The sequence below is a fragment of the Balaenoptera ricei genome, chromosome 15 (genome assembly GCF_028023285.1).
Source record: "Balaenoptera ricei isolate mBalRic1 chromosome 15, mBalRic1.hap2, whole genome shotgun sequence".
Lineage (NCBI taxonomy): Eukaryota > Metazoa > Chordata > Mammalia > Artiodactyla > Balaenopteridae > Balaenoptera > Balaenoptera ricei.
In genome coordinates, this window is record NC_082653.1 from 950425 (window position 1) to 1227747 (window position 277323).

The 277323-nt window shown below is 56.8% G+C and overlaps 9 protein-coding genes across 15 annotated transcripts in view; 4 read left to right on the forward strand and 5 right to left on the reverse strand.

Moving 5' to 3' along the window:
• The first annotated feature begins 29735 nt into the window (after positions 1-29735).
• Positions 29736-30458, forward strand: BHLHE23 (basic helix-loop-helix family member e23). Its single transcript, XM_059898620.1, has one exon. It carries the CDS (start codon positions 29736-29738, stop codon positions 30456-30458), a length of 723 nt encoding a protein of 240 aa, XP_059754603.1.
• A 27443-nt stretch (positions 30459-57901) lies between these two features.
• SLC17A9 (solute carrier family 17 member 9) lies at positions 57902-73505 on the reverse strand. 2 transcript variants are annotated; one of them, XM_059897303.1, is made up of 13 exons: positions 73321-73505; positions 67516-67713; positions 66970-67109; positions 65121-65220; positions 63092-63222; positions 62517-62613; positions 62245-62341; positions 61578-61665; positions 60755-60789; positions 60278-60393; positions 59630-59685; positions 59442-59471; positions 57902-59007 (listed from the first exon to the last, which is right to left on the reverse strand). In XM_059897303.1, exons 1-13 carry the CDS (start codon positions 73377-73379, stop codon positions 58844-58846), a joined length of 1311 nt encoding a protein of 436 aa, XP_059753286.1. In that variant the 5' UTR covers positions 73380-73505; the 3' UTR covers positions 57902-58843. The 2 variants fall into 2 exon arrangements, with proteins under 2 accessions (XP_059753286.1, XP_059753287.1); XM_059897304.1 differs by having other exon boundaries at positions 57902-59014.
• A 5558-nt stretch (positions 73506-79063) lies between these two features.
• GID8 (GID complex subunit 8 homolog) lies at positions 79064-85392 on the reverse strand. Of its 3 annotated transcripts, XM_059898115.1 has the most exons (6): positions 85198-85392; positions 84558-84918; positions 82398-82527; positions 81251-81447; positions 80747-80944; positions 79064-79966 (listed from the first exon to the last, which is right to left on the reverse strand). In XM_059898115.1, the coding sequence occupies exons 3-6, from the start codon at positions 82513-82515 to the stop codon at positions 79793-79795; spliced, it is 687 nt and encodes a 228-aa protein (XP_059754098.1). In that variant the 5' UTR covers positions 82516-82527; positions 84558-84918; positions 85198-85392; the 3' UTR covers positions 79064-79792. The 3 variants fall into 3 exon arrangements, with proteins under 3 accessions (XP_059754098.1, XP_059754097.1, XP_059754100.1); XM_059898114.1 differs by lacking the exon at positions 84558-84918 and having other exon boundaries at positions 85198-85391; XM_059898117.1 differs by lacking the exon at positions 84558-84918 and having other exon boundaries at positions 85112-85199.
• A 12-nt stretch (positions 85393-85404) lies between these two features.
• DIDO1 (death inducer-obliterator 1) lies at positions 85405-139703 on the forward strand. Of its 2 annotated transcripts, none has more exons than XM_059898113.1 (17): positions 85405-85660; positions 104603-104779; positions 105295-105402; positions 106185-107022; positions 107675-107996; positions 109926-110138; positions 110933-111146; positions 119891-120368; positions 120616-120775; positions 121315-121431; positions 121589-121693; positions 121957-122092; positions 122316-122844; positions 123283-123436; positions 124150-124239; positions 125044-125239; positions 135257-139703. In XM_059898113.1, the coding sequence occupies exons 4-17, from the start codon at positions 106187-106189 to the stop codon at positions 138277-138279; spliced, it is 6573 nt and encodes a 2190-aa protein (XP_059754096.1). In that variant the 5' UTR covers positions 85405-85660; positions 104603-104779; positions 105295-105402; positions 106185-106186; the 3' UTR covers positions 138280-139703. The 2 variants fall into 2 exon arrangements, with proteins under 2 accessions (XP_059754096.1, XP_059754095.1); XM_059898112.1 differs by lacking the exon at positions 85405-85660 and adding an exon at positions 93374-93475.
• LOC132348410 (zinc finger protein 665-like) lies at positions 127789-133841 on the forward strand. Its single transcript, XM_059895840.1, has 3 exons — positions 127789-128036; positions 132123-132655; positions 132759-133841. Exons 1-3 carry the CDS (start codon positions 127789-127791, stop codon positions 133706-133708), a joined length of 1731 nt encoding a protein of 576 aa, XP_059751823.1. The 3' UTR covers positions 133709-133841.
• Positions 139704-149631: 9928 nt separating the features above from the next.
• On the forward strand, positions 149632-167778 carry TCFL5 (transcription factor like 5). The gene is given in 7 exon segments (XM_059896795.1): positions 149632-150281; positions 151382-151568; positions 152184-152346; positions 153852-154098; positions 155974-156115; positions 167352-167440; positions 167442-167778. Coding segments are annotated over 7 exon segments (1509 nt in total). The 3' UTR covers positions 167473-167778.
• A 435-nt stretch (positions 167779-168213) lies between these two features.
• On the reverse strand, positions 168214-199270 carry COL9A3 (collagen type IX alpha 3 chain). Of its 3 annotated transcripts, none has more exons than XM_059896573.1 (38): positions 199086-199270; positions 196982-197050; positions 196261-196339; positions 195289-195367; positions 194440-194506; positions 193647-193717; positions 192185-192929; positions 188345-188413; positions 187122-187157; positions 186397-186468; positions 185715-185768; positions 184499-184534; positions 184230-184253; positions 183897-183950; positions 183518-183571; positions 183064-183105; positions 181858-181914; positions 181396-181449; positions 180783-180836; positions 180379-180432; positions 179912-179965; positions 179510-179563; positions 178662-178715; positions 177688-177741; positions 177539-177592; positions 177309-177353; positions 177110-177163; positions 176976-177029; positions 176427-176480; positions 176250-176321; positions 175178-175213; positions 174649-174693; positions 173260-173292; positions 172935-173081; positions 172708-172762; positions 172040-172222; positions 169784-169861; positions 168214-168964 (listed from the first exon to the last, which is right to left on the reverse strand). In XM_059896573.1, the coding sequence occupies exons 1-38, from the start codon at positions 199230-199232 to the stop codon at positions 168774-168776; spliced, it is 3234 nt and encodes a 1077-aa protein (XP_059752556.1). In that variant the 5' UTR covers positions 199233-199270; the 3' UTR covers positions 168214-168773. The 3 variants fall into 3 exon arrangements, with proteins under 3 accessions (XP_059752556.1, XP_059752555.1, XP_059752557.1); XM_059896572.1 differs by having other exon boundaries at positions 193647-193795; XM_059896574.1 differs by lacking the exons at positions 168214-168964; positions 169784-169861; positions 172708-172762 and having other exon boundaries at positions 172125-172222; positions 193647-193795.
• Positions 199271-201895: 2625 nt separating this feature from the next.
• On the reverse strand, positions 201896-206713 carry MRGBP (MRG domain binding protein). The gene is made up of 5 exons (XM_059896746.1): positions 206545-206713; positions 205986-206107; positions 203759-203840; positions 203402-203476; positions 201896-202917 (listed from the first exon to the last, which is right to left on the reverse strand). Exons 1-5 carry the CDS (start codon positions 206690-206692, stop codon positions 202730-202732), a joined length of 615 nt encoding a protein of 204 aa, XP_059752729.1. The 5' UTR covers positions 206693-206713; the 3' UTR covers positions 201896-202729.
• Positions 206714-230919: 24206 nt separating this feature from the next.
• Positions 230920-277323, reverse strand: part of NTSR1 (neurotensin receptor 1) — a 47248-nt gene continuing 844 nt past the window's right edge. Inside the window, exons 2-4 of the mRNA XM_059898159.1 lie at positions 235198-235399; positions 232281-232371; positions 230920-231169 (exon numbers count right to left, since the gene is read on the reverse strand). Of these exons, the coding sequence (XP_059754142.1) occupies positions 230920-231169; positions 232281-232371; positions 235198-235399 (543 nt within the window). The remainder of the gene's footprint in view (positions 231170-232280; positions 232372-235197; positions 235400-277323) is intronic.

The window sequence follows — 277323 nt, forward strand, 5'->3', positions numbered from 1 at the left end:
GACCCCCGCAGCACTGACGGGGGCCCTCACGTGGCCCCCTTAACAGGAAGAGGAGCGGAACCAGGGACAGGTGGTGAGACAGCCTCCGTATCTCCACCTCTGAGGGTTCTGGCGTCGCTGGAGTGGGTCCAGCCTGCAGGGCCCGCTGCCGGGAGGAGGGGCGACGGTGACGGTGTGGTGGCCCCGAGGTGGAGGAACACGGAGGTGTCTGCAATCAAACAACTGGGGGGGCACCGTCACCCTCCATGCTGGGGGCCACGCTGGGATCCACGCCGAGGATGTGGCTGCAAGCACCGTGGGAAGCGGTTGCCAGGCCCCAGGTCACACTCACACGCACATGCACCTGCAAGGGTGCACATGCAGGCACCCACAGAGCTCGGGCTCCCACACTCCCACACATGCAACCGCTCATGCAGAGCATGATAACATGTGCACACGTGTGTACACTCACAGATACGCACACGTGCACAGTGAAACCACAGGCACTCATATGTGTGCACCCAGCACAAAACACTCACAAAGTGCACATGTGTGCATCCATACACGTGAGCAGGTGCACACACACGTATGCACATGCTTTCGAGCACAGCACACCGGGCAGGTGGTGGCTGGCCAGGCACCTCCTTGGGGGCGCAGACCCTTCTCTCCTCTGGCAGAGCCCCTCCTTCTGAAGCCGCATCCACCTCAGAATCCCTCTGGCCCGCCAGATCCCCAGGGCAGGGCTGGGGGTGGTCTCTGAGTCACAGGTCCCCAGGAAGGAGGACAGTTAACCCGTTGTCCCCCAGGCCGGCACCTCAGCTGGGTTTACGGAGCTTAACAAAGCCTTGCCGGACCTAACGGTGCTGCAGCCGTGGCTCCTGGCGAGGAGTTCACTGGGAGAGACGGACCTGCATCCCCTCCCTTCTGCACCTCTCTTTCGTTCTCCACCAGATGAATTCCTTGAATTGGAAAGGTCACGGGAATATTCTGTGTTACTTGCAGTTACGATATCAGACTAACTGCAGGGGAGGAGGGAAACTTCAAAAAAGGGAAAAGAGGAGGTGAGGCCCCTGTGCCCCCACCTGGAGGACAGGGGGGCCCCTCAGCCCGCTGCAGGGCGGGTCCCAGCTCAGACCAGCAGCCAGACACTGCTTCTGCCGAGGTCTGAGCCGGGACGAAAAGATACCTTATTCCCGCCCCCCCTCCTTGGCCCCTGTGTTAAACAAGTGAGTGGACAAGTGTGTAAATGAGTGAGCGAGGGGGTGAGGGTCCTCCTGGGGCCACGCCTGCCTGGTTCCCCTCGGAGCCGTGGGCGATGCAGCACCCCAGGCGCTGGGCTGGAAGTGGCCCGGACACCCCGTCCCTCCAGCTCCACCAAAGACGAATCCCCAGCCGGGCGAGGGCCACACAAGTTGCAGAGATGGACACACCACGTGGCCACGTGTGGACGTGCCGCTAGTGGCTGTCCCCCGCCTGCCACTCCCCCGGGGTTCCAGCCTCCAGACTTTGGGGATGACGTGGAGACCCTGAAGTGCGGGGCGTCTACTTCCAGCCAGGTCCCCCGACCCCCACCCACCGAATGGCTGGCCCGCCGCTGCCCTCTGCTGGCCACACAGGCCCACTGAGCCCCGGGCCGGGGCCAGGAGAGGGAGGGGACCACCGGCGAATTGGGCCGGTGTCAGCTCCAGTCGGCGGCACAGAGCTGGTTGCCATGGCAACGGGAGGGTGGGGGAGGGGCCGCGCGGCCTTCTGGAAAGCAGGGAATGCGCTGTCCTCCTTCTGCTGGAGCCAAATTCCTCACCCCTGCCTCTCCCGCGAAGCCCATGTGACCGCCCAGGCCCAGGGAGGGGGAAGGGCGCAGGGAGAGGCCTGGCCGTGCCTGGGACACTGTGGGCAGGCAGGACTGTCGCTGGCCACTGCCCTGAACGCTCTGCAGGCCACATCTCCTCCTGATGAGCCTGGAAGGCACTTGGGGCTCCCCTGCCAAGTCAGTGGGCTCGGCCAAAAGCAGAGGCCGGGGGGACCTGACACAGAGGGGGTCCCTGAGGCCTCACCCCACCCCGGGCCCCAGCTCTTGCTGAGGCCACTGTGCACACATCCCTCGGGGAGGGTGGCAGCTGCCCTGGCCTGGGTGGGGGTGGGCGGCGGGGCTGTTGGAAGCCAGGACCCCAGGCCCACAGCCAGCAGCCCCATTAGTATGCAGCTCACAGCCCTGGGGCGGCCCCCCACCGCAGGCACTGGGCCAGGCTGCAGCCTTCGGGCACCCCCGTCATCGTACCCACCCCGTCACCCAGCAGGGGGTGGGCAGCTGAGCTTGGAGTGGAGGCTCGCGGGGACCCCCCCTTGAGGGTCAGCATCCCCCAAACGTTTCTTCAACATGAGACGTCTCCTCGTGCTCCAGTTATTACTTTATGTAGACAAACAGGAGAGTGACCGGTTCTAAATAAAGTTATTTGTCTATGTAAATTAATATATCATATTCTCTCCTGAAATAGAGAGAATTATTTGTCTCTGGAGGAATCATGTTAAAGACTGACATCGGTATAACGGCGCTCATTTGCATATGCAGATATGTATAATTATTCAAGGCACAATTAAAGGCTGTGTGTTAGCAAATGAGACTAATTAGATACATTTATCTATGATAATCAGCTTTTTACAAACAAAATAGATCCCCCTTCGTTTCACGGGGAAGGGTCGCGGAAGCCTGGTCCGTCCTGGGCCGCAGATCACAGAGCGCAGATCACAGACCGCAGGTGGATGGAGGGAGCGTTGTGGAGCCCGTTCTCCCACGAGAGGTGCGACCAGCACCAGGAAGTGGAGCTTCCAGGCTTTGCAAAAGCCATGGGGCCCGAGGGCGGGTCTCTGGGCCAGGGAAGGTCCCGGGGGAAAGTCTGGAGAGATGCAGAGTCCAGGGTGGGGGTCCTGCCCTTGGAAAGGAAAGGCAGGTGCATCCCCTGGGAGGGGAGGGGAGGGGAGGGGAGGGCCTGCAGGAACGCTGGGTGCAGAGAGCGTCACACACCAGCACCATCGAGGGCATGAGTGACTGGCTGCGGGCCCGTTCCAGCTGGCCAGGGGGCCACCAGCCTGGATGCTTACGGGGTCACCCGCCAGCCTCAGGTGGCAAGGGCTCCCTGAGATGGGACACAAAGCCCAGCCCCCCACCCGGTGCCGTTCCGGCCCCAGAGCCATGCTGGGATCTGGCTGAGGCTGTGCTTTCCCAAGACCCCTCCCCGCACTCTCCTCCGGCCACACTGGGCCAGGAAGAAGACCCCACACCCCGCGTCTCCATCGGGCCCTCGTTCCAGGCGGAGGGAGCAGCAGACGCCCCGCCCCCCACCCTGTGAGCAGGGCCTGCGGGGGCCCAGCTCTCCGCCCACGCCCTCAGACAGCCCCCCGCCCACCTCGCCGTTTACCCACCACGTCTGTCTTCCTACAGCAAGCCTGCTGTGCGCCAGGCCCATCTGGGGACACTGACGCCATGAGCGCAAAAATGAACATGGCACCGGACAGAGAGCGGCCGTTGGGCCCGCGTCCAGCGCAACCACGACCAGCACGGCCACGTCCAGACACAGGTGCTGGGGAGGGTCCAGGGCGCCTGCAGGGCTCAGGACACCGAGAGATGGCATCCACACACCACGAGCGCAGCGAGCTCTCCCTGCCCCTTCCAGACACCTCGTCAGAGTCACCTTTTACGGGCAGTTAAAGCCTTTATTTGGAAAAGGCCTAACGCCCAATTTCTTCAGCCGAGCGGCTTTTTAAGCAGCACATCACAAACATGAGTGTGTCCCGGGTTGGGCCTGAGGTCATGAGGACGTCCTGCCCTGACGGCTGAACCAGGTGGCCGTCCCTCTGCCCCTGGGGCAGACAGAGGCGAGAAAGTCCAGGTGACGGGGTCAGGGAGGGGACGCGGGCGGGTGGACAGACAGACAGGCCTTCGGCCTCCTGGAGATCAGAGGGCACCTGAGCCCCTCCCGGGACGGCCCCGCACAACCCTGTCTGTCTGCGAACGGCCCAGCCTCAAAGCGGGTGAGGCTGCTTTAAATTAGATGCCGCCGCAGCAGGTCCCCCCGGAGTTGATGGCAATCTAATTAGGCAGCCAGTCTAGCACCAAATGTCCTAATTTCCCCAAGCTCGCTCGGGGACGCGAGTGTCTCTTCACAGCCGTGGCCACCAGCCCCACCTGGCCTTCGCACCATCCGCGGCCGTGTCAGGGGAGACCCACCGGAAACGCTGATTGTTTTCAGAACCTCTGATTAATTAGACCAAGCGTCTGAAAGGCACTCAAAAGATCGCCGACAACGTTAAAGGGCAGGACGTGCGAGCAGACGCAGAGTGTCCCCGGCAGCCACCCGCGGAGCCCCCGCGGGGTGAGGGGCCAGCACCCCCTGCGGGAGACACCCTCCTGGGCCTCCCGGCGCCCCCGCCTCTCGGGGTCCAGGGCACGGGAAGAGAGCCCACGCTGACGGATGCACTGCCTGTCCCCGATAAGCCCAGAATAGGGGCCATGGCAGCACCCAGTGGGTTGGGGTCCCGGGGGGCCAGCCTCCGTGGACATCGCAGGGGCCTGCACTCTGGCTTCTGGGTGGGCTTAGCCAATGGGGCCCAACAGGAGGAGGAAGAGGGGTAGGTGTTTGCTTCCATCCCTCCCTGCTTGTCTGCTGTTGGCTGAGCCTCTCCTGAGGGTCAGGGGCCCCAGAAGCCCATGGCTCCTCCAGGGCTCTGCCCCACATCCATGGGCACTGGCAGCCTCACACCCTCCCTGCCCCCGCTCCTGGCCCCCTTTCCGCACGGCCCCCCGGTGCTCCGGCCACGGCCTGTCTCTTGGTGGGATCTGGCTGGTTTGGTCACTTGTTGGTGAACTCACTCTGTCACAAATATTTTTCGAGCCCCTATGGTGTGTCGGTGGGTCTTTAGACACTAGAGACACAGCAGAGAATAAAGCAGCCTCGCAGACGCACCAGGCCTAGAGGAGCTGCTGGAGAGCACACAGGGGCCAGCCGAGGCTGCCCCGGATGGCGGCCCTCCTGTGCCCTTGCCAGAGCTGGGAGAAGGGGGCCAACCGCATGGCACGCTGGCACATGGCCGGTGCAGAGCCCCACCAGCATCTGCAGAAGCAGGGCTCCAGATCAGTGAGCGTTTGCATTACTGGCCAGGGCACTCCCGATAGGGCATGATCGCGGGCACTTGCAAACGTCCTGAGGCTGCGAGGCTCACGCCCGCCGAGGCCACAGCTCTGGAGGGCGGGGTGGGCTTCCTGCAGCCACGAGGTCAGGACCCTGGCCGATGAGCCCTCCAGGCCCTCCAGCTCCCAGGCCCCAGGGTCCCTGTCACCTGCCCGCACGTCCCGGGCACAATTTCCCTCTGGGATCACGCCTTGCAATCAACTGAGTTAATATGTTACCCCTAAATAAGTTAATTATATTATTACTTTCTGATGCTGCAATCACAGATTTTTGTTTTGCTGCTAAATTCGGTAAAACTTTAAATTAGGGTAATTAAATAATTAGCTGCAAGATGACAAGCTAGCAAACAACTTCCCCCGCCCTCGGACACGCCCAGCGGCGTCACCTTCGTGGAAGCTGCCTCAGAGAGCGGCGCGCGCAGCACCACAGAGCACCTCGGAGCCGGCCCTGGGAGGTGGCCCCAGTGCCTGGCCGGCCTCCGCCTTCCCGCCGGGTCCCTCGTCCCCGGGCGCTTGTCTCAGCATCAGGGCCTGGCAGCCTCTGCGTGTCTGGGGCGGAAGGAGCAGGGCTTGGTGTGACCCATGCTTCGAGGTGGCCCCACCCCTGCTGGAAGCATCCCTGCGGGAGGGCCGTGGGGCTGCTGGGTTTAAGAGCGACACGGGCCTACAGAGCCGTCCACGCAGCAAACTGAACGCTCCTGTCCCTGGGGAGGCTGGGAGCGCAGCGGGACCGAAGAGCAGTGTGGGTCTGAGACCAGGTGACCCCGAGGCCTCCCGCCTGCCCTGCAGATCGGAGCCGTACTCCTGCCCCTCATCCCAGCCTCCCCGGAAAGTGCACCCAGCGACAGACGTGCGTGGTAGCCGGCTGTGTTCTGGACAGTGCGGCTATTTGAAGAGGCATTTGGTTTCTAGGTTAATGCGGCACATTTAGGCCCCAAATATTCAAGAAAACAGGATCTGTGGAGCGGCCTCGTTTCTCTCCAGGTGAATTCCCCGTCCAGGTTGGATGTCAGCTCTGAGTGTGATACTGCTTCCTTGTGTTTCTAGGGGTCAGACTCTGCACCGGCTCCCGCGGACTTGGGACACTGCTCCGCTGTGACTGTGCCCAAGGCTTTGGGGAGAAACTGCAGTTTTTCCCCAGGCTCTCCGGTTGCAGGCGTGCGTGCATCACCTGCACAGCCCCCGTCTGGGGGAGGCGAGAGCCCACGGCCCGCCTGCAGCACGGACAGTACGCGAGGGAGCTGCCGGCACGCTCGTGAACACTGTGTTTCACACACATCCCGAGTGAACCGTAACCGTCCTCCGGGTATGGGGACCCCACCTCTATAACGCCCTGAGCCAGCGGCAGTCGGCACCCGACGTCCAGCAGACACGCCGCTCCAGTGGACCCGGCCGCAGCCTGGGGGCCCCACTCGGTGAGTTGTGACTTGCCCAAGACCCTTCTGCCTTTGGAGTGGGGAGGCAGTATCGTTGTTCACTGAATGCAGGTGAAGATGGGCCCCACGGCTGCCCGCCCACAGATGCCATTAGGATGTGGCAGTACAAGGAGAAAGGGACCCGAGACCAAGGCTGAAGGCCCCCGGGCTGGGCACCACTGCTGGGCCAGCTCCAGAAGCCGGCTCCCGAGCGACACTGTCCTTCTGCCTGAGGCAGAGCCGCGGGCCGCGCACCACCCTAAGCTTCCATCCCCACTTCCGGGCCGCCCGCCACAGAGAGGCCCCCTGGGTGAGGCACGGGGGCCCCATTGCCTCAGCAGGCGCCGTGAGCGTGAACCCGCGGGCGCTGGCGGACAGCCCTTCCCGGAGCTTGGATGGAGCACCCGGCACGCACGCCCCTCTCTCTCGCTCACGCTCCCACTTCGCGGCCAAATCTCCGGCGGTCTCTTCTGTCTCCCCGGCAGCAAAATTCCCTGTTCATGGACTTTCAGGCAATGAAAACCCTCAAAGGACAAGAGGAGGGGGACTGGGGACAGAGGAGACCCCTCCCCAGGAACGCTCAGATGATAAAGGGGGACCCGGCCGCTTAATCCATCCCAAAAGGAAGCCCCCAAACGCCACTTGCATATGTGGAGCCCCCGGGTCAGTCGGGGTCCGGCTGGGAGGATGGAGCCTCCCCAGGTGTGTGACTAGGGCGCCAGCTCCGGAGGAAGCGTGGGAGCACGCTATCGTTTCGAGGTCCCTTTGGAAGCCAGGAACTCAGAGGCACAGACGGGCCGCGGAAGGAAGACAGCTCGGCCGCCTCACAGGACGGGGGTGACGGCAGCAGGGGCGCCCACGGCGAGGGGCGCCGGAGGGGCGGGGCCTGGCCGGGGCGCAGAGCCTGTGTGGTCGCTGCCATGAAGACCTTCCACTTGTCCACGAAGCCCCAAGCCTGGGACGGGCCTTGGACCAAGGAGGGGGGCGAGGGGACCCCAGCTCCGCAGCCCGCATCGTGCTGCTTTCCGCGGAGGCTCTGGCCGAGAGGAGCCCCTTCCCACGGGCCAGGGCTGACGTCCCAGCGGGTCTGGGTCCAGTGAGCAGCTTCATGTGGCCACGTGGCCGTGTGTGTGTCCTGCTCGCGCTGGCCCCTGACCCCACGAGCGCCCCTGGAGAGCCTGCGTGTGCGCACCTGTCCAGCCCTTGCCCGCCCCTCGAGGGCCCTGCTCTGGTGGGGGGCTGGGGCCGTTGGCCTTCTTCCAGCCTCGCTGTGCTTTGTTTCTTTGCTGTCATTTCGTGTCTAATCATGGAATTTTACTCTCAAACCAAAAGATGTTCAATTGCGTAAAATCCTGTGCTTTACCCTGACCACACCCCACTCTCCTTGTTTTAGGGTTTCACTTCTGAGTTTGTTTGTGCCTCCTTGAGTTTACTGAGTTCACGCACAGAAATGGCCTCTGTCCCGACAGCGTGCACAGCTGCCTCCTGGGTCTGAAGGTGTGTCACCTAACCCCAAGCCCCTGCGGGGGGACGCGTGGCGGAGATGCAGGAAGGGCCAGATGTGGCCGTAATTGGCTCCGGCTGCAGGACGGCTGGAGCCTGGGACCCGGCTGAGCTGCTGACCAGCCACAGGGGCACTGCCCGCCCAGCCTCCCCACTCCCACCGGCTGCCCACCCACTGAGAGGTGGGGCTCGGGGAGGAGTGTTTCTTTTTGGCCGATGGCCAAATTCAAACTGTATGATTTAAAACCACGCCTGCACTTCCCACCCCAGTGCCTGTGACGATTGTGCTGAAGTTATTAAATGCTTCATAAATAATAACGTGACATCTTCCGATTGGGCGTCTGATTACTTAGCCGTCCTTTGCAGTCTGAGACTGGGACTGTCCCCACAGCCCCCCGGGGGCCCAGGAGTCGAGGCCCCCAGTGAAGTCCAGCAGAGACGCGGCCCTCCCCGCAGGGCAGAGGGATGGGGAGCAGTGCCCACCCACTCCAGGGCCTGCTGTGGCCGGGCGTCCCCAGCTGTGTGCTTCCCACGAGCCTGCGGCCCCCCAGACGCCCCCTCCCTCTTCCTGACGCCCGGCCTGCCTGAGTCCGGGGACCGGCAGACGAGAATGATGAGAGAGGGAAGAAGAGCAGGTGTCCCCACCTCCCGGAAGGGGCGCGGACCGGGAAGCTCGGGCCCGGCGGCCCCTCCCCAGCCCGGCCAGCAGCCTCAGAGGGCGTGATGCGGGTGACGGGCAACGGCTCAGGGCCCGCTGTGCAGGGAGAGCCCCGCGGATGCCGATACCGGCTCCCCGGTCACCCCCAACAGAGGCCTGTGGGTGGCGTGGGGTGGGAGGGCGGAAAATGAAGCCCCAGACACAGGAGGCGTGTTTACCTGCCTCACCTGGTAAATCTGCACGGTGCCAGGTGAAGCACAGGCCTGATTCAAAAGGCAAGAGAAGCCCCGAGAGGCATGAAGACACCAAGCCTCCCTCTTGCCTTCTCTCTAGACTCGCATGGGTGACTTTTACTCACTATTCAATGTCGTTCTAAGTGAAGAAGAACTAAATGCCAAAGTACTAGCGTAACTGTGCAAGGCCGATCTTGAGCGCAAGCATAAGAGCCACCAAAAAGCATGGCCGTACTTTGAGGCTCGTACGCGCGTTTTGTTCTTACAGCCCTGAGAACACCGCACACGCTCGGCTTGTCTTATTTCACATCTTGCTACGCGACCTTCCACCAGCATTGCTCCCTCCCTCACCGGTGGGTCCAGAGGGACACAGTGAAGGACTCCGGGTTTCCTGTCTTCTCTCCCGATCCTTCTAGACCATCATTTTCAGCATAAGTGCCTGCCTAACCGGGAAGTGACAGGAGTAAGAAAGAGGCCACCGGCTTTGGACACCGTGTCTCGGACCACCTTTGCTTCCCTTCTGCGTCTGATGCAAGTTCTGGTTCAGAGGGAAAGTGTGGCCCTCGGGCCGTGGGTGGGCTGCGTGCTCCCCGCAACGGGACCGCTAGCTGCCTCCTCCTCACCTCCATCTCGTGGGACCCCACGCCCGCGGCCCCCGAGCATCCTGAACCCTCCACGTGAACGAAGGTATGGCCAAGAAATGACAGGCTCGCCCATTGTCCCGGCCACCGTCACTTACGAAGCCCAAGTTCAAAGATAAAATTATTAAGAGTTTCAAGATTCCAGCAGAGCATTGGACCCAGGGCCCCATCACTGCCATGTCACAGCCCGCGAGGTGGGCCTGGTCCCCACGAGGATGGGTGTCACCCACACTGTGGGAGGGGTCGGGAGCAGGAGGCCAGCAGTGCAGGAAGACGAGGCCCCTGGGGCGTGAGAAACCACGTGGCACACACTCGAACACATGCGTACAAACGCACGCGCACTGCCGCACACGGGGGCACGTGCCTGCACACGCACACACGGCTCGCAGGGCACACGGGTGCACACAGTGTCTGAAATCCCATCGGCACCTCCTTTCTGTGGGTTTCCCTCCTCGTTTACTCCCGATCCTGCATCCCAAAAGGATGACCCTGGGCTCCTTCCCGGAGGGTGGAGGAGAGGTGGACCCGGAGATGTGGGTGCTGTGTCGGCCTGACCGGTCCAGAGAGACGCGCTAACGGGCAGCTTCCACGGAGACGGGGATTCCGTCCTCGCCCCCCAGCAGCTGTGCGGCGGGCGTCTGGCTCCTTTCCGTGGACGGGGACAGCGCCCCAGGCTCAGGCGTGCGGAGCCCCCCCACGTCCCAGCCTGAGCCCCGGAAGCCCTGCCAGCCACCTTGACCACCTCGTGTGCCCTGGCCGCTCCATGCGGGTGGCCCCAGGAGCCACCGGGGGCCTGGGAAGGGCTGCCACACAGTCCCACCTTCCCCAGGGGCACAGGACCCCTATGAATCTGGCTGGGATGGGCTCTATGAGGGCAGCTCTGGCCTCCCCTGGCCGCTCTGCTCAGACCAGCTGCCCAGAAGCAAACCCGAACCCCTCAGCAGCCCTTGTCCCCCCACCCCGAGGCCTGCATGGGCTCCACGGCCCCCCAGCACCTCTGAGTGGCCCATGTGGGGAGCCCCGAGTGCGGTCTACTGAGAGGGTGGCGGTCCAAGAGAGGTGGCCTCACGTCTGACCCCTGGTCCTCGTCCTGGAGTCTCGGTGACGACCCGTGGAACCTGCACGTGCACCGGGCGCCTGCCATGAGCCCCCCACATGGAGGGGTTCATTCTTCAGATCCACCCCAGCCCAGCAAGGGCATCACCTGCCCAGGTGAGCACGGAAGGAACTGGAGGGACCCAAGCTCGGCTCCTGGCGCTTGAGTGGGGAGCCCGTCCGCCCTCCTGACCCCTCTGCCCAGTTCCAGGGTCACCTCCTGCAGGACCCCCCCGGCCTCCCGACCAGCCAGGCCCCACCCGCCCAGCTCCCGGCTTCTTCCCAGCACTGCTCACGCTGCCCACGTGCAGCTGCCCATAGGATTCCTGCTGGCCTCCGGGAGCCGTGACCCCCGGGGACACAGGAGACGGGGCACAGGGTGGATGCCGGGTCACTCGGCCGGACAAGCACGTGGCCTTAGTGACTTGACAGGGAGCAGTGGCCCTGCCTGAACCTTCTAGAAGCTTCTTTCTTTAGGTCGGGATCACATGACCAGTCAGTGAGCAGTTGTGCAGCCTGAGGCTGGAGGCTTGGCCCAGGCTGAGGAGCCCACACGCCCGACACGCTCAGGAGGCGGGAACCACCTGCTCAGAGCATGGCCCGTGGGCGGTCGAGCACTGAACGTTGGCAAAGGTCACGCGGCTTCGGGGCCCCAGCAGACACAGGGTATCGGGGGTCCCAGGTCTAGTCACTGGACGCCAGCCCAGACCTGGCCTCTGGTCCAGCGCCCCCTCCACCTGCTGCAAACAACCCCCAGACCCTGAGAGGTCTGGTTCTCTGTCTCCAGCCCCGACTCTGCCCCCAGCACGACTGTATCTTGGCAGTTTGCGATTTTGTCCTAAAAGGATTAAGAAAACAAGAAACCAGAAGGCGGGACCCTCCAACCCTTCTGTGGAAGCCTGCACTTAATTGAGGATGCAGCTATTTATTTCCTCCCCTCACTGGTACAGAACATGAAATACTTATTTTTCTTGTTGCGCCTCTGCACTCAGACAGCCTCAGACCCACTCCCCGCAGGACCAGAGAGAAAACTGTCAGTAACTCAAATGGGGGCGCAGACCACACGGGATGGAGGCTCCAGTGGGGCCCAGGCTGGCGCTTCTGTGGAGGGACGCGTGCCCCCAGGCAGCCCCTGTCCCCGGCCGGGGGCAGCCCCACACACTGAGCTCGTGGACCTGCCCTTGGTGGTGCCGTGTCCAGTGGAGCTCGTGGGCGGACCTAAACGCACCCTGCGGCCCAGCGGTCCCGCCCAGCGGGGAGGTGGGGCGTGCAGGCGCGTCTTCGAGCTTGGACTGCAGGAAAAGATGGGAAAGGCCTGGGGGGTCTGAAGCGTCTGGATCCTGCCCCAGGGAGGGCAGAAGTCATCACAGGCGGAGAAACAGCCCTGTGTCTCCACGGGGCTCTGCTAGCACCTCCCCGCTCATAAGTAGGGCAGCTGCTTCTGTGGAACATGGTTCCCCCACTTATTCTGAGAGTCGAGCTTCTTAAAACAGAAGTCATTTTTGAAAGGAGGACACCCCAGCTCCCTGGAGCTGCACGCAGGGCAAATGGGGGAGCACGGCCTGTTTGGGGAAAAGCAGGGGAGGGGCTGTCTCCCGGTCTCCCACACCCCAGGGCGAGGCTGGAAGGAGCCCCCGCAGGCCTGGCCAGCCCTGCCAGGCCCCTGCGTCTGTGGCGCCTACACCTGCACACTGGGAGGCGTCCGAGGCCCTTGGAAGCGGGGGCGCCTGGAGCAGAAATCCTGGGGGAGGGGCCGTGGGAGATGCAGGGGCGCCTCTCACGTTCCAGAGCGTTGGGAGGGAGGGAGGGGCGAAGTGCCCAACCCCCTCCCCATCAGAGGACTCGGCACAGGAGAGGAGGGAGGAGAAAAACGGGAATCCTACTGTCGGGTAACGTCACACCTTAATCTCGTGGCACATTAGGGCAATCTGGTGGCTGAGACCCCGGAGGGTGGCACCTGTGCTGTCACTGGGCACCGCCCGACGCGCCCCCTGGCCGCCAGCACCCCCTGCGGACTGTACGCCCAATTCAAGGGCACTGAATTAACTCCACCCATCTCCACTCAGTGGACCAGCCGCCAGACCCTCTTTGTCTCTCCGTTAAAAGGGGAGGGGGTGAGCAACCCCCTGCACAGACTCGCGTCAGGAAGTTATAGGAGAAGCAGGAGAACTTGACTTCCTTCCCCCAACATGACTCTTCTGCCTGAAAGGGGAAATGGCGTAATAAATGAGGGTGTCCATCGACATCGCCAAAGAGTGGCCAGGTAAATTACCACATTGATAAGGTGCTGAGCCTGGGACTCTGGATGGAGGACAGGTCTGGGCCCAGCTAAGTGTGTGACAGGGAAGAACCTTTGTGGTCTGTTACAAGTTCATCACTAAAGGGACGTTGCCTCTAAGCTTAAATTACACTTAATGGCCCGTCTCTGGGGACCCTGCCTCCCAGGTAATGAGCATTCAGCTAAAATATCTTTGTTTAGCTCCCAGGAAGCGTCTTGCCCAGGCCCACCTGTGAACGGCCGCAGGAAGGAAGAAATTAACACATCCCCGCAGGAGGCTGACCGGAATCAGGAAATGTCTGACTTTACTCCCTCCCCTTTTAGTGTAAAAGGAGCCTGCATCCTAACTCAGGCGAGATGGTCCATTGGGACAGGAGTCCACCCTCTTCTCCGTCTGCTGGCTTCTGAATAAAGTCACTACTCCTTGTCCCAACAACTCGTCTCTCGATTTATTGGCGTGTCGTGCGGCCAGAAGTATGACCTTGGACTCAGTAACAATTTCAGTTTAGTTTTAGGTGAAAATGTTGAGGCTGCTCACAAGGTAAGTTGTCCAGACACAAGAACACACATGTTGTGCGATTCCACCTCCATGAAATGTCCAAACCAGCAAAAGTGGTCAGCGGCGGCCAGGGGCGGGGGAGGGGCTTCCTCTTGGGTGATGAGGACGAGCCGGAGTTAGATGGTGGCGATGATTGCACAGCGTTGTGAATGTGCTAAATGCCGGCGAATTGCACACTTTACAGGATGAAATGTACAGAATGTGCGTTATATTCCAATAAAGCTGTTTAAAAAAAGGAAACCCCAGCCGTGTGGTGCAGGCAGGACTGAGGCAAAGGAGCGGCATCCCGGACCCCCAACAGGCATCGTCCCTCCAGGGTTGTGAGGTCGGCTGTGCTCCACTTGGGGGGGACACTCTGGGGACACAGGCTGTGTGGGGGGCTGACTCTTTCCTGCTGTGCCTTAAATGGATTCCGCTGACATCACCGCTTGGGAGGCAGCTGCAGGCGGAAACTCCTGGACAAATTCTAACCAGGCCTCCTGAGCTCCCTTTGGGACGAGGCCTCCACCCTGGCTTTTGGGTCCCCCCTCATAGAGTCCAATTCTGGCGAGAACCCTGCTAAGTCCGTTTAGCCAGAACCCCCAACCCGGCCTCAGGGCCCAGGGACCCGAGCAGTCACTCCAAGTCCCGAGCTCAGACATATTAATGGATTAATGCGCTGTAGCTGCCGTCTGGGACTCAACTTTTGAACAAGGGGCCCTGCGTTGTCATTTTGTGCTGGGGGGCATACATTCTGTGCTGGTCCTGCGTCCCCCGTTGGGGGAGATAAAGGCCGACCACATTTCCGGCTTCCTGGTGTGTCTGAAGTGAAGGCCAGCGGCTCCTCGCCCTGCCAGCCCCCAGAAAGCCACAGCCGCCAGGAGGGACAGCTCTGGGGATGGGGCAGGTCAAGGCCGGCTAATCCCCAGGGGTAGGACCCCAGGGGTCCCGGGCTCTTCCATCCACTGCTCTCAGCATCTGAGCCCCAATGACCAGCAAGGGGCCAGCACACGTGGAAGGGGGGATGGAGGGGGCTGGCACATGTGGAATGCGTGAACGAGGCGGGGCTTGGGTGAATTCGAGAGAAGAAACCACAGGGACAGGGGCTTCCCTGGAGGTCCAGTGGCTAAGACTCCGCACTCCCAGTTCCGGGGGCCCGGGTTTGATCCCTGGTCAGGGAACTAGATCCCACATGCTTCAACTAAGAAGTCCGCATGCCGTAACTAAGGATCCCACGTGCCGCAGCTAAGGATCCTGCATGCTGCAACTAAGACTCGGCGCAGCCAAAATAAATAAATAAATTTTTTTTTTTTTTTTTTAAAGAAAGAAACCACAGAGACAGCCAGGGAGGGAGATGGCAGGAGGGTGAACTGTCCGTGCCCCACGTGGTTCTGGTCTCCCTGTTACGAGCTGAATCGTGCCCCCCCAGATTCGTTTGTTGAAGCCTTAACCACCAGGACCTCGGAATAGGACCTTATTTGGAAATAATCCAGAGGCCACTGCAGATGTAAGTAGTTCAGTTGAGGTCCTTAGGGTGGCCCTGATCCGACCTGGCTGGTGTCCTTAGAAGAAGGGGACATTCGGACACAGCCACGCTCACAGGGGGGCAGAGGCAGGGATGGAGTGAGGTGTCCACAAGCCCAGGGCACCGAGGAAGGCCGGCACCACCAGAGGCTGGGAGAGCCGGGACAGACGGTCCCCCAGACCCTCAGACCCGGAAGGACCAGCTTTGCCACACCTTGTCCTCCGATGTTGGCCTCCAGAACCAGGAGAGAATGGATTTCTGCCGTGTGAGCCTCGCCACACTCTGTGTACTCTGTGACAGCGGCCCCGGCTGGTCCTGGGGGAGGCGGACGCGCCCGAAGAGACCGGGGCTCCCTGCGCTGATGGTCACGGCCTCGCCGCGTGCAGCCCTCCCCCCACCCCCGTGCGGATGGAGGGCCTCCTCTCGCGGCTCCCGAGGGGTCCGGTGTCCAGCAGACCAGGCCTTCGTGGCTCCCTGGGTCTCCCTCCTGGTGCCACTCAGAAGCTGCTGGGATGGCAGCGGCCAGGCCCCCCGCCCAGTTCCTCCTGCCTCCCAGGACCCCCGGCTGGCTCAGCACCCTCGAGGCCCACAGGGCCAGCACATTCCTTCCCGAGCCACGGGGCCCCACGGTGAGCGTGTGTGCACGCGGCAGAGAACAGCAGGGGTGGACACAGAAACAACAGCTTCCGAAGAGGCCTGAATCCCAGCCACAAGCATCTGCTGGGGAGCAAGTCGGCACCTCGGTCGGCTGAGCGCCCGCTATTCTGAGCTTTCATCCTCACGGAGCCCTGGTCGTGGCGGGTGGATGTGAGATCGCGCCCGCCTCGCGTGTGGACACAGCAGGGCCGCCCCCAGACCCCCAGCCTCTGACCAGCCTGGGGACCGTCTCGGCACTGGGAGGAATTCTGGTTTCTCAAACATGAGACTCTGGGGCTCTCAGGAATTCCATGTTTTCCCCAACGTTGACCGTTTTCATCATCAAAATACTTCAGTTGTTTACTCGGGTCCTTTTTTCCTTCACTTTCCTCCTCACTTTGTGCTGCACTCAGCCCTCGATGGTAAAGAAAACTTTGGAGTATGTGAAATATGATGGACTAAATGCCACCCTCCACCCCATCACCCCCTCCCATCAGCAATCCGACTCGAGAAATCATAGCAGGACCCCCTCCAGGGGCTTCTCTGGCTTCAGAGAAACTGCTGGAAATGAAGGGGTCCCGAGAGAAAGTGGACAGAGTCGCGGACGCATCAGCACGACCTCTGCTCACGGCAGGGCCTGGCTCCAGTGACAACGACACCACGCCGCCGCTGGCGCTCCAACAGCCTGGGTCCCAGGGTGCATTCCCAGGGATCAGCGACCCCACAGCGATGGGCCCAAAGCCATTTCTCTCTCGTCAGGAGATGCTGTGTGTGTGTGTGTGTGTGTGCGCGCGTGCACGTGTGTGTAGGGTGGCGGCATTTTTTGCTAATTAACATTTTTATGCTGAAATCTCTAATTTTCACATTGTTCTGGAGGCTCACTTTATGTGGAAAATGTGAAATAATTCTGAGCTCCCACTCTGTTTTTAAAAGTCGCTCACATTTGACTAATTTCAAAACTTGGGGCCAGGTCAGCTGCAACTGGCTCCCGTCCCCACCAGGTGGCGCCAGCATTGGTGAGCTGCCTACCTGGGCCACAAACGTGGACGCCGGTAGTGGGGCTGGTCCCAGCCCGGCCAGGGGGCATCTGGCCACATCTCCTTCGGGTCGGCACCCACGGCTGCGGGCACTCTGCTGTTGACACGCGTTGGAAGGTTCCGGCCGCCTCCGGGGCACACAGCCCTCGTTCCCTCCCTGCCGCCCATTCCCCTTAATTAAGCAGAACATGGGGCGACACTGTCCCTTTCACTAGGATGTACCCGGGAAGGGGCAGGCACAACGGGAAAGTCCCAAGTGCCAGCTGGGCTGAGGCAAAAGGGATGGCGCTGAGTCCGATGCCGAGCAGACCCAAGTCCAAGTCCTCCTGACAAAGGCAGGAGGCTGGGGAGACTGTGCCTCCCTGGGAACCAGAAGTGATGGGCAGGCAGGGCCCTGTGCAAGCCAAGGGGTAAGACCGAGGGGTAAGGTCAAAGGGCTGGGTCTGCCCAGCTCTGGCCCCCAGGGAGAGTGAAGGGGGAGAGGGCTGGCAGCTCAGGGCACCAGCGCGGGCCAGTTCCCAGCAGGACAGCAGCCCTCTGCTCAAACAGGACACCACCCAACGCAACCTCCTCCAGGAAGCCTTCCTGGAACCAGCCCAGCTACGTGACTCCCCATCTTCCCACTCCCCTCCCCTGGGCCTGGGTCCTGCCGCTTTCCAGACTGGCTTGGGGGTCTGCAGGGTATGACGGAGGGAGAGGGGGACCCACAGGTAGACGATCTAGATTGGGGGCGGCTCTAGGGACTGGGCTTGCTGCACAGCCTCAGCATAGGCCAGGCGCTGGCACTCGCCGGACTAGACGGAGCTGGGTCTCACGTGGGAGGTGGAGGGGCGGGTTCTGATGGCTGCGTGCCCATCCCTGGAGATGGGGAGGGTCAGCCACCCAAACCACAAGGACCAAGAGTAGGGAACGAGACTCTGGGTAGAATTTTCAGGCCAAGAGAGCGGACGCTAGAAGGGAAATGAAGCGCCTGCTTCCCCTGGGGCTGCTGAGCTGGTAGGATGTTAGCCTGCAGCTCCTGACACTCTGGGGGGCCCACCTGCCTGAGAGCAAAGTCAGCACAGAACAAGCCGAGCTGAGAGATGGGGAAGAGTCCTCGTGCCATCATCAGGGCACCTAGATCCATCTGTGCCTGTAGCCATCCTTGGTTCACATAGCTGAAAACTCCAGAGGTCCCTTTCCTCTTAAACCAGTTTGAATTAGTCAGGATTCCTTCCATCAAAAGTGACTGGATTCCAGCAGGTCGTGACTTAAAGAGAAGCCAGACGGTCACAGAGGCAGTACCAGGAAGCTAAGGTGTTGGCTGAGTCAGTGCCCTACACACAGACCTCTGGACCCCAGCGCCCCCATGCTGCTCACACTCTGATGCTTGGACCCCCCCTTCCCACCCCCCACGGAAACTGAGGAGGGGCGGAGGGTCATGTCAGAGGCTGTGCCTCATGTTTGTGGGTCTGGAAGGAGGAGAAGGACCCACTCCCACCTGCCTCACCGTGATAAATGGCAAACACTCACTTAAAGAAGCAGGGGGCCAGGCCATACGGGCTCCCTGCCCCCCATCACAGGCGATCTCCCTCCTGACCCCAAGACTCCAGCCAGCAAACTTGCTCCAACAAACACCATTCATTTGCTTTTTTTTTTTTTTTTTTTGGCTGGGTGGGTCTTCGTTTCTGTGCGAGGGCTTTCTCTAGTTGTGGCAAGCGGGGGCCACTCTTCATCGCGATGCGCGGGCCTCTCACTATCGTGGCCTCTGTTGTTGCAGAGCACAGGCTCTAGATGCGCAGGCTCAGTAGTTGTGGCTCACGGGCCTAGTTGCTCCGCGGCATGTGGGATCTTCCCAGACCAGGGCTCGAACCCGTGTCCCCTGCATTGGCAGGCAGACTCTCAACCACTGCGCCACCAGGGAAGCCCCATTTGCTTTTAACTGTGCCATAAGTAATTGTTTAGGGGGCTGACTATCTCCTTTTTAAATTTTCTATGTATTAATATTTAACCTTAACCAAGTACAGAATCATTTGTGCAACAATGTGGGAGCCATGGAAGTAAGAATCAGCCACGGACACGCCTCCAGGGTCCCCGGGCTGCTGCAGGCATCACGCCTCCACACACACCGCAGGCCCCCGGACGCTGCAGCCGGAAGGGCTGCCGGGGAGCGACGCAGCCCGGGCAGCCCTGGGGCTCAGGCCGGGGCCCAGGCCAGGCTCCTGGGCCGTGTGTGATGTGTGCAAGGGGACGTTCGGGGGAGACCGGCTCCTCTCCTCCTGCCTTCAGAGGGTCCAGGCATGCAGGTCTCCACGTCCTCGCAGACCCCTCGTCCATCCAGGCTCCCCTCACACCTGCTGGAGGCCCTGATGCAGACAGCTGCGGCCATCCAGAACTCGCCCACGTGAGACACAGGACATGGGGATGGGGGGAAGGGGGCAGAGCCAGGTGGACCTCAAGTCCCCCAGGTGAGAGTGCAGCACTCCCGCCCAGGACTCTGCACCCTCCCAGCCGGGGTTTCAAGCCCAAGGTGCCCCTGATCCCGTTCTGTAGCCAGACAGATGCCAGCACAAGCTCGGGCTTTGCCCCTGAGGGCCGTGTGACCCGGGCCACGCTGACCCTTCTGTAGAACAGGAGGAAAAGAGGTCGCTGGTGTCTGGCAAGGAGCACAGTGTCTGCAGAACCTGCCCCTCCGTTGTTCAATAAACAACAAAGCCTCAGAAGCCCCGGGTTCCAGGTAATGGGGAGAAGAAGACCTCTAAAAACCCAAAGTCAATTCCAGAGATGAAAAATACAACTGAAGCAAAAAACAGAATGGACAGAATTAACAGCAGATTAGACTTTGCAGAGAAAAAAAAAAGTGAATTTGAAGACAGAGCAATATTAATATCCAAAAGGAAGCCCATAGAAGAGAAAAAGACCAAAAAAAAAAAAAAAAAAAAAGAGCAGAATATCAGTGGCATGTGGGCAATATTAGGATGGTGGAGGGACAGAAAAATAGACCCTAAAATGTGATGGTCAATTTTCCAAATCTGTTGAAAATCCAGAGATTGAAGAAGCTTGATGAACCCCAAGCAGAATAAACATAAGAAACCACCACAAGCCTAACAAAACTGTCAAAAATCAATGAGGAAGGAAACTCTTAGGCCATCAAAGAAAACAGAAAAATGACATAGAGAGGGACAGAAGTCTGAATTAGAGCAGGATTCTTGTGGAACCACACAGGTTAGAAGACTCAGAGGTGACGTATTGCAAGTGCTGACAGAAAAAGGAAATCTATCCAGCTAACCGCTCCATCCAGCAAAAATATCCTCGCAGTGAAGTTTTTCTAAACCAATGAACAAAAAGTCAGCCCCGGGGAACGCACAAGACACATTAAAGTTTTTCAGGCAGAAGGAAGGTGATCGGATGGGTCTACACAAAAGAGGAAAGTGGGCCAGATGTGGAAAAGACGTGGATAAATAGAAAAACTGTTACAATCATTTTTGATTTTTCAAAGATAACTGACTGCTGAAGGCAAAAATATTAATAATGTGCTGTGGGGATTATAACATTTGTAGATGTGGTAAAATGTATGACAGTCGTAGCACAAAGGCTGAGGGTGGTAAATGTATACAGTCATGTATACATGACGGGCACATGGCTGGTTAAAGAACGCGTGGCCGTTTGGAGACTTGCGTTCTACACCTGCCGAGTGTGAAGGATCAACCACTGAGGATGTAAAATGCGGAGGAAAATCTCAGAAGCCAACAGTAAAGGTAAAAAGGGAATCATTTGAAAACTCAATCCAAAATGATGCAGAAAAAGAGGGGAAAAAGAAACAAGAAGAGATGGGACAAACACAAGCCAACAAAACTTGTAGAAGAGGTGGATTTTGAAAACCAAAAAGCATTGAAGAGAAAAAGACATAAATAAACACAAAGACGCCAAAAGATCCTCAGTAAATGGAAAACAGACAATTCAACATCATTGAAACAAACTGCCCTGTGCTTCATCAGAAGAAGCCCTGCCCGCAGAGGACCCCAGGGGACACCCACCAAACTCCACAGATGATGGGGCTCACGGGCCAGAGCTGGACGGACGCACGGACAGATGGACTTTCCTCACAGCACCGCCGACCAGCGACGGCCCATGTCCAGGCATCCACACGGGGTCTAATGCGAATATGGCAGCCAGGACACAGCCCGTGGCCACCAGTCACCCACGCAGCTGTGGGCAGGGAGCTCAGACCGATGGTGACGCAGGACTGTACGTCTGGGGGGGGGCCGTCCGATGCCAGGACAGCACCCAAGGCACGCATGTCCCGGGACCGTCAGGACCACTAGCCCAGTGTCGGGTCCCCACACCTAGACACGCACCACGCGTCAGGGCTCAGAAGTGGTGCGTCCAGGCTGAGGGCCCGAGGAGAGGGGGACCCCCAGGGTGGGAGACTGACATCCACGGTCTCTCCAGGCGACCTCTCGGCCTCACTACCCCACTTTGCGGAAGGGGAAATGGTTGGCCTCACACTCAGGAGGCCCGTGGAAGAGCAAGGGCCTCCTGGACGGCCAGGTCCACACGGCGGTCATCCCAGCGGGGCTGACCTGCCGCAGTGCGCGGGGCAGGTGGCGCACATGGGACCCTCCCCAGACTCGCCTAAGCCCACGGCGCCCGAGAGGCAGGTGCCACAGCTGGGCCTCGGTTTACCCATTTTACAGGTGAGGACAGAGTTGGGGGTCCAGGGTGGGCTGCCAGCAGCCTGCCTCTGGGGCCTGGGCCCTGAGCACCGTCCGTCTGTGCCTGACGCCGACTCCAGCCCCTCCCTGCGGCTGGACCCACCTCCCTTCCGGCACCAGGCGGGCATCGCACAAACGCCCGCCCCCAGCCCGCTCCACTGCCCTCCCAGCTCAGTGTGCCCAGACCTGCTGCTGGTGTCCGCAGCACCCGCTCCGGAGCTCACCCTGACCCGAGGCTGCTGCATCCAGAGCAGGACGGTGGGGCTGGGGGTCAGAGGTGGGGACAGCAGGCACCCGTCCCCCCCTTCTGGGCCACTGTGCAGAGCCCAGCACTGGCCGCCCTCCTGGCTACACCCCCCTTACTCCAGAGGGTCCAGGGCCTGCGGTCTGGCCCAAGGGCAGCCAAGGCCAAACTCGGACACCAGGATCCCCAAAACTCCCCTGGACTTGGCCACACAAAGCCAGGGGCTTGCTGCCCCCTGGAGGCCAGAAGGCAGACGGCCCCTAAGTGGCAGCCCTCCTCCCCCTCCCCCAGTCAGAGGAGCTGGGTGGGGGCAGGGGTCTTGCCCTGGGCACCCAAGCTGCCCCCTAGCCGGCACCATGAGACCTCCCCTGGGCAGCCCCCTGCCCACGCAGAGCCCGCCACTCACACCCACACCCATTAAGTGCTCAGCAGGGGCCCAGGGCCCCTCGGGGACCTCAGGGAGGGCTGGGAAGTCACTCTCTAGGGGGGGCAGGCGAGGCCCAGCACAGCTAAGCGGGCTGACAGGGGCGAGGACTGGGAGGACGGTGGCAGGACCAGGCGAGGCCACCCAGCAGGGGCACGGGGAGGGACATGGGCCTTGCAGGAGACCTCTGCCTTTTGTTTATTTCCCATCAGGGGTACTGGCCTGTGACTTTCTTCTCTCCTGTTCTTGTCTGGCTTTGTTATCAGAGCAACGCTGGCCTTGTAAAATGAGTTTGGAAGTGTTCCTTCCTCTTCAAGTTTCTGTGAGATTTTGAGAAGTCGTGTTAATTCCTCTTTAAATGTTTGGTAAAATTCACCAGAGAAACCATGGTCCTGGGCTCTTCTATGTTGGGAGGTTTTTAATTACTGATTCAATCTCCTTACTGGTGATTGGTTTGCTCAGATTTTCTGTTTTTTCATAATTCAGTGCTGGTAGGTTGCCTGTTTCTTGGAACTTACCCATTTCTTCAGATTTGTCCAACGCATGGTGTCTTGTTCACAGCAGTGTCTCCTGATCTTCCGTGTTCCTGCGGTACCAGCTGTAAGCACACGGATGTTTATAGCAACTTTACTCACAACTGCCAACAGCTAACAGAAGAAACAGACAGATATTTGTAAGTATATGGACATTGTTAACAATGCACTCAATACATTTGATCAAATTAATTTGTTTAATATTTATTTATTTTGGCTGTGCCGGGTCTTAGTTGAGGCACGCGGGATCTTCGTTGTGGCATGTGGGATTTTTTAGTTGCGGCATATGGGATCTAGTTCCCCAACCAGGGATCGAACCCAGGCCCCCTGCATTGGGAGCACAGAGTCTTAACCACTGTGCCACCAGGGAAACCCCCAAGCAAATTAATTTATAAAGAACACCACACTCCCCAAAAAAGTTTACAAAAATTGAGCAGATGAGATAGTCACAGAGGCTTGGGTTGAGGGAGAGAGGGACAAAGAAGTGGCGAACAGGAGATTTTTAGGGCCACGAAACTATTCTGCGTGGTGGATACACGTCATTATACCTTTGTAAAAACCTGTAGAGTACAACACAAAGAGTGAACCGTAATGTAAACTATGGATTTTAGGTAATAATGATGTATTTATTGGTTCATCAGTTGTAACAAATGTAGCAACCAGTGCAAGATGTTAATAATAAGGGACACTGAGGGTGGGGTGGGGGAAGGGGTATGTGGGAACTTTGTACTTTCCCATCCATTCTTCTGTGAACTTTAAAACTACTCTTTAGGGACTTCCCTGGGGGTCCAGTGGGTAAGACTCTGAGCTACCAATGCAGGGGACCCGGGTTTGATCCCTGGTCGGGGAACTAGATCCCACATGCACGCCACAACTGAGTGTCCGCATGCCACAACTAATACCCGGTGCAGCCTAAATAAATAAATAAATAAATCTACTCTTTTAAAAAAAAGTGTATAAAAATTCTTGATTGACCATTTGCTGAGTCTAAACCAAGTTTGAACAAAGAAAATAAGTAACCATATTAATGTCTTTGGGGAACAAATTTGTCAGATGAATCTTAAAGTACCCAGTAGAAGGGCTTTATGGGCGGTTGTCAGTTTTTCCTCGCCATCTGTCCATTTTTATCTGATATATTCAATAATATGGTAAAAGACTTTATCACGGCTCTTTCAGCATCTATCAGACAAATACACACACACACACAAAGAATATAAAGGATTTGAACAACACAGTATGCTTGAGTGAATATATATATATAAAATTTCAACTATGCCCAATAAAATTCCCATCACTTATTATATATGAGCCATGTTCATTGACCACAATGAGATAAGATTAGAAATCAACAAGAAAGGAAAAACCAAAAAGTATATATCTGGATATTTCACCCGAGATTTATTTACAAAATTTAGACTAGCTTTCCTATGAGGAAATCTTCTAACACTGTTTCAGAGGAATTTAAAGGCTCTGGGTCTAAACCTGGAGAAGCAAGCAGTGTTCATGAGCCTTGATTGAATGTCACGAGCGTTTTGGCCAAGCTTGTCGCTCCTAATGAACCGCGGTGGATGGATATCTTGTCCAGCTGGGGGAGGGTGTCAGGAGGGCTTCCAGGAAGAGAGGTGCGTCCAGCCCTGTGGAATGGGCAGGGGTGTTCCAGGTGGGCAGATGGCCAAAGCCAAAGTACAGAAACCAGAAACATCCCACATCACTGACGCCAGTGTAGCCCACCTGGCTGGTGCCGGGGGCAACACGGGATGTGGCTCACGCGTGGGGATGGGCAGGTGTAAAGGACCTGGAATGCCCCAAGGGGCAGGGCTCTATCCCACTGGTGACTGGGAGCTACCAGGCATCTTAAGTGGAAGGAGATCAGGTCAGCCAGGAATCTGTGTGCTGATGGAGAAAAGGGGGCAGAGAACATGCAAGGAAGGTCAGAGCTGAAGCCACCTGCACCAGAACCCTGGGGGCCCCCTGCTTCCTCCCCAAGTTTTCATGCGGACTCAGTAGCTCTCTTTTTATTACTCCAGGTCAACGTTGTGCCAGTAACCAAGGAGTCTGTCTGGGGAGATAAATTCAGGCTGATGCATTCCGTGCACCCCACCCGAACACCCGGCAGGGACTACCTCTTCGGGGATCGGAAGTTCCAGTTGGTGGGACATGATGTGAGAGTCGTGAGCAGCATTCGGGAGACGGTCAGTACCGGGGGACTGTCTCCTCCATTCCCCACCCAGAGGCCACGAGCCAGCAGCTCATGTGGCATTGAAACCTCCTGTCCTGCAATGTGGATGAACCTGGGAAACATGCTCAGCGAGAGAAGCCAGTCACAAAAGGCCACATAGCATACGAATCCATTTACACGCAACGTCCAAAGCAGGCAAATCCATAGAGACAGAAAGCAGACTGCTCGTTGCCATGGGCTTCATCTGCAAAGGGAGGAACGGGGGTGATAGGTAATGGATACGGGTCTTTTGGGATGAAGAACGTGCCCTGGAACAGACTGTCACGATGGACACTGTCAATGACACTGTGAATAAACTAAAAACCTTGAATCTTAAACTTTAAGTGGGGGGAAACGTATAGTACACGAATTATATCTCAGTAAAGCTGGGGTTTTTTAAAAATTTCTTTTCATCACCCTGGACTAACCTGGCACGGTGTCTGTTAGTGGGGTGGGGGGAATAAGGGAGGGGGGAGGGAGGGCTTTGTAAACTGTCAAGTCCCGTCCAAATGCAGGAGGTGGTGGTTTTGTGGGGTTTCTAAAAACAACTTGAACAAAAACAGGTTCTTGTAAGTGGACTGGGGGCCATCTTTCTTTACCTTCCCCCCAGGGGGACATGGAGACTGCAGACGGTCAGAGGCCAGAGCTGCCAACTGAGGTTCTGAGGCGCAACTCGGGGGACTTAAAGGACAATTACCAAGTGCTACCCAGAGGCACTTGGCGAGAGGTACACGGAGACACAAGCCCCTAAAATGAGCCTCGGGACTGGCGCTCCATCACCAGAGACCCATGGAAACAACGGGGGCAGGGGCGGAGTCTCAGCTGAGACGCAGGACCAAGGCAGCCCCAAAGGAGCCTCCGCTGAGCCTCTTCCCTGCCTGGCGGGGCCCGAGGCTGTCTTGGCTCCCCCAACCTGCTACCCTCGGCCTCCCCCCGGAGACCTCACCCCGGAGGAACTGTCCACACCAAACAGCAAAGAGCCGTGACCACGTTTAGCCTTCTGCACTTAGGAAATATCGCAGAAAAAAAATCACAACCCAAAAGCAAGTGTGGGGATGCAAAACAAAACCAATAAAAACACGAAGAGGTTTGAAATCAATATTCTTTGGGCCTCTTTCAGCCCAGGAATGGCCATGGGGCTTCTTAACGTAAAACAAGCTGCTTGTCAGTGACGATTGGAATGAAACTGTTGAAACATCAGAAATTATATAAGGAATGAGGAATACCCTCCGAACAGATGGTGGGAAGTTGAGCAGGGTTCTCATGCCCAACTGTGGAAGGTGGCATCTTCCACCCCAAGGCTGGCGTGGCCCCCAAAGAAGCCAGTGGGTCTATGTCCAGCAGCCATGCTTGGGTGCCTTGTCTTTTACCTGGTTCTGGTGAAGCGCTGGCCTCTGGAGCCCCCACCTCCGAAGTCAGAGAGGGGGGCTTCTCGCTGTGCCCCGCTCTCCCTGTTGTGGACAGGAGGTGAGGCTTGTGTGGACAGGGTCCGGTAGGGCCTGAGAACGAGCATTAACCAGCAGGGCCAACGGGTGGCACGCAATCTCCCAGGTGGCCAGCAGGTGGCGGCGTCTGACCAAAAACCATGCCTCTCCCTGCGTTTTCAAGATTTGCAGCTGAGCATCGCCCGGATGGGCCCTCCGGGGAGGCTGCTTGAGGGTCTGGGACCCCAGAGGAAGGCCCGCGCCCCCCCACCCCGCCTCCAGCCCTTCTCTGAGCTGCTGAAGGTTCAGAAACTGGCCCAGAGCCCTCGCTTCCTGGCCTGAAGTGTAGACATCCCAAAGGCCAGGCTGGACCCCAGACTGACACTGTCAGCCGCCCCTGGCCCGGGCCCAGCGTCGGATTTAATTTAATCTCCTGGCGATGCTGACCTGCAGCCACAGCAGGGGCTCTACTCCAGCCCCTCTTGTGAAAGCCAATATCCGGGGTGCCTGTGGCTTCAATTAGTGAATGCTCTGACGACGTTTCCATGTCCCCGTGAGGGCCTGCCAGACACCCCCTGGGTGGTTCAAACGCCCTCACACTCAATCTGTCCACAGCACACCCGCCCCCTCAACCCCCCCCCCTCCATCCCTGAGTCCCAGAGGTAGGAGGTCATCAGCCCCCATCAGGCCGCACCACTCATGTCGGCCGTGGGGGTAACAGTGGAGCTGGCCCACCTCTCTCCATGTCCCCTGTCACCTCTGGCAGCTCTGCCAGGCCTGGAGGGACAGCCGGGAGGAAGTGCCCCAAACCCCCTGACCACAGCGGGAGCAGTAGTCTGCAGAAAATGCTTCCTTGAGCTCCTACGGTGGCGGCCTCTGCCCTCCCAGCAAAGACCAAACTCCCCACCGGACTGGCCGCCCCTGGATCTGGGTCCCACCCTGGCCCCCTGCTGCCCCCTCCAATGTGCCACGCCCCTTCCAACAGCCTGTAAGCCCCCTGCCCCCCAGGGTGCTCCCCCACCCCAGGTGCTTGGCCTGACACCCACTCACCCTTCAGACCACGGCCCAAACACCATGGCGGCCTGTCCATGCCGGGCTGTCCCCACCGCCCTGCCCGTGCCTGACCTCAGCCCAGGAGGCAGTGCAGGGGCTCCTTGGAGAGAGCCCCCCCGACCCTTCTTGTCCTGGAGCCCACCTTCAGTCCCAGCCAGAACAGGCTGGTGGATGAGGCCGGCCCTGAGCATCAGCCCTGGGCTCCCCTCCCCTCGTCCATCCGCAGGGCCCAGAGCACAGAGACTCTGGTGTTTCCCACGACTGATGAGCCACGTGCTTGTGCCTGTCTCCTCCCATCCAGCATGGAAGCCCTTGAGAGCCAGGATCCCCCTCAGTGCTGGATTTCCAGAACCTTCCAGAGCGCACACAGCTCTCATCCATTCGCTGCACCTGCTCACCTTCCCCGAGCACTCGACAACACAGAGATCACCTCTGTTACTCCTCTCCCTGGTGAAACCTGGAGAACAGAGAGGTTAAGCTACTCTGTCAAGGTCACACAGCAGGGCCTGATGAGTGGTTCCCAGGCAGTATTGAGCTGGAGGCCAGGGTGACACTCATCTCTCGACTGAGCGGGAAGCAACCATCACCCACCAACTCCACAAAACCTCCAGGCACCTTCCCACCTGGAGAAAGTTTGGGGTCCTTCATCTCCCATTGGAAGGATTGAAAAGGTGAGTCCCGAGGCTGGCAGGATTCCCCCAGATGGGGCTCAATCGGAGAGGAGGAAGCACCTCTGGGAACTCTGCCGAAGCCCTGCGGCCAGTTTGTGCTCACTGCACGTAGAATGTGGAGAAAGGTCAGGTGGCGTTGCGCTGGCCGTGCACCGATGCCCTAAACCATCCCACAACCACTGCACGAAACCGGGACCCAGGTTTGAAAAAGGAACCAGGCCGCCCTCAGCTTCCTACCCTCCCGGGAGTTTTCAACCTGTATTTGAAACTCCATCATTACCCCACCACCCCCCAAACCTTCCGACAGGTCTGGCCTTAATCCTTGCCCCCAGCCTCCCGGCCACGGGGACTCTCCTGGGTGGCAACCCCAGCTCGGCCAGCGCGTCACCCTGAAGCGAGCTGCGCCCAATGACCAGCCCCCACACCCTCCCTGGCCCAGGCCGGCGGGGAAGTTGCCGAACCGGGCATCATGCATCCCGGGGCCCCGCAGGTACTCAGACAACACCCCTGGTCTGACGCCCACCTGGGGGCACCACAGCAGTCCCTGGAGGGGTTTCTTGGCTGAGACTCAGGCCAGGACAGAGGACCCGCCCCCGCCCCAGCCTCTCGCCGGTGCAGCCCCCATCTGCTTTCTCCAGCAGAGCTGCCATCCTCCCCAACTTCATGGTGGAGCCCTCGGCCTCCCCCCAGTAGAAAACTGAGAAAATTCCCCCTCTGTGGTAGGGCAAGCCATGGAAAAAACCTTTCACCGGAAATAGCAGAGAATTGAAACAAGGTTTTGCCTAAACAAGAGGTTTTTGTCCTTAAATCTCCGATCCCTGCCTCAAACCACTAACACTTCAGGGAGCGTGGAAACAACTTCAGGACGCACTTGTCCCCGGAAACTGCGCGGTGGGGGCTGGAGACCCAGGAAAGGGCCAGCTGCGGGGAAGGCCCAGCCCAGCCGGGCCTCAGGACGTTCGGAGCGCGTCCTTTGCCCCGCGGGTTACCAGCTGTGAGGCCGCTCCTGGAGGGCGCCCACCGCGCGCCCCGGGCGTGCGCTCCGCACCTCCTCCGGCCTCGGCGGGTCAGGCGTCCGCGGTGGGCTGCGCGCTCCCTGCTCCGATCCCTGCCTGCGCGACGCCGGAGTGGCTCCTGCAAATGGTACCGAAGACGAGGACAAGGCGGCCTGAGGCGCGTGCCCACGAGGGACGGGGGCGTACAGTGACGGCGACCCCCGGGGGCGGCAGGAGGCAGAAGCTGGAGACGTCGGGAAGCGGGAACAGCTCTCCGGGTCCCACGGCTTCCACAACCGTCTCTAACCAGACCTCCAGCTCCTTCCATCCCGGCGGCGCCCACCCCTGGCCATCGGTCGGCGCCGCCGGCGGAGCTGGGCTCCGGGAAGAGGCGGTCACCAAGTCCCCTCTGATTGGACGGCCGCGAAGTCCCAGAGGGCGCCTCCGCACCTTAAAGCAGGAGCGGCGCAAGGGGAAGGTAGAGCCCTCCGCAGCCCAGACCTGCGCGCGGCAGCGAGAGGTGGGGAGGAGGGGGTCGGGGGAAAAGGAAAGAGACGAGAGAGGGGGAGGGGGAGGAGGAGGAGAAGGAGGCGGAGGCGACCAGGAGGCGGGGCCGAGGCGGGACCCAGAGGCCCCGGCGCGGGGAGGCCCCGGGCCCGACCGACTGCAGGACGGACGCGCCAGCCGGCAAAGGCACCCAGGCGGCGGCAGCGGCCGGAGCGCGCGCGGACCCCGGGGCGGCGCGGGGCGGGCCGCATGAGCACCTGCCTGCCCGGCGAGCCCTCGGGCCCCGGAGGCGCGGCCATGGCCGAGCTCAAGTCGCTGTCGGGGGACGCGTACCTGGCGCTGAGCCACGGCTACGCGGCGGCGGCGGTGGGCCTCGCCTACGGGGCAGCCCGGGGGCCCGAGGTGGCCCGCGGCTACGGCGCGCCGGGCCCGGGCGGCGACCTCCCCGCGGCGCCCGCGCCCCGAGCTCCGGCCGCGGCGGCCGAGAGCAGCGGCGAGCAGAGCGGCGACGAGGATGACGCCTTCGAGCAGCGGCGGCGGCGGCGCGGGCCCGGGGGCGCGGCGGACGGGCGGCGGCGGCCCCGGGAGCAGCGCTCGCTGCGGCTGAGCATCAACGCGCGGGAGCGGCGGCGTATGCACGACCTCAACGACGCGCTGGACGGGCTGCGCGCCGTCATCCCCTACGCGCACAGCCCGTCGGTGCGCAAGCTCTCCAAGATCGCCACGCTGCTGCTCGCCAAGAACTACATCCTCATGCAGGCGCAGGCCCTGGACGAGATGCGGCGCCTCGTGGCCTACCTCAACCAGGGCCAGGGCTTGGCCGCTCCGGTGGCCGCCGCGCCCTTGACGCCCTTCGGCCAGGCCACCGTGTACCCCTTCTCCGCCGGCGCCGCGCTGCCCTGCCCAGACAAGTGCGCCGCCTTCTCCGGGACGCCCTCGGCGCTTTGCAAACACTGTAACGGGAAGCCGTAAGGGCCCCGGGCTGCCCCTTCCTTCCGCACGCGTCCTTCATTTTACCTTGCCCCCGTGACTGTGTCACCCTGTCCCCACCGGACCCCGCCCACGGGGAGAAGGCGGCCAGACCTCGCTTCCAGCCCTTGCGTGCTGAACTTTTGGGCCCGCGGGAAGCGCAAAGCCCATCCGGGCGCGGGATTGAACCAGACAGCGGGGCGCTGGAATCCATGCCCGGGAGCCCGCAGCGCCCAATGGGCACGCCCCCGACGCCCCAGCCATCGACCCTGGAGACGGGACGTGGGTGACCAAACGTGCTTGTCCGGGCGCCGCCGCTCAGCCTCAAAAAGAAAACCAGGATGGGCGCGACCCCCGGGCAGGTGGTCCTCCCCTGAGCCACCCGCGGAGCGCGGGACAGAGCGTAGCCCACCTTGGCGGGTCGTGGCCCTCGCTTTGGAGCGCGTCTTTGGCCCCCGTCGGCCGCTCTTGCCAAACCTCCGGGCCGCGTTCTGGGTGGGCGTGTCCCCAGGACGCACCGCGCCCGGCACCTTCCCCCTCTGCCTGCTCCAGGACCCCCGCGCCGCAGCTCCGCTGCTGCGGGATGAGCCCCGACCCGGCCATGCAGCTGTCGTTTTCAAAGGAGCTGGGCCGCGGCCGCAAGAAGACCCCGGCCAGGCTTTTCGGCTCCCAAGTCTGTTATGTTTGTTTTCTTGCTTGCCTAGAGGTGAGCGGACGCTAACGCCGGCTGCAGAATTCGGCTGCAGAATTCGTTCCCTAAACAGCCCCTGGGCTCCCCAGTCCCCAGTGCCCCCGCCGGGTCGTCCATACCCTGGCGCGGCCCGGGTGGAGCTGGATGGAGACCTCGGCGCGCCCTCTGCTTAAAGGCGGCTGCATGGAGGAGGGGTCCTGTGGTGTTAGGGGAGGGCCTGGTCTAGCCCTGGCGACCGGCCAAGCCCCCAGCCCACCAACCCCGCACATTTCCGGGAGAGGAGACCGGGCCACGGTGAGTACGCTGGTGGGGGCCGCGCCCTGGCCGGTGCGAACCGTGATGGGGTCTCTTTTAAAGTCGGTGTGACCACGGGGGCTGTGTTTTTTAAAGTCGGTGCTCAACTCAGAACTCTGCCACCAGCCGGGGTCCACGCGCCGAGCACAGCCGGCTGGCCGCCCTAGGGGACCGAGCTTTCCGCGCCAGTTTGCGCCGGAGCGGCTCTGCTACGATATCCGGCTTTATTAACCCAATTTCTTCGGCTGTCGCTAATGCTATGCTAATAGGGAGAGAGGACCGCGGCCCTGCAAAGCAGCCTGTCTACAGCAGTTAACTTTAATTAATACATTTCAAAAGACCCTTTTGTATTTGCAAAATGAAGTGTGTGATTAAGTCTTATTCATAAAGACATATGCTTAATACTGGGTTTTTTGCTAATTTCCATATTTATTTCTTATTGTCTTTTTTTCCCATAACAGACTAGTTTATCAATTTTGCACATTAAAAAAGCTGAGTGTTGGAAACTGTTTCAAATTTCTTTTAGATAACTGCATATCCAAGTGTCACCAACTTCTAGGGTCATTTCAAAGTGACCCTAAATCAACTTTATAAATTACTTATAATCTGAAACAGAGTTGCTGATTCTGGTTAAAGTACATCATTTATATTCAAAATAAAGTATTTGATTTCAAATAATTTTTTGAATAATATGATTAAATTTTAATATCAATTTAAATAGTGTTCATTTGTGACTGAACTCATAATTTCAGTGTTCAGGGAGTTGTGTCAATTTGGGCCACATGCTTCTAAATCACAGAGTCCAATAAGTCTCTAAGACACAGACAACTGATCTGTAAGCAGCCGCTCAGCAAATGTACGAAATAATAAGAAAACGGTGAAGGAAAAAAATCTCTCTGTCCCCTCTAGGTGAAAAATAAGAATTTTAAAAAAGAGCCATTTAAGTAATCAGAAGTCCTTCCAAAAACTTCGTTTAAGTAAAAGTTAAATTAAATTTAAACTTTTCTTTTTTTTCTTAAAGCTGCAAAGCTGTTTATCAACTGTTCTCCAAAAATGTCAGCATGCTGTTCCCTGGGGTTGAGTGGAGGAGTTTTTCAAAGTGAAGTTTGGTGGGTTTCTTGACAGCAGCTGCTAATCAAGCAACCTGGAATATCAAAATAAATGTCGTTTGGCCTCTTCCAAGTTTGCACAGCAAACTCCTCATTCTAAGACAACCTAGACATTGGAAGAATATTCCCAGCATGAAAGGTCTGACTGCCCCCCTCCCCCCCACCCCGTGGCCTTTTGCCCCAAGTATAACCAACCAGGGGTGCCTATTGGCGCTGCCTGTCTCTGTTGCCAGAGACTCTCTGGAAACTTCTGATGAGGGTTCTGGTGTTTTCCCTGAAGGCTTGCTCTCCTACAGGGGTGGCACGAATTGCTGTGAATTAACTTGAAAAAATTCATCACCCCGCACCTAACCCAGAGCTCGCCTCTCTCCAGCACTGGGGGAGGAATTAAGTAGGAAAGAGCTTTGCTTGTAGCTAGGATTTGACACAGCTTGTTCTCAGAGGAACAAGATATTAACCGAGAGCCCTTTAAACCGGGGTTGCCCCAACGAGGAGCGTGCCGGCCACATGTGGAATCTTACAATTTCTGGTGGCCACATTAAGAAAAGGAAAGAGAAGTAGATGAAATTAGTTTTAATGACTTTTATTTATTCCATCATAGCCCAACTATTATCATTTCAACATGTAATCAATATTTTAAAATTCTTAGGGAGATCTTTCACATTCTCTTTTTTGTACCGAGCCTTCAGAATCCGGTGTGTCTTGCACTCAGAACCCGTCTCAATTCAGAACAGCCCATTTCAAGTGCTCAGTGGCCACGTGTGGCTTGTGGCCGCCCCAGTGGAGATAGCAGCTCTAGATGGTAAAAACGCAAAGCATTCAAAGTGCATTCGAATAATAAGCAGGAAACCTCCACCAATTCAGGGAATACATTCTAGTGCTAGACAAATAGGAAATGCTTTGTCCTAGTCACTCTCTCAATCCTGGGTCACCAAATCTAGCTGGGGCCGGGGCGGGCAGCGAGAAGAACCATCGTGAGTTTTCTACAAGAGTGGAAGCCGTGTGTCTACTCGTTGCTGGTCCCGGTGCATCAGCCTTGCACGAGCCAACCACACCCACACCTAGGGAGCCAACAGAGTGACTGTGGGGTCCTCCCCACTCTGGCCAAGGGATTGTCTTGAGCCAACAGAGCCTCTTCCTCTATTGACCCCACAAATGAAGGGGTCGGCCACACTGGCTGCTGCTTGAGTGACTCTCAGACCAAGACTCCTTCACGCTCAGGTTATGAGCCCGTGAAGTCTGGTTCCTGGGGGCTTGGGGCAGCCTTCTCAAGCCTAGTGGCTCCATAGGGGTCCCTGGCTGGGGTCAGAGGAGGCAAGTTGCTCCGCCAAGGTCCTGCACCCCATCTTCATTCACTAACCAACGTGACCGGCGTGGCCCCGGCGCTTTTGGTTCAGATGGTGCCCAAGATACTTTACGCCCAAAGATCTTTGTTTTCCCCGGTAGGAAATTCACGCACCTAAAACAGCATCCCTGGTTTCCAGTAATGGCATCCAGACTCCGAGGGCAGAACTCTACCCAAACCTGGCTCTGCCCCCAAGGACCAGGAGTATGGACCACGCAAAGGCCATCCAGCCCACACGAGTTCATAGACAGGCCCTCAAGTACTAGGCACGTGGCTTCCACTGTTTCATTTTTTGATTTCATCCCAAAGGTGGGATTTGCTTTTCACTTCTTCACAGAAGAATCCTTGGGGAGCCTTGTTTCCCCTTAGGAGTAATCTGACACTTGCTTTGCCAAATACGCCTGTCTTATTTCCTTGCAGGTTGGGAACGTTGAAAGAAGAGGTTCTGCCTCATAAAGGACAGACACTGTTTTCCTGAAATGATGGGGGAAATGCACCAACCATCACTCCGACCGGCACGGCCAGCCTGGCCTCCCCCTCGGGCCCCCACTGCAGCCTCGGAGCAGAGGCCCCTGGGCCCTGGTTAATCCAGCAGAGGGTGATTACAGCAATGTCATCATGTGAATTTGCTTGTGATATGTTTTTAGTCTTTAATCGCTTTTGGTATCCCATTTGAAGGGATGGAAATAGAGGGATTTATGATGTATTAAATCATTTCTCCAACAATTACCTCTTTGGGCTCGTAACTCTAGATGTTTCAACTCCCCAACTAAAGTCTGTTCCATAAAATTAGAAAGTTAATACACGTTTGCACATTTAACCCCAAAGGAGCAAAACCCACATTACCATAAATGCAGAAAGGCTGAAATAATTAGCAAAGTTACCTTTGATCCAGGGTTCTCCCTGTTTTAAAAAGTGACTTGTGCTGTTTTCTTTCCAGTCTGAAGTGCCCGAGGCCTGTGCATTCATATCATGGTATAAAAGCTGATTTTTAAGTGTGGCTCTCTGAGTGGGAAGACGGCCAGAATTATCCTGGAGGTTAACGTGAGGCGGGTCACACTTGTAAGGTGCACGCGTGCGAGGGGGTCTCTGAATAAACCCTTTCTGCTCTGTGGTCGGCTCTGTGGAACTGACCAGCTGGTGCCTGGTGGGGATACAAAGGGAAGCTGCTTCGTGGCCCCAGGGCCTCAGCCTGTGTTTCCTCGAGGCACGGCCCTCAGAACGCAGCGCACAGCCACGCGTGGGCCTCTGGCCCCCACGACACGCAAGGCCTCCTGGGCTGGCAGCCCCACCCGGTGCCAGCCCGCCTGCGCGCACCGTGCTGCCACCGGGGACGGGAGCGTGGTCCCAGCTCAGGGCCTTCGCGGGGCAGCTCGCCAGTGTGCTGGAAGTGGCCCAGCCTTCCCAGCGGCCTGGTTCCGCCTCCAAGCCCCGTTTTGTCTAAAGCAATGAGCCCACAGTCAGTTGCTCTCCTGGGGGCCCTGATTCGGCCTGACGGGAGCCCAGGGCCCCCCAGTTCCCGAGGACGGCTCTCGGTGCCCTAATGAGGCCAGGCCAGCCTGGGAACCTGGCTTCAAATCCCGAGACACATTCAGGACCCGCAAGGCTCTCTGATGTCCACAAGGCATCTGCCAGGATGCGTTTTTGTCGCCTTCGTCACTCTGCAGCCTGCTGGCTTGCGGTACCGGAGCTGTGTCCTGGCCCTCCCCGTGTGCCCCTGCATTTGACTGTAGACGGCACCCAAGTTACAAGACCCCTGGGAACAGGCGGCCAGTCTCTGCACCTCGTGCATACAACCAGAGCCAGCGGACACCTGGGGACACGAGTCAGGGTCGGGCTCAGCCCGCACCCGCCTGGGGGTCTGGAGAGCGGCTCGCGTGACCCAGCCCCGCACGGTCACTGAGCAGGCAGGAGCCAGGTCCCCTCTGCCAAAGTCACTCCAAGTCCTGGGACGGTTTGTACAGAGCAGCCTGGACGCCGTCCACTGACCACAGGCTGGTCGCTCAGGAGCGGACACATCTACACGGTTTAGTAATAGGGACGCAGAAACCCCACTGTCTGTGAGTCGCTCTCTGGCCTGTGGCACCCAGATTGTGGGTGGGAGGGGCCGTGTCTCAAGCCTCTGGGTGTTAAGACCCTTCCTCCTTCCAGCACATCCCTGACCAGCACAACTGCCGGTGTCCTTGCAGCCCTCAAACAGCTGAGGGCTCCGGGAGGGCATCACAGGCACATGGGAAGGGGTTTATTTTCTGTTCAGGGGTCTGGGTTTCCAAATAAATGTAAAGCCTTTTACCCGCTGCCAGGATGTGAAAATCACTGCTCTTCATAACACCCCTGAATCTTTCCTCCGGGCTTTGGGGTCAGCAGTGATGTTCCAGAGCTTTCTATTAGCTCCTCCCCCATGTCAGGGACCTGAGGCTGCCAGATGGGATGAAAAGCGCCATCCCAGAATGTCCGAGGGCTGCTTCCAGGCCCCCCGGCACACATACCCTGGCTCGTTCTATCTCTCTCTCTCTCCTGCAGCTACATTTGGGAAAAAAGAAGGGTCTATAACCCTTTCCCTCCCTCTGGGTAGCCCTATTTCCCTAACACGCGTGCTCCTTAAAATATCACAGATTTGGGGTCTCATGACCCTGGTCACTGCCCCCAGTGCAGTGCTGGTTGCATCTGGTTTGGGAAGGCATGCCTGACCCAGGAGAACAGCTGACCGGCCGCCTTCAGCCTTCAGCCCGGCCTGGGGCCAGGTGGACACAGGCTGGGGCAACCATCCTCTCTGCCTAAGCATCACCTGAACGCACATGCGGGTGTGCGCGTGGAAGGTCCTCGCGGCGCGGGAGCCTGGACGGCCGAGTGTGGGCACAGTCAGGAGTGACCCTGCAGAGAGGGGTCATGGAGAGCTACACGGGGTGAGAGTGGCGTTCCCTGAGCTGCGGTCACTTCCCTGGTCACCCAGCCTGGCCAGCCCCAGCGCCGGACCCTCACCACCTGACCCACAGCCCACCCTGATCTCAACAGGGGTAGCGGGGAGCCCTCCCTGCAGGACAGAGGTCTCTGGGCGTCGGGGAAGGAGGCGGCGCAGCTGCTAACTGAGCCGTAGGAACGGGGCGGGCGGGGAGCAGCGCCTCCTAACGAGCGTGTTGTCGGGCGATTTCGCCCTCATCTTCTGCTTAATCAGGCTGGTTAAACGGTGATCCCGAGGGGCCGTGCATCCCCTAAACCTGTTCGTTCTCATGGCGCACCCCCGCTGCACTGCAGGAAGGTGATGGTTAATTAATCGCGTGTCGGGAAGTGGCTGTGCTGACAGATGAGGGACACGGACGAACTTTCAAGGATGCTGACTTCATTAGGCGGCCTCATTCCAGCCCAAGACCGCTCAGGACGTCGTTTGAAAGGAGGTGCTCCGCGTTCAACTGCTCCTCGCCGCTCGCCCTGTAGGGGAACGAACCATGTTTCCAGAATAATGACAAGTGAACAAACAAGGTCAGGGGATCCCGCAGGCGGCTCCGGCAGGCATTCTGCCCAGTGTCCTGGGCCAGGACCGCAGAGCCCCGGATCCGTTCCCTCCCCGTCCAGGGACCCTGGGGAGGCAGCCACGGGCTCTGAGCTGTCAGGAGGACTGAGGGGGGGGTCCTGACACGTGGCTTCGGCCCCCAACCCCCTCGGTGCTTCATCAACGCCAGCTGTGCTCCGGGCCAGGTGAGGTAACGGCCCCGCGTCTGTGACCACAAACTCGGTGTGGCCCTTTGCTGAAGACCACGACTCGCCTCGGGCCACCAGCAGAGCCTGCAGTGGAGGAGATGCTGGGGGAGCCACTCGAGAGGGACCATCCGTTCATTCTTCACAGAGCTGCTGTTTCCTCTTTTTATTGTGGTGAAACACACTTAACATAAAACTTACCGTTTAACCTTTTTAAGTGTACAATTCAGCGGCATTAAGTACATTCACAAGGTCATGCAACCATCCCCACCATCTATTTCCAGAACTTTGTTATCACCTACAATTGAATTTTTTCAAGTCAGGCTTATTGACGTGTAACTGACACCCAGTAAAATGTGCACCCCCCTTAGATGTAGTTCCTTGAATCTTGGTAAACGCATACGGCCTTGAGCCACCACTGGGCAGGGTATAGAATCTTGCCCTCACCCCAGAAAGACCTCTTGTGCTCTCCTGACCCCAAAACTGCTGGTCTGCTCTCTGGCCCTATAGTGTTGCTTTTTCGGGAATGTCCTCTAAATGGACTCTTAGAGTGTGAAATTTGGGGGTCTGGCCTCTTCACTTGGCCTGGTGTGTCCGAGCCTGGCCGAGGTTACCATCTGTGAAGTGGGGTGGTGATCTCAGTGGCACAGGACACTTGGGGGAGCTGGATGAGGGGTCTCCTAACCCCTAGCCCCTCGCCTGCCCCCACGGGCCGTGTGCTGCTGTCACCATGACCCTACTGCACCCACCATGGGTGCCAGTCTTTGAAAGTCATGGGCCAGCTTGATTTCTGCAGAAGCAGCCCTGCGTGAGCCGTTGTGACATCAGAGGCTTTGGGGGAGGAAGTGAGCAGCCCCACCTTGCTCTTTATGGGACGGTTTCCAAAGATGGCTCCTGCTGGCCGTCCAGGGAGGCCCCAGAACGAGGCCCAGAATCCACAGCCACGTCGATGCCGACTGCCTGTCTGTCTTCTGAGTTTCTTCCTCTTTCCAAAAACACGTCCTCTCGAGGAACACCTGGGCGTGGTTTCCCCAACAGGGTGAGGGGTGATGAGGGTCTGGGAAGGAGTCGCTGAGATGGTCCAGGCTCGGGAAAGGCGAGGGGGGGGTGACCGCATCCGGCCCCCTGAGCTGGCCCGACGGCCACGCGCGTCCTCGTGAGGGGCCGGAACAGCGCGGGCCTGCGGTGCGTGCCCTAAGCACTGATTAAATGAGGATGACAGCAGTGGTCACGGAGGGGCCCCGGGAGGGCCAGGAGGCAGGTGCCCCGTGATATCACTTTTCCGTGAGCTCAGTGCCCCAGGCTGCCACTAAGCTGCTTGTCAGTTAGAGTTAACCTGGAGACGCCCAGCCCCTTACTGGGAATCACGAAACAGAAGCCAGAAACCACACACTCTCGTAAGGAAATGGGAAACGCTGACACGCGTGAGAAGGGCCTCAGCTGGAGAGATGCGACCAGATCGTAGCTGGGAGATAAACTAGGGCCCAAGGGGCCACGCCTCACAGACACTGTCTCGGCAAAACGGGAACGTGCCTGAGGGTTTTCTGCTCGAATCTGGTGTCAGCTTTTTTCTCCTGTTGTACTCTTTTGATAGAGAAAAATATGGAGAAGGCTCTAAGAAGCAAAGTGCCTGTAACGGGCTGTCGTCAGGGTAAATGCTGATGCCATTTACATGGGCTGCGGCCACGTGTGACCTGAGTGCCCCCAATACGCCGCCTGCCTTGTCCCGGTGGGACCTGCGGGTGCCCAAGGCACAGATGTCAGCGGGAAGCTGTCTTCACAGACAGGAGGCGTTCCTAATCCTCCGTGTGGCAGCTCAGTTATCTGTCCGGTGGCGAGGGGACGTTATGCATGAGGCTGTGATTAAATTTCCTCATGTAACGACCCTAAGTAAATCTTTGCAATTTTCATTTTGCGGAGATTTAATATAGATCGGGGCCCTGTTGTTGGCTCCCATTTTAATCCCAAATCACTCATTAGATGAAGACCAGCAGACGCCAGTGGGCGAGGCCCGTGGGCTGAGCCGCAGACTGGACCCACAGGAGCGCGTCCAGATGGACGGCTGCTGCCCTCGTTCCGTGATGGGCGCTAATCTCAAACCCTGACCTGCTTCCTCCCCATTACGCATATTAAATGCAGCCAAAATTCTGGGGGTGGTGCGGTCCACACCGCTCTCCCCAGATGCCTCTGGTCCCGACCCCGCCTGCCTGCTCCACACGGAAGCAAACCCGCCTGGGAGCCAGGGCCGGGCAGTGCCCACTGACAGATCCACCTGGCCGGACACCCCAGCTGAGTTGCCAGGTAAACACAGGAGTCATTTTGAGTAAGACTCTGCCTGAAATAATTGCATGAGACATACACTGAAAACGTGTTTCTTGATTATCTGACGTTCAGATTTCAGTGGGTGTCCTCTATTGGTATTTGCTGCTCTGGCCACTGTCCTCGGCCCCTGCACGCTTAGCCCTGAGCCTCCCTGAAGCCCACTGACCAGGGCCACTCACGTGGCTGCAGACCCCACCCTGGCAGCCCTGCCTCCAAAGACTCAGTGGGTTTCCTGGGGGCCAGATGAGCTACAGAATAGCTGTCCCAGTGTAAAATGAAAATGTGGGATCCTAGTCCCAAAATGATTCAGAATTACAGGATGGCGACAGCCTTCTGAGTGCCGGGCTCTAGGCACAGTGTTCAGGCCACCGCCCGCGAAGCCGGTCCTGCTGGGGGAGGAGGGTCGCGGAGCCCACCCAGGCCGCACGCCCAGCCCGATCAGGACGCCCCCTTCCTACCACCCTCCTCCTCCTCATTCCACACGGCGCCTTTCATTCCGGGACCCAAGAGACACCCCACACACGGGCACGCACACGCACACACACCTCTACACGCATGCATGTACCAAATATTCAAATATGTGCTCACATCTGCACACACACGAAAATATGCACACTTTTGCACACATCCACACATGTTCACATGCGTGCACACGCCTGCACACACATGTACTTCCTTTGGACACTTTGCTCATTTGGGGACACGGTGACAGGTCTGGCTTAGCTGTGTTGCCCTCTCTGTGGAAAGGCAATCTGGCCTTGTGGAAAAGGCGCAGGCCTTGGGCCAGCAGTCCTGCTGTGGGAACGCGTCCCTCGGCACAGTCAGGGCCCTGGAGAAAGACATCTCCAAGACCTCCTGCCAGCGACAGGGCCAGGAAGCCACCCGGCCGCACCCATGGGCCAGAACCGGGATAATCACACTCACGGATACGGGCCGTTTCCACGACTGATCACGTGAAAAAGCAGCAAGAAGCACTGTTTACAACAGGCTTCAAGGGGGGATGTTTACACAGATGTAAAGCCTCTCTGGAAGGACGAGACCCTGTCCTGAGGGGCTCCTAAGGAGGGGGCTGAGGGTCCGGCAGGCAGGTCAAAGGGGAAGTGGCTCCCGGTGGGTACTTCTATACTCTGAGCCCTCTTCCCACCACCGGGAATGCCTTTAATTAAAACCAGAAAGCAGCGGTCATGGGCTGAGTGGTGCCCCCAGATATGTCCACATCTTAATCCCTGGACCCTGCAAATACTACCTTATATGGCTGATGACAAATTGAGATTATAAAGGAGTGACCACAGTTCAGGTGAACAAAAGTCGAGTCAAGCGGCCATTGAGGATCTGGTGTCAAGACGCGGCCCTGCCCCACCGAGAACTTGAACTTTCTCTGAACTGTACCAGGTCCGAGGACACCACCTGCCTGCCGCAAGCTTGTGGCCTCAAGGTCTCCCCTAGTGACTACGCAGCCATTTCGGACCCCAGCCAGCAGCCTAGCTTCACAAGCAGCCTCACTTCTCGCCAGCTCCAATTATAATTCTTTTTTAAAAAAATAATTTTATTTATTTATTTATTTTTGGATGGGTTGGGTCTTCGTTGCTGTGCGCGGGCTTTCTCTAGTTGTGGCGAGCGGAGGCTACTGTTCGTTGCGGTGCGCGGGCTTCTCATTGCGGTGGCTTCTCTTGCTGCGGAGCACGGGCTCTAGGCACGCAGGCTTCAGTAGTTGTGGCACGCAGGCTCAGTAGTTGTGGTGCACGGGCTTAGTTGCTCCGCGGCATGTGGGAATCTTCCCGGACCAGGGCTCGGACCCATGTCCCCTGCATTGGCAGGCGGATTCTTAACCACTGCGCCACCAGGGAAGCCCCTCCAATTATAATTCCTGATCAACAACTCACGTAACTAACTGTAACCTTGCAGGTTTTGCCTTTATAAGTTCCCCCCATTCTGTACTCTGACAGAACACAACTCAGGTGCTTCTTGAATCTGTGTCTCCCAGGCTGCAGTCCTTACAAACCCCAAATAAACACCTTTTAATTTCAATCAGGTCTCCATTTCTGAAATCTTGGTCGATATGGCAAAGTGTATGATTAAGGATCTTGAGAAGAGGCAGCTACCTGGATTATCCGGGTGGGCCCTACATGCCGTTACGTGTGTCCATATAAGAGAAGGCAGAGGGAGTTTGGGGACTCGAGCCACAGATGGACGGCCACGGCCAGAGTGGGCCCCAGCAAGTATGACCCTCCCTGGAGCCTCCGGAGAGAGCACGGCCCTGCCTGCACCCTGACCTTGGACCTCTGGCCCCCAGACTGGGAGAGACTGCTTTTCTGTTGTTCAAACGCCAGTCTGTGTGCTCCGCTATGGCAACCACGGAAGCCACTGCAGAGCCCACCCTGGAGGGTACAAGGGCGCCCACCACCCCTCGTGGCGCCGCCGACTCCTCCGTGGCTCGGCCAGGCTCCTCTGGGGCTTTATTCTCCCAGAGGAACAGGAGGGCAGGGAAGAGCCAGTGGCGGCTGCTCCAGGCCCCTGGCCGACCACGCGCACATCACCCCCTGGGTGCACACAGCACCCTGGTCCCGTCTGCAGGTCAGCCCGCAGGTCCCCAGAAACAGTGCAGAGCCGCTTAGATGGACCCATGGCCTCTGCACCACCAGGAGCCACGTCGTGGAGTTGTGGGAGGGTCACGTGGACTCAGGCCCTGACAGTCATGTGACGGGCACGCCTGCTGGACGCTCCGGCAACCCCAAGGCATCAGCCGTCCTAGGAAAACCTTCTTCATGTGTCACAGGTGGGAGGTGACAGAGCAGGTGAAGGGCCGTCGTGGGTCATGGCAGCTGCTGGGTCCCTCTGAGTCCTTTCCTTCCTTCCTTCAATAAGCACTGCCCAGTCGAGGGAGGTGGATGACTTCCCTCAGGAAGGGACTCCGCAGGGTCCCAAGCCCCCCAAAGGGCTGCTGAGACAGGACCAGCCTTGGCCTCTGACACCGAGGGGTAGATGGTGACCCACCCAACAGGGTCCAGCTTGTGGTGGGAGGTGTTTTACCATGAGCAGAGCCAGTGGGGACGTGGGGAGAGGGGAGGAGACCCTAGGGCAGAGACCGGGGGCCAAGGGGTCCCCAACCCAACTGCTGGTCACTCCACAGCAACCTTAACATTTTCTTCCCACCTGGAGACATGACTGCGTCCTTACTGGGTGTATCAGGTAGCTGTTGCTGCATTACAAATAAGCCCAAAACTTCGCAGCCTGAAACAATAACACTCATTCGTTATCTCTCGGTTTCTGAGGATCAGGATTCAGGAGTGGCTCACTCAAGGTCTCTGGTGAGATGCAGTCCAGGTGTCAGTGGAGGCTCTGGTCATCTGGAGGCTGGACTGGGGCTGGACGGTCCCCTTCCAGGTTGGCTAGATCACGCAGCCCTGGGCTGGAAGCCCCAGTTTCTGGCCCCATGGACTGTCCACAGGGCTGCCCCAAGGTCCTCACGACAGGGCAGCTGGTCCCGGGGCCAACAGTGACGGATAACCTCATCTTAGAAATCATAGACCATCCCTCCCACCACTTTGTATTCATTAGAAGCACATCATTAGGTCCAGGCCACACTCAAGAAGAGGGAATTAAACCTTTTGCTGAGGCGAGGATTGTCAAAGAGTTCAGAGATGTATTTTAAAGCTACAACGTTAGCATAGTCCACTTGAAGGGATTGAAAGAAAATCCCCCATAGATACCCCATCCTACATGTAAAAATGTTCCCACAAACAATCACAGGGTCTGAATTCAACCTTTAGATGTTCATTTCTTTGACTTAAGCATAAGTCAAAGTCAAAGTGTCCAAGTTCTATAGTTGGATGTGACTGTCTCAACCAGGGGTCACATGTGAGGAGCGTCCTCGTCAACCCTTTCCAAGGGCAGACCGCTATTGTCTCTCTGGGGATCTCTGCTGACTGTCTTCTGGGCCACATCTGTCCCCTGGGCCCCATCTTCAGTGCCTGGGTCATGCTCGGAAGTAGGAGGCATTTGATAAGCAGATGTGACGTGTCATCCTGGACCACAACAGTGTCCCCAGCCACCTCCAGTGAGTCCCCCGGCCCCCGACGCCCAGCCCGAGCACTCAGGAGGCACAGCGTCCGCTACACTGGCTCCATCAATCCCCTGGTATCATCCTTTATGGGCAGCAATAAATGCCGCACTTATTACCGGAATGGGTTTAACTGCGGTAACGACTTTGTATCACAGGAGCGGCCATTCTGGGTCTGATATAAAAACCACAATACTAAAACTTCCTCTGTGGTATTTTCATTAAGTCTCCATTGTTCTGAAATGCAGGCTGTGCTAGAACATTCTGGAGGGGGTGCTCTGCTGGGACATGGAAGGGATCCCGGGACTGGAACAGCCCACAGGCCTGTCCCACTGCAGACGCTCTGCTCTGGCTGGAAAGGCGGAGGTTGTGCACAGCGGATGAGCGTCCCCGACCAGGTGGGGCCCAAGGCCTGGACCAGCCGCTGGCCGCCCAGAGCCTCAGCGTCCTGGGTTGTGAAATGGGGGTTAAGACTCTGCCGGGCCGGGAGGTGCACCCCACCCCTGCCGCCCGCGGGACCAGCAAACACCCAGTGGGCTCCGCCCTCTTACTAATGGCCCGCCTGGGTCCCCTGGCGTCACGTAAAGGGTCGATCAGGGTCCCAGAAACCAACTTGTGCTTGACTTTCCCAACGATAACGCTGTTCTCCAGAACATGACCCTTTTTCTTCCCCACGTGGATCAGCTCCCGGGATTCATTCAGACCCTCACTGGGTCACCAGACCCCAGGGCTAACTGGGGTCCGTGCAGCCACGGGGAGGCCACGCGGGTGCAGTGCTTCTCAGGCTGGGACCCAGGATGCAGTGGCCTGAACCAGTGCCCCTCCCCCTGGGCTCTGCAGGGGTCCCTCTTGAGCTCAAGGTGATGGGGACACCGAGGACCAACCCCACTGTCACCAGCATGGTCAGAACCAGCAACTCCGGGGTGCAAACGAGACCAGGACCAGCGCACATGGAAGACCCGGCTCGTGTACCCCCTCCCACCATGGGCGAGGCCAACCGTCCCAATCATCCCAGACCCTGTGGCCAGTTCTTCCTGAGCTATGCGCACAACACTTGGAGAGCAGTGCTGGAACTCAACCCCAGGATTTAAAAAAAACAATCGAGTTCAGGCTTTCTGCTGATTCGGGTAGCTCTCAGCATATACCCCTCCCCCCAGGGCCTCCCATCCCCCAGGGCCCCCTTCCTCTCAGTCTGGGGAGAGGTCTGCCTTCACGGGAGCCCTGGGCTGACGTCTCCCTCTGCCCAGGCGAGGACAGTGGCCTCCGTGGGTCCCTCTGTCTCTCGGATGCTTCTGCAGACTCTGGAGGACTCTTTGCAGCCAAAGCAAAAGGAGCCGCCACCGCGAGAGGCACCTGCCCCACAGCGGCCCGACCACGAATAGTGACAGCCCTTCCTTTGTGACATGAGTCCCGCCCGCGCCTGCTGCAGAGCAGAGTGGCGGCCGCTCTGAGATCCATGCAGCTTTGTTGAGTGTCAGGACGCACGGCGTGACAGATGGGCGCTCGCCTTCAAACCCCTGTGCCCGAGCCCGGCGCCGAGGGCCGGGATGTTTCTAGTATCACACACTTGCCTCAGGGCTTGTTTTAAATCCCACTTACCAGGGGCTCCGGCTTTTTATCAGTCAGACGCCTTAAGCACTTTGTCAACTTGGACATCTGGCCGCACAGTTTAAAAATTTTTTATTTGCTAAAATATTTAAGAGTGTGGCATGGGTTTCGCTGGGACTTGGGCTGCCAGGCATATGTGGATGCCAGCCACTCCAGCAGAGAACCCCTGAGCCCCTAGGCCGTGGCCCTGGCAGCGGCGATAGCAGGCCCCGTCCGGGTGGGCGCGGCTCCTCTGGCTGAAAAGTTAGTATTCACTCCATTCGGGCTGGGAACGCTTTGTTGCCCTCGAAACCGGGAGCAACTGAAGGCCGAGGGAGGGTCTGTGGACTCCCAGGATAGTCGTAGTTGAAAACAGGATGCAAGTCCTTGGACACACGCGTCCACGCAGACCCTCGACACACTCCCCGCGCTGTTCAATACTAAAAAGGAGCCAAAATCGGGAATCGACCAAATGCGCACCAGCTATGATCAACAAAAGGGGTCCATCTAGATGTGGGCTATTACTCAGCTAAACACTACAGCGTGGATGAACCTTGAGGACATTATGATCAAGGAGAGAAGCCAGACACAAAAGACCACACAGTGTGTGATTCCACTTGCAAAATGCCCAGAATAGGCAAATCCAGGGAGACAGAAAGTAGATTAGTGGCTGCCAGGAGCTGGGGGTCAGAGGGGGTTGGGGTGACTGCTAAGGGGTACAAGGTACCCTTCTCAGGTGAAGAAAAACTTCTGGAAGTTGATAGAGGTGTTGATTGCATAACGTTAAAAGTAGGTAAAGTGGTAAATTTGTAAAAGACAGTCACCAAGATGAGATGATGCTGGTATTGATTGTAACGGCCCTAACCCTGATTGATTACCAAAGGTTGTTAATGATCAAGGGTCCCTGGGGGCTGGGCACAGCTGTCTGCTGAGGACACAACAGTGAGCAAGAACAGCTGGGCTCGGCTCTGGCAGAGCTCACAGTCGAGAGCAGGCACAGACAGTAACCAGATAAGTTAGCCTGAGAGGAAGGAAGGCTTCCCGGAAGAGGCGACCTTGGGCGGAGCTTGGGAGAATGGGGGTGGGGGATCCAGGCAGAGGAAGAGCAGGTGCAGCGGCCCCGAGGCAGCAGCATAGCCCTAAGGGATGAAGGAAGGATGACCCGGTGGAGAGGGAAGAGGTTGGGAGGGTGATGCCAGGGGTCCAGCTGAGCAGAGGTCAGGGGTGCAGGCCCAGAGCGGGGAGGGTCCCCAGAGCAGTGGTCACCCCTGTAGGAAGAAGGGGGGTTCCAGGGCAGCTCGCATGCCTGGAATCAAACCTTTCCCTGAGCCCTGCCGTGGGCCAGGCCGGGGAAGTTCCTCCCATGATGGCCTTGTTTTAGCCGTGGTCCCTCACACTCTCCAGAGAGTGACCCCAGGGTCACTGGCAGAGGTCATGCAGCTTCCAGGCAGGGCCTCAGCCCAGGTCTGGGTCCAGAGCTCCCATCTAGGCTGCAATGAGCCTGCCAGCTCCAGTGAGGACCCCGGGATCGAAGACTCCTGAGAAGTCCCGAGAGGCTGGCCAGGGCCGTGGGGCTACAGCCTGGCCCCGGCAGCCGAGGGCCCCCAGTGTCGGGCAGGGGGCTTGGTGCCAGGTGAGGGCGCATCTCCATCCCACACCCTCTCCTGGAGGGGGCCACCACCGAATTTCACACGCACGCCCCCTTCCAGAAGCAACCAGAACCCCCCGTGTGTCCAGTGAGGCGTCTGCTGCTCGGACCAGAGCAGATCCTCCTGCCCACCTGGCTCCTTCCGGAGAGTCCTGAGGGTCAATTCCAGGACGAGGGGGCCATGAGACGGATCTATCTTCGCGTGTTAAGGAGGCATTACCTGGGAGCCCTGGGAGGACGGGAGTTACAGCCCACAGGTATGGTCCTGGGGGTGGCGACCTCGGGCTATGGGGGCTGGGTGGGGCGGGCAGGGGAGGGCCTCACTTGTTTTCTGGCCTAAACATAAGACTTTCTCCAGGCTCATCCCACTGCCCTCAGACTTGGGACCAGAGGGAAGGACGCTTGGTACCGGGACTGGACCTCAGACCAGAGATGGAGGGGATGCTCCTGACCACGCCCCCCTGGGGAAGCACCAACTCCTTGGCCCTTGCTCGGTCCAGCCTCCAGCAGAGAAGGGGACCCAGCTCTGGGGCTGCACACAGTCTGGGGACCCCACCCCCAAACGCCCACCCCAGGACCGGGCCGTCGGGAGACGTCGAGAGGGACGGAGTGTGGAAGGACAGATCCTGGACGCCAAAGGGAAACTGAGCCCGCTTGGGTCTGGAGCATCCACCTGGCCACGACAAGGACACTCCTGGGAGGAGGCAGAGGGGAGGAGAGGCTGGAGGAGGGGCCACTGTAGGGCACAACCTGGGGAGACGGTCCAAGTGGCTGCGGGTCACACGTCCCGTCCCCAGAGAGGCCGGCGGTCAGCGAGCAGGGCTCCTGCACCCAGACCCCGCCGGCCTTGGATGGGCCCAACCTGCTCTCACTGGCCCCGCTGCCTCTTCCCCCAGCCCATCACTTCTCATGACCCCCGGGGCGCCCCGCTGTCCCCCACCCTGTGTGCAGTCATGGCACTGGCCCAGCCCAGGACCCCTGCCTCCACTCAGCCTGCCTGCTCCCCCCAGCCTCTTGCCTGCATCACCCATCTGCAGGCTCTGGGCGGGAGAGGACAGAGACAGCCCCCCACAGAGACCCCACGACACGTTGGCCAGCGCACCTCTGCACCCCTGGATCCATCCCCAAGCCTCGTGCCAGGACTTTCCGGGCAGCAGAGGAGATCCCGGAGGCTCCCACGCAGACAACTCACCCCGACAATCTCTCTCCGAACAGCGGTTCCCTGAGCCGGCGCAGCGAGGCCTTTACCTGTCCCCTCCGCGCCCACTGGGCCTTCGCATGCCTGTTCCCGGAGCCCCGGGGGCACTTTACCTGTCTCGCCCACCAGATCCCAGCCGGACGCCACCTCAGGGAAGCCGCCCGGCAACCCCTCAGCCTGTTTGCTGAGCTGGGTTGGTGCTGACTCAGCACCTTGAACAGGGCCTGGGGCGGGGAGCCCAGCAAGGACCCCGAAAGGGGTTCTCAGGGCGATCACCCCGACTCCCAGAGGAGACGACAGCAGGTGTGACGTAGCAGCAGGGGTGAACCACCTGGCCTGGCCTGGGAGAGATGTCAGAGGCCGGGAGGTGGGGTGAGGGAGGAGGGGAGAGCTGGCATCGCTTGGCAGCCCGCGTGCCCACATGGCCCCCACCCGAGACGCTGCGTCCTCGTCACTTCTCTAAGGGGACACTGTCCTTCTCTCCAGGAGACAGGCTCTTCCCTCCTCCTCAGGGTGAGCTTTCACGTCCCACAGAGGCCCGGAGTCGACGTGGAATGGTCTGCCCATCCCGCTCTCCGATGGCCTCGTGTCTCAGGCTGACCCAGGTCACCTGCATCCCCTGATGATCCCCCTGCTTCCGTCCTGTGCCCGGTCCCTGGGGAACCCCGGTGGGTCTGGGGCCTGCAGCCCCCTCCGCCAGCAACACCAGGACACAAGCCAGCCGCTTTGGACTCTTTTGTTTCTCTTACCTTTAGATGTTCAACAGCATGAATATTCTTATTTTTTATTTAAAACTAATTTGGAGCTCTCACTCTCCAAGCGGCTTCTAATCACCAAAAAGCGCCTGCAGCAAGAGCTGATTGACAGGCCAACGTGGCCACTTCTGAAGAACAAATTGGCCACTGGCAGTGCCACATACAAAGGGAAAGCACCAAGCGCTCGTTATTTATGAGCTATTAGGGAAGCGCAATCAGCATCTGCTCCCCACATGGGCAAAAACACCTGTCAGACATCAGGAGGCCGTAAAACGCACACGTTTAACAGTCACTTTGGTTAAAAAGTCATTAAAATTGAATGTCAGCTAAAACTTAGGAAAACATTTATTCTTCAAACCCCTTTGAATCTTGCTGGTGAGCAGGAGACAGGACTGTTTCTGCCCGGACAAAGACACGAGTTTGTAAACAGGCAGGCGAGTCCCCGGAGCGGCCGCAGCGACAGAACAGGACACGGGAGAGGAGAGGCGTCCGTCAGGGCCCCGGACGGAGTGTGGGACCTGGGATGCCCGCTGACCCCGCCCGCCCCACGCTGACCGGGGTCGAGGTCGGCCCTCCGCCCACAGGGAGGCAGCTGCCGGCCCCCCCTTCTTCTTCCCCCAGAGCTGCCCATTAGGGCCAGTTCTGGAGACAAGTCCGCGTGGGGACTCACGGGCGCCGGCCCAGCATGGGGTCCGAGCAGCAGGCGGGGCCGGGGGTGCTAACTCGGGAGCCAGAGCAGGGCCGGGCTGGCGCCGAGGGGTCTCCTGCTGTAGGGTTGAGACCCCCGGCCGCCCCTGCCCATGTCCCGCTGCTTCCCAACAACAGAGGGTCCCAGGGACAGAAACTGGCCCGAGGCCGCCTGCTGCCACAGTCTCGACTCAACGTGGACGGAATGTTGAAGGTGCAGAGGGGCTTGCATCCGGCGGCAGCGGCAGGAAGCCCAGCATCACCCCAGCCCTGCCGGACGCGGGGAAGGAAGGACAGGCTTGCAGGAGCCGTGCCCTTGGCCGGGGTTTCAAACTCGGGTCGGGCACAGGCGGGGACGAGGGATCGACCGGCAGTGGGGACTTCGGCTCAGCTGTTTTGGCCCAAGAATGTTGGTCTTGCCCAGATTTTGCCCGGTCTTTGCCCGGGGCCTGCGAGGTGCTCAAGGTTGCGTTTTGTGTTGAGCAACGGTTATTGGAAGGAAAAGGTCTGCTTGGCAGCAGTTTGGGCTCCAGACGTGCCCAGGACAAGAGGGTGAGGTGGCCACAGGCCCCAAAGAGACCAGACCTTATGATTGGCAGATTTTGACATAGACCAAGTAGCTGAGCCTTGTCTGTTTTTCACATAAAAGAATTAACCCTAGGAATTCCCTGGGGGTCCAGCGGTTAAGACTCCGCACTTCCAGCGCAGGGGGCAAAAGTTCAGTGCCTAGTCAGGGAACTAAGATCCTGCAAGCCGCGCAGCATGGCCAAAACAAAAAAAAGAAAGAAAGAATTAACCCTGGTGAAAATCATTTCAGAAAAGGAAACATGGAAACAGAAATGATGGAAGTAGTGAGCGGCCCCATGGACGGAGGACTGAGGAGCCCAGCCAAGCCCCCCGTCGGGAGACAGCAGTGGGGACAGGGCTGCAGCTCTGGGACCCCCCCAACTGGCTCTTTTGGGCCCGTCCGTGTGCAGATCATCCACTTGGGGCAAAAGTGCCGGGGGGGAGGAGGCCAGACTCATCGGCCTGGGGAGAAAACTCCGGGCACCCGTGACGCTGAGGGTCCTCGGGGACACACCAGCCCGGACTGCGAGGTGCTGCAGTGCCGGGAGCGGCTCCCACCCCCAAAGCCCCAACCTGGCCAAGCTCGTCCCGCAGCCAAGGGGGGCAGGGCTGCCCGTGCCCAGCTCAAGGGTCCCTCACATGAGCGCCCGGGCGCCTGGGGGTGGCCCCACCTCCTCTGGGAGCAGGACCCAGCTGCGCTGTCACCAACTCACCTCCGTTCCCTGGGCGTTGGGAGCGGTTCATCCCTGCCGCGTCTCCTAAGGCAGCTCTGGCATTTCTTCCTTGTTTAGCGTATGGAGAGTCCCAGACATGGCAGACGTGGGTCCCTCCCAAGCTCGGAGGGGCTCTGGGAGCCCCCAGCCGGGGATACGGGGCCTGCCTCAGGCCGGGCCCCCTGCAGACGAGGCCGAGCTGGAGACTGGCTGCAGGAGGTCATGGGGGTGGTCTTGACACCAGCCGGGGGGGAGCAGGGGCGGAGTTGGGGTGCAGTGCACCACAACAGAAGCCTCCACACCCCCGTGGGGAACTCTGGAGCCTGATGACCTTTAGGGTTGTCCCAACTGAGGCCAAGAGCGGGGCCTTAGTCCCCTGCAAGCTGACAAGTCACCCTGGGGGTCAACCTCGGGAAAGAGACTCAACTGTGAGCTGTCAGCAGCCCCTCCCCATCCTTACGGGGGTCCGGGCGGCCCACAGCACCCACTAGGTCTCCACGGCAGCCTCTCCTGGCTCCTATGACCCTCGGTTCAGAGTAGGTGGAAACGGGGGAGCCACACTGTTATGAGCTGAATGATGTCCCCCAAATTCATATGTTGAAGTCCCAACCCCCAGGACCTCAGAATGTGACTGTATTTGGAAATAGGGCCTTTACAGGGGTGATTAAGTTAAACTGAGGCCCTTAGGGTGGCCCTGGTCCAGTCTGACCTTGTCCTGCTAAGAAGAGGAGATCAGGACACAGACGCACACAGAAAGACGACCACGTGAGGATGCAGGGAGAAGACGGTCATCTACATGTCCAGGACAGAGGCCTCAAGGAGGGGCCCTGCCCGCACCTCGACCTCAGACTTCCAGCCTCCAGGACTGTGAGAGCATCTGTGTCTGTTGTGCAAACCCCCTTTCTGAGCGCTTGGTCCTGGTAGCCCGAGGCCAACACCACCAGACCCATCCTGAAAGCGCTGGCTGCTCTGTGCGGAGGTGCCAGGTTCTGTTAGTAAAGACGCGTCAACGGGCACGCGTGAAAGTAGAAGGCAGGAGGAGAAGGGACCAGACGGTGCAAAATGTCCCATCGGGTGTGGCAGGGCGGGGGCAGCGCGGGCAGCAAGGGGGCCTCCACGCCCCCACCCCCTGCCAGGCCTCCCCTCCCCCAGGTCTTCCTCCAACCCCAGCCTGAGTGCTGGCTGAAGGTTCTCCCAGCCAGAGGAGGGAGGGAGAGCAGGACCCACGCACCGGCTTGCAGGATGGTGATGAAAGCCAATGCATCAGCTGGACAGGCTGCATCTCACATCGCTGTCCCTGCACACTCAGTGGCGTCTCCCAAGGTCTGTCCTTGGCACTGATGCTCTTCTGGCTCTTCCCCAAAGCAGCTCCTACGTCCGCTGCCCACCTGGCCAAAGGCAGGACACGCTTTTGGGAGGGGGTCAAATTCTCTCCCAACTACTGGACAGCCACAGAGCGGCCGGTGACCCTCCGAAGGTGGCACTGACTGGAGCCAGGTCCCCACTGCCTGGCCAAGCGGGACTGTCCCTGGGGCTGTGCTCGCCAAGCGACAGCCCCCACTCCCGCCAGCCTCCCCCAGACCCAGCTCACACAAACCTGCGCCTGCAGCCCCCTGGACGGCCCCTCTCCTGAAGCCCCCCGTCCGTCCTGTGGGATCTTCTCTCCAGCTCCTACCTGGTTGCTATTCTGCTCAGTGAGTCATCCCAAGACCTGGGTGATTTTCTGTCCGTCATCGTGTGCTCTCTGCCTGTGTCTGTGTCGGGCATTTGGCGGGGGTGGGCGCCTCCAGGCAGTTCCGATTGGGCTTCCTCACAGCATGGCGGCCCCAGGAGAGCTGGGCATAGGCTCACCAGCTCCGGTGTCCCATTCTGGTCTCACAGGCCCACCCAGATCCCAGGGGGACACAGGCCCCATCTCTCCAGGGAAAGAGTCTGGGGGCCAGGTTTTGAAACGGCCACAGCATCCTATGCCAGATTGGCTTCTGGGGCTGGGTGGGGGTCCTCCCTGCTACTTGCCTCCCCCCACCCCTGATACGGGCACCAGAAGTGCCCGATCAATGCCGAGACCACAGGCCCAGGATTTCTGCCATCCAGTGTGGGACGCAGGAGTCCCGGGTCCTCCTGGCGGGCACTCCTGGCAGGCAGACAGTGTGTGCCATGCGCCCCCAGGCCAGGCCTCCTGTGCTCTGTGCAGGCTGCACCCTCACCGAGGAGCCCCTGGCTAGCAGGGGCCCCCGCATCAGTGCCATGTGTGTGTGTGCATGAGTGTGCTCACTCGTGTGCCTGTGCACACGTGTGCATGTTCATGAGTGTGGCACACGTGTACTAGATGAAGTGGGGAGGGGGTCCAGGCGGAGACAGAGGCCCGGCCAAAGTCTCCAGGTGGGAGAATACGGGCAGGCGCGTCTAGCGACCGCGAGAGCCTGGGCACCAGGGCTGGGGTGGCGCGGAGCCCTGTGGCTCAGAGGCTGAAGCAGGAGCCTCTCAGAGTAAAGCCCAGAGAGGCTGGAGGCACAGCTGGACTTCGTCGTCTCCGGGACCTTAGGAGAGTCGTGTCAACAGATGGCCAGGGTGAGGGGCCCGGGACCCCTCTGGGGAGAGAGAGGCGGAGACAGACACAATGAAGAGAGACAGAGATAGAGAGGCAGAGACAGAGACAGAGACAGAAAGACAGAAACAGAGATAGAGACAGAGACAATGAAGAGAGACAGAGATAGAGAGAGACAGAGACAGAGGGACAGAGAGACAGAGAGCGTGAGCTGGAAAGAGACGTGGAGCCGAGACAGCTGCTGTTTCATCATCCAGCAGGAGGCAGGAGTGGCAGGGAGGGCGTCTGCCTGCTGGGCGCAGCGTGTCCGGGTGGGATGAGGAGGGACCACCGTGCACTCGGGGCGCTCGGCGCACCTTCCCCGCCGTGCGGGCGCTCTGGACAAGCACTGTCACCGACTTCTTGTGGTCCATCAGGACAGAGCAGAGACGCGAGCCCAGCGGGGCGGGTGGGCGCAGCCAGCCCGGGGGTCTTCCGTCCGGCCTCAGGGCACTGCTCTCAGCCCCTCCTCTCAGGGCGCGGCCAGCAGGGCGGCGCAGGCATCACTCCCTGGGTGCTCCCTCCCGCCCCACCGCTCCCCTGCACCGGCCTGTGACCCCACGAGAACCCACAGGCCCACCTCCTCCAGGTGCGGGGAGAAGCGGCCAGAGCCCACGCGCCCGAGGGGCGAGGGGCGGCAAGGCGGAGGGTCCCTGCCACCTGCACCACCCTCCCCGCCAGCTGCCTTGAAAGTTGGGAGCCTCTTTTGTATTCCAAAGGTCAAAGGGCCAAGCTTGCCTGTAATTAAAATGCCCCGTCCTTTAATTAAAGGCCCCATAACACATGAAGGACATCTACTGAAATACGACGTGTTACACAGTCATTTCTCTGCTGTTAATTACTAATTAATGAAGCTATTTCAATTAATAGCTTCCCTACCTCGCTCCCCCTTTGACAGGCGCCGTGCTGGGGCGCGTCCCGTGATCAGATGAGGCTTCCAGCCACCTCGCTGAATATTCATGCCACGGCTTCAACAGTGTTCAATTAAACATGATAAAGCAAATCCCCATCAAAAGTGCGTTCCTACGCGCAGCCCTGCTCCTTCTGCAGGAACCAGCGGAGGGAATCAACGGCAGGCTCCACCGTACACTGGAGAGAACACGGCCCGCGGCCCCAGGGGCGCCCCAAACGCCAGGGTGGCCCCTGCACGTCCCGCCCAGGAAAGGCCAGCAGGGGTCCCCCAGGGGCAAGTGGGGACCCCCAGGGCCTTGTCCTACAGCTGAAGGACAAAGCCCGAAATGCGGGTGGGGGAGCCCAGAGAGGTGGGGCTAATTAACATGCTAATTACAGTTATTAAGTGGCCATTAAAGATCCTCTTTTAAAGAAATGACAGAAAAATGTCACTTATGGTGACCAGGAGGGGACACCCCGCCTGAGAGCGGGAGATGGGGGAGGGCGCCCGGCGAAGCCTGCGTGGGGCTGTCGGGGTCTGGGGACAGGACATCGGGGGGAACCTGGACTGGCACATCCTGGGCCCCAGAGGGACCCCAGCCCGTCCTGAGGCCAAACTCCTGCAGTCCCAGGTGGGGGGACAGCCCTGCCCCTGAGGACACCTGTGCCCTGGGGAGAGGACTGGGGGACGGCCCCCCCAGGGCCTCCAACCACGGAGTCCTGCTGCTGTCTGTCTTCTTGTTAGAGGAGGACACAGGGCTTCCCTGGTGACGCAGTGGTTGGGAATCCGCCTGCTAATGCAGGGGACACGGGTTCGAGCCCTGGTCCAGGAAGATCCCACATGCTGCGGGGCAACTAAGCCCATGTGCCACAACTACTGAGCCCGCGCTCCAGGGCCTGCGAGCCACAACTACTGAGACTGCATGTCACAACTACTGAAGCCCGTGTGCCTAGAGCCTGTGCTCTGCAACAAGAGAAGCCAACACGATGAGAAGCCCACGCACCGCAACAAAGAGCAGCCCCCGCTCGGCACAACTAGAGAAAAACCCGTGTGCAGCAACGAAGACCCAACGCAGCCAAAAATAAATAAATAAATATATTTAAAAAAAGAAGAAGTGGACGCCGTAACCCCATGTGTGCAGGCCCAGCGGCCAGCGGGAAGGACCCACAGTGGGGACTCAGACTGGGGGAGGGGTAGTGGGAGAGGGTCCCCGCCCCTGAAAGTCGCTCGCACATGCGCACCCCCCAGGTCCTGCCGCTCCTCGGGCCCCCTCCTGCCTCGGGGTGCAGCCTCGAGCCTCCCTGCGCCTGGAATGACCTTCCAACCCGCCCCTTCCTACAGAGCTGAGGGGCAAGAGCACCGGCCCATACCGCACAGAGTGGCCGACTGGACCCCTCCGCTCCGCACCTGGCGTCCTAGGGAAGAGTCAGGTCGGCAGCTCTGGGGCCGGGGAAAAAGCCCTGTCGGCCGGCGCCCTCTGTCAGCCAGCTGCAGATGACAGCAGCCTGGCCCTCCCGAGGCGCCTCCTGGCTGTGGGCCGGCAGGCACAGGCGTACACACACGTGTGCACAAATGCACACACACATGCACTAATGCACACACGCCGTGCACAAATGCGCACTCACGGCCCCGGGCGGCCAGAGTCCCTCCTCTCAGGAGTGAAGGCACAGCAGGTTGAGTGTCTGGGGTTTGGTGACCCTACAGACTCCTGACCGGCTCTCCCCCTACTGCACTCAGGGTTGGTGTCGGCCCTGGGATCCTGCCAGGGCCACCCGGGCTGGGGACGTGTCTGAGCCTGGCTGAACCAGATAACACACAGTGGGGCCCGGCCATCCTCCCACCCATCTTTGCTAACAGTGCCCTCCCCGCCAACAAACATTTTCACCTGGAATCCACGGAGCCTGACCCAGGGCCCAACACTGGCATTGGGAAGGGTTGAGGGGCTGCACCCAGCTCCAAGGTGACACTCAGGACCAGGAACGGCAGTGACGGGAGGGGGCTGGGCCCAGCTACTGCAAAGCAGGCCCAGTGCCGCCAGATCCTGGTTTCTCCCTCCCCTATTCTGTGAGGCGGTGACAGAAGTGTGACTAGACTCGGATTCCAGGAGGCCGGGGATCCCAGTTTACACGTATGCCCTAGGCCCCCCTGCTGAGCAGGACCCACCAGCACCTTCTGGGTCCCGCATCCCTTCAGGGCTCGAGCACTGAGACCCCAGACGGCTATGTTCCCATGGGAAGGGCCGTCTCTCTCACTCTCTCCAAGAGTTTACAGTTTGCTGTGGGTTAGAAAGAAAGGTGTTACTCTCACATCCACACTCACGGCAGCAAATTCACAGCGGCCGAGAGGTGGAAGCAGCCCGGTGTCCACCGATGCATGAAGAGCTGAACAACATGTGGTCCAGCCATACGATGAAGTATTACATGGACTTAAAAGGAAGGAAATCCCAGCACACGCTACAGCACGGATGAACCTTGAGGACATCGTGCTTAGCGAAATGAGTCAGTCACAAAAGGACAAATACTGTATGATACGTTTCCATGAGGTCCCTAGAAGGGTCAAGTTCATAGAGACAGAAAGCAGATGGTGGGCGCCAGGGTCTGGGGGAGGGGGAGAGGAGAGTTCCAGTTTGGGATGAGAAAGTCATGGCGATGATGGTGGTGACAGTTGCCCAACAAGGTGAACACAGAGCAACCCTGTGCTGCACTTAAAAACGGGCACAAGGACACACCTGTGTCCTGTGTCCTGAGGAAACCACCCCGCTGTGGGGAGTTTCCCAGGCAGGGCTCCCAGCTCAGGACAGCACAGCCTAGAAATCCACCCGAGGTTTCTCAGGAAAATCCCCAGCGGAGCAAACAGCGTGGCCTTTATGGTAAATTAACATTCTGGCTGCATCTCCGTAAACAATTAGGCCAAACCTACAGAGGCCAGACTCACTTTGTAATTGAGAATCTTTCTTTCAGATTCTTTCTGATCACAAGTGGGGGGACTGCAGGAGAAAATCTTTGCTTACATGGAAAATTAGGAGTTGTCTGATTCTAGAATCTACACAGCTGACAGCTACACCAAGCAGCTCCGACACAGACGCACAGGCGGGGTCTGTCCAGAGCGGGAGCGAGGAAACCCCACCTCGGCTGCATTTGCACATCTGTGTCAGCATCCTAGAGGATCAGTACGTTTGTTCTTGGCATTTTCCTTTGACTGTTTGAAACATTTTGCTGGTTTCCTCGAACGAGTGAAATAAATCTTTAACACACGTTTATTCTTTTCATAAGAAGGGCCTTAAATAACATTATGGTCTTCTTTTTAAATAGTTTAATAGTCATCATTTAAATAAGGCTTTGGTGTGCTTTTCCATATTCTCATAGTTTCTTTTCTCTGCATATACATCTTGCAAAATCTATTATTAATCCGTGAGACGACCGGCCCCTCTATTGTAAACAAGGAGGGGGAAAGACAAGGCGGAGCGGTGGGTTCGCTGGTTCCAGGGCGTGTCCTGGCCAGGAGCGGGTGCCCACGCGCCCTCGCCAGGCACCAGGGGAGCAGGACGCATCGCCAGTGCCTGGGAATCCATGGGAGGGGACGCCGGGGGCAGGGTCCCCAACGATGCACAAGGGCCTCGAGCCCCCACTTCTGCCCACCCATCGAACTGGGGGGCCTCAGCTTGGCTGCTTGGAGAAGCGGAAACACCACAGCCCTCCCTGGCCTTCTTCTAGAGCTGTGGTCCTCAGCCAGGGGGTGGGTCCCCCGGGGACACTTGGTGATGTCAGGAGACAGGGGTGGCTGTCATGACTGGAGGGGCTCATCTAGTGGGTGGGGGCCAGGGATACTGCTAACCCCCCACAGTGCACGGGACGGCCCACCACAGAGCACGATCCGGCCCCAAGAGCTGAGAAACAGAGCCAAGCAGGTTCTGGGGAGAGACTCCAGTGGGGCGCCCTGCCCTGCAGTGACACGGTCCCGGGGCGGGCTGACCACGTGGGGCTTGTACGGATCTACGAGGAACAGACCGTGTCTGTGACGAAGCTGCTGCTACTAAAGATACTGAGCCACCCACCGTGAGGTGCCACCAACCCGGAAGGAGGCCGCTACCCGCAAGGGCGGGGGCGCCGGACGGCACCCTCCTGCGGGCTGAGGCTCCCCCTCTGCTCACGCCTGGGCCAGGAGCAGGGGGCCTCTAAGCTGAGCGCTGTCCCCGAGGCTGATGGCGCTGGGTCCTCGGGGACAGTGGGCCAGTCGGCTAGAGGTCCTCATGGGCGGGGCTCAGGTCCACCCGCTGGGCCTTCCCGAACACCAGGAAGGTGCAGAGCCCGAGGCTGCTGATGGCTGCCACCAGGTTGAACACAGACGTCCAGGAGCCCGTGGTCTCGATGAGGTAGCCACCCAGGCACACGCCCACGACTCCTGCGCCCTCGAGAGGGGACAAGCAGGCGGGGTGACAGGCCATCCCGCCCCTTTGAGGACAGCTTGGAGAGGAGCTGAGGGCGGGGGGGCCTGAGGGCATGAGCCCCCGTCACTGTCACCCAGGCACTCGGCCTCTGGGGACCCTGGACCTCGGGGATTCACTCACATCTGTGGGTCAGGTGGTTGGGGACGGTTATATGCCATCGGAAGCATGAGCACCGCGGAAGGCGGCTCTGTGCTCTCCCGCGGCCAGCTCTGGGGTCTGGGCTGCCCCCCGCCACTGCTCTGACACTGTGGGGCCCCCCCGAGGGGTGCCACACCCCACCCTGAGGGCCGAGGCAGCGGAGCAGGTGGGAGGACACAGGCGTGGGGTGGCGCCCCGGGGAACTCTGGGTTTGAAACCCGCAGGCAGGGGACCTCAGCCCACTTCTCACCTGCCAAAGCCCCAGCTGTGTTGGCCACACCTGGAACAGGACCGAGAAAACGAGGACCAGTCAGCGGAGGCCCACTGAGACCCTCCCACGGCTCACCCGCCTGGGGGTGGCCCCGGGGGCCCTGGGAGCGGGGGGGAGAACAGGGTCGGGCAGCCACTTCCTGTCCAACAAGGGGCCGAGGTCCTCACCAAACAGGAAGCCGGCACAGGACGGGGCCAGGTCCTGGATATTAACGGAAATGCCGCTGCGGGAAGAGGAAAGGACGCCGGCGAGTGACCACAGGGTGGCCGCCACCCGCCAAGCCGGCGGTCGGTCCTCCGATCACCTGGATCCCGGAGGCTGGCCATGCCCGGAGCTCAGCCCCAGCTCAGCGGTTACGCGCGGGACCCACTCCCAGGATGAAACAAGACAGGGAGGCAAGTTTGCTTGGACTCACGCTCATTTGCTACCCGATAATTTGGAAAACGACATCAAGGTGCCGATTCCCAAAGCAAGTCAGTGCAGTTTTCCTGACTAAACACTGAGCTGCTGCGCAGGCCGGGAGGCCTGCAGAACAAGGTGTGGAATCCGATGGGCTCGCTCCCTACCTTTGGTTCAAAAGATGCTGCTTGGGGACCCTCATCTCCTCTGCCAGCCCCTCCCCAAGCACCCGTTCTGTTTTCCCAAAAGGCCCAGGTCCTCGCCGGCTTGATACCCTGACTGCCTTCACCTCGTGGCTCACTTGTGGGGGCCTGCCATGCGCCCGCCCTCCATGTGCGCCCCGAGCCAGGGGCCCAGGACCCGGGAGCCCAAAGGCAGCGTGGGCGGCTCTGGTGGACGAGGTACCTGGCCCTTACCTGTGGTTGAAGGTCTGGAGGCCGATGGAGGCCGATGCAAAGACCACAGACTTACAAAAGCTCGAGGTGTGGCCCAAACACAGGGCAAAAACGCTGGACAGGCCGAGGCCCATCACCTGCGGGAGAGACGAGTGGGGACGGGGTGGGGGTCTCGCCCCTTCCTGGGCTGCCTGGGCCACGTTGCACGAGGGTCGGTGGGGACCCCTCCCAGGCTGGGGCCTGCCTGGAGGCCGCTGGGACGAGGCTGCACGAATTATCTGGGCCCTGCTGGTCGTAGCCCATTCGACGTGAGCCGACCCGGGCCCCAAAATGGGCACCAGGACTCAGGCAAGGGCCTCAGGTCAGCCAAACCTGTCCCCAGCACTGACCCACGGTGCCCTCCAGCCACTGTGCCACACCAGCCCCCTTCTAGGTCCGGGGCCCCGGGAACAAAACAGGGATGTCTGGAGGGAGAGAGCCGTCCCACGACCCTGCTACCTGCATGAACTTCCGCACAGTGATGGTCCTGTAACCTAGACGGGGAGACCAGGAGACATCCTGTCAGCCCATCTGTGCTGTCCCATTCCCCGACGGCACCCAGAGTGGGTCCCACCCTCACGGCCGCGGGGAGGGAGCGGGGAGAGGAGGGCCGTGCTGGGCTCGAGGTGGGGCAGCCTGCATCACTGTGAGCCATGCACACACGTGTGTGAGTGCGTGTGCACTTAGAGGGTTCCCAAGGCCGAGGCCTGGCAGACGCACCTGAGGAAGGACACTCTATGGTTACAGAGTGCTTTCTTTGTGTTTCTACCAATTTTCTAAGTTTTCCACAACGAGTGGGTGGTTCTTCTGTAACTAGGACAAGACTGACGTTTAAGGACACGCAGTGCAGGGTCGCGGGGAGCGCGCGTGTCTGCGGGACGGTCATCCTCGGGGCGTGTGCACTCGGGTCTCAGGCCTGAGACCTTTGACCTCACCAGGTGCCCTTTCCTCCTCTGAAGAGGCTTGGGGGCTGTGTCCAGCCCCCGGGTGGAGGAATTACACCGTCGCAGTGTGACTGTGTCCCAACGTCCCCTCATGGGGAAACAGGCTGGGAGGTGACAAGCTGGAGGCAGTCATCAGCAGAGTCAGGCCGGGAGCCGGGCTCCAAGGGCCCACCTGGCTGGCTCTAAGCGCCAGGGGTCCCACTTTCACAGCCTGGTCCTCGGGGGCGTGGCCTCGTCCCATCGCTACAGGTGCACCCCAGGAGGGGTGCCTCTCCGCCCCCCAAAGTGAGGCAAGGCCCAGGCATGGCTCCCTGACCGGCCCCTCCCCCAGGGCTCACCCTGATTGATGAGACGGTCTGAGAGAAGCCCGCTGAACAGACTGGCAGGAATGGCCACCAGCCAGGGCACCACGTTGAAGACCCAGCCCTGCAGGGAGGAGGGTGCAGGGGCCTCAGAGGCCGCCAGGGCAGGTGAGCGACCACGGGAGAGGACGAACAGGCCAGGCAGCCGCCCACGCCCACCACTGCCCACCAGGCTCTCTGTCCACAGGCTGGGCCTCCGAGATCCTAACTCATCCCCGACCTTGACTGAGCGCCGGGCCCTCGAGCGCTGTCACCACTGCAGGCAGAACCTCCCTCATGGCTCCCCACACCCGGGGGGCAGAGCTGGGGGGCCGCACCCCGCCCAGAGTGTGCAGCCAGGGGGTCCTGGTCACCAGAATTGGGAGGGCGGCCGGGCGGCCGGGGTGCAGTCAGCCAGGCTGACCAGCAGGTGACATCTGTGCCCACACCACGGCCCCTGCGTGCCCCCACCCCCCCGGAAGGACTGTCCGCAGACGGGCGGGCAGCCGGGGCAGCAGCTGGGCCTCTCCTGTGTGCACCCAGGTGCGGGCGCTGAGCCGAGAGGCGTCAGAACCGCCAGAGCTCAGCGGAAGGAACCCAGGGCCCCTCTGCATGTGCTTCGCGGCGCCCCCCAACCCTGCGAGCTGCCGGGCGGCCAACCCACCTTGGAGCCGGGGAAGGTCTCCTTAAAGAAGGTCGGCAGCCAGGAGAGGAGGATGAAGAAGGAGCAGGCCGCCGAGAGCTGGGAGATGATGGCCGCCCTGGGGGGCGGGGGCCAGGCTCAGGGTCCACACCCCCCAGCCCCCTCCCCACACCCGGGCAGCCAGGGGCCTGAGGGCGCAGAGCCCAGAGTGGAGACGCCCCCGCGTGGGCCGCTCGCCCTGCGGCCGAGGTCCCCAGGGCCCCAAACCCCATCCCCGCAGCAGCCCGGCTCACCAGACAGAAGGCTTTCGGAAGAGCTGTCTCCAGGGCACCTTGGTGTGTCTGGACACCGGCAGGCCCTGCGCCAGGACGCCCAAGGCCAGGATGAGATCTGAAGGGCAAGGCATCTCCACGTGAAAGCCATTCAGAGAGGGTGGACGGCTCTGCCCCCACAGGCCAGAAGCTGGGGGCGGCTCGTGGGTCCCCAGCTGCGCCTGGGGGCCATCCTGTCCTCTCCGCCAGAGCCTGGGGTCGGCAGCATCTGCCTTCGAGGGTGGACAGTAGTGTTGGCCATCTGTCTCCTGAGTCCTCAAACCCTCCAGGCCCCACTCCTGTCACTGGGAGCCACCTCTACCCCTGCAATCTGCCTCTGCCGGCTGGGCAGCCCCTGCACATCTGCGTTCACCCAGCGACTCTCACACCAGACTTGACCGTAGCCGGCTGAGACTCCGGGAGTGGGCGTCTTCTGTGAGGCTCTACCTAGGGGATCCTGGGGCCCCCGAGCTGGCCTGCTCTTGGGGGTTCGGTGGCCGCTCGCTGGAGGGGACAAGGCGCCAGGGCCCCCGCCCTTCCCAGGCAGCAGCGCGTACCTTTCTCACCCAGCAGACACCTGTACACATAACACACCCACAGCAGGGTGAGCCCACCCGAGAAATAGAAGACGCTCGGCCAGCCGTACCGGTCCAGGAGCAGGGAGCCCACGGCCCCCGTCACCAGCGTCCTGGAACGACAGGGAGGGGCGTGGCTGGGACCCTCGCTTCACTGGGGCTCAGAGACGTCTCCGAGACCCCCACCTCGGATAAGCTGAGTCCCTAGAAAAGAGGGCATTTCTATCCCCTGTGAGGCAACTGCCCGGAAGGCTGGTCCCCCCGCAGCTTGCTAGGGATGTGATAAATGGAATATTTCCTGCCATATCAACAAACAAAGGATGTCACAGTCATCAACGATCGCAGCCCTCCAACGTGAGCCGGTGAGCCCTGAGGAAACTCAGGGCTGAAGAGAATACCTGCCATCCAGCAGCCATCAGACTGCAGCCACTCCCTGCGGTGAGCCCTGCGGAAACTCAGGATGTGAAAATACAGGACACAGGCCCCAGAGAGCTGAGGTGCACATCAAAGGAATGATTTCAGTGAGCCCAGAATCTTGCATCTTCCCAGACATAGAAAAGCGCTAAATCCCTAAACTTGAGAGATCGGGTTTTCTTTAATTAACAATAATTTTTTGACCATTACCTGCCCTTTTGCTGCCAAACTCCTCTATATCCTGGCTCCTCCCCTCACCTCCTGGGAGCATTTTCTCTGAAATGCTGTCTCCTGGGCTGCAGCCTTCATTTTGCCCCAAATCAAACTTAACCCGCAACTCTCATGTTGTGCATTTTTTTAAGACAGATGCAAGCTTTCCGGGGACTCTCGGTGCCACGGGGGCCAGCGTGGACGTGGCAGCCGTGACGTGGCACAGGGGTCCAGTGTTGCCCTAGTATCTCCTTACTAGGCCTCCCAGTTGGCCTACAGTTGTGTGTGGATCCTTTTAAAATGAAAAAGGCAACGAGAAGACAGCGGTGACAAGAGTATGCTGAAACATAAGACCTCCTCACGGTTTTCAGCTGCTCATTTCGGAGAGGATGAAATTTCAAAAAGATTTCAAAATGCAAAAACAACCACCCAACCCAAACGCCTCCCCATGTCCTGCCGATGCTATTGTCCCAAATATGCCCTTGGGGCCACCCCTCCCCTAGGCTGGCCTGTGTGTTCAGAGGCTACCCCCCAGCTGCCCCCCACCTGCTGAGGCTTGGCCAGCAGACAGTTAAAGAAGAAAGAACGAGAAAGGTTTCCCCCAAGGCCAGTGGCGGGAGGCCTCCGCTCTGAGCCTCCCTTTCCCCACCTGCGGGGAGGGGGTGGGCACAGTCTCTCCCTGTACCTCCCCTGCACCCCACCCGCTGCCCGGAAGGCCCAGGTCACCCAGCGAGAGGGGATTTCAGATAAACAATGAAACTCTCCTGTCCGCATATTGCTTCTCTGAAATTCACATGTCACTGGGCCCCCTGGGTTTCTATCTGGGCCGCTCCCAGCCCCCCAGTAGGCACCCCTCACCCCTCTGCATTCTGCCTGGACCTCGGCAGCAGTAACGTGAGGGGCCTGAGCCCGGGGGTCGTGAAGCCCCGATAGGACAGCAAGACGTCCTTCCAGCCCCAGTGTGGTCGCCCCACGGAGGGTCTGGCGCTCTGGGGGGTGCACTGGGGAGGGGCACAGGTCTGGACCTTTCACGTCTGGACCGTGACGGGTACCCTCTGGGGCGAACGCAGGCCACCCCCCCCATCGGGACGGGCACCCCATCCAGTTCTGTCAGCACAGATGGAAGGGAACTTAACACCCCAGCCCATGTGCCAGAGCCCCAAAGCTCTGGTCACCTGCCGCTGGCCCGAGAGGGACAGAGCGTGCACGGAGACGGGGGGTGGCAAGTGCCTCCCAGAGCACAGAGTCACCAGACCTGCGTCACCCTGTCCCAGATGTGCACGTGGCCTGTCCCCACCAGACGCACCGAGGCGCTCTGCCAGGCGCACGCCCTTCGCCTCCCCACACCGCCCCGCCCCGGCTTGGCCCCCCCCAGGCCAGGACTTACCCAAACTGGGAGCCGGCCCCCACGGTGCTGTAGGTGAAGGCTCGCTCGCTCTCCCGCACCTTCTGGGACAGCAGGCTGGTCAGCGCAGGGAAGTAAACCCCTGGGGCGGCAGAGAAGGCAGAGGCCCGCGTGGAGCTGTGTCCCAAGCTGGCCCGCGGGCCCCGCCAGGGTGGCCGGCGGAGGGGTGAGACACGGGCTGGAAGCTCTGCGGGGCCCTTGGTGATTATTCAAGCCCGGGTCTCCTTCCTCCCGCTGTCACCCCCAGGGACCAGCAGGACTGGGCTTTTCCCAACACTCAGCTAAGGAGACACTCAGCTTGGGGAGCGGGGGGTTCGCTCGAGGTCCTGCCACCAGGACGGCTGCAGGGGGACTTCTGGGCCCAAGCTGGCGCTCCTCCACTGTCATGCCAGCTCCCAGAGCCACACGGCTCCAGAGTCCTGGCACCAACATGCAGAAGCACACACACAGGTGACAAGTGACAAGTGCACACGCACACACACTGACACACACGGTGCTTGTACGTCGGTGAGACCTGAACGGCCCCGTGGAACTGCACTGCCAGGTCCTGGATGTGACATTGCCCTGTAGCTACGTGAGATGTCACCACACAGAGGTGGGGGAGGGAGCTCGGGACCACCCTGTACATTTCACTGCAACTTCCTGTAAAGCTATAATTATTTTAAAATCTAGTTTAAAAAAAAAAAAAACTGCATTGGCGACTGCAGCTCTTGCTCGTTACACTGTGCTTTTCTCCAAAAGCACCTGGGGAAGCTCAGAGGCCAGGGCACATAGGGACAGGACTTGGTCCCTGCCTTCCCTTTGGGGCCCCGGGCCCCTGCTCACACCGTGTGGGGAGCACGTGGGGTGAATTCAAAGGAGCGCAGGCGCTGGGCTGCCTGGACCACCAGGACCACCTGTGGGCCGGCCCGGCGGGGCTGATCAGCAAACAGGCAGAGGCCAATTCCAGGATGTACATCTGGGGTCCTGGGGGTACGGGCTAGAGGCCCACGCCCTACCAGAGCTCTGGGAAGTGGGGAGGTGTGGTGAGGAAGGGGTCACGTCCAGTGGACGGATGCTGTCAGATGCCAGGCCGGTGTAGGGCAGCTCAGAAGGCCGTCCCACTCCCTGGAGGGTGGGCGTGCACCCCTGCCACCAGCTCCCCCAGGCCACCGGAGATCTTTGAGGGGGGCTCTCTTCAGAAGTGTAATATCCCCAAAGAACGAGAGCAGGGGGCTTGGGAAAGCTGGCATCCCCTCAGCCTGCTGGCCCGGCCAGCACGGGTGTGGCCTCCGACTGGCAGCACACAGAAACTGGGCACGTGCCCACCATGCGGCTGGTGGAGCCGACGGTGCCGCGTGGCAACCTGGCTGACACCGGATCCCTGGAGCGGAAGTTTTGGCAGAGGAGGACACGTGATATTAAAACGTGCCAGCCAGACTGTGAAGTGACTCTAGACACGGAAAGTGCCTTGGGCGCGACGGCATCGAAGCACAAACAAACCCCGGTGCAGGGAAGGGAAGCCGAGAGCCGGCAGCCCGCCAGCGGGGACGGCCCGAGCTGTCCGCCTGCCAGGCGGGAGAGCCCATGACCTCAGCAGCAGCAGCGCTGCAGCACTGATGCACCCGCTCTGATCTGAGGCACACCACACGCAGGGGCACACACGAGGACACACGTGCACGCCCATGAGCACCCACCTGAACACGCGCCCGTGCACACAGGTACACATGCACGTACGTGTGTGTGCACACACCCCCGTGCACACACTCCCCTTGCTCTGCGGCACGTGGGCCGGAGGTCCAATGCTGGCAGCATGGGGGCAGCCCCCTGCAGCCCCCTGCAGCCCCCCTACCTTGGAGCAAGCCCATGAGGACGCGAGAGAAGGTCATGAAGGCCAGGTGGGCGCTGCCGAGGTGGGAGAGCAGCGGGGTGGCGGCGGTGATGAAGCCCCAGGCGGAAGCCGACAGCAGGATGACCTTCTCACCTCCGATCCTGCACGGGGCACAAGAGGGCAGTGGTGGGGAGCTGTGCGGCCGGGCTGCAGGCCGGACCAGGAGACCCTACCGTGGAGAACCCGGGGAGGGGGCCGGCGCCATCCGTCGCTTGGAGCTGCCCTCTGGGGTGGGCACTGCAGCCATATCCCCTCTGCAGAGGAGGCCGAGGCTGAGCGCGCAGGGTACAGCCTGGTCCCTCTGTCCCCACGGGCCCCAGAGCTGCCTCGGTGGATGCCGGTTGCTCCCCAGGGAACCAAGCACCCAAGACGAGCTGAGCGCCGGCCCCAGCCCACCCCTGCGCGGACCTCGGGTCTCCCAGCCCCCGTCTTGCTGTGGGGGGGCCTCCCCCCCATTCCCTTCCTAGGAGCCACCTCCCCCAGCCCTGCAGCGGGGGGAGGGGTTACCGGTCCCCCAGGTGGCCACCCACCACCTGAGTCAGGCAGTAGCCCCAGAAGAAGCTGCTGAGCACGACACCGGCCTCTTTCTTGTTCCAGCCGAAGTCCTGGCTCATGGTGGCGGCACAGATGGGCATGCTGGCACGGGCGCAGTACAGCAGGCATGTCCCCAGAAGCAGCGCCCCTGTCCACACCTGGCACTCGGGTCTGGGGAGAGAAGGGCCCGGTCAGGCCCAGGAGAGGCTGTTGGATGGGGCACCTCGGCCACCTCTCAAACGTCCACCTGCTCATGTCTGGTGACTCCTGGGAGAAACGGGCAGACACAAGAAACGATGCACGGGGTCCCTCAAGCAGCAGAGGTGGGAGCGCCCGGGTGGCCGTCGCAGGGCAGGCTGAATAGCCGTAGCTGGGGAGGTGCTGCTCTCCGGGACCCGGGCTCTCGGTTTCCATGGATCCAGGGCCCAGGAAGGCAGCCAGGCTGACAGCGGGTAACCGGCCAAGGGGGCGATGGGCTGGGCAAGAGGACCCCAGCCGCGGCAGAAAGGGAGGGTACCACAGCACCACGGGCCCCCGCAGGGTCTCCAGGAGAGCTGGGTCTGCCCAGCAGACCACCTTGGGGCAGGCAGGCCCTGGGAGGAGCCTGGTCAGCAGTGAGGCAGCCCTGGCCACCTGGGAAGGTAGCCAGACCAAGTCCATACGGTCCCCAAAACTCCTGGCCAGCACCCTCGACTGTCAGTCACCAAACCAGGAAGTCAGAAACTGCCAGAGCCCGGAGGAGCCCAGGAGACTCAAGTGCCTGTGGGACCCTGGGTGGGGTCCTGGGACATCGGGGGAAAGTGCAGAACCTGAGCACAGCATGGGCTTCGGTAGCAGTACTGCCCACGGCGGTCCAGCACTGAGGGGGACAGATGGACACTGACCTAGGACGTGAATGGGGGACACTGGTGTGGAGCGTGTGGCAGTATGTATTGCCTTTGCGGTAGCTCTGTAAATCTAGAACTGTCCTAAAAGACAAAGTTTGGGGAGGGGGGATTGGTGTTTTTTTTAACGAAGAAGAGAGAGAGGAGACTCAGTGCTCTTTGTGCAGGTGGCGGGGCGGGGGGGCCCACTGGGGGATGGCCTGGGGGAGGGGCACCACTAGTGACTTGCGATGTCTTTGCACAGGGCGGGGACGTCCCCTGAGGGTGGGGGCCACAACTGGGGGGTGGTGGGTCGGGAGAGTGGACAGGCCTTGAAGAGTCTCAGTGGGGTCTTGGGGGTCCTGCCTGCACCTGGACCCACCTGCCCAACTGGGGCAAGGGTTCCCCCCGGGGTGGGGAGGGGGGGTGGTGGCGTGAGACGCACGAAGGGAAGAAGCTCAGGCTGTGGGGAAGGCACCGGGCAGGGGCTCCAAGCCCGAAGCGGCCCGAGGCATTAGTGCTGTACGGCCTTGGGGAGGCCACTGGGCAGGTGTCCAGGAGGGTGAGGCCGGCAGGAGCCGCACGGGCGGTTCTCAGAACAGAGGGAAGGATGTCTCTCACCTGGCGGGTGGAGTCTCACCCTCGCTCCCCAAACCCCTTTGGACCCCTGTCTGGACCTGGCGGGGGCTCCCCCAGCCGGCCGGGCACGTGCAAAGAACAGCCAATGGGGCCCAGGGCAGTGGAAGCTTGGACTCCACCTGCGGACACGGGCAGGTCCCCTGCCTGTGGGCCCCACCCAGGCTCGGGCTGTGAGCCGACTCCGGGGGGACAGTCCAGGGTGAGGCCAGGACCACCCCGGGGAGGGCCGGAGCCCTCGCCTGCACACCTCCCGGGGGTGAGAGACCTCGGAGGCCCTGAGGATCTTGCCCGCTGGCAGGCGGCACCCGTACCAGGAACCTGATAAGTGGGCGCGACGGCCGTGTCCATTATCTCCGGGGCAGGACCGCTGGGCCAGCAGCGAAGCGGGGCTGCCCCCGACCCCCTCTGGCCAGCGCCCTCCTCCTGGCAGGGTGGACCCCGGACCCCTGGCGCTGGGGGAAAGTTTCGGGGCGGGAAGGAGCTGCTGTCCTGGACCTGGTCACAGCCGGGGTGGGGGGTGGGTGGTGGCACATGGGGCCCGTGCGCCAGCCTCCCGAGTTTCAGTTTCCTGGGTGAAGACGGGCTCATGTCCCTGATGCCCAGCTCCTTCTCGGGTCAGTGAGCAGCAAGGTGACCCACCAGTTCCTGGAGCCCCAACAAGGAGCTGTCGACTGGCCAGCGGGTTGGGGGAGGCCTGGCACCAGTGTCCCCCTCGTCCGCGGGCACCTCCCCCTGGCACATCAGTGTACTTTTCCACAGTCCGGGGAGCGAGTCAGGGAGCCTTCCCCGTGTCTCAGGCCTGCAGAGGCCCTCCCTGTCCCCGCTGCTGCCCTCACAGCCAGGGAGCTGTTGCCCCCCAGAGGCTGCAGCGTCTGGCAGTCCCACCAGCGGAGACAGCTGATTCCAGGCTCGAGCCCCTCCCTCGGGGGGTTTGGGGTGAATGAGCCCAGCCTGCTGTCCCCAGACAGAGCCGTGTTTGTGGGCGGCGCCCGGTTTGGAGTTTGGGAATTACAGTCCAAAGTGCTCTGCAGCCCTCAGTGATGTGTGTGGTCTGATGTGGTGACCATCTCTCCCGGAGGAGAGACTTGGGTGCCGTTCTGGGCCCTGGCCTGACTCGGGGAAACCCGCCCTTCCCTGTGCCTCAGTTTCCCCATGTGCGCTGGACCACGGATTTCAAACTGGGTCTCTGGGTGCCCGGAGGGGTGCCATGGGTGGGGCTCCCGGACAGCACTCTTGGACGAGTTGCTTTTTATACTAGAACTTCCTATATGAGTCCAGTGGGAAATAGTGTCCCGTGCTGGAAAGCCTGCCGTTCTGCAGTTCCAGGAGCCGGCCGCTGGACCGTGCCTCGGCCGAGGCTGGGGGGCTGCTCCCTTCGGAAACTGCCCAGTGACCCTCAGTGACGAGGGAGGGGCCATCATGCCCCCACCCGCCTTCCTGGTTCGTAAAGTGTGCCTGGAATGACTCAGAAGCCAAGGCGGTGAGGACGACGGTAGCACAGCGCATGCGGCAGGTCTCGGTGACCTCCCCCCTGGAGAGGCTAAGGCGGAGGGAGGGGGCGGAACCCCACGGGGCAGCTCGCGGACTCACCTGGGGCCTGGTGGTCCCAGATGCTAGTTTCCTTTACAGAACCAGAGACTGTGAGGGGCGGGGCGGGGGCTCTGCCAGGCCAGCGAGCCCCCAGGAGGCACCGGCTCAATCAATGTCTGAGTTTATGACATGCGACCCCTGGGGGCTCAGGGCCCGTCTCCTCCGCGGCTCCAACCGTGGGGATGATACCCTCAGTCCACCCTCTTGCCCCCCGTTTCCCAGCCCAGCACTTCAGGCCTTCGCGGACACAGCTCCCTCTGAGCAAACATCCCACCAGGCCTAGCGGGAGGCACCGTCCAAACTGCCCACCAAGACCAGCCCAGCCGGCCACCCGGGCCCACCGGGATGGAGCCAGCAGAGGACTCATGAGCCCAGCCCTGCCTGGCCTCCGTCCAGGGCCACCTACACGGCCCTGCAGGCGAGCCCTCGGCAAGCGCACACACACGGGTTGGTGCACAAGGGGAGCGACAGGGGCTGGGGAGCAAGGCTTTCAACTCCCCACGAACAGCCACAGCCCGAAGTTGCCTTTAAAAGGAAGTTTTATTCCTTTATGTGGTCAGAGCGGCGGAGGGTCACCTGCGCGCAGTTGGGACCGTGTCCCCGGCACCTGCCCCTCCCTCGGATGCACTGTGCCGGCACCCTGGGAGCCTGGCTCTGTTTGCTTTCTGGGTGGGAAGTCCAGTTAGAAACAGGGGAAAGCCAGATGAGACTGACCTGCTCTGGAAGGTTGGCAGGGCACCGAGAATACGGCGCTGCCCCCCGCCTCCTTGTGGCCCTGGGAGGTCAAGAAGGGCCCATCATCTTTCAGGCAACCAGCCCACTCTGAGTTTAAGGCACTGGCATGGGACCCCCTCTGGAGCTGGGGGGCCAGGTGCTGTGTGCTTCCTCCCTGGGCCCCGGAGGCCCCCGCAGCCCTGGCCCTGAGCTGGCGGGCAGTGCCACTGGGCGGGCAAAGGGATGTCCTCCACAGCTGCTGGGGACACAGAACAGGCCAGCTGGAGGCCTGGCTGGAGGGGGTGACCCAGACACGGCCAGCTGCCGGAGGCCCGATTAGGACGCCAGACGCAGAATCCTGGACCTGCAGACGGGCTTGCTAGGAACACGGAAGGTCATGGCAGAATTGGCCACAAAAGGCCTGAAGACCTGCCTCCAGCCCACTCTGCCCACTCCCGAGCCTCGGGTCTGAGCCCCCAGCTCTTCAGGGTGCTTCCTGTGAACCTTCTAGAACCTTCTGCATCCTGCAAATGGCCCCTGTGCAAGAGAAGCACCCACGGCTGAGCAAACACAAGGTCACGTGGACCCTCGATTCAGAAAAGGGAAATGCATCAGTGCTGGGGGCAGAGGGCAAGCAGGGGCAGAGGGCAACCGCCGGAGAGAACGTGTGGGCCCAAGGCTGCCGACGCCCGGCTGGGACGTCCCTGGGGAGTGGCCCTGCCTCGGGGGTCATCCACATGGCGGCAGCCGCCCACGGGCGCCCTTGTCACGATTCTCATCACCTCTAGCCACTCGGGGCTGTGAAACACCTTTTCCCGCTGAGCCCCACTCCACCCAGGACCCCCGCTACCCCACCTGCAGGTGCTCCTTTCTAAACTGGGCAGGGAGGGAGGCGGTGAAGGCAAAGCCAGCCAGATCCAGATCCGTTAAAGCATAACCAAGAGGGAAGTTTGCAAAACATTCTTTAGAGGTCCCGGCCCTCTGCCCAGCTGGCTGCAGAGCCGCCTGCCACCTGGTTCAGCGGGGCCTCGCCTCGACAAGGAGCAGGGCGGGGAGACAGCAAGGGAGCAGAGGCAGGCCGCAGGGCGCTCCCCAGTCGGGCACGCCCGCATGCCTGTCACCCTCCTGGGCACCTGGCAAGGAGACCCCGTGCTGTGATTTGGGCTTTGGTGCTCCCGCCCTCACCGGGCCCTGTCCCAAGGGAGCCTTCTGGCTTCTGAGGCCTTCCTGTGACCAGCTCTGGGAGGCGGGTCCTGCAGGCAGCAGGGCAGGCCCCCGGGGACTCGGAGCTGGAGGTGGACGGGCCTGGGGTCCACTGGAGGACCGGAGGGAGCTCTGAGCCACGGGTGGCCTGGGGGCTGCTCTGAGGGCTCGCCTCTCGTTCCTGGCCGCTGTGTGAGTCGTGCTGGTGAGCAGATCCCTATCCCAGGGCCTTCTGCACCCGGCAGTGGAAGGGGGTGACCTGCCCGGGCTCTTCCTCCCCCACAACCGACACCCCTGCGGGGACCTTGTTGGCATCACATCTCTGGCACACGACGACGGCAAGGCTCAGCCAACTGCTGCAGGTGCCGGCGTGGCCCCCCCAACCCCCCCCAGCCCACTGCCTGCCTGCACAGGTGGCACTCAGTGGGTGGTCACAGGTTGGAGCTGTGGCCTGTCAACAGGTGCAGTCCTGGGGGGTGGAGAGGCCGTGCCTGGGAGCCACCCCGCCCAGCCAGGCAGGCCCCCCAGGACAAGACACTGCTCGCACCACCCCCGGGACCGGGGCAGCCTGGAGAGAGTGCAGGGGGCTCTGGGTGGGTGGCGGGTGGCACTGGCCCTGGATGGAAGGCGGGAGGCGTGGAGGTGTAAGGCCCAGGCAGAGCAAAGGTGCGGGGCAGCAGGGAGCCGTCTCTGCCCAGGACGCCCACTCCCTCCCCTGACCGCCGCCCCGCCCCCAGCCCACCCCCCCACCCCCACCGCGAGGCCCCACCTGGACCACTGGGTGTCCTCGGCCGCGTCCCTGCGGGCCTCGTCCGGGGCTGGCTGCATCAGGCGCAGACGGCGCGGGCACAGGGTGTCTGGGGCCGCTCCCGCCTGGCCGACCCACCGGGCAGCACCGCCCAAGTCCACGTGTCAGTCCCAGCGGCGCTTCCGTCCGGCGTACTCCCAGGACGTGTCGCCCCCGGACGGCCACCGCGGCGGCGGGGCGGGGCGCGCAACTTGGGTCTCCGCCCCGCTCACTCTGTCGGAAAGGCCAGGCCTGGCGCTCCCGCGGGCGGGCGGGTCAGACCCTCGCGCCCCGGGGCCTCCTCGCTGCCGGTCGCGGAAGTTCGGGATGGCGCGGGCGCTTCCCCTGCAGGCGGCAGGAAGGATGGGGCTTCGGAGGGGCTGAGCCGGAGTGATCCCAGCCCGGACACATTGCTGGCAGGGCGGCCTGAGCGCACATCCACAAATGGAGGTGGGGTGGGGTGGTCCTCACCTCGCAGGGCTGCCTGTGCATCAGGTGACAGCTCGGGGTACTCTCACCCGTGCAAGGACAGCAAGACTCAAGGGGAACCAATTTTTAAAATGGATCTTTGAAGGTGGGCTCCAGCCCTGTGACCCTGGGCGGCCCAGCGCTCGCGGGGGCGGGGGGCGGGGGGCTGAGTGTGCCGAGTACGGACACGTGCCGGGTCCCGCGCTGAGTCCTGTGGGTCCTCACTCTCAGGGCTCCACCTGACCTCAGAAGGCTTCACGCCCACGTGCAGCGCACAGCCAGCACGGAGAGGCTGTGACCGTTGGGACACATAGGAAGCAGGTGGATTTCCAGGCGATTCTGCTTCCGCCAGCTGCCCCCTCTTCACCCTGCAACGCCCCCTCCACCCGCTACCCCCTCAATCCATCCTCCACACGGCAGCCTGGCGAACGTGGCCACGTCCCACCAGGAGGGAACCCTCCGAACCTACACCTCGGGCCTGGGTCTCCCCCGCCCTGCTCCATGTACGCTTGCCAAACAAACTGATGTTCTTCCATCCATATGACGCTCAACAGGGCAGAGGGATGGTGTTGGAGAGAGGTGCATCCCCCCAAAGAGCCCACGACTCGGAAAAGTGTGAGAATCGTTGTTCAGCTCAGCTACGATAGTACCCCACCCTCCTCCTGGCAGTTCATTCTCACCCACTGCCCGAGGCTCTTTGCTGATGATTTTACATACAGACCTAGAGCCACACTGTGGGGGGCATTTGTCATTTGCCTACCCAAAGCCCCTCTCCTCCTGGAACTGACGTTCCGGGGCGTGTAGACGAAACACAAAAAGGAGACTAAGTGGGGCAGGGAAGGGTGGATTCTGCCGTGGGATGGGCTGAGAGGCGCCCTCAGAAAGACATACGAGTCAAGTCTGAGAGCAGGGAAGGAGGAGGCGTGCGGGCAGGGCGGGCGGAGGCCCAGGGCCAGCTCCAGGACCGCAGGGAGCCCAGCCGGGTGAGGAGGGGGAGACGGGAAGTGGGGACAAAGTGCTGGTGAGGTCATTATTTGAACCTTACAAACACTGCTGTTCAACACTTCTGTTTTATGCTCAGGATACAACAGAACACCCAGAGATTAAGGACTCACCAGTCCCACGAGTCTGTGGCCAAGCAGGGGCCAGCGCCCCGTCCCCTCACCCTGGTCAGGGTGGTCAACGGCCTTCCAGGCTTCCGGCTGACTGCCCACCACCTCCCTTCCCACCCCTCCAGCCCCGGCGTGGCATCCTCCGTGACTGCTGGGCTGGCTTCACTCGCGGAAGCCAGCTGGTAAAATTAGTGTGACTGTAAGACACCACAACCTGTGGGGGAGAAAACCTCATGGGACAGGGCACGCGGCCGAGTCTGCGGAGAGCGGGAGCCACGACCGGAGGAGGAGACGTCCCTCCGGCCTCTCCGGTGACTAAGCTTACGTGCAGCCCAAACACGCAGAGCGCCTCGGGGTCCCGGCGGCCAGGCGCGTCCCCGGCTCCAAAGGCGCGCCGGGGTCTCAGCCTCGTGCTGCCGTGAGCCTGCTGCTGCACGGGCATCGGACGTGGGGAAAATGCAGCCGCTCAGAAAGGTTCACGTGGGCAAGTTCTGCTCACGTCCAGTCGCTGCTCCACTTGGTCAGAGCTGGGGGTAAACGAGCCCGGCAGACTTCCTTCTGTGCCACGGTCGGATGTGACCGTGAACCTGGCCTTCCAGCTGGGAGACTTCCAAACCGCAGACAACCCGAGCCCCATGTTCCTATTTAACTCCCCCCCCATCCCCACAATGGGAAACACCGCCATGCTGTCAGCACAGGGTTACGGTGATCAGTGACCCCAGACCACCCCTCCCCCCCCCCCCCCACCGCTGGGGCTGGGCCAGTCTGCTCACCATGGAGCCGTGGCCGGCGTCCCGCAAAGGCAAAGCCGCTCAGGACGCTCCACCCGCCCCAGCGAGTCATGCCAAAGGCCCACTCGAACCCCGTGCCCGACGTCTACGTAAGTAAACCACCACAAGGAAGGGAGAGCCTCGACGGCATATCTCGGTGCTAAGGCACAGCCTCCAGGACGGGCAGGCCCCGTGCCAGGACCAGCCCCTACCGAGCACCCTGGGCGAGGTGAGCACAGAGCCAAGGGCTCGGGGGCATCGCCAAGGGCCACCTGGCCGCCCCTGCGAGGCGGGAGAGGTCCCTGCCGTGGATCAGGGACGGGGGAGGGCCCTCCTTTCCTGTCCCCAACGCCACCAGCGCCGACACCCCTGCGCGTGCCCGGCACGGGGCCGCGCTCTGCACCCCGCCCGTCGCCCTCCGGCTGCGTCCAGGGTCCCACACTGGCCTTCCACAGAGGGTGCGCGGGAACCCGCCCCGCTGGACGCCAGCACGGGCACCACGGCGGCGGCCCCGGGCTTGCTGGAGCAGCCCTTCTTCTTTGAAGGTTTGGAAATTTCATACGTCACAAAAAAATTACTTAGAATGTTCCAATGCAGCTGAAAGTCATGCGGTGGGCAGCCCGACTAGCTCCATCTCCTTCACAAAACTGAAACGAGGTGCCCATGCAAAAGAGCAGACGGCAGGTTTCAGAGTGGGGATGGAGCCACAGCAAAGCACGGACGCACGGGAGCCAAAGTTCCCCCACCCTTCCAGGTCTACATGCAAACGTGTTAGTGTGGCACGGAGTTCTTTGTTCTTATTAGAACGTTGTCGGCGGGGGGCGGCGGGGGGAGAGCTTTCAGAGGACCACTCTGAGAAAAATGTGCAAACTTTTACTATGAAATGAAGAAAAGGCAGCAAAGGCAACCTATTCTGCGTTTTTCAGAAGATGTTGTGGGCGCTGCACGCATGCGCCCCGGGAATCGCCTGGAATGACAGAATCAGAGGGGCACCAAGTGCTAGGGCGGGTGACTGCTTTACACAGGCTCTCATGCGACTGCTGCCAACAGTACAACGGACCGTAAACCCGAAAGAGCAGTACGTATTTCTGAAATGGAAACATACCCGCCGTCAGGAACAACACGCTTGGTGTCCAGGGGCTGGGGGCGGGCAGCCCAGCCTGCAGTCACCACACCTGACGCCTTTAATCTGGTCTTTTGTTCAGACTGAGACTTGGCAATAGTCACCCGGAAAGGAGTCCTGCCCTGTTATCCGGAGGACGGCAGTGTCTTTTAACACAGAATGTGTACGATTCTCTCTGAAACTCCTGGTTCTGCCACGCTCCTCCAAACTAACAGCAGAGATAAGTGGGAAAGTACAGACATCACACTGCTTTAGAAAAGCTGCCCTCCACACGTTTTCTCTGCATGTCTGTCTTCAGAGGGCATCTTGGCTGGACGGCGGAGCCAGCCCTGCGACCCCCAGGCTTGCTCCCGGCATCTCAGTCCACGCCAGGACCGGTCCCAACCAACAGCTGCCTTTTCTAGAAACTGGAAAACTTAATTCAAATGGCAAAATACATTAGCTCTCATTTGCTTTGCGACAATCCCTGTGCTCTGGAAGAATCCAGACTAGGGGTCATTCCTCATGTGACTTCACAACATCAGGAACACAGAGTACCAGAATATGCTCACATTTTATTTATTTCAAGGCACTTTCCACCAGAAAGTGTAAAAAGAAGAAATAAACTACCCTGGTAGAACATTACATTTTAACAAACACAACAGCGAGATCCAAATGAGACGAAGCAGAAAAATCAGCATACTTAATGTTCATTACCTTGAAATGGCTTAAGGTAGTTTGCTCGCTGAAAAAACAGAGACTGCAAAAAAGAAGAAACAGAGAAATCTGCAAAGCCGCCCCCTTGAAGATTTCCAGCCCATGGGGAAGGAACTAAACCCCTTAAACAAAGGTAAAGAGCTGAAGAGTAACATCTGAATTCTCCGAGTCTGGCCAGCACCCAGCTCACGTGGGTTTTAGCACTGGCTCATCAAGTCACTCACTGACTTAACTGGTGAATAAAATAGCAACACTTCTCATAAGCATGTAACATTTCATGCACGTGACAAACCCCATTCAGGTCCTGACAGTTTATGGATGATTCTTGCCCATTACTGTACATCTCAAACCCTCTCCTTTGAAAAATATTTCAAATTGATGATATATTAATTATGCACATAAACAATCTTATATACACCAATAACAAAGGATTAGGAATATGCTGAATTACCTGGTGCTTTTAAAGAAATGTAGTTTTATGTCTACTTCCCTAATATTTTTCTTCCAGCTTCTGCTGTATTAAGTCTTAATTACCTGAAGATTAAAACCCCCTTTCTCCCTAACTTATTTTTATCCTCAAACCTCAGAGAAAACGATCATACGGAAAGGTCACACCTGAGGCTGACGACCGAGAGAGGTGAAACTCATCACTTCTGGGGGTAAGGAAAGGACACCCCCCCCAACCCTCACAAGGTCCAAAGGGCAGCATGAAGGGCCAGTCTAGGGCCTGAGTGGTCTATTTGCCTTTGCACCCGTGACTGAATTACACAACCCCCTGGGGAAGGAAAATCCTGCCTGAAGCTGTACCCACTGAAAACCAGTGACCCCGCAGACTCAAGTGCAGGTCGAAAGTGAGTGGTAAGTGGAGGGAAGAGCTGGTGCCACAGATGCTTCAGGACAAGCACTCGGGGCGTCGGAGGCAGATGCCCGACCTCCCCGAGGACCTGCCTCGCTGTGCAGCCAGGCCCGTGGGCTCCCCAGATTCGGCTGCTAATGGCATTTCTCTCCATCGAGCCCGGGTGCCAGCACAGCCCACCCTGCACAGGGGTCAGACGAGGGAGCACTGAGTCTCAGCCACGTGGGCGCTCCCACCAGAGGACGAACAGGAGCCACCAGCCCCAAGAGCTGCGTGCGCTGGGGCCCCTTCCACCTCCACCTCCACGGCCTCGCCCAGGGGCTGGCAGCTCTGCAACAATCCACGAAAGCCCTTCCAGCACTGGCGCCCCGGGCCGCCTGCCACAAACCCCAACACCCGAGCCTGCATCTGGGTATCACCGACCGCACTGGGTGCGGAGCAGGGGACAGATGTGAGGGCACAGAAGCAGGACAGGCACAGAGCCGGCTGACGGCGTGAGAGATGCTGAAGTGCAGGTGACAGAGTCCACTGTGCCACGGCACACGCCACGGCACACGCCACAGCACACGCCGCGGCGCAGTCACGCGTCTCTCCGGCTGTAGGTACTAGACGGTGTCACTGCCGTCACATGGGGAAGCCAGCCCCAGAAGCAAAAGGTGTGCTGGAGATGATTAAAACTTTTGAGAGACCATTTTGGTCATTCTTGAAATTAAAGAGAAACCTTTATTTTTAACATAACTGCCCAGGAGAGATGGTTCATTGATCCACTAGGAAAGAGTCTCTCACCACGTACAGCACCAAAATATATATTTAAAAAATTAAAAAACACACAGCCCGCCCCTCATATACACACGCACACACGCACTTATCTCCCCCAAAGCCACACGACCCAGACCAAAAGGGAAAAAAATCAAACTCAGGACCCGCACACAAAAGAAGTCTTTGAATTGGGATTTACAAATTTATATAGTCTTTCCTATGAAAAAACGAAAACAAACCAAAAACCAAGGGGGGAAGGAAATCCTTCTACACGAAGGCCAGCCGAGACGTGGGAGGGTGAGGACGCGCTGCCTGCCTCGACGCAAACAGAGAGCAAGACGGCCATCAGTGCTGCCCAGATGCTCCGAGCGGGGGCCTCGGGTGGACCAGTGTCCCTAAGATGCGGCGCCTTGGGAGCCGAGACGCCCAGAGCACTGAGGTCAGGCCATGGTGCGGTCCTCGCCAGCCTTCCTCGCCAGCAGGAAGAGACGGTGTCTTTCGCTGCGCGTTCTCCAGCACTTAAAAGGGCTACTTCTCCCTTTCGAAAAGATTCTGGGTCAAAAAACAAAGTAAAAGGGGGGAGGAAAGAGTTCTCTGCTGCCGTAAAAATCTTCAGTCCCAGACGGTGCTCTGCCGGCCCGGGCGGTGAAATGGGGCCCCTGCCCAGACTCTACTTGGGCTCCTCGATCACGCCTTTGCTGAGGTCTGTCATTTTGGGATATTTGACTTTCTTCTGGTCCAGCTCATTCTGAGCCCAAAGGAGTAGTTTCAGTAACTTTGCCAGCTTGGGTGTTGACTCACGATTTTCATAATCCAGGACAGCTTGGTTCACTTCACTCCACACCTAGAAAATAAAGGCAGCCAATAAAAACCACCACACACGCAGAGCGCCCGCAAAAAGGGTCCATCATAAGATGCATCTCATGCGTCTTGGAAACCAATTTTACGTGAGAAGCTGGTTACTTGTTTAACAAACACGAAGCCTGTGACTGTCAGGCGCTCCAGAGGATGTAAAACACACTACTTGTCCAGAGGAGCTCACGGTGTGGTCAGCAGATGTCGCATCCGGCCTGGACGGCGGCGACATGCCAGGAGCTGGGCACGAGGGGACTGGCAGAGAGGACAGACCAAGGTGGGGGTGGGACCGGTTCCATCCTAACGAGCCCCAGGACGACACCTGAGGGGGACCCCAAGGACACCCTCCCTCCAGGGTAGCGGCGGGCGGCGGCGAAGGAGCACTGCAGCCGGGGAGCCACGGCGCCGGCGGGAACACAGAGGCTGCAACGGGGAGCCCCAAAGTGTCCGAAGCAAGTGTGGGCTTCTAATCAAAAGGTACTTGAAACACCTGTTTCTACGAGTCTCCAGCTATATGGGAAGAAGGCTCAGATAAACAGGAAAAATGGGCAAAGAGGCTTGACTGTCGTGTAATAGTCGCGATGCCCTGGGCCCCTAGTGTGACACGATGGAAGTCTAAGCTAGGGAACAGCCGATGCCCTCCCAGCAGTGTCCCGGCCAGAAGCGCTGTCCCGTTCGACACCACCCACCCACCGCCCCGTTTCTTTGGAAATCCCGAGAACATCTGTGGAGGATGCAGACGGAAGCCCCCTTCCCGCCTGGCGCCCACCTTCTGCCTCTGCATCATGTTGAGCAGGTCTCCGAAGGGCGAGTCCTCGGGGTTGTCGAAGGCCAGCAGGGCCAGCGTGCGCTCCATCTCGGTCAGGCACTCCCGGCTCTCCTCGCCCTGCTCGGCCAGCTGGGTCTGCGCGAACTCCAGCGCCGCCTCCGTCTCCCGCTGGCGGATCAGCTCGATCAGGTGCTGTTGCTGGTCGGGGGCCAAGCAGACGGGGTGAGCGCCGGGCGCCTGGCCACCCGGCCAGTGACACCCCCGCGGCCGCGCCTGCTTCTCATGGAAAGGGCCTCTCAGAGGACAGAGTTGTCTAGCAACTCCGAGTTGTTACATTTGCGTTTTTAAAGCAAGAAACAGCTTCTGAGACACACAGGAGAGCAGCTAACTCTAACCCCTTCCCCACGTCAATTAAAGCAACGTTCTATTAAGGCGAATTAGCCTCGTTACTTCTGAATCCCATAAAGAACCTTAATTTGTTGAGCGTCCGCAAACCAGACTCACTTGTAGGTGGAAGTAAAGATAGCGGTTTGTGTCCAGAAGCTCCGGGTGGAGGCTATTGACCAGTGCGATGGCCTCGGGAATCTGGCCTTCCAGTATCATCTCCCGGATTTTGATTCGCTCGTCAAGCGTTTCTAGATCAACACTAGGTTCGATCCCAGATTCCATCCGAAACTTCTCTGCTGCTTCCTTAAAGCCCTCTGGAAATGAAAACCATCCTCACTGCTCGGAAGGTCAGCAAGACATCAATGCAAAGCCCTTTTATCTCTAGAAAGCCCATCCGCCTTGAATAAAAAAATCTCTGATATAACTGCACTTTCTTGGGGATTTGGGTTTAATACCTTTGTGACTTACCAATTATGCCCCGGAAATGCAGAAACGCAGACATAGTACTTCATTTCCTTCCCCCAACACCCCAAACGCTCTAACCTCCCAGCCAGGTGAGGATGGGTGCTGAGGCCCCACGTGCCGGTGTGGCCCCTGGTGGAGGGCTGCGGTCCAGGCCCAGTGCAGAGAAGCTGCCGACCTGCTCCAGGGGAAGCAAGGCCCTCTCCGCCTGCAAGGCCCTGGCCACTCCCACTCTTAGTGAGTTTACAATTCTCTTCCACATCAGAGACTGACGGGAGGGGTGGTGGACACTGGGAACTCACAGGAAGGCGACTCGCTTTCTGGAAACATGTGGGTTTTCTCACCACGTACAGAGTTACCCTTTTGCTTCCCAGTGTCAAGGAGGACTGAGTGTTAGCCGCAGAGCATGTGCGTTTCCTTCCGTATGCCCGTCCCCCTTTCTTCTTTTGAGTTGGACACACCTTCTAGAAAGAGTCCAGTATCATTTACCAGACTGGCCAGAAGAGATTAATTACTTGGGTTTTAAACGTACTTCAGCACTTTCTTAATTACGTTGATCAATTGCAAAAATGTCAAAGGCCAAGAAACAGATTTTTTCCTTAGGTCTCAGAGACCTGAAATCATGATCTCATCTCCGGAAGAGAACAGCTCTTTAAAACCGTAACTACAAGTTTATCAAAAAGAACACTGCATTTTCATGACGCCTGAACACAAGTGCACCGCGGAACTTCAGCAAGTCCCGACTGTGTGCACAGAAAGGGATACGGATGCCCAAGCGGCAGCACCCTCGCCACACCCCTACCTGTGACCAAGTAGTTCATGATGAGACGGTTCATGTCTGCCCGCTGGACATGCAAGTTATTGAGCTTCTCCATCCACTCGTCCTTTGTGATTTCATCGGGTTTTTCTGTGTAACTCATTCTGATTTATTTCTACAGGGAAAAAAGGTAATATTTTAAGAATCGGTGAAGAATTCTATGACAATTGCGATCATTTCAGACATAAACACGGCGACAGAGCAGGAAGTAAGACGGGGAGAGTGGGAAGATACTTAAAATGTGGAAAACGGCACATGCAAAGGGCATGAGACTCAAAACACAGATTCAGGGACCAAAGAGAAGGTTGGGGTGTTAGGAAGGAGGATGAACGTGAGGAAGAGCCAAGGGTCTTAGGACCAGGAGGTCAAGAGGTCGGCCGGGGTCCGAGTAAGGCCCTACAGGACAAGGGGATCTAGATGAACTCCCCTCTAAGCACGAAGAGCAGCCACGAGAGTACGGGCTGAAGAATCACGTGCTGCAATGCGTGTGCTCAAGAGAAGCCCACATCACACACCCTCCAGACTGACAAAAATGAAGCGGTCTGACAACACCATGTGTTCACAAAGACGTGGAGTTCTCCTGAACCCCTTTATCCTGCGGTCAGAACGGACCGCACAGCAAAAACACTCGGCTTCGCTGTGCGAGGCTGCGCACGTGTGCTCCTCACAGCCGGCTCTTCTACTCCTGGAGACTGAGACCCAGACCCAGACGAGCCTGTCCACAGAGACACTGCTCAGGATGGCGACAACATGGAAGCCATCCACCCGGATGTTCAGCCAACAGCAGCACCGACAAATGGTCTGTGGTTCACGGGAGCACGGTCCCACGGCACCAAAACCCTGGGGCACATCGGTTTCACGCTTCAGCACTGTCCAGGCTGTACAAAGACTATCTGCACATTTTACCACGTATCATACGCCATCCTCTCTGTGGTGTGGGGCAGCACCCCACAATCAGATACGATTTCTTCAGTGAAACGTATGAGGCCTCATACCAAGTGGAACAGAAGCTACTAAACAGCCTTTGCCAGGTGAGGTTTTGCCATCTAACAGATTAAAAAGAAAACCAAAAACCTTTGGTTTTCAGAGTTACGTGGATTTTAGAACTACTGAGAAGGGGCTGTGACTGTATCCACGGAACAGGATTTACTAAAGCAGGTAAAATAAATGAATGTGACCACATGGGGGACTTAGAAACCAGATGGACGAAGAGAGCCAGTCACAGCAGAGACCCAGGTGCGGCGGTTTGTGAAGAAGAAAAACAAGACAAGCTGTACAATGTTTGCTTAGCAGTAAATACATTAAATATACATTCATAGCAAAACCGTTTTGCCATTGTTTCAAGTAAGGGCATGAAACATGAAACTCAGGAGGTGGTTACCACTGGAAGGGGGGCCCTGGGAGCACCAGCTGGGCTCTCGGGATGGGTGGTGAGCCCACCACCGTCCACGTCAGTTTTATCCTCTGTAACTGACATAGACGTCGTGGATGTTACTTTATACATAGCAAAGCACATGCTAAACCGATTCAAACAAACAAAAAAAATTTAAAAGACAGCTCTGGGTGCCCAGTGGACACGGGGTGACCGTGGGGTGGTGAGAGCTGCGCAGGAATACCAGTGAGGAGCCACCCAGACAAGAGGGGACAGCAGCAGAAGGGCCACAGAGCACAGCCCACCAAGACTCTGTGGACAGAGCCAGTGGGCCTTGCTGCTGGACCCAGCGTGGAAGGATAAAAGAACGGAAGACTCGGGGACCATGGGGGTGTTTCAAGCTTGAGACCTTGGAGGATGGAGCCACAAATGAGAGGAACAGGTCTGAGGAGCCGGGCAAGTTTGGGCTATCAGACCCACGGCAGGAGAAGTCAAGCAGGCACCTGGATTACAGGTCCTGAGCTCAGCGCTGGAAACAATTAGGGAAACAGCCGCCACAAAATGACTGAAAGCCAAGAGTTCGCCAAAGATCGCCCAAGGAGAGAGTGTAGGTGGGGAAGCAAAAGGGTACAAGACAAAGTCCTCGGTCCGTGGGGGATGCCATGCCCAACGCTGATCCGCAGAAGAACACTTGTCCTAAGACATAATCAAGAGGTGCTGTCCCTCACCCAAGGGCCCATCTCTCTAAGCTACGGGCCACTGGCGTAACTCACTCAGATCAAATTCTCAGTCCTGGACGACAGAGCGACGTTTGAAAAAGTAACAATTTTGGAGAACTGTCCCATTCTGTTTCGTGCAGGAAGAACTCGGGAGTTAAAAATACCACAGACATAATTCAACATCCCAATGCGGACGGCGAGGAACACTTGCTCGCAAGAGCAACGTCCGGCCTCTGCAGCTCAGCCTCTGCTCGGACGCGGTTCCGGGTAGAAACGGTTCCCGTCGCAGAGACACCTGTGCGACGTGTCGAGAACTATCACCTCCTAGCAGGCGCCGCCTCGGAATGTGCAGACTCCCCTCGAAACGCGCTTCGTCAACAACAAACACCGAGTCTCTGCGCCCGGGCTCCGCCGCCTTAGGAGAAGGGAGCATTTGGACCTGCAAACCCCGAGGGCGCCGCCTCCCCGGACAACGCGACCCGATGACGCCTGCTCGGACCCCCAACCCCGGAAGGCCCCCCGGCGCGGTTGGCCGGTCGGCGCACCCCCGCGGCCCGACCCGCCCCCTTCCCGGGCCGCCTCGACCCCTCCCCGGCCCCGACCCCTACCTGGCCCTCCGCCTCCCCGCCCCGCTTCGCCGCGCTCCCGCGGGGACGCTCCGCCCGGCCGCCTGGGTCCGCCGCGGCCATCTTACCGTGAGGATCCCGCCTGCCGCGCTGCGCGGTCTCCGCGGCCGCTCGGGGTGCCGGGCCGGGCGGGGAGGGGGCGGCGGCGGCGCCGGGGAGGGGGAGGCAGAGGCGGGGGCCGCGGCGGAGGCGGAGGGGGGGGCGGGGAACGGGAGGGCAGACGCACCGGCGGCCGCCCCCTCAGCCACTTCCCGCGAGATCGCGAGATTGCAAGCCGACAGCCAATCAAGGGCTCTCGCGAGGGTGCGGGTCGCGGCGGCCGCCCGGAAGCGCGGGACTCCAGCTTCCGTCCTTGCGCAGAACTCCCCTCACGGCGCCCTCGCTCTACGGATTGGCGCGAGAGTCAAAAGGCGGCGGCCGCCTCTGGTTAAGATGGCTGCCGTGGAGGCGTCGTGGGGGAACTTCGAGCCGGGACGGCGACATCTGGACTGAGTCGGAGGCTAAAGTCCCAGCGTCCCTCCAGTCGTTTGTGTGAGCCCGAGGGCATGGGGCGGGAAGGGGGGACAGGCGCCGGTGCTCCGCGCAGCCCAGAGGCGGGGTCTTTGCTAACCCGGTGCTCGCCTTCGCGCAGGCCCGGGAGGAGCCGCCCGAACTCGGCCGGCGGGAGCTCTCGGTTCCGACGGTTGGGGCGGGTTCCCGGGCACGCGACCGCGGCGGGGAGCGCGCACCCGCTCGCTGCCGGCTGGGTCAACCCGGACGGGCCTGCCTTCGGGGAACCTCCCGGGGGCCCGGGGGCCTTTTCCGCCTGTGGTCCCTGCGGCGCGGGGCCTAGTGATTTTTCCCGCCCGTGATCCCTGCGGTTCCAGGCCCGGCGGTCTTACCAGCCCGGTGCCGGGTGGTCTTTTCTGCCCGTGATCCCTGCGGCCCGGAGCCCGGTGGTCTTTATCGCCCGTGGTCCCAAAGCCGCGCTCCGGTTGGGCGGGGACTGCAGGCCTGTGCGACAGGGGCCCCGAGGTGCTGCGGTCGCTGTCCGAACAACGGAGGGTCTCCCTGCGCCGCGGCCGGGACCTGGTGGTCGCGGAGACGCAGAAAGTCATTTGCGCGTTTATTTGGTTATTATTGTCCGTCTGCTGGAGAAGAGTGCAGACTCCTTCAGAGCAGGGTCTCGTTTTCCCGTTGCTGGAGAGTAAAGTTAAAAGATTTTAACTGGTTTCCTGTGATTGCTGGGGAGTGAACTAAATAACGTGGAAGTGGTGTGGGACTTCTTGCAGTAAGTAAGTGGAATTTGGCAAATAGGTTTGACAGTGACGACTAATTGTGGATATCTTCCATTCGGGTTAGTCAAATGAGCTAAATCTGCAGGTCCAAAGCTTTGACCAAATCTATTTAAAACGCAGACGCAAATGCAGTATTTGTCTGTAATTACATCCTTTTCAAGCACTTAATCCTATAAACAACTTTAGATGTCAACTTTATAATGGGCGAGGGGTGCAGATTTTTAAAATTCTTTTCAAGGGTGCATGAGTAAAAATCTGGTGCCCTAAGAGGCTAGAGGGTTCTAAAGAAGGTTCATCTGCACCCTCTTTGCGGGTCATAGGTTAATGGCCCGTCACCCTCAGAAGTGGTCCTGCACAGCCTGAATTCTGTCTAGATACTGGCTGCTTTTTGAAACCCACACTTCAGGCAGGATCATCTCTCTTTGTCCCTGGCCCCCTCTTCACACCCATCGGCAACTCCCCAGTTGCCTGTGTAGAGTGAGCACAGCTGAAAGCCTCACCACTCCTACCCTGACTCTGGACTCACCAGGGTCTCTCATCTCTGGGCTCTCAGGAGCTGGGTCTGCGTGCAACACTCCTGAGGCCAGCTCCTGGGAGTGGGGACACCATCCCGACAAGCAGGATGTCGTGCCGCCCCTTCGTGTTCACGTGGTCCCTAAACGATTCCTTCGTTGCCTTCAGCACACCGTTCTATGTCACTGATGCCTGTTAGTGTGTCACAGTTCACCGCCACCAACACATGACCTTCATAAGAGCTGAAGCGTCTAGTATGTGGCAGGGGTTCTGTAGATACTTGTTGAGAATGTGGAGGAATAGATGAGTGAGGGTGAGGACCTTCGCTAGAAGCAGTCTCAGCAGAAAAGGACAAAGGTCGGGAAGTTAGCAGTCCCAGTGGAGTGAGAGCAGAGGAAGAAGTCGAGAATGGTGCTCGGATGTGTAGCCTGGTTGGTGGGGTCGATGGTGGCGCCAGCTGAGGAAGAGCCGGCAGGGTGAGGAGTGAGATGGGAGGAGGGAAGGGGTGGTTAGGGGCCCAGGGTGGACCATGGAACGCTGGAGGGAGCGATGAGGCTGGAAGTGCAGCTTTCTTGGTGACACCTCGTGAGAGTCCGTAAACGTATCACTCGGAGGACGTCCGTGGAGAGGAGCAGCGGCTGGAGTCCAGACCCGCGGAGGAGCAGCGGGGAGGGGCCAGAGCGCTGCTGCCGGGCTCTCCGGGAGCCTCGGGGCGCGGCTTCCAGCAGAGCGACTGGCGGGGCGGGGCGGGCCACTTGACATTCCCCAAAAGCTGCCCTTGTGACAGGGCAAGAAGTTCGGTGAGCCGGTGAACGCGGAAAATGTCAGATCGCGGTGAGCTGAGAGGGGGTGAGGTGTCTAACACTGAAAGGCGCCTGGGGCCCTGCAGCACGTGTGCAGAGGAGCTCGCAGGTGGACTTGGTCACGGGAAACGCTAAAGCCACGGGGTTCGATGGCTGAGGGGGAGGCAGGTGTGTCGGAGAGAACCCTGGGCTTCGGGCTTGTGCCTTTGGGTTCACAGGGCCGGGCCGCCACTGAATGGGGACACCAGAGGAGGGCCGGGATCAGCGGGGAGCTCAGAAGTCAGGAGCTCGTTTGGCATGCGTTAGGCTTGGCGGTGCGTTCGAGGCATCTAGTGGAGAGGTTAGGGGAACAGACGAGTGGGTGGTAAAGGACAGCAGGAGGGCGTGAGGCCCCGGATGGAGAGTACGCAGTGAAGAGAGAGGCGGCCTGGGCCGAGCCCTGAAGACACCCGCATGCAGCAGGGGAGCGGGGAGCAGGAAGCAGCTGGGGGTGCAGGGCCACGTTGGTCATCATCTGGGGCAGCGAGCAGGTTGACCAAGATTTCAGCCCCGTGGGGTGGTTGACTGGCTTCGCGATAGGAAGGCAGGGGCCCAGAGCTTCTGCTCTTCTCCAAGCCCTGGTGGAGAGTTTCATTCTGACAGATTAACAGTTCTCTTTTGCTCTCTTTGTAATTGTTTTTTTTTCTTTTTTTTAATTGAGGTATAGTTGATGTACAATATTATATGTTCCAGATGTACAACGTAGTGATTCACAGATCAGCAGTTCTTTAAAGAGAGATGTTAAGGTTTATTAGTTTTAAAAGAGCAGGCAAGAGTTTTTAAAAAAGGAAATGCGTTTTGAGAATAAAATACACAGTGCTCCTTTAATCAAATCCTGGACTGTTCAACAACCTGGGTATCAGCCATGTTTTACAGAATTGCAGTATTTTGGAGGGTGTTTCTGTCTTATTCTCATACCCTCAAAGCATAAAATCAAACCCCTACATGCTGGAGCCCTGCTTTCCAGGGGATTTGGCAAGTCAACCCTGATTGTTCAGGATGAGGTATAAGGTGATTGGTTGTTGCTGCTCGGAATCGTTACCACAAGCGGGCAGTAAACTCCAAAAAGTCAGTTCCCGTAGCCTTAGCTTCACACAGTATCCTGTCTTCAGCTTCTCCGTGAAGCTGTTGTAAGGAGTAAGGAAGACTGTTGTTACTGTTTAGTTCTGCTGCATGTATTCAAGACCCTGTGAATCACGTGTAATGGGGTCTGAGATGGTCGCCTTCCCCCTCCTTGCGGGATTGTATTTTCCTTTCTCGATTATATCACTAAATCAGAAAGCACTGGTTTCGTCATAAGTTTCTTTGGATGGGTAAAGTAATATTTTAAAGTAATAGTTTTCTTGACCTTTTAACTCCTGCAGAGGTTGTAACGTAAACTGTGTCCAGCACGGTGCCACCTGCAACGCTTGGGGTGGGGTGGGGGCCGGACGGAGGGGCGCAGGCAGCGCGCTCTCAAGGCTGCTCGCAGACCGTCTCTGCTGGATTTGACCCTTCCCTTCACACCTGGCTGGTTAGGGCTTTGATGCACACATCGGAGGTCCATACAGACACACGCACGTGTATATATAAACACCTATAACGTATACGTGCGTAGCTGTATATCTGTATATACTCTGAGGGGTTTCTTGTTTTTGTTTGGTTTTGGTGGTTTTGTTTTTGCATGAGCCCAGTTCTGATCAGATGTCTGACTTGGGAGATAGAAGCACTGAATGAAGATGAGGCATTTTTTCAATCTATATCCACGCGTTCCTTTTAAAAAACACTCGCCAAATTTTGTTTTTTCTTTTTTGACTTTAAAATCCTCTTATATTTACTCTTTTAAATGTTTTTACTTTCCATTGAACGAGAGGAACTTTGTATGTCTGACAGACTCCCAAGATCTGTCATTTTTCTGTGTAGTTGTAAAAGGCAGCATTCTTGTCCTCCTACCTTCTGTAGACAGATTTGGGAGATCCTGTTTCTCCTTGGATTTCTAAATTTCAGAAGCAGTTGGTTCAATTTGGAACTCAAAACTATTTTGGTATTCAAAGGGTAATTTATGGGTATTGATTTCATTGAAATCAGGGATACCCCAGAATAAAACCTTTTGGGTATCCTTTTGAAATTCCTAATAGCTCAAACTGTGTTACTCTTGTTGGTATTTCCTTCAAATACTCTTTTCTCACTTTCACCATTTTGTTTTTGTGACCCAGGCAAGAGCAGGAATTTATACATTTTTTTCTCTTTTAGACAAATCCAGAAAGCCACTGTTAGACTTGACTTCCAACAATCTTTCACTTTTCAAGTATTTTCTTTCAGAAAAACGAATCTCTTAAATTGTAGGCGGTACAGCTAGTTGTCGCTGTGTGCCTGCCCCTGGGGCCCCCCAGGCCAGGTGCTGGCCGAGCACTGGTGGCAGCGGCCCTGCCCTGGGCCCTCCTTGTCTCAGCGGACTGTTCGCTCCCAGCCTGGGGAGGTGCCCGCTCACCAGCTGCCCCAGGAATTCGCTTCAGATCTGTGGGCTTGTTTCTCCCTTTTCCTGTTACGTACGTTGTGGTACGGCGAGCTGTGAGGGTACGTGGTGTATCTGGGCACAGTGCGGTGGTGGGTGCAGTACACCGAATGGTGTTTCCGCTTTACTCTTCAACTGCTTTTCTGTCAGTCAAAATCTGTGAAAGGCGTTGATTTTTCTGGCTTTTTCATTTGGTGTGTTCCTTTAGAGACTGCTAAGAGATGAAACCAACCAGAAAGGAAATACACTTTTTATGCCTTATACTTTTTAAAATATTTCTTCTGAAGTTAACTTTATTTACTTTTTACTAAACTCGCGGGGAAAAGTAGATGTCTCGGAGTTACAGGAACCACCCTGAAAGGCAGGAGTAACAAGCGTTGTTCTGATGTCTGAGCCCTGCAGCCCATGACCCCTGGGTCAGGGGGCACCTGCGGTAGCTATTCTGAAGAAACCCCGAGGGTTTTCCTCCAAACTGCTGGCCGAGGCTAGGGAGGAGGAGCTAAGGGGGGGGCCCACCTTGACTTTGCCCCCTGGCATCTCTCCTCTGCCCCAGGCCTGGGTCTGAGTTTGGGTCCAGGTTCACTGGGGACCTTGCCCAGGGCCAGGCAGCGGCCCCACCCTAGACCTTGACTACTCAGCTCCTTCTCTGCCTGCCTGCTGGGAGGGCGCTGGCTTGCTCGCCTTTGAGTTCCAAATGAGAGTAGCAATAAAGCTGCTTGGCTGTCACCTCGCCTGGTTTTAGATTGTTCTTGGAAAGGGCCTAGATGCACCTTGCCTTGTCTCTCAGGGTTGCACTTGACTGCAAGGAGAGGGGTGCTCTGCTCAGGACCCTGCTTGCCAGTGGGCTTTAACTCAGGGGTGAGAAGAGGCTGAACGCCAGGAAGCAGTCTTTTAAAAGGATTGCTGACTTTTCCGGATGTGCTTTTCTGCTTTTATAAATTTCCTCCGAATTGTCCATGGGTATTGGTGGCAGGACCTGGTGTCCACACACGTTGGGGATGCACCAATCATACTTTTTCTCAAAGACTGAAACCCCCTTGAGGCCTGGAAGCCTATTTAGCTTCCTGCTCCCTCCTGCCCTCTGAGCTACTCGTGTTGTCAGTCCCCCGAACTTTGGGATTTTTCTTTGTGTATTTGGGGTATTTAAGAAAGAATCTGAGACAACTGGAGACTCCTTTTTAATCTGTTTGTTCCTCTGGGTATAAGTTTGTTAGGAGAAGGTATTCCTTAGCTAGTAGACTTCAACTCGAAAGTATCCAAACTGCAGTTCCAGAAATGCCTTTTTCACCAGGGAAGAGCAGCTCCCATGAGGAGTGACAGCGGGTGAACTGGAGTTACCTGAAGAGGTGGGAGAAGGGCGAGGGCCTGACTCCTCCCACAGGTGGCAGGTGCCCCTGAGCCTGGAGGCTCGTGGTCAGGGCCAGCTCCTGCTGGGAGATCAGAAAGGGAGGCGCAGTTGCAGGGCTGGTGGGGGCGCGGTTTCCTTTCCTTTGCTGCCCGAGAGCCCTCCTGAGCCCCCCAGTACTGCAGTGATACAGGCGGGGCTTCCCCTCTGGGCCTCCCTTCTGTCCACTGGGCTTTCCACCCGGAGCTTCCTCCTGTTCCACTGGCAGCCCGGTCCTCAGTGTCTTCCGTGCGTCCCAGCGCCCGCCTGAAACTGCAAGCCAGTTAAAATCTCACCTTGTAGAAAGACATTGCTGCTGGGTTTGCTTCATGTAAAGATTTTCAGCTAAAGAGGCTGGGTGGGGTTTCCCCATTCCGACTCCCATTTAGGGAGCCCTTTGCAGGGAGGCCTCCTGTGAGCTTCCCCTGCACCCCAGCATGAGTCCCATTTTACACACAGCTTACCCAAGATCACACTGCTTGTTCAAGCCAGTTTCAACTCTGTCTGGTTTATGAACTTCTCATACACCCATCTGGAGCAAACCTAAAGACAATCAAGATGTTAAGAGTGCAGAATTCATCCTTGCAAGAGTCCATGGAAGCAGGGCTTCCCTGGTGGCGCAGTGGTTGAGAATCCGCCTGCCAATGCAGGGGACACGGGTTCGAGCCCTGGTCTGGGAGGATCCCACATGCCGCGGAGCGGCTTGGCCCGTGAGCCATGATTACTGAGCCTGCGCGTCTGGAGCCTGTGCTACGCAACAAGAGAGGCCGCGATAGTGAGAGGCCCGCGCACCGCGATGAAGAGTGGCCCCCGCTTGCCACAACTAGAGAAAGCCCTCGCACAGAAACGAAGACCCAACACAGCCATAAATAAATAAATAAATAATTTAAAAAATAAAAAAGATATCTTAAAAAAAAAAAAAAAAAAAAAAGAGTCCATGGAAGCAGCCCTAATGGAATCACATCAACAGAAACAAGCTGTGTTGGATTCCTTTGAAGAAAACGGACAGTCTGAGAACCTGGCAGGCCGTGTGATCTTCAGAGATGTTTATTTAGAAGCACACCTGCTCCCAGGCCCCTGGTTCTCCCCCACGGAAGCACCTGGCAGTCCTCTGTAGAGTCACGGGTGGAGCTTTACTGCACACAGGGCACTTTTCTGCTTTTTGCCCAGCGGTTCCTGCTACTAAGGAATGTGGAAGGGAGCTGTAGCGGCAGCGATGGGGACAAAGGCCCTCGGCCGGGGAGTTACTGTCCTCGGGGGCCATTGTCCAGTGTCCCAAGGTAGCAGGTGTTTCCCCTCTGAAGTCCGTTTGTTGAGTATTTGGAGATGGGCAACTGCCCTGCAGCCCTCGTGGGCAGGTGTGCCCGGTTGAGTAGGCGGGGGCGGCCCGGGCACTGAGCTCTTTGGCCCCGTGGGGAGCGGGCTCGAGTCCCAGAGAAGCTGGGAACGTAGTCTGGTGGGAGAGGAGCGATGCGCCTTGCTCCTCCATCCTCTTCCCGGCCCCTTCTGCCCCAAAGTGGGCCCGGGGTGGCCAGCCAACTGGAGCCGCTACGCCTCTGCTCCCAGCTTTGGCCCTCTGGCTCGGGAACCGCGCGGCGCAGGGCAGGGGCGGGGCCTGGGTCGGGCTCCTTCCTCCGCCAGCCGCGCGGGGGCGCTGCTCGGGACACAGCCGGCTCCTCTACCCGCCGCGTCTCGGTGGCCGGCGTCTTCCCTCCGCTCAGAGCGCGGGCGGCCCTTCTACCCCCCGCATCTCGGTGGCGGCGTCGACCCCGCCCGCCCACTCTGAGGCGTTCGGAGGAAATGGCTGCGAAATCCTGGAGGCCTATGGCCCGCGCAGTGAGTGGCGGCCGGGGCGCCGGGCGGAGGGTCGGCCGCTGCGAAGCCGCATAGGGACGGGTGGGGGTGGCGGCGCCCGAGCCCGGCCTGCCCGGCGCCGCAGGGCTCGCGCCCAGCCGCGCTCTGTTGAGCTGAGAAGATGGCGGCGGCCGCGGGGAGGGGGAGGGGGAAGGACCGCGAGGGCCGTGGGCAGGGTCAGGGGGGCGCGGGGGCTGCCGGGCAGGGCCCACCCCGCGGGGCCCGGGCCGGCCCGGTCCGCCCGCCGCGGGCGTGTCCTCGGGTCTGGGTTAGCCTGAGAGGTGCGCGAGCAGGACGCCGCCCGGTGACCCCCCCCCCCCCAGCGGCAGCGCAGAAGGAGGGCGATGCTTTTTCCTAGAAGTTCCCGGTCTCGCTGCTGGTGCGTGGAGGAAGTGATTCTGTTTCAAGTAACTGTGTAACGTAGGATTGAATCCCCCCTCTCCGGTTTTTGTTTTTTTGTTTTTTAACAAGTGTCTAGTTGCTCTGGACACCTTAAAGGAGATGAAGTTTCATTTTGGGGTTTTTTTTTAAAGTGTGGTTCTTTTCGCTTTTATTTCGCTTGATGGTTTTGGTTTCTAGTCGATTATTCTTGTAAAGAATAACGTTACGATAGTTGTGTGATATTTGATGCTGTAGGAAGCAAAAAAGGTCTCCAGAAAATCGGTTTCGCTCTTTTAAAGAGTATGTGCCTAGCCGTAAAATACGGATTTTTAGCTTTTATTGCGTGACTTGTCGATTTGATGTAGGACACAAATTTGTGTTACGTCTTATCCTCTGGTCAACCTCAGAGTAGAAAGGGGCTGCGTTCACCTTCCACCGGAGGTGTGCCCGGCCATGCCCTTTCTGGCTCACGTCTTTGGGGCTCAGATCCCACGCCCTCATTTGCTCTCTTTTCTTCCCCCCTCGGTTGCTCCCCCGCCAGGTTGGGAAACCCTGGAGGTCAGGGCAGGTTTTCTGCTCTGAATCCAGCACTTCAGTCAGTGACTTAGTGGCTTAGAGTTAGCTCAGGTGCTGTTGTTCTAAGGTCCTAAGTGGAAGATACTCTTTAATTCGTGTTTTGGCCTTAGATAATATCCATACAATTTGCACATTGGTGGAATGAGATTTGAATCTCATGTACTTGAGTATTTTGCAGGAGGGAAGGGCGGATATTAAGATCTTTTCAGTGTGCTCACATAGCCTCATTACCCATAGCTTGGTAAGCGGGAAGCTGAGCCTCTACTTGGCACCAACAACAGGTCACAGTGGGCATTCCACCAAGGTTGACCCTGTTCTGGGCAGTTGATGTGTGCTAATTCGTCTCAGCGAGTAGGATGCTTCTGTACCTGTTCTAACCTCCAAGAAGCCAAAGCACCTGTAAGGAGCTTGCCCAAGATCGCAGAGCTGGGTTCTAACCGGGCTGTTGGGCCAACCCCAGACAAATGTTCCATGATTTCCCCAGAGCTACGTAGTCCCTGGCTTCATGTTTCCAAGAAAGGTGCTTTAGCCGTGGATTTTTTTTTTTTCAACATTTTTATTGGAGTATAGATGCTTTACAATGGTTTGTTAGTTTCTGCTTTATAACAAAGTGAATCAGCTATACATATGCACACATCCCCATATCTTAGCCATGGATTTTAAGGAAATAAGATCTGTGACCTTTAGAACGATTCCTCGTTGTATTCAACAAATATTTATTGCATCCTGTGTGCCAAGCACCCTGGTTGTAGCAGGGACCAGAAAGGTGGCCTTCCCAGGCCTGGAGACGTGTGTAATGGGGACCTGTGAGGGTCGGCAGCCACGTCCCTGGAGCCTGGGGCCCCTTTTTGGCACTTGAGGGTGGCATGTATTGAACATATACATCTCCACGTCTAGTCCTCTGCTTTCCCATCTTAACACGGCAGAGACGTCTCAGGTGTCGCCTGGGGAGGCCCAGCCCCAGCCCTGTTGTGAAGCGGTCTGCCTAATGCATTTCCTGAGCGCCTTCTGTTTCCTAGCTGCCTGTGTTCTTGCAGACGTACGTTAACAGTTTAGGAATAAGGTGTATCTTTAATTTACTTCTGACTTTCCACCGAGAACTGTCTTCTATTAGTATTCGATTAAATTCAGGCTGTTTCAGGCGAAGCGAGTTATGCTCTGATAAGAAAGGGCAGAATTAAAAGTTGGGCAGTTGGCCACTCCCCTGATTGTCTGCTGTTACCGTGGTCACCATTTCTTACTGGCGAACAGTGCCCCTCCCAGCATGTATGCGTGTCACAATGGCTTGTTGAGGAAGTGTGTCACTGGAGCTTGGACACAAGGCGCCCAGTGCTTCAGGTGGGCCTTCGTGTGAGTGGGGTTTGTCTTCTTGCTGAGGAGGGGAGGGATTGGAGTGGGGACTTGGCTCCCGTTTTCTTTTTGGAGGTGGAGTTGTGGGTCCTGCTGTTGACACTGGAAGTCTCTCTGGGACTGACCACAGGGTGCCTTATTGGTTCGGAGCCCCTTCCCTGGCAGCCTGCGGACTGGGTCTTTTTAATGTGTGTTTTCCAGATGTTCCAGGTCCTGATTGTTTTTTATTTCTGTTAACATGATGTGTTTTACATTTTTTATACACATGTTGCAAGGTACCAAGTGACTTCCGTTTGGCTCTTACGGAGCCAAGGTTGAATGTTTACAGGTCAGCTCACTGTTGTCCTTGGGTCCCTGCAGTTGGCACTGTGTCCAGTAGAGGCCTGATTTCCCATACACCTGGTGGCTTCGGGAAGTCCTTTAAGAAAAACGTTCCTTAAACAGTCCTTTTTGCATTTCTTCTTACTTAAATGATGGCGTCAGGTACAGTGGAAACCTAATGTTACTCTCTTTAAGGCCAGCATCAAATGATGTGTGTTAATTCCATTGCAAAGTCTCTGTGATTAACAGTTAATGGACACGTACTATTTGGGAAGGAGGAGGCCTAACGGTCTGTCTACATTGAGCTCCCTTGATCTTAAGTGCCCACACTTCCTGGAGTCTCTCGCTTAGGCCTTTTTTTTTTTTTAATTCCAAACTCTAATTTATCCCCCTGCCCGAGCTCGCGGGCAGTGGGATAAACTTTGTTTTCTATGCCTGAGTCTATTTCTGTTTTGTAAGTAAGTTCATTTATGTCAGTTTTTTTAGATTCCACATATAAGTGATATATATTTGTCTTTCTCTGATTTCATTTAGTATAATAATCTCTGGGTCCATCCATGTTGCTGCAAATGGCGTTTCATTCTTTTTTATAGCTGAGTAATATTTTGATGTATACATTAACCACATTTTCTTTATCCATTTCATCCGTCAGTGGACATTTAGATTGCTTCCATGTCTTGGCTATTGTGAATAGTGCTGCAGTGAACATTGGGGTGCATGTATCTTTTCAAATTAGAGTTTTCTCCAGATACATGCCTAGGAGTGGGATTGCTGGATCATATGGCAACTCTAGTTTTTTAAGGAACCTCCATACTGTTCTCGTCATTTTATTTTTTGAGTAGTATAGTTGACCCTTGAACAACATGGGTTTGAACTGTCCGGGTACACTTACACAGGGACTTTTTCCAGTAGTAAATACTACGGGACTACACAATCTGCGGTATACGGAGGCCAAGTATAAGTTATACACAGGAATTGGATGGGAGTCCAAAGGTCACCTCTAATTTTGAGGGTAAGTTGTTTTGTGAAGTTGAATAGGTAATTGTACGCATTTTAATAAGAATTGTTGTAGCCATGACTGTAAAACCTACTTAGTAGGTGTGATTATCTTGTTTGTAATTTGTAAAGCAGATGTTTCTCTCTTGAGTGTCAAAACTTAGGTGCTTTGGTTTTGTTTTTCATATGCTGATAGAGACACTGAAGAGGTATTTAATACACCTTTACAGCAGGAGGGTAAATGAGGTTTCCCCCCCAATGTAAAGATAGCTGTACTGTGTTTGGGTTGCAAAGATGAGTTTATAGAGAGAGAAAATTAGGATATAAAGAAATATGAAAGGATATAAAGAAAGCAGAAACCTCAGAAATGGCACCATTTGGAAGCCCACTTACAGCTGTGGATGTGTTTGTGAACTTTGTTGGGGCGGGGCGGGGGTGGGGTGGGCAAGATGTGCTGGGAACTGTTACCTGCTGGCTTCGCTCTAGGGTGTGGGGCTCTTTCCATGGCAGGGGCTGTAGAGTTCATCATCCTTTAATTACAGTCTTAAGGAATTCCATCATATGGCTGTTTCTGGATTTTTTTCAAACTGGTCTCCGGGTGATGGACATTGGTTTGTGTCCCTTAGTTTAAAAAAAAAGGCATGCTGGGAGCACCCTTTTAAACGCGCCTTCATTTCCCTAGTTATCCCTGGCAGGTCACAGTGAAGCAGTCCCGCCTGGCCGGGTGGGACAGAGATGCTGCCTGCTCTTTGCCGAGCACAGAAGGGGCTCTTGGTAAATATTTGCAGATTCCCCTATGAGGGCCTGTTTTCCCAACTGCTCACCAGCAGACATTGTCATTTTACTAAATGACACAGGCTATTTATTATACTCTGGCACTTGACACGATGGAGTTTCACAGTTGTCCCCATTTCCCTGGGCAGCACACCTAGCTGTTAGGTTTGCAGTTGGGGTTGAAGGCAGGGACACTCTGGTGTGAAGCCTGCCTTCTTCCGTGGTGCTGCCCCTTGAGCCTCCCAGCCCCCTGTCTGCTTATCAGAGGACTTACCCTACTTGTTAGTGTGCGGGTGTGGTCATGCTGTGGTCAGCGGAGGAGGACACTGGTGGCTGCCTTGGTCAGGACTGGGGATGCTGAGCCGGCACAAGGAGTGGTCCCCCTGAGATGCCCCCAGTGCCCCATGGAGACAGGGCTAGGTCAATGCTAGCCATTGACTCTTTAGGTTTGTTAGATTGTAATTTAAACAGTATGTGTTTTTAGTAGTAAGGTGGCTTTCTTCTGCACTTCCCCCACCCAGGCAGCAGTGGCAGGAGTTGGGGAAGTTGCCTCCAGTTGAGCTCTGCATGGATTTGTAAAAATCAGTACAGAAAATCCTGTTTTTATTGAATAACTGCTTTATTTAAGCTTGGACCTTCCCCACTGCCCCCCAAAGCTAGACATTGGCCTCTTCTAATCTCAGAGAAAGAAAGGAAGATTCCAGCTCAAGTATACAGTTTAATTCTTGACTCTTGCATTTCCAAGGTCTCCAAGCATTATTTTTGCCCCTTGGCCTGTGGCATGAGATGCAGCTCCACTCATGAAACAGATGCTTGTGAGACAGCAGCAGGCCTTTGGTTTTTTTCTCCAACCATTTTCTCTTTGGACTTAGGTGGCAGTCCTTCTGAATGCTGCAGTTTCATAATTGGTGCCTTCTCAGTCATCCGAGGAGAGGGGGGGAGGGTCTGGGAGAGCAGCCTCCTGGAGCATCACTGTCACGGCCCTTCAGTGTCACTGGCCTATCAAGAGCAGCCCTTTGAAGTTGCCAGTAGTGTCAAGTCTGTGCTGTTGGCCATTCTCAGACTGCCCCCTTTGCACCTAAAATTAACAAGGACTTCAAAGGGCTTTTGTTTACGTTGTATCTATTGATATTTCCCGTGTTTGGCATTAAAAATGAGACATTTAAATTTACTTACTTAAAATAATAACATAAATTAACACTTTATGGACTATGTTCCAAAACAAAAACAACTTAATGAGAAAGGTAGCATTGTCCTAGGGGTTTGCAGCTCTCCTGAACGTCTGGCTTAAGCCACAGTAGCCGGATTCTCTTGTCTCCTTCGTCCTATCTCTGTCATTTGGCTTCTGAGAAACCACCACGTCCGTGCCCTTAGTGTTGTGCAAATAGTTTGACCTTGGGGGGGGGGGCCCTCCTGAAAGGCCCCGGGGCCACACTTTGAGAATCTCTGTTCTAGGTCATGGTTAGAAATGCTCTTGTTGTTGAGAAATGGGAATTTAAAAAGACAGTTGACTCTGAACTTTAACACCTGGGGAAATGGGTTACTTTTAAGAAGATAGGCAATGCCTTTGAATTGGGGCAGGGGGCCCTCAACCACGTCCTTGCTTTTTGGGAAAAGCGTGGAATATCTGGTTAGTTTGTGGTCCCCAGTGAAGAGGGTTCAGTGCACGCGTCCCCCTGAAAGTGGACCGCCTGGAACCAGAGCCCCAGAGCACAGCCGGGGTGTGCTCTGGGTGAGGAGGCCCCAGGGGTCTTTTGGCCTGAGGGAACGGTGACATTTTGCCTTTATCGTAGGCTGTCCTCACCCACAGCCTCTCACTGGATCCTTACCAGCAGCTCTTGCCGCAGCGAGACACGGTGCGCCGGGCCTGCACTGGGTGCTACGGGTGACACGGGGATCTGGCAGCAGTGCCCCCGTGGGTGCTGGAAGGGAGTAGCCAGCCCCGGAGCACTTGGGGCCCAGACAGACCATTGCGTATATGAAAGCGATAGGGTGGGCGTTTGGGGGGGCGGAGCTGGAGGATCAGGGTCCCTAGGAAGCAGCCCCTGAGGTGCCCAGCAGGGCTGACTGTCTTGGGGAGCGACTTACTGTGCCCAGGTCCCGTATGTGCCCCTCCTGCCGCCCCCCACTCTCACAGTCACACCCTCTGTCTTGGTTGGGGAAGGAGAGGGGAGTCTCCCATTTGGGGGCCCATCCCAGTGTTGTCCTGGGCATTTAGCCAGACCTGCCCCATCTTGCAGACTAGGTGAGGACAAGAGCCTGTGCAGTTCAGAGGGTCCCTAAGACCCTGGCGGCGGTCTTGTCTTACGAGCACCAAACCCCAGGGTGTAGGATTCAGATAGTCCCTTGCCAGTGTTTGAAGCCATGTGTTCTTGTTCCCTGAGAGACAAGAGGGAGCTGCCTCAGTCCACTCGGGCTGCCGTGGCAAGGACCACAGACTGGGGGCTTTCACACAGTGGACTTGATTTCTCGCAGCTCTGAAGGCGGGAGGCCCGAGGTCAGGATGCCGGGGCAGTGGGGTCCTGGTGGCAGGGCCAGGTGAGCTCTGGGGCCTCTTTTCCAGGGCAGGCATCCCATTCAGGAGGGCTCCTGGGGCACGAACGTGCAGACCACAGCAGGAGTCCATCCAAGGTAGCAAGCGGTTCAGTAGAGAACAGGGAAAGCCTCGTTTCTTCCTCCGCCTTAACCTGGAGGCATTCAGGTGGCTCTGCTGGTTGTTCCTGAAGCGCTTTTGGAGAGCTGCCCACCGAGGTCACGAGCCCGTGTTTTCACTCGGAAGTGGATGGAGAGAAACCAGAGTGCCCACTGCCCACCCGCAATGGGGGAGCTGGGGTCCCGGCCTCACCAGAGCTTGGCCGAGGCACCAGTCCTGGCGAGCTTTTTAAGCAACAAGTTTTACTTTTTGTCTGCACAGACCTGTAAAGCAAAAACGCCTAAGAAATTTTGAACAGCAGGTGGTTCCTAGATTTCTCTCTCTGTAGTTACCGCTTGAGAAGCTTATCGTGCTGTGGGTCCTTTTGCTTCAGTGGAATATTAATAATGACAGTGTTATTCGGAAAGCAGCAGACTTTGGGTTGGCCACCTAAAGGACTGCACTGCCACTTGTGCAGTCGAGTCAGGATGAGCGTGGGGTCACTGAGAGGGAGCGCTGCCAGGTCGGCAGGATGTCGCGTGTCCTCTCAAATTCCTGGGCGTGCCCTCGTTAGTGACTGTCCCATTAATAAAAACGGAATTGTGAAAGAGGCTTTAATTGGGAAAGCTTGCTTTTTTTAGTACTTCAGAGAACTTTCAGCATCTTCTCAATCCCTCCTCATCCCCAGCAAAGGATTTGTCATGAGACGGAAGACTCTTAACGTGAAATATCAGTAACTGTGAACTTCGGCCCAGCCTGTTAGAACCATAAATTGAGTTAGCAGTGTCCGAAATAATGAGGTTACGTTGTAGCATTGGATATAATTTGTGACCGAAATAATGAGGTTATGTTGTAGCATTGGATGTAATTTGTGACAGGCAGGTTAGAATTGTTTCAAAATTAAAATTGTTACCTTTGAATATTGTTTCGGGGGTGTGAGATGCGGAGGGACCACCCTGTTTTGCCGCTAGGTGGGCAGGGCAGGTGTGCACTTGTGTGTTATCTTTTTGAGAAGCCGCAGCTGTTTTCTCGTGTTTGTTGTGCTGTGAAAATAGGAGCTTCATTGTGGTTATATATTACATTTTAAAGTATCTCAGAGAAATTAGTCTCCAGTCCATAGAACTAAACATCTTCAAATGGGCAAGATGCGGTTACTTACTGTCGCGAGCTTTGCAGAAGTGGAGCCTTCAGATTTACGTGGTTGTAGAGTCGGGCATCACTCACGTTGTTTGTTTGGGGAGCGTATTTTTGGTTTTGCTTTAAAGAAAACCACTTCTGGCAGCTTAATGTTTTTCAAGCGTTGGACAGTCTGAAGGGAAAATGAAATGGTGGTTTTAGAACAGTTTTGTGGAAGCAAATGTTTCCTCTCCTCTGACACTGAAGTGCGGATACGTGTGACTGCTTGGCGTGTATCCAGCGTGTTCTTGAGCTACCGGAAACGGTGTGTTTTGAAACCCTTTTGGAGGCTAAGAGCTCAGAAGCCCTGTCCAGGGTCACAGTTGGCCTTGTGATCTGGCCCTGCCGGGTCGGCGTTTGCACTGCTGGCACAGAGGTTCCTGGTAGCGCCCCTGAGGGGCCAGAGGCGCCCGCAGCTGGGGGCCCCACTCGGGCCGCAGAGCGTCGCCGATGGACTGCGTTTTTCCAGGTGGTGTGTGGCAGGCGTTTTCTCGAAGATGCACAGTGTGAGACTCGAGGAAAGCAGCTGACAGTATTTGTTACTGATGACAAAATTCCAGCTTTAAACAGAAATTAGCATTTTGAAAAGCTTTTATCCGCCACCCTGAGCTTGATGGCTTCCCAGTAATGAAAGACATTTCAGGAGATGGACGCTAACATTAACAGATGCGTCTCATGTCGTCTAATGAGATGTGCCAGCACGTGGACTCTGCATGTGTCCAACTGGCCACCCTGCACATAGGCACAAGATGTTTTCAGAGTGCGTGCGACACAGGAGGGTGTGGAGCATTTATGGATGTGGGTGCAGATTCGTGTCACAGATACTTTTCATGGAACTGCGGCCTGTCGAGGTTTGATGTGGTGTCAGGGAACATCCACAGTTCTGAAAGCCTTCTCAGGTGTAATTTTGGAAATACACATCCCACACGAGCAACCGCTCTTTGGGGTCCTCAGTTTTTAAGGGTATAAAGGGGCCTCAACAGCAGAAAGTTGGAGAGCTGCCTGGGAGGTGGTGGGCTGCTTGCCTGTCCTTGGGTGGCCTGGGGGAGCCTAAGGTTTCGTGTTGGTATTTGTACGTCTGCTTAGGAAATGGAGCCGTTTTCAGCTGAGAGGACATTTGCACTTAGAAATGTAAAGATATAAAACTATCTCAGTGCATCATGTTCGCCTCCAGGTTTTCTCTTTCCCAGTTTCAGGGATGCCCGCCCACCATTCTTTTCCTCTGGGGAAAAGTTGTTACTAATACGGTGTGACCACCGTCTGGTGACCTGCTGTTGTGTGTGGACCCACATTTTAAGTTGTGTTAGGAACATAGCACAATTTTTTTTTTTTAACTTTTGCCTTGATCATAGGGGTTTGTTTTTGTTTTGTGACCTGAAATTTTACATTAGAATTTCTGGGAAGAAATTATGAAAGCGATTTTGCAAATGTAAAATCAAAAAAATGAACCAGATTATCTAAAATGATATGATCTATTCTGAATAAAGTACTTCATTCCACTTAACAGAAATAACTGGATTTTCCTTTTCTGATTATTCAGAACTCAAATCCAGAGACATGGGGTTTTTTTGGGGGGGGGTTTCAGATTAACATAAATTTTAAAAACTTTTTAATTCCTGAGAATATCGTAATTTCTTTGCTTTTATAAATGTTCACTGTTGTGAACAGTTTCTCCTGAGAAGTTTCTCGTTTTGAGATGGGTTGACCGCATGTGAGAGATGTGGTGGCCATGGGGGGGCGGGGGTGACCAGAGTGAGGTGGTCGCAGTCTCTTTAAAAGGAGGTGGGACGGAATGTTTGCTCTGAGGTCACCAAGGAGACCACAGTTACATGGGAGACTGTTGGAGTGAGGTGAGGAAGAGGTGAGGTGCGGGCAGGGAGTCTTGGGTCTAGAATGCGAAATGTGTTAAAATGTTAACACCGAGGACTTACCTAGAAACAGAGACACGTTTGTGGAGCAAACTAGGTATCGTGATTGAATGAGGGCACAGGAGGAGAAACGTTCTTTAAATATGTAAATACACATAGATGAGCTGTGCCACGGTGATGTACAATAATCATAACATTAGTCCTTTGAAATCTTTCTTAGATTTTTAACTAAAAGGGTGACATAGCTATAGTGTTGAGAATTTGTAGGGCTTCCCTGGTGGCACAGTGGTTAAGAATCCGCCTGCCAAGTCAGGGGACACGGGTTCGAGCCCTGGTCAGGGAACTTAAGATCCCACATGCCGCGGAGCAACTAAGCCCATGTGCGACAACTACTGAGCCTGCGCTCTAGAGCCCGCGTGCCACAACTATTGAAGCCATGCGCCACAACAAGAGAAGCCACCGAAATGAGAAACCCACGCACTACAACGAAGAGTAGCCCCCCGCTCGCTGCAACTAGAGAAAACCCACGTGCAGCAACAAAGACCAACGCAGCCAAAAATTAAATAGATTAAAAAAAAAAGAATTTGTAAATAATGACTTTCATGTATAATTTTTTTGTTCATGTTTTGTTCCTTTCTCTCTGTCTCTGGGTTTTTATTGACCTGGGTCCATCTCAAAAGTAGGATTGTAATTGGAAAGCAGCTGGTACCAATTACCAGTTTTGAAACCCTCCTTCCCACTGAGGCCTCTGCCCACCAGCTTCCTCCCCACCAGTGCGCCAGCCGTGGCCTGTCCAGCCCCCTGCTTTCAGAGTGTAGTCAAAGTATCTTCCCTTCTCTAAAAGCCCTTAAGGAAGCGGGGGACTTTGTTTTGTGTATTTTGTTTGTTTGTTGACTTGCCGAATGTCTTTGTAGGTCACGTAACGTACATTCAAATAAGAGATTGCTTGGAAAGCTTCATGCCTTTTTTTTTCTTAAACATGATTCTAGTTATAGTTGTTTTAAATCTTTAAACTATTTTGTTGTTTTCTTTTAGGAGTTTACTCCGTGGTCAGAGTCTCGAGATAATCTGCGTTGTAATCTGTGAATAGTGACCAGCAGCAGCAGTGTTTTCGGGGGCTTGGCGCTTCCCTTGGACCCCGCAGTTGCATCAGCCAGGTTTTGGTTGTTTTTAGGAAGTCGGAAGAAGCGCCCAAGCTTCCGTGTGGGACAGGTAACATGGCAATAGTGTTAAACACCAGCAACACAATTTTAAGTTTGATGTCATGTTTTCTATTTCAAAAGCGGCATTATATGTAAAGAAACTGTGATGTAACAGTATTTGTTTGAAATGGTTTAAGCTTTAGCCCAAGATTTCTTGAAGAGTGTCTAATTGTGTGCTAAGAATCTGATTCAGAGCACTACTTTATTTTTACATGGGTGGTTTTTTTAGTGCATTTACGATGATGTTGTATATTCTCTCTGGTGAGAACTGTATTTTGTAGAGGAGAGTCCTTCCTGCAGAAAGCCTTGGGTGACCAGGACAGTGGCGTGGTCCTTGGTGGCACAGGTGCTGATGTCACAGCTACTCCTGCAAGCTTCCAAGTGGCCTGGGAGAGTGTGGGCCTAGGCCCAGGGTGGGGGAGTTGCAGACCTGCACATGGAAATGGGAGGTGACAATACTTATGGGAACCAAAAAGAGAATTCAGTTGTGTGTGATTTTGAATTTTGTGTGTTTTCTGTTTGAAGGTTTTCATTCTGTAGCAGTCCTTCCCCTGGGATGGAACATGGCATAAAACCTGAGTCGTCGTTAGCATTTAAATGTAATTGAAGCCTGCTTGGGAAAAAAATCTCAAGGTATATACTATCTTTTTCAGGCTTTTTCATTTTAAACAGGAGTGAAGTTTTCACAAACATGACCCTTTAAACAGTCTGTTAGAAAGAGGAGAGAAGAAATACACCCCAAAGGTGCTGTCTGGCTCCGTATTTTCTCAGCGTCCCAATCGTCTGCTGCTGCAGACCCTGCGCGCAGAGCTGGGTGGGCCTATCTTGTGTCAACACAGTCGTGGCTCGGGAATCTGGGCAGCGTTCAGCGGGGGCTGGGTGTGGGTGTTCAGCGTCCAAACCCCCCATCTCCACGAGATCCCTCAGCAGCGTGGTTGGACGTCTCACATGCAGCTCGGGGCTTCCAAGCGCTAGGCCCAGAGCCAGCACGGCCCTCTGTCCACCGAGCTCTGCGGGCAGAGCCAGGTGGGCCCCGCGTCTCTGTGCGGGAGAGCCCGAGGCACCCGCCACCTTGTCCTGTCCTGTCCTGGCAGCACTGCTGCTTGCTTCCTATTTCCCCGCTACCTCTTGTACAAACCCTCGTCCTCAGCAGTTGATAAATTCACAGATTTGGTTTGCTAGTTGTGTTTTTCTACTGAGCATTAGATACGTAACTGTTACAGTTTTCTTCAAGAATTCCCTTGAATCCTCTCACCGCACTTTAGGAAACGCCTTCGGTTTTTGTAGGTGGAGAATTGTTGCGATTCACCGTGTCTGGGTTTCCTCCGTGCAGGTGGTGCCCCTTCTCGTGCGCCTGGGCCTGGACCGCAGCCCTGGCTGACACCTGGCGTGGTTTGGTTGCATTTCCCTGTTAGGTATGGACGAGAATGGTGACCCGAGTGGTGAGGACACACCCAAGGCCATCAAGCCCACCAGCAAAGAGTTCAGGAAGACGTGGGGGTTCCGGAGGACCACTATCGCCAAGCGCGAGGGCGCCGGGGATGGGGAAGTGGATGTCCTGGAGCCGCCGCCCCGGCAGCAGCAGAGCCCGTCGCTGCGTCGCAGCGGAAGGCAGCCGAAGCGGACCGAGCGGGTGGAGGAGTTCCTGACCACGGTACGGCGCCGGGGCCGGAGGGGCACCCCCGTGTCCCTGGAGGACTCGGCGGAGCCGGTGTCCTGTCCAGCGACAGATGGGGAGAGCGCCTCCGAGGGGAGCGTGGAGAGCACCTCGGACGGGAAGAGCGGTCCCAGGTCCGGCTCCACGGGTGCTAAGGAACGAACGGCCTCCTTGGCAAAGGCCAGAGGGGGTGGCAACGAGGATGACACCTCCGATAGCGACAGTGATGGGTTGACTTTGAAAGAACTCCAGAATCGCCTGCGGAGAAAGCGCGAGCAGGAGCCCACCGACAGGCCCCCAAAGGGCATCCAGAACCGCCTGAGGAAGAAGCATCGGGAGGAGGACCCAGTGGAGACCATGGACGTTGAGGCAGGCGATGCAATGGAGGGCTCGCTGCCCGTCCCGCAGGAGCCGGAGGCCGACCTGGGGGCTGCATCCCAGGCGGCGAAAATGGACAGAGAGAGCCAGCTGGAAGGGAGGGCGGCCCCAGGGGGGAATGCAGAGGAACCCGGAGACGCAGTCCGACACAAGCCCGAATGTGAGGTGTACGACCCCAATGCCCTGTACTGCCTGTGCCGCCAGCCTCACAACAACAGGTGGGTCGTGGGAGGAGGGCGTGGCTGCCCAGGCTTCCGGGGGGAGTCCGAGCTGTGGAAAGTGCCAGAGAGGGTTTTCCATTCATCTTAGTTCAGAGAGTCCCGGGGTGGCCTGAATGAGGGACTTGTTCTCTTGGGAAAGACGAACAAGTCATTGTCAAAAAACAAAACCAAAAACGGGGTGGGTGGGCACTGCCAAGAGCCACACCCTCCACCGAGGTGGGGGCTGGCGTGGGACGTTGGCCGCCTCGGTCCCACCAGCCACGGACGAGGCGGCCTGGACCAGTGGGGATCTGCTGTCCCAGAGAGCTCGCTGGGTGACGCTGCTCCAGACCGGCTGCGACTGGGCTGTGGTGTGGACATCGGGGCAGCTCAGAGGGGCGGGGGGCGGGGGGTAGAGGCGTGGCTGCCCTTCTGTGGACAGGAACTGTGGTGTCAGGGGCGGGGTGCTCCTCTCCAAGGGAAGGTGAAGCACGTTTGCTTGAATGTTAGTAAAATTGAGAAGGGCACGGGGATGCTCTTTATTCTGTTCTCTCCACCTTTCTGTGTTAGTTTTGTTTTTTTCATAATAGAATGTTGAAATTTGACTTGTGTTTAAAATTGAGTTGGTCTCTCACTTTCCATTCGTAATACCATTATTTTATCATTCCAGGTTTATGATTTGCTGTGACCGATGTGAAGAATGGTTTCATGGCGACTGTGTGGGCATTTCGGAGGCTCGAGGGAGGCTCTTGGAAAGGAACGGGGAGGATTACATCTGCCCAAACTGCACCATCCTGCAAGTGCAGGACGAGCCCAGCTCCGAGACCACAGGCACGCAGGACTCGAGGTCGAGACCTGCGGACGCTGACGGCACGGACTGTACAAGTATAGGAACCGTGGAGCAGAAATCGAGTGAAGACCAAGGAATTAAGGGTAGAATTGAGAAAGCTGCAAACCCAAGTGGCAAGAAAAAACTCAAGATATTCCAGCCTGTAAGTACCTGTCTCCCAAGGTCAGTGGTAGAGGTGACCGTGGAGCCCTCAGCTGCCGTTAGCAGAAACATCAAGACAGAAGGGTTTGTCTTCTGAGATAAGTTAGCCTTTCCCAGGAGTGGCATTGTGCGCGGGGCTGGGGTCTGCGAGCTCCCAGGTCCATGCACCTGCTCAAGGCTGGCAGGCCGATCTATTCTCTCTCTATGTTTGTTAATCATATCTATCTCCTATGCTGTTATTACTGACTTAACATTTTCCATAAGTGGACTCACTTTTTTTTAAGTCTTCCCTTAAGTTTTCTCATGAATGGATCCTGAGCTTTAAGTACATATATGAACAAACAAAATTGTTTTTGAGTCACGGGGGCACGTGTGCACCTGTATTACCCGTCACAGCCTTGAGAGAACCAGTGGTCTTGTCCCTACCTCGCAGTAAGATGCCAAGGCCAGCGGTGGTGGCCGCACGGCTCCCCAGGGTGACAAGACAGCTGCAGCTGGCACGCCCTCTGTGATGGTGTTCTCCCACTCACCAGTGCTTGTGCAGCTCTTTTTTCTCCTTTCCCAGCTCTGTTCACTCGTGTCTCCTGCCCAAGGGCCATGATTCTTTGTCATGGTTTCCGTGCATCTTGAGAGCTGTCTCAGGCTCTCATGATTGTCCTACTCAGAGCATGTTTCCACCCCAGGCCTTCCTTGAATTGGGGGCCCATGCTGCCCCTACAGCCCGTTCTCTAGCCGGCGTTGGGCGTGCAGACGGCTTTGCGGTGGCCGTGTCATAGGTCCCCGCCGTCTGCCCCTTGCACTGAGTTAGCCTCGAGGGCTGGACCATTTAAATTTTACTGTCGTGGGGGTATGAGGAGGCACCGAGTGGAAGTATGATAACTGGTAAGGAAGAAGAATTAATGGAAATGTAAGTCAGTAGGAAACGTCATGTTATTGCTGATGTGTTTGAGACTACACATAAACTTAAGTATTTCTCTGAGTAAAACTTGGATTCTAAAAAAAAAAAAACTTGGATTCTGTGGAGGAAAAACAATTAAGTGCATAATTTGAGATGCAAGATTTTGCTCAAGTACATTGGAGGGGTATGTTCATATGTGTTGTTAGTCTCGGCCATCAAAACATGCTCGAGTGATCATGGACAGCTGTGTTCAGGCCTGGTCGTGAACCGGGTTCCTACTGCACGGCAGGCGACCCCAGGCTTGTGTAGCAGCTTAAACAACACACGTTTATTAGCTCAGAAGTCCAGGCCTGGCTTAGCTGGGCCCCCTCTGCTCTGGGTCTTACAAGACTGCCCTCCAGGTGTCAGTGGGGGCTGAGGTCTCATCAGAGGTTCGGCTGGGGAAAGATCCACTTCCAAAAGCTCTGACTTGGTTTAGCATGTAAAATATGTCCCGGGCAATTTTTGTGGCATGGTAATACCGAAAAGTTATCTGTTGTTTCTGAGGCCCACGTTTAACTGGGTGTCCTGGGTGTCGTCTCACAACCTTGCCCGCTGAGCCTAGGCATGGGCGCCTTCTCAGCAGAGCCAGCAGTGGAATCCTCTCTCTTCTGGAGGCTCAGTTCCTCTTCTAAGGGTTTTCAGTTGATGAAGTCGGACCCTTTGGGCTAACTCAGAATCCTCTCACTTGGGATCTTAATTTCGTTGGTAAAATCCCTGCCCATTTGGCCGATAAGGGAACCTACTTGTGGTGTGAAATCCCATTGTATTCAGAAGCGTGCAGCGTGAGTCCTGGGGTCCCCTTAGAGTTCTGCCCATCATGCGTGGCATGAAGGGCAGTTAAGAACTTGAGTTCTTAACTCAAAAATTATTATTCATAATTTTTTCATACGTGATTAAAAGCAGTAATCTCAGTACCATAAATAGTTATGTTACAAAGTGCCATACCCACCAAAGTGGGTGAGTACACTGAAGCCACGTCTGATCCTGCAGGTCGTGGAGGCGCCTGGTGCCGCCAGATGCATCGGCCCCGGGTGCTCGAGCGTGGCGCAGCCCGACTCTGTCTACTGCAGCAGCGACTGTATCCTGAAACACGCCGCGGCCACCATGCGCTTCCTGAGCGCAGGCAAAGAGCAGAAACCAAAACCTAAAGAGAAACCCAAGACAAAGCCGGAAAAAATCATTCTTCAGAAATGTAGCGTTCAGGTAAATTGACTGAGACCAACCATGTGTGTAGTTGAAACCAAAAGCATCTGGAGGTTACAGGCTCGGTGGGTTGATTTGGAGAGTGTAGGGCACACAGGCCCAGACGGGATGCAGGCACCTTCACACTGCCCTCCGCCTTGCCCACCAGTGTTCTCTTCAGAATTACAAATATGGGCAGGTGTTCTCATGTTTTCCTTCTCCGCCTCTAGCCGAGGGATTAACTGATGGAAACGTGGGAACCGGCTGCTGCGTGGAATAGCTCTCCACACACACACGAGCCCCGCTGGGAGGAGAGCGGTCCCTGTTGGAGTCTGTGTGGGGAGTTGACGCGCAGGCAGCGGGGTGGCAAGTGGGTTCTGGGGGTGCCGCACTGAGCGCCTGGTGGGGTACAGGGATGTCGTGTGTACGCCTGTCCTTTCTCCACATGCTGTTGTGTCTGCAGCTCCTGCCTGTCCGTGTTGCTTGGGCACGTTCTCACACAGGGCGCCGGCCCGCTGTGCTTTCTGCCTTGCTTCACTGCCTCACTCCATGGCCCCTCGGTTATCCTGGCGGCCTAGCACCTCATCAGGATGCTAGGATGACGGGTTATTCTGTCAGGGACCTTCTCATCACTCGGATGTTGATGCGGGCCTGCTGGATGTGGGGGAGGAGCCAAGCCCTCTGCTGAGCAGATGCAGGGTGTTGGGCTTAGGATGGCCCAGGAGCTGATTGAGTTGTGACCCTCACTGCAGAGTGAAATGAGCAAAGGTTAATTTCTGACCTCGTTAATGATTGGGGCTTTACTGATTATCCAGGCAGGCATTAAAATCTCTTCTGTGCACAAGAGACTGGCTCCAGACAAGAAGGAGAACACAGCGAAGAAGGTGGCGGTGGTCCCTCCAAGGAGTGAGGTCCTCGCTAAGGAGCCGACCTGTGAGAGCAGCACGCCATCCTGGGCCAGCGACCACAATTACAATGCAGTAAAGCCAGAAAAGACTGCTGCCCCCTGGCCGCCACTGTTGTATAAATGTATGTATCACCCGGGGGGAGCTCTGGACCCTTCCCGGTCTTTCTGGACAGCCGTGCACTCGGGCCTGTCCAGAGCTAGGAGTTCTAGCCGTGTTTTCTGCTGCACCTGCAGAGATCAAAGCCCTTGCCCGAGTCGAGGAGACCTCCTGAGCCCCGCGTGCCCATCCTTAGTCTGTCGGGACTTCCTGTCAGTGTTTCCAAAAAGCTGTACCAGCCCTGTTGCTGAATGTCTCACCTCTGCCGATTGATGTCTTTAATCGCTTTTCTTTATTATCAGGCTCTGGTAAGTATGTGTAGTATCTCCAGCAGAATGTGACAAGGGGGCGCGCTGCCCGGCACTCAAGGTCTGCTGTCGTCCAGATGTTCACCACAGCGCCGTCACCGCCGTGGGCTCTCCACGCGGGGGCCTTTCCACACAGTCTGCTCCCAGCACACGTGACCCTCACTTCTTTGTATGTTGTGGGAACCTATTACTATTAGCACGGTAGCGTTGTAGCTGATTTTCAACTGAAGCATGATTTTCAGGAGTTATATTATTTTTGACCGAACCGGAATTTTTTTTATGTCCAATTCACATACTACACACAACATAAACACACATGCCAGTCTTGAAGGCCGTTCACCCTGCTTCCTGTGCTTGAAGGTAAGCGAGCACAGTGTCTCTCCACCTGGGCAGCACCCAGACCAGGAGTCTTGGCGTGCACTGCTGGGTCGTCCGCCCCAGGCTTCGAGTGCAGACAGACCTCTGCAATCCCAGATGAGACCATGCAGCTTGAATCTTCTCTCTTTCTTCTTTTTTTCAGCTCATTCTCCAAAATTAAATTTTAGAAATTTAAATTGCTCTGGGGCACATCTTATTCTATGATTAAGGTCATTTTGTGTTCAGTTTTTGTTTATGCTATCTTTTATACTCTTGCAACTTTTTTTTAAAAGCACAAGAGGTTAAATGGCCCTAAATTCCAAGATTACAGCCATGTGCTGCTTCCTCCTCTCAGCCGGCTCTTTAGGCCAGTGGCCTGAAGGAAGGCTTCGTGGATGTAGCGTGGCTAGAAAACTGCAGAACTAGATGCATTTTGAGACTGTAAATGACCCAAGACCTAAGAAATGGAGTTGCAAAGCAATACGGTGTGTGTATATATATATATATACATATTTATTTATTTTATTTATTTATTTTATTTATTTTTGGATTTTTGGAGTGAGTGGTTAAATATAGAATTAACCAGTTACTGTATTAAAATGAGTCTCAATACACCTCAGGTTGTTTGAACCAAGAACTTCATGCTAACAATGTGTTGCAAATATCCATCAAATTATAGCACCTCTACACAGTAGCGCCTTTACAGCGGTTACGAATGGACCTAAATGTAAGCATCGCCCAGCTGTGAATGGGAGGGGAGCAGTCACGTTGGAATCCTGTGCTAAATGTTCTCAGTTGGTTATAGGCACGTGACAGAATAAAAGGAAAACCGAGGTGTAGCCACAAAACCCTGGGTGATTGATTTCAATTCAGCTAATTTCCATCTCTGTCGACCAGAATTGGGAGACTGCCCCCAGGCTCCGAGTGTGGAGTCAGATGTAGGGCGCACGGTGAGAAAGGAAAGTTGGCGGGGTTTGGGGGAGGGGTGGGTGCTTACTTATCCCCAGTTCTGACTTACCGGTTTTTGAGGGAGATTGGGGTGGAGGGGCAGGGAGACGGGCCGCAAGGAGGTGGTGGCTCTGCTCACAGGCGGGGTTTCTCTTCCTTCTGCCCCACCCTCTCTCTGCACACCAGCTCCTCACTGAGCTCCTTCCCAGCACATTTACGTCTCAGAACTACGTGGATGGATAGCCACAGCTTCTAGCCTGCAGAAGGGACATGTTTTTGAGCTAGTTGCTTCTGATCATTTTTTGTTACCCCAGAAATGTCATCTTCCCAAAAGATGATTGGGAGGAGTGTAAAAGGTCGCTGGTAAACACCCGACTTCAGCCTCGGTGAGTAGCAGCTGTGCCTCTGCCTCTTCCCCAAACCATTACTTGACGGTGGCAGTGGCTGTGGACCTTCCCCGGGTCCCTACACACAGGCACAATGGGAGGGGGCCCCTCGCACACACTCAGCAGAACCCTGCGTCCCCACCAGGGCCCCCACCTGCCTCCCTGGCTGCAGAGCGTGATATTTTTCTGGGTGCAGGTGATGCCGGGACAGCTCTTAGGAGGGGGGCGTTTTCCACGTTGACCTGGATTCAGGTCAAGTCTCGGGTAGGTCCTTGGGCAGCCAATGTGCTGCCCCTGGAGGTGCTCTGCCCCCCACCCCCCCTTCTCCCAGGCCATTGGCACTGGCCTTGGGTTGTGGGTTCAGGGCAGCCCTTCGTGAGCATCATGGGCAAGACCTTGCTACACAGAGGCTCTGACCTGCTTCTCTCGTGGGACAGTCAGTAGATCCTTCAGGTCCTCAGGGTGATGGGATTAACATGTACTTGTTCTCTGATGAGTTTTTTTTTTTTTTTTAATTGTTTTTCAGAGTTTCTGAAAACAAAAACAGTGTAACTTATGGAAACAATTGCTATTTTATTTCCCCCCAGGTCACTGTTTCTTACTTCTCCTCATGGTTCCTCTTCATTTCCTCTTCATCGCCTCTCATTACTGTCCAGGCACAGGCACGAAGAGGGCTGAAAATGTTCTTCTGAAGTGTCCCTGGTTTGTTAGGGTTTGGAAGTGGAATTGTGACAGGCATAGGCACATTTCCCCATGTTTGGGGCTCCCTAAATGGCCCTGAGATGACTTAAAACTCTGGGGACCTGAACAAATTTTGACTGGAAAATCAGATTTCTGCAGTTTCATATAGCTTTGAGAATTGAAATGGGGACCCCTGGCAGAACCTGTGCACTCAGGTCCAGTGATACGTTAGCATCCTGCCCCAATGCAAGCGTTGCCCCCTGGTCCCCGTGTGCCACATGTCCAGTCCCCGTGCTGTGGTGAAGTGGATCTGGGGACGCGGGTTTCCCAGGGATTGGTGGTGTGGGTTCCAGGAGCACGCTTCACAGGTAGTAAGAGAAGACAAGTCCCCACGGTGAGATGGGGGTGGGGGGCAGGCGCCTGGGACCCAGGGGTGTTTGGTAGAAATGGAACGCTCGGAGAGGCAAGTTTTATCAGCTGCACGAGCTGTTTTTATCTGTTTCTTCCAGATCTTCAGTGGCAAAAAAATGTGGGTGGGGACAAAGCAGCCTTGTACATCTCACCAATCTCCTCCCGCCATTTGGAGAGAGAACCATAACTTGTCCTGATAAGGATTTACCTTGACAGCTGTTTTGAAAGTTATCCAAATAGCTGAAATTTTCTTGGTCATTGACATTCTCTCGTATTTAAGTGTTTTACTTTTTACAGGTTTTTTTTTAAATAGCTAACTGTTCAGAAAATTAGTACAGGGAAGGTTTCGCATGTACATGTACTTTTTCTGACAGAGACCCTCAGATGTACCCTGGCTGCCCCCCTTAGTTCTTGTGCTTCAGCGGGGCGGGGGTGGGGGGGTAGAAGTTTCTAGCAGGATTGCTCCTGCTCACCTCACCTGCTCTTTGGCCTTCGTGTAGCCTCTGGGACTCTGCATCTCCTGTGGCACTGTTCACAGATGGTCCCGTGGCAGAGTCCCTTAGGTGACATCAAGTCCCAAGGGTTCTTTCTGAAGATGCAGCTGTAAACCCTCCCACATGGTGTAGGAGTCTCAGGTATATTTGAAGCTGTAAAGTAATGTTTTTGATTTTTTGCGTGTTGCACATCACCGTGCACGTAGTCATAGTCTTACCTTCTGAAAGTTAAAGAAGTAAACCTGGAAGATGGATAAGAAGGGTTTCACTTTGATTTCTGTCAACGGAGGTCGGGGCGTTGCTGTGCACCTGGAGGCGTCAGCAAGACGAGCACAAAGGTAACGGCCGCTTAACCTGCCGGGGTCAGCAGGTGCCGCGGGCCATATGCCCCAGAGTCTTAACACGCCCCCGGCCCTATCATGTTGCCTAAAGTAGCAGGTGATGCAGGCACAGATAACAGTTAAAGTTGAACCTTGTCAAAGTGGTGAAAGTGCCTGCTGGCGGGTTTTGGAGGTGAGGGAAAGCAGCAGCTCTACTCGCAGCTGAGTCTCAGGTCTGGTGGCCAGTCCGCAGCAGTCCAGCTGGCATAGACAGGAGAGCGGAGCGCCCGCCTCACACAGCCTCGGCCCCGTTTCCTTCTTGTGGTTCATGCTGAGGGATGATGTGACCATTTTTTTCATATATTACCAGTCCAACATGAATTGGGTTTTGGTTTTCAAAATCTGTGAAACTCTGAAAACAAGGAAGGGTCCATTTGCCTCCAGAGGTGTACTTGGTTTTTTGCAAGCTTGTTATGGCCAGTTCTATGCACCTCTCTCTTGAGGTGTAAGTCGCTCAAATACTGCACATCAGTAAGAAAAAAGTCAATCTGGACAAGCTTTGTATAGCCCCAGATCATGGCAGTTTGGCTGTGGACCCACATACAGACCCCTAGCAATGGAGAGCAGCTGGCGGGAGGGCCCCAGAGATGGAGATCAGGCCTCCCAAGTCTTCGGTGGGGATTCTCTCTGTTTCTGTGTAAGCATAACTTTACTTCTACAGGAATAATTCACTGCAAAATATTTAAGCAAAGGCACAAAAGCAAAATGGTTCTCTCTTGCTCCTTGAATTTTCACACTAGGAAAAGTCTTGACAGCCAAGAAACAAAGTTGAAATGAGAAACGTCCTCGTACACGTGTCAGGCTGAGCTGAAAATAGAGCTGTCGTCACAGTGAGCTGAGTCCACTCCCCCAACCCCTGCTGCGGCTCCGCTGTGTCCTCGGAGCCCTGACGGGTCCCGTTACCCGGTCCTCACCCGGTCCTTGTGGCGGTAGCTGCCTCGGCCTCACCACTGAGCCTGGGTGGATCTGGGGCCCTGTGGGAATGGGGTGGGGAGGGGACGCTCCGACCTGCACCACGTGGCCTGGCTTGGCGCCTGGTCACATCAGAAGCTCTGATTCCTTTGGCATTTACAGCCAATCATTCTGAGTAGTGTCTCGCCCCCCTCGCCCCCCACCGTGTCAGTGTGACTGAAAGCCTCCTATCTGGGAATTTTTAGGGTAACTTGGCACCTCTTTGGGGCAGGACAAAAGGTATAAAGCAGTGACCGTCCCTCAGGGTTTCTCACTGGTCCCTGTGAGGGGCCACCCCCGCAACGGCTGTCACTCAGCTGTCACTGGGCGGGGGCCGCGCGATGCTGCGCGACTAGGCTCCTGCCCGGCGCTGGTTCCCCGCCCTGCTGCGCGGCACTGTGCTCGGAGCAGCGCGGCTTCCACTCCCGCTGCCTCCTGCCCCCGCCAAGGCCCACCAGTGCCACCCAGTGGCCAGCGATGCCATAGCGCCACGGCCCACCTTGCCGTGTGACAAGGCCCCCAGTTTCGTGCTTACTGGGAAGTTAGCCAATTAGAGTGTTGCTGGTCCCTGAGTGCCCCAACCTGCCTGGTTCCTACCGGGCTTCACCACAAACAACTCGTTTCCACTATAAGCCAATGGCCAGACCCAGCAGAAACGACGTCATCTGGGGCGGTGGCCTGGCCACCGGCCAGCCTTTCCTCCTGCATCTGCTCCCCAAGATAGCACCTGGCCTGGAACTTGGGCCACTCTTCCCCACAGGCAGCCCCCGGGATGGCCCAGACTGGGTGCACACTCCCAGGAGGCCGTCTCCGTCCAGCAGATGGGCAGGTGGTCCCCCTGCCTCGAGCTGGCAGCGCTGGGGGCCTGCCACTGCTGAGCCACTCTACCACGGGGGTGTGCTGCTTTCCTGTTCTAGAACTGGTGCTTCGTGGTTGGTTGGTTGGTTACGCTTTGCCCTTCTGTGAACGTATGCACATAATACAGTTAAAAGGGAATTTGGATGAAGAATTTGCAAATCTGATTTTAGCTCTTCTCAGAACTAATGCTTCTGTCACTGTCAGACACTTTGGCACTACACGGTATCACTGTCATTCCAGCAGCAGCTGACCCACATCCAGCTGATGGTGGGACCAGATGCAACTGTTTTCTGTTATGAGCATTTTTCCTCAAAGTAGAAGAGGGATAGAGCTGACTTGCTGTTGGGGTTCACCAGTTTCCACGTTTTACCAATTTTTTATTTACGTAATCATACTTACATACGCTCTGAGACGCAGGTGAGGGATAATGAAAGTTGACTTTTAGAAGCCAGAAGCAGCTGATTTTATAAAAGAGCAGCATAATGGTTAAGGAAAGCCATCCCCTGCTTTTTAAACAGATTATGTTCATTTACTGTTAACACTCTTGGATAGCAGGTCACTTTAATCACCTGTACTGTGAATGTCCTAAAAATAAGCTCCTGGTTTCTGTTTTCCCTGAATGAGAGAAAACACCGGTTAGACCAGTAGAAGCGTTGATCTTAGGGAGTGAATGTTTTCGAAGTCAACAGGACTTGTCACTTGAAACAATGTAAATGTCACATAAGATTTGCAGCCCCATCATGGGCGCCTCATTGAGAATTCTGGAAGCACCTTAGGCCAGCTTTTTAGAGTTGCTTAAAAGTGTGCTACTAAAATAATCTCAGCAAAGTTTGTAAAAAGTCAGTGACTGAGCTGGTTTTAGGACTCGATTTTAATCCTGACGGGTTTGTTCCTTCATCCCCTGCTGGCAGTCACAGCTGGCACCGCGTCCTGCTCCACTCTGCTCTCGTTCCTTCCCCCAAGAAGAGGGGCCTCTGTCCATTTCATTTAACCTAAGCTCTAGCAGTCCCCCCCGCCCCCCAGATCAGGTGCTGTGGACCCTGTTAGCCAAGGCTGAGCTGGTAAAGATAAGTTTCCATGTACTGAGGTATGGTCGCGCCTTAGGAATATGGATTTGAGCTGATGAAATAATACACGTAGAAACGTAGTTCTTAGTCTTAGTTCCTGTGACGTCCCCAGTTCCTGCTTTGTTAGACAGTTAGCTGTGACTTGCTGACGGGACATGGGTGACAGCCAGCAGGGCGGACGTGGAGCACGAGCCGGCTGCTCAGCGGGCGGCGGGTGGTCTTGGGGAAGCCTGGACGGCATAGCCCAGGGGTGCCAGCACGCGTGGGGCCAGTGATTGGGACGGCGTGGACGAGGGGACGTGAGGTCGGGGGGTGTCTGTGAGATGAAAATAGGAGATTTGCAGTCAGGGTTGTTGCTTGATGACAATGAAGTACTTCTAACACGGTTCTAAGTTTTGGATGTGTGTAGCGCTGTTGCAAACTTTGTAAAATTAGATGATTTCACCTGTACTATGAAATGGAAAAAACTTGCGGTCCCTGGGCTTTTAATACCTTTGGCTGAACTGGCCTGACCAGTGCTGGAGGAAGGCAGTCCTGAGAGCAGCGCTCTGGCCCTTCGCCAGGATGGTCACGCAGGGTGTAGGCTCTGAATGCCTTGGGGGCTCTTGTGGGGTCAGGCCTTATTTGTAGACAGGGTCTCACCTCTCCGCCCAGACTTCAGATTTTCTCCCTGCTTCACTAGGACAGTTGCAAGAAGCACCGGCAGCTGACTGGACCTGGTGGCTCTTCAACCCCTGCGTAAAATCGGAAGGCTGCTAGAGCATCTCGAAGTCTCCCATTTAGCATCTGGGGGCTCACTGCGCCGTGGGTAGTTGGAGAAAAGCCTGCGCCTGGGGAGGTGGCTTCTCCGTCGGTCCTGTGTGACGTGGCCCTAGGTGGTGTCCCTGTGCTCTCCTGGCTTGCTCCCTGGACCTGCCTGCCCCCCCCCCCGTTCTGCCCTGGGTCCCAGACGTTCTGGGCGGTGGGCCTGAGCAGGGCCATCTGGGAACACGCCCCTGCTCTCAGTCACGGCCCCCCATGTACCTCTGCTGGGCCGCATGCCCCGAAGACGGAGGGACTGGTCTTAGGATGAACCTCCTTGCTTGCCTCTGACTGTAATTCTGATGGTCTGATGCAGGATTAAGCGTCATCAGTCCGTGCGAAGTACTGGCATAAAGATTCTCATTTTAGCTTTTGGCTGTAATCCTTGTTTGGATTAAAAGTGCTAACCTACTGTCTTACCCAATAGCGAGCTGCAGCTAGAGGGGTGTGAATGGGAACGTGAATGACAGCAGGTGGCGTTCCTGCCACCCAGCTCCTAGTGTAAAAATAACTGGTCTCCCCCCGTGTTGCAGTTTTCTGCAAACATTCTATATTTTATTGAAGTCACCCTGTCCAGTTGACTTTTGTCCAAGAGGACGATGGACACCGCTGAGCCGCCACCCCAGGGTGGCCTCGTGCTGGTCCTTCCACCTTCCAGCGCCCCGAGGGCCCCCGAGGCGGGGGTCAGATATGCATTCGAAGAGAATGTGTCTCATCCACCCTGGAAAGACGTTCTAAGCTCCTGTGCGCCAAAAACCGCACTGGGACTCTCCGTGAGCGTGGTCTTTGAAATCTGTACCTTTTCTTGATACAGCGAAATTTGCCCTTCGAGTTCCAAGCTAAGCTAACGGTTTAAATCCAGCTTTTGATAGCTTACTGGTTTATCGGTTGAAGTAAAAGTTTTCATAATAAAGCATTTCTCTGTGAAACAAAGTATATTCACTATCATAAATGTTGCCGGTAGTCCTTTTTATACTCCTTTTCTGAGTTTAACAGTTACTTTAAAAATTCTCTTTAAATCTGTCTCACAGTGATGCCTGGTTATTAGGTTTGCTGGTTTCAGGTGCACATGCTATGTGGGGTCCCCTGCACCCCTGCCTCACTAAGCGGGCCCCTCTCCTTTGCAGCCATGAAGGAGGACAGACGCACAGAGGCCAAGGCGGCGGTGGCGGCGGTGCCGAAGAAGGTGGCTCCTCCAGGCTCCTCGGGGGGCGGCAAGCAGCCCTCGCCCAGAAATCTCCTTCCAAAGAAGTCCCCTCCTTTCGCAAATACGGCAGCAGCCAAATCGGCCATCAAAAAGTCGCCACCGGGTTTCAAGGGCACCATCCCCAAGAGGCCGTGGCTCTCGGCGGCCCCCTCCCCCTCGGGCAGCGCTCCCTCGGCCAAGCAGGCAAGGCTGGCACCTGTTGCTGCCACGTCTGCTTCCAGAAAGTTCCCCAGCTCCGCTGCTTCGGTGGGCGCCGTCAGGAAGCCTGGGACCACCTCAGTTCCCCTGGCCTCTCCAGCCCCGGGACGCCTGGGCCCTGTGAGCCCCGCCTCGTCACAGCCAAATTCTCAAATTCGGCAGAACATAAGACGCTCCTTGAAGGAGATCTTGTGGAAAAGGTGGGCTGTTCCACTTTGTTTCTTATCTGTTAAAGTGGAAAGTTTTCCACGTAAAGGGTGGTTGTTTCACGATGGCCCCGCTGTTTAAGAAAAATGTCACATGTGGGACTTCCCTGGCGGTCCAGTGGTTAAGACTCCACGCTTCCACTGCAGGGGGCACTGGGGTTCCATCCCTGGTTGGGGAGCTGAGATCCCACATGGCATGTAAGTGCAGCAGTTACCATGGGTCTTTTTTCATTCCATCTAGAGTCACTGACAGCGATGACTTAATCATGACAGAAAATGAAGTAGGAAAAATCGCACTGCACATCGAGAAGGAGATGTTTAACTTGTTCCGAGTCACAGACAATCGGTACAAGAGCAAGTACCGCAGCCTCATGTTCAACCTCAAGGACCCCAAAAACCAGGTGCGTGTCCGACCGTCAGGAGCAGGGGCAGTCCTGGCCAGGTGCTGCCCAGGCCTGGGTTAGGGCACTGGGTCCCCCTGCGGCTGTGGGTGACTGGCATGCTGTTCCCGTGGGGCCAGGCGCTCGCCCGCCTGCTGCGGTCCTTGCCACCTGTGCGCCTGTGTGCCTGCCAGGGCCCACGCTGTCTGGATCGGCCTCTTGACCTCTTACCTGTGTTCAGAAGCAGGGCACATACTCTGACTTTCCATTTTGCCTTGTTAACCCCTTGGCAGAAGGGATTTCTTCTACCTTTGTCCCTAACACTGTACCTTCTTCAGTCGATTGTGTTTTCCGTGAGGTGGTCTTTGTAGCAGGGTCAGTGCGGTGGGATTCTCGAGATCAGCTGCCCGACCTCAGGGCCCCTGTTCTCCGAGCATCGATGGGATGCTCCGGGCCCTTGTCCTGCCGTGGGGCAGGGGCTTGCCTTGCTGCCTATCTCCACATCCTCTCTAGCATCTTAGAGGGTTTTGAACGAGTGAACAAGAGATGTTTGTTTACAGGGGCTCTTCCATCGTGTTCTGCGTGAAGAAATCTCTTTGGCAAAACTTGTGAGAATGAAGCCAGAAGAACTTGTCTCCAAAGAGCTTTCCATGTGGAAAGAGAGATCGTCAAAGCCTGTGAGTGCCGACGGGAGAGGCGGCTGCGGGTGCCAGAAGCCTGACACCAGCGCCCCCTCACCCCGCCCCGGAGTGAATTAATAGCCTGTTGGCATGAGAGAGTCCCCTTGGGAAAGAAGAGCTAAGGCTTCATGTTTGTCTGTCTTTTTCATCCTAGGTGATGGAGTCCAGAACTAAATTGCATAATGAGACTAAGAAGCCTACCGTTAAACAGGAAACTATTCCCGATATGGAAGATTCTCCGCCAGTATCAGATTCTGATGTAAGCGTTTAAGATTTCCAGTGCTCACGAGAATTGACTAAGGTGATCTCGTTCCAGACGTTGTTAGGTGCCTGAATTACTGGGCAAGGCACTGAGCTGACACAAGTGTGTGTAGTTGTATTGCTTCTCAAGTACTTGTATTCAGTAGTCCTTTTTCTCTTTTTTCAGTGGTTCTTAATCACGTGAGATGTTTTTTCCATGGGTGCTGCTAATTTGCAGAGGGGGTGGAAAAGGAATGACCTCCTCTGCTTCTTGTGCTTTAGGAACAGCAAGAATCAGTGCGGGCGGCCCCCGAGAGGAGTGCGGCGCCGCTGCTGGACCTTGTCGGCAGCATGCTGCAGGACACGACCGGGCAGCACCGGGCGCACCTCTTTGACCTGAACTGTAAGATCTGCACAGGTGAGCACATCTGGGGGGAGACTGTGGAGACCCTTCTTGGGACAGCGGCATTCGAACCAAGTTGCACAGTGGAAAGGCTAGAATCGTTTCTTCAAGCTTAGGAAGTGAGCCCCTACCTTTATAGTGTTGTTGTTTTAAAGCAGTGATCGTGTGTCTACCCGTGGGCAGGCTGTGCTCTCGAACGTGTGGGATTTCTCACGAAGGCCTTCCTTCTGTTCTCCAGGTCAGGTTCCATCGTCGGAAGGTGAGCCAGCTCCACAAAAACAGAAGTGGTCAACTTCTGCCAGGAAGGAGGACTCAAAGCCCAAGCCTGACAAGCCTGTCTCTGAGCCCGCTCTCAGCTCAGCCGATGATGCGGCACCAGAAACTCTGCCCGAAAACGCCTCGGAGCCAGACCTGGAAAGCGCTGCTCGTGCCCATTTGGAGGGAAAGTCCCTCCCGGTGCCTCCAGAGGACGGCCGCCCCGAGCCCTCCGCCCTGGAAGGCGCCCCCTGCCCGGCCCCTGGTGGCGGCGGAGTGCTCACCACAGTCACGGTGTCCGGCCGAGACCCCAGGACTGCACCAGGCGGGCCGAGCACGGGCACGGCTCCCTCGGCAGCCCGCGCAGACAGCGCCCACCCAGCGGAGCCCCGACAGGACGTCCCGAAGCCTGTGCCGACCTCCGTGACGGTGCCCAAGTCCATCCTGGCCAAGCCGTCCACGTCGCCCGAGCCCAGATACCTCCTGTCGGTCCCGCCGTCGCCAGGCATCAGGTGCGGCCCCCATGTATGGTCAGAGCAGCCGAGCTGCGGCCTTTCTTTCAGAGGAACAGAAGGAGTAGTAATGAGTGATTCAGTCGTTTGGCTCGGAAATCCACCCAGAAATACAACTCTCCTCAATTTTCTATTTTAAAAAGGCGTTTTTTTAAAGCTTCAGTTTTAGGATGACTAATTATCACCTTAGAAATATAGTTCTTGAAAACTGGAATTTGAATTTACAGCCATCCAGTTTGTTGCCTATATAGTTCATATTTGTTTGACCAGAATGTGTTTATATCATTATGATTAAGGTAATTAATTTGAAAAAGTAAGCTACCAAAACTTGCAGGAATTCACTTTGCTTTTATAAACATGTTAAATAAATAAATAAATATTGGGGATTCTTTGAGCAGAGAGAAAGATTCACGTATTTTCTGTGGTTTTGTTTTACAGCATCTCAGAGTCCCGGTCCCCTCCAGAAGGAGATACCACCCTCTTTTTGTCTCGACTCAGCACCATTTGGAAAGGATTTATTAACATGCAGAGTGTAGCGAAGTTTGTCACTAAGGCGTATCCTGTCTCTGGATGTTTTGATTATCTCAGTGAGGTTAGAACCAGGAGGGAGAGAAGTGTGTGTGCGTGTGCGCGCGTGCGTGTTTTCCACAGGCACTCTCCTCCCGCGCGGGAGTCAGGCGTGTGACCACCTTCCTGCTGAGTGGACACACAAGCACCTCTGAAGGCAAAATAGGGGTTGCTGGGCCGAGTCAGCAGGTTACGCGGCTCGGACAGGGGCAAAAATTCACATGAGAAATCAGACCCTCCATCTTTTCTGAAAAAGCTGAAGCTTGTCTTCCTTCTCCCTCTGTTCCACTAGAGCTTGTGCAAAACCTGGGTGTGCGTGTGCCCACTGCAGGTGTGGCCAGACACGCGTGACCTGCCTTGGTGTGGAGGGGCACACACGACAGCTCTTCTATTTTTCAAAGTTAACAAAACAGCACTAGCATTTCAGACTTAACAAGGAGTGCTCAGTCACTTCTGAGACATACCTGGATCTTTACTGTATGTGTATGTTCATAAAAGACAACAGTCAAACATTTTGCTAAGTGTCATTCTGTTTAGCAGAAGCGTATCCTCCTGCCACCCTTGGGTTTGGTCACGCATAATCCCGGATGTTAGTCAACTAAGCAGCATTTGACACAGTTACTGCCGCCTTGTTTGGGATAGTTGCAGTTTTCTTAGTTGTGAATCTCGGGTAGTTTGGGGTCTCTCTGTGACCGCCATGGTTCCACCGGCCATTTAATCAGAGTCTGTTTCACTTAGGACCTGCCCGACACGATTCACATCGGCGGAAGGATTGCCCCAAAGACAGTCTGGGATTACGTCGGCAAACTCAGATCTTCAGTGTCTAAGGTACCTGCCCACAGTCTGACCTGTGCACCCAAGGAAGAAGGGGTTTGTTTACACACGACTCGCTCTTTGACTTCTCATCTTGAGCGTTAATACTTGAAATGTCTCTAGTTCGTGAGATATTTGCAGGTGAACGTTTAAGTTGATAGCTGGCTAACCTGTGAAGGGGTGTCTGAGTAGCACGACGGTGGAAGCTTTGTGAAAGCGCATGTGCGGTTCAGAGTTAGAAATACAGATGCTCTGTCCCTTCTTGTCTGAGCTGATGGAGTAGAGGTGGGGGGAGGCGGCCGGGCTGGAGTCTGTGAACCCCTGAGATGTGGACGCAGCTGTGTGCGTGTGCAGTGCTCTTTGGGGGAGGGGCTCTGGTTTTCACTGGGGTCACAGAAGGGTTACGACCCTGGTCTAGTTCAGCCCTCCCGTTTCGGAGCTGCGGGCAGCTCATCACACGCTTGGTGGTCACTTAGCTCTGTGTCAGACGCTGCCCCAGGCTGGCCCTGCACACACACTACCCCATCAGTACGAGAGCCCCAGGAGGTGGGCTCTTTGTTGAGGACAGTGGGGCTAAGTAGTTTTGAAGCGGTTCCTCCAAAACCAAGGTCAAACCCAGCAGTCTTGAGACTCGGGCCTGTGTCCCCTTCACCAGCTCCTTGTCCTGATGTGCTGGGCAGCAGGGTTGTGACAGTCAGAATCGGAGCTGGTCGCTTCTCTCCTCGCTTCCCCCCTGCTTTTGGGGCTTAGGTGCAGGATGAAGCGGCTGCCTTCCGGAGTGGCCACAGGTCAATGCTCCCCGCCCTCTGTTTGCTGCAGGAGCTGTGTCTGATCCGCTTCCACCCCGCGACGGAGGAGGAGGAGGTGGCCTACATCTCTCTGTACTCCTACTTCAGCAGCCGCGGCCGCTTCGGCGTCGTGGCAAACAACAGCAGGCGCGTCAAGGACCTCTACCTGATCCCGCTGAGCGCTGCGGACCCCGTCCCCTCCAAACTCCTGCCCTTCGAGGGGCCAGGTAGGCCCCAGCCTTCCGCCCACATGTCCCCCTCACGCCCTGCGGAGTCCCTCACGGCGAGCTGCGTGCCTCACCCAGACCCGGCCTTTGGCAGCGGAACTTGGGAGCAGGGGTGAAGCAGCGTCGAGCTGTGGGGCTTCCCGGATAGTGGAGGGTGGCACCGGAGGTCCCCTGAGGAAGGTGTGAATTGTCTTAGGAAAGTCCTGTGCAGAGGGACAAAGCCGTCCGGAGCCCGCCCGCCTCGTGGGAGCAGGGTGTTGGCTGCAGGGGCTGGGCAGTGCCGGGAGGGCAGGGCCGGGGCCTGGCCTGCGGGCTTGCCTCCTTGCAGGCGTCCGGCCGAGCCTCGTCGCCTGTCCTCGCTACAGGCATTCGTTTTGAGGAGAAACGAGAGATAGCGTTGAGACAGGAACTAGTTCTAGAAATAGTCACTTTGAAATCTGCTGCTCGAACTCTTATTTTTGGCAGACCACTTTCTGTTCACTCATTCCTTAGAAAGTGCTGCTTCTAAAGAATTACTTACAGGCTGACCGGAAAGAAAGTTCAGGCTTGTCAAGGGAGCTAAGGGTGATTCCAAGGGGGACGTGGTCTCTGGGGACCCAACTTCTCTTAACCCCGAGAAGTTGACGGGACTTAAGTCTCGCAGAAAGATGCCTAAATGGGAGTGTCTCCTTGGCCGTGGCGCCCCCAAAGACGGCTAAGCCTAAAAGATGCTGAGTGTAAGCCGCGGTCAGCGCTCTTGAAGCGCTTGCTTCTACGGGCGGCGCCTCCGTGTCCGTGGCCAGCGCCCCTGCCGCAGCCAGGCACTTACGCGGCTCTGCAGCTGGGCCCAGCGTCCTGGTCGGTCCCCGTGACCGCAGGGCTCATGTTCCCTGCCACAACACATGGAACCGTCTCAGTGCCAAACACGTTAGAAGCCAAGCGCTCCGGGGGGCTGTCCCACTCCTCGCGCTAAAGCGGTGCTGCCTGACGGGCAGCAGGGAGGGCCGTGGCGGAGGTTCTTGGTGGGCAGCTCCTGGGGCGCCGGCCGGCTCCCTGGACGCCGTGTTCCTGATGCAGCAGTGACGGTGGTGAAGTCGACTTCCCGATACCGTGAGGAGCCTCCGGTCAGTCACGGGCGGAAGCCTGTGTGGGGCCTAGTGTGAGCGTAGATCCTGTGACACGCACACTCTGCGCGTCTGTAGCAGCGGGACCTGGGAGGTGACGAAGCCCTGTTTCACCCGTGTTGGAGCCCCTCTCGGCTCCACCTGCAGAGCCCACGGTGGGATCTTGCCTGACTCCGTCCGGGTGCACCTTGTCACACGAGCAGGGGGCTGCCGGGTTCGGGGCCATGGACAGACCCTGAGGGGGCAGAGGTGGACAAGGTCAGGTGTGGTGAGGAGGCAGGGGCGCGGGGGCCACCGAGGAGACCCCCAGTTGGAGCCGCGGCGGGAGCTGGTGCAGTGCTGGGTTGGGGCCCGGCTGGCAGAGGGAGGGGGCCGCGCTGGGTGTTCTGGGGTGACACGGGGACAAGGAAGGCGGGGCAGGGCGCTCACCTCATCTGCGAAGTGACCACACTTGATGACCAGCGGAGTGGACGTCACTCCTCCGCCTGCATTCCCAAGGCTGTCACTTCCTGAAGGGGACGCTCCAAAGCCTGCAGGTTTCATCCACGGTAGAGAACGAATGTTTCAGTAAAATAAAGTAGTGAGAAGGGTTTTGGAAACGTAATTGTATGGGTAGTTTTACCATAAACTTTGAAAGACTTTTTTTGTTAATCGAAGGGCTTCTAAATCTCAGCTTGTTTAATTCAGTATATATGTTTTTAATTCTCCTGATACCTTTGTTTGATATTAACGTCTGTGTGTGTTCTGTACACTTGCGCATCAGCCAAACTCCCTTGGCCCCAGGCCACGTTACCTACCTGAGCTGCTTCGCACGTTTGTATCATGACTCGGCGCTCCCTGGGTACAGACGTCCGTGTGTCCCAGGCTCGTGGCGTGTGCATCACGTGCGTGTTGTGTGTGTGCGTGAGTGTTTGGAAGGTGGGCCGGGCGCGTTCCTCCTGTCTCTGCACGGCGTCCTGTGACGGCACAGGTCCAGTCTGAGGGCCGCCGTGTCCCTCGATGGAGCAGCCAGCGGGCTTGAGCACATGCTGCCCGGCAGCGCTGTCCCGCAACCTGATGGGAGCGCCCTTGACCCCCGCGTCAGCCCCGCAGTGGGGAGCGCCCGCACTGCCCAGGGTTGTCGCTGCCTGAGGCCGCAGGGCCAGTAAGCGTGGAGTCAGGGTCCGCCCCGGCCGCATCTCCACCCCAAGGCCTCGGTGGGGCACAGGCCTCCCACTTCGGGCAGCCCGCCAGCGGGCGGGCCCCTGGGAGGAGGAGGGCAGGTCTGTGGGGGTGGAGAGTGCCTGACGCGGCACGTCAGTCTCTGGACTTGGGAGCCCCGTAGATTTTGACAGCGTGGCTCACACTGGAGAAGCAGGTGAGGACACGAGGTGTTGAACCCGTGTGCGGAGCCGCGGAGGCCGCGCGGCCTGCTCGCGGTCAGCGTCCTCTCCGCCCCGCGCTTGGATGGCGGACACGGGGCGCTCCGCGCAGACCCCTCAGCGCAGTCCCTGCACGGCAGCAGAGCCCATCCGAGCCGAGCCCGGCCTGCCTCCAGGGCGTTTTGTCCTCCCGGGCTCCCTCGACCTGTCCCAGAGGTGCCAGGCCGTCACCACGTCACACAGCCTGGAGGACGGCCGGGAGGCCCGCGTCCCTCTGACCCAGCGGACAGTCCTTCCACTGTGGACGCGGCTCAGCTCAGTCCCACGCACACTGTCAGGGCTCCACCCCTGGGGACTCGGGTCTCAGCTGGTCCGCGCGTCTAGGGGCTTTATTCACGGAAGGAAGACCAGTCAGATGGGACGCTGGGCCTAGGCCAGGGCGCCCGGCCCTCCCGAGGGGCTGGGGGGCGCCTGTCGAGGGCCCTCGGGCGTCTAAGGTGTGGACCACCCCGAGCAGAGGACAGGGACCGGCCTTCCGCGGCATTGCAGGGAGAGGGCCATTCTCTGAGCAGGCCGGCTCCATCCGTGGCGTCTGCCGTCTGTCCTCACTCGTAGCTGCTCCCTAAGTTAGCAGACCATTTCTGCGACTTGCCATACTGTCAGGTAAGCGCGTCTTCAGTTTCTGCGTGTCTGCTTGCGTAGCTGTGTACAGATGCTGTGATCACAGGCAAAATCGTGCTGAATGGAAAGTGCTTCTCTCTCCTTTGAAATCAATAAAAATATTTCATGGAAACTGGTCATTGTTTGTCTGAATTTGAACCGTTTGGTAGCTCTTGGTGCCCATCCAGGTGCACTGTGACGAAGGACTGTCTCCACCTTGCTTTGCCTCAGCCGACACCAGTGTGCTTCTGGCTGTGCAGGCGGCGGTGCTGCGCTGGGGGCGCCTGGACGCGGGCGGGCGGACGGATGGATGGATGACGCTCTCCTCGCTGGGACGCGGAGCCCTGGCTTTGCACAGGTCTTAGGGACCCAAGAGTGGGAGCGGGCGAAGTCTGCATGGGAGCCGAGTGCGGCGGGCAGGCAGCTGCTTGTCCCTGTATTTGCTGGGTCTCTGCCCAAGTCCTCGTTGAGGACGGTTGCTGCGAACTCCAGCACAGTTTCTGTTCCCGCAGGTGTGGACGTTTTGTCTTGTCGGACTCAGACCATGAGAAGGTGTTCACTTTAAATACTGAATAGTGGAGCATGCCAGGTAGATTTAGGGGTAAAAGCCTCATTTGATAGTTGGGCAGCTTTCAGCTGGTTTATTAATTAAAACTAAACCTCGTCCCCCGCTGTGCCACGTCCAAGGTGCGTGGGGGCTGCTTCCGCCCGGCCCTGTTGCTGACACACCTGGACACAGATCCTGGTTTGGGTCTTGGCTCAGGAAATCCACACACACCTTTTCAGCTGTCCCTCGTCCCTGGTTTGTCCACTTCTCTCTCTGTACGGGTGGTCTGGGGCTGACCCTTTCGCCGTGAAGACTCGGGGACCTACATGCAGCTAAGAAGGCTTGTTTCACCCACACGGGACATCGTGGACACGCTTGCTCCCGCGACGTGGAGCGGGTCGGGCAGGGGTGCCGACACCCCGGTGCTCAGTGTCATGAGTACCTCTTGTCCGGAAATGATAGTTCAGCGGCCCCCCCACCTAGTTCTCATCTGCTTGATGAGTCATAAGCCTCACCACTACCCTCAAAGGGAGGTCGGTAAGTAAGCACCCCGCTTGTAACCATGGGACAGAGGCCCTGTGCGGAGCCGGGGAGGCGCCCCGGGCCCCCAGTGGGAGCCCTGTCTCTGCACGCAGGCAGCGTGCTCACTGCTGCTGCGCCTTCTCGGGACGCCCTCTCCTCTCCAGGGGTCACACTCAACAGTGGGCGCGCCCGCAGGGGCCCCAGGCGGAAAATGGGGCCTTCGGGGGACAGCCACCCCTGCCACCGCCCCAGTGGTAGTAGCCCTTTGTGTCCAGCGTGCCCTTGCCAGGCGCCTGTCGTGAGGGTGCGGAGCGGGGTGGAGCCAGACGTGCCCTCACCTCCCTAACGGTCACTGCCAAGGCCCCGGTAGCACAGTGAATGATATTCTTCCACGAGTAAGTCATCTCCACGGTGCTAGTTAACATTTCAAGTCTCCATGCAGCCATAAGGTGTACAGGGGAAGCAGATAAGATTTGACTGCTTCAGAAAGAGCCCAATTTAAATGTGAAATCCTGGGGAAGAAGAGTGGGGAAATTCGAAACTAACACTCCTCCAACTCTGGAGCTTTATTAGATCACTTACGGGTGCGTGTAGATGAAGTAGTTGAGAGCTGAAAGCATTTAAAAATACTAGCTGCTTAGTTAGATGCTGGTCTCCAGGGAGTTTCCTGTTTTCGAAACAAATGTAAATGTTAAGTAATTTAATCATAACCTCACCTGTGATGCCTGTGACCACAAAGGTTAGAGTCTAGAGAATTTTGCCAAGTCTGGGATATATCATTTTTGTTAGGAAGCATATAAAGCTGTTGCAAGTTGTAGGGCTGGCACACCTCCCGAGGACAGGACCCCATCTCCCTGGTTTTAACGCAGTGACTTACCCTCCACACACGGCGTCTTTGACCTGAAATGCGATTCCTGCCGCAAGCCCTGGTGCTGGCGCCTTAGAAGTTTAGCCCTTCAGAGGTAACATAGCCCATCTGCATTGAGGACGATGAGGACAGTCGTGGGCCCTGGGCTGCTGAGAGGGCGCCGCTGACCAGGGCTCCCCAGCCCTCCCCACCCCCGCCCACATGGCTGAGCACGTTTCTCCTCTGCTGCGCCTGCTGACAGAGCTGCCCAAGGCTCCAGCTTGTGGCCCGGCGTGGGGACCTGCTCTGCCAGCCCTGGGGCCGTGTCAGCGACGGTCGGTCCAGAAGGGGCCACGAGAGCCAGTTGAGCTATTGACTGTGCCCCAAACTGGATATTAGTGAGCTGTAAATTGTTCAGTAAGTGGCAGTTGTAGTGAGTGAGAGATTTACCATTTTAAGTTAAAATAATTCGTTTTGATCAGAAAGCGAACTTGATAGAGTATCTTTCACATCTGAGCAGAACCGTCTGGATGCCATGCTCAGTGCAGTGGGCCTGGCCTTCCTGTCTCCACGCCCTCCTTTGCCCAGCTCCTCCTTCCCCTGAGTCACCGCTGTCATCAGAAGGGCAGGCAGAGGACGTTCTGGAAGCCATTCCTCTTATCACGAGTGGGTGTCTTCATGGGCACCTCAGCCCTCGAATGTCAACCTGTGAAACGAGGCGCTGAGTACAGTGGGGAGGGGGGCCAGCAGTACCTCGCCGATCCACGCAGATGCTGGGCCAGCCCAGCTCACGCTGGCGTGCCTGGTCTTCCTCCTCGGGGGTGGGATGGGACGTCCGCCACCCTCGTGCTCGGCATGTCAACCCATCTCTGTTGGAAATTAGGAAGGGTGACAGTCGCTCAGAACTACACAGTGGGTGTCCAGAGACAACTATTTGATCTGTGATCGACTTAAAATCACAGAAAGAATAGGAAAAACAGTGCTGATTTTCTTTTTTAGTGAGTGAAGACAAAAAATATATAGCATGAATATCTTTTACACAATAGTGATTTATGTGTAAATTGAATTTATCCAATTTGATTAATTTTAAATATGCTGTTGAAACAGAATTTTGGTCCTGTGTTTATCCTTTCTCCCTAACTTACCGATGTGTGACTTGGGCTTTTCTGTTCCGCTCTTGGTATTCCGGGTTTGTTACTAGTGTGAGGGTGGAGGAGCCGCACAGAAACAGTAGACAGGGCACCACAATCCAGAGGGTTTGCACGAAGAATTTTTTAAGCAATAATTATTTTTTAAGAACTGTGCAATGTTCTGAAATTCCCAGCGTGTTCTCCACGTGGTCTGTCCTTTGCTGCCCCTGTCCTGAACACCTCTGGGCTTTAAGCCGCACGTCCTGTGTTGACAGAGACCTGAGCATTCGGTAACTTTTGATAAGTTACTGGCCATTGAATGTCTTTCTAAACCTGCAAGGACATTTGTTTTAGACGTTTTGGTCAGCATCACTTTTCCCATCAATTGTAATTTTGACACCAGTGACTGATGAACTTATCGAATGGCGTGTGTTATATCAATCAGTATAATTTTGTTAATCATTATAATTGAGTTGTAGAATTGGTCCTTAATTGAACCTTTAATTTTAGTATGAATAGCTTAATTTACATATTGCAGCTCGTAAGTTAAAGTCGAAAGGGGGTGCTGCCTTCCTGATACGTAGCAAGAGGCAAATAAAGGAACACAGCTAAGAGTTTGTTTAGAAAACATCCTGGGTTACCGCGGAGTGAAGGTCGCCCTACGGGATTGTCGACTTCAAAGACTCATATTGCCTGAGGAAGAAACCCTGAAGAGGAAGAAGAGGAAAGAAAGAGGAGTCTGGAATGGCTCTTACTCAGGCACAGTTGACATTCAAGGATGTGGCCATAGAATTCTCTCAGGAGGAGTGGGAATGCCTGGACCCTGGTCAGAGGGCCTTGTACAGGGACGTGATGTTGGAGACCTACAGGAACCTGCTCTCCCTGGATACCTCTCTTAAATGTGTGATCAAGGAATCAGCACCAAAAGAGAACAGTCATACAGGGGAAATGTTGCACACAGTGTTGTTGGAAAGACATGAAAGCCGTGAGACTGAGGACTATGGCTGTAGGGAAATCCAGAGACGTACGCGTGACTTTGAGTACCAGTGGAGAAGTGACAGAAGAAATTACAGAGGAGTGCCTGTCACCCATAAAAAACATCTCACTGGTAGAAGAGATGAAGGAAACAAGCCTATTGAAAACAGGCTCGGACTAAGCTTTCAGTCACATCTGGCTGAACTGCAGATATTTCCAACTGAAGGGCAATTTTATGAGTATCATCAAGTTGAGAAGTCTGACAACAGTGGTTCCTCATTTTCAGTACTTCAGAGAATTCTTCCCGAGTGTCCAAACCAACATTTTTAATGAATATGGGAATGATTTCTGGCATTCTTCATTACTCACACAAGACCAGAAAGCATACACTAGGGAAAAACCTTACAAATGTGATGAGTATGACAAAGCAGTTAATCATGGCTCACAACTCACTAACCATCAGGTAATCCACACAGGTGTGAAACCTTACAAATGTAATGTATGCGGCAAAGCCTTTAATCAGAGCTCACATCTCACTAGACATCAAAGAATCCACACGAAAGGGAAACATCACAAGTGTGAGGAATGTGGTAAGGGCTTCAGTTACAGTTCACACCTCGTACGTCATCGCAGAATTCACACCGGAGAGAAACCCTACCAGTGTGGCGGGTGTGACAAAGCCTTTAGTGTGTATTCAAGTCTTATTTATCATCAGGTCATCCATACTAGAGAGAAACCGTACAAATGTAATGAGTGCGGCAAAGTCTTTAGTCAGAGTTCAAGCCTTACTAATCATCGCAGGATTCATACTGGAGAGAAACCATACAAATGTAATAAATGTGGCAAGACCTTTAATCAGAGCTCCCACCTCACTCGACATCAGGTCATGCACACTGGAGAGAAACCCTACAAATGTAGTGAGTGTGGGAAGGTCTTCACTCAAAACTCAAGCCTCGTAAGTCATCGGAGAATTCATAGTGGGGAGAAGCCGTACAAATGTAACGAGTGCGGCAAAGCATTTGGTGTGTATTCAAGTCTTACTTATCATCAGGTCACCCATACTAGAGAGAAACCTTACAAATGTAATGAGTGTGGCAAGGTCTTCAGTCAGAGTTCAAGCCTTCCTAGTCATCGCCGGATTCATACCGGAGAGAAACCTTACAAATGTAATCAGTGCGGCAAATCCTTTATTCATTGCTCAAACTTCAACAGACATAAAAAAATCCACACTGGAGAGAAACCTTACCAATGCAGTGAGTGTGGCAAGGTCTTCACTCAAAACTCAAGCCTCGTAAGTCATCGGAGAATTCATGCTAGAGAGTAACCTGTCCAATGTAACGAGTGTGGCAAAATAATACAAGTTCAAGCATGGATTGACACTAGAGAGTCCACACTAAAGAGAAATTACATCAGGGTAACATACAGGACAGAGGACTTGTACAGACTTCGCAACTGACTAGACGTCAGAATATACATCTTTGATGAAGCCACAAGAACGTAATGTGTGTATAAAGGCTCTTACCCATAGATCAAAACTACAGAACATCGCAAGATTCCTACTGGAGAGCAGCCTTACACATGTAATGAATGTGGGAAAGCTTTTTATTAAACATTCATGGCTTTGATGTCATGAGAGGATTTATACCTGAGAGAAACCAGGGAAATGCACTGAATGTGGAAAGGCCTTTAAGCAAGTGTCCCCTCAGGATTCACCAAAGAATTCATAATGGAAAGAAACCTTACAAACGTAATGAATATTTAAAATTTCTTCAAGACTTTTCAGAACAGAATCCACATCAGAGCATTCACATGAGGAATAGCTAAGTCTCAAGTTTAGTCTGAAATATTGCATACTGCAGAATAAAATTACAAGTCAAAATATGTTAAAACTTAGATAGATATATAGATAGATCCTGAGGATGTTATCCTATGGTTTCTTTTCTAAATCTCTTATAGGTTAAAGTAGTATGGTTTTACATTTCACGTTTAAAGCTATGACCAATTTTGAGCTAATATTTGTACAGGTGTGAAGTTTCGGTGGAGATTATTTCATTTTTTTTTCCTAGTATGGAAGATCAGTTGATATGGTGTAATTTTTTCAGATTCTTGCTTCATTCAGTTTTCTTGGTACCTTTGTCAAAACTCAGTTGGAAGTGATTGTGTGGGGCTATTTCCGGGTTCTCTGTTTTGTTCCATCGTTCTGTATGTCTCCCTCCACAAATATCAGTCTTGATTACTTTTTATCTTATTAGAAGTTTCAAATTGAATGAGTGATTCCAACCAGTTTATTCTTCTTCAGATATTTTAGCTATTCTAGTTCCTTTGCCTTTCCATATAAGTTTTAGAAAAATCTTGTTTGTGCCTACAAAATATCTTGATAGAAAATGCATTAAGCCTGTCTATCAGTTTGCGATCATTTGACGTCATTTCTGTGTTATGCCTTCCAATAAATGGCTGTAGTGTGTCTAAAAAAAAAAAAAAAGAAAACATCCTGGTACATACAGGCTTCGTTCCCAGTAGGTGAACGGCCTGGAGTGTGTACGTGCTGGCCTTCCCCGCCGCCTCCAGCACGCCTCTACCCTAGCGTTGTGTATAATTGACAATCTGTGATAATTTTAGCACTGGGCGAATGCGCGTGTGCATTGGGCTCTTGGTTTTGTGGTTTGAGGCCCCGTCAGGCTGGGCAGGTGCGCGGTGCAGCCTGCATCTTTTGCAGCAGGTCTTCAAACGCTTGGTTCTGTTTGGCCACAGAATTTCCTCCTCCTCCCTCTGGAAACCATCCCCCCCGCCGCCCTTCACACCCAGAGTTTACCCCTGAAGGACAAAAGCTACAATTCGATTCTAAAATTTGCACAACTGTTTTGTTTTTTAGGTCTCGAGTCACCGCGTCCAAACATAATCCTGGGGTTAGTAATCTGTCAAAAAATAAAGCGTCCTTCAAATGCTGGCGAATTAGACAAGACAGAGGAGAAGCGGCCCCGTCTTCAGGCACAAGAAGAAATGGATCCCGTCCACCCCAGAGTGCCAGCAGCCCTGCTCCCTGAGAAGAAGCCCCCCAAGTACCCGCTGTGCCCAGGGGACGCGACTGTCAGCACCACACCCCCGGGGTCTCCCCCACCCCCACCCCCTCCTCCAGAAGCACCAGGTGCGCCGGCCTCGTCTTCCGTGTTACAGATACTGTCGTCGCTCAAACCAGGAGCCACGAACACTGTCACAGCATCACCCGCGTCAGTGACCGTTGCGGTGGCCGCTTCCTCTGTCACTTCCTCTTCCTCAAAAACAGCTTCGCCCCTAGAACACATCCTGCAGACTCTCTTTGGGAAGAAGAAGGCGTTCGACGCCCCCACCAAAGAGCCTGCCGAGTCGGCCCCAGCCCCCCACCAGGACTCGAGAGCCAAAGCCGGCGGCGGGCTGCCGGCGGCGCCTCTGCTGGACCCAATCGTCCAGCAGTTTGGTCAGTTCTCAAAAGACAAAGCTCTGGAGGAGGAGGAAGACGACCGGCCGTACGACCCCGAGGAAGAGTACGGTCCTGAGAGAGCCTTCGACACTCAGCTCGGAGACTGCGGGAGACGCCAGGACGTGGAGAAGGCCGCGGAGGCAGCCGAGCGCGAGGAGGTGGCCTATGACCCGGAGGACGAGACGATCCTGGAAGAAGCCAAAGTGACCGTCGACGACCTGCCCACCAGAATGTGCGCGGACGCGCACGGCGGGCCTGGCCTGCCGGCCCCCTCCCTGGCTGAGCAGCAGCAGATGATAGAGGAGCTCAACAAGCAGATCGAAGAGCAGAAGCGGCAGGTGGCGGAGCAGGAGGAGGCGCTCAGGCAGCAGAGGGCCGCCGTCGGGGCCTCCATGGCCCACTTCTCCGTGTCGGACGCGCTCATGTCGCCGCCGCCCCAGGCCGCGGGCAAGCCGGCCGCGCCCCCCGCCAACAGCCAGGCCCCGGGCCCGAGCGCCGAGGCGCGGCTGAGCCGGGACCCCCGGCAGGCCCGGCGCTTGGCCGCGGAGAGCAACGAGAGCGAGGCTGCCCCGAGGCCCCCGCCGGCCAGAGAAGCACCCGGAGGGGCCGCTGCCGGCCCAGGGCCACTCCCGGCCCAGGAGGAACCGGAGTCGGCCCCTCCACCGTGGGCTCCGGGTGAAGAGGCCCCACTGCCGGCCAAGCAGGACGGCCCCCTGCGCGAGCCCACGGAAAGCCCGGGGCCTGAGAGCGCGGCCGGCGGGGACGGCGCCGCCAGGCCTGCCCGGAAGGTGCTGCTGCCCACGCCGCCGGGCGCCTCCTTGCAGCCTCTCTTCCCTTCGCAGCACGAGGGCCAGTCCTTCCACCCTCCCGGAGGAAGGGATCCTTTCCCGGGTCCAGTGTACGCCTCTCAGGAAAAGCCTCTGGGCTCTTGCCAGTACGAGGATCCAAGAAATGCTCAGTTTCCCGAAAAAAGTGACTCTCTGGCAGCTGAAACTGAAGGAGACAGAGAGCCACAGCCCAGGCCAGGCGAGGGGGCTGGCACGTTCCCTGCCGCAGCACAGAAAGGGGGGCCTCCGCCCCAGTTCCAAGGCCAGCGGGAGCCTGCACCGCGCGCCTTCGGGATGTCGGGCCTTCACGGCCCCAATTTCACAGGCCCACGGGGGCCAGTCCCTCCGTTCTCGGAAGAGAATTCTAATAACGATGGGCCAAGAGGGGGGCCTCCACCAGCCAGATTCGGGCCCCAAAAGGGGCCCATCCCTTCCTTGTTCTCAGGGCCACACGGGCCACCTCCCTACGGGGACGGGAGGGGCCCGTCCCCCTCCCACCTGGGTGGGCCCAGGGGAGCAGGGCCGCCTCCGTTTGAAGACCGCAAGGACCCCCACGGGGAGAAGAGGGAGTTCCCGGAGGCCCCGTACGGTGAGGCCTCCGGCCCCCCTGGCCAGTGTGAGGGGCCCGAGCAGGCCCCGTTCCTGGGAAACAGGGGTGCCGCGCCTTTCCAGTTCGGGGGCCAGAGGAGGCCTCTGCTGTCTCAGTTTAAAGGACCCCGAGGTGGTCCTCCTCCCTCTCAGTTTGGAGGTCAGAGAGGCCCCCCCACCGGCCACTTTGTGGGCCCGAGGGGGCCGCACCCTGGGCAGTTTGAAGGCCCCAGGGGCCAAGCTCCTGGATTCGTGCCGGGACCCAGGGGGATGCAGCCTCAGCAGTTCGAAGAGCAGAGGGTCCACTCGCCGCCCAGATTCACCGGCCAGAGGGCACCGGCGCCCTTGCCCTTTGGGGGGCCCCGGGGGGCCGCTCCCTTCCCCGAGAAGAACGAGTCGGCGCCTCCACGCTTCCACTTCCAGGGCTCGGCCGCCCCCGGACCCAAGCCGGCGCCCCGGCCGCTGCTGGAGCTGCCCAGCCACCCGCCCGGGCCACCCGCCGCGCCGGCCCCCGGCCCCGAGGCCGAATTCCGCGAGGGCAGGGGCCACGAGTACAGAGGCCCAGGCTTCGAGGGACGACCCCGGGACAAGGCCCCGGAGGAGCCCGAGGCCCCGCTGCCCGACAGCCGCCCGGGCCGGGCCCTCGAGGACCGGCGGCGCGAGCGGGAGCGTGGGAAGCCCTGGGAGCGGGAACGCGGCCGGACCTGGAGCCGCGAGCGTGAGTGGGACCGAGGCCGCGAGTGGGACCGACACCGTGACAAGGATGCTGGCCGCGAGTGGGACCGGGGCCGCGAGCGGAACGCGGGCAGGGACAAGGGGCGCGAGTGGGACCGGGCCCGAGAGCGGAGCCGCAACCGTGACCGCGACCGCAGACGTGATCGGGAGAGGTCCCGCAGCAGGGACCGCGACCGCGACAAGGCCCGCGAGCGGGAGCGCCGCAGGGACCGCAGTCGGAGCCCAGAGCGACCCCGGGACCCCAAGGCCGAGGCCCCGCGGGCCGCCGCCCCCGCCACCCAGACCTAGGGCCGCCGTGAGGCCACGCTCACGTGCTGAGCAGGTGGCCTTGGAAAGAGCTGGGAGCTCACGCACAGGACAGAACCTTCTGGACTTGAGAAATTACTGTAATTTTGTGTATGATGGTTTCTTACAAAATTTCACACCTTTACAATTCTGATGCTTTTTAAATAAAAACAAAAAACTAAGAACTCTTTAACATTTCCATTTAAATGTACTGAAATGGGAAAGTACCTACAAAAGCATATTGCTTTTTCAGATTATAAAGTTATCTTTTCTAATAACTTGACTATTGTAAATTTTAAGGGAGTTTAGTGGACCTCAGAGCCATACCTTTCCTGACATCTCATCTGTGATATCTGTTTCCAGAAGCTAACTTCACAGGGTTCGGGGCAGGCGGCCGCGTGTTTCTGTGCATGGCTGTGTCAGCTGGTCTCTGGAATGTTGAGAAACACCAAACTTACAGGAGCATCTTTCTCTTGTCATGAAGAAATCTGAATTACAAATTTCAACCAGAAACACAAACACATTTCTTGGTTTTGCTCAGTGTGCAGGTATCGTCTTACATGTCCCCCCCCAAACATGATTAAAAGCAACATCTGAATAGAAATTGTGGAATTTTAAATAACAATTTATTTTAAAAGGTTTAAATTTTACCAGCCTAAAGAGAGAAAATAAAGCAATTAAGTGTACTTTAAAAGGCAGGGCGGGTGGAGGGAGTAGATTTCTTTGATTTGAATAATCAGGAACGTTTTGTTTGTTGAACTTTACCATCTGAGCGGTTCTATGTCCCAGGAAAAGTGCGCTAGCTCCACCTTGTGCTACTTGTCAGGTGACAAATCTCAACGTTTGTCATTGAAATGGAACAATATTTGTGTAAAGCCTGAGATGAAAATAGTGATATCAGCTTAAGAACTACAAACTAGAAAGCTTTTCACTGTGAGACACAGTATACTGCTTCTTGTCATGTATTTTCCAAGTACTTCTGAAGTGCGAAAGAGAGAAAAAACTTGCTAATTTATTTGACTGTACAAATAAACTTTGATAATTTTTTTATATTTTCATAAACTTACTTTTGCAAATATAAAATGAGAGAATTTCATTTGTTCTTTGGAGTCTGTTCCATAGTACATCACTACAGATTTTTCACTTTCTAGCACAACGTTTAAGTTATGAGAACATCGAGAACTTAGCAATTTGGAGTGATTGGTGTTATAGACCCTGTCAGTAGGTTACGTTAAAGTGGCGACGAGTTCCAACATCTAGCGTGATGTGAAGGTTTTTTTACGTGTAAAACAAAAATTTTTCTAATTTAAATACAACAAATGTAAAAAATCAAGTGTGTTTCTTTAGGTTTACTTGATAGAAATTTCTGTAAATTGTATTTTATATTGCAAAGTATTATATCACTGTACATTAAAACATGGAACTTCATAGCTTTGTTACTTGAAGTAGAATAAACACCTACAGAAGGTTTTCTGTCTCGTGTGGCATCGCGTTGGAAAGTCGGGTCTGGACAGGGATGCCTCAGCTCCCGCTTCTTGGCAGTCGGCGTGGTGTGGGCAGCAGTGCCCTTTGGCCTGAAGACCCCTGCCGGATGCACCCCGTTCCCGGGATGGTTCCAGCACAGGTCCCCATGTAGAGCAGGAGGCCCAAGGCCACCAAGGGAAGGACAGAGAAGCGCACGGTCAGGGTATGATAGAGACGTGGGGCTCGGGTGGGGGGGGCAGGCGGTCGACAAAGGTACCGGCAGGGTCGGCAGGCACCCCAAAGTCCCGGCCGCTGACTCGGGCCTTAAAGGAGCACCGGGCTGGTCACGAGTGTGTGGTGAGGCGGAGCTGGTGGCCCAGGCGCCTTGCCGGGTGGAATAAGTGGCAGGGGCTGGACCAGCAGATGCGGTGCCTTCAGGTCAGGGAAGCGGCCACCGCTGGGAGGAGAAGACAAAGGTGTGGGCCTTGCCCTTGAACTTCAGGGCCACCATTGACTGGCCCCAACCTGGTGGCCCTTGTGCCAGCATTTAGCTTCTCAACAAGCTTGTGCACCCATCGCCCACCGTGAGCCGAGACACCCAGAAAACATCCCTCCGGCAGGACAGGCTCTACCCCTGTGGGCTGGAGAGTCAGTAGCTTATCGTCTGGTTTCCTGGCTGAGCGCACGACAAACCAGGGGCGAGTGCCGCAAAGCGGGGGTCCCGTGAGGGGTCGCCGCCATCACTGCCGTCTCGGAAAGGCATCGGGCTGGGCGAGGCCAGGAGGGTGGCCGCTCGTCTACAGAGAACCCACTGCGCTAGCCTGACCTTGGGGAAGACCGCCCTACGGCGAGGTCCTGCCAAAGAGGAAATCCCGAATCCTGCAGGATAGACGCCGAGCAGGGCTGGGCACGGTGCCCAGCTCCAAAACGCGAGAGTCCCTCCGGCCTGCAGGCTGCTGTCCAAGCAGTTTTCCCAAAACGTCGGGGAAAATATGCCCAAGTTTTAAAATCCTCAGTCCCTTGAGTACAGCTGGGACGTCTGCATCCTCCCCAAGCCCTGCTTTATCTGCTCCACAGAATACGCCCGTGGTGTCCGCAGCTCTGTCCTCACCCTGCCAACTAGCCCTGCTCTCCTCCAGGACCAGCCCTGACGGCTCCAACCCGTGATCCCGTTTAGCCAAAGTCACTCACACGCAATCAGGTGCGCCGTGTAGCGCTTGGCTCTCCGGAAACCTGGCATGAGGACTCCCTCCCGCTTGAGGCCTCGAGGGCCGCGGTGCCTGGCAGGGCCCTGTATCCCATCCAGCTCCACAGAGGCAACCGTCGGGGAGGATGAAAGCAGCCTCCAAGGGAGGATCACACCCCAGGGGCCGGACCCTCCCCACCCCCACACCAGCAGGTCCAGGGACAGGGAGACAGCAGGGCAAGGGCACAGCGACGGGGACCAACTGGTTGTGCCCTTGAAGGGGCCTGAGCAAAGGTTGGGGAGGCAGGTGCCCCAGGGTATGAGCCCCAGCCTCCGACCCAGGCCCCTCAGGGCGGGGGTGGGAGCTCCTGGCTTGGGATGGCTCTGATGCCTGCTTCCCATCAGACATTTAGGAAAGGGGAGGCCCTCCAAGACCACCCACACTTTCCACCCAGCTGTCACCACGGGCAGCCATCTGTATCTTTTCCCTTAATCTTTTTTTCCCTCTATTTTTCTTTTACAAAATTGGGATTCTATACATTCTTGTATCTTTTCTTCACTTCTTATAACCTGGGCAATTCCCAAAGGTATCAAGTATTCATCAAAAGCATCGTTTAGGACTTCCCTGGTGGTGCAGTGGTTAAGAATCCGCCTGCCAATGCAGGGAATACGAGTTCGAGCCCTGGTGTGGGAAGATCCCACGTGCTGCGGAGCAACGAAGCCCGTGCGCCACAACTACTGAGCCTGCATGCCACAACTGCTGAAGCCCACGTGCCTAGAGCCTGTGCTCTGCAACAAGAGGAGCCACCGCAATGAGAAGCCCGCGCACCCCAACGAAGAGTAGCCCCCGCTCGCCGCAACCAGAGAAAGCCCGCGCGCAGCAACGAAGACCCAACGCAGCCAAAAATAAAAAAATATAAATACATATTTATAAAACAAAAAACAACACCATTTACATTTTTCACATTGTTCAAAAGTTTCTAACTTCTACTTTCCAGAGAATGTGGGCTCCCTGGAGATTTGTGGGGTCCTGTGTGTTCCCAGAATGTGGGAAATGAAAGAGGTGTACCAAGAAAATCAAGATTCTCCCAAATGCCGCCATCTTGAGACAAGTGTTCTTTTTTTTTTTTTTTTTTTGAGACAAGTGTTCTTAATGGTGTTCCTGGCCCACTTTTCCTGTACCCATGTTGCTGGTGTTCAGGTGGGGGGTCACCAAGGAAGCACAGAGACTTTTTCCATCTTTGAGCTTCACACGAGGGTGGGGCAGGCAGCCCTGGCGGCTGGAGCGGCTTGCAACGTCACTGAGGGTCCCCCGTGCTCTGCCATCCTCAGCTCATGACTCTTGTCCTCGTGTTTGCAAGAAGGCTGCTCCTGCAGCCATCACGTCATCACCTCACTGTTATAGGAGGAAGCCAGCAGGAGCGACAGAGCCTCTGTTCCCCTTTTAAATGTCTGCTTTGACCTCATTGGCCAGGTTGGCACGCGGCCACCTCTGGCTGCAAGGCAGCAAATCAGGGTATCAGGGTCTGCCAGAGAAAAAGAAGAGGAATTCAGCCACTGTGGACACCACCCCAGGGTGTCCCTTTATGTAAAGGGTCAGAAAACTGACTGTAGCAAGTGCTGGCGAGGATGCGGGGTGGCGGGGAGGGAAGGTGGCACCGCCCTGGAGAAGAACTGCGGGTTTCCAATCAGTGACTTGTCATCAGTGGGGGCAATGTCACCCCAAGGGGGTGAGAACCCAAATACTTACAGTGATTTATTCACAGTTGCCTAAACCAGGAAACCACCCAGGTGCCCTTCAGTCAACACGGGAGTGGATCGTGGCCCAGCCACGGGGTGGAGGGAAGTGCATCCAGTGAGAGAAGCCCCAGACCAAGGCCACTGGCCGCAGGACCCCCTGAGGGACATGCTGGAGGGGGCAGGTTGCAGACAGGGTGGGGTGGGGGGCCTCTAAGGGGCAGCACGAGGGAGGCATCTGGGGGACAGGGGCGTCCTGTCCGATGGCAGTGCTGCAGGCACGGCTGTTTGCACTTGTGACTTTGACCGTGAGCAACACCCAGACGCACAGGGAGACCGAGGGCTGGGCTGGCAGCTCCCAGGGATAAGCCCCAGCTCCCGCGCGCACACACGCACACGGATACGCACACACGTGCGCACACACTGGCACACACGCACACACATGTCAGGAACGAAAAGAAAGCAGCTCAAGTCTGGAAGGCGAACCAGCCGCGGTCACGCGCCTCTCCCTGGACGATGTGCATCCTTTCATCTGTAGTGGCGCACTCTTGGTCTTCAGAAAAGATCCCCACCCGTGTAATCAAGGAGTAAAGGAGCACTTTCCTTCTGTTTAGAAAACAAGGAGTGGGGAGGGAGGAGGAGGGCAGAGGGAGGGAGACGAGCCGCGTGGAGCAGCCTCGGGTCCCTCTGCCGCTGGTTTTCTCGGCCATGCTATCACCCCCGGTCAGGACGGCCCTGTGCATCCCTGGCTCTGGCGTTCTGCTCCATCGTGCCTTTTTCTAGGCCAGTCCTGGAATCTCTCCACCCTGCTGGGCATTCGGACCCGATTCTCTCCAGCACTGGGTCCACCACTTGCTGCTTTTAATGTGTTGTGATTTTGCAGTTTTAACTGAAGACTCGGCCCTTCCCTGCCTCTGCTGGCCTCTGACTCCTGCTGCCCTGCCCCTCGTCACGAGTGTTCATCTCTTGACCCCGCGAGCTCAAACTCACGTTAATTTCCTTGGAAGTTCAAAAGCAGTTGCCCTAAACTTTCCTTTGGTTTGTCTTTCCTTCTGTTCGTGCGTGTGCGTGTGTGTGTGTGTGTGTGTGTGTGATTAATCAATACTTTAATAGCTGAGGAACTTTCGAGCAAGCAGAAGGAAACTCGTATTTTGTTCAATGTCCTATTTCTCAGTCCTATAAATCTATTAAACAATATTTTTAGAGATATTTAAACACAATATCAAACACTTAAACACCAAATTAAATACTTAACAATTTTTCCAAATATTTAGAAATCGGTCACAAAGGTATTGAATCGAATTCTCCTAAGCCGCTGATTGAAATCACATCTCTAACAAAGGTTTCTCCGATTCTTTTACTCCTTAAGGAGCGAACAAAACTCACAAATCACAGCAATAACAAGATGCGCAGCAAATGATTTACAGACGCCGGTGCCTGCCGTGGGTTTCACTGTCTCTTCGTTATCTGGGTCAGAGAGAGACAGAGAGGGCGGGAGGGAGAGAAGAGGGAGACAGGGATGGGGGGACGCGTCAGGGCTTGGTCTGCAGGCTTAGCCCCGGCTGTGGGAGCTGCTGCGGCCAGAGCTGGACGGAAGCACGGGCAGAGGGGAGGGTGTGGAGGGCGAGGTGAGGCCCGGCCGGGCCCCATGAGGATGGACTAGCCTCTCCCACGTGTTTCTCTCTACCTCCAGCCTGGACGGTGCGGACATCCGGCCCGAGAAGCTGGTGCACTTTGTCATAAAGGTTAGAGGCACACCTGGCCCGAGAGAGGCTGAGTGGACCCCGGGAGGCGGTGTGGCCAGTGGGGACACTGCCCCCAACAAGGCGACCCCCACGTGCGTGACCCCAGATCGACCCTCCGAGTTGAAAAATCGGTGCGGCTGTTGCTTCTCTTCTGGTCTCCAGATCTCGTGCAGAACTGTCTCTGCTGACCCCCTCAACCGCGAACACGCAGCAGAGGGGCTTCTAAGAAAAGGGGCCCGGCTAGCCGCCCCCCGCCCATCATCTCGGCCCCCCGCACACCTCCATGCCTTGCTTACAGCCGCTCTTTGAGCCAAATTCCCAAAGGAAGACAGGCACAAACTCACCTCCCACCCAACATGACGCCCCCATCGCCACTGTCCCCGCCCCCAGGAGAGGGCACCGGACCTCCCATCACTTCTGGGCGGGCTTCCCGGTCTTGCAGACTATGGGAATAAGGCCGGCCATTCTCGTTGCATCCTACGTGATCAGGGACGAGCAAGGAGGAGAAAACCATAGCGTGTGGTGGATAAACACGCAGGCACGTTTCCATCAAAAGCAGGACGAGGCGCGGCTGTCACAGCTGTCACTCCTGGTGGCAGCGGCGGCGCTGGTACCGACAATGACCCTCCTCCATGACCCCGTCCACGCTCCCTGGGCCCTCGGGCAGCTGCTTGGGGTTCGTGGCCTGGTGGGTGACCCAAACCTTTGCTCCTGCCGGGTCTGAGCCTCAGCCGTCGGGCCCGAGGGCATCGCTGTGGCTGTCCACCGGCTTGGAGGACGAAGAGGACCTGGGCTCCCAGCTCCTCACCCGCGAGAGGCGGGCCCTGCCGCCCCTGCTTTGGGCCCGAGGAGTCCCAAGTGGCCAGGCCACAGCCTCCACCGACGGCCCCAGGAAGCCTCACTGCGTCCCCGCGAGGAAGCTCTCTTCCCCTGGGGACTGAGCCCTCTGGAACCGAGAGTCACAGAACAGGAAGCACAGATTCTGTGGGGCATCGGGAGAGGGGCCGCCCCATTCGCACCCCTTGATTCCAGATCCAGGAATCCTGGAGCGAGAGCACCCCTGGTTGCGGAGCCAGACCGTGTCCCGGGGGACATCGCCCCCGCCCTGCACCGCGCGGGGTTGCCACTTAGCTGGCACAGTAACTGAGTCTTCAGAAGGCCGTCAAGCACACCTCTTAGACTGCCCAAAGCATGCAACGCTGACAACACCAGACGCGGCTGAGGATATGGAATGACGGGAGCCCTCGTTCACGCCAGTGGGAATTCAGAATGGTGCAGCCACTTCGGAAGACGGTTTGATTATTTCTTACAAAACTAAGCATCCGCTTACCATACGCTCCAGGAGCACACTCCTTGGTACTTACCCAAAGGAGCTGAAAACTCATGTCCACACAAAAGCCTGCACACGGATGTTTACAGCAGCTGTATTCATAGTTGCCGAAACTTGGAAGCAACCAAGATGTCCTTCAGCAGGGGATGGATAAATAAACGGTGTCCCACACAGACAGTGGAATATTATTCAGCACTAACTGAAACGAGCTATCAAACCATGAAAAGACACAGAGGAACCTGAAATGCATTTAACTAAGTGAAAGAAGCCCATCAGAAAAGGCTGTATGATGCCACCTCTATGACGCTCTGGAAAAGGCAGAACTATGGAGACAGTAAGAGGATCGGTAGCTGCCAGGGGGCAAAGGGGCAGAGGGATGGGCAGGCAGAGCACAGGGGATTTTTAGGGCAGTGAAACCACCCTGTATGCTAGTCAACACGCATGTCCTATACGTATTCTGTTAAACTCACAGCTCGGTGTGTGCTTGAGTGATTGTAGGCGCTATTGTACTTTAATTGCAGGGTCTGCATATGTCCACCACTAGGGTATAGGAACATGACTGGTATTAGTATGTCGTCGTGTTCTCCGAGCTCGCTGAACTCACTGGCTTTTTTGTAGGTTCTGTAGGATTTTCTCCCTAGGTCATCGTGCTGCCTAGGGAGGAAGTAGACAGTTCCACTTCTCGTCTTCCCACCTGCATGCTCTTCTTTCTCTTGCCCTGTCACGCTGAGTAGACCCTCCAGCACAAGGCTGAACAGAAGTGGCGACAGTGGGTATCTTTCCTTTTTCCTCATCGAGAGGGAAAGCATTCTGTCTTTTGCCATTTAAGTGTGATGTGAAGTGTGGTAATTTCATATACGCCCTTTATCAGGTTGAGGAACTTGCCCTCTGTGCTTGATTTGCCGAAATTTTACTGGGAATGGATGTTAGATTTGCCAGCCACTTTTATTTTTTTTTTTTTTTTTGCATTTTTGAGGTAATCATATGGTTTTTCACTTTGCTCTATGAATATAGTAATTCACATTGGTTGATTTTCAAATGTAAACAAAACTTGCATCCCTGGAATAAACACCACTTGGTTACGATGAGTTACTCTTTTTAAAAAATCTCGTTGGATTCAATTTGCCAAGCTTTTGTTAAGAAGGTCTGCCTCTCTGTTCATGTCCAATATTGCTTTGCAGTTTTGTTTTCCTGTAATGTCTCTAATCTCTGTCTGGTTTTGCTATCCAGCCCTGCTGGTCTCACCGAATCCACATATTCGTACAACGGTGTCATGTCCAACGCTGGCCCGCGTTACTTGAGGTTCACATGGATGCTGTGTCTGCGTCTCCAGCCGTTAGTCCAGAGTCACTAAACTGACCTTGCCACCCACTGGGGGTCTCCCCCTACACGATGGCCTGTCCACAGAGAGCTCCTCCTGTTCTCGAAAACCTTCGAATGCGAAAACCTTCGCATCGGTCCATGATGCTGTTTACTTATTTATTTATTTGCATGTTTAGTTCTTAGCTCAGGGGAGCCAAGGTGGGGCCTTTCTCCCGCCCTGACCTGCTCCGCCGGGCTCTGCCTGACTCTTCAGCTAGGGTCCTCAGCTAAGGAAGGCTACCCCTGGAGGGCTAGACCAGAACCGCTTGGAGCCACGTTTAGACTTTGAAAAAAACATGTTTTATATTTTCTTCACGTTTTATTTATAAAATAAGTCCCACTAAAGCCAGATCATTCTCACGTTTCATGTCTAAATAAAAGAGGGCTCAAAAACTGTTATCTGCAAGGAATCCGCCCAAATCAAGAAACACAAAGGGGGCTTCCCTGGTGGCGCAGTGGTTGAGAATCCGCCTGCCAATGCAGGGGACACGGGTTCGAGCCCTGGTCTGGGAAGATCCCACATGCTGCGGAGCAACTGGGCCCGTGAGCCACAACTACTGAGCCTGCGCGTCTGGAGCCTGTGCTCCCAACGAAAGAGGCTGCGGCGGTGAGAGGCCCGCGCACCGCGATGAAGAGTGACCCCCGCTTGCCGCAACTAGAGGAAGCCCTTGCACAGAAACGAAGACCCAACACAGCCAAAAAAATAAAAAATAAATAAATAAATAAATAAAAGTGCAGTTCCATCACATTTAAAAAAAAAAAAAAAAAGAAACACAAAGGACAATGTAGGTGCCAATGGTCTTTATTTCCAATAAGCGAAAAGCCAAGTCGCATATAATCTTGATTTTATTTTCTTTTTTAAACATTGTAAATTTCACCATACTCCCTGATTTTGCTGCTCAAAGTGGGGTCAACTGATCAGCGGCACATACGTCAGCTGGGGGCTCCTTGGAAAGGTGGCATTCCGGGTCCCACCTAGGCCTGCTGAATTAGAATCTGCTTTTAAACAAGATCCCCAGGGCGAGCCTGTGCACATTACGGTCTGTGTTGATGTCACGCTTAGAATCTTCTCAAAGATTTTATTGATATCATCCTATATATTTAGTAGTTGTATAATTTTCTTTTTAAATTTAGGTATTTCGATGATCTGAAACTAATTTTTATGTTAGGTGTGAGAAAAAGTGCTCTTTTTTTTTTCCCCCACACCTGATACCTTTTATTGAGTAAGTGGTCCATCATTTTCCTACTGGGGACATATTAAGTGGACAAAAACAAAAGCAAATATATGTATTTTTTTTACTTTTTTTTTTTTTTAAGTTTTTTGGCTGTGCCACGTGGCATGTGGGATCTTTGTTCCCCTACCAGGGATTGAACCTGCACCCCCTGCAGTGGAAGCACGGAGTCTTAACCACTGGACCTCCAGGGAAGTGCAGGATGATCTTATATTGTTCAAAGAAAAGATACTGCAAAAGAGATGAACAGCACTCCATAGATGTCTGAGCTCTGACAGAATGAGCGATTCAGAGCCTGATGGAAGAAAACTGTGCCTAAATCACAGGCCTTTCCTTAAACCACGTGGTTCCTATACAGAAAACAACCACTGGTTGAGATGGGGGTAAGGGTGAGAGGTGGGTACAGTAATTATTTTGAGCCTGCAAAAATAATTCTTCTAAAGACCACCTATTCTATGATACCATTTATAGGAAATGCCCAGGGCTGGCAAACCCATAGGGACAGAAAGAAGTTTAGTGGGTAGGGAGGGCTAATGGGTATGGGATTCTTTGGGGTGATGAAAATGTTCGAAAACTGATTGTGGTGATGGGATGTGAATACACTACCACTGAAGAGCACACTTTAAAAGGCTGAACCCACGTGGCATGTGCATTCTAGCTCATCATTGGCCAGTGTTGTCGAGTGCATTGATTACAGGAGCCCTGCCGGTTCTAGGAGGAACCGTGCACCACGTGTATTTATTTACCTGACTGAGTTCTCACCTACGTACACACTGCCTTGTCACACCTGTATTTGGGGGCCGCTGTCTCACCTGTCTACTGTGCGGGCGCACTGCAGGCCTCGTGTCCCGAGAAGGGGGGGACCGCACGGCACCCCGTGGATACGTGGACTCGTGGTGAAGCGTTCCCTGGAGAGGCGCCTCTTGCATGCGCCCTGATACCCGACCAGGCCCCGGGCGGCCCCGCGGACACTCGACCCGGGTGGTCTGGCCCCTCAGGCACTGGACTCGGACGGCCTGGCCCCGCGCCCCGCGCCCCGCAGCCTCGCCGCCCGACCCCCGCGCCCCCGACCTACGCGCGCAGCTCGGGAGGGGGCGCCGCGGCGGGGGCGGGGCGGGCGGTTGGTGCGGCCGGGCCGCGGGGCGGGGCCGCGGGCAGGGGCGGGGCCACGCCGGGGAGGGGCTGCCGTTGTGGGCGGGCGGCGCAGGCGCGCTGCGGCCGGCGGTTTCCGCGCTCCCGCCCGCCCGGCCGGCCTGGCCCCGCCGGCCCGCCCACGCGCCCCACGCCGTTGGCGCCGGCATGTCGGGCCCCGGGCAGCGGGAGCCGCCGCAGGCGGGCGGGCCGGCGGGCCCCGAGGGCGCGGACGCGGCGCCGGGCGAGGCGGGGCTGAGCGTCGCGACCACCGACCTGAGCCTCGTGGAGATGACCGAGGTCGAGTACACGCAGCTGCAGCAAATCCTCTACTCGCACATGGAGGCGGTGGCGACCGACGGCGAGCTCGAGACGCGCCTCAACTCGGCCTTCCTGGCGGCGGCGGCGCCGGGCGCGGCGGCGGGCGGCTTCGCGGCGGCGGGGGGCGCGGCGGCGGCGGGCGCGCAGCCCGTGTACCCGGTGCTGTGCCCGCCTGCGCTGGCCGATGGCGGCTTCGCGGGCGCCAACCAGTGCCTGGGCCACATCGACTTCCAGGAGCTGCGCATGATGCTGCTGAGCGAGGCGGGCGCGCCCCCCGCCGCCGAGAAGACGCCGGGCGCAGACGGCCCGGGCGCCGGCGCACCCCGGCCCAAGGCGCCCGACGGCGCCGGCAAGGAGAACGTGGAGGGCGCGCCTGAGGCGCGGGCCAAATCGGCAGTGCGCGTCCGCCTGGAGGACCGCTTCAACAGCATCCCCGCCGAGCCCCCGCCAGCCCCGCGCGGCGCGGATCCCCCCGAGACCGGCATGGCGCTCAACAAGTGGGTGCATCCCCCAGGGAGCGGGCCCGGCTGGGTCAGGGTGTAGCCCAGGGTCCTCTGCAGAGACCACCAGCCTGGGTCCGGGTGTAACCAGGGTCCTCTGCAGAGAGGCACCAGCCTGGGTCCGGGTGTAAACCAGGGTTCTGTGCAGAGAAGCACCAGCCGGGGTCCGGGTGTAAACCAGGGTCCTGTGCAGAGGCCACCAGCCTGGGTCCGGGTGTAACCAGGGTCCTCTGCAGGGAGGCACTAGCCTGGGTCCGGGTGTAGACCAGGGTCCTGTGCAGAGGCCAGCGGCCTCACTGCAGCTTGCATCTTAACAGGGAGCAGACCTCAGTGGGTCTGGAGACTGAGCTGGAAGTTTGTGTGCTCTGCGCAAGCATAGCAAGCAGATGTTAAGTACACACCCTGCAGCATTACCTTTGTGGTGTGCACTCTGCGTCTGCATGTGGAAGAGAGATGAGATAAGTGCACACGTGTTCTTGAGGAACAAAGGTTTTGCCCCCAAATCACCCACCTAAATGTCAGGCGAGACCTCTGCTTCTCCCTCTGCTGACTCAGGTTGAGGCTGACCTCTCCTGCACAGATGCGTCCCCTGGGAGGAAAGACGTCGTGCTGTGAGGCTTTGAGTGTAAAATGCAGCTTCATCCTTCCTCCAGACTGCCAGCCCATAAGTGATCTCGCAGCAACAACTCTCTCGGAGAGGAGTAGCCTGTCTGCTAGGGTGTCTCCTCAGCTTTCTGTCTGTCCCCACCCTGTAGTTTTCCCCATTTTGCCCATAGTCGTCAGATTTTGGAGGATGGCCAAAAACACAGAGATTGGTGTCAGAAGTGTGATGGGAAGGGAGGTGTAACTAAAAGGTGACACACAGCCACACCTTCCAGTGTGAGGAAGAAAGTTTGAACTTGTCCCCTACAACACTAGCTGATAATTGTTTTGTAGAGATTTCCATGATGGGGGGCATTCATGGTAACAGATTCGAGTTCCTATCTAGAAAATCAAATGTTAACCATTAGAGTGTGATAGTTAGTGATTGTGGTGTTTCAGGAAACTTACCTGCCACATACTCTTCATGTGTTTCTGGGTTTCTTTTGTCTTGGCAGTTTGGTAACTCTTATTCGCCATCCATCTGAATTAATGAATGTTCCTCTTCATCAGCAACAAAACAAATGTACAACATTAGTGAAAAATAAAACTGCTGCAGCAACTACTGCTCTGCAATTTACATACCCTCTGTTTACTGCAAATAGTTGCTCTACTAGTGGAAATTCTAACCTTTCACAAACACAGGTAGGGAAAATGATTTGCGAAGCTTTGCTCTTTTGTATTAAATGGATAAATTGTATTTTAGTTAGGTCCCAAGGATTTTTTTTTTCTTTCATTGAGCTCAATAACTTTTTATTTTATTATTATTTTTTTTTAATGCTATTCTTCTCTGCTTACATTCTTTTTTTTTTTTATGTATGTATGTATGTATGTATGGCTTTGTTGGGTCTTCGTTTCTGTGCGAGGGCTTTCTCTAGTTGTGGCAAGCGGGGGCCTCTCACTATCGCGGCCTCTCGTTGCCGAGCACAGACTCCAGACGCGCAGGCTCAGTAATTGTGGCTCATGGGCCGAGTTGCTCCGCGGCATGTGGGATCTTCCCAGACCAAGGCTCGAACCCGTGTGCCCTGCATTGGCAGGCAGATTCTCAACCACTGAGCCACCAGGGAAGCCCTCAATAACTTTTTAAAATCGAGAGTATTTATGTGGTTCGGGGATATTTAAAAATCCTTAGTGCACCTAAACTTCTTCAAGTTCATGTGAATAGCTTTGACGTTACTTCTATTAAAGTGCATTTTATTTGTGCGTAGAAAGGAGATTGTCACCTGTTGATAAAGTTCCTGTTGCTTCATATTTTTCCAGAGTTCTAGTAACTCTTGTTCTGTACTTGAAGCTACCAAGCATCAGGATGTTGGATTGCCGAGAGCATTTTCTTTCTGTTATCAGCAAGAAATTGAATCCACCAAACAGACTTTGGGTAGTAGAAACAAAGCTTTGCCTGAGCAAGTTTGGATTAAAGTAGGAGGTAAGCGATAAAACAGAAGCTGGCAGGTGCTTTCTCCTCCTGCCTGATGTCTTTGCCCCTTTTTTTTTTTTGGCCATGGGTTGGGGAGGGGAGAGAGGTGGTTTATAAACAAATGAAACGATCTGGGAAGTCTGCTTGCATCTTAGGAATCCTTCCGTCCCTCTGCCCAGTCACCTCACTTTGAACATCCTTGCGAATTTTGAACATCACGTTTATACTTGGCCTGGAGACGTTGAGTTTAGGGGCTGCTTTTTCTTAACAGTAACCTCCTTAAACAGAAAAATGATAGACTTAGGTACATTTTCGTTACCTTCAAGTTACTGACAGCACTTTTAGGGTTTTTTTTTTTTTCTCTTATTTCATACTTCATGAGTGAGGCAGGAGTCTGAAATCCGCTCAGAGCTTTAGGGGACGATCTGCAGATGGGCAAAGGATTGAATTGGGAGCAAGAGGCCATAAGGTGATACAGAAAGTTTTAGAAATAAAGAAACTTCTGAAGGCAAACTTTGCTTACCCCTGACGTTAACCTTCAATCCGTTTTTCCTGGAAAACATTCTTTTTCGAGTTATCCAACAATAACACAGCTTACACTCAGCTTTTCAAGAGCTGATAAAGACAGGGTAGGGATGGAGCTCTCCTTCTTTCTCCCACGCCAGTGATTAATTTTCCCTTGTTCTTATGACATTGCTCGCGAAAGTATACGTTAACATTTGTAAGGTATAAAGGTTAATATTAAAATAGTCCCTGTACTGACTACTCAGCTGAAGAACCAAAATATTACCAATACTTGTGAATTCCTCTCTATGTCTTTTGAAAAGTTATCACTATTCTGAAATTTGTATTAAGTGATTCTTTCGCTGTAGAGGGTTTGGCTTTGTACGGTACCTCGGGAATGCACATCACCACAGGTACTAATTAGACGCCTGCGGTACTTTGATAGAAATTGGACATATTTCTGTAGCACAGGTCAAAGCTGTGATGTGATTACTCCTTTTGTGGGGGGAATCTCACTTGTAAGGTGAGGGCATGTCTAATCCTAAACCACTTAGGTTTTGTCCTCTTCTGAGCATTGCAGTTAGAATATCAATTGTCGTATTAGAATAATTGCATATCAAGAAAATCTTTTGGAGAAAATATTTCTAGGTTTTTTTTTCCCCCATTCTGAATATCAGAAAAGTCAAACAACTTCTTGGTTTTTTTATTCATAGATGACAGTTAAAAGGTCTGTTGATTTAAAAGGGGGACTTTTGACAAGCTGTATTGATTACATAATACCTGGGGTGTTTTAATTTAGTTTACATTCAGCTTTACAGTTTGAAACCTAGGGCCTTGTGCCAACCGTTCCTATGGAATTTTGGAGTGCTTCCTGTTCAGTTCTGTGTGCTCCTTACCCATTCATGTTTATATCTTGGATCGAAAATACCAAAAAATATATTCAGCATTCACGAGGGTAAGTTTAGAAGAACAAAAAAATTAAAATACCACTTTTTCCTTCTTTTGCAAAGAAGAAGCGCTATGTAAACAAGCAATAAATAAGAGGAGTCGGAGTAGGATGCGTCAGTTGGACACAGGCATAGAACGAAGAGCCCTTGGAGAGCTCCAGAATGTGGGTGAAGCCGCCACAGCAGCGCAGGGCGCTTGGCAGTCGGTGGAGTCGTCCCAGGCCACCCTCGGGGAGCAGACCCAGAGTGGGCCCCAGGGGGGCAGGTCCCAGCGCAGGGAGAGGCACAACCGCATGGAAAGAGATAGAAGGTAATGCGTGGAGTCGGTGGTATACAGTTGTCTTAGACGCCAAGCTGATGACCGTCAGTGGTGGTAACGGGCACCTTTTTGTAGAAAACAATGGTGTAGCCATTTCTGTGTTCAAGGGAGGGAAAGCTGGCAAGAGTCAATGGTCACCTTGCTTTGCTAGGTGGATGGGGGTACCCAAGACCACCCCCAGGTTTGATGATTCATTAGGAGGACTCATGGCTTTGATTTATTTTGGACAAAGAACCCAGCAAAGTCAGCAGAGGTGCATGGGGAGAGGTCTAGGGGCCCCAGGCGCCAGCTCCCCAGAACACTTCCCAGTGGAGCCACTCAGGATGCCTGTCACCCCCCAGCACTGATGACATGTTCCCGGACAGCAAAGCTCCTTAGAGACTCGGGGCCCTGAATCCTACTGGGGGCAGGTCGTGGGGGTGGGGGGGGGGCATTCCTTACCTGGCATGCGGCCAAATCCCAGACGCCCAGAAGGAAAGCTGGTGTTTAGCATAAGCCAGTGACCAATGGTGGGGGGAACCCCCCCGAAATCTAAGTTCCCAGGTGCTGGCCGGGGCAGCCTTCCTGGGAGGGAGTCCGCCTGCACGCTGGGTTACTCAGTTTTGCTTGGTTCTTTTAAGGATATTGAAGAAGGAGGAAGTTACAGCTTATGTAAGCTGTTTTATCTGTGGATTTTATTTGTGCTGTTCTGTGTAGAAGCAAAAGATGGTTAATTTTTCTGTTATAGCTGGGTACGGGATGATTCCCTAACATATAATTAATTAACTTAGTCATTTATTGAGTACTTTGTACCAGTTTCTGTTTTAGGCTCAGGAAATAGAGCATTGAGCAAGACAAATATTCATCTCTGAACCTACAGTGTTGAGCAGTGGAAACTTATTTATTTAAAGGGATATATTAAAGCTAGGCAGCTAGATACCTTTCCTAAGGATGTGTCCGCACACACACGCCAAGTGAAGGGCATCACTGAACTCACCGTGAATTATAACGGGCATTGTTTATATTTATTTAATAAACATTTACTGAATACCTACCATCTGAAAAAAAGCCTTATACGTACTATGTGTTGACAGTAAAAGTTTTAATTCTTACTCTACCATTTCCTAGTTTAACAACCTCCTACACATTCTTTACCTCTCCATCTGAGTCTCTTGTCTATAAAATAGGGATATTACCTACTGCGTAGATGGGACACAAGAATTAAACAAGCTGAAATGCAGCGTCTGGCCCGGTGCCTGCACTTACAGAGCATCTAGTGAATTCCTGCTCTTGTTACCTTACAAAGTTTGCTCTAAAGTTCCGAGTGTACAGGTGGGGAAATAGAAACAAGGACTGTATTATCTGAATGTAATGCGTAAAAGTTAAAAATGGTCTAAGGCTCCAGTTGTGATGTAAGTCATCCCTAAAAAGACCGGGTTTGGGGATATTAACAGGCTGGTAGTCTGTGGTCCTTTATGAACTGGGGCCCCTTGGAGAATCAAAGCTGTGAATCCTAGCTTCTGTGACTTCCTTGGCACCTGGAGGGCAGGTGAGTGAAAGAATGTCCTGCCCAGAAGAAACACACACACAATTTTGCTTCCAATTTCAGGGGGTTTGGGTCCATCCTTGGTCTAGAGACTTGGACCTGGTCCTTGCTCCTGGCCCAGGAGAAGTAAACGGGAAAGTTTCCAGGGAGCGCAACTGGGCTTAGTGGGCCGCTGAGGGGGGGCTGGCCGCTGTAGAGGGGAGCCCCGAGGTGGGGGGCTGCCCTTCGTACGCTCTCAGTGGCCAGGCCGCGAGCTGATTCTTCAAGACACACAGACACCTGCTTTATTCCTTTGTTCTGCTTCAGCTTCTCTATGTGATTACTTTGGGTTTTGACTGTAGGCGCAGAATCCGCATTTGTTGTGATGAGTTGAATCTTTTAGTCCCGTTCTGCAACGCCGAGACCGATAAGGCAACGACTCTGCAGTGGACCACAGCGTTCCTGAAATATATTCAGGAAAGACATGGAGATTCTCTTAAAAAGGTTAGTATCTGGGCCAGGAGATTTTCAGAATCCTGTAAAGGTGTCAGTGTTGTTTTTTATATCCTTTTTCCTCTAAGATGTCCCAAACTGTCCTTTGTTTCGTGGAACCAAATGTCAGATGCTGAGTCCGGTGTGAATAATGCCCCGCTCCTCACTTAATCAAGGTACTAACTGCAGCCTGGATGTGTGGTCAGCCAGCAGTTAGGCACCCGCCTGTGCAGTGGATTGTTTGGGGGCTTAAAGGGGTTTCAGAGACCTGCCTGTAGGATATGATTTTTTTTTTTCCCCCTCAGAAGATGTGAAAGGGATAAAGCACAAACAGAAAAAAAAAGAGGCAATTAAATGTCAAATAAACAGTCTGGATTTCAAACACGGTTCAGAAGGCAGAGAAGAGAAACGCTGCGGCCTGGGGGATTGGGGGCGACTCGGGGGCTCGGGCATCTCAGTTCCTTAGTACAGGCAGCTCGACCTTGACCCTGTCTGTTTGGGCTGAGGAGCCATTGATTCCCTGCAGGCCAGCTGGGCTCCCAGTGGGAGCGGATGCTGGTTGAGTGAGGGTCCCACCTGCCTCCTCCTTGGGGGTTCAGATGAGAGAACATCCCCTGCATTGGCTTCTGTGCTCTGCCTTGGGGGGACCTTGGGTCCAGGTACCGGCCTCAGAACTCGGGGGATCAGGGCGCGTGGGATGAGGCCTTAGCGAAGAGCACCCTGGCTTTGCTGCTGGCCCCGGCTGTCGTGTGGTCGCTGCCGTTGACGGCAGCACGAGCCTGATTAGAGAACCGAGCTGAGGTTGGCACTATAAACGTGGAACCTTTTTAAAAAGAACCTTCCGTATCTAGATCCTGGGGGAGCGGCTGGCCGAGCGCCCCAGGCTGCCTGGAATGAGGCCCCTTGGGCTGAGTGTAAGAGTTTGTCCTCTCCGTTTCCCTTTTCTGTGCCCATGTGCATTTCCACCTTGTGTGTTTCGTAATTTCATCAAGTTCCTTATTTTCATTGTATATTTAATTGCCTTTTAAAGCAATACCTGTGTCAAGTTTGTGCTGCTTGGATCATTTATGGTTATTTATAATGTGGTTACTCTTTAACATTAGTTTTTAGTGATAGACTTGGTCTATTGTAATAAAATAAAGCTTTTATATTTTAAAAAATGATTTAGTGGTTGGCTCTGTGTACCTAATAGTGGTAAATTATTATTTATATGATTCATTCAAATATGATGAAGGTGTTTACAATAAAAAACCTTAACTGTCACTATCTATACTCAAAGATTAAATAGGTTTAAAAGCTTATGGACATTAATTTTTATGTGTATTAGGCTTTCTGATTATTTCTGAAATTCAGTTACATTGAATTTGTAGATTGTTTCTGGGTCGGATTACAAGACCCATCAAGAAACAGGCTGAAGTGATGTCAGTAGCAATTTGGGGGGGAATTAGAATGTAGGTAGCTTAAACCCTTGTGTCCTTCCTGTTTCCGTAGTGACTTTCCCCCTCTTACTTGCATGAACATTTTTGTTCTTAAAGATGTGATACACAAAAGTCTTCAGTGATTTTCCTAAATTATTTCAGTACACATCTCATCCCACAGGTCTGTTCCGACTGTAACCAGGCTTCTGTCCCAGACACTGGGGGCACCTTGAATAAGACAGAGACCCCATGGGCTGGAGGGAAGCGGCTAACAGGTCGAGGGTGAATGGACCACCTCCATCCCGGTGTGGGGTCTGGTTGACATACTGCAAAGAGACTCCAGGAGGAGAGGTTGGGGGTGGGCAGGAGTGGAGACACAGACCCTGGTCAGAGGCCGCAGCCGCCCTGCTGAGACTGGCCAGGGCCCGCGGTGCTGGATGTAGGGCTGCTGGGCAGAGGAATTGGGGACCACGGTGGGGCGTCTGGCTGGAGCAGCTGGGCGGGCGGCGCTGTTTGCTGAGACGGGAAGACGTGTGGAGAAGCAGGATGGGGTGGGGCGGAGTCCACGTTCTGTGTCCGACGGGCTAGGTTTTCAGTGCCCAGGAGGCGTCAGGTGGAGAAGTTGAGAAGGTAAACGAGTCTGCAAGCAGGTGGTTCCCTTTGTTTTATTTTTCTAATGAGCACGGAGTTCACTGAACACCTGTCCTCCCCTCACCTAGTCTGAGCCGTCAACATTTACCGTGTTTAACATGCACATGCACAGCACAATTTCAGACAATGACAGATGTCATGACCCTTCACCTCTAAATATTTACGCCTGCGTCTCCCACGTAACGCCAGTGCCGTTTTCACACCTCACAAGGTCGATAGTCGTTCTCTTATACCATCTACTACCCAGTCCGTATTCCCATGTCCCCCAGATGTTCTAAAGGTGACTTTTATGGCTGCGTTCTTTTCCAAACCAGCACCCAGCCATGCTTCTGCATTGTGTTCAGTGACGTTTTTCTGTCTGTAAGCTATAGCAGTCCTCCCTACCCCGCAGTTTCTATTACGACACTGAGATTTTGAAGAGATTGGGCCAGACAGGTGCCTGTAGAACCCTGGATTTAGATGATTCGTTGTATTTATTTATGGTAATTAAAAATTTTTATATAATTTTAAACTTGCAGAAAAATTCCAAGACGAGTGCTAAGAGCTCCTTGTGTGCCCACCCAGAACCCTCAGTTGTTCACATTTTGCCCCATTTGTTCTGTCTCACACAGTCTAAACCATTTGATGGTAAACTGTGGGCACCATGCCCCTTGATACCCAAACACTTCACCCAAACACTTCAGTCTGTGATTTTAAAGAATATTACATTATCTTACATAACCAGAATACAATGGCCAAAATCAGGACACTTAACCTTGGTGTAATACTCTTATCTAATTCAAATTTTGCCTCTTGTCCCAATAACATCCTCTACACCATTTTCCCCGGTCCAGCACCAATCCAGGATCACTGGCGACACAGTTGTTGTGAGGTGACATTTTGGGGTCGTGACCTTGAACCCTAGCCAGGCTCGGGGGCTGCGGGGCAGTCTCTCACTCTGTGCTTCCCTCTCCTCTGTCCTGTCACCATCACAGTCATTGGGCAGGACAGTGGCGCTGCCCCCCTGCTTTGTCTTCCCTCCTCCACCTGAAGTTGGGCTGGGGGCCGCCCCGCACCCACTTTTCCTTGCACACCAGCCCCAGTTATAAGGTGCAGCTGTACTGTTACTTCTCCCTTTCCTGTGCAGTAGGAACTCTGTCCTTTTTATTTTAAATTTATTTTATTGACGTATAGTTGATTTACAATGTTGTGTTAATTTCTGCTGTAGAGCCAAGTGACTCAGTTGTACATAAATATATATATATATATATATATATATATATATATACACACACACACGTATATATCTACATACATTCTTTTTCATATTCTTTTCCATTATGGTTTATCACAGGATATTGAATATAGTTCCCCGTGCTATACAGGGAACTGTAACCTTGTATAGGGTTAGGACCTTGTTGTCTATCCATCCTATATATGGTAGTTTGCATCTGCTAATCCCAAGCTACCACTCCATCAATCCCCCACCCCCATGGCAACCACCAGTCTGTTCTCTATGTCTGTGAGTCTGTTTCTGTTTTGTAGATAAGACTGTTCTTTTTAAGAACAGCATTTTATCTATTTCTCACATTTATTTATCACATTCTGATCAGTGAAGATGGCAGTTTTTAAAAACTTGTTGAGACTTCCATTGTGACTTCTTATGTGGTCAATTTTTTAAAATTCTGTGTTTATTTGGAAAGGACGTGTGTTCTCTGGCGAATTCTGTATGTTTATTAGGTTGAGGTTATGAACTGTGGTTCAGGCCTTTCCTGTCCTCTCTTGTCTGTCAGACCTGTTGTTCTGAGAGCCCCCGTGGCATCTCCCACCGCGACTGGCCTTGTCCCGTCTCTGTGGGGCTCAGCGTGGCTGAGTGTCGGGGGCACACCCTCCCACCTGGGCCCCGAGGTTTGTCACCCCTTTTGGTTTCATTAACCCTTTGCCTTTAATTCTCTCGTCTCTCTGTACAGATGACACCAGTTTTCTTCCTCTTCCTTACTTCCTGGTATAATTTCTTGACATGTAATTGGAACGATCTTTCTTTTTCCTACTAAAAATAGTTTTTATTATTGGCCTTCTTCTATTTACAAATCTAATGTGAATATCCAACTTTGACCAGACGTCATCTCAAGGTGTCTGATGAGTTGTAAAAATCCCTTAAAACTCAGCTATTTCACTTAAGTTTCATTGAAATAGACGCTAATTGAGAGAGCAGAGTAACAATTACTAGCTTACCTTTGACGCAGTCAAGGGCGGGAGATGTCCACTTGTCTCCCTCTTTCACGGTCACCCCAAGTGCCCATGAACTGAGTCCCAGGGACCTCGTGAGAGTCTAGATTGAGCTACACCTTAACGCCATTGCTGGCAGAACTATTCAAAATAAAGGTGGGTGCCCAGGGCTATCCTCCTCATTTTATGATGATTGTTTAGAAAATCTCTTGAAGTACTTTCTTACATCTGAGAGATGATTATTTTCTTCCTTCTGACTTCTATTTAGTTATTCTCAAAGGTAAATTCTACCTTCTCAAATATAGGCAAATATTTTATAGTTGGGCTTTGGGTGTCAGAATATAGAAACCAATATATCAAACCATGGTTCATCTTACATTGCATTAAGACCCGTTGAAAATCTTTTAAATTTTGGGAAGGAAATTAGAATGTATTTATGTGCAGATATAGCTTCTGAGCATAGGCAGTTGTTGCAAATGGCAGATGGCCTCGGTTGGGATGCCACTTAGCGTGTGTACAGGTGGAGTGCTCCAGCCATTCCAGATGACTCAGAAGTCAGAGCAGTGGCAGCAGAGAGAGCGCTTATACTTCCCTTCCTGGACACAAATTAAATATAAACCTATTATAGTCCAGCAACAAAGAGACAGCACAATTCAAAAATGGGCAAAGGACTTGAATAGACATTTCTCCACAGAAGATAAGCAAATGGCCAATAAGCACATGAAAAGATGCTCAACATCACTAATGATCGGGGAAATGCAAATCAAGAGCACTTTAATGGATGTGAGATACCATTTCACACCCATTAGCTGTGGCTATTACAAAACAAAATAACAAGTGTTGGTGAGGATGTGGAGAAATTGCAACCCTTGGGATTGCTGGTGGGAATGTAAAATGGTGCAGCTGGTGGTTCCTCAAAAAGTTAAACGTAGAATTACCATATGATCCAAAAGAATAGAAATTACCCAAAAGAATAGAAAGCAGGGACTTAAACAGATATTTGTATACCAGTGTTCATAGCCGCATTATTCACAGTCACCGAAAGGTAGAAACAATCCAAGTGGTGGAAACAGTCCAATCAACAGACGAATGGATAAGCAGAATGTCTGTAGAGCCAATGGATTACTATTCAGCCATGAAAAGGAATGAAGTTCTGACACATGCCTCACAATATGGATGGACCTCCAAAACAGGATGCTGACCGGGTAAAGGCAGACACAAAAAGACAAATACTGTATGATTCCACTTACATGAAGTACCTAGAGTCATCAGATTCATAAAGTCAAAAAGTAGAATGGCGGGTGCCAGAGACTAGGGGAGGCAGATGGATGGAGGGTACATGTTTAACAGGGACAGAGTTTCAGTTTGGGGAGATGAGAAAGTGCTGGAAATAGATAGTGGTGATGTTTACACAACATTGTGACTGTACTTAAGCCACTGAATTGTACACTTACAAATGGTAAAAAATGGCAAATTTTATGTTACATATATTTTACCACAATAAAAATATATAAACTTAGACTTAATTGTGTAAGAATGCTATGCTTTAAAAAAAAAAAAAAACTTACAGAAATGTATACATGCACAAAAACGGAGAGACTAAAATAATGAACTTCCGTGTCCAATAACTCAGCTTCAGGCGTAACTTTGTTTCACCTATACATCCCCATCCTCCCACCGTCACTGAATTATTTTAAAGCATTTCCAGATGTCATATCATTTTCATTCACAAATGTATCTCTAAAAAGAAAAGGGCTGTTTAAAAGCACAACCACATCATCATCATCTTCCTTAATCTCCATCCCTGTCCAGATTTCTCTGCTTGGCTCACAACTGTCTTTTTACTGTTGACTTACTTAAATCAGTATCCAAACACTGCATTGGGTTCATAGCTCTTAAATATCTTTTAATCTGTTATGGCTCCCCTTTCCTATTTTCCTTGCTGTTTGTTTATTGATGAGGCTGAATGTTACTGAACCAAATTTGGGTCCACTTGCCTGCGCACAGTAAAGCCAATTTGCTGACACCGGTTGCGGTGAAAAGAAGTGCAGCGTTTGTTGCAGGTGCCAAACAAGGAGTCTGGGCAGCTAATGCTCAAAAGACCTGAACTTCTTGTTTGGCACCTGCAATAAATGCTGCACTTTCTTTCACCACAACCCAGTGTCAGTAGATTGACCTTACTGTGCGCGGGTGAGTGGACCCAAATTCAGTTCGGTAACAATTTTTGGTGACCCAGATGGGATTTCCAGCCCATCTGGGGTGCCAAAAATTGTTACCGAACTGAACTTGGGTCCGCTTGCCCATGCACAGTATTACATGTCATGATTAGTTATACTCTGTGACAACTTCAGCAGAGAATTTTTTTCCATATAATGTTTTTTGTGTAATTTAATATACTAAATAATCTTCATTAGTTTAATATTTCTCTCTGAGATGCCTCAGGAGCCCTTTGGAAAACAAAGTCAGCTAGAGAAGGAAACTTACAACTTGTTGTCAAAAGCAGCTCAATATTCCAGGAAAACTTTGCTCTCTTAACAGAGAGAGAAAACCACTTCCAGTCTGCACCAGCTTACTTTTAATAGCAAAGTTCATTTACTTAATTAAATTCAATCTAATATGAGCCAATCTTGACCCCATGCAAAACTCTTTTCTTAAGACTCCTTTTCTACAAACCTTTCATCACTTTCTGTATCTATATTAGTTTGTCCCTTATTTTTTCCCCATCCAGAAACAACCAGCTCTGGAACAAAATTATTCTCCCTTTTTTCCCTTAACAAAGATATTTCCATTCTTTATACCTTCTCTCACTGACAATGTATATCCTACTTTCTTTACACACTGAAATGCTTCCCTTATTACTTTTAGTAGTTTAATTACATATGTATTACAATTTTTAACCCTTAAAAACTTTAATCTCTACTGAAAACCAAGAAGCAAGTAATTGAACTTTTACTTTATATCAACATGTTTTGATTGGCAAACTTATGAACACACCTCTAAAAACATACGTTTTCCTATAGCACAGTTTTTCTCTTTAATGTGGTACAAGACATGTGTCTAATAAACCCAAACATCTTTAGTTGTTTTTCTCTCTCATAAGAAGACAGGAGGTGAACTTAGACTTGTCTAGTGATCAGTGTTAATGCTCAAAAATCTGAACTCCTTGTTTGGTGCCTGCAATAAACGTTGCACTATCCTTCACCACAACCTGGTGTCAGTAGATTGTCTTTACTGTGTGTGGGTGAATGGACCCGATTTGGTTTGGTGACAGTTTTTGTGACTGAGATGGATCTTGTTCAGCAGCTGCCTGAGCACCTTCGTCTCAGGGGCAGCCCCAAGACCTTGCTACCAACCAGCCATCCTTGGCCCACAGCGCTTTTGATTTTTGTGGTAAAAGAAACAAGGCACTCGCATTGGCAGGTTGAGATGTCTTTGGTAAGTAATGGAGCTCATGTGTGGTGACACCAGAGTATTCTTCCCTATCACATTGACTTCTATAGCAGAATATTGGTTGGGATTTTCCCTTTTGGACCAAGGCTTGGTAATTTGGCTTTTTTTTTTTTTAATGAATTTATTTATTTATTTTTGGCTGCATTGGGTCTTCGTTGCTGCATGTGGCTTTCTCTAGTTGTGGCGAGTGAGGGCTACTCTTCTTTGCAGTGCGCGAGCTTCTCATTGCAGCAGCTTCTCTTGTTGCGGAGTTCGGGCTCTAGGCGCGTGGGCTTCAGTAGTTGTGGCACGTGGGCTCAGTAGTTGTGGCTCGAGGGCTCTAGAGCACAGGCTCAGTAGTTGTGGCACATGGGCTTAGCTGCTCCGCGGCCTGTGGGATCTTCCCAGACCAGGGCTTGAACCCGTGTCCCTTGTATTGGCAGGCAGATTCTTAACCATTGCACCACCAGGAAAGCCTGGTCATTTGGCTTTGTCTCTGATGGGGCATTCGTTGGGAATTTCCCTTTTTGGGACTAGGGAACTTCGACCCTGAGAGACTGTTTTCCATTGCATTGGTTTGTTTGTTGGCTTGATATTTGACAACACCGGCCATGAATAATTAAGAAATGAGTGATCAGAGCTCTGTTCCGTCTTGTAGCCTAGGGTGTATTTTACCAAACTGGTATATGTTCAGCTATGCTCCTATAAAAAGAAAAATGTTTTTTCTAACACCACATGGCGACAACTTTCTTCAGACTCTGGAGAAAATTGGTTAAGATGAAACTCTTTTGAAATTCCAAACCTGGTTCTTTTTTGCCTATGCAGTTAGAGAAAGCTGGCTTAAATATTTTCTCAGAATTCTGACCCTCAGAGAACAAAAATATTACTAGGAGAAAGCTTGAAGCCATAACTCTTATCATGTCTTTGAAATGCAAACACAACCCACATTGCCTGAGACTTCAGCCTGGGTTAATTAGTAGAACTTCAAATCAAAAGGAAAAAAGGGGAAAGAGCCTTTTTAAACTCAAGTAGGTAAATTTAACTTGTTCCAACTGTTATAAAGTTTTACATTTGCTGGGTGAGTTGCCATGACACGTGAGGTCATGATTTCCTATCTTTTCATTTGCATTTTGTTTGTTATTAAAACAGGAACCCTCATTTGGGAACTTGAGGGAATTGTTGGACTTCACTCTTTGTTTTTGTCCTGCGGGAATTAGATTTTGTTCTTTGTGTGTGTGTGTGTGTGTGTGTGTGTGTGTGTGTGTGTTTGTGTGCATTTGTCTTGTGTGTAAGTGTGCTGGTATTGGAACTCAAGCTTATTTCCTGAATGCAGCCCCTTGGGGTGCATTCTCTAGAACTGGACCACTTTCAGTCACAAACAAATAAAGTGTAAAAAAATGATTTTCCTTTGTAACATGGCCTGGCCATAATAGACTCCATAGATTCAGGAAAGAAGTTGCCTGTTAATGGATCCTTAAATTATGCTACTATTATGCAGTTAGGGCTGTTTTACAATAGAGGGGGAAAATGGGATAAAATTTATAAACTAATAAGTTTTGTATTGAAATATAAGCTATGAGATCTCTGGATGGATGGATGGATGGACGTCTGTATATAATATTGTCATAAGTAATAGAGATAAATGGGATAAAAGCTTTCAGGTGAGCTCTTCAGGAATAATCGTGTATTAGTTTTTCCAGATTTTTGGTAACTTGAAACTTTAGTTTTGCTAAATTAAGTTATATGATGGAAATTCATTAAAGGTCTAAGTCATTTTTCATTAAGATAAAATACTGGAACATTGATTGCTAGAGAAGTCCGAATTTACCTTCTCTTGTCTTCTTATGAGAGAGAAAAAAAACTAAAGATGTTTGGGCTTATTAGATATATGTCTTGTACCACATTAAAGAGAAAAATTGTATTATAGGAAAATGTATGCTTTTAGAGGTTATAGAATGTGTTCATAAGTTTGCCAATCAAAACATGATGATATAAAGAACAGTTCAATTACTTGCTTCTTGGTTTTCAGTAGAGATTAAAGTTTTTAAGGATTAAAAATTGTAATACATATGTAATTAAGTTACTAAAAGTAATAAGGGAAGAATTTCAGTGTGTAAAGAAAGTGGGATAGGTGCTTCCCCAGCGGTCCAGTGGTTAAGACTCCGCACTTCCACTGCAGGGGGCAAGAGTTTGATCCCTGGTCAGGGAACTAAGATCCCGCATGTCATGTGGTGTAGCCAAAAAAGAATAGAAATATCTTTGTTAAGGGAAAAAAGGGAGAATATTTTGTCCCAAAGCTGGTTGTTACTGGATAGAGGAAAAATAAGGGACAAACTAATATGGATACAGAAAGTGATGGGAGGTTTGTGGAAAAGGAACCTTAAGGAAAGAGTTTTGCATGGGGTCAAGATTGGCTCATATTAGATTGAATTTAATTAACTAAATGAACTTCGCTATTAAAAGTAAGCTGGTGCAAGACTGGATGTGGTTTTCTGTCTCTGTTAAGAAGCAAAGTTTTCCTGGAATATTGAGCTGCTTTTGACAACAGGTTGTAAGTTTCCCTCTCTAGCTGACTTTGAGTTTTCTGAAGGGCTCCTGAGGCATCTCAGAGAGAAATATTAAACTAATGAAGATTATTTAGTATATTAAATTACACGAAATTTCCATTATATGGAAAAAAATTCTCTGCTGAAGTTGTCACAGAGTATAACTAATCATGACATGTAATGCTGCACGTGGGTGAGCGGACCCAAGCTGGGTTCAGTAACGTGAATACTGCGTCCTGCAGGACGTCCCACCTTCTGCATCTTGCAGACCCATGTCATTTGTTTCCTGGAGGCCGATGAGCTTTGGGTTGTCTGCTCGCACCTGCCTTCTCTTTTTGTGAGCTTGAGACTGACTCAACCATTAAAATTGAGGCCTTTTACAAAGTGTTTAGAGGCATAGTGGCATGAACTTGACCCGCGGCCAGCAGGGTGCCGGGGAGTTAGCTCTTGGTCTGGCCCCGTTGCCACGCCTAACACTGAGCATTCAGTGGGGCGGGGGCGGGGGACAGCAAATGCCCGTGGCGGGAGGGGTGTGTCACGGTACAGAGTGTCTGTGTGGGGTGGTAGAAAGTTCTGGAAATGGATGGTGGTGATGGGTGCACAAGAGTGTGAACATACTTAATGCCACTGAAGTGCAAACTTACAAATGGTTAAAATGGTAAAGTTTATGTCTGTGTTACCACAATGAAAATAACAAAAAAATATGTCTGCTTTTAAAAAAAATATCAGAAGGGTTTACAGTATGGTCAGGCATTTTGAGAATCTATTGGAAAACTAAATAAAAATACACGTAAAGATAACTATTTGAAACAAATGTTTGAATCCTCATTTTTATCATCTGTATCCCCTTACAGGATGTGACATACGTTTGTGAGTGACACCTTAACTATATATTTTGAAGTAGTTTAGCTCTTAATTTCAACCTTTTGTGTTTTTGAAGATAGCAGTCTTCATGTCTGTGCATATGGTACATTAATGGTCATTTCTCAACTTTAGGAATTTGAGAGTGTATTTTGCGGTAAAACTGGCAGAAGGCTAAAGTTGACCAGACCAGACTCCTTGGTGACGGGTCCCACACAGGAGAGTACAGAGTAGCCCAGCTGTGGAGATCAAGTGACTGGATGTGAACACTCATGCCTGGGAAGTAAACGCCTGTTCCTTCGTGACCCATAAACATTTCCTAGGACCCTGGAACTCAGCTCTGATAGTCTAACTCTAAAGGGACCTGATTCAGCTGATGGGACTCCAGTGGGGACTTTGAAAGCACATTTTGTAAAAATATTTATCTAAAACAAAATGCTTACCCATTAATGTCCTCTTAGACCATTTGTGGATGAAGACATCTTGACAATTAGTAAGTAATTTTTCAATTATCTGTCTGATTCCATCATGTTTTCTTAACATGATAACTTAAAAAATTAACATCCTTTGTAATTTCTTTAGTCTTAGAAGGTACATTGCTTTTTACTTATTTACATTTTAAATATGCCCCCTTAGCAACCAGAACAAGTTAAATTGTTCTTAACTGTAAGTAGTTTGGACATTTTATTTCATTTGTTTATCGCTTCCCCTTGTAATGATTTCTAGCTGCATAGAACTGTATTGCAAAATGCAGTCCTATTTTAAACCTTTTTGCTAGAAATTTTCCAGAGATCTCCTTTAAAGGTACTTTGTCCATAAATGAAATATTGTCACGGTAGATTGCTTCAATGCCCTCATTTTCATATTGAGAGTCATTCCTTTCTGTGTAATAAACTGTAGTGTTTGGAACTGAGTTTTTCAAATGAGTGGCTTTATTTATTACAATAGATAATACCAATAGACTTTAGTGCAATACAGTCACTTTCAATAAATACTGTCAATGGGAGATAGTTAAACGTTTGTACACAAAGGAGGCAGGCAAATCAGACGAGACCTTTGTATGGAAGGGATACTGTACATTAAATTCTTTATTCTTTTTGTAATACTGTGGCCAGTCATTAATCTGAAGATTTCATATATCATTTTATTGAAACGATATCTTAGCCTTTACACAAATGCCATGTAAACAAGTTGCTGAATATTTTTTTCTCTCGTGAAATTGTACAAAACTTTCTATATGTACACCCTAGATCCCTCTGAAATGTTGGGTTGACGATTTTATTACATAGGCCTGTGTCTGAGGTATGATGTTACAGCCGAATGGACCACTGTAAATACACGTGGAGACAGAACACTCTGACAGCAGCTCGATGGAGGATGCTCTCAGGGGCCAAGTGTCCAGTCGCTGCCGCTGAGGACAAGGAGGGGCAGGCCTCGCTGGGCGGCACGGCGGCGCCCAACTGTTGGTGCCAGGACGCTGCTGGTCCCCGCAGGGTCCTGGCACAGCTGGCTGCCTCAGTCGGCGTCACTTTCTCACCCGCTTCCTGAAGTTGTGTTTTAGGAGCTCCTGGGACCTGATTTGTCCCCGCCCACTCCCATCACGGCTCCTTGGCAGGCGGAGGTGTCGCAAATGCCGGGGGTCCCCTGAGCGCCAACAGCACCGGGAAGGCCAGGATCGCCAGGGAGCCCAGGCTCTCCGTGGGCCCCGTCGCGGCCGTCTTTGCTAACACCGGGCACGCCTTGTGGTCCTTGAGACAGACCAGGAAGGTGAGTGGAGACACAGAGAGAGGACATCAGTGGTGTGTCCGTTCAGCCAACCCAAGTCTTGTGTTTCTGTAGCTCGTTTCTTAACTCCGGGAGGGGCCCAGGGGAGGCGCGCTCAGGCCGGAGAACAGCGAGGGCAGAGGCCAGGGCGCGGGAGTCTGGGTTCTGTCCTAAGCAGGGCAGCTCGGACTTGAGAAGAGTCCGCTGGCGCCATGTGAGGAATGGGTCTGGGGTGAGCGAGGGGGATGCTGACGGTGATGGTGGTAACCATGCGGATGGACTAGGTGTGAGACAGAAAGCGCCCCCCCCCCAACCAGGTGGTGGGCACCTGGGCAGGTGGACGGCAGAGGAGGTCAGCAGAGGAGAAACCAGGAGCTGGGGGTGCGGGGAGGGGTGGAGTGAGCAAGGAGCTGGGCCGACAGGTGTGTGTTTGCTCCCGGGACGTGTGTGCAGATGCGGTGGCCCCGGGACAGCCCCCGAGAAGGCTCGGGATGGAACGCGGCTGGGGCTGCCCTCCTCCCTCTCGGCAAAGTATTTATATTCAACATGAAAAGTGTCAACATCCAGGGTACATGTGGGTCACTTAAGAGGAAATTCTGTTAGAATTTAACTGAAATAGATACTCGATGGCTTTAGTTGAATAGAATTTAACTGAAACTCCTGAACTAAAACAGACACAGGGCGATCTGATTAAAGGGTCGTTAAAACAGTCCCTAACCTGGCCTCTACGGGTGCTTTGTCAGGAGAAAAGTTATCCCCTCAGAAGTGGTGCCCGTGTAACGTTAGTGACAGCGGCCTCATACCTTGGAGCCCTTGGTCTCCGTCAGGCCCGTCCAGGCCCTCGCCAGCTGAGCCTTTGTCTCCTCTGTCCCCCTGGTTTCCTGTCAAGGGCAAGTGACATATGCATTTGCTTAGAAGCCCTGATTCAGGTTCAAAGACAGACTTCTGCTGCGGCGAGTGTGTGATCCTGCCTTTTTACGAGTAGGGTGCCTGCTTCCTTAGCTTTTTACTGAATCAAAACACGTTTAGAAAAGGACACACAGCAAAGTGTCGGGCTGGATGGATTTGAGAGAATGCACCCCCCACGTGACTCGCCAGCCTCAGAGCAGCGCTTCTGGACTTCTGATTTGTTCACAGTATTTATGCCTGTTCAGCAGCTGAGTGCTTACCCTGTATTCCTATGTTCAACATGATTTTTGACAAATTATCTAAGGTGTTTTAAAATGTCCCCTGAATTGTGTTCTCCACTCCTCCGCCTCCAACTGGTTGTGGTCTCCGGGAGGTGAGCTGAGGCCCCGCTACGAGGGCCCGCTTGTCGGCCTGTGCTTTGTGTGATGCTGGCTGCAGACAGCTTATCCTGAGTGATATTCTCGGAAAACTGAGCCTCTTGTCAACATAGTGACGCTCAGTGAGCCAAGCAGCATTGTTGGGCGCGCTCTGTCCTGCCTGATGGTAAAAGCAGTGGCACCAGTTTTCTTTCCGTTGGTGTTTGTCCCTCTTCCCATCGCGGACGGTAGCACACCTTCTACAAAGGATCAGGAGGCCCAGGGCCGGGCAGTCGGGGCCTCCCGTGGGGCCGGGGCTTTCCCGGCCTCCAGAGCAGGTCCCTGATCTGCTGTGTCCCAGGGGGAGATGGAAGCCCAGCAGTGACAGTGGCTTCTGCCTGAAGAACTACAGGATATATTCTCGTTTAATTCAAACAATAACCTTCGGTCGTCCCCACCCCGAGGCAGGCGCCCCAGGGAACACGCTGACCCCGCGCCTTGTGGCAGCCTCCCCTGAATTCTGCTGTGCTGTTTTTCTGAGAACCCATAAAGCGATCAATGCTATTTTTGAATTTTATTTTCAAAAGTCTTAAAGGCACTCAGATCCCTACTTGGAGAAAACCTTGTTTGGTCTTTCTTTGAGGACAACCATCCCTCCCGCAGACTGTACTGGCACAGACGGCCCAGGGACGGTCAGAACTCAGACACGTCTCCAAGACAACAGGGAGATGTCTGATGGTAAACTTGGGACGGGGTGAGAAGGTGCATTTGACACGTTTGCCCTCTAGTGTTGAAACTATTCAATCTCCCAGCGTCTTAACAGTAATGAAATGATACCTCTAATTCTGGAAGCATTTTCACCTGCTGAGGTATTTTAACTTAACCTCACAGAGGATAAAAGGAACTCACATAAGTTAAGTTTCCCTTGGAAACTTTTTTCTTAAGCTGTTTTTCAGAAACAGAAAATTATTTGGTCAATAAGTTTGGAACAAATTGCAATCACGAACTTTAAATCCTGAATTGGGGCCGTGAGGCTAGCTGCCTGGGGGCAGGCCGGCTGCAGTGGCAAACGGTTGGTTAGAATTTAAAATGAACTAAGTGTTAAAGGTCTTGTTGGAAAAGGTTAGTGGCCAGCAGCTCCCTGTCTGGGCACCAAGCATCCCTACGATGGCACCCCTGCGTGGGATCAAGATTTTCACCTCGTTTCAACTCATTCCTAGTTCTTTACAGTCCTTAAAATGGATTTTTGATTTCTAATTTTTGCCTTTTGCCACAGAAATGGTCGCACATGCCAGTTTTCATTAAGGGAAGTGCTGTTACGTACAAATGGGGCTCCTTTTCGTTCATTCCTCACATTCTTCTCAACCCTCCTCCCCCAAATGTTATTCTAACGGTATTTGAGAAAACCATCACATTTTGAAAAACGTTATCACACCCGTGGGCTTAATAAGGAATTAACCGAGCTGGGCCTGAAAGCATGAAGGGCTGTACCCGAGGCGGCTTCTAGCAATGGCTCAACCTCCCAGGGCTTTTCTAGATGAGCCCGTGGACCCAGAGGGAGGGGAGGGGAGGGGAGGGGAGGGGGCGCCCCCAGGCAGCTCAGACGTGTGTGTCAGACACAGATCGGCAAGGCCGGAAGGACCCTGGCTGAAGGGCAGATGACTTTGGGCCCATTTCCCCTCTGGGTCTCTTCCCCCACCCTGTCTCCCCAGGGGAGCCTCTCTGCGTGGCGGGGGCAGATTTCATGGCTGGGGGCTCCGGCGTGTGGCCGCCTGGTGGGTGCGCTGCACTCACCTCTGGGTCCGGGGTCTCCCAGCTCTCCGGTGGGACCGCGGTATCCAGGGGGCCCTCGAGCCCCGGGGTGACCGATGGAGCCTGGGGGCCCCGGGGGGCCGGGGGGGCCGGCGGGACCCGGCCGACCGATGGACCCCGGTGCTAAGGGCTTCCTCAAGTGCGCGGCTAGCTGTGCGATTTGCTCTTTTGGAAAACAAAGATCAGACATCTGTTCATCAGAAGTGTGTTACGTAAAGCGCGAATATACTGCCTTTCAAAGGAAGTTTGTTCATTGATTGAAAAGGGCTTTAACTGCTTTGGGTACGTGATGAATGCGGTCACGGTCCTCGGTGGCCCCAAGAGTGAATCACAGCCCTAGAAGGGAGCTCATGAACCGGAGAGGCCGAAAGATGCCCACTTGGTCTGTCAGAGCTGGAAGGGCGCGATTGTCTGACCCTCGTGGCCACTTCATTCAGCAGACATTTAGCCCATCCCCCGTGCACCAGGCACCGCGGTGAGCCCTGCGGGGAGGGGGCCCCCTCCGGTGCAGACCCCAAGGACCGCGGGCGGTGGGCCGGCCGGCAGGTGGCGGAGGGTGAGGCTGGGCGGGGCTGGGGCTGGGGGTGGGAGAGGCTGCAGCCCCAGGGGCGGAGCCGCGGGCGGGACGGGACAGGGCAGAGGGCACTCACCGCTGACCATCCCCCCACACAGCTCCCTGACGCGCTGCTCGCTGGCCTCTTTCCCCTGAAATTCACCCCGAAATCCATCATCGTATTGGGGGGCGCGCTGGCATCTCCTTGAGGCACCCCCACTGTCACACTCTGCAAAGTAACCTTGTTCATCTAGAAGAGACTTGGTCTAAACCCAGGAAAAGCCCGACACCAACAAGCACTGGCTCCAGAGAGGAGACACGTACCGGGACTCCGGGTTTCCCAGTGATACCAGGCACACCGCGCACGCCCTGGAGGCCCAGGGGGCCAGGGGGGCCTGGGACGCCGTCCACGCCGCTGGTGCCGTTGGGGCCCTGCACGCCCTTGGGACCCGGCTCCCCTCGACTGCCGGACTAGAGGGAAACAGCAGGAAGGGGTGGGTCAGGGCATGGGCTTCCCCCTCTGGGAGAAGCAGAAGGGCCGGCGGTTTCCTGACTTCTGACCAGAGCAGGCCTCTGTGATCCGCACGGCCGCCAGTGCCCCGGGGCTGGCCTGGGGGCCCCGAGGAGCCCACCGCTGCCCGGCACTCACCTCTCCTTTGGGTCCGACAGGCCCACTGGGACCCTGCAAAAGAGCAGAAGGGAAGTTGTGCGTTTTAATTACTTGCGTGTTGTTAGTTGGTGGGAATTATTTCCCCAGGAACCAGTCTAGCGGTTATTAGTTGGGGACGGAAGAGCAAAGCAAGTCATCCATGAAGCTGCTATTTGATGGCATCACAACAGCCACAGTGGTTACTCCTTTTTATTCTAGGCTGCTTTTTATATTGCTGAGATTGTATTATAGCTACTGATGTTTTTAAACTTGTTTTCCCTAAAGAGTGTTATTAGCTGCATAGTACTTTTTCTCATCCATGTTTACTTTATTCCCATTCTTTATTTTTTATTTTTTTTAACATCTTTATTGGAGTATAATTGCTTTACAATGGTGTGTTAGTTTCTGCTTTATAACAAAGTGAATCAGTTATATATATACATATATCCCATATCCCCTCCCTCTTGGCGTCTTTATTGTTACACATCTGGCGGAGCTGAGGGTCTCTGGGCCTAAGGCTCCCCCTTCTCCAGCTGTGACCTCAGGAAGCTGCCTGGCAGGGCGTGGACGGGGATTGGGCCCCAGCCAGACGGCAGACGGCCCGGGACCACTCATCCATCCGTGCCGCCGCCCTCCGCTCAGGCCGCAGCTGGTGGCCCTCCTCGAAGCCGGAGGGAGGTGGAGGGACCAGGCTTTGCGGCTCAGACAGCCTGAGTGGTAAGTCGCTGAGAGCACAGTGTGAGGGGCACTGCCCGCCTCGCAGGTAGGGGTGGAGCAGGTCGGGGGGCTGTTCCCAGGGTCCCGTGTGTCAAGGTCATCTAGGAACTCACCAAGATGAACAACACTCGCGCACACAACTGAGATCACCTCGGCTCAAGCTGGGAAAAGTTGGCTCTGGGCTACAAGGTTGTGCTGGAGACGAGGGTCCCTGGGGCTGAGCCGTTTCCATCTTCTCCAGACTCAGAGAAGGGCTCGGTCACACAACTGGAGACCCTCACCACGTGGGAGCCACGGAGATCTTTATCCCCAAACCCCCTGACTGTTCCGTTTCAGTCACCGCCCGAGGTGTGACTCTGTCGATGAACTCCATCAGGGTTTTATTCTAAACTCAACCCGAGTTTTAGCTCTGTGGAAGCAGAGTTTTCTGTAGCTCAATCTCAACTCTGGCTAATTCATGCTGGAGCACGGGAGGGGGTAGAAAACCCCACAGCTGGGCCTGGGGCCGCCTTCTGCCTTAGGGGCCGGTCAGCAGCCAGGACCTCAGCTGCGCCTCGGTCCTCAGCTCGGCCCACCCCAGCCTGGACCTGCAGATGCTGCCCTTCCCCAACCCCCGACCCCGAACGTGGCAAGTTCTGTTGTCAAAAGTGAGGCCGACTTAGTCATACTCACCAGTTCTCCTTTATCCCCAGGAAGGCCATCGGCGCCCGCGGTGCCCTGAAACGACACGGCTCAAAGTTGCAGAACTGTCTACGCCGCCATCCTCCAACCTTGGCGGGAGCCGGTGCCCGAGACCCAGAGCCAGGCCGAGGCGCCAAGCAGACAGTAAGCAGAGCCTCAGGTGGGTTTAGACTCTTCTAGATCCTCCAGAGCTGCGGCCCCCCCTTGCCCCTGGGCCCTCCAGAGAGAAGGTGCTGCCTGGAGAACAAACACTTTTCTAATCTGCTCCTGGAACCCAGATGGCCAGCAGGGAACACGCCCCACTCTGAGGGTCCCGGAGGAGCCGCCCAGGCCACAGGCGGCCCCCGTTGCACCCAGGAGCCAACTGGCCCCGGGTCCGGCTGGGTGCCCAGAGTTGTCAGCCTTGGTGGGGGGGGGGGGGACGGCGGGAGAGGGAGGGAGATGAGAGAGATGAGGAGGATGCCCCCCAGCGCTGAAGACAGCGGGCAGCCCACAGCCGACCTGACCACCGGTCGCTCACCTGGTCGCCCTTTGGGCCTGCAGCGCCTCCCGGGCCCTGGGCAGAGAAAGGCTGAGCGTCAAAGAAACCGCGGGGATCCCTGGGCGACCCGCACCCGCTGTGGAGCCAGGACGAGCAGGGGGCGCCCGGGCTGCTGTGGAAACAGCCTCCTTCCCGGACGTTCGGCATCCTGGCCCCTAAGTGTGCTGGGATCCTCCTGTAGAGCCCTCATCTTTTTAGGGGCTCGTAGCCTCGCCCCACATGGGGTGCGCGATTGTTCCACGGGCCCTGCTGCCGGACGGCAAGGCCTCTGGGCTCGGCATCACCGGAAAAAGTTTGGATCGTGCGGCATTTTCACTCACACGATCCCAGGGTAACTTCCCGACGCGAGCTGCTGAGTCAGGGCCCAAAGCTCGTATTGATCATCTTCCCAGGGGACTGCGGGATTAGGGGCATGTCTGGGAACTGCCAGAATCACCCCGAAATGTTAAAATAAAAACTGTCCATTTGCTCAGATAGCAGCATGAGGAAGAACCCGCCCAAAGGGTCCAGAGAGTGAAACTTCCCTGTGACCTCAAAGTGCAGGCGAGGGTGACCGGGGGGCGATACAGTAACCGGCCCCTGGCCCCCACGGGGACGGGCGCAGTGCCAGGTTCTCTCTCTCTACCTCTTGGAGGCCCTGGTGCCCTTGGCATGTCCCTGACCCCTGGCATTTCTGGCCTGAAGGCTGAGGAAGGGCCCACTGTCCCAGCCCCAGGCCGTGGTTTCTGTGGCCCACCAGGCCCGGGATGAAGGGGCGCCAGCGATGGCAGCTCCCGGGTTCTGTCACTGCCAGCCGGCGGGCGGGCGGATGGCCAAGGAAGGCACCTGAGGTTCCCCTGGGACCTGGTGTAGCACGGCCAGGCCGGAGCCCGGACACAGCCCACAACCTCCGGTCACCCAGACTGGGGCCCTCTGTGTCCCAAATATCATGGGACAATAGGGACACCCACAGTGCCCGACTACTGCGCACCTACGGTGTGAGGTGCCTCTGGGGGCCTCTGACGTGGCACCTCTGTGTGTCCCGTGGGACTGTGGGTGGGGTGCCACTTACCCGGTCGCCCACGCTGCCTCGGAGGCCTTGGGGGCCAGGCAGGCCGGGGTCTCCCATGCTGCCCTTCCGGCCCTACAGACAAGGACCCAGCGCGTCAGCACCCACAGGGAGCCCAGTGGAGACCCCTCCCCAGCCCGGCTGGCCCACCTGGGCTCCCTGGGCGCAAACCTCACCCACCTGGTAACCGCGGACACCAGGGGCTCCGGGGGGGCCTTGCGGGCCCAGAGCCCCCTGAAAGACAGACAGACAGTGTGAGTGCAGCTCCGCCTCCCCCGCGGGAGCTGGGCAGACACGGGAGCTGGTCCCCAGCCACCTGGCCCAGTTGCTGGGGAAAGAGGTGGGAGGGATCCTGGGGGGCAGCTGGGGGTCGCAGAGGTCAGGCATGCCCTCGGGCCCCGTGCGTCAGCCGGACTTGGCGCGGGGCACCGATGCCGATGTCTTCATTATCTTGGTCTGTGGTGGGGCTGGGGGGGGGGCTGCTTCCACCACACCTCCCAGGCCCAAGGCGGGGTGCTCCCTCGGCCGGCTGGGTGCTGGGACTTTGCTTCCTCAGCACAGAGGTCTCAAGGACAGGACAGCTCGAGCCTGGCCACCACCATGTCCCAGCTTTCACAGGCTCAGCCCATTCATGCATCCAAAACGCCACCGCAGCCCACACAGAAAAGGGGACCACTCGGCTGTGGCCCCATTCCCACCCCCACCCCAGACTCCATCCCCCCGACTCACCGCTGAGCCCCTGTGGCCAGCCTCGCCACGCTCCCCGGACACACCAGCGTCTCCCTACACTCGGGGAGGGGGACAGAGGGTTTTAGCGGGGTCCGCACACACTTGGGTTGGGGGTGAGGGCTGCAGATACTCACGGGGACACCGGGCTCTCCTGAGGGGCCAGCCTCACCCAGCTCTCCAGCTCTGCCCTGCAGGGGAAGGGTGAGCCCTGCGTGAGCTCTGCCCACATCCCTCTGCCCAGGATCCAGGCTGCGGCCTACCCCCTTCCCCGTTTCCCCCCTTCCCCACTTCCTTCCCCCTCCCTCCCCTCCCCAGAAGAAAGAAGCCACATACCAGTTCTCCTTTCTCACCCTTGGACCCTGCTCGTCCAGGGAGACCCTGCAGGTCAGAGGTTAGAGGTCAGCATACAAGGCCAGAGGCAGAGCACCCCCCGAGGGTGAGGGGCTCCTGCAGCCTCCCCGGCCTTGATGCACAGCCCCCTGCAGGCGCCTCCACTCAGGAACCCACGGGAGATGACCACTGGCATTGTCCCTGGGGCCACGGCAGGAGCCCCGTGCACTCACCGGCAGCCCATTGGGACCCTTCTCTCCTGGGGCACCGTTGCGACCAGCTTCTCCCTGTGGGAGTTTGGGGGGACATGGGGTGCTGAGGCCCTGGAGGCTGAACTCCCTGCAGACCCCTCCTCCCCTGCAGACCGCTAGCCAGTACCAACCTTCTCGCCATCGAGTCCCAGCACACCATCCCGGCCATCCTTGCCCGGCATGCCCTGGGGACAGCGGATGGTGTGAGGCCCAGTGGGCAATCAGCCTGGTCACCCTCCAGACCACGCCCACCAGGCCCCTCCCTTCCCCAGCCACCTGCACTAGGTCTGCCCTCCTGGGCTCGGGGCAGGTAGTAACCTGTGCTGCCCTCCGATCGTGCAGATGAGGGCGGTGGGGATGCACCCAGACCACACGCTGCCCCCCCCGCATCCCTCATCCACCCAGACTCTTCACGCGCCCCAGGGAAGTTCTGCTGTGCCCACTTTACGGACGGGGAAACTGAGGCTTGGGAGCCAGGATTTCGGCTCAGGCCTGCTGAATCCCACAGGCTTGACTAATTTTGGAACCTCAGACACAGCCATGTGCTGGGAAGGTGGCAGGAGAGCAGCTGGAGTCCCTCCCTCCCCTCCTTCAGCCTCCCACTGCCAGGCTGTGCTACCCCAGGGGGCCTCCCAGGGGCCCATCCTCTAGGGCCAGGATGGGGAGGGAGCCAGGAGGAAGTGGGGGTCTGGGCTGAGCACGGGCACATAGCAGGGATGAGGGGGCACAGGTGTGGAGGGCCAGTGCTCAGGACCCTCAGAATGCCCCCCACCTGTGCCACCCTTTCCCCCACCCGCCCTCACGTGCCCCTGGAATGCACATGAGCTCAGCCCGAGACCCTCTACCTCTGTGTGGTCTAGACGGCAAAAGATTCTGTGGCCTCCGGCCAAACGGAAGCGTGCGGGCCCTTCACCCACAATTAGGCATTTCCAGAAGGCGATAGCAGAGTGAAACAAGGGAGGGCCAGTGGCCCGGGCAGCTGGCCCAAGTATAGCCCAGGGCCGTGGGAGGAGAATGACTCTCCGGGGAAGCAGGTGCAAAGGGCAGGGAGCAAGGGGCCGGCAGAGCCCCCTCCGCCCCTAGGCTGGCATCCACGGGCACTCACCGGCTCTCCAACCAGCCCGGACATGCCAGGGACGCCTTTAGGACCAGGCCTGCCCTGAAAGACACGCAAGGGACCGCAGTCAGGCCCGCGGGGACTGCTCCTCCCACATACCTCACTAGGTCCAGGGGAGGGGGGCGGGGGAGGTAGGCCCGGGAGCCTTAGACGTGCCGTGCACACCACTTTCTAGACTCCGGGTATTGAGCTTGGGCCAGGGGACAGCTGTGTAGGCCAGGCCCGACCCCCAGGGGAAAAGGCCCGTCACCCCGGGCGCTATCTTAGGATCCTGTGGATGCTGCGGCATCACACGGCCGCCTTCTGGGCCTCTGGCCGCTGGGCTCAGGCCGGGGGAAGACGGGATTGGTTCGGAGACGGTCACTTCATTTCGCGAGATGCTTAATTATCTCTCGGCTTCACTTATGTTCTGCTTAACCCGAGAGTCGTTTTCTGTGTTACTGCATCTCACAGCTGGGCATCCTTGGCCCAAGGTCGGGCCCCACTGCCCAGGGCCTCTTGACGGATGTTAGTGGCCAGGATTCGCACTCAGAAGTGTGGTCCTCCGGACCCTGCCCTGCTGCTCTGGAGAGGAGTTGGTGAGGTGACAGTAGCTTCAAGGAGCCACGGGGGCAACAAGGCCGGGGGACTCCTGGGGGAGCCGCCTGGGCAGGGGGAGGGCTGGGACCCCCAGGCCCAGCTTGGCACTGTCCAGGGGCTCCCCACTACCCGCAGGAGAGGGCAGCTGCCCCTCGCCTCCCTGGACTTACCGTCCATCCCCCCCACCCCCCGCCCCCTGCCCCGTGGATCAGGTTCTCCCAAGGAAGGACCCAGAGAACACAGGTTCTCTCACTTACGAGATCGCCCTTGGGGCCGCGCAACCCCTCTGCGCCCCTCTCGCCTCTGTCGCCCTGCAATGACGAGGGGGCACAGGGAGAGAGTTAACTCAAGAAGGTGGGAGAGCAGGAAGACAATGCTGAGGGTCACAGAGGCCCGAGGGACACTCACCACACCTCACTTCATGTCTGGAAAGAGAGAGAACGCAAATCTCCCACGAAGGACAGGCTGACTCTGGACTCGCCCCCTCCCCCCAGGTGTGTCCACTGGTACCTGCCCAGGTGTGCCACATGTGATTCCCCCCAGGTGTGCCCACGGGATGGGCAGCCCAGTGGGGCTGGGGGAGGCGTCTGAGTGAGCAAGAGAGAAGAGAAGAGAGCCTGGGCCTGCACGGGACCACCCCCACCCCCAGACACACGTACCACTTTCCCAGGGGCTCCTGGGATCCCGGGGGGCCCTCGGAACCCGATGGGACCCTGTGGAGGAGAAGGGGCACCTGAGCCTCCCCTCTGAGGCCTGGGCAGCATCCCCCAGAGCACCCGGCTCCATCTGGAGGGGCCCGCCGGGAGCCCCCCGCCCAAGCCCCCCAGCAGGCCCCTCCCCCGTCAGCCCCCCAGTGGTCCCCAAGCCCCTCCCTCTCCCACACTTGCCAAGGCCTCCCCTGCTGTCCCCTGCTTGCCTCTCCCATTCCCTTTGGCCCTAAGCCACAAAAGCCTTCACAGGCCCCGGTTTGGGGAACCATCCAGTGAGTGGAGGCCCAGAGGGCCGCAGTCACACAGGCCACCTGTGGCCACTGGTGAGGACCCGTGCTCAAGGGGCCCATCTAACGTCTGGAGGTGGTCCCCCAGCCCCCCTCAAGGGCCAGGCGGCGGGGGGCTAGTGGACTTACCCGGTCCCCGGGGGGTCCGAGTGGCCCTGGAAATCCTCGTAGGCCCCGTGCACCCTGAAGGGAGAGAGCTGGAGCTGCAGGGCCTGGGCCGGCAGCCCCCCCGACCGCACGCCTCCCAGGAGCCGCTGAAGGGCTCTGGTATATTCCACACCTCCCAGGAGCCGCTGAAGGGCTCTGGTATATTCCACACCTCCCAGGAGCCGCTGAAGGGCTCTGGTATATTCCACACCTCCCAGGAGCCGCTGAAGGGCTCTGGTATATTCCACACCTCCCAGGAGCCGCTGAAGGGCTCTGGTATATTCCCCAAAACCCTGCCTCAGGACCCGCACCCGGTTTCCGTCCTGGGAGTTGGTGGACTGTCCCCAACCCACATCCTCACCTGTCCAACACCTCCCCTTACTCACCTGCAGCCCCACGGTGCCTGGGATGCCAGGGGGCCCAGGGGGGCCGGGGTCACCCTGCAGGAGAGGTGGGTGGCGTCAGCCCCGAGCTCTCCCCGCACCTCTCCGAGGCCACTGCCCCACCCCGCCGCCAGAGCCCTTGCCGTGCGGGGCGTCGCCCCACTTCACAGCTGAGCTCCCAAGGCCCAGAGAGGTCGCACCGTGTCCTCCCCCGACACCTCCTCCTGGCGGCGGCCAGCACCTCTGCGGCTCATGCGGCAGGCTGGCTGCTCGCACTGCGCTGGAGGGCACCCAGCCTCGCCCGCAGCCTGTGCAGGAGGATGCAGATGCCCTCCAGGGCAGTGGCCAGGGGGGAGGGTGGCAGGGACTACGGGGGGCCACTTTGGGCTGAGGCCCACCTTCTCCAGCCCGCAGCAGGCCTGCCCAAGCTCAGGGAGCTTCTGTGTGAGGCCAGGTGTTGGGGGCTCTGTCCAGAGACCCTGCCCCAAATCACCCAGCTCTAAGAGCCAGGCACCCCCAGCCCTGCCAGAGTCCCAGCCCCCGTGCCCCCAAGCGCCTGTGCCTCCCCACCACCCCCCGGGGCGCCACCCAGCCGCCAGCCGCCAGCCGCCTTCACCTTCTCGCCATCCTTGCCGACTTCTCCTTGCTCCCCTTTGTGGCCGGTGGGTCCCTGAAAGACAGCGGCGGGTGGACGGTAGCAGACCCCACAAGCAGCCCTGAGCCAATTAAGGCCTGCCTGGCCCACCAGCCCAGCTGGGGAAACAGAGGCCCGGTTGGGAGAAGCAGGGCTGGGCCAGGGAAGTGGGTTGGGGGCCTGAGGCCAGCTTTCCCCCACGCCCTCTCTCAGTGCCCCCCCAGTCCCCAGCGGGTCACTGGGGTGAAGGGGGACAAGGACAGAGCAAGGTCCCCCAGCAGGGCAGGGGCCAGCCCCCCTTGCTTCCTGCAACAATCCTGCAACCAGGGCAGGCTTTCTGGACGCCCACCTCCCCCCGGACCTCCGCCCACATGGGGGCCCCGCCACCTCCTACGGGGTGTGAAGGTGAGCTGGGGTCTGAGTCAACCCTCAGTGGCCGCTCACCTTGAACCCTGGCATTCCTGGGGGCCCCGGGGGGCCTGGCGGGCAGATGGCTGGGCACTGTTGGGAAACAGAATGGTCAGACCCCTCCGAGTAAAACAGGGGCAGCGCTGAGGTCAGAACCCAGGGGCCCGGAGATGGGCCATTTGGGGCGGGTGAAGGGGAGCTCGGGCCACACGGGGGCCTCCTGGGGAGCCCAGACAGGGCCTCATTCAGGGCCACCGTGGGGCGCGGTGAGGGGCTGCAGAGCCAGACCACGGCCGCCGGCCCCTCACGGCCGCCTCCTCATAGCCGGCTCCGATGTCTCAGCCCCAGTGCAGGTTCAAAGCAGCTATTCAGCCTGGTGGCTGCTGGCTTCACAAAGGGGCCTTCATCACGCGCCTGGCTCTGCAGCCAGCTCTGCTCGGGGGTCCCCTCGGTGCCAGAGGCGCCTCAGGGAGGGACACGTGGTCCTCGGGCACAGGCCGGATGCCCCGCGCCTGGGGGCTCGGCGAACACAGGGGCGGCATGGGGGTGTCTGGATCATTCCACGGCTGCTCTGGCACAGAGCCAGTGACATCCACCTCCCCCAGCTGTCCTCCTCTTTCCAGAAGACCCCCAAACCCTCCCTCAGGAACACCGACCGTCAAGCACTCAGGACACGGGTGGGGGAGAGAAGGGCAGCAGGGGCCCCAGTGGGCAAGCGGGCTGGGCCAGGCTCTCCCTTTAATAACTTCCAGCCGCTCCGAGGAGGAGGCCAGATGCTGGCCCGGCCCACGAACAGCTGTGCAAGGGAAGCCCTTGAACCCCAGGCCTCCAAAGCCACTGTTTTTCTTCTGACAAGAGAGACAAAGCTCAACAACCAAAAGTGGGTCCCAGACTCTGGTCTGGAAGCTTCTGTGATGGGGAAACCTTCTGTCTGCGCCCCCAAGGCAGCCAAGCTCGCAGCTGACGGCGCCCGGAGCCTGTCGGTGCCGAGGAGCGGGATGGGTCCGCACGTGACTTCGCTTAAATTAACTTCAATTCGTGCTGCTGCACGTGCCAGGGCTAGACCGGTGAGGGCGGGGGGGGGGGGGCAGCTCGGGGGGGGCCGTACCCAGAGCTGGCGCCGCCGGCACTGAACCCGTCCCTAGGGGCCCCCGTCCCTGCCTTCCTGTGCTCTCCAGACGGGCCCCTCCCACCAAGACAGGCACCCCGACAAAGGGCTTCACAAAGGCTGCACGTGCCCACCTGAAGGTCAGTAGCGCCTTCGGGAAGGACCCCTGGGCGACCCTGGAACAGAGAGACGCCAGCTTTGACATGGCCCCCCCCTTCCCTCCCCCCGCCCACTCAAGACCTCCAGGGGACTCAGGGGCCCTTCATCCCCCCGTGGCCAGTGCCAGGTACTGCTGGTCCCCCCCCCGCAGGGCATGTGACAATGACAGAAACCACCTGCCCTTGGGGCGGGGTGGCCACCAGGCCTGAGCCTCACTAGCCCTGGGTCAGCTGACGCACACTGCTCCAGCCTGGACTTGGCCCATGTCTGGGGTGTGGCCAGGACTCTCCACGTGGACATGGGTGCTGGGGCGGGGGGCACGGGGGGCCTGAGGAGGGGCACCCTGGGGACAGGGGAGGCAAGCCCACCAAGCAGTCATCATGCCTGGGGCTCCTCCTGAGAGGCTCTAGAACCCCGCCCAGTACTCACGGCGGGGCCGGGAGGTCCCGGGGGACCAGGGAGGCCTGGAAGTCCAGAGGGTCCCTGTGGGGGGATTATGGCTTAGACGGAGCAGGACCAGCCCCCACCTGAGGTGAGGGGACCAGCGACTTCCAGAGAGGGGCCTCCCACTCCGAAGATGCCCCTATGGGGGCGCTCCCGGAGCTGCCCACCTGCCCCGCCCCAGCCTTGTGCGTCCTGAGGTCTGCTCTGCCCTGTCCTGGACGTCAGCCACGAAGGCCCACCAAGAGAGAGGGCGAGGGGGAGGGAGAGGAGGGGCACAGGGAGGCGGTGAAGGGGGAGGGAAAAGGGAAGGAAAGCGGGGAGGCCCCCCCATGGTTGCATTTGGGGAGTCCTGGCAGCCACTCACCGGGGGGCCCCGGAGGCCGATTCCACCTGGGACGCCGCTCACTCCTGCCTCTCCCTGGGGGAGGTAAGAAGTCAGAGACGGGGGTCTGCACCCAAGGAGCTCTGAGGATCCCCAGGGGAGTCCAGACCGGGCTCCCATATCCCTACACAGGGCCAGCCTGCCCTCTCTTAAAGCATGGGGACTCTGTGTGAGGGGTCAGCTTGCTGTTCCCCCTGCCCAGAAGCCCCCCCCGCCGCCCCCAGCCCTGGTTTGGGACCTGGTGGCCATGTTGGCTCGAGGTGTGGCGGGCATGCTCGGGGGGTGGGGGGGGGCACGAGGGTTATCGGTACTCACGGGGGATCCAGGGAGGCCTTTGCCCTGCAATGCCAAGCCTGGGGTCAGAACTTGCTGGGGACGGGAGGAGGTTGCCCACCCCCCACCCCACCCCCCACCCCACCCCCCTGAGCTGGTCATGTGAGTTGCTGGGGATGAGAGGGCACAGCCCAGATAGCACCTAGGACCCCAGCCCAGGGACCAGCCCCCAGGAGAAGCTGCAGAGGGGCAGCAGACGTGGCATTTTGGGGCCCTTCAAACTCCCACCAGGAGGAGAAGACAGTACTCACCCCCAGCCCAGGTGGCCCTGGGGGTCCCAGACTTCCCTGCAGAAGGAAAGGGGGCGTCAGGGGTGGGCTGGGCCCAGGCACCGTCGCCTCTGTTTGCAAACCTGTTCCCTTCCCTCCCAAGTCCATCTCCCCTGAGGAGGGGTTTCTTGTTTTATAGGAGACCGACAGTGGGTGGGGGGACCTCTGATGTCCCAGGGGCCTGGGACTGGTCCTTTACCAACAGTCCTGCTGAGGAAAAGCCAGAAAAGGTCGCTTCCTGGCAGCACTACTGCAGGCAGGACGGGCCACCAGGAAGGCACGTGCCAGGTGTGACCTGAGCCACACGGAATAGCCTGATGCCCGGCTCCTCCAGGAAGCCCTCCGGCCTCCTTGGTCCACAGTAGGGCGCCCCAAACCTCCAGCAGCTGGCCTGCCTGTCCGCCCAGCACCCTCCTGGGCCTCCTGCTGCCTTGCATCCCAAGGATGAGGACCTTTTTTGGGAGGCCCCTCCCCTCCTGTGCCCCAGGCTCCCTGCAGAAAGCCTGGAGCTAGTCCCCCTCCTCCCTTCCCCCCCTTTCCCCCACTAACCCAACGTCCTTGGAAACATCAAAGGACCTGCCGGCTGCAGGCAGCGACTCTCTCCCTTGTTTCCCACTCAGAACACTCCTACAGCCCAGTTCCCAAAGGCAGGGCTGCGTCCTGGTTCCCTCCCCCCCCATCACAGCCCCACTGCCCTCCGCACCCCAGGGCTGGGGGACAGTCACTTATCGAAGGGGGGACAGAGAGGGAGTTGTTGGTCTCAGCTTTGCACCTGGAGCCATGAGAGGAGTTGGTTGGTCAGAAAGGGGGTTTTAGTGACCAATGGTCAGACTCAGGGGACAGGCTGGGTGACGGTGGCCCCTAGGGTGGGCGCAGAGAGAGGGGCAGCGGCTCACCAGAGGAGGAGGAGGGCATGTGGGGCCGGTCAAGACACAGCCATACCAGCTCCCCCAGCACGGTCTGAGGGCTGGGACAGCTCTGACCAGAGGGGGCGGGGGGGACACTCATCACCCTGTGTCCTCATGCCCTCCGGCCCCCCTTCCACCCCATGGCAGGGGCGGGGCCCAGCCAGTGCAGTCACAGCAGCTGCCCTCAGAACCCACACCCTGTGCCTGTGGACAGGTGGTGCTCAGTCTGGCTGCCCCTGGCTGGGACCTCGCCCCTGAGCTGAAGCCACTGGACGCGGTGCCTGCCTTACCCGTTCTCCGGGGGCGCCCTTGGGTCCAGGGGGTCCATCCTGCCCAGTCAGACCCTGGGGAAGGAGGTGGAAGGAGGGCTGAAGGGGTCACGTGGGAAGGACGTGCCCTCTCAGGGGGAAGAAGCAGGCATGGGCCCCGCCCTAACTAAAGCCAGTTAAGAGAGATCAGAAAGACCCTCGGGTCAGGCACCTTCCCCTCTGGCCCCACCCACCGCCCACCTGGTGGGAAGCCGGCGGCTGGAGCACCTGCTGGGGTGGGCAAGCCCAGCGGGCAGGAGAGTTCCCCTCTGACATCCCCTCCCGTGCTTGCAAAGCCCCCGGTCCTGGGGCCAGGCCTTAAGCTCCTGAGGAGCCCCTGACGCAGGCACCCTGGGGCTCGGAGGGGTCTGGATAATGGGCCTTTGTTCCCAGAGAAGCCAGAGCTGGCGGGACTTTCACCTCTCCTGTGCGCTGGCGCTGTTGTCTGGCAGACAGGGCCAGGCGCTAACGGGTATGGGATGGAGGCCAAGGGACCCTGCCGGGGGACATCCGGAGACACTCTTGGGCCTGGCTTTCCTGCTTGAGCTGGCCCAGTAGGAAAACAGCAATTAAATCTGACTCCTGGGCGCTGGGATGGACCGCCTCCAGGCTGGGAGGGGAGTGGGGGGCTCGTGGGAGGAGAAGGAGGGGCCGGCACACTCACATCCACACCAGGCAGTCCCGGCGGCCCGGCCTCTCCTGGTTTCCCTGGCTTCCCCGGGGCCCCTTTCGGTCCCTGTGGGGAGAAAGGGCAGAGGCGTGAGGGAAGCTCCAGCCAGAGCCTTGGCCTTCACCAAGAAGAAAAGTGTCCTCCAGCAGGGCACAACCTACCAGCCCTAGATGGGCCCCTCTCCACCAGAGAACCAGCCCTCCCTGCTGCCCTGCCCACCCCTTGCTGGCCCCAGGAGGGCTTCCCCCTCCAGCTGCCCCTCTACCCTTCTTCGGTCACATCTGCAGGACACTCACCCAGACGCTTTGGCCTCCCCAGCTAAGGGCCAGTGGGCCCCTCTGTGGGCCCCTCTGTGGGCCCCTCTGTGAGCCCAGAACCCTCAATTCCAGGGCCTGAAGAGCTCCAGGCCGGCTCACTTGTGGGACCTCTGACAGGCTGGATGTGCAGGTCTGTATGGACCTCTTCCCTGACCTGCCGGGGCACTTGCCCAAGCAAGCTTCAAAGCCAGACCCTGCCCGGAGACTCACTGAGTCCCACCCACTCCCCTCCCACCTCTTCCCGCTCTGCCCCTGCTCCAAGGCCGCCCTTTGGCAACCCAGGGCCCAGCATGGTGGGAAAGGGTGTCAATGACCCCCCTGCTCTAGGCCCACCCGTCCCCTCCAGACTAGAAGGAGGCCGCCTCCCCCACACACCCCCCACACCGCAGCCAGGACACTCACCAAGGGCCCGGGCAGACCTGGAGGACCAACTTCTCCCTGCAGAGAGGGAGATGCCCACACGTGACCAAGTGTCCTCTGGAAGCTCCGCCCAGGGGAGCAGAGCTGGGCCCCAGAGGAGGCCCCAGGAGGCAGGATGGAGCCCCTCACCCCATCATCCACACCTGTAGGCACCTCCCCTCTAGGGCTAGGTGCAGAGGCAGGTGGTGGGGAGAGGGGTGAGCTGGACAGACTGGGGATTTGAGCCCACTTTGAGGGCACAGGGACACCCCAGAAACGGTGGGAGGTGTCATGAAGCCCCACCCCTCCGCCTGCCTGAGAAACTCCAGAAACCCGGTTGGAGGTGGCAGCCTCCAGACACACAGAGGCCCGGGAAGGCACCCCAGCACCCTCTCCACCCTGATGGCCACTGGCTCTGAAATCTTTTACCCGGGGCTTTCAGGCCAGGTTTTAAGTGGAAACGTCCCCAGAGGGAACAACTGGGGAGCCCTGGGGCACCAAGTGCCCAGCCGCACCAGGAGGGGAGGCCACCTGGGTCCAGGGCCCATTACAGCCACACTGAGCGACGGCCCTGTGGGTGGGGTGGCGGGAGGGAGACTCAGGACCATCAAGGGCCAGGCAGGGCCCTGGGGACTCAGAAGGAGGCAGGTTCTACCCGGGGAGCAGTACTGGTGAGGAGAGGCCTGGAGGGCCCTGACTTTCACGGACGTGGCTGAGTCTGGGGCTCTCAGCCCGTCGGGTCCTGGGGGCAGGCTTCAGGGTCTCATCTGCCTCCCACACGGCTTAGGCCACGCTTAGGCTGGGGCACCCTTGGAGGATGCCACTTCTGGGGCAGAGCCAGCCCCCCAGCGCCCTCCAAGGCTGGCTCCAGCCTCTAGTAGCCGCCAACGAGACCCACCCAGGGGACAGTCTTTACCCCCAGAAAAGAGGAGTGCAGGCCCCTCCGGGGACCCAGAGACACACACCCAGTGCCCACACTTCCAGCCCAAAGAGCACCACGGAGCCACCCCCGCCTGTCCTGGGGAGGCAATCCCCGGGGGGTCTGCCCCAAGAAGGAACAAGGATCGTCTTTGTCCCGTTTCACATCCCACCGGGGTGCTGGCTCATCGCCCCAGCCCTGGGAGGTGTAGTTAGTTTTCTCTCCATCAGGTCTGGGGCTCAGGGAGGTTGGGGCGGGAGCGAGAACCCTGCAGAAGCGCCCCGGCCATCCCTACCCCCACACTCACATCAATGCCGTCCTTGCCTGGCTTCCCAGGTGGCCCTCGGGGGCCGGGGGGGCCTCGAGGTCCCACTTTCTGAAATGGAGAAATGTCATCAGGCAGCTGCACCCCCACCCTCTCCCACTGGCCGGGGGGGTCCCCCTGGTTGGCCCTGGGGTCAGCCTGACAGAGCATCCCCTCCTGCCAGTCTGGAGAAGAGCTAGGGCCCGTCCACGGGCCCGCACCCCGGCTCCCCTCAGACCCTCGGGCCTTGGCAGTATCCCCTGCCACCTCGCCTGGGCAGGAGGGGCTGAGCCCCGCAAGGAACAAAGGCCACATTGTGTCTCTCTGGTGGAGACACAGCGCTGGCACCGGACCCTGCCTGGTGAGGAGGGGCAGCCCCTGCGCGCATCTCCGAGGTGTCCCGGCGTCCGTGGAGGCTAGCCGGGCGACGGCGAGGAAGCTATGGGGCGACAAGATTGTGCCCGCCGTCCCCAGGGGCCCCGGGCTTCCCGGCTCCCTCGCTGACCCCGGGGCGAGGCGGGGAGCTTATTCCCTGGCTGTGCAGCTCAACGCCGACCTCAGAGCCACGTACCCCCACCCCGGCCGCCTTCCAAGGCGAACCCAGTGCACCGGGGTCCCGCGCTCACCTGCGCCTCGGTCACGGTCACGGTGGCGGCCAGCAGCTGCCCAAGCAGGAGCAGGGCCAGGGCGGGGGCTCCGGCCATGGCTGCACACACGCTCTGAGCGGAGCCGGCGGGGTGGCAGTGGCCTGAGCTCGGCTCGGCGGGCGGGGCTGGTGGTGGGCTGGACGCCAGTTCCCGCCCCACTGGCCCTCACACAAGCCCCCCATTCAGCTGGGCCCACCTGGGTGGGCGGGGGCTTCTGCGCTGCCCCGAGCCTCCCTGCCGAGCCAGTCAGGGGAAAAAAAGAAACCCAGTGGCATTTTTTTGGCCAGCCTCTGAGTTAAAATTATCCTGGGACTGGTGAGTTTCACACATACACCTTTTAGCAAGAAAGAAAGAGGCTCTTTTCTCCCCTTGGTCCTCGACCAGGGTGTGGAGAGGGGGAGTCCCACGTTGAAGGGCTCCTTTGGAGAAGGGGCAGTCCTAGTCCTGTCAGCGGGGTGGGTGAGTCCCATACTCCTCCGCAGGGTCCTGAGAGGGACCCAGGCTGCCCAAGGCCCAGGAAGACCCCCAGAGAGGGTGAGCACGCCTGTGCCAGGGGTCAGACAGGGCCCACCACGGCCCCGGTTCCCACTCCAGGGCCCTGCCGTGGGCAGAATAGACTCTAGGGCCATGCCTGCTAGGCTGGAACGCCGCCCCCAGGGCCCTCTCCCCAAACTTTAACTGTACTGAGTGGTCCATCCATGTGAACCAGCACAGGCAAAGGCCGGACTCTCACCCGGCACACCCCCACCAAGAGCCAAGTGGGGGCCCTGCAGAGAGGAAGGAAGGCCCACCGTGATCCTGAGGCCCAAGCAAAAGCGTGATGAACAGGAGCCCTGAGGCTGGTGTTGGCTGTTCCCGTTTCTCACAAGCCTTGGCAGCTCAGGGGTTGCCAGTTTGGCACGCTCTGCTTCACCCCGGGAGCACATGGGGACAGCAGGGTACAGGGCAGCACCTGGGGCCAGGAGGACACAATGACCACCCCCCGCCCAGGGGACACTCAAACATCCAGGTCACCTACAGAGCTCACTGAATGCTCAGAATCCCAGTCCCGCCTCAGGTGTCTGAGTCTTTAGAATTCCCTGGGAAATGCTACTTTAGGATGAGCTTCATTTCTGCAGGTGAGAACTCAGGACTTTTGAGATGACGGGAATTAGCCCAGGAGGGAGCCTGCAGCGAGGCAAACCGAAGCAGTTAAAAACCTCCCTTCCCTGTCGGGTTCAGCTGTGGGCTGCTCATCAGGCTTGGCCGCACCCTCCAAAGGGAGGGTGAATTCTATCAGGAAGGGCCAAGAGAATCTCCAAAGTTCCAGCCTTTCAGCCAACTCAGAGTCATCTTAGGACATCCTCAGAAATGCAGGGTGGGGCTGGGTGTGAGGCAAGCAGCTTCACCCCACCCCTACCTCTAAGGCACCTCCTGCCCGGCGCCCTCTCCTTCCTGCGCTCGCCTGCCTGACAGCGCCAGAGGGCTCCTGCTGGACCAGACTCAGAGGAAGCCTGGCTGGGAAGTCAAGGGAGACCTAGTGCCTGGAATCCCACTCCCCCTGCCTTACAAACCCACTCCCAGCTCTGTGCAGACCCTCCCACCTGCTGCCAGGAAATACCCTCCCCCTGGAGAGCAGCCCCTGCCTCGAAGCCCAGATAGCCACAGTGGCCTGGGGAAGGCCGCAAGGCTGGCCTCACATCCACCTGTCAGAGTCCGGTGTCACTGCCCACCTGTTTCGGGCCATCCCTCTCCCCGAAGCTTGCGGGTCAGGTGGGCCCGAGCTGCCTGCCCTCCCGTCCCCAGGCCCCACTGCTGGGCACAGACATCCGCCCCCCAAGGGTTGCTCCGATGGGGTCCACTTCTCACTTCACACTCCAAGCTTCTCCATCTGAACCTGAGCCCCATAATGGCCTGGACGAGGACCTGATGACACTATGCCCCACACCCACCCCAGCGAGTGGCTGCCAGTTTGTCCATCCCCCTCCCCACAGGAGCATGAAAACGGGACCCAGGTTCCAGCCCCTAACTCCCTCCCCCTCCCCCCAGGTGTGCCCTCCATCACTTCCGAGTCTCCTCATCCTTGGTGTTGATGTGGAAAGGAAGGCAGCGGTCCTGGCACGGGGGGCAAAGCCAGGTTCAGGGGTAGCATGTCCTGCGGGGTGGGGGCTGCCGAGGGAGGGAGGCACTCCGTTCCCACGCCGGGTGGGAGGGCCCAGGGGGTCCCTGTGTGGAGGACCGATGGGGTGAGGGGCTGCTGCGGCTGCCAGGGGGGGGACAGAGGGGACAGAGCCACAGAGCGCACCACTGAGCCTGCTCCCCGAGGCACATCACGGAACCCCAAATCAGGGCGCACTGAACACTGCTCCCACGCTCCGGAACCGGTGACAAAAGGCAGCCGAGGGACCAGCTGTCCAGCCCCAGAGGCTCTGGGAAGCTGTGGGGTCAGGGTGCCCAGGAGGCCTGCACCACTGCTGCACCCCAGGCACTCCCACGGGCAAAGTGGTGCCACAGCCGGGCCACGTGCACCCAGAGGGTGTCCAGCCAGCATCACTCATGAGACCAGCCCCTCCCCTGCCCCGGCCACCCACAGGGCCACCTTCGACGCCCAAACACTCAAAGTCAAATGAGTTTATTCAGAAAAGGCCTCTGCGCCAGACTAAGAAAATGGTACCCTCTCCCACCCCCCAGGCCATGAGGAGCCAAGTTACAGAGGTGGGGGGCGGGCAGCAGCACAGAGGACGAAAGAGGCGGGAAGTGAGGTCGAGGAAAGAAGGGTGCTGAAGCCCTGGCCTCCCCAAGGGCGGGACCTGCCCTGCCAGCAGTTGCAGTAGCGGCTGCAGTGACCCGCAGGGAGGGGCCCGCAGAGCTGGGCGCTGAGGACAGTGGCGACACGGCTCCCAGGCCTGCGGCAGGGCCCCGGGCGTCCCCTTCCCTAAGGCTCTCCGGGCTGGACAGAGGGCCCTGCCTCCGTGGGCTCTGCCCTCTCAGCCCTCTCATCCACCTCGGGTCCTGCAGTGGCTGGGCTCCCGGGGGCACCCCGCTCCGGCCCTGCCTGGCCATCTGCTTCTTCTTTGACCCCATTTTCACCCTCTTCAGCCACGGGGCACCCTGAAGGGGCAGGGGGCTGGGTGGTGGCCAGCGTCAGGGTGCCATCACCTGCTGCCACCCCAGTGCCGTCCCTGGCACCCTGGTCCGTCTTCCTTCGCTTCCTCACCTCATCAGCCACCTTGGCCTCCAGGGGCTGGGGGCAGGGCTGCTCGGCCTCCTCCGGGGCTTGGCTGCCCACTTCCTGGGTCTCCGCCCCGAGGCTGCCCTGGCTGAGGGCACAGCCCTCCAAGTTCAGGGCGATCTTCTCCACCTCCGAGGCGCTCGGGCCCGGCTCCCCCGGGGCCCGCTCCCGCAGATTCGCCTCCAACTTCCTCTTCTTGCTCTCCTTGGGGTTTGGAGACTCTGGCCCCTGCTCCTCGCCCGCCTCATCTCCCTGGTCCTTCTCCAAGGCTCCAGCGTCCTGGGGCTCTGTGCCGGGAGGCTGGGGACCCTGGGCCACCGGGTCCCCCTCCTCATGCCTCCCTGGCCCGCAGGTCTGCCCCTGGGCTCCGGCCTCAAGGAGGGGGTGCCCAGGGCTCTCCTCCCCGTCGGCCTGCCTTGGGCGGGCTGGCCGGGGCGAGCAGGGAGGAGAGCACGGCCTGAACTTCTGCAGCTTGTCGTGGGGCCCCCAGACGAACCTGTAGCGGGGCCGGAAGTGCTCCCAGGCGAAGTACAGCAGCTCACGGCGCTGGTGCCGGCAGCGCACGGTGAACACAAAGTAATCCAGGGCGCTGTGCCGGACGCCCGGCAGCTGCCGGCGCACCAGCGTCTCCTCCAGGAAGAAGCGGGCCAGGGGCGCCTGGTAGTGCTCCAGGCCCAGCTCCCCCAGAGACTTGAGGATGCGGGTGATGCGGAGGTTGTTGTGGCTGTGCCTGGAGGGGACAGGGGGCGCTGGCAGGGCTACGCGGGGGTGGGCGGCGCTCAGCCAAAGCCCACCCTTCCCCCCACCCCCACCCCAAGGGCCTGACGTCCACCAGCAGAGACACTGCGGCCCACAGGCCCGTCCCCGTCCCCACCTGCTCCCCCTGCAGGGCCCCGGTCCCTGAGAAGACGGCCTGTGAACCTGGATCATGTAGATGAGGGATTGGGATGCATCCTCTAGAAGGGTGACTGTCCCCTTGGTCCCATAGAACACCCACCCCCACCTCAGCTGGAAGAGGACCAGGTGGGGACCCTGCAGAGGCGGGGGCTTCAGTTACCCACGGGCAAGGGTGGTTGCACCATCAGCAGAGTCGCGCTCTGTGCCTCCCCCAAGCCCTGCGTTTCCCAAGGCGGGAGAGGGGGGCGTGCCTGCCACTCCCAGCAGGTGCAAGGCTCAGGGACGCTGTGAAGGTGCTGGAGCCCCCGACAACCTGACCCACGCCCACGTGGGCAGGAGGGCACAGCCAAGAAGCCTGTGGACTCACGCGGCTTTCTTTAGCTCTCACACCCCTATCAGGCAGGGTCCACCCACGCTCTGCAAGCAAGGAGGACGCCCAGAGCCTCCGGCACCCGCCCTGCAGGCCTCCTCCCCAGAGGTGCTCCTCCCCACCTGAGACCGGCCGTGCGGACCCCCAAGCTGCTGGGCCCGGGCTGAGGGGCGTCCTCACCAGTTGAGGTTCTGGAAGCGCTTCTGGTAGTTCTGCGCTCGGCACACCCGGCCCGTGTCTCGGTCCTTGAGCTGGATTCCGAAGAAGCCCAGCATGAGCTCGTAGGCCTGGACCAACCGCTTCCTGACCTCTGTGGAGCTTTTAAACGCCTGGAAAACGCCCCCGGAGAGCAGCAGGGAGCTCAGGGTGGCGCCAATGCAGTTATGGGGCCGCACGCCTCCCTCGGTCCCCGATTCATCCCGGGGCTTCGGCTCAGCCCCTTAGGGTGAAGTGCCACGGTGCAGAAGTCCAGGGATGCTCTCTTCACGCAGAGCTGCCGCAAGGTCTCTCCGAGGCCTGAGGTGCTGCCGTGGCCCCAAGAGGAACTCCCTGACCTGAGAGGGGACCTCAGGGACTCCAGGGCTGGACACGGGGCAGCAAGCACCCACCCTGTCTCCTCGGTGCACCTGCTTGGCCTCTCTCGCGGGCTCCTTGGTTCCTGGAGCCCCCTCCCGACCATCCAGGGCAGCCCCAACCCAGCCCAAACCAGGGCTGCCCAAGGCAGAGCCCGGTCGCTCTGACTCCGCTCGTGGCCCCTGCCCTGGACCCCTGGATGTGAGCAATCCTCACAGGCGGATTTCTCTGGAAGCCTGCAAGGAGCACTGGGGGCAGAGGCGAGGCCCACTTGGGAGGGAAGATAATTACACGGCTGGGGGGGAGGGGCTCCTCTAGCTCCTGTACCCCCAGCAGCTCCTGAAGGGGCACGCGAACCCCTGTGGCCAGCCAGGCCCCTCCCCTGGCCTTTAGAGCTCACCTCGACCTCTTGGAGCGTGAGGGGCTTGGCGTGACAGTTTACTCCTGGCTCCCGCAGGGGAAACAGCCTGTGAAGGAAGAGATGGCACGGGCCCCATCAGTTGGCAGACACGGGCCACCAGCCACTTGGCACGCGTTGGCTGGGCAGCCTGGGGCGGCTCTCCGCTTGCCTCCGGGGGCTGGCTGGACCACACACGTGCCACGGGTTCTCACCAGTCAGTAAAGCCAAGGGGCAAGCGTGGGAGAGCTCCAGGGAGGGTGCCCAGGATGAGGGCCCAGGACAGACCCACCTACAGAAGTCCCAGCCCGCCCATTCGGCAGCAAGGGCACCTGCCAGCCACCCCCCGGGAAGCCCTCCATTCCTTTTCATTTTCACATTCTTCTGTTCCTCCCATCATTAACGCTGTGGAATTATTCCCCGGGAAACCCTGTGCCCCAGGTTGGCTCCCTGCAAGCTGTCCTTAAAGGACACTGCGTTTGTGGGGCAGCATCCGGGGGCGCCTCAAGGCACCGTTAGAACCCGCCCCCGCGGCAGAGGGGCTCCGCGGACAGGCTCGTGGGGCCTCCAGCCAGCTGGTTTGCTGCTTTTCCTGTCCCCCAAGACCGGTGTCAGCTCCCAGGGGCAGAGGCTGTTTACAGCTGGAGAACCCAGAAGAACCCAGACTGCAGGACCCGGTCTCCCCTTAGCTGGTCCCGCCTGCAGTGCCAGGCACTGGGCGCTGAGGGCAGTGCACCTGCTCAGTAAGCGCTGTGCCTGGGAGAGGCGGAGCCAGGCTCCAGCCTGGGCGGGGCCTCAAGCCCCTCCTCCGGAGCCCCGCCCCAAAACCTCGGCCCCGCCCTGCCCACTCACCACTGGATGTAGGAGTGATTGTCCTCCAGGAGGTCGTACTCTTCCTTCCAGTTCTGAAGAATGTCCTCAATGAAACAGCCTGGGAGCCCCACGGGGACAAGTCAGCCAGGGCTCCCGAGAGCCCCTCCCCCCACCGCCCTCTGCCCCTTTCGTGAGGACCTCGGGGCCTGGCAGCTTCAGGTTGTGCACAGCTCATGTGATTTTAACCCCACTTTGGCCGACTGCCACTCTGCCACCTGGAAAGCAGACCCTTATTGCTGATGGAGGGCAGACCTGAGTGGGCAGGCCCCATCAGGGAAGGACAAGTGGTCCCAAACCTGCACCTGTCTTTGCAGAAGGGGGGCCTCGCCATACCCCGCAAAGCACAGGCTGCTGGCCAGAATTCTGCCCTCAAACAGAACCTGCAGCCAAGCCCCACCCTGCAGCCTGGTCTCCCGCAGGGCAGCCCGTGTTTCTGCAAAGGGCCAGGAGGGGAACACTTGAGGCTGTGCGGCCACCGGCCTGTGCCGTGGCAGGAAAGCAGCCACAGACAACACGTACGTGCAAGGGCACGGGTGGGTTCCAAGGAAACCTCACTACAGACGCTGAAATCTGAATCTCATATGATTTTCACATGTAACAAAATGTTATTATATCTTAAATCTTCCCCAACCATTTAAAAACGTAAAAACTGTTCTTTCCTGTTAGCTTACACATGCTGCTTTCCCACTATAGAGGGAGAGTCGGGTAGTCGGACAGAGACGGTGCGGCCTGCAAAGCCACCAACGTTCATTGCCTGGCCCTTCGGAGCATGTTCGCCAGTGGATCCAGGCCAAGAGTTGGGGCCCTGGCAGCCCCTCAGCAGCTTCCAGGGGGCACCGTGGGGCTATCTGAAAGCCACGTGTCCAAACCAGGTCCCAGCAGACCAGACAGGCAGAGGGGAGAAGGGAGCCCCCCGAGGCTGGAGCTGCCAGCAGCCGAGCAGGTACACACCGTTAGGCAAGAACCGAATCTCGTTTTTGTAGAAACTCAGGTTGGGCATGTCACCATTGCCATCTCCTTCCACCAAATCCTGAGGAGCCAGAGAAAGGTGCCAGTCAGGACATCACCAAAACAGGCTGCCTCCAAGGGCCCCTCACACTAAAGCATTCCTGGGATGGGTGGGAGGGAGGGGGTGTCTGCTCTTGGCCCGTGAACCTCCAGACATCCTGAAGGCTGGTGAAGACCCCAAGTGCCAAGTCTGGGCCCCCCACCCCACAGGTGAGGACCAGCCTCCACACTTGGGGGACAGCAGCCACCTCTGACCACCAGCAACGACCTTCCCCTCACCAACGTGGGCCAGGGCTGGGAGGTCCCCTTCATCTGCACCCCAGAGACAGCCCAGGGATTGCCTGAGACTCTTGGGTGCAGGGAGCCGGGGCTGAGGGAAAGGAGGATGTGAGATGGGCTAGCGGTGCCGGGCCTCCTGTGGACGAGCTGCCAGCTGGCGCCGTCACGTGTTTTAAAGGTAATGGCACTGAGATGGGAGTTAGGGCGCCGTGCTGTCACCCCATGATTAAGCGAAGGAACAGCAGGCCCAGCTGGGGTGTCCGGCAGGACGTGGGACATTGTCTGAGAAGGGCTGATGGGACACTGTCCAGCTGGCCTTCTCCGGGAGGAGGATTTGGTCCTGGGTGGGCGGCAGGGGGCAAGGGCGCTGCAGGCAGCTACCTACCGGGTAGTGGTGCCGGTACCTGCGTGTGTCCCGCACCGCTCGCCAGTTTCGGGACCCTGTCACCTTGAGCTGGAAAGAGAGGAGACTGGATGAGACCCCCCCCAAGGAGACCCTCCCCACTCCTCAAGGCAGCCAGCAAGCAGGACCCACCCCATGGAGCCCCCATCCTGGTGACGGCAGCAAGGACCTGGGCTAGCTGTCAGCAAAATCAGAGGGGGTCGGAGTAGCTGGAGTGCGGCTGGCCCCCTGCTGCTTGCTCCAGCCCTCAGGAACCCCAGGCCAATGTGCATTCTTGGGGTGGAGCCCCCCTAACTCTAGCTTCACTTTCTCCTCCCATGTTTGCTGGCTACCCTGCTTGGATCACACCCCAGGACCTTGCCCTGGGAACCCCGCCTTTCCCAGCACTTCCTCCTTGCACTGTGCTCTAAGTTGTCACCTAAGGGTCTGCGTCCCTAAGCGTAGTGGCCTTGCCAGGAGGGGCCCCAGATGCTTCCCCTGGTGGGCTTCTTAGCCAGATGCCAGTTTGGCCAATGGACAGCAGATGAAACTGAAACTCAGCAGAAGCTGGCCCCACCCCTCCATCAGTTTCCATTTGTCTGCCTCCCTGGGTCATCTCAAGAGAATGGGTCCTGACCGATGCTGGTCACGTGCACAGCTCAGAGCAGGGCCAGCCCCACAGATGCACAAATGACAGAGCCCAGGACGAAGCACCAAAAAGCCATGCTGGGACCCAGTGTGGGGCAGCCAGAGAGGACCATGGGGGCCCCTGCGGGAGAGGGGATAGGGACTTTGTAGAGGGACAGAAGCCATAGCAGGAAGGAGACAGGAAAGAGGTCAGAGGATTGTGGGCATCTCACAGGGAGGTCAAGGTGCCAGAGCACTGCTTTAGGAGCGTGGCCCATGGAACTATGGTGGTGACAGTGTCCTCTCACCTAAGCTGCACCATGCCCAGTGGGCATCTGCCTGCGGAAAGAGCCAGATTCCTGCCCTGTGACTCCTGTGACCCTGACCACTACCCAGCCTACCTCCCTGAAACACTAGAGAAGTGCCGAGGCCGCCGGCCTTCCAGCCAGGCCCAGGAGCCCCTTGGGGTCCCTCTCGCTGACTGACCACTCCAAGACACAGAGAGAAACCTGAAAAACCAGAGCTCTCATCTGCTACAGGGAGAATCCATCCCCGACACCACACAGGCTGGAATTCAAGACTCCCTAGACATGGTGCCAGGACGCCCTCATCCCAAAGTGAGGGGGACACATGGTGTCAGCTACCACTTGGGGCCTTCCCTCTTACCCGGAACCCCAGCTGCACCCACTCCGGGAATGTGACACCTGGCGAGCGCTAGCAAGTAACCGCTGGTAATGATGAGTAACCATGGTTATGACAAGTAACCAGTGGTGACAACGAGTAACCGGTGGGCACAGCCGGCCACCCTGGCGCAGGCACGCCACACACATGTAGCCTCCAAGGCCACCTCCAAGACGACGTGAGGTCAGCCCCAGCCAGAGTGGGTGGGTGCTACGCTGAGGATCAGTGGGGGTGGGGCAGGCTGAGGGCTCCGGGGCCTGAGGGAAGCTGGAGTCCTGGACAGCGGGGCAGGGTGAGGTGCCCCCCGAGCGGCGCCAGGGTGGAGGAGGGAGCTCCAGGAGGCCGAGAGGAGCAGTGGAGGGGGCCAGCACTGAGGGCTGGGGCCTCTTCAGAGGACAGAGCCAGGGCCTGAGGCTGGGGCAGGACAGAGAGGAGTCCAGGATGTGCGGGGCCACCCCCTTGAGGAGGTGTCCTTACGCAGATCTGGTCCTGGGGACACGGGTCTGAGGGTGGCCCTGGATTCCCTGCAAGGTGCCCTGGTGCGGGGGCGGGGGGTGCGGGGGAGGGGGTCGGGCGGATCTCAGGGTGTCCTGGGGATCACGATGGGGGAGGAGGACAGGGCAGGGAAGAGGGCAACCGCTGGAGATGGGGAGCCGGGCCCCAAGCCGGGTCTCCGGGAGGGGCCTCCACACCCGGCCCCGGGGTCGGGGGGGAACGATTTTCCAGGAGCCGGGCCTTGCCCCCTATTCCAACGCGGCCTCCCCAGGGGCGCCGGGTACCCAGCGCGCGGGGGCGGCACCTGGAACGCGCTGGGCCGCGGGTCCGCCTCGGCCTCCACGTCCCCCGGAGCGCCGGCCTCGCCATCCTCGTCGGCCCCGGCCCTAGGGCCCTCGCCGTCCTCCTCCTCGTCCTCCTCCCAGGTTGAGTCGCAGTCCGGGTCCTCCATACTCCGGCGGCGGCGGGACCCGCTCCGGCGGAAGCGAAAGTGATAGAGAGAGGAAGCGCGGGGGCGTGCCGGGGGGGCGTGCCGGGGGCGTGCCGGGGCGTGCCGGGGCGTGCCGGGGGGCGGGCCCGGGGCTGCCGACTCCGTCCGCCCCGCCCGGAGGAGGCCCATCCCCAGGAGGCCGCCTGAAGGCTGTCCCTCTGGAGGAGGCCCATCACCCCGAGAAAGCCCCTCCGGAGGACGCTCGCCCCCTTCCGCCGTGAGGTTGCCCGCCACCCATGCCCACCTTGGTGGTTTCTCCCTGGAGAGGCCCCCTGGAGGATGCTCCCCGAGGACACCCCCTCAGGATCCGCCCAGAATATCCCTTTCCCCTGGGAAAATGTCCCCCAAAAAGATGTTTCCCTGGAGGATGCTTGCCTCCCCAACCCACCAACCTGAAAAGTCTCTCTTCCACTGTCCGGGAATGTTCCCCTCCACCCTGAGATCCCCACCCTGGAGATCTTTTCCTTGGAGGATGCTTACCTCCTAGAAGTCCAGAACCATCCCCTGGAAGAAGCCCCGCCCCCATGCCCTCCTCAGAAGAATGTAGCCCAGGATGCCCTCTCCTCTGAGGATGTTTCCAGAGGGTCCCTGTCCCCCAGAGCACCCCCCAGAATGTCCCTTCCCCTCCAGAACATTCCCCCTGGAGGATACCTCTCTCCACCATCGTGCCCTCTCAGGATGACCTGAGGCAGGATGTCCCCCGAAGGGTGGCCCCCCTGGCAGTTGTCCACAGTATGTCCCCCACCCCGTACGAATGTGTGGAGGATGTCCCCCCGCAAGGATGCCCCCAGGAGGACACCCCCTGGAAGTTGTCCCCCAGGTGTCCCCCCAGGATGCCCTCCAAGTGTCGGCTGGGGCAGCAGTCTCATCAGATTTCCTTCGGGGACTGAACTGCTTTCAAGCCCCCTCAGATGGTTGGTAGAAGCCATCTTCCTGGGCAGTAGGGCAGAGATCCCTGTGTCCCCTCCAAAGGTTCACAACTGGGCAGTTTTCTTCTTCAAGGCCAGCGGGAAAGTCTCTCTCCAGTAGAGAGTCCCATAGTGCAGTGTCCTCGTGGGTCTGCCCTCTTGTCCCCTTTGCTGCATTATAATGGTTATAAGAAAGCACAGGGGCTGCCTGCACTTACGAGGGGGCACCAGGCAAAGATCCAAACACCTGGAGGCAGAAATGACCGGGGATCATCCTCAGGGCTGTTCAATACAGACTGAGGCCCAGCCCAGCCCCTGGGGATGCTGACCTCGCCCAGCCCTGCAAGTCAGCTAGCAGGCCTCAGGGGACGTGACAGTCCTCAAGCTGTGCAGCTGGGGACGACCCAGAGCTGAACAGAACCTGCCAATCTTGGCCGTGGGCACAGCTAAAGACCTCTTTTGGTGCTGGTGCCAATTCCTTGCAGACTCACCAACCTGTTACCTCTCTGGGTACCGTCTTGCCTGGACGACTTTCTAAAAGGACAGTGGTGACTCTGCCAAAGGTATGGAGCTCTGGGCATTTCTGCAAATCGTCTGCCACCGATGGCCTGGGCAGGTGTCCCGAGGAGCAGGCGACAGAAGAGCTGCCAGGCATCGGGTGGGGCTGGCCCACCGCAGGCTGCGGCCGCGGGCCTGGCCTTCTTAGCTGACTTGCAGCTGGCCTCGGAGACCCTGGCTGTGACTTCCAGCCTCTGATGGGGGCACTGATGGGTGCTGGGGTGCCCTCCAGGGCTGGGCAGCTCTGAGAGCACGTGGGCGGGCAGGCTCCCCACCTCTGCCCCAGAGAACAGACAAGCATGCAGCGGAGACAGGGCCGTGGCCCCAGCCTGCGGCGCTCAGAGCACAGCCTTCCCACGGCTGCCTGCTGCCACACAAGGCTTGTTCTCAGACGCTGCCCAGCTTCCGCTTTACAAGTGCCAGTCACACCCAACTGCACCTGGGCTCCATCTAGATTCCCCTCCCCGTGGCAGGAGGTTACCTCCGAGGGTGTGATCTTCTGCTGGAGACTTACCCCACAGGGGCCCCCATGCAGCAGGTCTGACTGTGGGGTGCAAGCTTCTGCCCCAGCTTCCCACACAGGGCAGTCGGGCTGGAAGGCCAGGGCTGCTCAGGGTCGGCAGACCCGACCCAGGACACTCAACCTGACACAAGACACTGCCGGACAGCGTCGGCCCTGCCAGGGAAGCGGGTGCCGGCCTCTGACCCCACGCCAGGTGACCTCAGCCCATGGAGCTCCTGGCCTGGCCTCGTGGGCTCAGCCAGTTCTGACCTCCTGCTCCTGATGGTGGGGGACGGGTGGCATTCAATGTCCTCGTGGTTTGTCAAGATGAGGGCGAGCACCTTCGCCGTCACTCGGGAGGCCCGGCTGCGCCTCTCAACACAAGCTCAGCCGGAATTCTCACCGTCACGTTCGTTTGTTCTTGGGAAGGAGGCACCAGCTCCGGCTGGTTTGCTCTCTTGACATTCTGCATTTGAAGGGTTGCTTACATGCAACAAAGTAGCCACTCTGGAACCTGCTGTTACTAGGCTGTATATTCATTGTATCAAGTGATCCAGTACATCACAGTTAGCTTCAGTTATAAATCTTGAAAAGATACAACTTCCTATTGTAGGAGAAGTTAACTTACTTTGGTATCAAAATCACACAACTCCAGGTTGCTTTTTTGTGTTTTAATGTCCCTCAGTCAAACACAAGTGTACCTCGGTCAGCCCGGGGCCCAGGCTGTGGCGGGTCAGCCCCACGTCCTGCCTCCCTCCACATGCTCATTTGGTCTGTTTGCGAGTTACTCAAGAATACAAAAATAACCGCTACAAATTCTCTGTATCGGCATATAAAAACTGAGCAAAAAGTATCTCAGTGGTCTGTTACCTTAAAACAAAACATCTCAGAAAAAATACAACACAGGTTTAACTTCTGCAGTATTTTTTTTCATATAAAACACTAGTAAAATAGGCTTCTTAAAAATTAAATAGTGAAATACCAACCAAATTATATACATCGTTACAGTACAAGTGAATGAGGCAAAATACCCAGTTCTCAGTCTCTCGGGTGGTGGAGGGGCCGGCGCCCGCGGCCTGACGCTCTCCTGAGGCCGCAGTCAGGTGAGAGCGGTAGACAGAAGGACAGATGGACAAACGGGAAGACCGGGGCTCCTCAGAGCAGAGAGGCGGGTCGGTGTGTTATTGCTGGCTGTGCCCCGCTCTCTGCCCACGCAGCCTGGTCTGCAGGCCCGTGCCAACACTTAGCCACCGGCGCAGCTCGGCCGTCGTCACGAAGCCACAACTGTCCGGAGCGGACGTGGCCGGGGCTCACACCTCTCGGGTCTCAGCATCTGAACGGGTCCCATTCCGGTCGTCAAGGGCCATCTGAGCCCAGGCGCTCTGAGTGGCACCGCGGGAGCCTCTGGCAACCTGAGGGCAGGCAGCAGGCCTGGTGGCATTTGACCCGCCGACCGCCTGGTGACCACGGTGCCCGCCTGCTGTGAGCGTCTACGTCCGGCGCCGCTTGGCCGCGCTGGGGCTGGAGGGGTTGCTGTTGGCGGTCAGGACTTTGTCGGTGACCCGGCTGCGCTTCCGCTTGTCCGGCCCCTCTTTGGACCCCAAGTCTGAGTTGCTCTTGTCTTTGTCTTTGCTGGACTTTTCTGTTGCTTTCCCCAAGCTTCCTGAAGATGAAAAAACTGGGAGACAAAATCATTTGGCTGAAAACAGAATATCCAAAATTTTATTTCATCTTCCTGTTCAGTTTAAGAAATCTACACCTACATACATGACACTGACCCCCAAAAGGCTCCTCCCGAACTGGGGGTGCCCATGTGGCCTGCCCCTTGGGGGAGCGAGGCCCAGCCGTGCCCGTCTTTGCTCCTCGGGGTTCGCCCTGCACTGAGAAGGCCGCCACCCGTTCTACTTCAGTCGGACACCCTCCTGCACCCCGTGACCACTGACCGGGCCCGGGGCCAGGCTGCCCCGTGCCCCCCTCCCCGCCCCGTGCCGGCCCCGTGCGTGACCTCCCAGCGTGGGAGGCTCTGCCTGAGCAGACGGAAGCGGCCTTTTCAGCTGCTGAGCCAGGTGCCAGGCCCTGGCTGCCCGCGACGGGGAGGCCTTGCCAAGCTGGGGTGCTGTGCCCCTAGGGCCCCAGGAGGGGCGGGTGAGCTCCATACTTACCATCATCGGCCACATTGTGGGGGTCCACGTCTTCCTTCATTTCCTCGTTCGTTTCCTCCTCAATGACCACTTTTCCTGGGGGGAGACGGCCGACGGTGACCTAGAGCCTGGGGCAGTGGGCGCCGCAGCCCCACCCGACCTGCAGCGGCTCAGGCCAGGGGCTCCTCGTGACTCGGGAGGCGCGTATGTCCTTCAGGAAGTCCTCCCCCCGTCCCGGGGGCCCCCAGACCTCCCCCTCCAAGAGGGCCCAGCATCACCCGCCAGTGACGCTCACTCCCCGAGGCTCGTGACCTTCACCCTGACACCACCACCCTCGGCCTTTCCTAGTTCCCAAATATGCTCTCGCCCGAGTCTCACCTTCTCGGACTTCTTGAATGATTTCGTCTGGAAGGACGAAGTTCCTCTCTGGATTTGGGAATGGGAGAATCTCAGACTCGTGCTGATGGCAAACAGGGCATTTTGGGTTTTTTTAAGAAACAAAGAAGAAAATGTGATTTTAAAAGTCACGTTCAAAAGAAAATGTGACTAAAGATATGTAAGAGACAACTCAGGAGCGACCAATGAACACACGTGACTGTCTTGGGGGCTGCAGTGGGCAGGCGCAGGGCTGAGACCTTTCTTTTTTCTCTTGTGCAGTCTACGAGGGGCTGGCTTGTCACAGAGACCCAGACGAGGCAAAACTACAGTGCGAGCCACAGGCAGGCATCACGATGGGAAGAATAAGGGTTTAGTGTCACCTGAGATGATGCCGGGGCAGCTCCGCCGGCTGGCACGCCTTGGCACGCCTCCGGGGGCAGAATCAGGCAGCGCTGTCGTGCCGGCCTGGCCCGGCTGCGTGGGCTCCCCCTCCAGGAGAGCGCCTTCAGGGCCCGCGACAGCCGCGAGGAAAGGCCACGGTGCCTGGGTCCCGTCTCCGGGGGGAAGGAGCCAGGGAGGCAGGGAGAGCCACCCCCGTAGAAACCAGGTAAGCAAAGCAAAACGGAGGGAAGTCACACCCATGCCAGAGGGACAGAGACCCCGGAAACACGGACCGCCGGACGAGGAGAAAGGTGAGCTGGTGGGAAGGGTCTCTAGGGCGGGAGGGGGTTCAGGAGACAGGGCCTCCAGTCCCCAACTTGGGAGCTGTGCTGACAAGCCAGGCGGTCAGCATGTAAATGTGCCAACCAACATCCGGGAGCTTCGCAAACCCCGAGGGCGCCTGGGCTCACGGTCACCTTGTGGGGTGCGGTCCACAGACTCATATTTACAAGGCCCCAGGTGACCGAGGCATCAGCTCCATGGCGGTGCTGGGGTCTAAGGAAGCGAGGGGAGAGGGGCCAGCTGTCCTGGGCTGAGACCCCTGGGTGGCCCCCCACAGTGTCACGCGGGCCCTGTGCTGGGCGTCACAGCCACAGGACCCTGGAGCCAGTGCCTGTGCCCGAGAGCCAACTGTCTCCTACCGCACCAGGGCCCCCCAGGACAGGGGCCCTGCCACACTCATCTCTGTGTCTAGCTCCTGGCCGCCAGCCTGGAGTCGGGGTGCAGGAAGTTCCTGAGGGTCAGGTGACCCCCAACATGACAAGCATGGGAGCCCTGTCAAGCCTCTGAACACAGGAATTCTCGGGGAGCGGGGCCCCAGCTGGTGGGCACGGCCCCTCTGCAGGGCCTGCTTTAGTTTAGCGGCTTGTCCTCGAGTTTCCAGGGTACTGACTGTGGGCCAGGGGTTCAGATCCAGGGCCCAGCTGTCAGTTCCCCTTTCTATGGGAGATTGACAAGGCGCAAACGACTTGCCCAAGACCAACAGGGAGTGAGCGGCAGCGCGGTTTATGGACACAAGAAGGCCCGGGCTTCGCTCTCCACCTCACAGATGCGCAGCAGGTCTCAGCTGGGCGGCTGGGGCAGCCCCAAGTCCCAAGGAGAGGCAGAGCCTTGCCTAACCCCAGCACGGTCTCCCACCCTGCTGGTCACCTGACATCCCCGCTCCCACTCGTTCTCCAGACACCCCGGCCTCCTCTGCGTCCCCTGACGCACCAATGCCTGCTGCCACAGGGCCTTGACGCCTGCCATTCCTCTGCCGGGAATGCCCACCTGTCTTTTCTGCCGTCCTGGTTACCTAGCTAACCTTTTCCCCCTCAGACACAGCCAGCTGGGGGTTCCATGAGGCCTGGGCCCCTGCCTGCCTGGTTCTCACAGAAACCACCAGATTCATCTTAATAGGACTCAGACCCGGTCACCTCCCTGCCTAGAGCACTCGGAGACTTTCCACAAGGCTGACAACGGCCTAAGAGCCTCTCCCACGAGCTTCAGCTCCCTAGTTATCTCCTGGCGAGATCTTAATCGACCACCCCCCAAGCCCCCACCTAAGGTAGGTTCCAGGCAATAACTAGCTACCGTCGTTAGGCTTGTGTTTTTCGTAAAACTACTCAGAGCCATCTTGTTCAACAACTGGTCCCCTGTGGGACATCCCAGACATCAAGGTCCCTGAGGCCAGGGCCCGGCAAGGACCCAGGGAGAAGGCATGGAGGGGCTGCCTGCCCCCAGCTCTGCCCGGGGGAGGGAGGGGCTTTGGCCCTGGGAGGGCTGGGGAGGGTGGGGGCCTGCTCACCAGTGCCTGCATGTCATACATGGTGCTCAGGTGGTCCCAGATGACCTTGGAGGGGACCTGCCGCCCGATGTTCTGGCTGAATTTGTCTCGGATACAGATCATGTGGAAGTGCCGGTTCACACCTGCAGAAGAAAGGGGTCAGCTTGTGGGGAGGGGCGGGCCAGCAGGTAGGGTGGGGAAGAGAGGTGGGGGGCAAGGGGGCGAGAGGGGCAGTGGTTGGAGGGGGTGGGGGTTAGGGGAGCAGGGGTTGGGGGAAGGGGGAGAGAAAAGGGCAGGGGTCAGCGGGGAAGGAGCAAAGAGGGGCCGGGGTGGCTGGGCGCAGGAGCGGGCAGAGTCGGGCGGGGTTAGGGTACAGAAGGGGCAGCGGGGGCAGGAGCGGGGGCTGCGGGAGGGGGCGGCGTGCAGGGGAGGGCAGGGGTGGGGTGCGCAGGTGGGGGCAGGGTCGGCGGGGGTGCAGGCACAGGAGGCCCCGCCCCGTCCGCCCCGCGCGCGCCCCCGGCCGTTGCCCGCCGCCCCGCCCCCACGCGGGTGCGCGGCCTCGGCGCGGCGCTCCGCTCACCGACGGGCTTGTGGCCCAGCATGGCGTGGAACAGGCACACCTCCACCTCGGGGCTCCACACCACCGTCTCCTCGGCAGGGCTGGTGGCCGCCTCCCCCGGCCCCTTGTCGCCCGCCGCGCCGCCGCCGCCCACCTCAGCCTCCCCCATGGCCCGGCCGCCCAGCGACGAGCCCCCGGCGGGAGCTGGCGCGGCCACGGGCTCCGCGCAGGCGCACTCCACGGGGCGGGCGCGCGCTCGGTGGGTTCGCTCTCGGGCTCGCGCGCGGCGCCTGCGCAGGCGCAGCTGAGGGCTGGATCGCGGCGCCCCCTGGCGGCCCGGTCCCGCGGCGAAGCGCCGTCAGAGTGCGGATCACTGGAAGGCGTGGGTTTGTGGAGAGGGATGGAAACGCCCTAAATTAGGTTGTGGCGATATCTGCACGTGGCGATATCTGCACAGCTCGGGGTAAACCCCGCTGAACTGTACGCTTTAAATGGCGGAATTTCAAGTTACACCTCAGTAAAGCAGCTAAGAAGAAAAGCAACAGGAAACCTACAATGCCTGCGAGTGTGGGCTCCAAGAGCTTCCATTGCCCCTGGCCTGAGCGCTGCAGAGGGACTTCTGCGCACCGGGGCAGGGGTGTCCGGGCCCATCCTCCCCGACCCGGGCCTCTAGAGTGGTCGGCAGGTGAGCCCTGGCCGCGGAGGGGCGGGGCCTGGGACTGGGCGGAGTCTGGTCCGAGGGCGGGGCCAAGCGGGGCGTCGGCCTGGGGGCAGTCCCGTGACGAGTTCAAAGCAGCACCCAATCAAGGCCGCCGGTTCCGCCCCGCCCCATCCCCGCCCACCTCGGGCTTCTGCCCGCCCCCTCCCCACCAGGTCACGTCCACCGCGGTGCCCGGGGAGGGTGCTCTAGGCGAGGAACGCTCTTCGCCTGACGCTGAGTGTAGACTCTTCGTCGGGCTTCCGGGTCCCCTTCCGGCTCTGCGGCCTGCCAGCTGTGTGAGCCGGCAAGGCGCTGAGCCTCTCCAGGCCGCAGTGTCCTCCTCCGTGCAATGGGAGCGACGACGGCGCCTTCCCCCGGGGTGCTGATGGGGGCTGGTTTCTGCTTGGGCGACCCGGGCACACGCTCGGGCTTCTTAGCAAACATTTGGATCCACTCTGGCCAGCCTCACCCCCTGGGACAGCCCGGGGACTCAGAGCCTGAGTCTTGGCTTCCCATCCGTGAAGGGCGCTGCTGGCGATGCCGGCCCCCACAAAGTGGGGAGACGTGGCCCATAGAGGATTCCACAATGGCCCAGGGCCACCAGCCGTCCTGGGAGCCACGATGTGGCTGGACGTTGTGATTCCAGCTGGGCCTGTGCTCCTCTCCTCTCTCTGACGCACAGGTGGGGCTCCCCCCAGGGGGTTGCTGTGAGGTGGGAATGAAGCAGGGCCCAAGCCACTTAACACGGGCTCTGTCACACAGGAAGTGCTAACAGACAGTGGCCCTCACCGTTTATCTCCCTACTGTTCCGGACTCGTCGTGGTCCCTGCTCCTCCACCACATTCGCCCTCTGCTCATCCCCTGCCCCATCCCTGCCTTCTTCAATCTGGAGAGCCTCCTCCCCCAGGAACCGCCCCCCCGCCCCCCCGACTGCCTTGGCTGGTTTGTGCCCCTCTCCTGAAGTCTCTTCGGCCCTGCCTGGAGTCAGCTGTGCAGGATTATTTTCCCCGCTGCCCTGGAGGTTCTGGGGGCCGGCCTGTGTCTTGGTCCTCTGTGGTGGCCACTGCACCTGAACCGTGTTCGGCCAGCTGCTGTGGTCCACAGACACCTGGTTCCTTTCATTCTAGGCAGATTCTGGAATGCGTCCCTGGCAATCAGACTCGATGCAGAAAGACAGGTTGGACGATTTGGGCAAAAGGAAACCGTCTTCTCCACATCTTTCTTACTCGAAGCCTCCCAGTTACTGCCTGTTTGTCTGCTCCACCAACTCTACCTGTGGGTTCTGTGCCCGCCTCCGTGCCCAGCGTCAGGATGGAGCTGAATGCCGTGCTCAGCTGCCAGGATTCCTCTTAATTCCAGTGATTTGGCTCATTTCCCTGTGTCGCACAGATGTGAGCACAGTTGGAGCTAGACTTAGGCAGGATTAAGGAATCGGAAGCACTGTGCCTGCACCTTCAGCCTCTGGGTTTTGGTGAATCAGGCATCAGGCTTCAGAGCGATGCCCAAGCCTTGACTGCACTGGTGATTCAGCGTGGGTGCCTGGGCCATCTGGGAGTTATTTAGGATGAGCAGCCTCAAAATAAGATATGGAAAAAAGTTTTAAAAAGTGAAATGCAGCTGGATAGAGAGATGTGTGTGGGCCCAGTGTGTATCCTTCTGGGATGATCATGAGAGTCTGGGCTGAAGGAAGCCCCTTAGCCCATGAGTGGAAAGCTGCTGGTGAGAAATTCCTTTGTTACGGGCAGTTTCTTCCCACCTGGTTACGAAGGCAAGGGGTGGGTGTTGTCTAAGGATGAAACATGGCTGCTGGGAAAGAGGCGGTCACTCAGGTGTCATTAGCAGTTGATTGTTGAGTGCCTCCTGCATGCTTGGTACGGGGGTGTGGGTAGGGACTGGGCATGGTGACTGCTCTGCTGGCAGCCCGTAGTCTGGGAATCACACTGAAGATGATGTAAGATCTTATGTGAAGGAGTGGAAGAGAAGGGAGCTTCCCTGGGGATAAGGACAGCCCCGGGTGGCAGGACTTCAGAGAGAGGCCACAGGTGCAACCAGGAACCTGACTCTGAGCCCCACACTCCTGATCTCAGTGCACAGGGGTCCCTGGATCCTGGCATGGCTCAGACACCACCCCTGGACACACTCTGGGTGCTCAGAGCCCTGGACACGCACTGCAGGGGCCGGCTAAGACCAAGGGCTTCCCCTGGACGTTCTGGGCAACTAGACCTCCAGGGCCCTGGGAGGGGTGGGGGATGGGCAGCTCCTCCCCCAATAAAGAAGACATTGGATCGAACTACCAATGTTATTTTTCACAGAACCAGAACAAATAACTTTAAAATTTGTATGGAAACACAAAGACCCTGAATAGCCAAAAACAGTCTTGAGAAAGAAGAACAGATCTGGAGGAACCATGCTCCTTGACTTCAGACTATACTATGAAACTACAGTCATCAAAACAGTATGGCACTGGCACAAAAACAGACACATGGGTCAGTGTGGGCAGAAAGCCCAGAAATAAACCCACACACCTGTGGGCAATTATCTACAACAAAGGAGGCAAGAATATACAATGGAGAAAAGACAGTCTCTTCAATAAGTGGTGCTGGGGAAATGGACAGCTACATGTAAAAGAATACATTTATAAAATTTTCTCACACCATATATAAAAACATAAACTCAAAATGGATTAAAGACCTAAATGTAAGACCAGAAACCATAGAACTCCTAGAGGAAAACATAGGCAGAACACTTTTTTACATAAATCATAGCAATATTTTTTTAAATCTGTCTCCTAAAGGAAAGGAAATAAAGGCAAAAATAAATAAATGGGACTTATTAAACTTAAAAGTTTTGCACAGCAAAGGAACCCATCGACAAAACAAAAAGACAATCTACTGAATGGGAAAAAATATTTGCAAATGATATGACTGATAAGAGTTAATATCCAACATATATGAACAGCTCATACAACTCAACACCAAAAAAACAAACAACCAGATTAAAAAATGGGCAGAAGAACTGAATAGACATTTTTCCAAAGAGAAAAATGCAGATGGCCAACAGGCACATGAAAAGATGCTCTACATTGCTAATCATCTGGGAAATGCAAATCAAAACCACAATGAGATATCACTTCACGCCTGTCAGAATGGCTATCATCAAAAAAGAACACAAGTAACAAATGTTGTCAAGGATGTGGAGAAAAGGGAACCTTCGTACTCTGTAGGTGGGGATGTAAATTGGTCTAGCCATTGTCCAGTATGGAGGTTTCTCAAAAAACTGAAAATAGAACTACCATATAACCCAGCAATCCCACTCCTGGGTATATATCTGAAAAACAGAAACAAAAACACTAATTCAAAAAGGTACGTGCACCCCAGTGTTCATAGCAGCATTATTTACAATTGCCAAGATACGGAAGCACCCTGTGTCCATCAACAGATGAATGCATAAAGAAGATGTGGTGTACACACACACACACACACACACACACACACACTGGAATACTACTCAGCTACGAAAAAGAACGAAATTTTGCTATTTGCAGCAACATGGATGGGCCTGGAGGATATTCTGCTAAGTGAAATAAGTCAGACAGAGAAAGACAAATACTGTATGTTACCACTTATATGTGGAATCTAAAAAATTAAACCAACTAGTGAATATAACAAAAAAGAAGCAGACTCACAGATATAGAGAACAAACTAGTGGTTACCAGTGGGGAGAGGGAAGGGAGGAGGGTCAATATAGGGGCAGGGAATTAAGAGGTACGAACTATTAGATATAAAATAAACTACAAGGATATATTGTACAACACGGGGAATATAGCCAATATTTTATAAAAACTATGAATGGAGTATAAACGTTAAAAATTGTAAATCACTATATTGTACATCTATAACATGTAATATTGTACATCAACTATACTTCAATAAAAAATAAATAAGTTAAAGAAAATGATGTTGAGTTCCCTCTCCATCCGACAGCGGATTCCGCCTGCAAAGAGCAAGTAGGGTCACGTGACAAGCGTCATGCCAAAGTCCCTGCGCCCATGCGTGTGAGGGGCTGTGTGGCTTCACTGCCCTTCCCGTGTAAGATGAGGAAGGGTGGGTGGGCACACCCTGGGGGCTACACACGGGCCGAGGGAGGGAGCGCTGGGAGAGGCTGGTGGCGAGAGGGGAAGTCGACACAAGATACGTGGGGGAGGTGTGTGTGAGTGTGTGCGTATGTGTGGTGAGGAGGAAGCCTAAGGGCAGTAAGTCCTGGGAGAGAACTATCAATAGAACCCACAGATAATGTATAAAGAACAAAGAGTGCTTTGTATTAAAAAACAAACTTTGAAAAGAAATCAGCCTACCATCTATCTACCTTTCCATCTATCTATCTATCATCTATCATTTATCTATCCATCTATCATCTATCTTTTCTACCTTTCCATCTATCTACCTGTCTATCCATCTATCTATCTACCTTTCCATCTATTTATCTGTCTGTGTATCCATCTATCTGTCATCTATCTATGTATCTATCCATTTTCTATCTATCTATTTATCTATCTACCTTTCCATCTATTTATCTGTCTATGTATCTATCTATCTATGCATCTATCCATCTATCTATCCATCTATCATCTATCTTTTCTACCTTTCCATCTATCTATCTATCTACCTTTCCATCTATTTACCTGTCTGTGTATCCATCTATCTGTCATCTATATATCTATGTATCTATCCATCTATTTTCTACCTACCTATGCATCTATCCATCTATTTTCTATCTATGTATCTATGTGTCTATCATCTATCTATCTATCTATCTATCTATCTATCTATCTATCTATCTATTTACCTATCTATCTATCATGGGAGGTAAGAGACAAATAATAGCGGCCCCTGGAGGGGGGAGGTGCTGGGCAGATGGGGCAGGGGTACGGGGAGACCCTTTCCCGTGTGTCCTTTTGTACACGGGGCTTTTTGAACCACATGAAGTGCGTTGCCCATTCAAAAAATTAAATGAAAAAAATCTAACCTGCGACATACTACTTGCAATCATTAACAAATGATAAATCTAATGACTTTTTATGAGGTATGATTGACGTATAACATTCTATTAGGTTTCAGGTGTACAGCATAATGATTTGATATTTGTATGCATATTTGTATTTGTATGTATACAAATACATTTGTATGTATTTGTATATTTGTATGCATATTTGTATGATATTTGTATGTGAAATTGTCTACTTATTGAGAGAAGATGGCCTGTTCCTTGTCCGGAAAGGAAGAGGGCTGTGAAGAACCAGCGGGCGGGCGCCGGGGTGAGGGGCCCCGAGGAGAGCAGAACCCCAGGGCTCCACACTGAGATGCAGGCTCAGCAGAAACCTGGGCTCTGCACTGAGCCCCGCCTGCGCTCACCACCCACAGCCCCGCCTGCGCACGTGCCACGGGGCTTGTACGTAAGCAACCTCACCATGGTCCCACAGTCAAGGACAGGGCCAGGAACTGACCTCCAGAAGCCACCCAGCTGTGACCCCCCTCCCTCCCAGCCCACCAAGCCTGCTCTGCTCTGGTCCCCATGTGCTCTCACCTGGGCTCCCTCTTGCAAGCCACCCTCCAGCCCCCTGGGGCCACAGATACCTCCCTTACCTTTGCCTGTCTCTCTCCTGCCCAGACTTCAGCTCTCAGGTCCAAGGACGCCACCCCAGGGGCCTCTCCTGACTCCCAGACAAGAGGGGCTCCTCTGCTCCCGTCTGGTGCCCACGTGGAGACCTGGGAGGGTACGCTAATGGGGGTGGATGAGCTGGGCGCTGGCTGGGGCTCCTGCTCGCCCACGGCCGTCCTTGGGCCTCGTCCCAACCTCTGGACCGGGAAGACAGCTCTGTCACCTCTGTGCCCCGAAGGTGAGGAACCAGCCTCAGCTTGCAGCCCCACATCACACCTCTAGGGGGAGTTTCCCACCCACTGTTTGGACGCAAACCAGGGCTCCTGTCTCAGAAACCTGCAGGCAGGAGCCTAGTGAAGGCATTTCCTGTTCCCTGGGACCAGGCCCACCCCAAGGGTGCCAGTTAGGGTGTTTCTTGTTTTTTTTAAATTTTATTTATTTATTTATTTATTTGGCTGCATTGGGTCTTTGTTGCTGCATGCAGGCTTTCTCTAGCTGCGGAGAGCGGGGGCTACTCTTCGTTGCGGTGCGCGGGCTTCTCATTGCGGTGGCTTCTCTTGCTGCGGAGCATGGGCTCTAGGCACACAGGCTTCAGTAGTTGTGGCGTGTGGGCTTCAGTAGTTGTGGCTCGCAGGTTCTAGAGCGCAGGCTCAGTAGTTGTGGCGCATGGACTTAGCTGCTCCATGGCATGTGGGATCTTCCCGGGCCAGGGATCGAACCCGTGTCCCCTGCATTGGCAGGAGGATTCTTAACCACTGCGCCACCAGGGAAGCCCTTTAGGGTGTTTTGAAAAAGAAGTCCAATTCTTCAGGCCGGGCACATGAGGAATCGCTGTGATGACCGCAGGGACATTTGTCCCACCCGCTGGGGGAGGCTCTGTGCTCAGCCCCTGCCCTCGTACTGTTACCATCCCCACCACGTCACCCATGGGGCCCAGGGGAGGTGGGGAGCCCCGGGGGGGCAGGCTCAGCTGCTGGGCACTCCTGACTGGTGGGGTGCTGAGCTTCCTTTTGGGGTTGCTAGATTTCACATGTAAAAATAGAGGGTGCTCAGTTAAATTTGAATTTCAGATAAACAATGAATAATTCTGCAGTCTAAGTGTGCCCCAAATATTGCATAGGATAGACTTACATCCAAAATTATCCACTGTTTATTTAAAGTTCAAAGTTAACTGGGCCTCCTGTATTTTACCTGTGACTCCTCACAGCTTTTGACTGAATTACCTTCCGGTCAGCAGCTTGATTTGTCTTGAAACGTGGCGGCCGCCAGGTCCACAGTGTTCCGTCCGGCTCCCGCTGAAGCGAGCTGCAGAGAGAGGGATAGGGCGGCCCCGTCACCGCGGGGGCTCGTTAGGATGTGTGGAGGGGCTGAGGGACGCGGGCTCTGATGGCTGCGGGGCACTGGTGCTAGGGGTGCAGAGGGCCCCCAGGGAGGGGTGCACAGCCTCCTGCCTTGACGGAGGGATTCTCTGTGCGTTTGTGCGATGGAAAGCCGCGTGGAATCCTGCCGCGTGTGCACCTCAAATCCCTGGGCCTGGGGAAGGAGGGAAGGAGTTCCGATAGACCGATAGACCCGGGCTGCTCAGTCGGCCTCTTGCCGGCGGCCTCGGCATCACCTGGGACTTGTCAGCAGTGCAGGGTCTCCCCACACACGCGCACGTGCACGCAGCTCCCCTGCAGGGGTCTCGGGGGGACCGAGGTGGGAGATGCCGCCTGACCACCTCCCACGCTCCCCTCCAGTGGCCTCGAAGGGGGTGGGGCCGGGCTGAGCTGCTTTTTATCGTCTTTTTACTTTCCAGTCTCTTGGGGGAGGTGACCTCTCGTTTCCTGCCTGTCCTGGGAAGTGTGGCCGTCCGAGCCCTGGGTCACAGCCCTTTGTCATCAGAGCGAGGCCCTGCTGGAAGGTCTTTGTCCAGCTGGCAAGTGGCAGCTGTGGGAGCCGGTGGCCTCACCTGTGACAGCAGGGAGTGAGCCGACGGGAAATGAGTGGGGGGTCTCCCGGGCAGTGGCCGTCGTGATCTCCCTTGTGGTGGGGAAACTGAGGCAGGCTGGGTAAGTGGTCCCCTATGCAAGGTGGGGGGCCAGGCTGAGTGCTCTGCTCGTGTGACCCTGGAGCACCAAGCCCCACCCTCTCACCTCCCCTGAGGGTGGGGTGCCACAGGACAGCACTCATTTTCCCCTTCCCTCCCACCCCTCCTCCTGTGGCCCCAGGGAGCCTGGGGACCCCTTTGCAGGGGTGCCCTTCCAGGGGAGGGGACCACCTCTGAGGGCTGTGGAGGCGGTTCGAGGTGTGGGGAAGGGGCCCTGCCACACACAGGAGGGAAAGCAGCTCTGGGTTGTGACCGTGCACAATGGGTCTTCTTCTCAGCTTCTCCATGTGGTGTGGCCTCACCTCCGGGGCGGGGTGGGGGGCAAGGAGCAGACCCTTGATCTCCAGGGGCTGGCCTATTACTGATGTCAGTTTTGAAGACCTCTGTCCCCAAGGTGACTCAGCCAACTCCTGCTCCCCCCACGCCCCGTTCTGTTTTTCTTAATGAGGCTTTTATGCATTCAGCTGATGGCGAGTCATGGATCATTTTCCACTGTTACTCTCATCTCCTTGGCTCTCCTGGAGCCCTGGGACAATTAGGACTTCAGAGACGCCGCAGGACGACGATGTGACAGTCGTGAGATGCGTGGAGCCTGTGCCTGGGTGACCAATCATCTCAGCTCTCACTGCAGTTTCAGCAGGACGAGCCAGGCGGAATGCATTTAAAAAGATACTCTTTCCCCGTTAATTCAGCTGCCAAAGGCCAGCTCCGCTTTCTTGAGCAGAAACAAGAAAAGGAAATGATTCTTTGGGTCAACGTGGAGACTGGCTAACGCTCTCTTTGTAAAAGGAGCGATTCTTTTCACAGGCGAGAGAAATCATCCTGAATTAAAATCCCTTCCGCCTCGCGCTTTCCGAAGTCGGGGTCCCCAGCATCTGGGCCTCGTCCAGCATCTGGGCCTCGTCCAGCATCTGGGCCTCGGCGTGGTTTCTGTCCTCTCTGAGGAGGGAAGGCGTGGGCTTTGAGCGTCGTCAGTATGGGCCTCAGGTGGGTACAAACTGCAGCTCAAATATGGACACAACGCAGGGGGACAGAGAAGTGACCACTGGGCTCACAGTTGCCCAGCTGTCACCTTTTGACCCTCTGCTCTGTACCCGCTGTGCTGTCCAAAGTGTCTCGCACCAACTCTCTTTTTACTTCTATTAAAAAAAATAAAATCCACCAAGGCAATGATCTCAGATGGTCCAGAAGAGGACCCATAGAGAGACAGGGGTTGAAAAGCAAACTCGGGCAGATGCAGCGACCTGGTGCGTCTGGAGGTGGGGGAGGGGTGGGCCAAGATGCTCTTGTATGAGTCATGCAACTTGAGCTTGAAATTATTTCAAGTTAAAAAATTTAAAAATATATAGAGATGGAGAGGAAAAAAGATACGTGAAGGAAACCTACCGCAACAGGGAGTTTGGTTTTGTTTTAAAAAATAGCATTGTATAATTTCATACATGATCGATTCCCAAATCCTGGCCTTTCTAGGTACTCCAGAGCAAGGCTTTCTGATTAAAATAATTCCCCAAACCTGCTTTGTAAAATGAAATCATTTCCATTTCATGTTAAGTCCACAGATGGAGGTGGTCAGCGTGAGGCGGTGGTGGGGAAGGCAGAGGGGAAATGAAAAGGGCTTTCAGGGCTGACCCCTCAGAAGGATCTCATGGGGTCACCAGGGTTCTCCCGTGAGCATTGGGGTATCTCTGACAGGACCACTTGGACCAGTTATAGCCCCAAAGATGGGGTGGGGGGCCTGCTGGGGTAGGGGCCACTCCGGAATCCTGGGAACTCATGTAGAGGCAGGTCCCGGTTTCAGCATTGGTTGGAGGAAACGCAGTCATGAAGACCCACCCGCTCCTTGGTTTTACGTAGGAGGGGAGGGACACCAGAGGCTTGGCCTGGGTGCAGCTGAGGACCCCCATGACTCCTGGCAGTACCAGAACCCCCCGTGTGATGCTGGGCCCCTGTCCCCCCCAGCCCCCCCAGGAGCCATCACGGTCCTGGCCGTGAACGTGGTCTGTCCGGGGACAGAGCGTCTGGCAGGAGCTGTCCTGAAACAGTCACACATTATCTGGCTCACTGGGGGTCCTGGCTGTGACTCTTGCCCACCTCTGGGCACTCAGCTCCCACCAGCACCTGCCAGGGCAGCTCTTGCCCAGGACGGGCTGGCGCATCTGAGGAGGCCCGATGCAGGATGGCCCCAGCGGGCAGGTTTTGACCATAAGTTCGCAAAGACGGCAGTCATGGCTTTGAAAATCCTCAGCATGAGAGCTCACACCCGGCCTCGGCTGAAGGGCCTTCCTTCCTTCCAGAGTGTTCTCCCTCATTTCTGTGTTGGGGGGTCTGGAGTGGCGAGCAGCAGAAGCGACCCTGGCTGGCTCGCAGAGCTGACAGGGAATGGGGGCACTGGGGCAGGTGGGGTCCCCTGCTCTCCAACTCTGTTCCTGCAGTCCAGGCCCACGTGCTGGGAAGGGGTGTGTTGCACTGATTGTCACCAGCTGGATGGGCCTCAGGGGGTGGGAAGGCAGCCCTCGAGGAAGCCTGAAGGGCTGCTAGGAAAGGGACATGGCTGCTGGAGCCCACTGTACCCCATGAGACTGTCTCCCGGCTGCCTTCATGCTGGCTCGTGGGGCCGGGGAAGCGGGATGGCTTGGGGGAGTCCAGGATGGGACCCGACAAGCCCTCCTACGCAGCCTCTGTCTGAGAGCGCCCCCTCCTGGGCTCCAGCTCTGTCACTGGGTCCCGGGCCCCTTGCCTGGCCTCGTCGGGGACGCCCAAGTGGGGCCCGGGCCATGCGCTCCTCCTTGGTTAATCTCTGAGGTCCGCGTGAGGCTGGGGCAGGGCGGCCGCTCGTGCGGACCCGGGTTAATTCAGAACAGATGGCGGTGTTGGCCCTTCCTGGGACTGAGGCGAGTGCTGGGCTCAGAGCCCAGTGCCTCTTGGCATTGATCTGCCCAAGCTGGGCCGTGCCACCTGTTAAAGACCCTTCCCATCTTCCACCTGAGGCTCAGGGTCTGAGGATTGGGCAGCAGTCAAGGCCAAGCGCTGTGTTGGGTCCCCTGGGTCCCAGGCAGGGCGGAGGGCTGTGTGCCTGTCCCCTCCACGGTGACGTGGGCTGTTTCCTGTCTGTCCAGCCCTGCTCTTCTGGATGACAGTCCGCGCCGGGGAGATGCCGGGAATGGGGGCATGGCCTTTGTCTGAAAGGTCCAGATAAGTAAGGAGAATCTACTCTCTGGTCCGGGATCCCCAGAAACAAGGCCAGCTGTGCTGTTGGCTGAGGGCTCGGTGGAGCTGCTGGGCATTTTCCCCGGGGAGGCTGGGCAGGCGGGGCCCACGTCTCAGTGGAGCCACGGCAGTCGGAGCCTGGAGACAGAAGCTTCCACGGTGGTCCCGGGGTCCAAAGCCCAAAGGAGCCTCTGCTAGTTCCCTGGGTGCACCGGGGCTGGGGGGGGGGGGGTGTCCCCGGGGAAGAAGCCCATCCCTGGCCAGCTGCGCTCGTGGCCTCGGCGCTCTGTTACCCTCTGGATCCCCTCCCTGTTCCCCAAATTCCCGGTGCGCGAGGATGCCTGGCCCCTTCCCTCGTCATGACAGCCAGCGTGCACACACGAGATGCTGACATCTCTGGGGAGAGATCACAGCGTTTATCATATTTTCCCGAGAACCTGACACATCACAACTGACTCGCAAAGTCGTCAACAGACTCACCCTCCGGCCGAGGCCTCCTGGGAGCTGCGGGGGAGGCGCCTCCGTTTCCTGGCCCGGAGCTTCCCCAGAGAAGCCATAGAGGGGAGGAGGCCCCCCTGGGGTCCACCTGCTGCCCAGAACCGGGGGTGGTCCCAGTGGATGGGGAGCTGCCCCACCCCTCCTGCCTCCTCACCTGGTCCTCTGGCCGGGATGCTGGGGGGCTGCCGCCCACCCCGTCGCACCCCCACTCACCCGCATTCCACCCCCACTCCATCCCCGCTTCCCCTGCCCCCCCATCCCCCACCCCTCCCCAGGCCCAGGTTTCCCTCCTGCTGTCCTGGCTGTGTCCTAATCTCTGACCTCCTGGCAAACTTAAAAGGAAATGTAGAATTTTTTCCTTCGCGATTGTTGAATCCTGCTGGTGGGTGGCCAGGTGCCCACTGTATACTCTCTCAGCTTTTCTGTAGGTTTGACATTTTTCATCATAAAAAACTGAAGAATATAAACACTGTCTCTATGTTGATGAAGATGATTATTATAAAAACCAACCCTCCCTCTCCCCCGTCATGGCCCCGAGGTGCACACACTCCCCACGCCAGGGTGGCTGGGGGCAGGGAGTCCCCTCCCATGGGAAGCCCGTGAGTGGGGGAGGAGCCATCTAGAAGCAGCAGGCAGAGGGGTGGTGGGGAGTGTTTGGGTCTCCAGCCTCCAGGCTGGGCCCATTTGGGGTCCCTGTCACAGGGTTCTGCACAGGTCCTGGGGCTCGGCCTGTGAGTGATGTTCTGTGGCCACAGGCATTGTCTCCCCCCACCGGAAGCAGCTGGCAGAAAGTTCTAATTGTGAGGTGTGCACTCGGGCACCAAATCCCTTCTAGTCCTCTGGGTGGGCACAGCTGTGCAGTCTGTTTCCACAACCGAGACGCTGAACCTGTCAGAATCTTCATTTCCAAATAGAAATTTCCTAGGCAAAGTTCAACAGGCATTAGCCTTGTTATTAGCAGCTATTTTGGCTCTACAGGCAAAGAGTTTCCTCATGTTGCCTCTCAGCAGACAGAGGGACAAAATGATCAACAAAAAGAACATGGCATCTTCCTGTGGTGTACTGCATGTCTCCTTCCTTTACCATCCATCCATCCATCCATCTATCCACCATTCGTCCACACATCCCTCCATCCATCCTTCCATCCATCCATCCATCCATCTATACATCCATCCACCCATCCATCCACCTATCCACCATCCGTCCACACATCCCTCCATCCATCTACACATCCATCCATCTACACACCCATCCATCCATCCACCCACTCATCCACTCACCCATTACCCATCCCACAGACATTTGCTGGGCGCCCACTATCTATGTGTCAGGCACTGAGGTGTGAACACTGCACGATTCCTCATGTTTGAGAGATGGGAATAGTTGATAAGAGAACAAATCAAGGCATCCACAGTGGAGAAAAGCAGAACAGGGTGGAGGCGGGTGGGGTCTGCTGCTTGCAAGCGGCCCCATCACCTGGAGGCCACATGGTGCTCGTGGGGGGTTTTTCTTCCCATCTGTTGCAGGGCTCATCTTTGTGCATATCTGAGAACTGTCTCTCCCTCAGAATTGTACCGTCCAGGTTGGCACAATTTGCCCCCCTCACCGCAGTGTGATGGCAAGGGGTGCTAATAATCTCTCTGTGTATCACTGTTTTCCCAACCAACCCGACTCTCCGCCACTGAGAACTGTTTCCCATAAGAATCGACACTTGCTTTCCCACAGCCTTCTCTTTCCTTTCTCTACCTGCTCGTGGATTTGGGAACGGCTGCCTCTGTGGGGTTTGAGGCTCCACCAGGGGCCAAATTGGGCAGGAATGAAGGAATCCAACCTCACAGCATGATGGACACACAGGCCAAGCCAGGAGGTTAGACCAAACTATTTCCCCTGAGCTTTTGACACAACCTGCTCGGTGCCAGGACTCAGGGTCCTGTCGTACCCGCCGGAGGAGTCTCCATGTGTCATGAAATCTCCTGGAGCATTTTCCTGCAAAGCAAACCGTTTCTCCCAGGCTTGAGTAAGAAACAGACCAGAATATTCAGCCCATCTGAGCACAAACCTTCCGGTGACCCCTGGACTGAGCCTGTGTCACAGCTGGACCCTGGGGGTCACGAAGGTCCTTTCCAGGAAAGGCTCGCAGGGATGGCCACCCGAGCAGGTGAGCACCGGCGGCCCTGGCACCAGCAGTGGGAGGAAGGGGCCGGCGAGACCTGGGTCCCAGTTGGGGGCCTAACTGGGCAGGAGTGCGTGGCCGTGTCCTGCCCCTGCTGTCCCCTCGCTGCTCACTATGCTGTCCCAGGCCCGTCCTGCCCTCCAGCCGTCAGGAGCAGCGTTCGGAGCGTCGTGGAGAGCAGGGCCTTGTTTTTTGGGGAGTACGGAGCTGTCCCCTCCTTGCAGACAGGGAGCCAGAGCCCCTGTCCCGCCTCCCTCACGGCCCCCGACTCAGATCCAGGATACCACCAGCTCAGGACAAAGCAGGTGACAGTCACACAGCACCCAGCATCAGGCGGCCCCTGCGGGGAGGGCCCCGGGGCGGCTGGGATGGTGGCCATGTGTCGACGCAACCTCTGCAGGGCCCAACAGGAGAGGGTTAACTCAGGGCTCACGAGCAGGTTGACCTGCACAGCATGTGCACCAGACAGCGTGCAAGGATACTTACTGCAAAAGTGTCTTCACAGCAAAAGACCAAACAGAATGTAGGTTTGCACGCACAGGGAGCTGGTAAGTGTGCTGCAGCAAAGCGCACAGGGGGACGCTATCAATTCTCTGATTCCCCAGCGACAGCCGCAATAAATGACCACAGTGTAGCAGCGCCAAACAGCACAATTTACCGCTTGACATTCTGCAGGGCAGACAGCTGCAAGGCTCAGCTGGGCCCTCTGCTTGGTCCGCAGGCTGAAATGACAGTGTCACCCACTGAGCTCCAACCGGGAGGCTCCAGGACGGAGCCGCTGCCCATTTGTCCAGGCCGGGCTCACGCGGCCACAGTGGGCCCACCTGGGAACCCAGGAGGCTCTCCCCACACCTTAATCACATCTGCCAAGTCCCTCTGCCCGTGACGTGGCTCCAGGGGCGAGGCAGATCTGTATGTGAGCCGGACATGGAAGGATCCATAGCTGGTCAGAGGCGGAGGGCTGGGGGCTCAAGAAGGGCCACCCGGTCACCCACTTCCCTGCGGGGGCTGCCTCTGGGGAGGACCAGAGGGGCGGTGTGGGAGGGACGGGATGGTGATGTTTCTCGGCATCAGCTTTGCACCTCTTTTCGTGCTGCACGGTGTGTATATATCATCTATTTGAAAAATTGTATCTATATGTATGAAAAAGGTATATTTTAAAAACAAACAGTGGGGCTTCCTGGTGGTGCAGTGGTTAAGAATCTGCCTGCCAATGCAGGGGACACGGGTTCGAGCCCGGGTCCGGGAAGATCCCACATGTCGTGGAGCAACTAAGCCCATGCACCACAACTACTGAAGCCTGCGTGCCTAGAGCCCGTGCTCCACAACGAGAGAAGCCACCGCGATGAGAAGCCCGCGCACCGCAACGAAGAGTAGCCCCTGCTTCCCATAACTAGAGAAAGCCCACACGTAGCAACAAAGACCCAACGCAGCCAAAAATAAATAAATAGAATAGATACAACATTAAAGAAATAAAAAATGTTTTAAAAAATAAAAATAAAATAAAAAACAATGAAAAGACGAGATGTAGAATCAGGTCTCGGTCAGGGCTCACCCTGAGGCTTGCACACTGGGGAGTTATTTCGGGCTCCCCGGCAGGTAATTAGCGGAAAGTCATTCAAAGTCACCGACAGGCGCTTGCCTTTACAGAACCCCGAGCTCAGCCTGGTGTTTTCGGGGGCCAGCAGCAAGGCTGTCCTTGAATTACGTGTGGGGTTGGCTTTCTGGATGGATGGGAAAGCGGTTACATGCCCGCTCAGCCGGCTGGCACCTCCCTCTGCCCGGGAGGCAGCAGGCAGGGCATCTGGGGAGCCGAGTTGAGTGCCTCCTGGGTGGGTGGGAGCCGGGCGGGTTTGCCTTTTCTTTTCAGGAGCGCCAGCATCTCTGTACCGCACATTCCACTCTCAGGGCACGTGGCTCCTTTTCAAGAAGCCGCATCTATGGGCATATGAAAGAGTCAAGCAGCTTCAAACGGAAAACCGCTAGGTAATGTGAGGGGGACATCACGCCGGGCACTTGGTGGCACTCCAAGTCACACGGGGTTGGGGTTCCGGGGAAATAGAACTAGGAGTGAAACCTGCCAATCGGGAAACCTCTCCCCAGGGGTAGAGGAGAAAGAAAAGAGTCTCCTTACCGAAAGAGCATAAAGCAGAATGTGACGTGCATCACAGGTCACCTGCTGAGAGGTGCGATCACGCCTCTTCTAGAGCCAAGAAGACACACCTGCTGACCACACGTGTTCTAGGTGAACAGCTGCTGGTCCTCAAGTCGCAGGGCTTGACAGCACCATTGTCACATACAGTTCATCCTAAATCCACCTGGTAATGGGGGTGACCGTCTGTGTGAGCTAATAGGCTTTATCCAAAGGAAAAGTAAGCCTCTCACGTCTCTATGACAGGAGGTAGTTTGGGGTCAGGCTCCTGCTCCCGCAGGGGCTGGGAGAGGGGCGCCATCTCCTTCGTGACTGCATGTCAGGGAGAGATGGCTGCCAGCCCCCTGAGAAACACAGGCCTGGGCTGGAAGCTGGCACGAGGCTTATTTAGCTTTTAAGGAGATGTGTTTTTCTCTCAAAGGGAGGTGCTATCAAAAGCTCTCTAAAATAAACACTTGAAGAAAAAGGGGAGGGGACTTTTTGCACCAGGAAGAATTCTTTTCTTCTTTTTCAATGTCTGTTTACCCATACAGGGGCCAGCAGGGAGGTGTCCAGCCAGCCCTGCTGTAGCACCCACGGGCCTGCGCTGAGCACACGGGGGCGCTCGGGGCACACGGGGTCCTGGCTCCGGGCCCCAGCCTGCCACTTCTCCAGGCCGGGTGATCCCAGCCAGACTGTCCGATGCCCTGGAGGCTTGGTGCCCCGTGAAATGGCTGTGCTGACAGTTCCTTCATCTGGAGCCGCGGCAAGGACGAAATTGCAGGGCGCGCTGGAGATTCCAACCATTGGTCTCACTGCTGTGGTCGTGAGCAGGGCCTAGGACACACTTAAGGGCAAGTGGGGCACAGGGGGGCTGCAGACAGGCTGCCACTCAGAGGGGGAGTGGGCGGGGCGGGTGCCACGGCAGGTTTTGGAAACAGGGCATCCTAGGCCAGGCAGAGACAGGCCTCGGATGGGAAGGAGGTGGGCAGGGCCCGTCACATTCACCCTCCTGGCCACAGATGCCACCTCGCCATGTAAGAATCTGCCTCTCTGGCTTCTTGGGGCCCCGAGGGCTGAGGCCAGGGCTGCTCTGGCTGGGGTTGGGGTGGGGGAAGGGGGTTCAGGACCCCAGGGACCCCTGGGTGGAAGGTGGGCCTTAAAATTCCTTCCCTACTCATCTCCACTGAGGCTGGATTCCCACACCAGCAGCGGGCAGGGGCTGGGGGACATGCTGCTCAGGGACACAGGCCTTTCCCCAGGCCCTTCCCCCATCAGTAAACTAGGGACAATGCAGGGGCATCTCCTGGCGCTTCTGGGAGGCTCAGAAGGGGCCAGTCCATCCCAGGCCGGACCCCATAACTTCTGGGTAAATGCAGCTTCCCAGGCTCCCTACTGGAGCCCCAGTACAGGGGGTCCAAGAACCAGACAGCCTGGTGCTGGGGGTGGGTGCTGCCCTGAGAGGGGCCTGAACTGAGGCCAAGGAGGCCTCCCACCCCGAACCCCCGATGAGCTGCTCCCTCCCGGCTGGGTGCATACAGTAGGTGTTCATTAAATGTGTCGAGTGATGGAAACAGGTGCAGACTGGTGGGCTGGGCTGTGGGGACCGGTGGGAACCCCAGGGGACCGTCGTCGGACGTGGGGGGACTGTGTGGGCAGCTCCAGGCCCCTTCAGCCCTGGGGTCACCTCAGGTAGGGGTCCGCGCCATCAGACAGGAGGCGGGGCTCTGTCTCCTGAGGTCCTTCTGGAAGCGTCCCTTTCTAATGCAGACGAATGATGAGGAGCCTGACTGCCGGAGAAGGAACTGAGTGATTAAGGGTAATCTGGGCCCAAGAGAAGTGACTAATGTGGACAGACAGCCTGCAGTGCTGGCCGCCCTGCTGGCCCGGCTCTCTGTGGACACCAGGGTCCCATCGCTGGGCTGGGCCAACTCCTGTAATATCTGTAATGCCACCCCCTACCCGCGTGTCCTCAAGGAGCTCAGAATAAAGCCAGCCCTGCCATCCAGCCCTGCCCACCTGTCCCCCTTCTACCCTTGGCTCTCCTGCTCTGGCCACACAGGTGTCCCATCCCAGCCCCCGAGGGAGCGTGCCCCTCCCAGCCACTCTCTCTGTTTGCCCCCTGAGAACCCACCCCACGATTCTCACCTCCTTGTCTGTTTTCCTCATTCTCATCTGTGCCCCTGCTGCCCAGGCCCAGGGTCCTGCCCTGCTCACCACTGGGTCCCCGAACAGCCCGGGCCTGGCACTCAGGAGGGGCTCAGGTAAATCTGCCCACGGGAATCTCCAGCCACTCGGTGGGCTCTGGGGGAGTGTAGCCAGGGCTGCCCCCCTTGCAGCCTCCTCCAAGCAGCCTCGCTGGATTAGAGCTACCATGGGCCTGAGGGGGGCGGGGATGCCCCAAGTACCTGGGAGGGTGGGGGAGGGCAATTTGATGGTCTCTCGGGCACCCCCTCCCTGTTCCTGCTGAGGCACCAAGGGTGGCGCAGGTGGTTTTGAAATGAGGTTTCACGTGTCCATCAGGCTCCTCAGACGACGCTGGGTGGCAGAGGCTGTAACCTGTGTGCTCATTAGCTGTCCAGGAACAGCGCATTTGGAGGAATAGGGGACAGTGCGGTGACCCCTGGTGTGGGGCAGGTGGACTGATGAGGGCGGAGCTGCTGCCCGGGGGCTGTGGACCTGCGGCCAGAGGCGGGGTGGGGAGAGGCTGTCCCGGTGGAGGGAGGGCCCGGCTGGAGCTGGGAGACCTGAGTGCCCTCTGCCTTGCTGTGGACCCCAGGTGACATGGGCAGAGACCCTCTCTGAGCCTCAGTTTCCTCATCAGTTAAAGGAACCACCCCCCTCCCTGTGGAACAGACACGGAAACCAAGGCATGGAGGGGCCCAGCGACTCCTGCGAGGTCGCACAACCCGAGAGAGGGCAGCCGGGTGTTTCGTGTCCCTTCCCTGCCGTTCCCCACTTCCTGTCCCCCTTTCCTGTCCCTGCCCTCATTGCTGTCCCCTCAGCCTCCCCTGGGCTGCATCCAGTGACAGTCCGATAAGGAAAGGGGGGAGGGGTATAAAGTGCTCCCCGTCCCATCCCCCAAGACACCCTTGAAGGGCCATCCCCATCTCTGGGCTCCCATGGGGTCAGCTGAGGCCTGTTGGGACATGGCATGTCCTCTGCTTGGGCACTCGGGGACCTCTCACTTGCACAGGAAAATTTGCTTTTGGAAACATCTGAATGTCAGAAATTTATTTTAACTTTGTGTCTAAAAAATGGCTTTTTGGGTGCACACAAAGGAAGGGGGGAGCGCTGTGTGCACTGATATGGCTGCAGCCGTGTGTGTGTGTGTGCACGTGCATGTGTGTATGTATGTGCATGCATTGTGCATGTGTGTGCATGCGTGCATGCATGCATTGTGCATGTGTGTGCGTGCGTGTACGTGCATGTGTGAGTGTGCATGTGTGTATGTGTGTGCATGTATGTGTATGCGTGTGCGCATGTGTGTGCATGTGTGTATATGAGTGCGTGTGTGTGTGTGTGTGTGTGTGCGCGCGCGCGCACACGTGGCAGTGTGCGCTCCATTCAAGGACTGGCACTTTTGTCCGCAGCGGCTGGCAGTGCCCACAGCCCCGGGCGTTGTGCTCGCCCATCTGCCAGCCTGATTACCTCCAGGTGGCACTAAGCAGAGACTTCACTCTGTACTTTGTCCTCTTTCATGTTATTTCAGTTTTTCACAAGAGAATGAATTGCTTTTATCATAAAAGATAAAGGTTTTGCATCTTGAAAGTTAATGTGCGCACAGCAAGCTAGACAGGCGGGGGCTCCGGGTGGGGGGACTGGGTCCAGCCCAGCCCGCCCCGCGGGCCTCACTCCCGCTCTATCCGGGTCCAGTTCTCTGCCTGGAGGCGGAGCTCACATTCCTCGAGGAGTGAAGAGGTGGGTAGGGAGACATGTAGGCGAGCCGGGAGTTCTGGAGCTGTGGCGCCACTGGAGCCCGCGCAGGTGCCGGGAGCTGGCTGGACGCGCGCTCCCACTTCCTCCCGGGGCGTCCTTGGCTGTGGCAGGCGACTGCCTCGAAGTTCCCTTCTAGCTTCGCTGGGGGTCCCCGGGGGTTCCGAGAGCAAGAGGAGGGGAGGTGGGATGGGGGCCCAGATGGTCAGGAGGGCAGCGTCCAGGCATTAGCCACCCCCACCCCCAAGCTGCACCGCAGGCTGAGAACTGGCGACCTCAGAGCCGAGGAATGAGGCCTGGGGGTGGGAGGCCAGTGCACACTGGGCGTGTGTGCGAGCACGTGTGTGCATGGTGCGGGTGCACGCGTGTGTGCTGGGGGGACCCTCCCGGGTGGAGGGACAGCCCCTCAAGGCCCCTCGTTCTGCCTCTCCTCCTTCCCCAACTGGCTCCTGGCCTTCCCCTTGTCCCATTCTCTCCTTCATCAGTTCAGCCTGGGTGGGGTTTCCATGGTGTTCTGATAAAAATTGGAATTCAAATCATAATTGCGGGAAGCAGTGGGGGGCAAGTGGGAGGCAGGAAGGGGTGGGAGGGAGGGTGGAGGCGGGGGAGGAGTTGGATGGGGGGCAGCTATCCCCATACTCAGGGCCCTGCAGCCAGCCACTGGCTGTTTTTTGCTTTCTTCAAATGTATTTAAAATGTATGGAATTCTCTCCCAAGCCCTCCTCCTGTTGCCTAGCGACAGCGATGGGGCCAGCGGTGCCTTCCTATAGGAGAGTGGATTCCTCTCTTGTCCCTGTGCTGGAACAGGGACCGGAGCTCAGCAAACCTGCAGGAGGTGGGGAGGGGCTCGTCCAGAGCTCTGGCCCCATGGGACAGTGGCATTGAGGTGCAGCTAGGGTTTGGGACTGCCTGCCATTGTCCCCAAAATGTCTCTCTCCATGGCTGGCCTGAAATTCACTGTTGGAGTCTCATTCCTTTGGCTATTCTTATAAAATGTCAGCGCACCTATTGGAGCTTGCCAGTGAATCCTTTACTCCTCAGAGTCAGTGGGAGTTCTGAGACTTCCCTGCTGATAGGGCGGGTGAGTCAAAAGCACAGAGGCCTTGAGCAGCCCTGTGCCAATCAGAATGGGGTGGCTTTGAGGAAGCCAGGCCTCGAGGGGCACCTGGCAGGTGAATGAATGAATGAAGGGGAGCGTGGGGAAGACTGCCGAGGAGACTCAAGGGGGAGGCCAGAGGGCCTGCAATCTGGAAAGATGCTTTCCGTCTCGTCCCCCAGGCTGCGGGCCTCCGGGGATCCTGCTGCGGGGAGATGAAGGCAGAGCAGGGGAAGAGGAAAGGGGAGGAGGGGGACACCCCGCTGCAGAAGGTCCCCCTGCTGCCGGGGGGCTCCAGACAGGGTGGCTGTGCCTGCAGGCAGGCTGAGCGCCCCCCCTGTCCTGGCTCCCCACCCGCCGGCCCCCAGGGAGGGGCTGCTTTGTCCCCTCGGTTCCCCGGGCTGGTCGGAAGGGCCGTGGAGACCAGGGGCAAACAGTCACAGGACCCCACGCCGCGCTTCGTTGGGCCTCACCTGTGCCCTGGCCACAGATCAGGACACTGAGGGGCAGGGCGTCGCCACACAGCCACCGTGGACCCAGGTCTCCCGACTCCGGGCTCTCAGAGACCAAGCGCATGTGTTTTCAGTAAAAGGGCCCCGTCGGGAGCCATCTGCCGCGTCAGTGACCTTCTCATGAATGAGCGAGCGAGCGAGCCAGCGGCTGCTTCCCGCCGGCCCTTCCGCGTGGGAGTGCGTCACGGGTCCACAGCCTCCTTTATTCCTTTATCGAGGGAGTCGGGGGATGTCCCTGTCACTGCAGGACGTGTGGGGTGGTGGGGGTCAGCGCACACCACAGGGTTTCACCATCACTGTGCCCAGCCACGCGGGCACTTGGCTCTGAGAGCAGACACACGCGGCACACAGAGCTGGCCTCTGGGGTCCCACGGTGACGGGCCGGGAGCTGGGGTGGTCAGGAGGGGTGTCTGGCAGGGCACGGACACGGGGCCCCACCAACGTGAAGTGGGCAGACAGTAAAGTGGACTCGGGCTCAGCGGCAGACGCTGCCCGTCTGCCCCCAGCAGGGTCTGGGCAGTGGGCATCTCATCCCGCGTCCACTCTGCCCCTACCTCAGGGGACCGTCCCTTCTGTCCGCTCTGGGCTGGGTCCTCCAGGGCCATCACATCCAGCCCTGGCCGAGGGGGTGGGACGACCACGCCCACTTCTCAGATGGGGAACTCGGGGCTCGGGGGAATCGTGGTGTGTCTGGGGCCCAGGGAGGCCAGGGAGGGTCTGAGGACGTGTCACAAAGAGTCCAGGTCCTCGTCCTGAAGCCGACGCCTGAGCCCAGACTCAGTCTTTGCTGAACTCTGATGCCCACTCGCTAAGCAGGGCTGGGGGCTGCGCTGACCTCGGGCCCAACTGCTGGACTCCCGTGCCCCCTGCCCAGAGCAGATGCCCATGTGGGAGCTCCGGGCTGGCCTCGTCCCCTGCACCGGTGGCCACTGGGTCACGGGAGGGCTGCCTGGCCTGGGGACTAGCTGTGGGCCTGCCCCCAGGGCTGTTCTTGGTGAACAGCTTGGGGGAGGATTTTGTGGGGCTCAAGTATATAATACCCCGATTCATAGCAGAGCCCAGATCTGAAGTGGCCGTGGATATCGTAGTATCCGACTCGTCGTTTTTGAGGATGGGGAGACTGAGTCCCGGCTAACTCCAGACCAGGAGCAGGTCTCCTGATCCTGAGTCAGTGCCGCCCAGGCAGGCGGTCTGCCTGTCTGTCTGTCTGTCTGTCTGACTGTCTCTGTTCTGGGCAGATGTGCTCCCAGGCCCAGGGAGGACCTGCTTTAAAAGACCTATGCTTCACTTCTGGACCCCTGGCCACTCGTGGTCCCGGCTGGTCCAGGGCAGCTCCCCTGGGACCCGCCTTCCCCTGGTTCAGGGCACCTTCCTGGGGCCGGGCCATCCTGTCTGGAGACCGGATCCCAGAGTCCAAGGAGGCGCCTGCCTTTCTGGGCGCCCGAGCTGGGGCCAGGCCTGCCTGCTGCCCGTGACAAACAAGTCTGGGCCTCCGCCTGGCTGCCGGCCAGTGGGCTGCCTGTACCCACGGCTCCTCCTCCTCACGTGCGGCCCAGACCCCAGCGCTGCCCTCTTTCGGAGGCCTGGCCAACTCCCCTCTGCCTTGGGGCGTCCACCCTGAAGCGGCTCGGAGTTGGGCTGCAGGAGCTCAGCTGGACAGCGGGAGTGAGAGCGTGTGAGGACGTCCCTATCCTGGGACCCTGCTGACCTGGCCTCGTGTCTGCAGAGCCAGGATGGAGAACTGCGAGGCTGAGCTGCCCTGTGGTGTCCCTGCAGAGCTTTGCCACCTTGGCCTGGGGAGGACAGGCGGGGGGGTGTCAGTGCCAGGGCTGGGCGATGCCAGGCTGATCCCTTCATTGACCTCTTGTGACATCAAAGCTTCCTGGGATTCGCCCTTGGAAAGGTGGGTCGATGTCTGCTGCACAAGGGGCTGACCTGGTCCTGAGCTGCCCGGAGGCCCTCTCGGCGGTGCCAGGACAGCGGTGGTCCTGCCAGCTGGGCTCCTCCCAGCGCCAGCTCTCGGGGTCACCACCCTCCGGCCCCAACCTACTCCCTTCATGTCTTTCTCCCTCAACATCCATTAGTCCGAGAACAAAAAAGACCACCTTTCACCCAACACTAATTTCTCCTCATTAAAGGCCCTTTTTGGATCTGGGAGAGGATCAGTCTCTCTTTCTGGCTTTCAAAGAGGAGGGGGGCGGTGGGGAGGGTGAGAGGAGAAGCCGAAAAGAAATGGAGCCTCTGGGTGTGGGTGCTGGGTCCTGGGCCTCGGATGCCACGGAGCGGGCCCAGGGCCGACCCCCGTCCAGCTCCCAGGCGCTGGGTGCACAGGGGTGGAGGCCGAGTGGCAGCCCCTCCGTGACCCCTCCCGGCCCCCCGCCTGGCCCCACCCGGGCCTAGTACAGCGTCTCCCGGGTGACATTGCTGGAGAAGGTGTGGCTGCCGGACACGCTGCTGGCCTTCCTCGAGAAGGCCGGCCTCCTCCTCCGGTGGCCCCACAGGGGACAGAGGCAGGCCAGCGTGGCCAGGAAGGTCTGGCGGAAGTTGGCGGAGACGAGGTTGTACAGGACGGGGTTGACGGTGGAGCTGACGTAGAAGAGGGCGTTGGTCAGCATGTAGAAGTAGTGGTAGAAGTCATACAGGAACCTGGGGTGGGAGAGGACGCTCAGGCTGGCGGGCCAGACACAGGCCGCACGGGGCAGCCCATGGCTGACGCGGGGGCCTGGGACGGTCATTACAGACTACTTGGACATCTTTTGAAGTGGGGATATTTCATAATAAATTCCAGGGCTCTGGTTTCTCTTGAGAGGTTGGAAGTTCTGAGCACACTCCCGCCTGGCACCGGTCAGCTGAACTGCCGAGCTGAGCTGCGGCCGCCCTCCCGAGGCCAGCTGTGCAGACCCCCTTGGTCGCAGTCTCCACCTCTCCCTGCAGCCCAGCTGGCCTGCCCTTCCTTGTGCAGAATCCCAGCCCCACCCAGGGCCGCAGGATGTGGCCGGGGTCTGGCCTCAACGGAACAGCCAGGCCAGGAACCCCCTCCGCACCTCCCAGACAGCTGTGCACCTCACCTCGACTTGCTTGCCTCTGTGCACAGGGATCTCACTCCCTCATCTGGCAGCTCACTTCACCACCAGGCAGCCCTGAGTTTCAGAAACCCTTTACTTTGGGTTGTGTTCCACGCCCTGTACCTTCTCTTCATCCTTTCTAGATTTGCCCTCCCTAGTGGCTCCCCGTCACTTGGAAGAGCCCATGACCCTGGGACCTGGCAGCCCTGCTATGCAGAGGAGCTCACGCAGCAGGGCTGAGGCTACCGTCGCGGGGAGGCCAGCTGGCCAGGCCGGCGTCCATACGTCGCAGTGTGGGTGTGATGCTCTCAGAGTCCCAGGGGTCCTCCTGGCAACTCCTCCAGGCTGGGGGTGGTCTGGGGGCCCCGACGGTCGCCATCACTCCTCCCACAGCCGGCAGCACCAGCCCTTCCTGTCGCTCTCCAGACGCCCCCAAAACTGTCTTGTACTGACTGTCTTAGGACTTGCTTTCCTTTTATGAAGCGGCTTCCAGGGTGTCTGTCCCTCTATGGCCTCTGCCTTCCCTGCCCTATCACAGCCACACCTGAGGGCCTTTTGGGGGACGCTGACCCCCCCCCCCCGCCCGCCCTGAGCTGCCCCTCTCAGTGCCCCCAACCCCTACACCCAACTATTTTGGGGAGCATGTCCCCAGCCCAAGCCTCACCCTCTCGGCCCCAGCCTCCCGTACTCACGGGGTCCACTGCTCGTCCGAAATGTAGCAGAACATGAGGCGTCGCACATGGTAGGGCAGCCAGCAGACCACGAAGGCGATGACCACGGCACCTGAGACGCGGAGGGATACGGGCCTCAGGGAGGTGGAGGGAGATGTCCTGTGTTCGTGGACTGAAACAGCTAATAGTGTTAAGATGACAGAGCTGCCCAAAGTGATCTAGAGATTCAGTGGAATTTCTCTGGAAATCCTGATGACATTTTTTGCAGAAATAGAAGAATTCATTGGGAATCTCAAGGGATGCTGGACAGCTAAGACAATCTTGAGAAAGAAGACCAGAGCTGGAGGACTCACCCTTCCTGACTTCAAAACCTACCACAAAGCTACAGTCATCCAAACAGAGTGGTATCGGCATGAGGACAGATGTATAGACCCATGGACTAGAACAGAGGACCCAGAAATAAGCCCTCCCATATATGGTCAAATGACTTTCTACAGGGCACCAAGATCAAAGGGAAAAGGGCTGTTTTTTCAACAAATGTTCTGGGAAAACTGGATCCCCACATGCAAAAGAATGAAGCTGTCCCCTTACCTCACAACATCTGCAAAAATTAACTCAAAATGGATCAAAGATCTAAACATAAAAGCTAAGGTATAAAATTCTTAGAAGAAAATACAGGACAAAAATTTCACAACATTGAATTTGAAAAGACAACAAAGGAAAAAATAAATAATTTGGACTATATAAAAATAAATAACTGTGTATTAAAGGTCACAATTGACAGAGTGAAAAGGCAACCTACAGAATGGGAGAACATATTTGCATCACATATCTGTTAAGGGATTAATATCCTGGGTATATAGAAAACTCAACAACAAAAATCAAACAACCCAATACAAAAGCATGCAGAGGACTTGAATAGACATTTCTCTGAAGAAGAGATACAAATGGCCAATAAGTATATGAAAAGATGCTTAACATCACTGATCACTAGGGAAATGCAAATCAAAACTACAATAGGATACCACCTCATACCCAATAGGATAGCTACTATAAAAGAAAAACACAGAAAAGAGTAATTTGGGGGAGTATATGGAGAAACTGGAATATTTGTACACTGTTGGTGGGAATGTAAAATGGTGCAGCCACTTTAGAAAACAGTTTGGCTGTTTAAAAATATTTTTTAACTCAATAAATTAAAATTCTACTCCTGGGTATATGCCCCCAAAGAATTGGAAGCAGGAGCTCAAGCAGATACCCCAGTAGCTCATAGCAGCACTACTATTCAGAGTAGCTGAAATCAATGGATGACGGATAAACAAAATGTGGTCCATCCGTACAACAGAATATTATTCAGCCCTAGAAAGGAAGGACATTCTGACACAGGCTACAACATAGATGAACCTTGAAGACATTACACCATATGAATAAACCAATCACAAAAAAACCCAAATACTGTATGATTCCACCTGAAGGAGGTCCCTGGAGGAGTCAAATTCACAGAGACAGAAAGTAGAAGGTGGTTGCCAGGGGCTGGGGGAGGGGGTGGGGACTTGGTGTTTAATGGGAAGAGTTTCAGTTTTACAAGGTGGGGGGGTTGGTGGTGATAGCCCCACAGCAACATGGGCATCTACACTGCTGCTCAACTGTGCACTTAGAAATGGTCAAGATGGTAAATTTTATGCTCTGTATATTCTACCACAACGAAAAAGAAAGCACGCAACCACTTGGGAAAACTTCGGGCCAAATGTGCTGTCCCGGGGCAGAGAGAAGGGTGGTCCCCGAGATGTGCGTCATCTTCTTGCGGACATGGGGGGATCTGTGGGAGGTCCTGGGTTTGGGGTCCCCGCTCCAGGGCTGCTGCCCTGACCCCATGGGCCCAGGAGACCCACCCTGGGGGGCTTGTGGAGACCCTGGGCCAGGGAGGTCCCAACGAAGGTGCTGCCTGCTGGCAGCAGGGGTTGGTGGCACCGGGCTGTTCCAGAAAGCCTGCCCGCACACAGCAGAAGCAAATGCTGTGGCCTTGCCCACTGGACACTGCCTGTCGGTCACTTGACCCGCGGCTGTGGGGAGCCGAGCCGGCCCAAGTGCAGAGCACACCCGAGTCACTCTCCCGTCAATCACGTGATGTGGACGGATGCAGACATGATACTATTTTGGAAATACTGGAGTAATAAATGATCCAAATGAATTTTACCTGTTTCTTTTGACTGTTTAAAAAAGTGGTTACTGGACCATTTAACATCCCATGTGGGGCCTGCATCACATTCCTTTTGGACAGAGCTGTGGGGACCTTTTCCTTCCAAGACCAGTGGCTGCAGAAGGTGAGGGGCAGGCAGCCCGGGGCATGGGGGGAGATGGAGGGTGGATGCTGGGGTGGTGGGAAGCACAGGGTAGGTGCTCTGGGGGACCAGGGGGGGCCGGGGCTGCCTCAGGAGAGCAGGGAGGGGGCAGGTTGTTTTGAGGACCCCTCCTCATGATGCACCTGCAGGCCCAGGCCAGGCCCGGGGACACACAGAGGGAGGATGGACCCTCACAACCCACAGAAACGTAGAGTCCACCCCACACGATCCTTCAGGCCTTCAGGATCCCCTACTAGAATGTGTGCAGAGGGACGGCACCTCCGGCCTCTCCAGCTGGCACCCGACCGCCCGGCACGCACGGGGACCCCAACTCCGTGGCCCTGGCTTTGTGAGCAAACTGTCCGACTCAGAGCCGGTGCCAGGAGGCTTGCTGAATCAGTGGATGGATGGATGGATGAGTGAGGGAGTGAAGAGAAGCCCCGACCCCGGGGGGAGCCGGCACTCCGAGCCTCGGCCCGGACGCGCTCCGTTCCCCGGGTCTCTAAACCTTCTGTTTGTGGTACCGAGCTCGCTGCTTTGCTGGCCCCTGGTGGCCGCCCGCCGCCCGCCCCTCGCAGGGCCCAGCGGTTACGTACGTAAGACCCGGACGCCGTGGCGCAGGGCCTGGACCCGGCCGGGCTCGATGGACATGCTGAACGAGCTATGCTGGTCCCCAACTGTGCACACCTGGCCCTGCTCGGCCGCCTGGCGGACCATCACGGTCAGCTTGTTGGCAATGACGGTGTTCAGGACGGAGATGACCACCATGGGGAACACGAAAGACATGAAGGTGTTGATCTGCGAGAGATGGAGAGGGGTGGCCCGTGAGACCGGGGCAGGGGACGCGCCCTGGTGCCCGCCCCGCCCACTGGCCCAGGTTTAGGGGTTGGAGCGTGGGCGGTGCTCGGTCTGTCCATTCCCAGACTGACTCTCCGCCCGCTCCCACACCCCTGGCTCGGGGGAGGTTTGCAGACTCTCCGTCAGCTTGGGGAGCCCCCAGCCTGTACACAGTGTGGAGTAAAACCCTGGGGCATCCCGGCTGCGGTGAGGGGCCGGGGCTCTGCGTTCCCAGGTCTGGACAAGGAAGCGGTCCCTCCTGACTCCTCTCCAGGAGGGCTCACCCAGCGTCCCTCGTCCTGCACACAGGCAGTTCACGTTAGGACACGAAGGGAAGACCCGCCCCCCGTCCCACTGCCTCTCAGCGCGTTGAAAAGCGCTTCTCGTTGGCACCTCCACCTTCCACGTTTCTCTGCCTCTGGGGAAATCGAGTCTCCGGGTGCTGAGGGGGTTTGCCAAAGTCACCAGCTCAGAAGTGGCTGGACCTGGACTTGAGCTGGAGCCCGGCCCCTCAGCGACACCAGGGTGAGACCCGCCTTCACGGGCACCTGCTCAGCTCGAGCAGCTGTGGCCTCCCTGAGCTGCCACTGCCGTTCCTGACAGGGACGCAAACCCGCCAGCAGACGCGTGTGGCCCTGACCAGCGACGGGGAACAGGCCTCCCACCGAGCTGGTCCTGAATCCGGCATCACCTCCCAGGGCACCGGAGTAACAGCCTCTGGAGTAAAAACGTGTTTGGCGCTGTCTTTTGAGCACGCGGGTCCTGATGTCATGTTCTGACGCCCGAGCCTCTAAGTGTGAGCGCGCGAGCCCTGGTGAGGGGGCGGTCCCTCTTCTCCATCCCCGCCCCCCAACCGCCGCGGCCCCCAATGCTCACATGGACTTCAGAGTCCAAGAGCAAATGGCTGCACCTGGAGAGACACCTGCACTGGCCCCACCTGGTTCCCCGGGTCTGCACGGGGGTGCCCCGGGCTCCGGGCTGCCCCCTCCGTCTCCTCACTCGGGTTTGCCCACAGCCCTGAGAGCAGAGCCGAGGGTCCCGCGTGGAGGCCTCCTCGATGGTAGACAAGGATGGTCTCAGCAGGGGGAGGACCGTCCAGCTCTGTCCTGCGAATGCGGCCGCGGCCGGCAGGAAGCCAAGAGGTGCTGGAGGCTCTAGAAGGTCGCCGGGTTCGCCTCCTGGGCCTCCTGGATGCCAGGCGTCTGTCCCGAGCAGGGCAGCTCACACGCCCCTCTCTTCGGGGCGTTGGCCGACGCCTCCGCAGGTCCTGCCCGCCCCACGGTGCTCCGGGTCCCGCTTGGGAGGACTCTAGGAATCCAGGAGATGGTGGCTGAGGTCACCTCTGGCTCCTTCTGAAAAAGACTCCCCTAAACTAGAGGACAAACACGCCGGACAGGGGCCGCGTGGGCCCTCGGCAGGCGGCCTTTCCACACTTGCCAGCCCTGCGCCCGTCACTAGTCACCCACTGGGTGCTTGGGAGTGGCCTCCCCCGGGCACCCTTCTCTCCTGCGTCCACTGAGCTCAAGTGGGGGTCTGGAGGCCCTCCCGCAGGACGATGAGGGGCTGGTGCGGCCGAGGGGCAGCTCTGGGCCGGGGGCTGGGCTGGGGCGCACGGGGATGCTGGGCCTGGGCCCAGGAGACAAACCAATTCCCGTGAGTCACCACAGCCGGGCATAATTTAAACAAAACAAATGTATTCAACACAGATTTTAAATGTCAAAACATTTGAAATACCATACTTCGATGAGCACAGACAGCAAAAGCAGCCACCTCTGGGGGCCGCGAGCGGTGCACCAGGGCCCAGGCCCCCAGCGGATCCCCCAGCTGGGAGAAGTCCAGGCCCTGATCCTGAGGTTCTGGAGTGGGGAGAGGGGCCCCGGCACTGCAGGCGCCCCCAGGAGAGGCCTGGGGCCGAGGCTCGGGCCGGCGTGGGCTTCCGGAGGGGTGTGTCTTCTCTCGGCCTCCCCCGCCCCTCCAGCCTGGAGACTGAGACCGAACCCGGATTGTGGGGTACCAGGGCAACGCCTGACTCCCGGCGTCTGCCTTCTCTTGCCGAGGCTCACGGCACGGATGGGAGCTCAGCCTGTACCCCTTTCCTGCACTGCACCCCCAACTTCTGGGAACAGGGGAGCAGCCCACCCCCAGCAACAAGCAAAGAGAAGGGAGTCTGCTAAGCCCTGTGCAAGATGCCCAGGAACCACTGCAAGTGTAGCCACAGGAAGGACAGAGGGGAAGGAGGGGCAAGCAGGGCCCTTCCAGACAGAGGCACGCGGACGCGGAGGGATGCGCCTCGTCTATGCATTTGTCCCGGTAAAATGTCAGAGCACTTGGGGATAGACAGCCTGACTCTAAAATTCAAATGGAAAAAAAGATAATCTAAGAGTAGCCAGGAAAGTTCCGGAAAGGAAGGTGACAGGTCAGTAGGGGACCGGAGGCCTCACCCACTATGGGAGGGCGCTAAAAAGACATTGTATGAGAATAGTTTGGCACGAATAAATCAGGGGAGCAGGAGAGAGGCCAGGGGCAGTTCCCGATGAGGCAAACGTGGCGTGTGGTAAAGGCAGCGCCTGAACCAGTGGGAGGAGGTGGGTGACGGGCTGCAGAGCTGGGGGCTGGACGCTCAGGGCCTGCTGCTTCCACTGCCCCTTCCCAGGACCTCCGTCCGCTCCCCTGGAAACACCCACCCCGCTCCATTCTTGGCCAGTGGGCACATTCCAAAAGGCCCGGGTGAGTCCTCACTGGACACACACAGGCCGCATGTTCACCTCTCCACCAATCACGTTTGTCCTATGAGAACCAGCCCCTGGCCTGCTGTTCAGAAGAGAGACCCCACCTTTGTGGGGGGCCTGCTGAGCAGAAAACTGCTTTTGCGGCCATTGGTTCTGTTCTCCCACCGTGTGTGGGAGACCTGCCTAAGAATGGGCCCTCACAGGTGAAAGGAGAGCACCCTGGAGGGCCTCGTCTCTGCTCTCCAGCATCTGTAATTTTGTGAGGGACAGGGAGTGAAATGGTTAAGCAATAAGAAGAAAGTGGAACAGGACACAGGTCTGTCTGGGAGGAAGGGCTGCCCCCGACCTGCTGCAAACAGGTGCGGGGCGCCAATGGGAGGCACATAGCCTGGCCCGCAGTCAGGGGGTCCTCACGCCTCTCCCTCCTCCTTCAAGGCTGTCGTCCCATCTACCCTTCCTCTGAGGGGCAACAGCTTGTCTTGTACCGGCCTGTTTCTCTCTGACTGATCCCACTGTGTTTAGGCAAAGAGACAGCCCCTGGACTACTGAGCTTCACGGCTCAACACCAGCCTGCGGTGAGTGGGGAGGTGCAAAATACCGCTCAGGGGCTTCCCTGGTGGCGCAGTGGTTAAGAATCCGCCTGCCAATGCAGGGGACACAGGTTCGAGCTCCGGTACGGGAAGATCCCACATGCCGCGGAGCAACTAAGCCCGCGCGCCACAACTACTGAGCCTGCGCTCTAGAGCCCGTGAGCCACAACTACTGAGCCCACGTGCCACAACTACTGAAGCCCATGTGCCACAACTACTGAGCCCATGTGCCACAACTGCTGAAGCCCGCATGCCTAGAACCTGCGCATCTCAACGAAGAGTAGAGCCCCCACTCGCCACAACTAGAGAAAAGCCCACGTGCAGCAACAAAGACCCAACGCAGCCAAAAATAAATAAATAAATAAATAAAAATATTGCTCAGGGTGTTTGCAAAACTCAGCAGCTTGTACAACAGCTTCTGAGGGGAGAGGCGGAGAGAAGGGGCTTCCTGTCAAACCGTCCAATGTAGATGGCCTCGCTGGCCTGGCAGGGGCCACCCCCAGCAGATGACCAGTCCAGCCAGGCCCAGGCTTTAGGGACCACCTCCTCCTAACCTCCTCATCCAGCACATGCTGAAAGTCCCCTCCCTCTCGGCCACCACCAAGGGCAGAACAATGATGCAAGTCACTCCAGAGTCCCTGTTTGTCACTGTCACTCAGCGCAGCCTTGCTCGAAAAGCAAAACCCCAGAACAAGTTCAATGCCCACCCACTCGGGCTGGTTGATAAGTTATGGCGCATCCACACCACGGGGTGCCGTCGACGCTGAGAATGACCGACAGGGAAGGCCAAGGTCACGGTTTAGTGAAAAGAGCAAGCAGAGAGCAGCTGGTGCCTCCGTAACGTAAGGAGCCGCCTCTACGCCCAGGATGGCTCCCGGGAGAGAAGCCTAACGGAGGCTGACCCAGGCCGACTCAGGGAAAGGGCAGGGAGCTGGGGGGCTCCGGGCACGCCCTCTTGACCTTAAGGCACCTGAGTGGAATGAACGTGTGTCCTGTGACAGGTGCCCGGGCCCCTGCTCCCACAGTGACACGAGAACCACACACCCCACCGTGCCGCCCTGGGACGGGGGTGTTGGAGGTGGAGGGGACCAGATCTCAGGACATCCACCCTCGCTTCATAGGCGGGACACCAGGGCCGGGAGGGCAGAAACTGTCCTTCAAGGTGACACAGCCCAGAATCTCCCGGGCTGACATTGTCCGAGTGACTCTGCCCTCCAACATCCCTCATCTCATGAGCACCCAGACCCTCCGGACGCTGCTGGGATCCCACCCAGGAGGGCACACGCGGCCCACGGCAGACAAGCGTCTGGGAAAGAAGACAGACCAGCGTCGAGGGCCCGCTGCTCTGTGGGTCAGAGCACTGACCGCAGGCCTGAGTGTCTGAGGAGAAGCCCAGCGTGTGCCTGCAGGGGAGGGACCCCAAACCTCCCCAAGAACTGCCTGCATTGCTGAGGCACCAAGTGAGTCATCTTAGGGCCAGAAAGGCCACCTCGGGGAGGAGAGGGAGCTCCACGGACTGTGTGCAGCTCCGGGCTTAGCTTGGCCCCTCCGGCCACCAGTCCCAGCTCCTCACAATGCAGTTCCACCCACCATTAGGTGGCGCTAGTACCAGATTTTGGCTCAGTATAAAGGACTTCCACTTTCTGGTTGATACACACTCTTTAGCTAACTCTTTTTTTTTTTTTTAATAAATTTTTAAAATCTATTTTTGGCTGCATTGGGTCTCTGTTGCTGAGCACGGGCTTTCTCTAGTTGTGGTGTGCAGGCTTCTCATTGCAGTGGCTTCTCTTGTTGAGGAGCACGGGCTCTAGGTGCACGGGCTTCAGTAGTTGTGGCACACGGGCTCAGTAGTTGTGGCTGGCAGACTCAGTAGTTGTGGCTCATGGGCTTAGCTGCTCTGCGGCATGTGGGATCTTCCCGGACCAGGGCTCGAACCCGTGTCCCCTGCATTGGCAGGCAGGTTCTTAACCACTGCGCCACCAGGGAAGCCCCGCTTTAGCTAACTCTTTAACAGAGTGCTTTCCACGAGCCAGACGCATGTTCAGTGACTTGCATGTGTCACCTTGTGGAATATGCACATAGAAGCTATTGGTGCTCTCACTTTATAGAAGAAAAAGCCCAGACATAGTCTGACCCACAGCCCAGTGCTTGCTTCCGTGCCCTGGGGCCTGTGACACGCAGAGAGCAGACGAAGGGAGAACCCCCTGGTCGGGGGCAAGTGTCGGGGGACCTCACTTCGGTGGATGCATGCCCCACCCCCAGCTTCCCAGAGGGGACTTTGGGTAACTGCAAAAATTTGAGAACAACTTCTAGTCCAAAGGCCACGGCTCCGCGGTGATCTCTCAGGACTGAACTTCTGTCCATTACTCTCTCCTTTCTTTGATCTCCCTTCTGTTCCACGCTGGTCCCCGTGCTCCTCTTCAGGTTTGGAGTTTCTGGGAGAGGACTGACCAGAGTCACCAGCGACTTCGAGTGGAGAGAATGCTCGCGCCCCAGGGCGCCTTAGGGTTCAGGACCATGGACAGCGCCCATCGCTGTGGAGGGGCTGCCCCGGTGGGCAGGAGCACCAGGCTGGGAGGAACTGTGGTTGGGAAGCCTGGGTGGGGAGGGACCGGGGAGTGGGAGCCCCGAGCCAGCTGGGGGCGGGGATCGACAGGGACACCCCACCGTGTCCCCAGACCCTTCCCGTCCGCTGATGAAGGGCAGGCGAGCAGCCTGTAACCTCTGCAAGAGGCCCCCACCAAGTCCCCGCTGCCCGCGCAGCCAGCAGCCCTGTACGTGGGGGTCTTTACCCTCCTGGAGTGCTGGAGCCACAGAGGACCCCTCCGCCCTGCAGCCGCATCCTGCCCGGTCCCGGCGGTGCTGCAGCGCTGGCACCAGCCAGGTTGCCAGGAGCCCCTCAATCGGATTAGGGAAATGGCCTTCCCACTACGCCTGTCCCTCCACCTGTACCAGGGTCGCCGTCCTCGAGGAGAGACAGGATGGCATCCTGACCTCAGCAGCACACAGGGCAGGTGCTGGGGGCCTGGCCTTGGCTGTGCGTTGGTGGGGGGCTCGTTAATCACCCTGGGTGTGGAAGCTGGGGTGGTGAGTCGCGTTCCGGTCATGCCATCCCATCTCAAAACTGCATCGAGACCATCTGTAGACTGAAGTCCTGTTTGCCGTGTTTTCAGATATCTGTTGGCTAAAAAGCCCATGAGAACATTCAAATCAGTGGGACATCTGCTAATTAGCAACCAACGGGGCTGTAAAAATCCTTGACAAGGACAGGCGCAGGGCAGGGAGTGGAAGTCTGACCCTGGGCCCGGCCCCCACTCTGTGTCTCATGGAATGTGGGCAGGGAGGCATATTAGTGGTCACCTGGTCACCTACCATGAAACCACGGCCCACAGCAGGTGCGCCCCAGCTCTCACCCCCACCGGCACCTCACACCACGACGCTGACCATCTTCTTGCTCGTGACAAGTTCTGTCTTGCAGGGTGGCTCCCGGTCCAAACATGAGCCCCCACGTTCGGTTGCCAAGCTTTCTGTGTGTGCCTTTCTCCCGTGTAAGGCCACCTTGATTCAGGAGTAAAAGTGGTGCCGGTTCCACACAGAGTGTTCTGCATGCACCCTTGAAGGAAGTCAAGCCATCGAAGAACGTTCTCTGCTCCATGCCAGGAAAACTTGGGGCCCTGGTCTTAATCAAGAGCCCCTGGGGGCTGGTGGACGTTGGGAGTGGATTTCTGGGGAACTTTGCGAATCCCCCAGCCATGCCTGGGAGTGAGTCCTGCAGGACCGGGCACCGCCGTGCTGTTGGGACTGGGTCCAAGCTGGTGTCATGTGCATTTCAGAAAGCGCTTAGGAAGGAGTGGTGCTGCAGACGCAGCACAAAGCCTGGGCTCAGCCCGGGGCCTGTCCTCCACCTCTAGGGGTGGGCGGGGAAGCGGCCCTACTGCGTGTTCGCTGGCAGCTGAATCTCCGATTCTGTGATTCAGTTGTGGGATTGAATCTCCAATCCCACGATTTTCAGTGTTTTCTTGCCATGTCAGTGTGTGGGCAGCTCAGCAAATATCCTGTTCCTTCCCAATTTTGAATTACCATCCACTGGCAGAGTGGTAACTGTGATCCCCGTGGACATCTGGCCCTGTACCCGGTGTCTCGGCTCCTTTCAATAGAATTAGCGCTCCGTCCCTGCTTGTGGGGAATCTGATTACGGTGGACCCGGAGCCGAGCGGCCGGTGTGAGGGAGGGGGGCTGGGAGCGGCCACCCACGTCCCCCCAGGCTCCACTGGACCAGCATTTGGCTCTAGTTTTTTTCCCAAGCTGACCAGCCCCAGGGCGTGGAGGGGACCTTGTGCTCTGGGCTTAGCCCCGGGAAGTGACACTTTTGCTCCTTCAGCCAGGCCTCCTGGGGCTTCCACCCCGAATGGCTGTGATTAGCAGCAGGGGCACCTTAGAAATGATGGTGGGGTCCTGCGCCCCACCCCCACTTGGTCCCCACCAGTGCTGGCGGGCCCAGCTGTGCTCCTCTCCAGGACAAAAGTCAATCAGTAAAGGAAGAGGGAACGCCGGTGGGTGCCGGCCAGCTGCCCAGCGCCATTCCAAAGCTCGTTCCCCCGACGACCGTATCTGTTAAAGACCGTTCTTCCTCCGTCCCCGAGAGACCACGGGCCTCCATGTGGCTGCGTGACCACATGGCGTTCCACTACGCTGTCCCCTTCACGGCTGCACAGGGCCCCTCCGCAACAGCGAACAGCCTTGGCCTTTGCATCATGTGAACGGCCCAGGGCACATGAGACTCACTGCTCTCCACACGCGTGTGAGAGGCGGGCCTGTGGGGTGACTTCTGTTTCTAGAACTAGAGTGACGAGCAGAGCAGCCCAGGCTGGGGTCTTCCCACGCCCCCTGGGCACGTCCCCTCCTCACGCTGGGCCTGTCTCCTGCCTATGAAGATGGGGGTGGCTGGTCTACCTTGAAGGCCAGGGGACTGAGGACAGCCCAGGCTGGCTCCCAGCCCAGTGCCTGCCCTGCCCGCACCCCTGCAGAAGGACCCCCGCCTGACCCAGGCCCTGGGCGCCTGGAGCACTGTTGACGGTCTGAGCTCGAGGGCTGGTGGGGGAGGGGCCGGGGGGCGCTGCTGATTGGCACCCAGGGAAGCCTCCCTCTCTTGAGAGCCAGGCCAGCGGCTTGCAGGGACCGCCAAGAGGCCTTCCTGATGTTCCACTCAAGGCTCATCAGCCCTTCTTTTCCTCGTGATGCGATTTCAGGAAACGAGGCTGTGCTGCTCAGGCCTCCTGTGACTCAGGCGATTACCTGGAGACAGGCCCAGGGCAGCCGGCGTCCTCCCAGCCCAGGAGCCGCGGACTTGAACAGGGACAGGCTCTGTGTCTCTTCTGGAATGTTCCAGCACCCTCCCTTCTGTTTACCCGCAGCCTCCCCACCCCCTCCCCTCCCCTCCCCACCGCAGGCCCACCAGCCTGTGCTCCATGCTCCGTCCTCCAACCTCTGAATGCACCGTGCACCCAAGCCCACCTTGTCTAAACGTCACAAGCACTTATTGAGCACCTGCTGTATGCGAGGCACCCTGCACATAGGCTGAGGTGAGCGTGGAGGACAGGTGGACAAACATGGCATGGAGGTGAGCACGAGGTCCAGACTGGGGGGAAAGGGGCCATTTTCTGGAGGAGGGACCTCCATACGGAGACCTGAGGGATGAGGGGCACCCATGGGCCTGAGAAGGAGGGGAGCACGTGAGATCTCGGGAGCCCGGGGGGCCGGGCGGTGTCAGATCCCAGACAGTGGGCCATTTCCTCCTGTTCATGGAAGACGGGGCGGGGTGAAGGGGGCAGGGGCGAAGCAGGAGACTGCGGGCGCAGCGGCGTTTGCATTTCGGGAGAGTTCTGCGGGCAGGGTGGGTAGGGCCTGGGGGCAGAGGGCCCAGGGAGGGGCCCAGGCCCAGGAGGGAGGTGATGCATCTGTGTTAGGGCGGTGCCTGTGGGGATGGACACATGGAAGTTTGGGAGGGACTGGGGGGCTGAGGCAGGCCCCGGGGTGGGTGGACATGGGGGCAGCGAGGGTGAGGCCGAGAGGAGGTCCCCCTACACCCTCAGCCCCTCAGGGCCCCTGGAGCCGCGCACTTGGCGGTGCAGGAGGCTCCAGGGCAGAGCCCGTCTCCTTCTGCGCAGGTGTCTCTGCTGCTGCTGACCTCCCAGGTCAGAGGTTCCTTCTTACGTTTTTCCTCCAACAATTTGAGTCTCCTTCCCATGGAAGTGCCCTGAGCAGAGATGCTTTCCCGAGTCTTCCAACAAGTCCATCTTCCGGGAGGCGCCCTGAGCTGCCAGGGCCCCTCCTCCCCCAGAATGACTCACTGAGTTCACGAATTGGGGTTTTTCCCCCTCGGTAGAATCGCAGGGTAAACTGCAGCGTGGGGGCATCTTGGAGCCGCCTTCCCAGCCAAGCCTGGGTACCTGCAACCTGCAGACACGCGGGGAGACATGGGGGAGGGGCAGGAACTCGGGGCATTGGTTTGCCCTCGAGGTGGGTGCACGAGCCCCCACAGGCTGGGGTCCCCCGTCCTCTGCTCCTGGTGTTGCTGGCCCACGTCTCCCGCCATCGACCTGGGCACTAACTGCAGCGTCTGGAAACTGTTCCAGGTGCACTCACTGGGGCTCATTCAGGGCAACCTTGTGCCCCTCCCCCCTTCAATTAACACCGGCCCCTCCCCGGCCAGGGAGGCCACTCGAGGCACTCCCGGGCCTTGGCCTCCCTCCCTGTATGGGCCTGGTCCCTGTACTGGGCTGGGCCTGGGCTGAGCTGGTAGGCAAGCCCGCCACTTGAGGGCACTGACACGGTCGGTTGCGTAACGGTCAGTGCCGTGAGGTCTCTGCCTCTTCTGGTCGGTCTGTCGTCGTCCCCATGGACTAACCGCAGATTCTCACCAACGCAGAGCTACAGGGTAAAACCCACAGCGACGCCGGGCCTGAGCACTCCTATGATGGGAGAAACAACTTCAAGGTCACCCCTTGGGCGGGGAGACAGCCGATCACAGTGGCTGCTTTCCCCTGAGGCCCAGGCACGGCTCTAGCCCCGTATGTCCAAGTGTCTCTGGACTGGCCGCCACCGGCCCCCACACCACCGAGTGGCACGCTTGCCCAGGGGCAGTACTGTGCCTGCCCGCATCCTCACAATCACCAGGACCCCCCAGGGGCCGTGCGGTGGAACCTAGGCTCCCCTAGTCATCCCAGATGGTGAGGCAGGTCCTCACAAGCTCTCCTGGACCAGACTGTGCCATGAACTTGCCACCCTGTGGCCCGTGGCAGATGGTCCTTAGGACGGCCAAGAGTGGCTCCCACCCTGGACGCCCACCTCTTGCAATGTGACTTGGCCACTCCTCACAGAGACGTAGGGTCTGTGGCCCACCCCTCGACTGGGCTGGCTCTGACCAGCGAAATGCACCGGCCGTGTTGGCCTGTGCCTTCCCAGCCAGGCCTCACACTCTCTTGCTGGCTCTCTCAGAATGTGGCGGCCACCATGTGAAGAGACCCTGATTTGCCTCTCACCCTGGGACAGAGGCCCAGGTGAGAACCAGCACCAGCCTCCAGACAGATGAATGAGGCTGTCTCAGACCCATCCAGGCCCAGTGCAGCCACAAGATGACCGAGGCCACGTGAGTGACCCCAGCTGAGACCGGCTGAGCCAGCTCAACTCGCCATCCAACGGATCACAAGCAAATAAATAGCTAGTGTTTTAAGCCAATAAGTTTGGGGCTCTTTTGTTACGCAGCAGAGGTTAGCTGAGACACTGCCTTACAAAGTGCTGTGTTTTTAATTTATCTGTCCCACCATTGCATTTTCTCCTTGGAGGGAAACCTTGCTTAAATAAAATACAATCCCCCCCCCCACCCCCTGCCCCAAGCACTGACAACAAGTCCTGTGAAGGCAGGGGGATGCGGTGGGAGCGGTGGGCAGGGGTCATTTGTGTGGCTGACTGGGCTATCTGACCCCAGAATTTAGGGACTATTTTTTTTATCTCTTTATAGACTCTGGTTCTAGGGACAGGTTGCCAGCAGCCAGCTGGCCAGGTGGAGACTGGTTTTATAAAGGTAACTGGGCACCACCTGTGGTGTCCCACCCCTCCCGCCACACTGCAGAGTAGGGTAAGGAGCATGGTGGGGGTGGGGGCCGTGTCTTTTACTTTTATTTCCCGCGAAGAGAGGCTCATCAGCGAATCTGACCTGTGGGTCTGACTTCTTGAAAAACCAGCAGCGTGTAATTAAAGCTTGAAAGAGAAGAGCCCGCTGCTGAATCAAACTCAAGTGAGGGTGAAATCAAACATGAGAGGGCCCTGGGCAGCTGAGTCCAGCTTGAGACGAGTGACCGGCCTCCTTTAAGGGGTCTGTGCTTTGACGGTGTCTAAGTGGTCTTCCCTCAAGCCCCCAAACCTCGGTCCCGCTTACTGTGCGTGTGTGTTTGTGTCTACGTGTGCACGTGTGTGTGAGCTGCGTGTGTGCACACTTGTCTCCCGTGTCTGGTCCTGTTTGCTCTTGGTGTAACCGAGCAGGGCCTCTGGGTCCTTCCCGGGACAGACCCCTCCCCCACGTCCTCTGCTGTAGCTCCTCTCTGAAGTACGCACAGTATCTGATGCACGCTTCCTGAGTTGTTTCATAGATGCTAAAACCCCCACCAAATGGAAGATGTTAAGTACTTGATGACCGTGATCATGTAGCCCCCAGGCCTCCTGGAGTCTGAGGATTGATAATGTGACCCCACCCTGTTACCTCACCGTCGGCCAATCAGAGGATTAATTGTGCACGAGCTGATCACATACCTGCGACTCCCCCCCCCAGCCCCCCGACCCAACTGGGCCCTTAAAAATGCTCCCCTGAAACCCACTGGGGAGTTTGGGCTTTTCAGCGCTAGCTGCCCTGGACTCCATGTTCGGCGCCAACAATAAACGCTGTATTGTCCTTCACCACAACCAGGTGACAGCAGATTGGCTTTACTGCGCGTGGGCGAGCGGACCTGAGTATGGTTGGGTGACACTGGCTCACGCAGAGCCCGGGTGGTCACTTCAACGAGGGAAATGCCTCATGACAGCTCGAGGCCTTGGCCTCCCTCCAAGTCGCCACTGAGAAGGCCATCAGGTTCCACGCCGTCGAGCTGCTGCACCCCTGATTCCGAGCAGACCCTGGGGCCCCCAGTCCATGCCACCACCGAGGGGACATGTTTCTGAACACACTTCCTCTCGGCCAACACCCCGGCTTATTATAATCACCGCACACACTGGTTTCTGTTGAGGGATGAAAATTAGCAGATTTAGACGATAATTACCTGGCTCTGAAAATTAGACTCTAATGAAGAGGGTGCTTGAACCCGGAATCCAAATTTGATGTTCAGACTAGATGCCTTTGAAGAAAGCTCTCAGCCAGAAATAGGGGTCGGCCAGAGCCCCGGCTCTCTGGCCACTGCTTTGCCATTTGCCACCCGCCCCCCGAGTGGGCTCTGCAGGCCCAGCCTCACAGCCTCACAGACTACGTCCCTGGTGCCCCCCTCACCTGTGTATTTATTTTGTGTGTTACGTTTCTAACCCTCGCTCCAACCTCACATTACACAGAGGGGGCGACACCGCTGTGGACAGAAAGTGTGTCCTACGAAATTCACCTGTCGAATCCTACCCCCCAAGGTGATGTGTTAGGAGGCGGGGCCTCCCGGAGGTGATGAGGTCGTGAGGGTGGAGCCCCGTAATGGGGTCAGAGGCCCAGGGAGGCCCCTGCTCGCCCCCCAACATGAGGACAGGGAGAGGACACGGTCAGTACCAGCGCCTGGACCCTGGTTGTCCAGCCCCAGGGCTGTGAGAAACACACGTGTTGTTAGAAGCCCCCAGCCTGGTCCGTCAGAGCGGGCTGAGCGGATGGAGACGGCTCCCGGGGGTTACCTGCCCTCAGGGAGTGATGGGCAGGGTGGCACCTGGGGCGTGGCCACCAACCTGTCCTCCACCGCGCGGAGGAGGCTGGGGGCTGCCCACCCCATAGGGGCTGCCCCCTGCAGTGGGCATCTCATCCGGGGCCACTTCCTCTGCGTCCTCTCCCACCCACGCAAGGAACTCAGTCTCCCTCCTAACGCCGTGTTTGTCCCAAAGGCACAATCGGTTCATTTGTTAGACTGGGAGTGTGTCAAGCCGCTGACGTTAGGTTTTTGATGCAGAAGCGCAATCCAGCTGAACCGGGCGCCTGTGCGCAGAGCAGACAGGCTTTCAGCCTCTCCTGTGGCCCCACCTCCCACCTGCAATTACGGCGATTTGCATGACTGTGAACGGGGCTGTTCAGAGTGCCAGGCGGGGGCAGGCCGTCCTCACGCCCCCAGCAGGCCAGGTGGGCAGTGGCACAGCCGGGGAGGGTGGAGAGGCCGAGGGAGAGCGGTTCCCCCGGGGACTTGTGATGATGTGTGTCTCTTAGTTGCTGCCACCCCGCCCCGTGGCTGCCTGGGGACAGAGCCTGGTGCCCTCCAGTCACCCACACGCTGACCGTGTGAACGAACAAATGAATGACCGCCTGCCCGGGCTGCCCTAACACAGTACCCTCAACTGAGCGGCTCATAAACGGCAGAATCTACTTCTCACAGCTCTGGAGGCTGGAGGGCCGAGACCAGGTGCCGGAGTGGACGGTCTCAGGTGAGGCTGCCTTCCGTGTCGTCATGTAGCAGAAAGAGGGCGAGGGGGTCTCTGGCCTCTTCTTATAAGGGCGGTAATTCATCATGGGGGCTGCATCCTCATGACCTCATCACCCCACAAACGCCCCGTCCCTTAATACCATGACTTTGGGGGTAGTGCTTCAAAACATGAATTTGGGGGGACACAAACATTCCGTCCAGAACAGCTGGCAAAGGAAGGGATGAGCAGTCTCCACATGGGGGGCCCCTAACCTGGGGGAGGCTCTGGCAAACGGCCCCAAGCACACACGGGAGATTTGTGTGCACAGACAGGCAGCTTCCTTTCCCGGAGGCAGTGCCTGCGGCTGTACAGCCCGATAGAATAGTGCAGTTTGTGCCAGCCGTAAATGATTCACAGTTTTCTAGGGACTGCACTAAAAAAAGTAGATACAGGTGAAAATAATTTCATTAATAGATTTTATTTATTTTATAGTATAAAAAGCATTAGTGAGATCCTGTACATTTTCCCTTCATACAAGCTCTCTGGCATCACGGGTGTGTATTTTACACCGAAAGCTCCCCGGGATTCAGACTGGGCACCGCACCACACACAGGGCAGCTCGGAGTTCTTACGAGAAGCCACGCAGAACGGTTTCCAGGTGGCATCCACCCCACAGCCCGTGGCGCCTGCACTCCCCTGGTCCCACCTCTGGTCAGCGGGGGAGACAGAGGTGCAGCCCCCGGACCCCCTGGTCACCCCCAAAACAGGATGCGTCAGCATCTGCACAAGGTCAAGGATGAGTCATTCATTTAAAAGGAGCCATGAGCAAAGTTGCGCTAAAAAATGAAGCCCCCTTGTAAGAACAGTGGGCAAGCAGTCCCTCTGGAGGACACTACAGGAGCAGCAGGGACCCCAGGGCAGCCTGCGTTTGGGGCCATAGCTTCCAGAAACAAATCACGGCCTTCTCTGTACCCCACGAAGAATCCAGATGCACCAAGATTTCCCAGGGGGCAGAGGCCTCAGGGCGTGCTCCCAGGAAGGCATCCTCTTCTTTTGTCCTCTCACCCACCAAGCCTCAGAAATGAACCAGAGTTTTGTCAAGGAACTAAGCGCTGAGGACAGGACGCTGGGAGGGGCGCCGAGTCCCAGGATAAGAGGCAGAGCAAGCGGCTTCCCCACCTGAGCCTCAGTCTCCTCACCTATAAACAGGGACAGTCGGGAGAGCCCCGAGCCCCAAGGGTGGCCATGGGGATCAGAGTCGGCTCTCGAAACTATCATTAGTGGTGCTGGGAGCAACCACGTCGGGGCTGTCACAGGGCTTGACGGGGACCGTACATTAATCACACCTTCGTCACGGACCCCTCATGTGAGGTCTGCTCACCCAGCTCAGAACCTTCCTTATCACCTGAGACCCAAGTCAAGAGCGGCCACCAGAGGGTGAGGGCCCCTCCCTCTCAAAGGCCGGACCACTGCGCCGTGCCCTCCCCGAGCTGACCCAGCGCATCACTGGGTGAGAGGCCCCAAGCCAGTCAATTGCAGCCACGATTTCTAGACCTTCTCCCAGTCCGGAACACTGGAAGGGACACAGACTGACTCCACACGGAGCCCTGAGTGTCCCTGACCGAGGGACACCACCGTCCCTGCGACAGTGCTCACAGCCCGCAGAGAGGAGTGTGGGCGGGCATGTCAGCCCGCAGCTCACGCTGGAACCCACCGCTTCCTTCTCTCCTTATTCTCGCTAATGTTCAGCCCCTGGAGCTGAGACTTTGAAGGATGGTCGCACAAAGGTGTCTCCAGGTGGCCTTGCGAGGATGCAGACAGAGACGTGGGTGCAGACACAGAGGCTGTTTCCCTGTTACGACTGGTAATCAAGATTCATTTTCTCTGACAGCTCTTATTCCGAAAAGACATCCACACACTGTTTATGACATGTAAATTACTTGGGATTTGCGAGTCAATTGCTTGCATGAATATTCATGGCTGCGTGATACCCATGCAGGTCTGCTTTCTGTGGCTCTCAGGACACAGACCGCCTGGGATCCCAGGCATCTCGCAGGGACGTGACAAGGCCGCCAGAGGCCCCTTTCACCCAGATGTCAGCAGGGTCCACAGGCCGTGGCCGCCCCACGGTCATCCCGACCCGCAGGAGGAGACATGCTCACCGGGGAACGGGGAGGAGCAGGGCCACTCTCGCCCGGTTGATTGACCTACTTCTAAACCAAAGATGGCCACTTGGGGCTCTGGCCTAGACCCAGGGCTCCCTTGACCTTGGCCGGGCAGTGGGAGTGGGACGAAGCTGCGGGCCCCCCGGGACACGCGCACACCTGGCTCCCCGTCCATCACCCGACAAGGGGCGGGAAGCTCCGGGGTTCTGTTTCCCGTGGCCACGGGCACCCAAGGAAAGCTGCAGCAGCCCGTCTGTGAGCTGGACAGTCGGAGGGAGCCTGGGGTCCACCCAGGGGGAGACGCCTGGCCTTCTGTGGCAGCTGCATGGCCCGGCTGGCCCGCGGCTGACCCACCTGGTGATGGGCCCTGTGCCCCCTCCTGCTTGTGGGGTAAAAACACGCATGTGCGCCCAGTGGTTCAAAGGCCCAGGAACTCGGACATCAAAGATATTCCTCTTGAACCAAAGCAAAGTGGGTTTGGGTTGGGCCCAAGGCAGACTTCCTGTTTAAACTAACTGCTAAAGCCAGTCGTTGAAGGAAGTTTGGAAATGTCCTGCGTGAAGAGCAGAAGGCCAGTGGCCTTTATTTCCAAATCCTGACACAGGGGCTCCCCACCAGGTGCGGCTCTCAGTGACCTACAGATGAAAGCTCACTGTGTCCTCACGGCAGACCAGATGGGGAAACTGAGGCAAAGGGAGGTTCCCGTCACCCCGAGAGCAAGTGCAGGGTGGAGACGTGCATCTAGGCCACCTGCCTGGCTCCCGCTTGCTGCTAGCACCAAAAAAAAAAAGAAATACATTAGGTATAAATCTAACAAAGTATGTACAGGATCTATAGAAGGAAAATCACAAAACTCTAATGAAAAAATCAAAGAATATCTAAATCAATGGAAAGAGTCCATGTTCATGGATAGGAAGACTCAATACTGTTAAGATTTCAATTCTCTTCAACTTCATCTATAGATTCAACTCAACCCCAATCAAAATCTCAACAAGTTATTTTGTGGATATTGATGAACTGGTTCTGAAGTTCACATGGAGAGGAGGCAAAAGACCCAGGACAGCCAACACAACATTGAAGGAGAAAAACAAAGTCAGAGGACTGACTACCCAGCTTCAGGACTTACTATGAAGTCATCAATTCAGCATGGCACTGGGGAAAGAACAGACAAAGAGGTCACTGGTAACAGAATAGAGAGCCCAGAACTACATCCTCACAAATATAGTCAACTGACTTTCACAAAGGAGCAAATCAATTCAAGGGAGAAAGGATAGTCTTTTCAACAAATGGTCCTGGAACAATTGGACAACCATATGTTAAAAAATGGGTCTTAAACCTTAAAAATTATCTCAAAATGGATCACAGACCTAAATGTAAAATGCAAAACAATAAAATTTCTAGATAATAACACAGGAGAAAAATCTAGGTGAGCTTGAGTTCGGCAACGTGTTTTTGGATGTAACAACAAAGGCATGATCCATGAAAGAAAAAAACTAAGTTGTATTTATTACAATTAAAATTGCTCTGCAAAGACACCGTTAAGAGAATATGGCAAGCTACAGATTGGGAGGAAATATTTTCAAAACATATATCTGATAAAGGATTTGTTATTTCATGTCTGGTAAGGGAATAATATCCAGAATACATAGAGAATTCCTAAAACTCAACAACCAAAAAATAAAGAACCCAATTTAAAAATGGGCTAAGGATTTGAATAGACCTTCCAAAGAAGGTATACAAATGGCCAATGAACCCTTGAAAAGATGCTCACCATGACTAATCAGGAAAGTGGCAAATCAAAACCACAAAGAGATATCATCTTACACTGACTGGGATGGCTACTATTAAAAAAAGAAAAACAGAAAATAACAAGTGTTGGTGAGGATGTGGAGAAATTGGAACCCTCGTGTACTGTTGATGGGAAAGTAAAATGGTACAGCTGCTGTGGAAATGAGTTTAGCAGTTCCTCAAAAAAATTTAAAAATTGACCCAGCAATTCCACTTCTGGGTATATCCCCCAAAGAATTGAAAGCAGGGTCTCAAAGAGATATTTGCACACCCACGTGGCACAGCAGCATTATTCACAATAGCTGAGAGGTGGAAGCAACCAAGTATCCATCCACAAATGAACGGATAAACAAATTGTGGCATATCCATACAATGGAATAGTATTTAGCCTTAAAAAGGAAGGATATTCTGTCACCTGCTACAACATGAATGAACCTCAAAGACATTAAGCTAAGTGAAATAAGCCAGTGAGATAAACCAGTCACAAAAGGACAGATACTCTGATTCTACTTGTTTGAGGTCCCTAGTGTAGTCAAATTCAGAGACAAAAAGCACAACAGTGGTTGCCAGGTGCTGGTGGGGGGGAATGGGGAGTGAGTGTTTAATGGGTATAGTTTCAGTTTTGCAAGATGAAAAGAGTTCTGGAGATGGATGGTGGTGACAGTTGCACAACAATGTGAATATACATAGTACCATTGAACTGAACTCTGAAAAATGATTAAGGTGGTAAATTTGATGTGAATTTTACCACAATAAAAAAATAGGAATGGACTTCCCTGGTGGCGCAGTGGTTAAGAATCCACCTGCCAATGCAGGGGACACGGGTTTGAGCCCTGGTCCGGGAAGATCCCACATGCCGCGGAGCAACTAAGCCTGTGCACCACACCAACTGAAGCCCGCGCGCCTAGAGCCCGTGCTTTGCGACAAGAGAAGCCACCGCAATGAGAAGCCCGTGCACCACAATGAAGAGCAGCCCCCGCTCACTGCAACTAGAGAAAAGCCCATGCACAGCAACGAAGACCCAACGCAGCCAAAAAATAAATAAATAAAATAAAAGCCCTGCTCATTAAAAAAAAAAAAAAAAAAAAGGTGGAAGAATTTTTAACAAAATAAATAAAAGAGCAGGTTGAACATGAGTAAAGCATGAGCAGATTTGAAAAAACAAGCTAGGGACTTCCCTGGTGGCGCAGTGGTTAAGAATCTGCCTGCCAACGCAGGGGACACGGGTTCGAGCCCTGATCCGGGAAGATGCCACATGCCGCGGAGCAACTAAGCCCGTGCACCACAACTACTGAGCCTATGCTCTACAGCCCACATGCCACAACTACTGAAGCCCGTGCGCCTAGAGCCCGTGCTCCGCAACAAGAGAAGCCCCTGCAATGAGAAGCCCGTGCACCGCAACGAAGAGTAGCCCCCGCTCGCCGCCACTAAAGAAAGCCTGCATGCAGCAGCGAAGACCCAATGCAGCCAAAAATTAAAAAATTAATTTATTTTTTTTTAAAATAAATAAATTTATAAAAATAAATAAATAAATAAATTTTAAAGATACATAAATAAAACGGGCACAAAATTAGAGGATTAAGCACTTAGCAAGGGGCCGCCAGGTCCGTCTATGTGAACAGGTGACCCTGCCTTAGCGCCCGCCCCCCCGCGCTTTGTCCCTCTGATGACCCTCCGTCTGTGACGTCCCCCTGGCTGAGGGGGCTCCTTCCCTGACTCCAGGCCCTAGCCCCGAGACAGATGGTGCAAGGCCAGATGTGTGTGGGCCGGTGGCTCCAGGGGCCCCTGAGGGGGACCAGCGGCCTCTGACAGAGCCGTGGGAGAGGTCAGCCCCTCCTGCCCTTGTAGGTGGCGGCCCCCAAGTCCTCCAGCTGGCTGCCAGGGAGCAAGAGGGCCCTGCTGTCTGTCCCCCATCCCCTGAGCCTCACCCTCACCAGCTGCGTCCTGCCTGCCGCTGCCCCCACTGACTGACCCCCAGTGCCCGCCTGGAGCCTGCCTGGGCCAGCCAAGCTTAGGACCCGGACCTCTTGGAAAGATACCCACTGTTGGGGGAGCAGAGGTCCCTGAGCCCCTGGGAGGAGGGCAGCGCTTTGATGGAGACACAGCACCCGGCCGAGGCCACTGGGGGTGGGGAGCAGTGGGGCCTGGGCAGGCAGTGCCCCCCACCTGGGCACAGCGTCGCCGGGAGCCCTTGTCTGCGGCCCAAGGGCGGGGGCCTGATGTTGGGCCAGTCCAAGGGGTCTCAGCATTTGCCATCCAAGCCTCAAACCCGTCCAGGACAGTGTTCCTCAACCAGCTAGACCTAAACCCTAACCTTCCTGGCCATGCCTCTGCCCTGCTCAACAAGCTCTCAGGTGGGCACCAGGGGCCACTTCCCTCCGGCACTTGGGGGGGCCCAGTCCTGGTTTGCCTGCTCCTGACTCCTGGCTTTAGCACGGAAGTCCCACAGCCCAGGAAGCCCTCAGTCCCAAGCACACGGGGATTGGTCACCCTTCTCAGGGCCACGGGGGCTAAGCTCCTGCGGCCGCCTTCCCCCATGCATGGCCAAACTGGGCTGAACCTGGTGCCACAGAGGGGTCATGGGCTGGCCCTGCGTGGAGTCAGCTGCCCTCACCCCCGGCCACAGCGGTGGAGGTGGCAGGGGTGACGTCCCGGGTGAGCCCTCGGGCTCTGGCACGCTTCCCTGTCGTTCAGAAGACCTCTCCTCCCCCACAAACTCCCCCGTCGTGGGTCCCACTGCCTTGCACCGGGGGCCGGAGGCCCAGGCGGGGTGGGCTCTGTCCCCACCCTACAGACGAGGAAACTGAGGCTTGAGAGCTCAGCTGCCTGGCTGAGGCCCAGGGCTGACGTCTGAGGCCTCGTGGGTGCTTGCCGGGGCCGAGGGCTGAGGCTCCTGGAATTTTCACGGCAGCCCGGGACGCAGGTGCCATGCTCGTCCTTGCATCTGTGGGACCAGGGCACGGAGGGCTGGATGCTCGAGGTCTGTGGATGGGCAAGCTGGGGTGCCTGGTCCTCTGGGGCCAACGGCTCTGCCTTCGTGGTCCCCCCGAGGACATCACCACAGCTGTCCCCACCCCCGACTCTCTGCCAATGGCACGCCCGCCCCACCCATGCTGGATGCATGGCCGCCCATCTCCTGACTCATCACTCTGAACTCCACCCTGGCCGCTGGCAAGTGTCACAGACCCGCTGAACTCTGCTGCTCGTGGCTGTGCCTGGGCGGGGATCTTGGACAGAGGCCCAAGCCCCGGGTGGAGAGCACGTGTCCTCCGCTGGGCCGGGGCGGTCTTCTGGTGTCCCGCAGGCCCCCTGAGCTGTGACTGGCTGCAGGTGCTGGCCCTGCTGCAGGCCTGTGTGACCTGAGTCACTCCTGGCCCAGAGATGCCCGACGTGAGGGTGACAGCCCAGCCCCACCTCCGGGCAGGACAACCTCCGGGCAGCTCCTGCTCCAGGGCGCCAGTGGGAGGAGCTGAGGCTGGACGTCTCCTGAGCCCCTCGCCTGCCACCCCTGCTGCTGCAGACAGCTGCTATCCCCGCCCCGGGCCCTCCCGGGGGCTGCAGGCAGAGCAGAGAAGCTGACCTGGGCGAATCCATGGGCTGCAGGCTGGGAAAGGCGGCCGAGTGTGCGTCTAGGCACCGTCGACTCTCAGCATCGACTACCTGCCAGCCAAGAGCCCCCAGGCGTGGAAGGACGAGGGCCAGACAGGAGGACAGTATCTCTCTGACTGTTGTCGGGAGGGGCGGGGTGAGCAGGTGCCTCGGGGGCCCCTCTCCAACTCGGCACCCCAGGTTCCCTCGGGATAAAATGCACCCAAGACCCTTCTCTGCTGAGAGGCACCTCCATCCCGAGCCCAGGGCCCTGCTGAGGCGGGTTGCGGTGCAGCTGCCAGCGCCCGGCCCGAGCATCTGCTGGCCCGTCCAGGTGGGCCTGGTGGACGCCCGTCTATTTTGAACGAGGAGCAGGTGTTTGTCCCCAGAGAGACCGCCTTGCAATCTGCTTGGCAGAGAAGCCCAGCCTCCCCGTCAGCCTGCCCGCCCTTCACGGATGTTCCTTTTTTTCTTTCTCTTTTTGAGCAAGACGCGCACACAGAAATAAACTTCCACTGTGCACACACTCTCTTCTGCAGAGCCCTGGTCCAGCCAGAGTGGAAACGGGCCCACGGACTGGTCGGCAATTAAAACCACAAACGCCTTCAATTTTCACTGAAATAGAAACAGCTTTGTAGAGGGGATGTTGAGAAACGAGCCCTCTGCAGTTCTTAGAACCAAACATAACAACTTGCGGGAGCAAAGCTTCGGTCGAATGGAGGCTTTGCTCACTCCTGCGCTGAGCTGTCCGTCTGACCCCCCTGCCCCCCCCGCCAGAAACTTGGCAGCTTGCCAACCAAGCCAGATGCCGGGGAGTCAGAACTGCCTCGCTTGCTCTGCCCACGTTCTTCAAGGAGGAAGTGGAGCCCGAGGATGGCTACGGGAGTTGTGGGGTGGAGGGATGGAGGGCTTCCTGGAGGGGGCAACCCGGGGCCCAGCTGAGCAGGTGGGAGGAGGTGAGAACATCAGGGCCAAGGAGCCCAAGCCTTCCTCCTACCGGGCCAAAGCTCAGATGCTCGGGGAACCTGGGGGACAGCAAACCACCCCCTTCCCCAGACTTGAAAGCCCCTCGGCCCCTCCTCCAGGAAGCCCTCCTTGCTTTAGGAAGCCTGACACTGCTCGCAGATCAATCTCCCTCTTCCTTGTCCTCATAGGGAGCCCTAGGAGGGGTGCAAAGAGCCGACTGGCCCTGTTTTGGCCAGGCCATGGGCTTTGGGCATGAGCCATGAGCCATGGGCTTTGGGCACTCCTGGGGTCGTGCCGGGCCTGGCACTGTCTGCTGTGACAAGGGGTGAGCAGCGCCAGGAGCTGGGAGCTGGGTTGACCCTGAATCGGTCACAGCACTGGGGGGCCCAGGGCACAGGATACAGATGCTCTGTCCCCCGGCCCGCTTTGCCGGCCCTTGCCCAGGAACCAGACTGGCCAGTCTGAGACGACATCTCCCCTCAGTCTCCCGGGAAGGACCGGGGGCACTGAGAAGAAACTCGGGGCAGCTTCTTGGGCAGCCACGCCCCCCGCCCTGGGCAGCGCCTCAGGTCCCTGCTGGCCCCCAGGAAGCTCCTGCAGACCGAGGCCTGCCCTGGCTGTTTGCCTGGATTCCCGGGGTCCAGGAGCCATCTGCCGTAAAAGCTTTCAGCTGGAGATTACGACTGGCCCAGGGTCCATCTCTTCCGGCCGGAGGTGCTTCCTCCAGCCACCCTGGACACACGACCTTGCGGAAATCCACGTCCAGCTGTCCCGTCTGTGCTGCCTACTGTAGTCGCTTTGTTGCCAGCCAGGGGCTCAGAGCCACTGCCCAGCGGCCATCCGCAGGGACACCCAGAGCCACTTCTGCTGAATGCCAGCAGCCTTGTGGAGCGCAGAAGTTGGCTCCAGACCTGCCTGCTTGATGGGCCCTGTCACAGGGAAGGAAGCCACGGTTCTAGGCGGTGACAGCTTTGCTTATTTTCAGGGGCAGAGGCAAGCTGCTCATGCCTCGCCGCGCTCCGGCACCTGGACCCACCTGTTCATGGAAAACTCCGGGCTGGGACCTCCCTGTGATCCCCACGCCTTCCCAGCCCTTGCTGCTCCCTGACATGTGGAGATTCAGGGACTGTGCCCATGGGTTCAGGAGCCGTGCTGGGAGGGCAGAGGGCAGAGGTAGCTGCAGAGAGAGGGAGCCCACGGTGACAAGTCTGTGGGGCCATGTGTGCACGGAGGCCCCACGTCTGACCCTGGGCCGAGGGGGCCTGCACGAGCTCCCATGGGGGGCTCGATATGACCTGACCTGGCTTCACGAGGTAACGCCTCCCAATGCACTAGATGGTCTCTCCGGCAACTCCAGGAGCACTGGAGCCTTTGGGACCAATGAACACAGGTGACACCAAAACCCTCTCCATCCTGCCAGGCACGCCTGACAAATACCAGCGCCCGAACCTCCAGCCCCGTTAATGGAGCCAGTTTCCCGACTGGACTCAGAGGGTCGGATGCACGCACGGCATCTGGTTTCCAAAGCAACCCCGAAGGTGACGGTGTGACACCCAACGCTGGCAGAGATGCACGAGGGTCACGAGCATCGTTCAGCATCTGTCACCTCCTTTGGTAGCAAGGGACAAGCAGACATCCCGGCTTGGCACTGTGGGTGCCCCCGTTATTTGTGGAGATGGAACTACTTGACCCCCAAGTCTGTAAAGTGACAAAGCCCCTGACATTTGTGAAGTGTTTCCGTGTTCCAGGGGCCACACTGCATGGAAGAGTCAGAGTCTCCTGGGACCCGCATGCGGGTGGCCAGGGATGCCGGCTCCATCTCCCGGGGGGGGGGCACAGAGTGCCGAGAAAGGGGTCATAAGGGGCCTGTGCAGCCCCAGCCCCTCTGGGGGGGGGTCCTTCATCAAGAGTCCTCCCTCCTGGGCTCCACGCTCTGACAGCAGTCGTTTCTCCAGGGCAGGAGAAACAAAAACAAATTTAATTTATTGGCAATAGAAGTGGAAGTTCCCAGGCAGCTGTGGCCTGAGCTGTCGGCTCCTGGAGACCAGAGCCTCCCTGGAGATCCGTTTCTGCCTGAGTTCTGGCACGTTGGTACTTGGGTTCCGACTGTAGTTCCTGCACCTCTCCCCACTGGGACAGTGGTGGGGAGTCAACCCAGGGGTGTCCCATCTCTTTTTCGAGTTAGTTAAAAAGGTCAGGGAAGGAGTCCGTTAAAACTCAGCAGGAGGTCCCCCAGAAAGGGCTGGAATTAGCTCTAAATGCTATAAATGTCAACCAGACGCTCCCCATCGGGCTGCCGTGGGGCTGCCATTGACCCCAGCCCCTGGGTCACTGTCTGGCAGCTCCTTTCAATCCCTGTCAGGGGCAGGACAGGGAGGGGAGCTTTTGGCTCTTTTGAGAACCACCGGGGCCCCAGGGGATGGAGCAGGGATCTGGGGGCTTGAGGCAGAGCCACCAGGGGCCCCCTGTGCCCAGGCCAGGGAGCCCAGTGGGTTGGGAGGGTGCCCACGCGCTGGGCTGGAGGGCGCCGGGGACCTGCCCGCAGCCTGGCCTCACTGCCACCGCCCCCTTTCCAGCTCACCCTTGGGCCAGCGCAGTCTCCTGACGGGGTCCCAGTGTCCATGCCTGCGCCCAGGCTGTCCCAAACAGCAGAGCCATCTCACGTGCTGGGGCCCAGGTGGAAGCCCAGGCCTGTTCTGCACACACGTCCCCTGGGCCTTCACATGGCCGCTCGGAGATGCCTTCGCAGACCCTGACCCAGGCTCACAGACCCCACAGGGTCGCTAAAGGTTTCAAGCTCGGAGCAGAAAGGATGGCCCCTGGAGCCCCAGACCTCACCACACCCTTCTTGCCGTGGCTGGTTCTCCCCATTTGATCCCCTCCGCTGTCACAGGCACCTGTCCCACCACAGCAGGCTCGCGTGTGGTCATCAAGTCCACCTGAGCTCAAGTGTGGCTCATCACAGTGTCGGACAGGACCCGGCAGGGGGCAGCCAGCTCACTCCGGGAGGCAACGTGAAGAGCTGCAGCCAAGGGGCACCTGACCAGGTGTGAACAGGTGGGTCTACCTGACAAGGTGTGAACAGGTGGGACTCCTGACAAGGTGTGAACAGGTGGGTCTGCCTGACAAGGTGTGAACAGGTGGGACTCCTGACAAGGTGTGAACAGGTGGGTCTGCCTGACAAAGAGTAAACAGGTGGGTCTACATGACAAGGTGTGAACAGGTGGGTCTGCCTGACAAGGTGTGAACAGGTGGGTCTGCCTGACAAGGTGTGAACAGGTGGGTCTGCCTGACAAGGTGTGAACAGGTGGGTCTGCCTGACAAGGTGTGAACAGGTGGGATTCCTGACAAGGTGTGAACAGGTGGGTCTGCCTGACAAGGTGTGAACAGGTGGGACTCCTGACAAGGTGTGAACAGGTGGGTCTGCCTGACAAGGTGTGAACAGGTGGGACTCCTGACAAGGTGTGAACAGGTGGGACTCCTGACAAGGTGTGAACAGGTGGGACTCCTGACAAGGTGTGAACAGGTGGGTCTGCCTGACAAGGTGTGAACAGGTGGGACTCCTGACAAGGTGTGAACAGGTGGGTCTGCCTGACAAAGAGTAAACAGGTGTGTCTACATGACAAGGTGTGAACAGGTGGGTCTGCCTGACAAGGTGTGAACAGGTGGGTCTGCCTGACAAGGTGTGAACAGGTGGGTCTGCCTGACAAAGAGTAAACAGGTGGGTCTACCTGACAAGATGTGAACAGGTGGGACTCCTGACAAGGTGTGAACAGGTGGGACTCCTGACAAGGTGTGAACAAGTGGGTCTGCCTGACAAGGGTGGGCAGGTAGGACGACTGGCCAGGCCTGGTGCAGGATCCTGAGGCTCGCCCGGGAAGCCCTTTCCACCCCAGGCCCAAGGGCCAGTGACGGAACCCACGGCCGTGGTGGGAGACGGCGCCCACTGCACAGCAGGGAGGAGACGGGGCAACACAGGCCCCAAGCTCACCTGCCGTCTCCCCCTTCTCCCCCTGCGCCGCCCACGGGCCTTGCCTGGCTGGGGCCGGGCCAGCGATCCAGACTGCTGGGCTCTGTGTGTCCAGGCCCTGGCGGGACAGAGGAAGTGGAGGGGTCTGGGAGAGGCGACAGGAGGACACTGCTGGCATGTTGCCTGCGGCACCTCTTCGTCTGGGTGGTAAGATGGGTTCATAGTCCCAGCCTCACAGGGTCACCACGGGGGTCAAACGAGAGTATGTATGAAAGGTGATTCTCGGCCTGCCTGACCTGCGTCCCTCTTCCTCCCCCAGCCCCCACCCCTACCAGGGCTGTGTCCTCGCAGGGAAGCCAGAGGGCATCTCCTCTGCTGGAGACACCCAAGGCCCCGTCTTGGCTGTCCTGGGACTGTCCTGGGCACGCTCAGTGGAGGCCTGTGAGGTCTGCGTGCAGCCCCCTCCCGCTCCTGCATTTACCAAGGGGCCCCGCGCGGGCCTGGGGCTGAGATGGCCCAGGCAGGCAGCCCACAGGGGCCAGCCCTCTGTCCGCGAGAGCTGTCCCTGCCCCGCGTTCTGTCCCTGCCCTTGGAGTGTGCTCTAGTGGGGTTACTGGTGGCCCCCAAAAGATACGTCCAGTCCTAAAAGATACCCCCAGAACCTGTGAACGTGACCTTGTTTGGAAAAAGGGTCTCTGTGGAGGCAATTAAGGATCTCAAGATGAGGTCATCCTGGAGTGGGGGGGGCCCTAAATCCAGTGACAAGTGTCCTCAGGAGGAGCCAGAGAGGAGAGACACAGACACCGGGGAGAAGCCACGTGAAGACGGAGGCAGAGACGGGAGGGACGCGGTCACAAGCCCAGGGACGCCTGGGCCACCAGAAGCTGGAAGAGGCAGGGAGGACCCTCCCCTGGAGCCCCCGGAGGGAGCCTGGCCCTGCCCACACCCTGATTTTGGAATCTGGCCTCCAGATTAGGTTTCTATTGTTCTGAGAGGCCTGGTCTGTTGTCCTTTGCTGCTGTGGCCCCAGGACAATCAGCTCTCGAGACCAAGGAGTTTCCCATGGTCCCCGTGAGGGACAGAAGCACAAAAGGTGTTTGGGGTTAGAGCTTTTTCAAAACATGAAGATCTGCCCCTGGCGGCTTTAACTGGAAGCTTTCTGAGCGTCTTCTAGCTGCTCTCCAGATCGGACACAAAAGTAGGTATTTTTAATACATGAGACGGGCATCTCTTAAAACAAGCTGTCAGGAAAATGAATTGCAGGAAGTTTAACTGGTGTTAACCCTGTCTTAGTGCCTTGCAATTATCCACCTCGAGAGTCTGCAGGCAAGTTTGACAGGGTGGGGGCCTCAGAGGCGCCTTGCTGTTCCAGAAAAGCTTCCCTTGGCTGGGATACGCTGTCTGTTCGCCAGCTCGCCGTGGCCGGCTGGTGTTTTTTCCCATCTTCTGGGCCTCTGAGCGCGCAAAGAGCCCACTGTCCTCAGGGCCCCATGAGATCGGCGCCCCCCAAGCCCCGGGCCTGCGTGAGGCAACTGCCCTCACATGCCCCCTCCTCCTCAAACCCCGTGCAGCCCCGGGCAGAGAAGATGTCCCCAGGTGGGGCTCAGGTCCACCTCAGCAGAATGGGCCTTGGGGCTGGGCGGAATCTGGTGTGCCCAGGCGTCGTGCCAGCCTGTGGGGACAGAGGGGCCTTCGGGCCGGCTGCTCTCCCTCCTGCCTCCTGCGAAAGCCACGTGGGCATCGCCGCAGGCGTCAGCACAGGACCCGCCACGACGCAGCTGCCTGACCCCTTGCTCGCGGGGTTCTCCGTCCTGCCTCCTGCCCTGGACGCTGGTGCCTGCGCTCCTGACCAGCTGTCCCGGGGAGACGGGCGGACCACTGGGGGACCACCGGCGGGTGCTCTGCTGCAGCTTGGCCCTGCCTCCCCCAGGCCCATCCCTGGGGTGGGGAGAACAAAGGGGTGATGTCACGGGGCTCCCCACACTGAAGACAGTCCGGAGGGGGGGTCTCCGGACTACGGGTCCAGCAGGGTCCCTGGGATGGAGAGATCCGTGCCCCCACCCAGTGCACCTTCTTCTGAAGGGTCCCCAGGAGGGGCTGGCAGCAATGGGAGCGGCCGGTGAGCCCAGATCAGGAGCGCCTGGGGGACAGGTCAGCACAGAGGTAACTGCTTCTCCCCCATCCCCAGGCAATAAATAGTGACCCTGGACGGTGCTCTGACCATGCACATCCTGTCGGGCACAGAGCCCAAAAGGGACCGGTTCACAAATGAGTGAGTCTTTGATTTTGGCTCCAGACCAGCATGTCCTGGATGGCTCGACAGACGGGGCTCCCAAGTGACACGACCCAGATGTGCTTTCACTCCCTCCTGACCCTCGGGAGCTGGAGGTTTGGGGTCCTGCCAAACAACTGGGAAATTATGCTCTGGACAACAGTATCCCACGGCCTGCTGTGAGCAGTCGCAACTTAATAATTCCTAAACAGGGATGATTCCCAAACAACCCCAGGATTCTCTGAACTTCAGGAGGTTGGAAGTGGTGTGTTTTTTTAAACAGAGGAATCCTTTTTGAATTACTCACTGAAGAATGCTCTTAACCTTTAAATATATCCAGAGAGAGTTATTGAAATTTACAATAAATCCACCTTTTAACAGACAAGGAGCTAAAAATGTTTAAGTCCAAATAATGTTGCACTTTTTCATAAGCTTCAGTATAAGATTTACTCAAATGCAGTGGCTGTCTTCAACTTTATGTTTCTAGGATAACTGTTTCTTTTTATGTATTCTTTTGCAACATTGTTTTAATAATCCTTTGAACCAGGTCTTTTATCACAAGCTGCCTCAGATATTTTTGAAAGTAGGCAGTGTTTAAAATCCACAGATGACTTCCACGTGGGGTACTGCACAAGCTCTCCTGTCATAAACTATACAATTGTACGCAATTTATCAGGCTATTGTTTTCAGACACAGGACAAGCCACAGTGCACGACTGTGGCCCCTGAGAGCAGGGAAATCACAAGGTGGCCCCCACTGTCACCCAGTTCTCTTCCTGGGGACACTTTTCTGGTTGTGGCTTTAGGAGCTGGGGTTTGGGCGGAGCATGGCTACTCCAGCTGAGGAGGTGGAAACCGGAGCTTGGGGCTGCAGGAGGGGCTTCAATCTGCAGATTAAGGCACTGAAGAGGGGGACATGCATGCCCATGGTAGGGTCCTCGGAAGCCTGTGGGGGGCTTTCCTATGGGTCTGGACTGGCTGGGGTGTGTGCACAGACTGAAACCTTGAAGGGCTTATGGGAGGGCGGCTGGCATTCTGGCAGAGCTGGAGGGGAGAGGAGTGCCGTCCCTAACACACCAAGTATGCTGCTGAGATGCCAGCAAGTCCACACCTTAGTAGTAAGGACCGTGCCCTAGAGGAAGGCCAAGTCTAGACCCACCCTAACTAAGCCTAAAAGCAAAGGACAATATCACCAGTGGAGACTGAGCCCAGACTTGAATCCTCCCAGGATAGGAGGGCTGGGCTTTCCACAGAGCTGCACTAATGAGGCATAAGCCGAGCCTCCACAAGTTCACGATAATCAGTGTGCAACTGAACGGCCTGCTAAAGCAAGAGCCAACGCTCTTCAGAGGAAGATAACAGAATCCAGAGTCTTCGAGTTATCTACAATGTCCAGTGTAAGTAAAAAATTACTAGGTATGCAAAGAAGTCGGACAATGGGACCCCCTAATAAGAGAAACAGAAGTCCATGAAAACAGACCTCCAGGTGAAGAGTGAGCATGAGAAGTGTCAGGTGTGAAGGGGCACAATATGAGCGCCCACCAAACTTTGATAACTTAAGGGTGCATGTTGATAGCCCGAGAGCAGCCATTACAAGAACAGATTCAGAGAGGTATACCTCAAAAAGTCAGTAGAGGACCTAAACGGGATACTCTGGCTTCCCAGCCTGAGGACTAAGAAAGTGGAGCGTGTGGGGAGGGAATCTCAGCAGGTGAGAGCTGGAAAAGGGGATCCCCTAATTCTGTGTATTAACTGACACCAATCCTGGGGTTACCATTGACCTGCACATGTATGGAACACACCCAAAGAACCAAAGTAAAGCTTCCGAAATCTGAACTGTGATATAAACCACCTCCAAGATCCAAGACTACACCCTGAATGGTGCACGTATGGGGAAGAACTGAATAGCACAGTCAAGGACCTGAAAACAGAACTGACATCGGAACCACCACCAACAGAGAGTAAGACAGAACTTCAGTTCTAGCTGGGCTGATGGCTCAAAGAAAAGAATCAACAAGAAACATCAACCTTCTCCAGAGGATTTTAACATAACCCAAAATACCACAACGGTATTCAAAATGTTTGGGAAGTGATCCAAAATCACTTGACATTGAAAGAACCAGAAAAATATGGTTAACTCTCAAGGAAAAGACAATTCATACATGCCACCCTCGAGAAGGCTCAGATGATGGAATTACCAAAGACTTGACAGAAGGTATCGTAAGCATGCTCCTTGAGGTAAAGGCAACTTTCCTGGAATGATTGAAAAGATAAAAGTTCTAAAAAGACAAAAATAAACCATGTTAAAAAGAACCGATGGAAACTTTAGAACTAAATAATACAACATTATCAACCACATTGACCCTTATGGAATAATATACCCAACAATAGCAGAATACATATTCTGCGAGTGTGCATGTATCACTCACCAACACAGACCATGATCTGGGACCATAATACAAACATTAACACCATTAAAGAACTGATATCATGCAAGTATGTTCTCTGAACATATGGAATTAAATGAGAAATCAATAACAAAATGTTATCTGGAAAATCGCCAAACATTTGGAAGTTAAACAACACACTTCTAAAAAGGAAGCTCTTTCTAAAGAGAAATAAGAAAATATTTTGAGCTGAATTAGAACACAGCATTTCAAGGATTTTGAGATGCTACTAAAGCAGTATTTAGGAGAAAGTTTTTATCATTACATGTTTATATTATAAAAGAACTGAAAGAAATCCCAGGTCTTGAATTAATTATCTAAGCTTCCACCTTAAGAAATCTAGGAAAATAAGAACAAATTAAACCCAAAGCAAGCAGAAAAAGGAAATGCAGATAGGAGCAGAAATGGAATTGAAAACAGAAAGACAATTTGAAAAATCAATGAAATCAAAAGCTTATTCTTTACAAAGAACAATAATATTGATAAACTCCTAGCCATACTCTGACCAAAGAAAAAAGAGAGAAGACACAGATTTCCAATATTAGGAATGAAAAAGGAGATATCACTACAGACCCCACAGACATTATAAGGATGATAAATGAATACTACAAACAACCCTATGCCAACTTAGTTAAAATGGACCAATTCCTTGAAAGATACAAGTTGCCAAAACTTACTCAAGAATAAATGCATAACCTGAATATCCCTATTAAAGGAACTGAATTAGAAACCTTCCCACAAAACTTCAGGCCCAGATGGTTTCACTGGAGTAGTCTACCAAACCTTTAAAGAAGAAATAATACCAATTCCACTCACTCTCTTTCAGAAAACAGAAGAGGTGCAAACACTTCCCAACTCATTTCCTGAGGCCAGAATTATCTTGATACCAAAACCAGATAAAAACATTACAAGAAAAGAAAATTATAGACCAATATCTCTCATGAACACAGACCCAAAGTTCTCAATAAAATATTAGGAAATCAAATCCTGCAACATATAAAAAGGATAATACATGACCAAGTGGAGTTTGTCCTAGGACTGTGAGACTGGTTCAACATTAAATTAATCAATGTTTTCCACCGAAATGAGGTACCTAGTATACTCAAATTCACCGAGACAGAAAGTAAAGTGGTAGTTTCCAGGGGCTGGAGGATGGGTGAATGGGGAGCAGTTGTTTAAAGGGTTTCTGTTTGGGAAGATGAAGAAAATTCTGGAGATGGATAATGGTGATGGTTGCACAACAATGTAAATGTACTTAATGTCACTGAACTGTGCATTTGAAAATGCTAAAATGGTAAATTTTATGTTATGTATATTTTACCACAATAAAAAATTAATATCATTCACCATATTAGCTGACTAATGAAGAAAAACCACATGATCATACCAATAGATGCAGAAAAAGCATTGGACAAAATTCAACAACCATTCATGATAAAAACTCTTAGCAAACAAGGCATAGAAACTTTAGGGAACTTTCTTCACCTGATAAAAAACATCTACTAAAAACTTAAACTAAAATCCTCATACTTAATTGTAAAGACTAAAGACTTTCTCCCTAAGATCAGTAACAAGGCAAGGAAGTTTTCTCTTCCACCCCTATTAAATATCGTACTAGAAGTTGTAGCTAGGCCAGTAAGGCAAGAAAAGGAAATTAAAGATTTGGAAGGGATGAAATAAAACTTTCTCTATTCACAGACACCATCACTGTCTACATAGAAAATCCCAGGGAACCTACAAAGGAATTTCTAGAATTAATAAGTGTATCTATCATGGTTGTAAGATACAACATCAATAACTAAAAATCAATCCCATTTATATATACTGGCCATGAAAAATTGGAAATAGAAAAAAATTTTAAGTACATATATAATAATTCCCAAAACATGAATATTTAGATATAAATGTAACAAAATATGTGTAGGATCTGTGTGCTGAAAACTATTACTGTTGAAAAAATCAAAGAAGACCTAAATAAATGGAGGGATGTAGTATAATCATGCATTGGAAGGCTCAATGTTAGGATGCCAAGTCTCCCCACATTGATCTATAGATTAACACATTCCCAATCAAAATCCCTGCAGGCTTTTTTGTAGATACTGAAAATCTGATTCTAAAATTTATGTAGAGAGCGAAGGAACTAGAGTAGCCAAAACAAGTTTGGAAAAGAACAAAGTTGGAGGACTCATGCTACTTGAAAGACTTCCTATAAAGCTACAGTGGTCAAGACTGTGGGGCTGGGGACAGTAGAGACACATAGATTAAAGGAACAGATGACAGTCTGGATAGAACCCCGCACATGAGGTCAGGTGATTTTTTAATTAAGGTGCAAAAAAACTCCAAAGGAGAAAAGATCATCTTTTCACAAGCGGTATTGGTCATGGATACGTATATACAAAAAAAGTACCTACATCTCACACCCTATAGAAAAATTAACTCAGAATGGATCATAAACTTAAGTATAAAACATAGAACTATAAAGATTCCAGAAGAGAAGAGAGAAAAAAACTTAGTGACCTTGGATTAGGTACAATACCAAAAGCATGATCCATTAAATTTTTTGATAAGTTGGGTTTTGTCAAAATTCCTACTTTTTGCTCTGTGACATGCAATGTTAGCAAATACAAAGATAAACCACAGAAGGGGAGAAAATATTTGCAAATCACATATCTGGCAAAGGACTTAGATGCAGAATATATTTTTAAAACTCTCAAAAGTCAACAATAAGAAAACAACCCAATTTTAAAGATAGGCAAACTACGGGAACAGACACTTTGCCAAAGGAGATATACAGATTTCAAGTAAGCACCTGAAAAGATGTTTAATGTCATGAGTCATTAAGGAAATGCACATTGAAACCTCAACAAGATACCACTACGCTCCTACTGGAATGGATAAATGAAAACAAAGAAACCAAACCAGACACTGACCATAGCAGGTGCTGGCCGGGATGTGGAGATCTGTCTGTCCACGCTGCTGGTGGACATTCAAGATGGCAAATCCGCTTTTGGAAAGCTCTGGCAATTTCCTATAAAGTTAGATACACTTCCTGTATGAGCCAGAAATCTGACTCCTAAGTGTTAACTCGAGAGAAATGAAAGCATATGTTCACACACTGTCCTGTACATGAATATTTGCAGCAGCTTTATTCATAATTGCTCAAAACTGGAAACGACCCAAATGTCCTTCGACCAGTGAATGGGTGAACAAATGGTGGAACATCTGTACGATGGAATCCTACTCTACGCACAGAAGGAACAGGCTATTGACACAGGTGACAACATGGGTGAATCTTAAGGCATTACATAATCGAAGGAAGCCAGACTCAGAGGTTCCATGTACCTGGCGTCGGAGTCAGGCCCAAGGCCGTCGCAGGGGTGGGGCGGGGTGGGTGAGGGGATGGGGGCGTGCAGAGACTCCATGGGCGACAGGACCGGGCTCTGTCTTTCTTTGGAGGCGCGGGTGACAGGGCTCTATGTATTTGTCAAAACGCATAGATGTAAACAAAAGGAAAATGATTTTTACTGGATGTAAACGTAAACCTAAGAAAACAGAAAAACCTGGATCTGGTATCTTATCATTCTTCCACCTTCTCCGCAACCAGCCTGGTCTGGGTGATCACGCACTCAGAACTCCGCAGCCGCTTCCTAACCGTCCTCCCTGACCCCCGCTGAGTTCTCAACAAGGCAGACAGAATGGTCCCCTGAAATGTATGTCACATGGCTCCTTGCTCAGAGTCTCCCGTGGGGCCCATTTTTCCCGGATAAGGGACACTGCGTGCTCTACATGATCACCTGTTCCGTCTTGTCCTGCCCTGGGCGCACCTGCTTGGCCACGTCGCCGCAGCCACGTGCCGGCGGCCACGGTCCTGTACCTGCTCCTCCCGCTCCTGGAACCTTCTTCCCCAGATGCTGTCACACCTGCCCTTACCTGCCTCTGTGAGGCCCCTCCTGTTCACCTTTTCTCTGCTGCCCTCCTTGCTATCTACCATTTGTAGGTTGTACTTATTTATTTTGCTAATTGTCTGTCTTCTCCGCCGGGATGCGGACTTCATGGGGCGGAAATCTTTGCCAGTTTTGCTCCCTGCGGGACCCGTGGTGCCTCACACACGATGCTCGTCGAGTAGGAGTGGAAGGGGGTGAGGGAGGCGGGTGTCATCACAGGTGACAGAAGGGGATTCTTCATGCACACGGGGCTGCAGAGACCTGGCTCAGGCCCTCAGGCAGCGAATGCTTCTCAGAGGAGCTGGACGGATGCTGAGGGTGGCCCTGACCCTACAGGTATGGGAACAATGCCAGGCCCAGGGGTTTCCTGCAGGACCTGACACGTGCACGCAGACCCCCAGAGAGGGACTGAGCACGGACCACAGGATCAGCTCCGGCAGGCAGAGCTTTCTAGGGAGGAGACGGCTCTTATTACCGTAAAATGACGAATCAGAGGGCCCGTCTCTCCTGACGCTGCGTTTTGTTGTGTGTGGGCCCCTGAGCCCTTCCTCGGCTCCTGGACCAGCTGGCAGGTGAGGAAGCTGAGCCACAGGAGGTCGCACCGCTGGCCCAGGCCCTGCAGCTGGCCCGTGGAGAAGCTGGGATCTGACCTCGGGTCCTGGGCTGCCACAGGCGAGAAAACCCAAAGGGCCCCTTTCTGAGCGGCTTGGGCGCACTGGCCTGGCTCCACCCAGCTCCCTGGCCCCCCTCCCCCTCCTGCACCAGCCCCGGGGGACGAAGCTGCCCCCACAGGGGCACGTGTGTGAAGTCCCCAAAGGGGGCAGGGATCGCAGCAGGGGGGTGGCTCCACCTGGGCCCCTTGCGGGAACAGCAGGACGGGGCCGGTGCTGGGCCTGGCTTGGATGCCCCCACCCTCTCTGGGCCTCAGTTTCCCCTTCCTCTCGGGGCCAGGCTTTCACCGGGGACGGCAGGGGCCAGGTCCGATGCCAGGGCGTTGCCGGGTCGGAGCAGGGGTCTTGGGGACCAGGCAGCCGCCACAGCTTGGCACCACCGCTCCCCCCCACCCCCAGGTGCCGAGCACCTGCCCGCTTCCTGGCGGTGATGGAGCGAGCGCAGGGCGAGCGGCTGCCTGGGGCCTTCGAGCTCCCCAGGAACGTTCCTAGGACCCTTCGGTTCTTTCCTGCCCAAAGGCACCCCACCCCCGGGGGAGGACCCGGCACCCAAACAGCCTTCGCAGGACGAGACCTTGGACTCTGATCTTTCATCTCCGACTCACTCATGGAGACACGGTGTACATTCACTGAAACCACTCCTCTATCTAAGTTCCACGAGATTTGATACGTGCGCCGGCAGCACGGGCAAGACGCACAACATTCACTACCCACTGCCGACCCCACCCCCCACCCCCCCCCCCAGCCTGTGCGCAGGTCACGTGATTGGAGTCGTACAGTCGGGGGCCTTTTGAGGCTGGCTTCCGTTCCCCCGGCACGGTGCATGCACTCCTGACCACTGCATCTTAGAGACCAAAGAAAGGCTTGAAATCCTGTCTGACGAGGGCCTGGAGCAGCCAAACACTAGACGGACAGTCAGGGCTGGGAGGGGAGGGGCAGCTGGTGTCCACTGGGGACACAGTCTCCCTGGGGAACAATGGGAGAGTTCTGGAGATGGGCGGTAAAACTTTATGTTATGTATATTTCACTATAACAGAAAAAAAGAGCAAAAGGCTTGCGATTCCTCTCCCCTCGAAACACAGACACTCGAGAACCCGACGGGAAGTTTGGCTCTCCCTGCTGGAGGGGACGGAGGGCTCTAGCACCACCCGGCCCGGCCTCACTGCCCTGCTGGTGCCCGTAGGAGAGCGTCCTGTGCTGGCACCAAAGCTCACGGCCAGAGTCCCGGTCCTCCTGCAGCTGAGACCCCAGACGCGGGGGACGGGCTGCCGGCCCTAAGCTTGAGGACGTCCCCGGGGACGGCTGCTCACGGCGGTCCCTGCCCTACTCACTGCCCGTGGAGCCTCAGGACAGACTCTGTCCTCGTGCAGAAGCACAGCAGGATTGCCAAATCGAGAAGTCCCGCTGCACACCAGTACAACACCACGAGCGAACCACGGACCTCATTCAGCCACTGTCTCAACAACATCCTTTCTGGACCAGGGTCTGATGGGAAGCCATGCCTTGCGCTCAGGGGCTGTGTCTTTAACCCCCTTTAATACAGAACAGCCCCTCGGCCTGTCTTGGACTTTCATGACCTGGGCCATTGTGAGCACAGGGCAGCGGCTTTTAGAACATCCCTCAATTTCGGGGACAAAGGGGTGCGTGGAGGGTCCGCTTTCTGGGCAGGGGTGCTGTGTCCTCAGTGCACATACAGCAGGAGGCCCACGATGGCCCCAGTCTTGGGGGCGCTCACTCTGGCGTCTGCCCGTTTCCCCAACATAACGGTACTCTCGGGGGGCCCTGTGACTCGCCAAGCTGCAGCCCTGAGTGTCAGCGTCACTGAGGCCGAGTCGGCTACAGGGGAAGCAACGGAGGATCAATGAACGGGGCGCGCACAGGTGGCTGGATGGGGGAGGAGGTCACTGGGCGCAGCTGGTGGCACAGGACAGAAACAGAGAAAATGATCGATGCCCTGATTTTATTGGAACCAATTTTCTTCCACTTTGTGGAGACGGGTCTCGGCTGCCTCTGCCTCCGCGGAATCACGTCAGACTTTAACGGCCTTGGCGCTCAGGACACCACCGGGGTCGATGTGCCCACGGACACGAGCTCCCCCCGCACGAGCCCCGCCCAGGGCCAGCCCCCCTTCTGCAGCCGGGCCCAAGCCCAGCGAGAAGCACTGTTGCCGGCGGCACTGAACGTGAAGGCAGATGATGAGGCCGGGCGCTCCCGGGGTGGCCCCCAGCTGTGCAGCTGCTGCCAGGGCCGCGGGGCCTGGAAAACGGCAATAACGAAGCGATGACCAAGAGCCCTCAGGCGCGCCGACGCAGGCCTGACGGGCTCCTGCCTGCGATGCCAGGAGAGGCTGCCTTAGGGCGGCCTCGCTGGGTGGGGGTGGGGGCCTCTCTAACGAGGGTGCAGATGCCCTGTGGTCACTAATTCACCCTTCCCGGGGCACGGCCACTGCAAAGGGGCTGCTCTGACCTGGGAGCCTCCTAGAGATGCTGTGTCGGTCCGCCCTGGCAGGGCACTGTGCTCCCAGGGGGAGGACATCTACCCCCCGGCTGAGCGTCACGAGGACTGGATTTACGCAGCGGGGGGATAACGCTGCCCCAGGGACGCTTGCTAGTGACTGCACAAGGCCACCACTGGGCACTCACCACCACGGGGCACTCACCACCACTGGGCACTCACCACCACTGGCCACTAACCACCACTGGGTACTAACCACCAGGGGCGCTGATCTCCACTGTGCACTCACCATCATGGGGCGCTAACCACCAGGGGCGCTGATCTCCACCGGGCAGTATCAAACATGAGTCCTGGACGGGGCGCTGGGCGGCGCTCTGCCTGCAGGTGCCCATCAGCATCGAGGGCTGGAGGTGACCCGACTCCTGGGGCGTCTCTGGCTGTAGCCCGAGGTCTGGGCCCTGAGCTCCCTTGCCCACCCACTGCAGGTGTGGCCCCCCAGATCCTGCCCCCCGAGAGGCACAGATGACTCTGTACTTTGGAGGGAAAGGATCCCCTTCTAGTAACTGAGCCCTGGAGACAGCCAGTGACGGGGACAGGAGGGCGTGAGTGACGACAGTCAAGCACACGCTCAGCCCCCAGGTCTCTGCCACTAAGGCCTCCTCGGCTCGCTGCCCTCCCGGCCACCTGCCCGGTCAGTGCCCAGTACACGCTCACAGGGCGGATGGACACGGGCCCCACCAGACCCACAGCTGCGACACAGAGCCTGTGATGGCAGCACCTCATCACGCTGAGGTCAGAGCACGAGGCCAGGCCTGAAACGCAGTGGACCAGACACGACCAGGGCCAGCCCACCTGTGTGGGGACGGCTGCCTGCCCTGGGAGATGCCTGAGTGAGCGGGGGCAGCACAGGGAGACCCCACCACCCCTGGCACGTGCTGTCTTCCACTCCCGAAGGCTGCCCTGGGGCCAGCAGTCTGTTTAGGAGGATTGAATCCAGTTCCCTCTGGGGTCCAGGGAGGGGCCGGACCGTCCTAGGGCAACGCGGCAGGCCCTGCGGCCTCTCCTCCCAGACTCCCCCCGTTGACCTGGGGCCCAGGGTCTGGGGCCTTTGCTGGTCTGCGAGGCCCTGACCTCACTGTAAGCTCCTCTCGCCCCGTCCACCCCCAGCCCCCGGCTACACGCCCAGAAAATGCCCAGCTGCGTCCAGCAATGACAATTCCAAGTGGCTCAGAAATCTAATCACTAAACCACCTTGTTTCTAAACACGAATTCTGTTTGCAAGTGTCCAGGATGGAATCTCACAGGTGTGGAGGGCTGGCAGGCCTTGTGGGAGACACTTGGGCTGGGAGGGGCCCCCGTTTTGGAAAGACGGGTCATTTTGATTGGCCAACGTCCAAATGTGGTCCATGAGAGGCAGACGCACGGAGGCAGGCACCCAGCCCCTCTTTGGACAGATGTCACGGTTTAAAAACTGTGGACGTTGGCCCAGAGCTGCCAGGTGGCCCAGAAGCCCGTGTGGGGAACGTAAAATCCCCTGGGGAAACCTCTCCTGGGATGGCGATGGCGGTGCAGAAGGGACGCGGTGGGGAGCAAGGCCAGGGCCGAGCTCCCCCGTGAGGAATGTTCTCTCAGGCACAGGAAGCAGCCCGCATGCAGAAGCCCAAGGAGCCTCGCGGGAGCGGTCAGCGTCAGAGGGAAGGGCACCTTTTACAACCGGCCCGCCGGTCTCTCCCAAGCGCATGGCCAAGGCCTTTAAAAAAAAATGGAAACTCTGATCTCCGAGGGCGCCAGGAAGCCAGCAAGTATTGAGTAAACTCTCGGCAGCGCCACAGCTGCGGGCGCAAGAGCGGGTCCTTCCACAGCGCGTGCTCAACAGACACCTGCCTAGCGGACGAATGAGCAGGACAGGCCCCGGGCCACATCAGCACCACAGCCTCCGACCGAAAGGATTCCTGGGAGTGGCCCTCTGGGAGGCGATGCCATGTCACTGAGGTGTCTGGTTCCACGACCAAGAGGGAGTGAGGACGTTTTAAGGGGGAGGCCGTGCTCCCTCTGCTGTTGTTGTTTTTGCCGGATGATCCAAACCCCGGCTGCTCCTGGCTGAGCCACAGGGGTCCGAGCGGGCAGGGGTCTGAGGGGAGCAGCCCCTTGGCGGGCAGTGGGCACTGCTGACCCCGAGCCGCTGACCTGAGCCTGACACGTCCAACCTTCATAGGCAGGTGTCATGGCTGCTGTCCCCCGACCCCCCGACCCTGGGCACAGCCCATCGAGACCTCACAGGAAGCCGGAAGGTCATTCCCACTCTGTTCACTGCATACGCCCTGCTTGCCACTGTTTCCGGCACAGGAGAGGCAGCCGCCTCTGACTCATCTCCCCGCCACACGCGGCTGCCCGGGCCACGCCACGCACGGACACCCGGAGCCACGCGTTTTCAGCACAGGCGAGGGGGGGCCTGAAGCTTCATTCTGCCCGCCGGGTCCACCTCGGTGGTGGCCTGTGGAGGGTCAGCCGCAGCCCAGGGACGGACATGCAGACGACACCTCCTGCCCCCCAGCACGCCAGCTCCCCTACCCTGGCACACCCGCCACACTCAGAGGCAACGGCATCAATTCCGCTGGGAAGCTGCGGGTGGCTCAGGCGTGAAACGACAGCCAGACGGGACAGCCCAGAGCCCCCCCGACCCCCACTCAGCCCAGATCCTCCTTTCCCATCCCACCCTGAGATGGAGGACGCCCCCGCCCCTTCATGGCTACCCACATTCTCAGGCCACGATGCCGCTGGAAGCGGTGTCTCTGCCAGGACTTGCTCCCATGGACGCCCTCCTCCCACTTCAGGGCCCTGCCTGGAATGTCCCTGCCTGAGAAGCCTCTCCCCAGGGCCGGAATCCCCCTTCCTGGCCAGGCCGCCTCGTCCAAGCCAATTCCCCGGGGACGGCTGCCCCCTGGGTTCCCACACACTTCGCCCAGACCCTCAGAGGACCATTGGTCACCCGGCTCCAGTGTTATCCACCTTACATGGGCCCCCCGCCTGCCACCACGCCCAGTACCTTAGGATTTTCCAGTAGAAACAGCGTCGACACCACCACCACCAGTAAGAGTGCTTCCGAGAGCTTCTACACACCAGGAGCCAAACAAGCACTTCCCACACCTTCTCCCTTGAATTTCTACCTTCAGAGGTGGGGGCTGTGATTGCCCCATTTCACAGATGGGAAAACTGAGGCTAAATTAAGGAACTGGCCCAAGACAGCATCAGGCCAGGAGGCACAGGGGGAGCAGTCCGGGCAGGGGCGGTTCTGCTACAGAGGAGACGGACCACAGGGCCTTTTGAGAAACTGATGGAAGGGACTCTCCCCAGAAAGAGGCCGGCACCAGCACACACAAGTTTACCTTACATCTCAGGGAATCTGGAGACAGCTGAGGCCCATCCACGGACGCCCCTCCCCTAGAGAGGTCACTGATCTAGGGTTCCAGCCCCCTTTGATGGAAGGAGGGGATGAGATAAGGGGGGCTGAGACCTGGCAGCCCTGGAGCGAAAGGTGGGAAGAAGTGGGGGTCAGGCTGCTCTCAAGCCCCACCCCTCCTGCCCCACCCCCCCACCCCTTCCCAGCTTCCCAGGAGTAAATTTCCTTTGGGACATTTCTCCAACTTCCTGTACCCAGAGGGTACACAGACCA

What these genes read in the sequence shown, in the direction of transcription:
- BHLHE23 (XM_059898620.1), top strand. Translation starts at nt 29,736, where the DNA reads ATGAGCACCTGCCTGCCCGGCGAGCCCTCGGGCCCCGGAGGCGCGGCC.
- SLC17A9 (XM_059897303.1), bottom strand. Translation starts at nt 73,379, where the DNA reads ATGCAGCCAGCCCCGGACGAGGCCCGCAGGGACGCGGCCGAGGACACC. An exon ending in GTGTCTGCTGGGTGAGAAAG is followed by an intron (nt 62,614 to 63,091) that starts GTACGCGCTGCT and finishes CTTGCCCTTCAG; the next exon opens with ATCTCATCCTGGCCTTGGGC. An exon ending in AGACCTTCCCCGGCTCCAAG is followed by an intron (nt 61,666 to 62,244) that starts GTGGGTTGGCCG and finishes TCCTCCCTGCAG; the next exon opens with GGCTGGGTCTTCAACGTGGT.
- GID8 (XM_059898115.1), bottom strand. Translation starts at nt 82,515, where the DNA reads ATGAGTTACACAGAAAAACCCGATGAAATCACAAAGGACGAGTGGATG. An exon ending in ATCTTTACTTCCACCTACAA is followed by an intron (nt 80,945 to 81,250) that starts GTGAGTCTGGTT and finishes GCCCCCGACCAG; the next exon opens with CAACAGCACCTGATCGAGCT. An exon ending in ACATGATGCAGAGGCAGAAG is followed by an intron (nt 79,967 to 80,746) that starts GTGGGCGCCAGG and finishes TTTATTTTCTAG; the next exon opens with GTGTGGAGTGAAGTGAACCA.
- DIDO1 (XM_059898113.1), top strand. Translation starts at nt 106,187, where the DNA reads ATGGACGAGAATGGTGACCCGAGTGGTGAGGACACACCCAAGGCCATC. An exon ending in GCCGCCACTGTTGTATAAAT is followed by an intron (nt 111,147 to 119,890) that starts GTATGTATCACC and finishes TCTCCTTTGCAG; the next exon opens with CCATGAAGGAGGACAGACGC. An exon ending in CGCCAGTATCAGATTCTGAT is followed by an intron (nt 121,694 to 121,956) that starts GTAAGCGTTTAA and finishes CTTGTGCTTTAG; the next exon opens with GAACAGCAAGAATCAGTGCG.
- LOC132348410 (XM_059895840.1), top strand. Translation starts at nt 127,789, where the DNA reads ATGGCGGACACGGGGCGCTCCGCGCAGACCCCTCAGCGCAGTCCCTGC. An exon ending in AGCTCAGTCCCACGCACACT is followed by an intron (nt 128,037 to 132,122) that starts GTCAGGGCTCCA and finishes GAAACCCTGAAG; the next exon opens with AGGAAGAAGAGGAAAGAAAG. An exon ending in TGAGAAGTCTGACAACAGTG is followed by an intron (nt 132,656 to 132,758) that starts GTTCCTCATTTT and finishes TACTCACACAAG; the next exon opens with ACCAGAAAGCATACACTAGG.
- COL9A3 (XM_059896572.1), bottom strand. Translation starts at nt 199,232, where the DNA reads ATGGAGGACCCGGACTGCGACTCAACCTGGGAGGAGGACGAGGAGGAG. An exon ending in TCACGCTCCAAGAGGTCGAG is followed by an intron (nt 193,796 to 194,439) that starts GTGAGCTCTAAA and finishes GGCGTTTTCCAG; the next exon opens with GCGTTTAAAAGCTCCACAGA. An exon ending in AGGGTCCCAATGGGCTGCCG is followed by an intron (nt 177,354 to 177,538) that starts GTGAGTGCACGG and finishes TCTGACCTGCAG; the next exon opens with GGTCTCCCTGGACGAGCAGG.
- MRGBP (XM_059896746.1), bottom strand. Translation starts at nt 206,692, where the DNA reads ATGGGGGAGGCTGAGGTGGGCGGCGGCGGCGCGGCGGGCGACAAGGGG. An exon ending in TGTATGACATGCAGGCACTG is followed by an intron (nt 203,841 to 205,985) that starts GTGAGCAGGCCC and finishes GTTTGCCATCAG; the next exon opens with CACGAGTCTGAGATTCTCCC. An exon ending in CATTCAAGAAGTCCGAGAAG is followed by an intron (nt 203,477 to 203,758) that starts GTGAGACTCGGG and finishes GTCTCCCCCCAG; the next exon opens with GAAAAGTGGTCATTGAGGAG.